Below are 251975 nucleotides of genomic sequence, written 5' to 3'. Positions count from 1 at the left end.
CCTGCCCTTATCAGAGAGCGTGGGGACACAGGACACAGGCCAGCCTGCACTTCCAAGTAGGGCGGTGCCCGTCCTACTGAGAACCATGCCAGGCCTGCCAAGGGGCACAGTGCTGTTGATGAGTGCTGTGCTTGGAGGGGAAGGAGGGCCGGCTAGGGGGGAGGTGTTTGATTCCAGTGGGGGTGGAAGCTTGGGGCCCCTGGGGACGTCGTCCTGAGGTCAGCGAGGAGGTTGAGGTGACAGCAGCCATGGTCCCTTTCCCATCCAGTGTGGCCCCCGGGACATGCTGCAGGACCAGGCCTCTCATGAGCCTAGTGTGTCAGGATGCGGGCTGTGGTCTCCAGGGGGACCCACCTACCCGAGGACGGTCCTGCTCCTTGGAAGGAAGGTGATGCCTCCTTGTGGGGTGTGCCCCCACCCCCCTGCAGCAGCACAGAGGACTAGGGTACCCAGCCCCCTCAATGCACTCTCCCTCCACCTGTCTGAGCTCACTGAGATCAGGGCCCGTTTCCACCCAGGTGGAGTGGATGCCTTAGAGCCCCAGAGCCAGCTGGGCCCTGCTAGGCCGTGGGCAGGCGGGCAGCCAGGAGCTGTGGCTGTGGGAAGCCGAGTTCATCTGGGCAGGTAGGGGGTGGGGCCTGCCGAGACGCTCGCTCTTCCCATCTGGCCGGTGGGTCTTCGCCGTGAGTTGGCCTCAGAGGGACTGGAGAGTAGGGTTCCCAGACAGGCCTGTGGAGGCGGCGAGCCGTCGTGGGCAAGCCGAGTGCCTGTCCACCTTGCACATGTTGGAAGTGTAAAGAGCTCCCAGAAGCTGGGTTCAGACTCTCACTGTCCCCGCATAGCCCTGTCCAGCGTCGGGGGTCAGGCTGCAGGGACTGGGGGAGCCCCAGGTGGAGGTGGGTGCGGGGAGGGGGAAGACTGCTGCTGAAGGCAGCCTGGCCCGCAGCTGCGCCCACTGCCCTTCAGGCAGATCAGCAGGCAGGGCGGCCCAGCAGGCAGACCCGCCGTTCCCTTCCTGCCGGCGCTGCCAACACCAGCAACGGTGGGGAAGGCGGGGCTGGGCCGCAGCAAAGCAGCTGAGGCTGTAGACAAGCTGTCTAACAGGCAGGCGGGGCAGGGGCGCAGGGCCCCGGCCACACTCAGGGACAGAGCAGGAGCTGGGTACACGGGACTGGGATAAGAGCGGGTCCCGGGACGGAAGGTTTGCCTGTCACCTCCCCAGGCTGCCTGGAGTGGCCATCTCGGGGCTGGTCTGCAGGGGCTCCTGTGGGCAATTGCAGGCGCCTCGACCGCTCCGACACTGCCAGAGACCCAGCTGGGTGTGCAGGGTGGTGCCGCTCAGACGCCCAGGAGGACAGCACTGAACTGGGAGCCGCTCTGCACCGTGATCACGGAGCCGCTGGCGTTGTCCAGGAAGACGGAGGTGTACTGCCCCATCTGCGGGGAGGGCAGCGTCAGCCGGGGGGCCACTACCGCCACACCTCCAGCCCAGCACCTCTGACCCATTCCCGTGCTCTCTCCCCACCTCTGGGCCTTACGGGCTCCTGCAGTTCATGTGTGTGGGTGCGGGCCTCTGCTCAGGGCCAGCTCCTCTGCTGCGTGGGGGGCCACGTGAGGCTCTCAACTGGGGCGTGGGGCGGCCCTGCCTTACAGGCCTGGCCCCTGACCCACCCTGCAGGGCCATCGTGGGACCAGCCGGCACTCTGGCCTGGCTGCTGCAAATGTCCACACCAGCGGGATCCCATCCACTGGGGACTCCCAGAGCACGCGCCATCTGACCTCTCCCAGCAAGCAGTGCGGTGCCGGGGCTGGACCAGGCCTCTGACCGCCTGTCAGCGGCAGCCAGGCCTCCAGTCCTGACTGCTGTGTGAGCTTGGGCAAGTTACCTAACTCTTCTGTGCTATGTTCCCATTGGTAAACAGAAACAATGGTGGTCCCCACCTCAAAGTGCTGCGACAGTGGAATGGGTCATTTATGCAAAGCGCTCAGGACGGGGCCTGGTGTGCTGTTGAGCAGTATGGTGCGGTTGTCCACGCATCCACACTTAAAAGAATTTTTCTTTTTTAAGCGACTCTCACCTTTGCATCAGTTCCTCGACTACTTGCCCAAATCCCCAGTGCCGGAAAGAGGTGGTCACTTGGGGTTCTGTGTAGGAAACCACTCCACTCCCTGCTTCCCGCAGTGGTAGTGGACCCGGGTGTCATGGCCCAGCCTGGGCCATGGAGCTGACCCGCTGACCCACCACCAGGAGCACCAGCCCTCAGTGTGGGGCTTGGAGGAGTCTCCTAACAAGCCCAGTGGAGCCACTGCTGAGAACCAGCGGCCCTGTGGGCAGTTGGGGGAAGGAAACTCGGACACAGCCTGGCTCAAGCTGCATTAGCCTCAGGGTTGTGGTGTGGCCTGAACCTGGAGTTGGGGTGCTGGCCCCAGAGCTCCTGAGCACCCACCAGCAGCCCTCCCTGCCAGGTCACCCCACGGCCACCCCCATGTGTTTCCTGCGCCCAGGCCCGTCCCTCGCACCTGCAGATACAGAACACCGTTGACGGAGATGGTGAAGAGATCGCTGCTGCTCCTCAGGCCCATGACGGTCTCCAGGGAGCTGTGGCCAAAGCAGAAAGGCGGTCAGCCCCAGACCCTACCAGTGTCACTGGCGGTGTGCTCACAACTGACAGGGGCCCCAGCCAAGTGCCTAGGGGACAGCTGTCTCGTCCGGGTCTTCTCGGGGATGTGGTATCTCACTGGCTCCCCAAAAGGAGGCCCGTTTCCACAGAACCAACGGTGTGCTGCGGCTGCGGGGAAAGGCAGGCTGGGCCCAGGCCAGGAGCAGCTCACCCGTGCTGGCTGCTGCAGCTGGGGCGGTGTGTGTGTGTGTGGGGGGGGGCATGTGGGGGGGCATGTGGGGGGGGGGCAGGCGGCAGGGACTCTACCGTCAGGCCAATCGTGGAGGCTTTCAAAACCAGAGTAAGAAGTTTTGATCTGGGCCCTGACTGGTTGGCTCAGCCGTAGAGCGTCGGCCCGGCATGTGGATGTCCCGGGTTCAATTCCTGGTCAGGGCACACAGGAGAAGCGACCATCTGCTTCTCCACCCTTCCCCACCTCCCTCTCTTCACCTCCTGCAGCCATGGCTTGGTTGGAGCAAGTTGGCCCTGAGGAACTGGGGGCGGTTCCATGGCTTGCCTCAGGTGCTATGGTTGCCAAAATAGCTTGGTTGCCAAGCAAAGGGGCAAGGGCCCCAGATGGGCAGAGCATTGCTCCATAAGGGGCTTGCCGGGTGGATCCCGGTTGGGGCACATGAGGGAGTCTGTCTCTTTGCCTCCCAGCTTCTTACTTAAGAAAAAGATAGTGTTTTGACCATTCATTCATTCATTCATTCATGCCTTCTACAGCTATTGCCAGCACCTGCCTGGGTCTGGGTCTGTTCTAGGTGCTAGCGATAGGGGGAGCAGCAGCTCCCACCCTGGGTGAGCAGGTGCAATGGGAAGGTGGGCATGGTCATGTGCGGTGAAGGAAGTTCACGGGAGCCGGTGGGAGAGTGAGTGGGCAGGGCGGTGCAGAGCGGTCAAGAACGGGCTCTCTGAGGAGGTGAGCCAGGCCTGCCTCCCGGTGTGGGGAGGGGTGGAGGCTGGGGAGTGTGCCCAGGGAGCTCGGGCAGGTGCTTACTACAGCCCTGCTGCTGAGAAGGGAGCGTCGGGGTGCGGTCACCCGGGCCACAGTGGTGGTGGGGATGGCGGAAAGGGTCTACCCAAGCTGGCAGGGCCCGGCTGGAGGCCCATGAGGGAGCCAGTCCCGGCGCCCGAGCCACCATGACCCTTTCGCTACTCACTCGTTACGCTGGCACCGGGACTGGATGCAGATGAGCAGGCGCAGGCGGTCCCGGGGGCGCGCCACCTCCGACCTCCGCTCGGGGAGCCCTTCGGGGGCGGGAGGGGGGTAGAGGGTCAGTCACTGTGAGCGTGGGCCAAGCTGAGAGAGGTAGGGGGAAGTTTCCCGCCCCCACGCGGCGCCGGACCTTACCCACGTGGCGCCGGATCTTACTTACCCACGTGCAGCGTGGCGGCGAGCGCGTAGAAGCCGGCAATTGGCGCTGTATACTGGCCGGTGGTCAGGTTTAGGCCCGAGCCACGGTGGAAGGGGGTATCGTCCTGCTGCGGAGCGCACGCACGGTCACGGGGGGGGGGGGGGGGGGGGGGGCTGCCACGCCCCTCCGCCCACTCCCCTCCCCCCACCCCCACCCCCGCCGCCCTGTCCCGGGGACTCACCAGGTCGTAGACGCTGAGCTCCTGCAGAGTACGCCGATCCACCAACGTGCTCTGGCGCAGGCGGCAATGGAAGGCGGCCTCGATGAGCCGCGCCCTGGGCCGGAGCAGGGTTCTTTTCCGCCCGGCCGGCAGGCCCGAGTCCACTGCCTCCTCCTGCTCCTCTAAGGCCTCACACTGCTCCACGCACTCGGCACCTGGCGTAGAGCGAGCGGGGGCCACAAACTGAGCCCGCCCTGCCCTCCTTCCGGGCTCCCACCCAAACCCCGCACAGCCTGCAGGGCCCGCGCAGACTTGGCCTGTTGACCCCGTGGCCACTCCTGTTTCCTTTCACACTTGGGCCACCGGGAAGCTCAGGGCAGCCTCACACCCTCGTTTGTCCCCTGCCTCGCCTCACCTCCCTGTCCTATGCACCCTTCCCCGTTGGCGCGGCTGTTCTTTCTGTTTACTGTTTTATTGTATCCTCAAAGGCAATCCTATCAGCCAGCCCTGGCCCTTTTTGAAAGGAAACGAGGTGTAAACAACTATTGCAGCTATCCTGGAAATAATACGTAGGTTCTTCAGCCGCTGAAGCTGGTGCATTTAATTGAATACTGCATTACACTGAAGGATGGAAAGGCAGTCATGAGCTCTTCCTAATAAAATGAGTCTAGTAAGTGACATGAGCTGCCCGTAGCAGTGGCCCCAGTGCAGAGACACCCCTTACAGCCAAACTCTGCGGTCACCCTCTGTGCCCACAGCTGCCCAACCCGGGTCAGGCAACCACCTGGGGGTACCAGGCTGGGCACTCCCCTGCACACTGTCCTCCCGGCCCCACTGGAGAGCCTCCTGGTGCCCTCCCGAGGGGCTCTGTGCCAGCAGCTGTCTGTCAGGGAAGGCTAGAGGCGATTGGGGGGAAAAGTTGGAGCCTGCAGTCGGGGGGCCTGTGCTGACTGGGGTGAGCCCTAAATCTTCCTGGTGTCGCTGAGGGAATCAGAGGAGCACTTTGAAAGCTTAAGGAGCCCTGACTCCCTTCCCCAGCTCTTCCCCCTGTGAGTGGGTGGGTATGGGTTCAAGTGTCCTGGCTGCCTCTGAGCTCACCTGACTTCCAGGTGCCACATGGGTGCCAGTTCCCAAACACCTACCGAACACTGAGCAGTCACGCCCGCCTTCCTCTGTGGAATGCCCTCTTTACCATGCTGCCACCCCTGGCTCCTGACCCTGAGCCCGGGACGGCGCGGGGGCCTCCCCGGGTGCCACCAGCACACTACGGCCTAGCCCACCTCGGCTCCTCTGGGAGACCTTCCCCAGGGGCACGCACACCTCGGAGTGCGTGCCCACGTGGCCTGCACCCCCTACCTTTCTGCAGCAGGTATAACTGCTTCTGCAGTTCTTCCGGTGAGTAGAGGCGGTTTAAGTAGCTCCGGAGGTTGTAGGGTTCGGGGGTCGCCGGCAGGCTGACCTGGATGGAAGGGGAAACGTGGCCGTGAGGACTTCTGCATGGGCCGCCTGGGAACCATGGTCTCCTGCCCTGTAAGCTCCTGCCACTGTGAGGCAGGCAAGAGGGGCTGCCGCTGTGACCAGGGGCCCCAGCCCCTGCTGAGGGGGCAGTGCGGACGCGGGCTCTGAAAGCTGCCCTCCCAGGCCGGCCCCAGGCCTCCTGGGCCGGGAGGTAGAGGACGAGAAAGGCAGTAGTCGACGGGGCTGCCCGGCGTCTCGGGGGCACAGCGTAAATGGTGGGAACAGGCCCCCAACTCAAGGTCCCTTGGGCCCTTGGCTTGACACTTCTCTGTGCTCTCTGACCCCACCAGGCCAAGGGTGAGGGTCTGTGCTTGGCGACACGCTCAGGATGTCCCAGTGGGGGCTGTGGGGGGTGATGGTGGTGGGCTGTCGGTTCAGGAGGGGCCCCCAGGTGGAGGCTCCTGGCACAACCACATGTGCACACGTGCCAGCTGGGGCTCCCAGGCTCACCTTCAACTTCCTGCCTCTGCCTCTGCCACCCCTGTTGGTGTTGGTATTCTTGTCACTGTGGCCGAGGAATAACAGCCAGGTTTCCCTGGGGTCCATGGTCGTGGTTCGCTGGGTGGTGGACGCCTAGAACACAGCCGCTGTTGGGCTAGTTCCCATCCCCTCCCCACCCCGCCCCGCCCCCCACAGCAGGTGTCCGCTGAGCTGACGGGACAGGACGCTTTTCAGAAGCAGGGCTGGCTTTCAATACCCTCGGGTCCCCATCCTTGTCAACAGTGGTGCCCGTGCAGCACAGCCTGTGGGGATGACCCCTGGGGAAGGGACTGCACCGGGACCCAGACTCGGTGGGAGAAGAGGACCCTAGTGTGGGCAGAGGAAGAGGGGTGGAGAGCTGTACAGCCGGTGGACACTCGGCCCTGCTGGGCTGCCAGACCTCCATCAGCTCCCTCCATAGGAGTCACAGGAAGGACCGAACCACCAACACCCACAGGAGCCCAGGAAGAGCTGGCTGATCACCAGGGTCTCCAGCTATCACCAGGGTCTCCAACTATCCCACCCCTGTCCTCTGAAGTTCCAGGGAGCCCAATTTCAGCCCTCAGTCCAGGGTGGTTAGGGGCCTGGAGGTCCAGCACTGAGATGTGAGGACTTAAGGCCTGTGCATGGGGCATGACACCGCCCGTCTTCCTCAGGACTTCCAGGACACTTGACCCAAGCAAGGACTGCGACAGTTCCGGAAATATCCATTCCCTTATGTACTGCATCCTGACCAGTCGTGACACTGAGGAAAGTTCCCAGGAGGCGCCTTCCAGGGAGAGACCTTTGGCCCCGTGGGCAGCGGGCCTCGGATGGTCTGGGCTCCAGGCAAGGCTGGCAGCTGGGAGGGGAGCTGGCCCAGGAAGGCTTAGATGAGGTCATAGGCCTTGACTCCGGTGACTGACCGAAGGACCCAGGGTTCTAGAGCTGGCCAGGTCCTTTCATCAGGGACAGACCTGGCGGTCCCGCGGCCACTCCGCAGGGACCCGGGCCCCCCTTTAGGAGCCCTTGTGCTGTGGTGGGGTGTGCGGACCTCTGCGGGAGGGCCTCAGAGCGCCAGGCCGCTGTCCTCCCTGGGTGGTGGGCTCTGCTCCCTGAATCCCAGGCCCTGGGATTCTGCTTCTCAGCCCCTCGGGGGAAACACGTGGTGGACTCCACGCGGGCGGGCGGAGCACGCTGAGCTGGCCCTCGGAGCTGGCCCCGTGGCCCGGGCATGGATGCAGACCCCAGTTTGGTTTGGGGAAAGCAGAAGTAGGCGATGCCACCTTGGTCTGGGGACACAGGACATGGGCCTGCGTGGGTGTCGGGCAGCTGCCTTGGCTGCCGGAGAACTCCAGCCTCGGGTTCTAGGGAAGGAGCTGGGACCGCCAGTGCCATCAGGGCCCTCAAAGAGGCCCCAAGGCCAGAACCCCGCCTGGATGCACCCCAGCTCCCCCTCTGCTGCCTGGCAGTGTACCCCTGACATCTGGTAGCCCTGCCCATTTGGGGAGGGTGACTGGGAGGGGTCTGCCTTCGATCCACGGGAAGTGGTCCTTGGCCTTGGTGGCTCCAAGTGTGATGTTGAGAGCAGAGCCTCAGGCCTGAGGTCCCACTGTGGCTTCGCCCTTTGCAGGACCCCTAAGCATCTTGATCATACAGGGACCCCAAACCCCTTTCCCGCCTGCAGGGCCTCCTCCACACCCCACTGAGGGCTCCTCCAGGGCCCCAGTCCCGCGCCTTCCCCAGCCCGACTCCCCTCGGCCCCAGCCCGGAAGGAAGGAGGAGGTCAGAGCCAGAGAGGACTCCTACACAGCCACAAATCACAGGTCCCTGGGGCACCCCCCCCACACACACGTGCACCCCCTACACTTCCTTCCCCAGACCTGCAGAAAGGTAGTTCTTGTTTTTCACAGGGAACTCCAGTAATTTGCTCACACTTCTTTCCAATTTCACGAGAGGCAAGTTGCTTCCACTTAGTTCCCAACTTCTGTCCCCAAAGAAGCGGCATTTCCCCCTGGCTCAGTAGAATTTTGTTTTAATGCTAAAGAATATTACCCAAAAGCCAAGGTCAAGGCTGGCTTTTAGAGTACCAGGCAGTGCGGAGAGGGGCGGCGTCCACACCCGCTCTGTCTCCAGGGAGCCGGGCAGGCCAGCGTCTTTATCCCCACGTTAGAAAGGAGGACACGACACCGAAGTCAGTCGGGTCCCTGCCCGCGGCGCCGCACTTCTCACCGCCCCGGGAGCAAGCGCCCTCCTCTCTGGGTGTGTCCTGGACCTCAGGGGGTGCGGGCTCCGGGTGGGGAAACTGAGACCTGGAGGTCTCCGCGGCGGTGGAGCCGGTCGCGCGTCTCGGCATCTTACCGGCACAGGGGTGTCCCGCCTTCCGTGGCTCTCCCCGGCGCTCGCGGGCAGCGGCTCCTTTCGGGCGCGGCTCCCCGCGAGCGCACCGGCACCCCGGGACCCGAGACCGGTGGCGGCGGCGGCCAGCAGGCCCGCGCAGACGAGCAGCAGGTGAACTCCGGTGGAGGCCATGCAGGTAGTGGGTCTCTCTCGGCTCCGAGCGCGGCGTCTCGGATAGTCAATCGCTGTCCTGCTTCGCAATTTATAATGCGCTTGAATCCCCCGCGTCGTCGGGTAGGCGTGACCTCCCGGCGCCTCCTCCCGGCGGGGACGCGCGCTGCCGCGGAGGCGCGGAGAGGGCGAGGGCACGCGCAGCCGCGGGGGCGCGGAGAGGGCGAGGGCACGCGCAGCCGCGGGGGCGCGGAGAGGGCAGCGGCGCGCGGGGGCGCGGAGAGGGCGAGGGCACGCGCAGCCGCGGGGGCGCGGAGAGGGCGAGGGCACGCGCAGCCGCGGGGCGCGGAGAGGGCGAGGGCACGCGCAGCCGCGGGGGCGCGGAGAGGGCGAGGGCACGCGCAGCCGCGGGGGCGCGGAGAGGGCAGCGGCGCGCGGGGGCGCGGAGAGGGCGAGGGCACGCGCAGCCGCGGAGGCGCGGAGAGGGCGAGGGCACGCGCAGCCGCGGGGGCGCGGAGAGGGCGAGGGCACGCGCAGCCGCGGGGGCGCGGAGAGGGCGAGGGCACGCGCAGCCGCGGGGGCGCGGAGAGGGCAGCGGCGCGCGCTGCCGCGGGGGCGCGCGGGGATTCCGCGAGGAGCTGTGGGACAGAGCACCCGGGAGGGACGGGGCGCAGGGAGGCACTTCGGGGCTCACGCGGTCGCCCGCAGCACTGCCTCGTGGTGGCGGGCGCGCCGCCTGCTGGCCAGCGCGTCTCTGCTCCGACACGGGCTCCAGGGTCCCCTGCCTGCGCGCTGTCCAGCACTTCTGCTTCGCCTGGAGCCCCTTCTCCCGACCCTGCACCCTGCACCCTGCGCCCGGTGACTTCCTTTTCTCCGAAGGAACCCGGGGCGTCTCCCTACTCCCGGCCTTGGACCCTTGTGTCTCCCCAGCGCCCAGCGAGAGCCGGGCTGCACTGACATAGGTTGAGCGCGTTGAATCGTGAAGACCCTCAGGGCTTCTTTCGCAGGAAGGGAATCTCCTTTCCGGGATTGCCTTGTCCCCACAGCTGGGGCGCCCTGAGCTCAGTGACCCTGGAAGGGTGGTGTCCAGAGCGAATCTACCCTTGAGGCAGCGGCCCTGCACTGATGGGGGTGGACCAGACCTGGGAGGATAGAGCCCTGTGGTGACTTAGCCGGGTGTGGTGGCAGACCCTACCAGGGACCCAGCGGCCCTCTACCCACCAGGTCAGTGCAGGACACCCTGCTGGGACAGGTGGACCAGACCCTGCAGCTTCAACTCCAGGTCTGTCCTGAGATGAGCTAGCCCCACCCCCCACCCCCAATTTGGGCTCTTTGTTCTATTACCTGCTGCCCAGGTAAGAAACGGCCAAACCTGTAGAGAATCTTATGAGTTTGTCTGAGCCACTGACAATTGCCAGGAAGCAACCAACTGAGGAAATGCTCCTAGAAGGGCCGTTTTACAGCTTATTTTATACATTAGCATCAAAGGAGGGGAGGTAGAGGGGGGTTCAATGAGATCCACTGGTGACAGATCAGGGAGGTGGGAGGAAGCAAAGCAGGGCCATCTCTGCTCTGGAGAAGGAGTACGAGGCAGACACTCCGTTCACGTCCACGCTGGTGGTTCCGGGGTAGCTTATAACCCACATTTACAGCACAGAGGGCTGGTATGTGGGAAGGAGATAACAGGGGTGGTCTCGCGCCCTGGAGGGCGGATGTGGCCTCGGTGGCTGGAGGAGAAGATTACTCTGACATTCCAGAAGTATTCTATCTCAGATGTAAAAAAGACAATAGGCAGGCTCCCTTGACGCAAAGATTGACCTTTGTCAAGGAAGCGGCAGGCCTAGGATGTGACCACCGCTCTAACCCACTTTTAATTAGAAATTTTAATGTTCGGACCCTCGGTCGCTCTTGGTCTCTGAGTCTGTAGGGCCCACCGTGCAGGTCTTCCCTGGGCTTGTCAGGGTTAGTGTGTAGCCCCCTCTCCTCCTTTTCTTCTGTCTGCACATCCTCCTTTTGGTCCTAAATCAATTCAAAGGGTGCACAGATGACCAACCATTTGATGGGATAGTGTGGTCCCACAGTGCTGGGAAGGCTCATTCCCAGGAAGTCTTAGCGTCGGTATCTGTCTCTCTTCTCTCTTCTCCCCTCTCCCCTCTCCCCTCTCTCCTCTCTCCTCTCTCCTCTCTCCTCTCTCCTCTCTCCTCTCTCCTCTCTCCTCTCTCCTCTCCCTTCTCCCCTCTCCCCTCTCCCCTCTCTCCTCTCTCTTCTCCCCTCTCCCCTCTCTCCTCTCTCTTCTCCCCTCTCCCCTCTCCCCTCTCTCCTCTCTCTTCTCCCCTCTCCCCTCTCTCCTCTCTCTTCTCCCCTCTCTCCTCTCTCCTCTCTCCTCTCTCCTCTCTCCTCTCCCTTCTCCCCTCTCCCCTCTCCCCTCTCTCCTCTCTCTTCTCCCCTCTCCCCTCTCCTCTCTCTCCTCTCTCTTCTCCCCTCTCCCCTCTCTCCTCTCTCTTCTCCCCTCTCCCCCTCTCTCCTCTCTCTTCTCCCCTCTCCCCTCTCTCTTCTCTCTTCTCCCCTCTCCCCTCTCTCCTCTCTCTTCTCCCCTCTCTCCTCTCTCCTCTCTCCTCTCTCCTCTCCCTTCTCCCCTCTCCCCTCTCTCCTCTCTCTTCTCCCCTCTCCCCTCTCTCCTCTCTCTTCTCCCCTCTCCCCTCTCTCCTCTCTCTTCTCCCCTCTCCCCTCTCTCTTCTCTCTTCTCCCCTCTCTCCTCTCCCCTCTCTCCTCTCCCCTCTCCCCTCTCCCCTCTCCCCTCTCTCCTCTCCCCTCTCTCCTCTCTCCTCTCTCCTCTCCCTTCTCCCCTCTCCCCTCTCCCCTCTCTCCTCTCTTCTCCCCTCTCCCCTCTCTCCTCTCCCCTCTCCCCTCTCCCCTCTCCCCTCTCCCCTCTCTCCTCTCTCTTCTCCCCTCTCTCCTCTCCCCTCTCTCCTCTCCCCTCTCCCCTCTCCCCTCTCTCCTCTCTCTTCTCTCTTCTCCCCTCTCTCCTCTCCCCTCTCTCCTCTCCCCTCTCCCCTCTCCCCTCTCCCCTCTCCCCTCTCTCCTCTCTCCTCTCCCCTCTCTCCTCTCCCCTCTCCCCTCTCCCCTCTCTCCTCTCTCTTCTCCCCTCTCTCCTCTCCCCTCTCCCCTCTCTCCTCTCTCTTCTCCCCTCTCTCCTCTCTCCTCTCTCCTCTCTCCTCTCTCCTCTCCCTTCTCCCCTCTCCCCTCTCCTCTCTCTCCTCTCTCTTCTCCCCTCTCCCCTCTCTCCTCTCTCTTCTCCCCTCTCCCCTCTCTCCTCTCTCTTCTCCCCTCTCCCCTCTCTCTTCTCTCTTCTCCCCTCTCCCCTCTCTCCTCTCTCTTCTCCCCTCTCTCCTCTCTCTCTCTCCTCTCTCCTCTCCCCTCTCCCCTCTCCCCTCTCTCCTCTCTCTTCTCCCCTCTCCCCTCTCTCCTCTCTCTTCTCCCCTCTCCTCTCTTCTCCCCTCTCCCCTCTCCCCTCTCTCTTCTCTCTTCTCCCCTCTCTCCTCTCCCCTCTCTCCTCTCCCCTCTCCCCCTCTCCCCTCTCCCCTCTCCCCTCTCCCCTCTCCCCTCTCTCCTCTCTCCTCTCTCCTCTCCCTTCTCCCCTCTCCCCTCTCCCCTCTCTCCTCTCTCTTCTCCCCTCTCCCCTCTCTCCTCTCCCCTCTCCCCTCTCCCCTCTCTCCTCTCTCCTCTCTCCTCTCCTCTCCCCTCTCTCTTCTCTCTCCCCTCTCCCCTCTCCCCTCCTCTCTCCTCTCTCTTCTCTCTTCTCCCCTCTCTCCTCTCCCCTCTCTCCTCTCCCCTCTCCCCTCTCCCCTCTCCCTCTCCCCTCTCTCCTCTCTCCTCTCCCCTCTCTCCTCTCCCCTCTCCCCTCTCCCCTCTCTCCTCTCTCTTCTCCCCTCTCTCCTCTCCCCTCTCCCCTCTCCCCTCTCCCCTCTCCCCTCTCTCCTCTCTCTTCTCTCTTCTCCCCTCTCTCCTCTCTCCTCTCTCCTCTCCCCTCTCCCCTCTCCCCTCTCTCCTCTCTCTTCTCTCTTCTCCCCTCTCTCCTCTCCCCTCTCCCCTCTCTCCTCTCTCTTCTCTCTTCTCCCCTCTCTCTTCTCCCCTCTCTCCTCTCCCCTCTCTCCTCTCCCCTCTCCCCTCTCCCCTCTCTCCTCTCTCTTCTCTCTTCTCCCCTCTCTCCTCTCTCCTCTCTCCTCTCCCCTCTCCCTTCTCCCCTCTCTCCTCTCTCTTCTCTCTTCTCCCCTCTCTCCTCTCCCCTCTCCCCTCTCTCCTCTCTCTTCTCTCTTCTCCCCTCTCTCTTCTCCCCTCTCTCCTCTCCCCTCTCTCCTCTCCCCTCTCCCCTCTCCCTTCTCTCCTCTCTCCTCTCCCCTCTCTCCTCTCCCCTCTCCCCTCTCCCCTCTCCCCTCTCCCCTCTCTCCTCTCTCTTCTCCCCTCTCTCCTCTCCCCTCTCTCCTCTCCCCTCTCCCCTCTCCCCTCTCTCCTCTCTCTTCTCTCTTCTCCCCTCTCTCCTCTCCCCTCTCTCCTCTCCCCTCTCCCCTCTCCCCTCTCCCCTCTCCCCTCTCCCCTCTCTCCTCTCTCTTCTCTCTTCTCCCCTCTCTCTTCTCCCCTCTCTCCTCTCCCCTCTCCCCTCTCTCCTCTCTCTTCTCCCCTCTCTCCTCTCCCCTCTCTCCTCTCCCCTCTCCCCTCTCCCCTCTCTCCTCTCTCTTCTCTCTTCTCCCCTCTCTCCTCTCTCCTCTCTCCTCTCCCCTCTCCCTTCTCCCCTCTCTCCTCTCTCTTCTCTCTTCTCCCCTCTCTCCTCTCCCCTCTCCCCTCTCTCCTCTCTCTTCTCTCTTCTCCCCTCTCTCTTCTCCCCTCTCTCCTCTCCCCTCTCTCCTCTCCCCTCTCCCCTCTCCCCTCTCTCCTCTCTCTTCTCTCTTCTCCCCTCTCCCCTCTCTCCTCTCCCCTCTCCCCTCTCCCCTCTCCCCTCTCTCCTCTCTCTTCTCTCTTCTCCCCTCTCTCCTCTCTCCTCTCTCCTCTCCCCTCTCCCTTCTCCCCTCTCTCCTCTCTCTTCTCTCTTCTCCCCTCTCTCCTCTCCCCTCTCTCCTCTCCCCTCTCTCCTCTCTCTTGCTGAACGATGGACCACTGGGGATGGGGCAAGACTGTAAACTTGGACCGGAAGTCAAGGCTGAATTCTCCTCCAGAGGGAAAGGCAGGTAGGTCGGTCTCACCGGCCTGCAGTGGGAGAACCCCTCCGGCTTGTTTCTAACCCGTGAGCTCTCACGGTCCAAGTTCTGCTGTCCGTCTCACTGCTCTGTATTTTGCATCTGGTATAACACTGACTCATAGTCTGAGGACACACCATACGCCTCTCTGGTTTTCAGTCTGGCCACCAGAGGGGTGTTTTTATTATTGTTCTTATTATTACTTTAATGTGGCCATCTACTTCAAGCACTCAAGTGTCATTTAATCTGATTCCTGCTAGTTGTACAAGTGGGAGCTATCACTTTAAGTTTTAAGGTGATTTTTTTTTAATTTATTAATTTTAGAGAGGAGAGATGTAGGAGCAGGAAGCATCAACTCATAGTAGTTGCTTCTTGTATGTGTCTTGACCGGGCCAGCCTGGGGCTTTGAACCAGCAACCTTAGCATTTCAGGTCGAGGCATTATCCACTGCACCACCTCAGTTCAGCTCAACTTTCAGTTTTAATTGGGGCCAAGGCTGTAAGACCACAATGGTGTAGATTACAATTACCATCTAAAAATTTCCAGGGGCCAGGGAGGACAGTAAGCGTTTCACAAATACACGTCCTGTGCCTCACTCCACAGCGGCGATCACGGGCCATGTTATTACAGCCGCGGCAGCCTCTGTCTGCATTCATACCGTTAGGAGTCCTTGTTGGGCTACGGAGGAACCACCTTCTCATAATTGGGTTACTGTAAGAAGTGTCCGAACCTGTAGGTAATTTTCCCGAGTTTATCTGAGCCAAACTGATGGCAACTGCCCAGAAGCAAAATCTCAACGGATCAAGAAAACGCTCCGGATGATAATGGCAGTTTTCCCCCTTTATTTATACATTAGAATCACAGGAGGAGGTGTAAGGGGTTACAAAGCGGGAGAAAGCAAAGCCAGGGAATCTCTGGGACTGGATAAGAAATAAAAATGGAGAAGCACAGGCTTCTTTCACGTCGGCGGGGACAGAATAGGACACCTTTACAGCACATAGAGACGGTATGTGTGTGCACAAGATGACAACGAGAGTTCTGTGGTCTCACGCTCTGCTGGGAAGTTGTTCCCTCGGGGTCTGGAAAAAGAGATCACTGCAACATTTTAAAGGTATGTTCTTGTTGATGCAAAAAAGGCAATAGACAGGCTCAGTTAAGATAAAGATTGATCTTTATCAAGAAAGATACTGGCCTAGGACCTGACCAGTGACGACCCCCTATAGCCAACCAACCCACTTTTCACTAGGAATTTTTTTTCAGAGCACCCTAAGTGGTTACTCTCGGTCTCCAAGTTCTTAAGGCTGCCAGGTGGGTCTCCCCTGAGCTTGTCGGGTTTAGTGTGTGGCCCCGCTCCCGTCCACACATTTATACATGAAATTCCTTTCTCGAGATTCCTTTGCTATGAACCCTCTACAACTTTCCTCATCCTTCAGACTTTTCTCTTTTCGCTGATCAGAAATAACTAAATATTAAACAGGGGTCCCCAAACTTTTTACACAGAGGGCCAGTTCACTGTCCCTCAGACAGTTGGAGGGCCGCCACATACAGTGCTCCTCTCACTGACCACCAATGAAAGAGGTGCCCCTTCCGGAAGTGCGGCGGGGGGGGGGGGAACCGGATAAATGGCCTCAGGGGGCTGCATGTGGCCCACGGGCCGTAGTTTGGGGACGCCTGTAAGACATGCTACTTCCTTTTAACTCCCCTCAAAACACACACATCCCTTTCCTTTTTTTTTGCAATAACATTTCTTTTAGATTTTCCAAAGAGAAACCATACAGAGAGTATTATCGGCCCTGGTGGCATAACTGGGTTGGTTAGACTCAGAGCATCGTCCCGAAGCACAGAGGTTGCTGGTTCGATCTCCAGTCAGGGCACATACAGGAGCAGATCGATGTTCCTTTCTCTCTCTCTCTCTCTCTCTCACTCTCTCTATTCCTCTCTTTAAAAATCAATAAAAATAAACTTTAAAAAAGTGTTATTGATAACACAAAAGTTACTGTATCTTATGAGTCTTCAGCAATTATTAACAGCTGGGCTACACATACAAGATTTGAGAAAAGCCCAGAGTACAAGTATAACTACTGTATTGTTGTGATCAATATTATTAGCAAACAAATGGTTTTTAAGCCTGACCAGGTGGTGGCTCAGTGGATAGAGTATCAACCTGGGACACTGAAGACCCAGATTTGAAACCCCGAGGTCATCGGCTTGAGCACGGGATCACTGATGTAACCCCGTGATCACTGGCCTGAGCCAAAAGTCACTGGCTTGAAGCCCAACGCAAGTTGCTGGCTTGAGCAAGAGGTCACTAGCTCAGCTACAGTCCCCCAGTAAAGGCACGTATGAGAAGCAATTAGTGAATAACTCAAGTGATGCAACTACATGTTGATACTTCTCTCTCTTTCCCTCAAAAAAAGCAAAAGTTTTTTTTAAGTTCAACATCAATGTGATGTCTAGAGGGAACTGTCTATACCTCTGAGGCTGGCGTCTTTTCCCCGAGGGGTCTTTGCTCTCCGCTGTAGATGAAGGCAAGTATCAGAGACAGGGGCAGATGTCCATTCATGATGAGGTTGGAGAAAGTCCTGAATTGATATCTTTCCCAGGAGACAACATGTCCGGGTCGTAAGCCGTGGTCTTTCAAGTCTTTGTCTCCTGGGAGCGCACTATGAAATGAGTCATCTCCTAAATTGTTCATTTCTTTTTTTTTTATTCATTTATTCACTTTAGAGAGGAGAGGGAGAGACAGAGAGAGAGAAGGGGGGAGGAGCTGGAAGCATCAACTCCCATATGTGCCTTGACCGGGCAAGCCCAGGGTTTCGAACCGGCAACCTCAGCATTTCCAGGTCGACGCTTTATCCACTGCGCCACCACAGGTCAGGCTTAAATTGTTCATTTCTTTAAGCCGGTTAGTAAGTCCTTGACAGTAACGCAGAATGTCTCCTTTTAATAACGTTGTTGGTTTCACGTGCCGTTCGTTCAGACGCAGAGGGTGACCGGTGGCAGTTGTATGAGAAGAAAGGCTAAGTGTACCAAAAGTGATAGAACTCAGGTTGAGGAGCACTTATCGGAAGAGCTTCGGGGCCAAGGGAGATGAAAAGATTCTGAAATTTGAGCGAGTTGAGTTTTCACTGTACCGTGGGCATGTTCCCACCAACCCAGAGGCTAGGGGGACAGGCACAGTGAACATTCCGTAGGATAGGTCAGATGTGACGAACGGATTGCGTTATTTGCCCATTGAAATGAGCCCCTCAGTCACTGTGTAACTCAGAGGGAATTCCCCACTTGGGAATTGATTCTTTTCTAATAATAATTTACCTACCATTTTTTTATTTTATTTTATTTTATTTTATTTTTTGTATTTCTCTGAAGCTGGAAACGGGGAGAGACAGACAGACTCCCGCATACGCCCGACCGGGATCCACCCGGCACGCCCACCAGGGGGCGATGCTCTGTTGCACCGACCAGAGCCACTCTAGCGCCTGGGGCAGAGGGCAAGGAGCCATCCCCAGCGCCCGGGCCATCTTTGTTCCAATGGAGCCTCGCTGAGGGAGGGGAAGAGAGAGACAGAGAGGAAGGAGAGGGGGGAGGGGTGGAGAAGCATATGGGCGCTTCTCCTGTGTGCCCTGGCCGGGAATCGAACCCAGGACTTCTGCACACCAGGCCGACGCTCTACCACTAAGCCAACCGGCCAGGGCCTTTAATTTACCTACCATTTAAAGGCTGTTGCTCTCCTCCAAGAGAACCACTCACACGCACAAGTCATAACCGACACGTGTTTGTATCCTTGAGATGGCGGCATTTGGATAAAATTTGATAGCCACGCCCTGAATGGCAGTGGGAAGTGTCCTGGGGACCCCTGGAGTGGAGTGTTTCAGGCTTACGTTTTGGACAGACAGAACACCCTTTCTGTGTATGCAGTGCAGGGTGGGGGGTGTTTCTCGGAATCTTATCTGCTCCGTGAAATCATCGGGGAGTTAGCGCCTGTACCATGGGGTCGTCTGAGGTTAGTGAGTTTCTCTAGGAAAGACTGGTGTCTGATTGGGACCCTATCTGTTAGTCCGGGTCCCATGTTCCTTCTTTTTTGTTGCCATTGCCTCGTTCCTTCCTCGGCTGCTGCCCAGTGGGAACCGTCAGGAGTGTCTTTCACCGATTTCACGGGAAGCGAGGCGCGTCCTGGGGTCTGGACAACTTGGCTGTTTAATGCTGCTCGCCCAGCGGCAGCATCAGCCACGTGACTTCCTTCTGCTCTCAGGGGGCCGCTTCGGAAGGCCCTGGAATTTTGATGATGACCAATTGTCCCGGTGGCCACAGGACATCTAATTGTCTCTGCAACCCATTTTTCCGTTCTTTATGGGCTGCCCTGAGGAAGTTCAGACGCCTTGCTGCTTCCGCAACCCTCCGAAGTCACGAGCTGCCCCGCAGGCATTGCTGCCGCCATCAGAGTGAGTCCTGGCTCTCTCCTTGGCCAAGTAAGTCAGCTTGTTGGGCAGATGTGTTCAGGTAGGGCAAGAACCTTAAATCACGTCCACCGTGGAAGTGACGGCATCTCCAGCTCGGTGACCTCCCTGCTCATCTTTCCCTGATCCATCTGTACACCAAATTAAGTCAGCACCGTCCACAGGAGTTTCCTGTAAACCATTTCTAGGAGCAAGAAGGTGCCCAGTCCCGACATATAGTGGCACAGTGGATAAAGCATCGACCTGGAATGCTGAGGTTGCTGGTTTGAAACCCTGAGCTGGCCCAGTCAAGTCACATACAAGAAGCAACTACTCTGAGTTCATGTTTCCTGCTCCTCCACCCCCACCCTTTTCTCTCTTTTTCTAAAATTCAATAAATAAAATCTTAAAAAAAGAAAAGAAGGTGCCCAGTAAGCAAAACACAATCCCGGGCGTCTTCATCCTGCGGAGAAGGTAGCCACGTCGCTGGGTGAAGACTGTTACACGGAGTGAGAGTCCTGTTAGGAGCAGAGAGCGGTTCTTCAGGGGAAGCCAGTCGGCTGCGGAAATTTGAGCGGGATAGGAATTCAGTCGAGGTTCCACGGAGTGCCGGACGTCAGTCAAGGGGAGCCCGTGACTATGTCTTCTGTGTGTTGGCATGACGTGGCCGTCGCAGAGGCGGCCGTCAGGCGGGGACGGAACCCCTCCGGCCACTGTAACGCCGGTGGCCGCGGCCGGGCTGGGTCACAGTGGACTCGGGCAGACGGCCGAGGAACTACAGAGCCAGAAAGTGTCGGGCATTCCCGTGTATCGGAGGCTCGCGGAGACAGGCGAGCGAACAAACAGCAAAAGGAAAAGAGCTGGTAAACAAAGGAAAATCTGCTTTTCTTTCTGCAGTGAGGGCGAGGGAGCAGGGGACGGCGCACCTCAGGTGGCGGGAGAGCGAGCTGGGAGAAGCGTGGCCCGGAAAGCGCCCGTGGCCTTACACACGCCACGCCCACGCCCACGCGGCGCCCACGCGGCGCGGCCCCGCGCCCACGCGCCCATCAGGCAACGCAGCGCTTTCCCCACAGCTACTGAGCCTGATTGCTAACTGTGACCGCTGCCTCTAGGTGGACGATGACCTCTGTACTTTTGAGTTAAAACTTCTGAAGTATTTCCTTTATGTTTTGTGTATCAACAGTCAGGAAGCTTGTGATCCAGGTGTCCCAGAGCAGGATCTTTGGACGATTCTGCCACCAGGGCCCCTTCCCTCTGGGCCCCTCTGAGCTGGAGCTGGTTGATCTGGTTAGAAGGAGACTTAGTGAGGCTGGACCATTAATGACAAATTTGGAACCCAGCTGTGACAGTCAGACCCAGGGCCCGTCCCTCTAAGCTGGTTTTTGTTTGATTGTTGGTGTGTAGAAGAGGAAGGGATATCATTCCTCAGTCTTTCAGCGCCCACCTGTAGAGAGCAGGTGAACAGTCTCTTCCCTGACGTGGGGCAGCTGTGCTGGACTTGCTCGTGGGTGTCCCAGGTGCGAGCACGTCCCTCGTTCGCGCGGGAGCACGTGGCAGGGGCCGTGTGCACAGACTATATAAGTAAGGCCACGGGGCCTTCCCCGGGCGGCGGTCCTCCCAGCTCGCTCTCCCGCCACCGTGAGCTCCGGTGCTCCCTGCTCGCTCGCCCTCACTGCTAAGAGCAGATTCTCCTTGATTTATTAGCGCTTTCACTTTCGTTGTTGATTCGCTGGCCTGTCTCTGCGAGCCTCCCATACACGGGGACGGCCCGACCCTTCCTGGCTCTGCAGTTTCTCTACCGTCTGCCCGAATCCGATGTGAACCTGCCTGGCCTCGGCCACCGGCCTCACTCCTGGGGTGAGCAGAACTGAAGTGTGTCCTTTGACACCCGCTGTCCCTTGGTGGCTAGCTGTTGTAATGAGAAAGCGTGTCCTCTGGGGGGGGGGGGTGTCTAATACGTCCCAGAGCATAAAAGTAAATCACCCATGTATTGGATTAGAATAGAATCTCCAGGAAACTCAACATCATTCAAGAAAGCTTTTCGTATCTAAGAGAAATCGGTGGGACTCTCGGCCTGTCCCCGGTCATTAACCGTCCAGGTACACTTGTGACCTTCCCTGCGGAAAGCAAAGAGGTATTTCTTGTCTTTCTTATTTTTCTACAGGAATGCTGGAAAAGGCAGTCCACAGACCAATCACTGAGAGATATTGGCAGTGCACAGGAGTCGCTGATAATAGGCTCTGTGGGTTGGGAACCACAGGTTGTCTTTATTTCTATAGCTCTGAGATCTGTACTAACCTCCACCCTTGCCCGTCGGGGTTCTTTGCTGGAAGGATGGGAGAATTACAGGCTTGAACGGGGAATTATAAAGCAATCTTGTACAATGGGCTTGATTCCAGCTGGTGGATCAGGTCTCAAAGGACATTGGTGAATACAGGTAGAGGCAAAGTATTGTCGATAGCTATTTTAATAGGAGAGGGTGACTTAGTCTTGCCAATATCTGGCCTGGAAAAGGCCCGAAGACGCGTTGGAATGTCCTGTAACAAATGTTCGGTCGGTCTCAAGGTCACTTCCCTCTTGTGGAGTTTCCTCTGCAATCACTGTTTTCCCAATTGGTTCGTTATTTGATTCACTTAGTTCTGAATACATTCCAGCCTTCCGGGGAAAGGCTGTGGGGGCATCACTGGTTTCAGGAAAGTCTCATCCTCGCAGGTGGACTGGGGAGATCTGACCAGTGGAAATGAGTCCATGTGTCCCTATAACGTCCCTTGGTGGGAAGAGAACAGTTCCTGACTTAAAAACAGACGCTGGTTGACCAGGTGTGCCTGCCATCTGTACGGTCGCTTAGTCCCAGGGAGAAGGTCACTTTATTGGGTAAGGTTAAGAACAGATAAAATGGCCCCAGGATCTCCAAGGGGCTTAGTAATTCCCCCTACCATGGTCATTGCAGTGTCTCACCACGCACAGGTAAGGAGACTCCTAGTCTCCTACTCCTCAGAGCAGCCTAGTGCTTACTTTTATCCCTTTTCTTTCTTTTCTTTTCCTAAATCCCATTTCAGTTTTCTGCAATCTTTTTTTTTTTTTTTTTTTACAGGGACAGAGAGTCAGAGAGAGGGATAGATAGAGACTGACAGACAGGAACGGAGAGATGAGAAGCATCAACCATCAGTTTTTCCTTGCGACACCGCTTAGTTGTTGTTCATTGATTGCTTTCTCATATGTGCCTTGACTGCGGGCCTTCAGCAGACCGAGTAACCCCTTGCTCAAGCCAGCGACCTTGGGTCCAAGCTGGTGAGCTTTTTGCTCAAGCCAGATGAGCCCGCGCTCAAGCTGGCAACCTTGGGGTCTCAAACCTGGGTCCTCAGCATCCCAGTCCGACGCTCTATCCACTGCGCCACCACCTGGTCAGGCTCTGCAATCTTTTTTAAGGTGACCTGGCTTTTTATAATAAAAGCAAATTCCTCCTCAGGAGTTTCCCAGCAAAACTTGTTTATTAATTCTTTTGCATTGCTCTCAGGAACCAGGAAGTGCATTAATTGGAATAGGTCAGAAGAGCCAGGATCATAACTATCTATCTATATCTATATCTATCTCTATCTCTATCTCTATCTATCTATCTATATCTATCATCTATATCTGTACTGTCTATTTATATCTATATCTATATATCTATTTCTTACCTACCATTACTCATTTTTTTTTTCTTCAGGATCATATGTTCTAACAGTTAAATAAAATTATTCTGCAAACCCACCAGGGTCCTGGAGAGAGTCAGGAAAATCTTTAGGTCAATTTCTTAATTCTGTCCCAGTACTAGGAAGGTGGATTATGGCCAGTTCTTCTTGTCCCAAGTCTGGCTTTTCTCTAAAGCGAGCTGCCAGAATTTCTGTGTTGTTTTTTTTCCTCTTGGTCTATCTTGGTGGGTTTTCTGTTCTGAGTGTCCCTTTGATCGGTAGGAAGCTGCCATGGATGAAGTGTAAGAGAGAGAGAGAGAGAAGGCAGAGGAGAGGAGAGTAAGTCCACAAAGTGAAGTAGGCACAGCAGGTCCACTGGAGAAGAGGGAACAGGGCAGTGTGGTCAGTGAGCAGCTCCAGAAACTCCCCTGGTTCAGAGCCAGTCTCGAAGATTCCTTCTTAACTTCCTGGAGAGAAGACTGTCTAAGCCTCCCACCGCTTGGTTTGATTTTAGAGCATGCTTTTTTTTTTTCCTATCATGTGTGCAAAAAACATAAATGAACTGAAATGTCCAAAAAAAAAAAAAAAAGCTCTATTTTGGCTATCTTACGTTGCTATCACTTCTAGTTAAATTTTCTATTTCTGTAAAATTGAAGCACTTGCAAGAAAAGGCTTCCTATGAATTGTACATCTGCAGGAGTATTCACAGGGGCTGGAAACTGGAAGCTGGGGGGTTGTTGGCTGTGCTTCCTCATGAAAATTTTGTGTGTGTGTTTTTTTTAATATCTGTGGAGTCTGAACCAATTTCTACAGATATTTTGTAGTGGGTTGAACTGTGCTGCTTATGGGTTCACAACCCAAGGGGCTGCCACCTCCCGAGTTGCTCCAACCCTCTAGGTGTCTCAGTCTCTCTACCCAGCTGTCTAATGCAATTACAAGCACTCCAAGTGCTGGGTATCCAGTCTTTACATGCACATCTCCAGATGAGTCCATTATTTAGTTATGGTTGTCTTGAAATTCCCTATGGGGCCCCGCTTGCCTTGAGAGGTATCCTCCGTCACCTCCACATACGTGCTTAGTCACCTAAGAATACCTGACCCTTGACTGGGTAGCTCAGTGGGTTAGAGCATCATCCTGATACGCCAAGGTTGCAGGTTCGATCCCCGGTCAGGGCACATAGAAGAATTAACCAATGAATGCATGAATAAGTGGAACCACCACAAATTGATATTTCTCTCTTTCTCTCTCTCCCCACCCTCTCTAAAAATCAATCAGTTAAAAAAAGGTGGCTGAAATTTGAGCCGGAGGGAGTAAAGTCTTTGGAGCTGAATGAATTCAGACTCATTTATCCACCAAAAGTTTTCAGACTCTCACAGTAAGCAGTTCCAATTGGAAACCCAAATTTAAAAACCAGCCACCAATTTTTTTTTTTGTCCCTCCTGTCTCTGAGTTAGCTCAACCTTTATCTTTAGCTTGGTTCATCTCAACCCATAACTTTTAGTTCCACCTTGAGGATTTCTTTTTTCTTTTTCTTTTTAAGAACAGCCAAAATAATGTCAGGGCCTCCTACCTTAAAACGGGGAGGTTCAGAATGCCAAGAGAAGCTCCCCCAGGTTCAGCCCCTGAGAATGAGGAGTGAGTGGGACGCAGCAGGGCCCTGCTGGGACCTGGCACCAGGTCTGCAGGTTGGGCCCAGGCGCGCTGCTTTGGAATTCTGGAGCGTGCACCAAGTGTCCACGTCAGTGACCGTCCAAACCTGGAGACAGTTTTGACGAGTTTATTGGAGCCGAACTGAGGACAGTCACCACGTAAGTGACGTCCAAACCTGTCGTCCATTTTGACAAGTTTATTGGAGCCGAACTGAGGACAGTCGCCATGTAAGTGACGTCCAAACCTGTCGTCCATTTTTACGAGTTTATTGGAGCCAAACTGAGGACAATTGCCGGGAAGCAAGATCTCAACAGATTGAGAAAATGGTATGGAGAATGGCCGTTTTATAGCTTATTTTATACGTTCGAATCCAGGAGAGAGACGTGAAAAGGGGTGCGACTCCGCTGGCCGTGGAGGGAGGGGGCGGGGGAGAGCTAACGGGAGACGTCTGAGACTGGATAGAAATAGAGCCGAGAGCCACGTGCTTCTTCCGCGTTGGCGAATACACGTGTACAGCGCACAGAGACGGTACGTGATCGCCGTGACAGTGACAGAGTCCGTGGGCTCAGGCTCTGGTGGGCGGGTGTGCCCTCCAGGGGCTGGAGGAGATTATTGCCCTGACATTCCAAAGCTCTGTTATCTTAGATGCAAGAAAGACAATAGCCAGGCTCTGCTGACCTGAAGCTTGACCTTAGTCAAGGAAGCGACAGGTCTAGGACGTGACTGCCACCACAGCCTGCTTTTAATTAGGAATTTTTATGTTCAGGTCGTCCTCCGCGGCGACTTGCAGTCTCTGGGTTTGTGAGGCCCGTGCGCCGGGCCTGCCCTGGGCTGTCAGGTTTAGTATGTGGCCCCTTTCTCGTCCACAATGCCCATGGCCTTGTCTGTCCCCTCCCCAAGGGAATGGCATGAGGACAGCATCCCGGGTTCTCTGTGACCAACCCCCCACCCCCTGCACACACACTCACACACACTCACACACACTCATACACACGCACTCACACTCTCACACACACACTCACACAAACACACACACTCACACACATGCACTCACATGCACTCACACAAACTTACACACACACACTCACACACAAACACATATTCACACACACACTCACACAGACACATACGCACACACAAACACACACACTCACACACACACACACTCACACAGACACATATGCACACACAAACACACACACTCACACACACACTCACACTCACACACACAGGCTCCAGCACCTGACAGGCACATGGCACATTTTGTTCACGTGGGGGGAGGAGGCACTGCCGTCCACACCACGAGACTCTGCTGTCCTCTTCTGAGAAGGAGGGGGCCTCACCCTGTCCTATTTTGCAGAAGGTAGCCCCTCCAACTGGAAGCAGGTGGCCCTGCTCTGCAGTCTGGGGTGGGGCCGGGACTGACCCTGAGTCCGGGTCACTTGCCGTCTCCTCCATTCAGAACCCTTGAGCCCTGTCACCAGTCACCGGGGTGGCTTCCTGCCCCAGCTGGGCCAGCAGGGAGGGCCTGCACTTGAGAAGGTGCTAACTGGTCCTGTGATTCCACCTCTTCTCCTGTAGGGTGTGAGGATGGGGGTGGAGGGGGTGAGGGGGGTGTTTAAAGAAGAAATGACCGTGCCTAGCCTGCGATGGTGACCCCAGGAGCATGTCCCACTGAGTTACCCGGTGAGGATGTCTTCCAAAGGCAGAGTAGGACCACAGAAGAGTTCTGTCTTTATCCTTTTAGCAATGAAAAAAAAAAAAAGATCAGTGGAATAAAAAGGAATTGCAGTGCCTATGAGCAACACGGCCGTGCGCTGTGTAGCTGACGCTGTAACTCAACCGGCCGCGGACAGCCAGCGGCTCTGTTACAAACGCGGACACGTGCTCCCCAAGTCTACGGAGGTGTCACTGCAAAGCCCTCCGGGAGTGAAGGGTTCCCTGGGTGGCTTCTCCTGTCTGGTCCCCCCAGGAGTGTCTGTTAGGAAGCCTGGTGTTGAGACTCTGTAATGATTCGCTCGTGTGTGTGGGGTGGGGGGTGCTTCAGGGTTAACTGTTAGCATTTTATTCGCATTCCTTTATTTGGGGAGACTGTGTCTGGGACTGCAGGACACAGAGTGGGGGACGTTCTCTGCTGTGACCTGCGGGGCTCCTTAGCCCAGGAGATGCTGCTCTGTGGAGGGCCACACGCAGCCCCTCATCCTGGGCACAGGCTCCCGGGGTTAGCCCTGAGAGGTGGGCAGTTCTCCCAGACGCACGGTTCGGGCCAAGGCGAGGCCAGGCCCTTTGTCCACGAGGTACTCGAAGGTTGCTGAACAAAGTACCTGAGAGACAGGTACCCAGGTGCGGATTCCCTGCGGGGACCCAGCTGCGGGAGCCGCCCAGGGAAACGTGGGCCTGGCCAGTCCTGACCCCGAGCCCGGGGGCCCGTCCACAGAGCTCCCCGGCCGCCGGAGTGGGGCGGGGCGCCATGCAGGGAGCCCGGCGTGGTGAACGGGGCTCCGCTTGGTGGCCGGTGTGTCCTTGACTTCCGTTTCCCTGCGGGAGCCGGTGCTGATGCACACGAGCCCAGGGGCCTGCTCCAGGAGCTGAGCTCACGGTGGGCGCTGTGTGAGCCCACGGGGCCTCCTCCAGGAGCTGAGCTCACGGTGGGCGCTGTGTGAGCCCACGGGGCCTGCTCCAGGAGCTGAGCTCACGGTGGGCGCTGTGTGAGCCCAGGGGCCTGCTCCAGGAGCTGAGCTCACGGTGGGCGCTGTGTGAGCCCACGGGGCCTGCTCCAGGAGCTGAGCTCACGGTGGGCGCTGTGTGAGCCCAGGGGGCCTGCTCTAGCAGCTGAGCTCACGGTGGGCGCTGTGTGAGCCCACGGGGCCTGCACGGTGGGCGCTGTGTGAGCCCAGGGGGCTGCTCTAGCAGCTGAGCTCACGGTGGGCGCTGTGTGAGCCCAGGGGGCTGCTCTAGCAGCTGAGCTCACGGTGGGCGCTGTGTGAGCCCAGGGGGCCTGCTCTAGCAGCTGAGCTCACGGTGGGCGCTGTGTGAGCCCAGGGGGCCTGCTCTAGCAGCTGAGCTCACGGTGGGCGCTGTGTGAGCCCAGGGGGCCTGCTCTAGCAGCTGAGCTCACGGTGGGCGCTGTGTGAGCCCACGGGGCCTGCTCCAGGAGCTGAGCTCACGGTGGGCGCTGTGTGAGCCCAGGGGCCTGCTCCAGGAGCTGAGCTCACGGTGGGCGCTGTGTGAGCCCACGGGGCCTGCTCCAGGAGCTGAGCTCACGGTGGGCGCTGTGTGAGCCCACGGGGCCTGCTCCAGGAGCTGAGCTCACGGTGGGCGCTGTGTGAGCCCAGGGGGCCTGCTCTAGGAGCTGAGCTCACGGTGGGCGCTGTGTGAGCCCACGCAGGAGGCCTGCTCCAGGAGCTGAGCTCACGGTGGGCGCTGTGTGAGCCCACGCAGGAGGCCTGCTCTAGCAGCTGAGCTCACGGTGGGCGCTGTGTGAGCCCACGGGGCCTGCTCTAGCAGCTGAGCTCACGGTGGGCGCTGTGTGAGCCCACGGGGCCTGCTCCAGGAGCTGAGCTCACGGTGGGCGCTGTGTGAGCCCACGCAGGAGGCCTGCTTGCCTTCCGGGCTACTGAGCCGTGCAGGTCCCCGGGCTAGGCCGTCGGTGCCACGTCACTGGTGGTGTCCAGAACGGCTCTGGGCCGTGGGCGCCGTGGCAGAGCATGGCCGGAGCCCAGGACACACCTAGCAGTGGGTCTGTCTGCTCAGCAAACCGGGTGTTTGCATGGCCATCTGGAGTAAAGGGCATAGGTGGCCGTGGAGGAGGCACACCTAGGTCCTCTCAGACTCAGTTTGCTGGTCTGCAAAGTGGGCGTGAGAGCAGCTGGTGGCCCTGAACCGCTGCCCGGGGACCGCTTGTGAGTGAGGTGTGAGCAGACAAGGCCAAGGCCCAGGAGGAAGGAGGTGGGAAGCTCACCCCCAGCACAGAGGCCGGGAGGCTTGGTGAGCTGCTCCTGGGATTCTGTCCCCAGGGGCACAGGGCGCATGTCTCTTGGGGGCAGATGCCAGGTGGGTCAACCTGCACCCTCGGAAGGGGAGGTGCTAGCTCTGCCACCTTGGTGACCCTGGGGAAGTGTGGCGACAGAGAGGCCCAATTCGGGGCACACGTGGCCCTAAAGAAGTTTGTGTGACATCATTTCCCCTCACAGTGGGGGGCTGTAGCTGCCTGAAGCCAGCAGGAGCCCTGAGAGCAGAAGCTGTTGTCATGTGAAAACAGTGATTTTTTTTTTTTTTTTCCCCAAACAGTGAACAATCCTGGTGATGTCACAAGCCCGACAGAGGGCCCAAATCAAATCGGTTCTGGTGCTGGGGCAGCTCCTGTAACCCTATCCAAGGTGACGACACAGTCTGGCTCAGGGCAGGAGAGTGCAGAGGGTGGGGGCCTTCAGATGGGCGTCTGGGGTCACAGATCAAAACCCACACGGGTCAGAGGAGGCCGGGGCTTAGCAAAGAGTCACACAGGCCGAGGTCCCTTGGGAACAGGGTGCCTCTCCCCTGCGGCAGCCACAGTCCACAGTGGGGGCCCCGTGAGCGGATTCACGCATCCCAGGGTGAGGTGCTAAACGAGGGGCCACAGAGGGGGACCCGGCGGAGCGCGAAGTGGCCTCCCCCACGCGCTTTCACGCCTGGCTGAAATCTGATCCCACGGCCTTTGGGCCTGATGCGGTCAAGCTGTTGCCACTCCCCTCTCTTCCTCCAGAGGAAGGACCTTCGTGGATGAAGTCATGGGAATGAGAGCTCCCTTTGCCCCAGAAAACAGTGGGAACCTGCAGTCAGCTTGTTGTGTGGCCTCCCGGTGTACCGGCTGGTGACCTCTGCTGTTTGCAGGAGCCTCCCCAACAGATGACATCATCTCATTCTCTAGTCACGTGATTGGCTTCCCTTCCACAGGTGAGGACACTGAGGCTCGGAGCCCTGGACTGGCCCGCGGTCATGATGCCACCCAGTGAAACCTCATCCGGGCTCTGCCCCTATTCCTCGAGGTCAGCACCTCTGAGGAGCCCACAGACTCAGTTCGATTCCACGAATGTTGACCCGGTTTCCACCGAGGGCACAGGGTCAGGTGCTGGGACTCAGCCCCTCCTGGCAGGTCCCTGGGGCAACCTTCTTTCTGCTAAATGTTATCATGCTTCCAATACATTAGTTTTAAAAGTTACACTTCAGCCCTGGCTGGTTGGCCTGGCGTGTGGAAGTCTTGGATTTGCTTCCCCGTCAGGGCACACAGGAGAAGTGACCATTTGCTTCTCCACCCTTCCCCCATCTCTTTCTCCTTCTCTCTCTCTTTCCCCCTCCCACAGTCATGGCTCAGTTTGAGCAATTTGGCCCCAGGTGCTGAGGATGGCTCCATGGCCTTGCCTCAGGCACTAAAATAGCTCAGTTGCCGAGCAACAGAGCAGCGACCCCAGATGGACAGAGCATTGCCCAGTAGCGGGCTTGCCGGGTGGATCCCAGTTATGACGCATGCGGGAGTCTGTCTCTGCCTTTTCGTCACTCACTCAGTAAAAAAAAAAAAAAAAAAAAAAAGTTATACTTCAGTTCACCTCTCAGTAGGGTAGATATCAGTGGCTCTGTTTGCCATTTTGGTAAGGATCAAATTCTTCCATGTGACGGTGGCTCACCGGGGAACCAGAGGGCGCTGAGCCCACGTTGGCTGTAGTGGCTATGGAGAGCACCGGGTGGCCACCGAAGGCTAGGGTCTGCTGGGCAGGGTGGTCGTGTCTCAGCTGACCCAACATTGTCTGTGGGAAAGGCAACACCCGCCCACCTGGAAGACATGGACATTGTGGGGCCAGGAAGCTGGTGGCCCTGCCTCCCTCCATGGACCTGTGAGTTTGGTGGGCTTCTGCACATGTTCCACGCTGTCCGTCCTTCTTTCTGGAAGTCCGTGATAACTCCAAGCCTTCTAAAGAAGGGGTCCCCAAACTTTTTACACAGGGGGCCAGTTCACTGTCCCTCAGACCGTTGGAGGGCTGCCACATACAGTGCTCCTCTCACTGACCACCAGTGAAAGAGGTGCCCCTTCCAGAAGTGCGGCGGGGGCCGGATAAATGACCTCAGGGGGGCCGCAGTTTGGGGACGCCTGTTCTAAAGAGTCCTTGTGCCTGACTGATGGTGGCACGGTGAATCGAGTGCAGACCTGGGATGCTGAGGTCCCAGGTTCGAAACCCTGATGTCCTGATTTGAAACCCTGAGGTCCCCAGCTTGAGCACAGGCTCATCTGGCTTGAGTGCAGGATTGCCAGCTTGAATGTGAGATCATTGAAATGATCTCATGGTTGCAGGCTTGAGCCCAAAGGTAACTGGCTTGAAGGCCAAGGTCGCTGGCTGGGAACCAACCTCACTGGCTTGAGCAAGGGGTCCCTGGCTCAGCTGGAGCCCCTGGTCAAGGCACGTATGAGAAAGCGATCAGTGAACTAAAGTGCCGCACCTATTAGTTGAGACTTCTCATCTCTCTCCCTTCCTGTCTCTCTCCCTCTCCCTTTCTCTCCTTTTCCTCTGTCTCTCAATCGATAAATTAAAAGTAAGTAAATAAATAAATAAATAAAGAGTCCTTGTGGTCCTATGGACTTTGATCAGGGAAGAGGATGGCTTGATTTGCTCCATGGATATCCCTTGTGTGAATTAGACATTGATATCCTTTTTTTAAACCTCCCCCCCCCCCACTGATTTGCAGAAGAGAGAGAGGGAGGGGGAGAGGCATCAACTGTTGTTCCACTGAGTTGATCATTTCAGTTGTGTACTCCTCACTGATCGCCTCTCATACAGAGGATCTAACCCATGACCCTGACCGGGGATCTAACCCGTGACCCTGACCGGGGATCTAACCCGTGACCCTGACCGGGGGTCTAACCCGTGACCCTGACCAAGGATCGAACCCGTGACCCTGACCGGGGGTCTAACCCGTGACCCCGACCGGGGATCTAATCCGTGACCTCCGCGTGCGGGAACAGCAGTTCATCCACTGAGCCGCCCAGCCGGGGCCGACACGAGTGTCCTTTGGCACGAGCGCCTCAGGAGTGTTTGGTGGTATGCCAGAGAGCGTCCACGGCGCGTGTGGTCCCCACCTGCTCTCCATCCCCTCCGCCAGGCCTGGCTGTCCCCTCGGCTGGGTTTGGCCGGAGGAGGTGCTAGCTATCAGGAGGTGGGGGGGGGGGCGCGCAGAGACAAAGGTGAGGTTGGGTCCCTACTCCACCACTTCCTCCCCGCTGGGTGGCAGGTGGCTGTGGCTCATTCCTTTAGCGAAGGCTCAGCTCCCCCCCCCCGGCAGCCCCCCTGCCCCCCAGCTCTCTTTCTGGAGTCGGCATCTGCCTCATCTGTCCCTTGTCCCCGGGGCAGAGGGGTGGTGACAGCTGGCTCACCCTGGGAGCCTCTCCAGCCCTTGCCCACACCTTGGAAACGGCCCCTCATGAAACCCTCTTCTGTTACTCAATGTGTTTCCTTCAGGGACCCTGAAGGGTGCAATTGGCCTGACCCAGGCCCCCTGAACAGGGGCAGCCCAGCCAATCCGAAGAGGGGGCCCCCAGCCAGAGGACTGCCCCCCATGGCTGAGGGTGTGCAGCTGCAGAAAACACGCCTGACTCGACAACCCCACTCTTTCAACTGCCCGTTTGTGACCAAAATAAGTCCATTTCGAACTTTTTGAATCTTTGTTTTGAAACAGCGCTTGTGGCTGAGCACCTTGAATAACGGTCTAGAACACGTTTCACAGAATTTTCATACAGAAAGACTTGGGGGTCCCCAGAAACCTTCCTCCTCATTTTTGCCCACCCCACCAGCTGAAAAGTGGTCCTGGGTCCGGGACTGGTGTTCCCTTCGGGAGCAGACACCCAGGAGGCCCCTTGGTGTCGGGGGGCCTGGGGACAAACTCCTCCTCCCGTGAGAGATGGGCACGAAGAGTCGGGTCTGGGAGTGAAGTGGGTCTGATTTACAGAAGGGGGCTGGGGGAGGCAGGGACCCTTACTCAGGACCAGGATGCCAGAGACGCCTCTGGTCCCTTATGGGGTTCAAGAAGGAGCCCCAGGCCAGAGGGAGAGAGACGGGCTGCCCAGGGGCCACAGGGCCTCAGCCAGGACGTCTGTATACAGCCAGCCGTGTGACCCTGACAGAGCCCATGACACAGCGGGAGGGCCACTTAGCACCCAGTGAGAGTCCTTCATTGGCCCCTTAGTGACCAACACATGCCTCATTCAGGCCGAGTAAGAAGGAGCCGGAAGCCTGAGCCAGCTAGCTCTACGTGGGGCCGGCCTGAGTCACCCTGAGTCATGCTACGAGCTGGCAGGAGGTGCCCACCGGGCACTGCCCTTGCCTGGGAGGCCGCCTGGCAGCAAGCCACTCACCGACATGCCCAAGGCATCCCTACCTGGTCCTTGCCGCTGACCCCCATTCCCTCCACCCCACCCGCCATGGGTCACCTGCTGGGGACTTTCATTGTGACGGAGAGCTCTTCCTTGTACGCAGAGTCCCCCAAGAAACGGGAAACCCTGGCCTGAGAGCGCCCCCCCCCCCCGCTCACCTCCCTGGGAGACAGTCGCTGGCCCTCCCCCGCCCCCGGCCCCCGGTCAGGCAGAAGGACCCTCTCTCCTGTCCCTCATGCCAGATGCTTTCCGTTCAGTGCTTTGGTGGGGTGCGGCCCTCCCAGGGGCGTGACCCAGGAGAGCCAGGTGGGGGCCTCCTTTGTCCTCAGAAGAGAGGCCTTTGGGGTCAAGGTGCCTCCATGCAGAGGTTGGGATGAGTGGGTGTCAGGGATAGGGGGTCAGGGGGAGGCAGGAAGAGCCAACAGCCCCCCCCCAGCTGGCCTGTTTTTCCTGGATCTAGAGTCAGAGTCTCGGGGGTGGGGGTGGCTGCTGGCCGTGGTCACAGCTGTGGGCCAGGCTCCCACCCTCGCTGGCACCTCAGCGTCCGGGGCCACTCTGTGCCACCCTCATTGATGCGGCTTCCTCTCCACGGCCAGCCACTGAGTTCTCGCCACGCTTCCCGGACCCCTCGCTCCTTCCTCTGAGGTCTCAGACACCCCGGTGGGTCGGGATGCTGCTTCACTCCCTGTTGGGGCGCATAGAGCCCCAGCCCCCGCCGCTGGTCAGCTCGGAGTTGATGTGGTGGCCCGGGAGACCAAGACCATGTCCCGCTGACGTCCCTGGTGGCCTGAGCCCAGCCCCAGCCGAGTGAACAAACCAGAGAAAATGAACGGGGGTCTCCCGCTGGCCACGGGGCCGTCTGCCGGCCGCCTCCGGGCCTGACACGGCGCCGCTCAGTGCTCCTGCGCGGCCCTGAAGGGCTGGGTCCACTTGGAGACGTCCAGGAAGACCGTGGAGGCGCAGTGGTAGAGCCAGGGGCGGGGCAGGGCGCCGTGGCGGGTCCAGGCGTCCCGTCGGGGGTCGTAGGCCTCCATCTCCACGTGGTAGTCGCCGCCCATGCCTTGCCAACGGCCGCCTGTGGCGTACAGCGCGCCGCCCAGCGGCACCAGCGCGCCGTTCTCGTGCAGGCTGTGCAGGGGCTGCACCTGCGGACAGGCTGTGGTCAGGGTCCCGGGCGGCCAGGGAGTGGTGGTCAGGGTCCCGGGCGGCCAGGGAGCGGTGGTCAGGGTCCCGGGCGGCCAGGGAGCGGTGGCCAGGGGACAGGCAGAGAGCACGGCAGCACCGCCCTGGGGCCTGGGGCCTCCCCCCCGCTCCCTGTAAGCCCCCTCTCCAGGCCGCAGCTCGGGGACCATGTGCCCGCACTCTGTTGCTTTCCTGGCCTGTGTCTGCTCATTCCTGAAAGCTGGGTCTGAGGGGACACGGAGCCTGGAGCCCCCTCCCACCAGCCCCCGGGGTGAGGTCTGGGCTGAGCCTCTGATGAGGGGACACGGAGCCTGGAGCCCCCTCCCACTGGCCCCTAGGGTGAGGTCTGGGCTGAGCCTCTGATGCTCAGCTGCTCTCCCAGAGAGGACAGATGTGGCCTCGGCCCTGAGAGACACACGTGGGGGGCCCCTTGTCTCATGGGCCCTTCACCTGGCACCTGCACCCCTGGCCCATGGCCTCAGAAGTGCCCTGGTCCGAGCCAGCAGCCTGCCTGGAGCCGGAGAGAGAGGCGGGCACTTTGGAAAAGCCCAGGGTGGGCGGGAAGGAGAGGTCCGCTGTGGCCTCCACATGAAGGACAGTACCGGGTGGCCCTGCGTGGCTGGGGGCCCCGCCCAGGGCGGAGGCGTGAGCCCGGGCCCAGCTGAGAGGGCCCAGGAAGAAGGCCCGCCTGGCAGGGTGCGCCCTGCACCTGTTGTGCAGCCGTAATGGGGCTTCTGGTCATCTGAGCGCTGACGCCAGGGGACAGCTGTGGGCAGCGGGACCACGGAGGCCCCGTGTGGCCCGGGCAGGGCCCAGTGTGCAGCCTTCCCGGAAGCAGAGCCTGCCCCCTGGTGCTCCAGGGACTGAGATCCTCAGGCAGGTGGGGTGGGCCCAGAGCATCCGGTGCTTCCCCTTCCCTGGTGTCCTTGGGGGGCGAGTGTCAAGGAGCCCACCCCCTCCTTCCCCTGGGCCACGGGCAGCAGAAAATGGGGCACCAAGAATCAGGCTGCTCCCACCTCACCCACAGCTCGGGAATCCGCCTCCCGGCTTGACTGCCCCGAAGGGCGGGAGACTCGCTCCCTCTCGGGCCTGGCCACAGGCGGGAAGAGATTGCTCTTAGTCCACAGCCATCGCTGCAACACCCCCAGCTGAGCCTGGGACTGACCCCCGTGCTGGGGACAGAGCACCCGCGGTGACTAGCAGCCCCCCGGCCTGGGCTCTCCTGTCCTCAGGGGTCTCGGCCATGTCCTCATCCCTTCCTTCACGGTCCTCCCCTGTGGTGACACCCCCAGGTCCCGGGCCTGCTCTCGGGGGCATCGGGGGTCGTGAGGACGTCACACCGGCAGGTGACGCTGGGGCCCACCTTCTGCCACAGGTTGGCCCCGGGGTCGTACACGTAGACCTTCTTGGTGTTGTCCCCGACCAGGTAGAGCGCACCCTGCAGAGCGGCACAGCGGGGCGAGGACAGGTACTTGGGGATGAAGGGCGAGGCGATCATGCTCCACGCTTCTGCGGGGACACAGGGTCTGAGGCCCACCCTCATTGGGGTGCACGGCTGGGCTCCCCCGGGGCAGCACCCTCATCTGAGCCCGGGGAGTGAGCCCCTGCCTGGGGGGTATGGGCTCCACAGACCCGAGCCCACTGCCCAGCTCACTGAGCTTCACTCTCTCTGGACCGTGGTGGAGAGGGGACGCTGGGGGCAGGGGGTCCTCAGAGTCTCATCCTCGGGTCCTTAGTGGGGCCGTGAGAGCCACCCCACCTGCCCGACCCTGACTGGGCGCCCTGGGCCTCTGTCTCCCTCCTGCCCGAGCCACCCCACCTGCCCGACCCTGACTGGGCGCCCTGGGCCTCTGTCTCCCTCCTGCCCGAGCCACCCCAGCTGCCCGACCCTGACTGGGCGCCCTGGGCCTCTGTCTCCCTCCTGCCCGAGCCACCCCACCTGCCCGACCCTGACTGGGCGCCCTGGGCCTCTGTCTCCCTCCCGCCCTGCCCCTTTGGTCTGGTAACCTGGAGGCGCCACCTGACCCTGGGTTCAGCAGGTCCCCTGTGGGGTCCTCACCCCCATCCTGCAGAATGGGTCCTAGTATCACCTCCACCGTCCAGGGGACAGGACGGAGGGTGAGAGACAGGGTTGGGAGAGCCACCAAGCCAGAGGTAGCCCAGCTGGGGACCAAACCTCTTGCGGGGTCCAGAGACCGAGCTGGTGCCCACTGGGCCTTGGGCATCTCGACCACACACAGTTCCAGGCAGAGACGGCAGCCAGACAGTGTCTGAGCCTGGGCTTTCCTGTCACCTGCCCCTAGGCACTCTGCCCCCAGCTCACCACACCTCCAGTCTGGGTGGGAGCTGTGACTCTGTGTAGGTGACCCCTTGGTGTCCCGTCCCCTGGGCCCCACCTGTCCCTGAGCCCCCACCTCCCACTTACTGAGATGGGATATTGTGGCCTTGCAGATGGGGCCTATGGGCCCCTGTCCCCTGGGTCCCCTACCTGTGACGGGGTTGTAGCACTGCAGGGCCAGGGCGTTGTACTTGCAGGCACTGGACCCCACCAGATAGAGCCGGCCCTGGCAGCCGGCTGCCGAGAAGTTGCTGACATACTTGAGGGCCGGGCTGACAGGTGTCCAGGTGTCTGTGTAGGGGTCATAGCTCTCCACCTCGACCACGTCCAGAGTGGTGCCTGCAGGGGCAGGGGGCGGGGGCGGGGCTGCAGGGGACTGGGCCCAAGGGCAGCTTCCTGGGCCTGCAGGCCCTGGGCTCTGTAGAGGGGCGGGGACCACCCCGGGTGCCCCAGGACGGGAAGGCAGTGGAGGGCACAGCCTCAGTCAGCAGGTGGGTCACCCTCGTTTCAGAGAGAAGTGAGGCTGGGAGAGGTGAGGGCACTTGCTCAAGGCCCCATGGCCAAGCAGTGGCATGGGGGGCGGGGGGCGGGCACACTCGTGTAAAAGATTTCCCGGCTCCGGAAGGGTGATAGGGCCTCATAGTAAAAGCCCTGCTGCTCCCAACCCCTCAGAACTGGGGCGCCGTGGAGGGGTGACGGTGGGAGCCCCCAGGAGGCTGGCCCTCCTGGCCTCTCGCATGGGGGTGGTCCTTCCCCGGGGCGGAGGCAGTCTGTCCTAGCAGAGCTGTGGGCAGTCCCCCCCGCAGCGCCGGGGAGAGCCTGGGTGTGAGGGCCTGCCCAGGGGACCCCGAGGTCCTTGGACTCAGGACCTGTGCATGCCTTCTGCCCTCGGGCTGGGCACGCCACTGCAAAGGGACAAGGGGCTGGGCACGGCCCCTGCGGAGGGACAAGGGGCTGGGCAGGCCTGGGGCAGTGAGGAGCGGTCTCGAGGCCAGCTGGTCACCCAGAGAGGCCTCGGGGAGCTGGCTCAGCCCGTGTTTTATTCCTCGACCTTCATCCAACCCCACGTGTCCCTGGGGTGACTCTGATGGGGGCCTGGGGTGGACGGGGGTGAGGTGGGCTCCGTGCTCAGGCCGGGCAGGGTGGGGTGGACGGGGGTGAGGTGGGCCCCGTGCTCAGGCCGGGCAGGGTGGGGTGGACGGGGGTGAGGTGGGCCCCGTGCTCAGGCCGGGCAGGGTGGGGCAAAGGTGACAGCAAAGGGACCCGCTGTGGCTGCCTTCACCCCAGGGACTTCGCTGAGCGGGGGACTCCGAGCTGAGACCCGGGCCCCAGGCTCTGGGGCGGGAGCGGCTGTCTCTTCGGGCAGCCTGGGGACGCGGAGAGGGTGGTCTCACCGCCGATGACGTAGATCTCCCCGTTGAGCGCTGCGCTGGCGTGGTTGGTGCGGGCCTTCAGCATGGGCGCCACGGGCTTCCAGACTGCCTCCTTCAGCAGGAAGCACCAGGCCTGGGTGGTCGACCAGGTGTCTGTCTTGGTGCCCCGCGAGCCACCTGCCGGGACAGGTGCTGTCCACTCCAGTGTCCATCAGCCTGGGGTCTGTGAGCCACCAAGCGTCCGGCTCCCTTCTCTCCAGTCCAGTGCTGTGCTGACAGACACTGGGCGGGGTCGGACGCGGTGGCACAGTCTAGCGGGCTGGCCTAGGGTTCTCCATGCCCCACAAACAAGAGGTGCAAGACCCGCAGTTTAAAAACCTCACCTGGGCCCTGGCCAGTTGGCTCAGTGGTAGAGCGTCTGCCTGGCATGCGGGAGTCCCGGGTTCGATTCCTGGCCAGGGCACACAGGAGAAGCGCCCATCTGCTTCTCCACCCCTCCCCCTCTCCTTCCTCTCTGTCTCTCTCTTCCCCTCCCGCAGCCAAGGCTCCACTGGAGCAAAGTTTGCCCGGGCGCTGAGGATGGCTCCATGGCCTCCGCCTCAGGCGCTAGAATGGCTCTGATTGTGGCAGAGCGATGCCCCAGATGGGCAGAGCATCGCCCTCTGGTGGGCATGCCGGGTGGATCCTGGTGGATCCCGGTCAGGCGCATGCGGGAGTCTGTCTGACTTCCTCCCCATTTCCAACTTCAGAAAAATACAAAAACCTCACCTGTGGGAGCTCTTCCCCAAGCAAATCTTACAAGGACCCCCAACCTCTGACATACACAGGAGCGGAGTGACCCCTCACTGCTGCCACCACACAGTTCCGTCTGGGGGGGGGTGGAAAGCTCTGGAAGGGTCTTCCCTAAGCTGTCGGGGATCCTACGAAGTGTGTGTGGGGGGTCCCGCCTGCCCACCTGTGACGTAGATGCTGTTGTTGACCAGGGAGAAGCCCCACTTGTGGGAGTCGGGGAAGTGTGTGGGGGTCCCGCCTGCCCACCTGTGACGTAGATGCTGTTGTTGACCAGGGAGAAGCCCCACTTGTGGGAGTCGGGGAAGTGTGTGGGGGTCCCGCCTGCCCACCTGTGACGTAGATGCTGTTGTTGAGCGCGGCCAGGGAGAAGCCCCACTTGTGGAAGTCGGGGAAGTCCGGGAGCGTCATCCACCTCTCTGGCAGGAAAGAGAGGCCAGGGGTCAGCGTGCAGAGCTCCCGGCTGGGGCCTCCCACCCCTCAGCTCCCATTCTACTCAGCGAGGACAGAGACGTCCCCTCACCAGCTAAACGGAGCACAGGGGGAGGGGGCCAGGGGCTCCCACGGGGCCGGGGTCCGAGCCGGCTCTGGGGGCTCCTCGGAGCCCGGCACCCAGACTGGACACAGGCTGGACACAGGCTGGCCCCAGGCTGAGCTGAGAGGTGGCCCAGGCTCCAGAGGCTGCTCCCACTCGGACCCCCGCAGCTGACCCCGCTGACACCAAACAAACCTTCTGGTTTGGACCTCCCTCAGTCGGAAGGGGTGGTGGGTCCAGGGATCTGACCTCCAGTCCCGAGTGGGTTCTCCCAGAAACTTCACTCAGGTGCCTTCGGTCACCTGGGCACCTCTGTGCTCCCGTGAGCCGGGGGCGTGCCGGGGACCAGACACCTGTCCCAGCTCTCATGCACCCGCTGTGTGGCCTTGGACCAGCCTGGCCTCAGTGTCTCTGTCTGTGGGAAGGGGATGACTCCCACCCCCAGGGATGTGTGGGGACCACGTGAGACAACGTGTGTCTGTCATTCAGCAACTGCTCAGCCACAGGTGGCTCTCAGGCCCGGAGAAGGCACCCGAGTCCGACCTGCCTGCACCGAGCCACATGAGGTTGACTGAGGCCAGGAGCAGCTGAGAAAATGCTTTGAGAAAAACCAAATGAGACCATAAGAGTGGGGAACGTCTGAGTCCTGTAAGTGGACACATTTCGGGGGTTTGTGGAAGGGAGGCACCCAGGCTTGGGAAGACTCTGTCCATTGTTGACGAGAGTTTTCAGGCCGTGGCGGAGCCTCGGGCCTTGCTGGGCAGGGGCTGCGTGTCCCCCCTGACTCATGTCTGTGTCACCCCAGGGTGGGGACTGCCTAGACGTCGGTCACCAGCCCTTTGCCTGCCAGCATCCCCTCTGCCACCCTCCCTGGCAGGACCCGAGGACAGCTGCTCCCGGGAGGAGCCAGCGAGCTCATCTGATGTCAGGCCCGAAATCCCCTGACCTGAGACAGCTGGCCCCAAGCCTGCCAGCCGCGGATGCTATGGGGTGGCTGGTGACCAGCCCAGCACCCCCAGGACACCAGCCAGCCTTCATCAGTGCTGCCCACAGAGCTTTCCCCGGGGCCCACGTGGACCCCCCAGGCGGGAAAGCCGCCTCCCAAGGGCAGGCCAGACTCCGCGCCGTGTGCTTCTCATTTTAACTCTGTGAGGAGCCCATTCCACAGACGAGGACACAGAGGCTCAGGGGGGTCAGATGACCTGCTCAAAGGCTGGACTTAGAATCCCACTGGGGCTGACCCAGGACTGAGCTTCGTCCCCGAGGCTACGTGCACCCCACACTGAGGCCACGGTCTCGTCAGGCACACGGGGACGGGAGCACCGAGAGGAAGCAGCGCCCCCCACCCCCGGCCCGACGACATGGGGCAGTATAGGCAGCTGAGCCCCTGACTGGGGGCCTGGCCCGTGCGTGGCCTCAAAGACAGAACCGTGGCTGTGGCTGGAGGGAGAGGGGCCCACAGCGCCCCCCCTACTGTCAGCATCCCCTCCCCAGCCCCCCTGCCGCCCTGGGGGGCCCAGGCACACCCGGAATGGGCCCGCTCTCTGTACACGGGGCACCATGGCTCCCGTCCGGTGGCCGGGACAGTGGCTGAGCTCTGGATGTAGGGCCGGGGGTTTGGGGGGTACTCACTGGCTTTGGTGTTGTAGAAAGCGAAGTTCCCAAGGTGGGGGGTGAGCTCCTCCTCACCCTCCTCCTCCTCCTCCAGGGCCCGCCCGCCCACCACCACCAGCACCTCCTCCTGCTGCGGCCGGGCCAGGGGCAGCGCCTGCGGGCAGGTGGGCTGCGGTCAGAGGGAAGGGCGACAGCTGTCCCCCCCCACACCCAGGGCCCCCCCCCCCCCGGCACTGCCGCCCCAGTGGGGCCTTCTCTGTTTTTTCACGTAGTGTGTAGGTTTGGTTTTTTTGAGAGAGAGGAAGAGAGAGAAGGTGAGAAGCATCAACTGGTAGTTGCTTCACTAAGGTTGTCCCTTGACGGCTTCTCATGCAGGAACAGGCGGGGGGAGGGGGGGAGGTGCTTCTGTCAAGCCAGTGACCCTGCGCTCAAGCCGGCCATCTCAGGGTTTTGAACCTGGGATCTCAGCATCCCAGGTCAACACTCTATCCACTGCACCACCGCTGGTCAGGTGCCTCGGCCGCATTTTCAGAGGCAGGTACTGGCCTGGACATTTGGGGGCCGCTGTGGGTCTGCGAGCATGCTTCTGTGTCGGTGCACGTGCATGGGGTGGGGTGAGCTTCAGTGTGTGTGCCTGTGTGTGTGCGTGCCTGTGTGTGTGTGCGTGTGTGTGTGTATGTGCCTGTGTGTGTGCCTGTGTGTGTGTGTGCCTGTGTGTGTGTGCGTGTGTGTGTGTGTGTGCCTGTGTGTGTGCCTGTGTGTGTGCGTGCCTGTGTGTGTGCGTGTGCCTGTGTATGTGTGCACGCGCGTGTGTGTGCGTGCCTGTGTATGTGTGTGTGTGCCTGTGTATGTGTGTGCGTGTGTGTGCGCCTGTGTATGTGTGTGTGCCTGTGTATGTGTGTGCGTGTGTGTGTCTGTGTATGTGTGTGCGTGTGTGTGTGCACCTGTGTATGTGTGTGTGCCTGTGTATGTGTGTGTGCCTGTGTATGTGTGTGCGCGCATGTGTGCGTGTGCGTGTGTGTGTGCGCGCATGTGTGTGTGTGCGTGTGTGTGTGCATGCACGTGGTGACACCGGCAACGCTCAGAACAGTGAGACGGGGCCGCCCGTCCCTGGCACCCCCCACGCCGTGTGTGACAGTGGCCCTCCTCCCACCTGCCTTTGGAGCCGACCCCCAGACACTGTCCCCCAGCCCCCAGATAAGGAGCCGCATGCGAGCCCACCCAGCGGGGATGGCCCTGGCTGGTGGGAGATGCTGCCGTGCTTCCTTCTTCCTTGGTCGACAAGTAGCCACTGCCCAGAGCTCCTAGTCCCCAGCGGTGTCGTGACCTCTCTGGCCCCTCCCACAGGTGCCTGCACCTGCCACCACCAGCAATTCCAAGGTAAACGCCTGGTGGGCTCGGCCTCCAGCTGGCTCCACCCCGAGGCCAACCCTTTGTGTCTGGTGGTCCAGGGTCACCGAGCACCCCGCCCGTGGCCCGAGCCACACCTTGGTTCCCAGGCTCGGCTCCGAGACCCTCACGTCACGCCTCTGTAGCGAGGCCCTGAGCAGGCAGCAGGTGGACTCGTTCCTTGTCTCAGCCTCCCTCACGCTGGCCTGTCACTTCCGTGGGGACCTGCCCCGGGCCCCCCAGGCCCAGGCCCATGGCCAGCACAGGTAGGAAATGGCGCCCAGAAATGCTGAGGAGCTTTCCAAGGGGCAGGTGCCCAGGCCTGTCTGTGCCCCTTGCCAGTGCCTCTTCTCTGATCTCCTTCCCTCCTGCTGAGCTTGAATTCCCATCTTTGAGGCCCAGCTCATACGCTGCCTCCTTCAGAAAGCCCTCCCTGACTGCCCACCCACCCACCGAGGATGGGTCCGGCCCCAGCGCTGGTCTTTCTCAGGCTGCCTTAGCTCTGGTTCCAGATTTGCCTCCTGAGCTGTGGACTCCTGTGGGACAGGGCTCAGGAATGGTCACTTCTGGGTCCCTCCCCCACACTTGGCACACACAGGGGCACAGCCTCTACTTGGGGGTAAATGGTGTACTCTCCGTCCCGTGCCGGTGGAGCGTCCCGGCTTCTCCTCCCTGCCCCCCCCCTGCCCCCACTCACCTCATCACGGCCCTGGGACAGGGCCACCCGACACGCCTCCGACTGCAGGATCAGGGGCTCCGTGGTCAGCAGCTGCTGCACGCAGGGCCGGGGCACGGCGTCCAGGCGCACCAGGCCGAGCAGCTCGGGCAGGCGGGCGGCCCGGGCCTGCGGGTCGTGGCGCACCCAGCGCAGCAGGGCCTCCAGGCGGCTCTGCTCCGGCTGCACCTGCAGCAGGTCGCTGGCCAGACAGGTGGCCAGCCGGTCTTGGGACAGCTGCAGGAACTCGTCCTCCTGAGCCACGGCCTCGAAGTTCTCCCGCAGGAAGGCCCAGGCCTTGGCGGCCACGCCCAGCAGCCCCTGCTGCTCCCCGAACTCACAGATGCCCAGGCAGTTGGTGGCGTCCAGCTGCTGCTGCAGGTAGTGGCCGCAGACCTTCTGCACGGCGGGGAAGTGGAGGCGCGTGGCTGTGCGAGTCAGCGCCTCCACGTTGGCCTGGGTGATGGTCAGCCGGCCCGTGTACACGAAGTCCACCAGCTGGCCCACCACGGCGGCCTCCACGTCCCACAGCTCCACGCGCGCCGAGAAACTCTCGGCAAAGTCGCCGGCGAACATGGCGTGGAAGTAGGGGCTGCTGAGCGCCAGGAGGCCGCGGTGGCAGGGCAGCTCCCGGCCGTCCACCAGCAGCGTGACGTCGGCCAGCTTGGGCTGCGAGCGCAGCCTCTGCAGCCCGTCCAGCATGTCCTGGGCGTGTGAGGGCAGCTGGAAGTCCAGGTCATCCACGTTCCGCACCATGACTGCGGGTGCCAACTCGGCCGGCCTCCGGGGGGGACGCTGCTGGGGCGAGAAGGGAGCTGGTCGCTGGGGGCACAGGCGTCTCTTCCTCCCCAGCCCTCCCCACTGCTCCGCACGCCTCAGCTGAGCACCAGCACTGCGCAAGGCGCTTTACTCAGCACCCCCTGGGCCGGACACAGCGCCGTGGCCCGTGAGGCAGGCCCGAGGGTCAGTCCCTGCACAGCGTGGAGGCAGAGGGTCTCCCCGTGGCCCGGCCATCAGAGCAGGATGGGGTCAGCAAGAGAGCCCGCGCTCCGGGCCCCTCCACATTTCCGGGCCACGCAGAGCAGACCCCAGGAGCTTGGGGTTCCCTGTGGTCCCCAACCCCCAATGGGCTTCCTCTGCTCCCAGTTACACCATTCCTGGGGAGGGCGTTGGGGACACTGGAGAGATTTCCTGCCCCGCTGTTCGTGGCCACAGGGAGTCTTGGCCAGCCACAACCTTGCTGGTGTCTTGGGGGGCAGCGGTGGCCCTCTCTGGTCCCTGGCTGATGGTGTGGGGGCTGCGTGACCGCACCTTCCCAGCCGCTCATGCTCACGGGGCTCCCGCGTGCCGGCCACATCCCGGGGGTGTGGCTCACGCCTTCCTCACGCGTACAACCCTGTGAGGTGCGTGCTGTTAGCGTCCCTTGTACGTGGGCGGAAACTGAGGCACAAAAGGCTGAGGTAGCACTTGTCCCAGGTCACACACGGCAGGACGCAGGGGAGCCAGGCCAGAGCACCCCTGCTGAACCCCCTCCCCCCAGGTTTCCACCATCTCTGCGGGGGGGCAAGGGGTGGGAGGGTCAAGACAAACCAAGGAAAACTCTCCGAGAGCGATTTCACCTCCCAGTTCCTGTCGCCCAATTCAGCAAATCCACTTCTGGCTTCTGGGCTTATTTAGTTTTGTGCACAGCTATTAATGGACTTCTGATATTTCCCTCCAGGAAAGGTCTGCCCGCCCGGAGGCGTCCACCGCTGCCCAGAGCTGCACCCAGGGAAATGGTCTGTCCACCAGGGGGCGCCCTCCGGAGCCCTCAGCCTGTCCATGGGGACAAAGCTCAGCAAGGGAGTCAGTGAACTACAGACGCCCAGGGTGGGGGAGGCCTTGCTGAGCTGCCATGCTGGTGTCCACGGGAGCTGATGGCCCCTCCCTGCCCCCTGCGGCCGCCCATCCTCATCCCACAGAGCAGGGACGGACCCAGGGAGCCCCCCTGGGGGCCCGAGCACCTGCCTGGGCTCATGCGTGGGACAGCAGAGGTCAACAGACCTGGCCAGCGTCCCTCCCGCCTGAGCCCCTCCCGGGGAGGCCCTCTGGGCAGTGATGGCCTCTACCCTCCACATGTGAGTGGCAGGAGGGCCAGCCACCCCCCACCAGGACTTGCATTCCTGTCATTGTTGTGTTGCCTCTGGCCTGCTGCTCCCAGGCCAGGGGCCAGGGCAGGGGCACCCGGCCACATTCCCACGGGGCCTTAGCAGTGCCTGTGGACACCTGCCACCCTGCAGGCCCAGCTCAGGGCAGTGGCTTCTGCAGGGTCCCAGGACCTCCAGCCAGTGCCTGTCCGGGCCAGGCGTGAGGAGAGCTGGGCAGTCAGGACAGCCAAGGGCAGGCCTGACTCCTTCTCCAGCTGGACGCTGTGGACCCGGCTATAATCGGGGTGTGGCCCAGCCTCCCCTCCTTAGCCGCCTCTCCAGCTGGGACATGGAGGGACGTCCACCTGCTGAGCCCCCCCCCCCAGGGGCCGGTATCTGGGGACTCTCTCCAAAAGACCCAGCACTGTGATCTCCAAGCCCACGGGCCACCCCACCGTCACCCACTCTCTCCCCGCCCACCCCGGCCCCTTCCATCTGCCCCTGTCCAGATCCCCCTGGACCCTACCTCTCAGTGGGACCCTGTGCCCCGTTGCTGAGGACTCGGGCCGGAGAACAGGAGTGGCCAGCTGGCTGAGGGGACATGGAGGGCCTGCTGGACGGGGTGGCCACGTGGGCACGAAAGGGTATTTTTAGCCTCTCTCTGCGCTGGGAGGAAGGGCGGGGGGGGGGGCAGGCGGGCGGGGGGGGGGAGGCGGGCGGGGGATGCAGGCGGGCGGGGGGGTGCAGGCGGGCGGGGGGGGGGGAGGCGGGCGGGGCGGGGGGGGCGGGGCTGGCGGATGGAATGGAATGGTGGGAGAAGGGGTTTGGTGCTGTCTCCTCCTGGGCTGTCCACCCTGAAAGCCCACAAGGGCCACACCACCGAGTAGGGAAGGCCGAGGCATCCTGGACCAGGGGCCAGGCCGGACAGCAGGACAGGACGAGTCTGAGCCTCACCCCTCCCTGTGGGCTGGCCTGGGGGCTGCAGCTCTCCCCTTTCGCGTCCTCTCCTGGGAGACGGGGCAGTGGAGCCTGTGTTGGGGGCTCCGGGGGGCACGCAGAGACCCCTGCTCATGGTCACGGTGTCCCAGCTCTCAAGGGGGTGGGAGAGGTGGGGGGAGCTGGCCGGGGAACAGAGGCCAGGTCTCGTCCCTCCCCCTTCCTCCCCTCGAACCCCCTCCCCTTTTGTTTGCAGGCAGAGCAGCAAGGGTTAACGCTGGAGGGAGGGGGTCAGGGATTCCGCTGAGAAGCTGCTGTCACCGGGAGCCGCCCAGCTTGGGCACGGAATGGAGGCCTTCCAGGGACATGGGGACCAGATCGGAGGCCCGGCACCTACCTCGGATGACAAGTCAGTTTGGGAAACTCGATACTGGGGCTCAAAACGGATCCTCATATCAACACATCATCCCTGAGCGGTGCAGTTTTTAAAAATACTCTGCCCGTTTCTTCTTATGACCAAAGGAAAAAATAAAAAAAAAGCCCCAACAAGGCGTGCGCATTGGGGAGAATGTGGAAAGCAGAAAAGTGTCCAGCCGAGGGTGCCACCAGCAGACACTCCCCACGAGCACCGATCTCTTCCCTGTCTGCCTGTCACCGGCAGCGTGAGGACGACTGCTCGTAGATGTTTGTGTCCCGTGTCTCTGTCACTCACATCGCAAGCCTCCCTGATGTGACGGGTCTTGGCGGGGCATGAGTTTAAACCTCGTCCTCATTGGGACCCCTCATCACACCTTAAAGACGTCGGAAAGTGGCAGTCCTTTCTACGAAGGGACGTTTGTGTGGGGCGCCGTTGTGGACAGTGATAACTAACCGGTACAGTGTCACCTCTGTGAGAGATTCGGACAGCGGCGTCACCACGTTCAAGTGTGTGGTCATCTCTATAGCTGGACGAGTGACGTACTGTCTCCAGCAGGAGGTAGCGCTGTCCCCTCTGCGCACCTGGCGTCCCCACGCCCGGGGAGGCTGTCCCAGTGCAACCAGACCCTCCCGCCGGTCCGCGGGTGCCTGGCGGCCTCCTTTGCCCGTGCTATCTCTTACTCCGTCTGGGATTTATCTGGGGCATGAGGTGTATTGAGGTCATCTGTCTTTTACTTTCCTTAATTAGTCGACCAGCGCTTGGGACGATTTCGGACACGTCCTTCTTCCCCCAAGGGCTCGCTGCATCCTGTCTCTCTCTCAGGGCAGAGCTTTCCGGGGTGGGAGAGAGTGTCCCAGCTTTCTGTATTCTGGCCTGTCGATCCGAGGGACCATCTCTGCTGGACTACTGCTCCATCTCTTCCTATCTGAAATCTTCCCGTCTGCGGCCTAACGAATGACCCCACAATCTAGTGTCTTACATCAACAAACACTTATTATCTGTTACAGTAATATATAGTGTTATAGTAATTAAATATATAGAAATATAGAAAAATGTGGAAGATATATAGAAATAATTAGAATATAATATTAAAAGCAATTAAGGAAAGTGAATAAGGGCTATGACACCTGGATAGGAATTAATCTAGTGGGTGCAGAGATAATAAACAGACTCTGACTTTTGAGCAGGGCCCAGTTAGTGTGTGTGTGAAGTTATACATAGATAAGAAGTGGCTTGATGTCATAACTCTGTAAGTTAACATAAACAAGAAGCTCCCCTAGGAACACCTTAAAAGTGGCTTGATGTGACATTTCAGTAGATTAACATAAAAAGGGCTCCCTGCCAGGAACTCCCAAAAAGGTGGTTTGAGGTGATAATCCTGTAGATTGACACCTGTTAGAAGGCGTTGGCCGGAAAAGGTACTAAAGCTGAGGGGCCCCCTGCTGCAGTGGTTGCCCAGACTCCAACATTGATGTGGACTGTCTCCACGCCGCTCTGAGCTCTGACCAAAGCCAGCCGAGAGGAGCACGCCGACGGGGCCCCCTTAAGCTGTACCCAGGCACGCCTAAAGGATTTGTGAGTAATAAACTGCCTGGGTGATTCTTGCAACTAACTTGTGTGTCAGTCGTGTCTTTCCTCCGGGGGCAGTTAGTGTCAGCCCTGATCAGTAGCATCCTTATAGCCGCCTAGAGAGAAGTCTCGAAGAGGCTGTCAGCCTGCTGACAAGCAGGAGTGTCCCACTGCACGGGAAGTTGAATCAGGGACACCTGACCTTGTAGAGTTCTACTGGGACAACATCTCTCACAGCCTCCGGGGTGGTTCTGCCTCAGGATTTGTCCCCAGCTGTCACCTGAAGACTGGACTTGGGTGTGTGGCCTCCATTCCTGACATAGAGGCCTCTACTCTGCACAAGGCGCTCCCGGCATGTGGCTGCTTCAGAGACAGGAAGGAGCAGTGAAGAAGTCTTTCACTTTATTGTTGTTTCTTTTTTAGCGAGGGAGACAGAGACAGATCAGCAAAGACTGAAAGGGAGAGAGATGAGAAATATCACCTCATAGTTGCAGCACCTTAGTTGTTCATTGATTGCTTCTCATATGTGCCTTGAGGTGGGGGGGGAGCCCTCCGGCTGAGCCAGTGACCCCTTGCTCAAGACAGCGACCTTGGGCTCAAGCCAGCGACCGTGGGGTCATGTCTGTGATCCCATGGTCAAGCCAGCAGCTCCCACAGTCAAGCCCGGTGAGTCCGTGCTCAAGCCGGCAACCTCGGGGTTTCGAACCTGGGTCCTCAGCATCCCAGGTCAGCGCTCTATCCACTGCACCACCACCTGGTCAGGGAAGGTGGGAGTCTTCTTTTTTTTTTTTTTTAAATAAATTGCAGGTGCCTTTAACAGGCAATCTATTTTTATCTATTTATTAATTTTAGAGAAGAGAGACAGAGACAGAGACAGAGAGAGAGAGACAGAAGGGGGGATGAGCAGGAAGCACCAACTTCCATATGTGCTTTGACCAGCAAGCCCAGGGCCCAGGGTTTTAAACCGGCAACCTCAGTGTTCCAGGTCGATGCTTGATCCACTGCGCCACCACAGGTCAGGCATGAGTCTTGATACCTACACAGAAGTGCTGTTCACCACTTCTGTGGTACAACGTGGGGTGAGGGACAGGGCCACATAGGGCATGACTTCCAGGAGGCGGGGGTCACTGGGGGCCTTCTTGAAGTCTGGATTCCATAAATGACTTGGCTTTGTTTATTGTATTTTTCTTTTCTTTTTTTTAAAGATTTTATTTATTGATTTTACAGGGAGAGGAGAAGGGGTTGTTGCTTCACTTTAGTTGTTTATTGGTTGCACCTGGTACGTGTCTTCCCAAGCAAGCCCAGGGTTTCCAACCAGCAACCTCATCGTTCTAGGTCAGCGCTATCCACAGCACCACCACCTGGTCAGGCTGTTTAGTGCTTCTTTCAAATGATCTTTATTTTTTGAAGTGAGAGAGAGAGACAGGAAGGGAGGGGGATGAGAAGCATCAGCTCATAGTTATGTCACTTTAGTTGTTCATTAATTGCTTCTCATACGTGCCTTGACCGAAGGGACTCCAGCCAAGCAAGTGACTCTTGCTCAAGTCAGTGACCTTGGGCTTCAAGCCACTGGTCACGGTGTCATGTCTGTGATCCCATGCTCAAGCTGGTGAGCCCACTCAAGCTAGTGACCTCGGGGCTTCAAACCTGGGTCCTCAGCATCCCAGGCCAATGCTCTGTCCACTGCACCACCACCTGGTCAGGCAAGGTGGGAGTCTTGATACCTACACAGAAGTGCTGTTCGCCACTTCTGTGGTACAGCGTGGGGTGAGGGACAGGGCCTCACAGGACATGACTTCCAGGAGGCGGGGGTCACTGGGGGCCTTCTTGAAGTCTGGATTCCATAAATGACTTGGCTTTGTTTATTGTTTTTTTTAAGATTTTTAAAAGATTTTATTTATTGATTTTACAGGGAGAGGAGAAGGGGGCGTTGCTTCGCTTTAGGTGTTTATTGGTTGCACCTGGTATGCATGATGCCCGGGCAAGCCCAGGGTTTCCAACCAGCAACCTCAGCGTCCCAGGTCAGCGCTTTAGCCACTGCGTCACCACCTACCAGGTCAGGCTGTTTATGGCTTCTTTCAAATGATCTTTACTTATTTACCGTATTAATTTATTTATTTTGAGAGAGAGAGAGAGAGAGAGGAAGATGGAGACAAAGAGAGACAGGAAAGGAGATGAGAAGCATCAACTCGTAGCTGTAGCACCTCGTTATTCACTGATTGCTTTTCATACGTGCCTGGACCAGGGGACTCCAGCCAAGCCAGTGACCTCTTGCTCAAGCCAGTGACCTTGGGGCTTCAAACCTGGTTCACTCCATGTCCCACTCTATCCACTGCGCCACCAGCTGGTCAGGCAAGGTGGCAGTCACCTACTCGGAAGTGCTGTTCGCCACTTCTGTGGTACAACGTGGGGCGAGGGATGGGGGCACACAGGGCATGACTTCCAGGGGGCGGGGGTCCCTGGGGGCCTTCTTGAAGTCTGGCCTCCACAGCTGGCTCGGCTTTATTTATTTTTCTTTTTTTTTTTTTTTGCACTTTTTCTGAAGCTGGAAACAGGGAGAGACAGTCAGACAGACTCCCGCATGCGCCCGACCGGGATCCACCTGGCACGCCCACCAGGGGGCGACGCTCTGGCCACCAGGGGGCGATGCTCTGCCCATCCTGGGCGTCACCATGTTGTGACCAGAGCCACTCTAGCGCCTGGGGCAGAGGCCACAGAGCCATCCCCAGCGCCCGGGCCATCTTTGCTCCAATGGAGCCTTGGCTGCGGGAGGGGAAGAGAGAGACAGAGAGGAAGGCGCGGCGGAGGGGTGGAGAAGCAAATGGGCACTTCTCCTGTGTGCCCTGGCCGGGAATCGAACCCGGGTCCTCCGCACGCTAGGCCGACGCTCTACCACTGAGCCAACCGGCCAGGGCTCTTATTTTTTTTTTTAAAGATTTTATTTACTGATTCTACAGGGATAAAAGAAGGGGGCGTTGCCTCCCTTTAGTTGTTTATTGGTTGCACCTGTTATGTGTCTTCCCCCGGCAAGCCCAGGGTTGCAAACCAGCAACCTCCTCATTCCAGGTCAGCACGCTATCCACTGCACCACCACCTGGTCAGGCTGTTTATGGCTTCTTTCAAATGATCTTTATTTTTTTTGAGTGAGAGAGAGACAGACAGGAAGGGAGAGATGAGAAGCATCAACATGTAGTTTCAGCACTTTTAGTTGTCCATGGATTGTTTTCTCTCATACCTGCCTTGACCAGGGGGCTCCAGAAGAGCCAGTGACCCCTTGCTTAAGCCAGTGACCATCGGGTCACGTCTATGATTAATCTCACACTCAAGCCTGCAACCCCACGCTCCAGCTTGTGAGCCCGCTTAAGCCGGTGACCTCGGGGCTTTGAACCCGGTTCCCAGCTTCCTGGTCAATGCTCTGTCCACTGCGCCACCGCCTGGTCAGGCCCAAATGATCTTTAGAGTGTTTTTAAAAAAAAGAGTATGAGTTTGTGTGAACCCCTCACAGAAGTCTGCACCTTGAGCAGGGGCTGTGGCTTTCTTGGTGAGTTTTTGCCGATGGGATGACCGGTGTGTAGGCACCAAATGGACCTTCCCGGGCCAGCCCATCTACGACAGGGGGCCCTGCTCCCCACACAACAGCTGCTAGTGGACCTGGGCTTCCAAGCTGCTGAGCATCAGAACCATCTGGAATGTTGTGAAAAATACCGGTGTTTGCAGCTCCGGCCCAGGCCCAGGGGTTCAGAGTGGGTGGGGCTGCCCCAAGAACATCGTGTTTTTATAAGACCACCCCCCCAAGAAGCACAGCATCTACTGAGGTGCCTTCTCCGTCCTCCCAGGCCTCACACCTGGGTGTGAGCCCCTTCCTCCTGCCTCTCCTGTCAGCCCAACCCCAAACCAACAACCTCTCAGAACCCAAGATGCTTGTGAGGCACCCCTGCTGGCCTCGGTCCAAACTCTCTGCTGGGAAACTGAGGTCCGGAGGCAGAGGAGGGACTAGCCCCAGGCCGCAGCGAGTGGGCAGGGATGTCCGAGTCAGGTGTGCTGGCCTCTCCCTGCTCAGGACTCTCCCGAGCACCGCAGCCAGCAGACCACCCCAGAGGCCAGCCTGTGTCCACCACCCACCCGCCTCCCTGACCCCTCTGTGGCCAGGCCCTCGGAACACGGTCCAGCAGGCAGCACACGAGGATGGAGACATCGAATGTCCACATCTCCTGACGCCCCCACCTCCGGGCTCACCCAGCCCCGCCCTCGGACCTGCCCCACCGCCCCGCCCTCGGACCTGCCCCACCGCCCCGCCCTCGGACCTGCCCCACCGCCCCGCCCTCGGACCTGCCCCACCGCCCCGCCCTCAGACCTGCCCCACCGCCAGCCCCGGGGCGGCCCTCGTCTAGCTCCATCCGTCATATTTTGGGGCCAAGAGCTGGCCAACAGCTCTGAGATGTTGTGGGAGCCCAGGGTCAGCGCCCTGCTCATTGGAAACCGCTCCTTGAATAATGACCACAGGTGGGCAAGTGTCACTCCTGTCCCAGGACAGAGACCCCTCCTAAATGGGACCTCAGTCCACCCTCACCATGACCCTGGGAGTGGCAGGCCAGCACTGCACCCCAGTTTACAGACGAGGAAGTAGAGGCTCCGTGGGGCCAGGCCCTGGTGTTTCAGTGAAGCTGAGCTGAGGACCCGGGTCTCGGTGTCCCCCGGTTTCAGTGAAGCTGAGGTGAGCACCCGGGTCTCGGTGTCCCCCAGTTTCAGTGAAGCTGAGGTGAGGACCCGGGTCTCGGTGTCCCCTGGTGCTGGACCCGCTCTGGGCAGACGCTCCCCCAGGGGCACAAGCACAGCGTGAACACCGTCCAGCAACGGGAGGCTTTGTTTAACAAGCTCGTGTCTCCCCTTCTGGGTCTGGCCCCCTTGGCCGCCAAACACTCCCCACGCTGTGTCTCCCCAAGTGTCTCTCCCTGTGGGACCCCGAGGGGACTGCCAGGGGGGGCTCTGTTCCACCCAACAATTCGTCTGCTGCCAGCCGGGCTGTGCAGAAGCCCGTCACAGGGGCCTGCCTGCAGGGGGTGACGGCCAGAGGAAGTTCCTGGGGTCTTCTTCCCCACACTGCCTGTTGGGGCCGTCACACCGCTGCAGGACACACTCCCCCAAAGCCCCCTTTGCCAACCCCACAGCCTGGGGGGAGGGGGCGCATCCTCCTGACTGCCATAAGGGCTAGGGACAAGCCATTCGGGACTCCGTCCCCACCACCTGTCCTGAGATCCTCTGAGCACCAGAGGACCCCTGAGGGAGCCTGCATCCCCTCTCCCCGGACCCTCGTGGAGAAGAAGGGTGTGGGCAACATCCAGGTGACTACAGGGAGTGGCTGCACCTCAGCACGGTCCGGCCAGTGTGTCCCCAGCCCTGCCATGCCTTCTCTGGGTCTGGCCTCTCGCCTTTGAGGGCACAGTGGTGGCTTCCTCTGATCAGGGCCCCTTTGCAGCCACTGCCTGTCTCCCAGCCACCCCTGCGGTCAGCAGCCTGGTGCGTGGCCTGGGAGGGGCTGTCAGACTGAGGACAGGTGCCCCACGGGGAGCCCTTCCTTTGGGAACCGGATGCCCTGAAACACCCGGGGGCGGGCACGTGTGTGTCAGCAGGAGGCTGCGTGTGCCCAGCCTGCACGTCTGTGTGGACCATCTCGCAGACCCGGGGAGTTTGGGAGGAAGGTTTTGTCTGACAGGAAGGCTCAGCCTGTCGTGTCCTGTTCTCTCTGACGCCCAGGTCTCCCTCTTCACGGACGGGGATGGAGAGGCCTGGGTGGGAGGTGGAGGGGCAAAGCTGGAGGTCACGAGGAAACCGCGGCAGGGCCGTGCAGGGCACACAGAGGCTCTGGACGCGGCCAGGACCACCCGCACCAGAGACAACGAGGGGCAGGACACCAGGCACTGGAAGGAGGGCCCACAGAAAACACGGCTGGCAGCACAGGTGCCTGGGTGACATTCGGCAGAGGGACCTGGGGCTGGGGTAGCAGGTCGTCAACTTCAGGGCCCAATGAGAGCTGAGAAGGCTCCCTGGGGTTTGGTGCTGAGAAGCGAGCAGGATTCGGAGGCTGAGCCCAGAGCTGGGGAGGAACCTCTGTCAGGGGCCAGACCGGAGGGCACAGTGCCACGCTGAGTGTCTGCGCACCTGGCCTCGGGCTCACCTGGCCACCGGATGGAGGAAAAGGACAAGAGAAGGTCAGTCCCCACCCCCACCCCGAGCCATTCCACAGAGGGCTGCCCGCCGTCTCAGTCCCCAAAGCTGAACATCTCAGCTTCCTTCTCCTTCCAGAAGGCGAAGCTCCGGTCGATGTAGCCGCAGATGTCCTCGCTGTTGAAGCTGCCGCGCTGGGAGCCGGCCTCCAGCTGCTGCGCGGAGGGCTCCGGGCCGCTGGGGGCGCCGGCGTGGGGCAGCGGCCCGAGCGGGGTCAGGCCCGCCTTGCGGCCGGGCACCGTGTCCCAGGCGGGGCCGCGGTGGGAGCCGAAGAAGCGGGCTTTGATGTCCTCGAAGCCGTCGGTCCAGCCGCGGTGCCCAGAGGCCACCTCGTCGGTCACGGCCTTGTGGAAGGCCCGCGCGGCCTCCCAGCCGTGGGCGCCCAGGTGCTCGAAGACCTCGAAGCAGAGCAGGTGGCGCGTCTTGCGCTCCGGGGCGGGCAGGTCGCACTCCAGGAGCTGGAAGTAGCCCAGCATGAAGAGGTCCAGCGTGAGGCTGTCGTAGGGCACGGGCGCCCCGTCCACGTGCGGCAGGAACTGCTCCGGGGACAGCAGGCCGCGGGGCCGCCGGCTCAGCCTCCGCAGCTGCCGGGCCGGCACGTGCGCCAGGATGGCCTTCCAGTGGCCCAGCAGGTGGGCGATGATGCTGCGCTGCTGCCACAGGTGGCCGAGCCGCGGGCCCTCGCCGGGCGGGAGGGAGGGCGGCCGCGGGGCCCTGGCCGCCTCCGGCCCGCGCGGCCCCGCGCGGCGGGCCTCCAGGGTCCGGCAGGCGGCCGTCTTGAGCGCGGGCGTGTAGGCCGACTTCTTCCAGTGGCTCAGGAACAGCATGACGATGCGCTCCTTGCGCAGGCTGGCCAGGTCCGGGCCGCGCGCGGGCCCCGCGCCCGCCTCCGACGGGGCCTCCTCGCAGCTGACACCCGAGTCGCTGGCCTCCTCCGCGTCGCCCGCCCCCGGCTCCCCGCCCATCGGGCCGCCCCGAGGCGGGGCGGGGGCCGACCAGCAGCCCCTCGGGCACTGGTCGGGCTGGGGCCCCGCCTCACAGGGCCCCAGGTGTGGGGCGCAGGGCAGGCCCGGGCCCAGCTCGAAGTTGCCACGTAGCGTCCGCACAGACACCCCGCACTCCTGGATCTCGCGCTGGGCCTCGCTCTGCGCGGGGCTGGCCGGGGCCTCCCTGCCGGCCTCCTGCGGGGGCCGGGCAGCGGGCTTCTCCTCGCCCTGCACCAGCCCGTTCATGCCCCTCAGCAGCAGCGACATGCTCCGCACCAGCCGGGCCACGTGGCTGCACCAGAAGGGCAGGGGCTGCCCGCCGGGCGCGGCCTCCGCCGCCCCCTCGGAGGCCGACGGCTCAGGCACCGGGCTGGGGGCCTCCTCTCCCTCCAGCCCCGACGCCAGGGGCAGGAAGTGGCTGTTGACCGTGATGCTGACCAGGGGCTCGGGCAGCAGGGCCTGCAGCTCGGCCGCCAGCCGGCCCAGCTGGCTCTCGTACTCCTGGCAGCGCCGCCGCAGCTGCAGGTCGGCGATCTGCTTCTCCAGGTAGACCAGGTCGTCCTCCGTCAGCAGCTCCCCGAAGGGGCCCAGGATGGCCTGGTGGGTCTGCGAGAACCGCCAGGCCGCCTGCTCCGCGGGGCCCACGCTGCTGCTCTCCTCCTGGGCACAGGCGGGGCAGGTCAGCGGGCGGCTGGGCATGCTCCTGCTGGACACAAGCCCCCACCCACCCCCCGGAGGCTGGCCTGCCCTGGGGACCCCAGCCCCGCCCTGGACACCAGCTGACCCTTGTCTGGACTTGGAGACTGAGGCTCAGGGCAGCTACCCCGCACGGTAGGGGCCCAGCCCTCCCCCTCAGAAGAGTCTGGAGTGTCTGCTCTGCCACCCCCACATCTTCCTAACCTCCCCTCATCTCCATGTTTAATGCAAAGGCTCTCTCTCTTCTCAAAGCCCCCCCCCCCCCAGGCCTCCTGCCAAACCCCAGAGCCGTCCGTGGTCGGAGGGCGGCCGGCCGGAGGGTGGGCAGCCTCACCACTCTGCTCTGGGTCCTCGGATGGTTCACCCCAGACCACCCCCTCGGCCTTCTCTGCACCAGATAATGAACGCCCTGACCCCCAGAGCTCACAGACTGTGGGGGACAGAAACGAAGGGACCCTGAGCTGGGTTTCTTCTGGGTCCAGGCCCCCGAGCTGCCCAATTACCTCTCAGAGCCCCTGAGGGAGGTGCCCACGTGCTGGTGAGGCACCAGCAGCTGCCTGGCTGCCAAGAGGCCTGGACTGTCTCATGCCAGGAGGCTCTAAGTTCTGAGTCCTTGGCCCAGTAGAACCGGGGCAGGGAGCAGCCACTGTCCTGGGCAGGAGCTTGATATTTATTTTACTTAACTTAAATATCTGCACATGGCTGGCATTATTGTATTGGACAGGGCTGCAGAACACCTCATTCAGACAAAACTGTGCCCTCCGGGGCAGGACTCTAGAACTACTGTCCACACCGTAGCCAGAGGGAGCCTGGTAAAATCCAAGGCAAACCACAATGCTTCTCTGCTCAGATTTCCAGAAGGCTCCCAGAGGCCTGGCAGTGAGGGGTCCTGTAATATCTGCCTGTCCCCTCGCTGACCTTGCCTCTGCCCACTCCACTCCTGTCTCCTCCTGGTCTTCCCATGGGCCAGCCCATTCTGCCCCAGGACCTTTGCACTTGCTGGTCACCCCTCCTTGGAATCACTTGTCCCAAATTCTCACAGAGCTCTCTCACTTCCTTCTGGCCTCGCCTCAAGGTCACCTCCCCTGAGCACCCAGATGAAACAGCCGCTGACCCTTTTCACTGCTTTGCTTCTCTCCACAGCGCCTGGAATCACCCTCCCCGCCCCCAGAACGAAGCTCCCTCCCCCTCCTCCATCTTCTACCCTCTGGCTCCACCCCTCCCTCCTGGCCACGCCCCTCTGCCCATTCCGCCGGCCCCGCCCCGGTCGGCCCCACCTGAGCATCCTGCGCGGGGTCTGCGCCCAGGCGCGCCTGCAGCTTCCGCACCATCACCTGCCGCTTCCACTCGGGGATGGGTCGGCCGCGCTCATCCCGCGTGGGCACCAGCCCGTCTAGGTCCCCGGAGGGCAGTCCGTCCAGCTGCAGCGCGGCCAGGCCGTCCGGGGCATCCCCGGCTGCCGTCTCCACCCTCTGTGGGGACGTGGTCAGATAGATCACTCAGGGCCCCCCCACCCTGGGGACCCTGCCCGGGAGAGGAGGGGCAGGGAGGGTCACCCGAGGCCAGCACAGACCAGGGAGGAGGGGCGGTGGCGGCCATCCAGGGAGGGCGGGGAGACCGTGGACAGCTCTCCCAACCTGGCCAGGGTGTTGTCCCCTGTGGGACCCAGGAGGACGTGTGGGGTGGGGGGTTGCAGACTGAGAGGCAACCAGAGATTCCTCCTGCTCAGCTGTATCTGGTGGGGCAGAAGTTGCCCAGATCATGCCATGCGGGTGGGCAAACTAAGTGGCACAGAGTCTGGTGGCCAGTTCTGGACTGCAGGACTGGTCAGAGCCTTCAAAGCGCTGTGCACACTGTGAGACGGGGCGGCACTGTGCAACACTCCCCAAACTCGCACACAGCTCAGCCCCGGGGACTTCCCAGGACCCCGGCAAGGAAAGCGTGGGCCGGCTTCGCCTCCAGAAAGAGCAGGGGAAACGACGTCACCCAGGGTGTCCTCCAGAGCCAGCCTGTCACCCCAGGCTCCACCTGATGTCCACCTGTGAGGAAGGCTGTGGCTGCCCCATGAGTGGCCTGGCCTGGGCACACGTGGGAGAGCCCAGGGAGAGGCCGGCTGGGCTTGGAGGGTCGGCTGGGGGCCCCCGAGGGAGAGGCCAGGAAGGTGGAGACGCACCGTGGGGACGGCCAGGGCGCTGGTGGCGATCCCCAGGGGGACGGCGTGGGTCGCTGGCTCCCTCGGAAGAGGCTGGTCAGGCCAGGCTGGGCTGAGAGACGCAGCTGTGGGGTGGGGCGGGGGGAGCTGGAGTCAGAGGCTTCCAGAGAGGGCAGGGGCTGGGGAGTGAATGCCGGGACCTGGAGCAGAGCGGCCCCCCAAAGGACACTGGATTGGAGCCCCCTCCCCCCCCCCAAAGCACCCCAGGCAAACTCATTCACCCCTGGAGTGGCCATGGCGTCTGGAGACCGGCTGCTGGAGTCTGCAGTTGAGCCTGGTCTTCCCCTCCCATGGCCAGTTCTCTGCCCCCTCCCCACCCCCTGCTACAGCCAGGGGTCTGGGGACCCCATGCAGCCCACGGAGCCACAAAGCCTGCCCTTTACCGCCCCCGATGCCGCTGACCCCACCATGGGCACCCCTGACCAGACACGCATTCTGCACCACACGTAGATCCACACAGTCCCGGGTGACCACGTAAGTACAAGTGCGTGCCCTCACTACAGAGGGTACCCTCACTATTTTAATCAGTGCAGTGACAGTCCCCTAACCGGGGCTGACCTGCCGTAGAAGGACTGTGTCCCCGTCCCCTGCTAGCCCACGGATGATGCATGACACCTGCTGGCGTCTCAAATGGCAGCAGCACATCCGGAGGGCACTGACCTCTGGACAAGCGAGGCCCAGAGAGGGGAGGAGGCTGCCCAACGTCACACAGGCTGGAGGGCCTGGGCGAGGGGCCCCAGGCTGGGCAGGAGGCTGTTTACCTGGGGCTGTAAGTGCCCGTTGTGGGACACGTTCATCTCACTCTAAAGCAGCAAAGACGACAAAAGAAACTGGAAGCAGCTGGGGGCTGGGCAGGGGGAAGGGTGACGCCAGCCCTGTCTGGAGTGTCCTGTGTGCTAGGTGTCTGGAGTCAGCCACCAGCACCCCCCACCGCCCCTTCAGAGGACCCTGAGGGGGAGGCCAGCAGTGCCCACTCCTGCCACCCACAGTCCAAGCCTGCCCTCCCGGGAGAGGTGTACTCACAGGTGGGGCTCCTGAGACCCGAGACCCCTCTCCCATCCTCTGGGGGGCGCCTCGCAGCCGACAGCGGAGGAGGGGGGAATGGCGGGGGTGGGGGCGTCATCAAGAGCGGCACCTGGGGGTGGACAGGCCTGGTCAGAAGGAGGCCCAGGCGGGCCTGGAACTGGGCTGCCTGAGCTCCCAGGCGGGGCGGGGGGTGTGTGTGTGTGTCCAGTGGGCTGGCCTGGCTCCATCTCCAGGCAGGGCGGGGGGTGTGTGTGTGTCCAGTGGGCTGGCCTGGCTCCATCTCCAGGCGGGCGGTAGGGCTGTGCCTCTGGGAAGAGGCCGAGAGCATCGCATCTGCAGGAATGAGGGGCAGCTCCCTCCAGGTTCTGTTCCCCGTGTCTGCCCACCCCCTCCACACTGGCTGACCAGGGCTCCTCAAACACTCCAGGCCCTTGTCTGAGTGCCGCCACTTCCTGTGCCCACCAGAGCCACCACCTCCGGGTGAACCCCTCTCTCAGGGCCTGGCTCACGGGCTCCCTCTAGTGGCCGTTTCGCTCGGTAGCCCCAGGTGCTGGGTGAGGACCTAGTGGCCAGCTGACAGTCACCTCTCTCTGGCCTTAAGAGAGATGAGTGTGTGCAAGCACGCACACACATCCACGCGCACACATGTGTGCGGGCGCGCCCTCCCAGACTGTCCCTGACCTCTGTGCTGAGACGAAGCCCCTGGAACAGTCCCGTCTCCGAGGAGAGCCCCGAGGACAGGAAACCTTCTCAGCCACGTAAGCAGGGAGCATGTGGCTGTGATCACAGCTCAGAGAGGTGGCTCCGTGCCCAGTGCCGGGCCACCTTCCCCAGGGCAGCCTGGAAGCCCACCACGACCGTCTGTGGGAGCCCGGGGTCTGGGAAACCGTGCAGAGAGCCGCAGGGGTGCCCACACCTCACCCCACACCCCGCCCGTGGCCGGGCTAGGCAGTTCTGTCCTTGGCCACCCCTCCTGCCCCAGGCCCTGACGCAGGGCAGCCAGAGGAGCGGTAACCTGGAGGAGCCCCTCCAGCCGCGCCCCGTGAGACCGGCCAGGCAGGGGACACCCGGCATGCAGGTGGCCCTGGCACAGCGGGCATTGTCAGCAGCCGGGCTGAGCTCACCGCCCTGCCTCTGCCTGTCCCTATGTCGGGACACAGCAGTTCTCCAGGAGGGCAGCTGAGCTGTCCTCCCAGCTCTCCTCCCAGGACCCCACAGCCTTTCAGTTTCAAGCTGCGAGCTGAAGGCTGTCTGGCCCTGTCTCGGCGGGTGGACAGACACCTGGGCTCCCAGCTGGGCCAGTGTGCCTCGGTGCCTGCCCGGCACGCTGCTGACCGGGTTCCATCTGGGCGAGTGGGGCCCACGCCGTCTTCTCTGCAAACACCCCACCCTGGCCAGCAGACCGCGGCTCCTCGCCCCCGCCCTCCGGGGGCATCTGAGGTGGGACGTGACCTCAGAGCCCCAGGCGGGTGCTGCAGAGTCAGCAGGACGGAGGGCCTAGTTCAAACGAGCCCCATGCGGGTACGTGGCCGGGGGCCAGGCCCCGTGCTCAGCTCAGCATGCGGCTCTGCCCGCTCTGTTGCAATTCTCAGTCACGGTGAACGAGAGGCCTGCACTCCAACGGCACAGAGCGTTGCCCAAGATGTTGCTTGTCCTGCTCGGACAAACCCCTTGGCCGCGCTGACTGTCCCTTGCTTATCCATAAAGTGGGTCTGTCCCACCTCCAAGCAAGGAGGTGACTCCTTAGCCGGCCACCCCAGCCTGGGGGTGCCCTCGAAACAACCATGGGCCCACATCCACTGTCTCCTGCCCCTCGGTCACAGTGCCCTCCAGGACTCTCCGCCCACCACGCCACTGGGCAGAGACACAGCCCGCAAGCCCGGCCGCCCGGCCACCACGCACCTCACACCTCACTCTCTGCGGGAGTCCAGGGGCCCGGCCACCACGCACCACGCACCTCACACCTCACTCTCTGCGGGAGTCCAGGGGCCCGGCCACCTCACACCTCACTCCTCACTCTCTGCGGGAGTCCAGGGGCCCGGCCACCACGCACCTCACACCTCACACCTCACTCTCTGCCGGAGTCCAGGGGCCCGGCCACCTCACACCTCACACCTCACTCTCTGCGGGAGTCCAGGGGCCCGGCCACCACGCACCTCACTCCTCACTCTCTGCGGGAATCCAGGGGCCCGGCCACCACACACCTCACTCCTCACTCTCTGCGGGAGTCCAGGGGCCCGGCCACCACGCACCTCACACCTCACTCTCTGCGGGAGTCCAGGGGCCCGGCCACCACGCACCTCACACCTCACTCTCTGCGGGAGTCCAGGGGCCCGGCCACCACGCACCTCACACCTCACTCTCTGCGGGAGTCCAGGGGCCCGGCCACCACGCACCTCACACCTCACTCTCTGCGGGAGTCCAGGGGCCCGGCCACCACACACCTCACTCCTCACTCTCTGCGGGAATCCAGGGGCCCGGCCACCACACACCTCACACCTCACACCTCAATCTCTGTGGGAGTCCAGGGGCCCGGCCACCACGCACCTCACACCTCACTCTCTGTGGGAGTCCAGGGGCCCGGCCACCACGCACCTCACACCTCACTCTCTGCAGGAGTCCAGGGGCCCGGCCACCACGCACCTCACACCTCACTCTCTGCGGGAGTCCAGGGGCCTGGCCACCACGCACCTCACACCTCACTCTCTGCGGGAGTCCAGGGGCCCCGGCGCCCAGCGGGATGGGGAGTGTCTGCCGGCCCCCCGGCCCTGGAGCGCCCGCGGACGCAGCGCTGGGCTGTGAGCACCGGCAGCTGTGGCCGTCCTGGGCTGTCGGGGGCCGTGGCAGCTGCTGCCCCCAGGAGTGGGAGGCGTCACATCAATATTTGAAGACAGAGGTGTCAGGTGGCCAGGCGGACTTGGGCTGCATGTGGGATCCCTTACCACGCGCCTTAACCCTCCACAGGGCAGGGCCCAGGGAAGGGGACCCTCTGGGGGAGACCCGAGATCCTGGGTCACAGGAGAGGGAGGGACCACCGAGGGGAACCCCCAGGGCAGCCCTGAGGCCCAGCAAGGGCAAGGGGCTCCCCTCAAGGCCCCACGGCTGGGAGGAGGCAGGTCTGGGACCCCCGTCCTTGTTCCTGCCAGGACCGGGAGCCCCACGAGTCACTGCTCCTCTGTGATTGGTCCGGGGGTACCTGCCGTGGGGGAAGAGCCTCCTGCAAAGGGTGCAACATCCCGGCTGCCCCTGACTTGACGCTGCTCGAGGCCGCATTTCCGGGGGGGCGGGGGGGGCACGACAGGGGAGCAGGCTGCCCGCAGTGCTCGCTGTCCAACGGGGTTGCCCAGGCTCTGGGGTCCTCCGCCGTGACACCAACGTCCTGAGGGGACAGCAGGCGTCCTGGACCCACACCACAGCCCCCTGGGACCTGAGGGGCCAGAGGACCCGACCAAACATGACGCCTGCCCTCCGCCCTGAGTCCTGGACCCACACCACAGCCCCCTGGGACCTGAGGGGCCAGAGGACCCGACCAAACATGACGCCTGCCCTCCGCCCTGTGTCTTGGACCCACACCACAGCCCCCTGGGACCTGGGGACCCGACCAAACATGATGCCTGCCTTCCGCCCTGCGTCCTGGACCCACACCACAGCCCCCTGGGACCTGAGGGGCCAGAGGACCCGACCAAACATGACGCCTGCCCTCCGCCCTGTGTCTTGGACCCACACCACAGCCCCCTGGGACCTGGGGACCCGACCAAACATGACGCCTGCCCTCCGCCCTGAGTCCTGGACCCAGGAACCCCGTGTCCTCTTCCGATGTCCATGACACAGACAGAGCCTGCCTCAGGGGCTGCAGACGGGGTCGGGCAGACCCCAGACCTCCGGGCGCGGCTTGAGAAGCCGCACGGATAGGCTGATGGACAGAGCAGGGCTGAGCCTGGGGGACCCCACTGCAGGGCCACCCCAATGCCCAGCCTCCCGCCAGGCAGGACAGGACTGTGGGCCTGCCTGCCCACCCTGCTCCCTGCCCTGGTCTGGGAGCCCTCCGCATCTCCCCCAGGGGCCCCTGCTCTCGGGGCGGGGCAGGGCGGGGCGGGGGGAAGTACCCGACCTCGGCCCAAGTGCGGGGCTTCCCTGGGGTCTGGGGCGGCAGCCGCCCCTCCCGGGGGGGGGGGGAGAACGGAAGAGGCAGGGAGTTGGAAGTTGGTCTGGGACCCAGGGGAATGGACTGTGGCCTCCACACAGCACCTCCCGCTGGGGGACCACAGGCCACCCCACCCCTGGGGCTGACCCCTGCCCCACCGAGGAGAGGGTGTGGGGAGGCACCCCGGGCTGCGTTTCCCGGCCTGTCAGGAACAGCGCTGCGGCCATTGGGAATTAAGAAGGGCGCCTTGGGACAGTCCCATGGTGTCACTGCGGTGGGTGTCAGAGGGGTCTCTGAGTTTTAGCCGGGACAGGGGTCTGCTGCGGTGTTTCCCAGGCGACAGGCTCACCCACGTCCCCGCACCCCTCACGTAGGCCTCAGACACGAACCAAACCTACGAGGCCCCGACGGAGCCGCTGACGCGGGTCCCGACCGGCAGGGTCCTGACAGAGGGCACGGTGCCCCAGGTCGGGCGACTGCCCGAGGTTGGCGCCTCGCCCAAGCCCGCAGTCCCCTTTCCCGTGTTTTTTGGTGAGATTTGAGCAGCGCCGTGCTGGCCATGCATTATACATGGGGGACAGCGGTGTCGAGCCGGGTTACAGGCCTGTAACGCCACCCGGGCCGGGAAAATCATGACCTGCAGACGGGTGCCGGACACCGGTCACCGCGGCTGAGATTCAGTTACTGGCCGCACAGCCAGGCCCGCTCCTCCCTCGAGGTGGAGGCTCTCCAGGGAGCCGCTGGCCCCTTCTGGGCCTCAGTTTCCCCCTCTGTAAAATGAAGGGGTCTTAAGGCCCTTCTGGACCTGGGGGACAGGGGCGTTGGTGCCTGCTGGGTGCTCAGAGCGTCCCCTTTACCCTGCAACTAGGCTCCTCAATCCCACGAAACAGATGAGGAAACGGAGGCTCAGGGGGGCTGAGAACTCGCCGGCACCACCGGCCAGGCGGAACCGCCCCAACCCTGGTGTGAGCACAGGGTGGGGGTAAGGAGGACGGCGGCCGCCATGCAGGGGTGGGGACCGTGGCTTCCCCGGCTCGGAGGGCCACGCTCGCCGCCCTGGACGGCTGCTCCTGACCGCCCTGTCCGGCCAGGACCTCACCCACACCCGGCCCCACAGCCAGGGGCCCAGCTGCCTGGCCCCCTGCAGGACGGAGTCGGGTGCAGGGGGGGCCCCTCTAGCCACTCCCCACCCCTCACTGTGCAGAGGGGGTGCTCAGGGAGCAGAGGGCGTGGCCGAGGTCAAGGTGGGGAGGTTGAGGTCGGTCCCCCCCCACTGTCCTGCAGACTCGCCTACGACGTGGGCACCTTCCACCGGGCACGTCTGCACCTTCCACCGGGCACGTCTGCACCTTCCACCGGGCACGTGGGCACCTTCCACCGGGCACGTCTGCACCTCCCACCGGGCACGTGGGCACCTTCCACCGGGCACGTCTGCACCTTCCACCAGGCACGTCTGCACCTTCCACCGGGCACGTCTGGCTGCCACCTCTTCAAGCTCGTTCCCAAGCTGCCTCTCTGGGGATGCATGGCGGCACCACCCCCTCCATGCCCGGCCCAGGCTGCCCCTCTGGGGACGCGTGGCGGCATCACCCCCTGTGTGCCCGGCCCAGGCTGCCCCTCTGGGGACGCGTGGCGGCACCACCCCCTCCGCGCCCGGCCCAGGCTGCCCCTCTGGGGACGCGTGGCGGCACCACCCCCTGTGTGCCCGGCCCCGGCTGCCTCTCTGGGGACGCGTGGCGGCATCACCCCCTGTGTGCCCGGCCCCGGCTGCCTCTCTGGGGACGCGTGGCGGCATCACCCCCTGTGTGCCCGGCCCAGGCTGCCCCTCTGGGGACGCGTGGCGGCATCACCCCCTGTGTGCCCGGCCCCGGCTGCCTCTCTGGGGACGCGTGGCGGCATCACCCCCTGTGTGCCCGGCCCCGGCTGCCTCTCTGGGGACGCGTGGCGGCATCACCCCCTGTGTGCCCGGCCCCGGCTGCCTCTCTGGGGACGCGTGGCGGCACCACCCCCTCCGTGCCCAGCTGCCCCTTTGGGGATGCGTGGCGGCATCACCCCCTGTGTGCCCGGCCCCGGCTGCCTCTCTGGGGACGCGTGGCGGCACCACCCCCTCCGTGCCCGGCCCAGGCTGCCCCTCTGGGGACGCGTGGCGGCACCACCCCCTCTGTGCCTGGCCCCGGCGGGAGAGGCCAGCGAAGGCGCCCTCTGGATATTGCGTTTCCATCAATATTGCATCAGGCGCACAGCCTCCGTGGCCTCGGCCCCCAGCTGACAGCTGTCCTCCTGCGGGGCTGAGCCCGTGCCTGGGGGTGTGAGGCAGGTGGTCTGGGGCTGGGGACAAGTCCAGCCAGTGGGGAGTGGCTGGGACACCCTGCTTCCCCAGGTGCTCACTGAGGGAGAAAAGAGAGACACCCCAGTCCTACCCATGAGTCCCAAGTGGGCCCCTGGACCTCACTGGACACACCAGCCTCGAACGCCAGGGTCTGGATTTGAATGCACCAGCCGCCGGCCCCAGACGCAGGTGGAGCACGTGGACGGGCTGGGTGCCCCTGGTCTGCAGGCCGGGACGCTCTGGGGAATCCTGAGTGAGGGACGCTGCCTCGCATCCTGTGGTGTCACCAAGAAGACAGCCAGGACCAGAAGAACCCCAGGAGACCTGAGACAGGCCAGCTCCCCACGTCCCGGAGTGTCCGCAGATCCCCCAGAGCCCCCGTTCACCTGGGAGAGTTGGGTACAGTGGCCAGCAGGGGGCGCAGGGATGGAGGGCAGGGCAGAGACCCCGCTTGGTCATCAGGCCCTGGCCATGGGCACCGCAGTGTGGCTGGCCTGGGGACAGGCAGGGACCACAGCCAGAGGCCAGCTGGGACCTGTTCCCTGGCAGCTGAGCCCACTCTACCTCCTGATCTCAGCTGCCAAACTGACCCCAGTGGCCACACAGGGGCCCGGGAGGGACCCAGGTGGCCGGGCCGCCCCTAACCGATGGGCAGTGGAGCTCTGTCCACTACACCAGCAACCAGCTGACTTCCCCAACCAAAAACGGAAAGAAACTACCTTGAACTGAACGCGACCCAATAGGACGTTTGGTAAAATAATCGGTGAGACAGTTACTTCAGCAGTCACTGTGGTTCTTGCTTCTGAAACTACGACATTAGGACAACCCAGGCGGCAGCGTGTCCCCCGAGCTGGACCAGGGTGGGCGGCACGGGCATCAGGCAGAGGTGACGAGGGGCACTTGGAGGTGGGTGGCCAGGGAAGGGCTGTCTGAAGGCCCCAGACCAGGGAGGACTTGCAGCCCTGTCGCCGCTGGTCCTGGCCGCCCGTGAGGGACAATGAGGCACAGCCGTCCTGGGGTGAGACCTGGCGTGGGGACCTGTTGGCCCCTTGGCCTTGGCTGGGACTAATTTGTCACAGTAACTGCACTGGGCCTGGAATGGGGGCCTGGGTGAAACCTTTCTCCTCGCCGACCAAACTGCTGGCTCCACTCACACACCTGTCCATCTACTCACTTGTCTGTCTGTCCATCCACCTTTACATCTGTCCATTTGCTCACCCGCCCACCCATTCCTCCGTTTATTCAACACACACCTGTGGCCTGTCACGTGCTGGGGACGGGGCCGGCAGGACAGAGGCCTGTCCTTACTGACAGGAAATGGCTCAAGGAAGTTCACGGTCATATGCCAAGACCGGAGAGGGTGACTGGGCTGTACCGGCTGGTCAGGGCTCATCAGGGTCACCTCACTGAAGGACTCGGGGTCCTGCTCCCACCCATGGGTAACATCAGTCTGATATAATGTCACTCGTGGGGGCCCTGGTCACGGGGGATCCAGAGTCATAAATAGGGTTTCTTTGGTCCAGGTAGACGGTAGGCCTGGGCCGAGGCCCAGACACACGCCCAGCTCTGGTCCCAGCCAAAGACAGCCCTGGCCCTGTCGAGGACCCGGTCACGGCCCCTGGCTCAACCCTGGTGCCGGCACCCAGCTAGCTGACTCGGGAGGCTGGCTCGGCCCAGGCCCAGGGCCTTTTCCGGCAAACGACATGGTGTATCTAAGGCTATCTAGCTAACTGGTCTGTCAGTGCAGCAGGAGGCCCTGTCATCCTCACTGCCCCCTCCCCCAGTGATTGGGGACCGTGAGACTTACTGGCCGGGCCGTCTCCCGCAGGTACTGGGCGCAGTCCTGGTGCCCGTGGTACGCCGCCAGGTCCGCTGCCGTGTAACCGTCTTCATCCCGCAGGGAGGGGTCCACGTGGTGGGAGACGAGGGTCTGGCAGCACTGCAGGGCAGGGAGGGGCGCGCGTGACCCACGGCGCACACGCAGGGCAGGGAGGGGCACGCGTGACCCACGGCGCACACGCAGGGCAGGGAGGGGCGCGCGTGACCCACGGCGCACACGCAGGGCAGGGAGGGGGAGGGGCGCGCGTGACCCACGGCGCACACGCAGGGCAGGGAGGGGGAGGGGCGCGCGTGACCCACGGCGCACACGCAGGGCAGGGAGGGGCGCGCGTGACGCACGGCGCACACGCAGGGCAGGGAGGGGCGCGCGTGACCCACGGCGCACACGCCCATGCCCACGGCACGCATTGGGCATCGGGCACAGCGCCTCCGCTCCCAGACGGGACCCCGGAGCTGCCGGCGGCAGGGGGCCTGCCCGAGGACCCACGGCATTCTCTGTCCCCACCCACCCTGTCTGGCACCAGCACCCCATCCTGCATGGGGACCCAGGGACCGAGGTGGGGAACTCGCTCAGGGCTCAGGTGGCACGGAGGCAGCACAGCCGGCGTCCCTCCCCGCTCGGAGCCTGACCATGACCTGGCCCTGCAGCCTGTGTCCTGCGCTTTAACTACAGAACCAGGTTCCATTTTCACAGCAACTCTCAGAGGTGTGTGTCACCTTCACACAAAAACTCTGGGTGCAGAGTGACGGCCTGACCACGTCTGGGACGTGTGAGCAGAGGGGGGCGGTTCCAGGCAGCCGAGACTGACATCTGGACACGTGTGAGGTGACCACACCAGGGGCAAAACCCAGACGGGCGGAGGGATCCACGCTGGGGAGCAGACAAACAGGTGGGTCAGACCCGTCTGCTCCCCATCAACGTAAAGCACGGACCAGACGTGAAAGTCACCTTCCCAGAGCAGCACAGGCCAGGGTCCCGAGACGAGAGTCCAGACGGATAGGCCCAGCCCTCAGAGCACACGGACGCAGGGGAAACACTCACGGCCTGAGCAGTGCTGTCATGGCTTCCCGGGAGCGGGGAGACTAGCCAAAGCTCAGGGCCCTCCAGAGGGGGGCTGGAAGTCACCCCCTGCCCCTGCAGGCTGAGGGGTCCACCCTCAGAGGGAGGTGAACCAGAAGCCAGCCAGCCCGCTGTTCCCCGTCATGCAGGGGCACCAAGGAACCTTGTGCCCGGAGCGTGGACCTCAGCTGGCCCTGGGCTCGCAAGTGTCACATGTGCCGACTGGCAGGGGCACACGGGACTTCATTCCCGGCCTCCAATGACTCTTGCAGATCATTTCTCAAATATCGTGCGCGTCATACAGGCAACAGAGGCAGGAGCACCAGGAACGAGACCAGAGGAGCCAGCACACAGACACGCCCACAAAGACGGGACGAGCAGACTGCGAGGCCACCGTGCTTGTGACCGTCCGAGGAACCAGTCCCCGCTGGGAAGTCCAGGCACGGAATGGTGAGCTATACAAAGTGACATGGGAGATGTGAAAAATGACTAATTCAAAGGCGGAGAACATGAAAGATAGTAACCACGTTGAAAACGGAAGCTGAAGAATTAATGAAGAGAATGTGGGTCAGAAGAAGCAATCAGCCTGACCAGGCGGTGGCGCAGTGGATAGAGCGTGGGACTGGGATGCGGAGGACCCAGGTTCGAGACCCCAAGGTCGCCAGCTTGAGCGCGGGGTCATCTGGTTTGAGCAAGGCTCACCAACTTGAGCCCAAGGTCGCTGGCTCGAGCAAGGGGTCACTCGCTCTGCTGGAGTCCCCCCAGTCAAGGCACATATGAGAAAGCAATCAATGAACAACTAAGGTGCTGCAACAAAGAATTAATGCTTCTCATCTCTCTCCCTTCCTGTCTGTCTGTCCCTATCTGCCCCTCTGTCTGACTCTCTCTGTCTCTGCCACAAAAAAAAAAAAAAAAAAAAAGAAGTAATCTAGAACCCAGCACAGTCAGACAAAAAGATGAAGATAGAAACCAGCAACTACAGCCAGGATAAAATACAGGTGATATTACTCACAGACGAGAGACAAGAGAGAGGGTGCAGCATGTCTGGAGAGAGACCGGCCGAGAACTCGACAGACAGACAGACGGAAAGACCAAACACAAATGCGAGGAGCCCAACCGGTCTCGAGCACCGTTTTATCCAACCTCTGGTCCTGTCACAGCAAAGCTGCAGACGACCAGACAGACAAGCATCTAAAGGCAACTGGAGGGAAACAGGTGACCTTCAAACAGGGACCACCCCCAGACCCCACAGCAGGTCTCTTGATGGAAGCCAGAAGGTGATTGGCATTTTCAAAGCACCAAACGAAAAAGGGTCAACACCACCAAGCTACAATTCTATACCCAGCAAAACTGGTCCTCAGTACTGAAGATGAAATAACCATGTTTCCAGACAAACAAACAAAAAGCAACCAAGAACAAGCCAGCAGCCAACCCAGCCCAAGGGACCGTCTCAAGCATTTACTCAGACTGAGGGGACAGGACCCATGTGGAGGCCCAAGACTCTGGGAGGAATGAGGGAGGGGGAAAAGGGTACATTTGTGGGTACATTTTAAAAAGTCTTTCTTTATGGACCGAATAAAAAAGAATAATGTCACATGTTTTTCTTTTGAAACTGTATTAGTAAAACACCTTAGAAATGGCAGCTTCCCCCACGCCAGCCTCACGCTCCCTCCTCAGCTCGCGTCTCTCCAGCCACAGGAGTGTCAAGGCTACACCTTGAAAAGTCCAAGGCCCTCCCGGGAGCTGGGGCTGCGGGGACCACCATGCTCACCCCCCAGGAGAGAGCCTGTCCCGGAGACGGGGCAGTGAGGTCCTCCTCACCAGGCCAGGCACTGTTCTGGGAGACACCTGGCCACTCCTCTGGTCTGCACAGCACCCCCCCTCGTGGGGTTTGTCACGGGGCACGTATGACACAAGGTGACACCGGACACCAGGAAGGACAACAGGCATCACAAGGTCAGAAGGTTGGGAAGTGGGCACAAGAGGCGTCACAAGGTCAGAAGGTTGGGAAGTGGGCACAAGAGGCGTCACAAGGTCAGAAGGTTGGGAAGTGGGCACAAGAGGCGTCACAAGGTCAGAAGGTTGGCAAGTGGGCACAAGAGGCGTCACAAGGTCAGAAGGTTGGCAAGTGGGCACAAGAGGCGTCACAAGGTCAGAAGGTTGGGAAGTGGGCACAAGAGGCGTCACAAGGTCAGAAGGTTGGGAAGTGGGCACAAGAGGCGTCACAAGGTCAGAAGGTTGGGAAGTGGGCACAAGAGGCGTCACAAGGTCAGAAGGTTGGGAAGTGGGCACAAGAGGCGTCACAAGGTCAGAAGGTTGGGAAGTGGGCACAAGAGGCGTCACAAGGTCAGAAGGTTGGCAAGTGGGCACAAGAGGCGTCACAAGGTCAGAAGGTTGGCAAGTGGGCACAAGAGGCGTCACAAGGTCAGAAGGTTGGCAAGTGGGCACAAGAGGCGTCACAAGGTCAGAAGGTTGGCAAGTGGGCACAAGAGGCGTCACAAGGTCAGAAGGTTGGGAAGTGGGCACAAGAGGCATCACAAGGTCAGAAGGTTGGGAAGTGGGCACAAGAGGCGTCACAAGGTCAGAAGGTTGGGAAGTGGGCACAAGAGGTGTCACAAGGTCAGAAGGTTGGGAAGTGGGCAGTCGGGATTCCGAGCAATGGCTCTCAGAGCCTGTGACCTTGACCGCCACCCCAGACGGAGGAGCACCACGGGACACAGAACTGGACGGCGCCTGGAGCGTGAGTTCGTCCAGGGTCTCTCGTTCCCAGTGTCAGACCCAAGCCCCTTCTCTAACTCACGAATGTGTTCTGACACCTCCTTCACCAATCTCAACTGAAGTCCCCAGGTACCATCATTTCCCTGCACACGGGCTGCTGAAATAATGAGTACTCTACACCGACTCTAACGTCACAGATAGGGTATGTTTCTATAACCTACAATGTAGCAAGTGTGCGCTGTGCTATGCGGAGGACACGGTCCGACGGGTGTATCAGGAAACATCAGAGAGGCACCCAAACCGGCACAGTGGAACTCCTGGGTGTCCCCTGTGCAACTTCCTGTGTCACGACCTTCGAGCCAACACCTCTGTACGTTGTAAAAAACGGTGTCGCAAACCCGGAGAAAGGAGTAAGGGTGTCTGGCGGATAACCTGCCTGTCAGTACCACCTGGTCTGTCTCCATCTGTCTGTCTGTCTGTCTGTGCACCTCCTCGTCCCTCACCTGTGTGGGGGGTAAGTGTGTGCACGTGTGCGCGCACAGTCACTCTGAGTTCCTGGTTTCCTCACTGATCCGGGAGTTAAACAGAAGCCCCCTCCACCCCACCCCACCCCTCCGCACGGCCGTACCTCCAGCTGCCCGTTCTCTGCGGCGTCGTGCAGGGGGGTCCCACCCCAGGAGTCTCTCATGACGGGGGCGCCCATCAGCAGCAGCCGGTCCAGGATGGGTGTGTGGCCGCCTCGAGCCGCAAAGTGGAGGGCTGTGGCCCCCTCATTGTCCCGTGCTGTCAGGCCGATGTCAGTGAAGGTGACCTGGGCAAGCAGGCAGGGGGAGAGAGGGACCAGCTGAGGCTGGACGGGGTGGCCACTCTGAGGGGGCGGGGTGGCCACTCTGAGGGGGCAGGGTGGCCATGGGGAGGACATGGAGGGTTGGGAGGTGACCTTCAGAGCAGGAGCACCACTCACTCGAGAGCTCTGGGGACAGCTGGCCCTTCACACTCAGCCCGTCCTCACCCCACGGCCTGGCACCCCCAGAGCAGCGTGGGGGGATGTGAACTCTGGTTTTGCTGGGAGCCTCCAGTCCCCAAATCTTAAGCCAAACACATCAGATGAACAGAATGCCTCAGGGGCAGCCAGGGGACAGCACACAGATGTCTGCTGACGGAAGGGGGGAGGGGGGACGCCCTCTGGCTCCAGGCTCGGGGGTCCTGAACTCTGCTCAGCACAGACACAGATGGCGGACATTGGGAAGCGGGTCCTGCCCGGCTTCTCAGAGCACCAGACTCGGACCCTGGTCATCCTGCAGCGTGGACCCTGTCCTGTTGGCAACCACACCTCAGGGAGGGCACAAGGGGCCTCAGGTCCACAGCCCCTGGCCAGGCTCGGGGGACTGACTGTTGGGGGCAGACGCTGTGGGTGGTCCGCCCCCTTCAAGGGGCACCTGAACTGCGGCCTCTCGGAGAGCCAGGGCCCAGTCTCAGGGGCTGTGCTAGGAAAATGCCGCCTTCCTGACAGAAGGGGCTGCTGGCCACGGTGCTGTCCCTTTTCTCCCTTTCCTGCCTTAAACGTGGCCAGCTTGCACCATGAGGGAAAGGCCAGGGGACCAGCAGATGCGCTCCAGGGGGCTGACCCAATGTCAAGGGCCTCCTGCTCCTTCTGTGAAAGTGACAATCTTTGGTTGTTTCGTTTGTGACCTGCAGCCAAAAGCCCTGCTGGTTCAGCCCGGCAGGTGGTGCAGTGGACAGGGCAGTGCCCAGTGGTGCAGTGAACAGAGCAGTGCCCGAGGGTGCAGTGGACAGAGCAGTGTCCGGTGGTGCAGGGGACAGGGCAGTGCCCAGTGGTGCAGTGGACAGGGCAGTGCCTGGTGGTGCAGTGGACAGAGCAGTGCCCGAGGGTGCAGTGGACAGGGCAGTGCCCGAGGGTACAGTGGACAGAGCAGTGCCCGAGGGTGCAGTGGACAGGGCGGTGCCTGAGGGTACAGTGGACAGGGCAGTGCCCGAGGGTACAGTGGACAGGGCGGTGCCCGAGGGTACAGTGGACAGGGCAGTGCCCGAGGGTACAGTGGACAGGGCAGTGCCCGAGGGTGCAGGGGACAGGGCGGTGCCCGAGGGTGCAGGGGACAGGGCAGTGCCCGAGGGTGCAGGGGACAGGGCGGTGCCCGAGGGTGCAGTGGACAGGGCGGTGCCCGAGGGTGCCAGGGACAGAGCAGTGCCCGAGGGTGCCAGGGACAGGGCAGTGCCCGAGGGTGCAGTGGACAGGGCAGTGCCTGAGGGTACAGTGGACAGGGCAGTGCCCGAGGGTGCAGTGGACAGGGCAGTGCCCGAGGGTACAGTGGACAGGGCAGTGCCTGAGGGTACAGTGGACAGGGCAGTGCCCGAGGGTGCAGTGGACAGAGCAGTGCCCGAGGGTACAGTGGACAGAGCAGTGCCCGAGGGTGCAGAGGCCTTCACTGGTGTGAGCCTGAGGGTGCTGGCTTGACCCCTGAGGTCACTGGTTCGAGCACCGGTCAGGGCACATATGAGAAGCAATCAATGGCACAACTAAATGGAACAAGTTGATGCCTCTCTTTCTCACCCCCGTCTCAAAATGCTGGTTCATCCAACACTCAAACACATTTTAGAAGCAGACAGAGGCCCTCCTGCTGCCCGGCATCCCCAAGAGCAAAGCCCCTTCCGCAGGATGACCCAGGAGTCACACCCGTGCAAGGTGGGGCACCGTGTGCCTCAGGGGCGAGGGGCCAGACCAGAAGCAAACGCAGGCAGACTGAGGCCCGGGTCAGTAGCGGGCCTGAGCTGGGGACCCATCTGTTCCTTTGCTCATTCGTCCCCTCACCAAACACCTCTGGAGCCCTGAGCGTGTGCCAGGCATGGGGACACTGGTCCCTGCCTCCTGGAGCTCCCGGAACCTACTCTGGGGTGGAGACACACCCACCAAGATCAAGAAGTCAAGTTTACGGTCAAAAGGCAGCGGGGAGGGCAGTGTGGAGTGCGGGTCGGGTGGCTGTTCTGACTCGGTGAACAGGGTGGCAGCAGGGGCTCACAGGGGGCGGCCTGCCAGGCAGACGGTGCAGCACCTGCAGAGGCCTCCGGGGGAGTGAGGTCTCTGCTGCAAGGGCTGGGGAGGAGGCCCCTCGGGCAGTGGGGAGGCTCTGAGTGAGGAAGCCTCTCCTTGCTCCACCAGCGGCCAGAGTGACCTTCTGCACTCCCCAGTGTCCTCAGTGCAGAGCCCTGGTCCCTATGGGCCTGTGTCTGCCTTCCCACGGCACCTTCCATGAACCAGGCTTTCCCGGCTTGGATGAGGCATGCCCTCTTCCAGGAACCTGCTTCGATCCCCCTTCTGTCAGCCAGCTCCCCTCCATCCTCAGCCAGCCCCTCCTCGGGGAGAACTCCCTACTCAGACCTGAACAGGCGTCTGTAACGGGCCCTCGGAGCTCCCGGAGACCCTGCCTGGCCTGGTTTCTTCTGGGGGAGGCAGGAAGTCCCCAGCCTAAGCTGGAAGAAGGCACAGCCCCCCACCAGCCAGGGCCTCTCTGTTCCAGGGTCTCAGGGCCTCCTTCCGCAGAGGCTAGAACGGCCCGTCCACGTCAGAGGGAACAGGGGTGGGGACGGGCCCTGCTCCGAGCACCTGGGTGCAGCCCACCCTGAGAGCACCCAGGACGTGCACCAGGATTGCCGGAGGAGGAGCAGGAGAGCTCCAGGAAGGCACTGAGGCCCCCACAGTCCTGCCGGGCCAGGGCTCTGATGTCCTGTTCACAGCCGCAGCCCCTCAGAGCGGTGAACTCCACGCTGCACCTTCTGCCCAGCCTGGGCCTGGCGCCCACAGGTGCTGCGGGCAATGGGTGGGCACATCTGATACCCAACAACCCTATGGGTCCCCAGTTCTTGGGTGAGCAGACCGAGCCAGGGGGTGGGGCCCTCACCCCAGCCAGGCCCTGCTTGCTCTGGGACCCCGGGGAGTAGGCAGGAGCGGGGGGACCAGCCTTCTGAGACCTCCCCGGCCCCCACCCCGGCCCCCTTACCAGCCAGACGACCAGCGAGTAGTGGCCGCGGGCGGCGGCGGCGTGCAGCGCGCTCATGCCGTCCAGCGCGCGCAGGCGCACGTCGGCGCCGCAGTCCTTCACCAGGAACTGGGCCAGGTGCAGGTGGCCCTCCTGGCAGGCCAGGTAGAGCGGGGAGGCGCCGCTGCGTGTCCGCCGGTTCACGCTGCTGCGGTGCAGGGCGCGGGTCAGTGGGCGCTCGGCCTGGGGGTGGGGGGCGGGGCTGCTCCACCCAGCCGAGGGCCCTGACCCCAGGGAGGGGGGACCGGCACCTGGACGGCCTTTGGCGCCCCCCCCCCCCCATTACCCGCTGAGGGGTCCCAGTCTGTCACCTGTAGGGTTGCACAGGTTTCCCACCACCCAAGGGAACCAGCCCGGGGTGGGGGGCGGGGGGAGCCGGGATGGGGGGGGACTTTGGCGGCTGGAATCCAGCTCCGCCCACTGCCCATCAAGCTGTGCTTGGGGCTGGCCGGCAGGGGGCGCGTCTCAGGGCAGCTAGCCCAGGGGCCTGGTCAGTGAACTCAGAGCTGGGCCTTCTCTATGAAAGGGGGCATTGTGAGCCGGCACGAGGCGTCCGTGGGCGCCCAGGCCTGGAATCTGGGCCGGTGCGAAAGGACTGGAGCCGGGCTCCACCTGCTGCAGGGCCCGATGAGTCTTTGGTCCACCTGGTGACAGAGACTTCACCTCTGGCTCCTGCAGCCGGTGCCAGGTGGGCATGCTGGCCCCTGGGACACGTGCCTTCCCATTTGTGTGTGTGTGTGTGCATGTGTGTATTGTGTGTGCATGTGTGTGTTTCAATGTGAAGTCTCCCAGTTTTCAAATGGCAGAAACTCCTTTTAAAACTGTGGGTCTAGCCTGACTGGGCGGTGGTGCAGTGGATAGAGTGTCAGACTGGGATGCGGAAGACCCAGGTTCAAGACCCCCGAGGTCACCAGCTTGAGCGAGGGCTCATCTGGTTTGAGCAAAAGCTCACCAGCTTGGACCCAAGGTCGCTGGCTCAAGCAAGGGGTTACTCGGTCTGCTGAAGGCCCGTGGTCAAGGCAGGTATGAGAAAGCAATCAATGAACAATTAATGTGTTGCAACATGCAACGAAAAGCTAATGATTGATGCTTCTCATCTCTCTGTCCTTGTCTATCCCTCTTTCTGACTCTGTAAAAAAACAAAACAAAACTGTGGGTCTAAGTCTGACCTGTGGTGGTACAGTGGATAGAGCACTGACCCGGAATGCTGAGGTCGCCACTTCGAGACCCTGAGCTTGCCTGGTTAAGGTATATACGAGAAGCAACTACAAGTTGCTTCTTGCTTCTCCCCCCTTTCTCTTTCTCTCCCTCCTCTGTCTAAAAATCAATAAATAAAATCTTTAAAAACTCCACAAAACTGCGGTTCTAAAAGACTCTCTTGGCTGGCGTGGACCCTTGAGAGGTCCTCGGGGGCAAGTCCTAAAGGCCTTTGCCAAGGGGTTGGGATGGGGAGACCGGGACAAGAACGTGGTTCCACAGCGGAGGTGCCCGGCCTTGTCGGGAGCACACGTGGGGTCCTGGGGACAGCCAGGCTTGGCCTTCCTGTCTCCTGCACGTCCAAGGTCCCCAGCCGTCCTCCTCTGCTCCCCCTGTAGCCTCCCTGGGGGTCAGCCCCCAGACTGGCCAGCAGGGGGCGCCCCGGCACCTCACCTGCTGTGCGCGGCCGTCAGGAGCTTCAGGCAGGTCAGATCCCCGCTGACGGCGGCGTGGTGCAGCGGCAGGGCCCCCTCCAGCGTCTCCAGGGTGGCCGAGTGGCCCTCTCGGAGTAGCCACTCCACCAGCACTGGGTGGGCGAAGCGGGCGGCCAGGTGCAGCGGGGACACACCTGAGGCGTCTTGGTCCTACCGAGGCACCCGCCGGGCGGTGAGTGGGGGCCGGTCGGGACGCACCTCTGCTGGGCGGCACCAGTGCAGCCAGAGCCGGCATCGGGGCACACACTGCCGGGACCCCTCCCTGGAGCTTCTGCTCCCGTCCCCCGCCCCCCCCCTTGCTCTCTCCGGGCACCTGCTGGAGGGAGGCCCTCTCTTCTGACTGAGGGAGGTGACCTGCTCAAGGCAGAGGACAGGGCTGGGACTGGAGTCCAGGTCTGGGTCTGAATCTGTGAGCCTGCCACACCCAGGGTCCCCCGGCCGGAGCACAGCCATGCCCCTTCCAATCTCTGCTCACAGTCGGAAAGGCAGTGCCATGCCAGGCTTGGTAGCCGCTGTGTGTCCCAGCACACTGCCTCCTGGCCTGGGCCCCCGCCCGTGAGTGCCCACCCCCCGACACAGGTCCTGTGGGGCACTTTCCCAGAGGGGCCAGCAGACAGGGGCTTCCTCCCGGGCAGACAGACGGCTCTCCGCCTGGCTGCCCCTCTGGGCTGCGGTCAGTGGCACACTCAGGGTGTGACTGGTGAGTCTTCCCTCCCTGGGGAACCAGCTGGTCAGCAATGCCCACTCAGCTCGGTCCGAGCCAGCTCACTATCCCCCCACAGAGGGGCAGCGGACAGGCAGGAACAGAGCAAGGGTAGGCCCTGGTAGGCATGCCCCCGACCAGCCTGCCGCAGAGCCCTGGAGACCCCACTCTTATCGGCTGGGGCTCCAGCGCCCGAGCCCGTGCGCTCACTGCACTTCCCTACCCTTTCTAGACCCTGTGGGGGATCGGGGCCTCCTGCGGGGGGAGGTGGGTGGGGAGCACAGGGCTGCTCTGTGTTGTGAGGCGGGCTTGGCTCACAAGGGCTTTGTGTTGTTCTGGGGTGAGCGGGGGTGGGGCGGAGACACGCTGCGCAGACTGAGCCGTGGGGTTTGCGTGGCGAGCGCCCGCGGGAAAGAGAGAGCCCGGGGCTGGGCTCCTTCTGGCTCCTGCGTCACTGCTCCCTGTTCCCATGGACACCTGCCCTCTGGGTGGTCCCCCGCTCACCTGCAGACCGCAGCCGCCTTCGCGCACCAGCCAGCAGAGCTCCGCCAGGCAGCCGGTGGCGGCCGCGTCGTGTACCGGGGTGGCCCCGTTGTGGGCCCGCTGGTTGCCTGGCAGCTTGGCCCGCTGCACCAGGAACTTGACGCAGGCCAGGTGGCCGGCCCGGGTGGCGTGATGCACCAGGCCGGCCCCCAGGGCGTCGACGATGCCCGGGCCCAGGGCGCCAGCCTCCAGCAGCTGCTCCAGGGCAGCCAGGTCCCCATCCTTGGCGGCCGTGAGCGCCCGCTGCTGCTCCATCCTTCGGCCCGGCCGCCCGGCGGGCTCTCAGGGCTCACGCACAGGCCCGGGCTTCCTGTTTCAGGCGTGGACGCAGCTCCCGGCTCCGGTTACCCGATAAGCAGCCCACAGGGCAGATGGGAGGCGGCGGGGGGTGGGGGGTGGTGTGTGGGGGGGCAGGCCTTGGGGACCGGCCTCCGGCACTGCCTGAGCCACCGCGCTGTGCCCAGGGCTCTGGGGGGCAGAGGGTGCAGCCGAAGGTCCCGCACGGCTGCAGCTCGGGGGTCGGGCACTGGCCGGTGGACACTGCCCCGTGCTGGACAGTGCCTCTTCCTGCCATGGGGCGAGGGCCGGGACATGTGTGTGTCTCCTCCTGGGGTGAACTTCCCACACCCGGTGGGTTTTAGTTAGAGGAGCCTGTCAGGAAAGCGGCAGGCTCCCCGGGGTCCACTCCCCGGTCTGGGCAGCAGCCCTCAGCCTCGTGCTGGCCTGGGGCACCTGTCCCGGGAGGGCAGACCCGTCCACAGCGGGGCTGTTTCTGGGGAACTCAGCACCGGGGGTGAATACGTCTAAATGCTTTCGGAATGTCGCCATACGAGGAGCTGAGCTCTCCCCGCCGCCCCCGCCTGGAAGTCCAGGCCGGATCCTGGTCCTCGGCTGGCTGTGCAGGCTGGACACCCACGGCCACCCCAAGAGCGGGACACTGCACGTCGGGGACGCGTCTTCGAGGGGCTTCCGGTCGCAGGTGACCCTCTGACGCTGAGGTGTGAGCAGCAGTGAGTTGGGTTCCTGCACAGCCAGCCTGGACACTCCGGTGCTCCTGAGAGTGGCACCCCTGGGAAGCCAAAAAACGCCCAACACAGCCCGGGAGTCTTTTATTTGTTCACCGCGTCCCTGACAGCTGTTTCCTCGGTGTCATGGCGTAGCTCCGTGCGCCGTGAAGCCACACATTGAAAGTGATCATTAAGAAGTCACACCTGTGCAAGCGCTCCACAGGACACGACACTCGATGTGCATCAGGAGCCAGCAAGTGTCTGTGCAGATAAGAGAATCCTCTGCGACAAGACGCGGGGAAAGCGAGCAAGGGACGAGCCGGGTTCCCACCCGGGAACCACGAGTCACACCAGCCGCGGGAACCGGGAGTCACACCGGCCGCGGGAACTGGGAGTCACACCGGCCGCGGGAACCACGAGTCACATGGGCCGCGGGAACCGGGAGTCACACCGGCTGCGTGAGCTGAAACCCCGAGTAAGCAGTCTGCAGGGAGGGGCCGGGGAGGGCCTGGTGGCTCGGGTGGGGGGCGCAGAGTGGCCGACAGCCCGCGTCCTGAGTGGCATGACAGGTGGGGCCTGGCTGCCCGGGACGGACCTGCTGAGAAGGCCCCGCGGGGAGGGCGCACGGCAGACTGACCACTCTGCAAACACGGACAGGAGGCCCGAGGCGGCAAAACCAGGTTTCCTATATTCATGGCAGCAGCTGACAGTCAATTATAAATCCTAGGACTTGATCTTCCCATAAAATGCCTCCTTCCACGAAGGGGGTGCTCACGACAGGCTCAGTTCCCGGATGGGAGTGTGGTCACGGCCAAAGCCTTTCTGCTTCAACCTGTGCCACAGGGCGGCAGTGATGGTGACAGAGCCCCGCAGGGTCTGTGTCCTGGGCCTGCGCGCACGGTGGGCCCCCTCCCCGCTGACCGCACGCAGGGGAGGGGGCCAGCCCCCCACACTGACAACCCATAAGGCAAGTCACCCTGGCACAGCCCTCGGGAGCTTCCTACGAGGCGGCCTCGGCACAGGCCTGGCCCTCCAGCTGGGCCACGGCCCGCTTCAGGTCCTGCACGGCGAGGTCCACCTCGGCCCGGGTGGTGCCGCGGCCCACGCTGAGCCGGAGAGCGTTCCGGGCCACGTCGACGGGGATGCCGCAGCTCAGTAGCACTGGGGACGGCCTGTGGGGGCAAGAGGCCAGCATCAGCTGTCCCGGCGAGGACAGGGGAGGGACACAGCCCCCCGTGCTCCCCGCGAGCTCCACACCGCCCCCGTGCTCCCCGCGAGCTCCACACCCCCCCGTGCTCCCCGCGAGCTCCACACCCCCCCGTGCTCCCCGCGAGCTCCACACCGCCCCCGTGCTCCCCGCGAGCTCCACACTGCCCCCGTGCTCCCCGCGAGCTCCACACCGCCCCCGTGCTCCCCGCGAGCTCCACACCCCCCCGTGCTCCCCGCGAGCTCCACACCCCCCCGTGCTCCCCGCGAGCTCCACACCCCCCCGTGCTCCCCGTGAGCTCCACACTGCCCCCGTGCTCCCCGTGAGCTCCACACCCCCCCGTGCTCCCCGCGAGCTCCACACCCCCCGTGCTCCCCGCGAGCTCCACACTGCCCCCGTGCTCCCCGCGAGCTCCACACCCCCCCGTGCTCCCCGCGAGCTCCACACTGCCCCCGTGCTCCCCGCGAGCTCCAAACCCCCCCGTGCTCCCGGCGAGCTCCACACTGCCCCCGTGCTCCCCGCGAGCTCCACACCCCCCCGTGCTCCCCGCGAGCTCCACACCGCCCCCGTGCTCCCCGCGAGCTCCACACTGCCCCCCTCTGCAGACACACCCTGCCCCCGGGGGCCCGCACAGGTCACTTTCTGTGTCCCCACCAGGCAGCACAGCTCCGTGGCACGCCCCGGAGAGCACTTACCGGTCCCCGTGGTCCGAGTGGCACGCAGCCCCCACACTGGCCACCAGCGTCCTGCATTGCGCCAGCACCGAGTGGCCTGGGGGGGACAGAGCACACATCCCCTGAGGTGGGGAGACCCGGTGGGGGCCCGTCCCGCCCGCCCGCCCCTGCTCTGCTGCGAGCCCTGAGGCCCCCTCCCTCATGCCACCTGCTGGAACCCCCGGACCCGTAGGGGCACCCAGGGACAGTGCGGCCGCCTGGGCTGCAGGAAGCAGACGAGGTTCTGCTCAGAACTGGCCCGGGCAATGTCATCTCCCTCCAGCACCCAGTACGACACCTGGGGTTCTGATGAGCTGCCTCACGTAACCCCTCGTCGTCCTGGTAAGAAGTTAAATCGAGCCTGTGTTTTCTAAAGGCAGAGCCACCAGGAAGCTGTCCCCGTGAAGTTAGAAGGCACCCCTCTCCTCTCAGAGGCCTCCCATGGGAGGGATGACAGCAACGAACTGAGGGGGAGGAGTCTCTGTCCCCCTCAGAATCACACGGTCAGAACCGGTGTCACTGGACAGTCTGCCCCCGGAAGGTGGCAGAGGTGACGGGCACTTCGCTCCCACGCAAGGAGGCTGCCTGCCTCCTCCCCACAGGGCGCCCACGGCCAGGGTCTCACTCAAACGTGCTCCGTGGATGTGGCTCACCCGGACCCCAGACCCGGCAAGCAGGCCACCGCCAGGCGTGTGGGTGGCAGCCGGCCCAATGGCTTCCCACACGGGAGGGGGCTGGGAGCCACGGGAGCCACGGACCACACAGGTCCCTCCTCAGCCAGTTTCCACAGCTGACCGCCTCTGCTTTCCCTCAGCCTGGTGCAAAACCTTGTAACATTTGCTCGAAACCTTGTAACATTGGCTCGTGTGAAAGGACCAACTAGCCCCAAATGTCGTTCATTTCATCTCCCTCCCTGAGGGCTTGCAGGGGGCGCGCAGGGCCCTCCCGCGTCCTGGGCCCCAGAGCAGCGGCAGGTCAGGGAGAGACAGGGAGGGCAGGGCCCAGACCCCGGGGCAGGGCAGCCGCCAGTCCCAGCACAGCCCGACCTGCGCCCCCACATCGCCGAGAGAAGAGGGGGAGGCAGGCGGTCGTCACCTCGGAGCTGGGGTCCCCGGAAGGAGAAGTTGCACGTGTTGGGCAGCCGCTCGGCCCCCGGAAACCGGCTGTTCAGGTGGACTTTCTTCTCCCCGAATTCAGCCTGAAACATCCGGGAAACAGTCAGGCTGGCTCCACGGGCCCGCCCACCACTGTGTGCACTTTAGCCCTTCCTGGCAAACAGCACCTCACCCTCTGCACCAGCAGTGGTTCTTATCGGCAAGCACCTGCCTATGGCAGATAAGGGGCCTGACTCCCAGTAGCAGAGTCAACTAGGAGATAAAAATTCTGAATGCACGTGAATCTGCCCCACGGCCACCAAATGTACCATCTCTGGGCCTGAAAGAACTGTCCACGGGGCTGGACGGCCACCAAATGTACCACCTCTGGGCCTGAAAGGACTGTCCACGGGGCTGGACGGCCACCAAATGTACCACCTCTGGGCCTGAAAGGACTGTCCACGGGGCTGGACGGCCACCAAATGTACCACCTCTGGGCCTGAAAGGACGGTCCACGGGGGCTGGACGGCCACCAAATGTACCACCTCTGGGCCTGAAAGGACTGTCCACGGGGCTGGACGGCCACCAAATGTACCACCTCTGGGCCTGAAAGGACTGTCCACGGGGCTGGACGGCCACCAAATGTACCACCTCTGGGCCTGAAAGGACTGTCCACGGGGCTGGACGGCCACCAAATGTACCACCTCTGGGCCTGAAAGGACTGTCCACGGGGCTGGACGGCCACCAAATGTACCACCTCTGGGCCTGAAGGACTGTCCACGGGGCTGGACGGCCACCAAATGTACCACCTCTGGGCCTGAAGGACTGTCCATGGGGCTGGACTCCCTCCGTGCGGTTCTGACTCCGGCTGATGTCTTGTCATTAAATTCTTCGCTTGTGACCTTGTTGGTTCCAAGTCCCCACCCCGGGGCACCTGGCCTCAGTCAGCACAGCTTTCGTCGGGGACAATCACGCCCCACGTCCTGCCTGTCCCCTGGGGACGGCTCCCCAGCCTCACGCCCGCCCGCCCGCAGACACCGGCTCCCCTCGGGCTGACCGCGGCACTCACCACCAGCCTCTCCTCCAGGTAGTCACGAACGTCCCGCATGTGGGCCTCGTAAGCCTCGCAGTTCTCTGTCACCAGCTCGGCAGCCTGGGGACACAGAAGGTGGCAATGCGAGAAAGTACGTCCCACGAGTGTAAGGCAAAGGACAGCAGAGAGTTTTAAGGACCAGAGGCGGCGATTCCTGATGACAGAGAGGTGACCTGTCCTCAGACTGCTCATTTTCTGGAACAGCATAGGTGACACTTACGGACTGGCCCTGGGACGGCCGTGATGAGTGCTGGAGGGCCACCCCTGCTTGGCCCACAGGAATTTACCTGACGAGGCCCTTCTTGCGACCTCCGTGCACCAGGGACGCCACCGCTAGTAAGGCCAGAAAGGGTCTCAGCCCTGAAAGCACGCTCTGCCCTGGCCAGATGGCGTGGGTGGTTAGAGCACCATCAGGAGGCACAGAGGTTGTGGGTTCGCTCCCCGGTTAGGGCACCTACAGGAACGGGCTTTAGTTCCTATGGCTCTCTGTCCCTCTTCCTCTCTCGCTGATCAATCAATCAGTCAATAAAAGCACAGCCTATCTGTCCCAGAGACAGATGGCGGACTGACACACGGGGAGAGGTGGCCGCACCACAGCCCCTGGGCGGGCGCTCTACAGGGACCTGAGCCCACGTGCAGGAGGGCAAACACCCATGGGACCGAGCGGGAGGACCCCCTCAATGCCGTGGGGAAGGGGAGGGACTGGCATGTGTCCCTTCCCTGGGGATGACCTGGCCGAGTGTCAGTGGCCGTGGAAATGAACAAAAGCAACCATCTGCTTCCCACCCCTCCTCCTTCTCTCTCTCTTCCCCTCCCGCAGCCATGGCTCAGTTGGAGCAGGTTGGCCCAGGTGCTGAGGATGGCTCCATGGCCTCTGCCTCAGGTGCTAAAATAGCTCGGTTGCCGAGCAACAGAGCAACAGCCACAGATGGGCAGAGCATCCCCTGGTAGGGGGCTTGCTGGGTGGATCCTGGTCGGAGCACATGCGAGAGTCTGTCTCTCTGCCTCCCCGCTTCTCACTTATGAAAAAATAAAAATAAAAAAGGGCAGATCCTCGCTATCACTGTGGAGACAGAAGGCAGGCCTGGCTGCTGCGTCAGGCGCGGGGACATGGGCGAGATCAAGGGCACCTCCTAGGTTTAGAAGCGAGGACCTGCCTGGCGGAGGCTCCTGGGGAAAGGGGATGATGGAAGAGAGAGGAGCAGGGAAAGCATCAAGCAAGAGGTCCACGGGTGTCCCAAGAGAACAGGCAGGACCTGCCTGGCGGAGGCTCCTGGGGAAAGGGAATGATGGAAAAGAGAGGACCAGGGGAAGCGTCAAGCAAGAGGTCCACGGGTGTCCCAAGAGGACAGGCAGGACCTGCCTGGCGGAGGCTCCTGGGGAGAGGGGATGATGGAAGAGAGAGGAGCAGGGAAAGCATCAAGCAAGAGGTCCACGGGTGTCCCAAGAGGACAGGCAGGACCTGCCTGGCGGAGGCTCCTGGGGAGAGGGGAGTGATGGAAGAGAGAGGACCCAGGGGAAGCGTCAAGCAAGAGGTCCACGGGTGTCCCAAGAGGACAGGCAGGACCTGCCTGGAAACACCAAGGTCCGAGACCTGAGCCCCAGCCGGGGGTGTGGAGGGAGGGGTCTGGGGCGGCCCAGGGGCTCAAGGACGGGTGATGAGGCAGAGGAGGGACGGCCATGGGGCAGATGAGGGCGTGAAGACTCCAGGGAGAACAGGACCGGGCCGCGGGACGGGCGTCCACAGGCCGGGAGGTCGGGGCTGAGGGTGCGCACAGGCCACCCCGGGGGCGGGGAACACAATGGGGGAGTGGGAAGGGGTGTGTCCCGGGGAGGGCGGCTTCAGAAGCTGGGGGAACGGTCTGATAGGGGACCATGGGGCCACACAAGAGGGACGGCGGCGAGGGCGTCTTCAGGGAGCACAGGGAAGAGACTTGGGAAGACGGGTGTATGTGTGTGTGTGCGCGCGCGTGCGTGTATGTGTGTGTGTCTGTGTGTGCGTGTGTGTATGCGTGCGTGTGTGCGTGTGTGTGTGTGCACGCGCGTGTGTGCGTGCGTGTGTGTGTGTGCGTGTCTGTGTGAGTGTGTGTGCATGCATGTGTGCATGCATGCGTGCGTGTGTGTGTGTGTGTGTGTGCACGCGCGTGTGTGCGTGCGTGTGTGTGCGCGCGTGTCTGTGAGTGTGTGTGTGCATGTCTGTGTGAGTGTGTGTGCATGCATGCGTGCGTGTATGTGTGTGTGTGTGTGTGTGTGTGTGCGTGTGTCAGGGCCAGACCACATGTGGATGTCCAGGCCGGGCAAGGAGAGGGTGTGCAGGAGGTGACGGTTGCTGACAGAGTTCCTAAATTTTGGGGAATTTCCCAGGGACAGGAGTGTCTATTGTCCTCATGAGGCTGCTGTGGTGGTGGGGGGCTCCTGAGTGGGGCTGGTCACCAGGAAGAGCAGGCCACAATGGACACCTAGGATGTTCAACCCCACCCCCATGCTCCAGAGAGGACAGAGGGGCTGGAAACGGAGTTAATGACCGGTTGAAGCCCCCATAAAAACCACGTTAGCACAGGGTAGAGAGAGCGTCTGGGTGCTGGACGTGGGGGTTGCCAGGAGGAAGCCCCCCTCACTGCTGTTGGGAGGCCCACCTGCATCCGCCGTCACACCTTTCACAATAAAACCAGTCGTCTCGTGAGCACAATGCTGAGTTCTGTGCGGCCCTCTTGCAATCAAACCTGCAAATCTGCAGCGGGCTCAGGGGGACCTCCAGCGTACAGCCCGTCAGCCAGAAGCTGAGCCCCACATCTGTGGGACCTGGCGCTGTCTCCCGGTGCAGCGTCAGAACTGAGCTAAACTGCCGGTGACAGAGCATCGATTGGTGTGTGCAACGCCCAGGCTGGCGTCGGAAGTGTTGTGACAGGAAGGGGACACAGGAGGAAGACCAAATGCCCCTCTACTGACCAGGGTCGGCGAGGCTTACCTTCCCGAGGCCGGCAATCATTGGGGTGTTCTCCGTCCTGGAAGACAAGGGGTTCAGTTCTATTTCTACCCAAACAACTGACCAACGTCCCAGGTGGACCCCTGTCTCTAGGAAAGCCAGGAGTTCAAGCAGAGACACAATCACACCAACATCTCTCCTGAACGTGGGCCAGGGGTTGCCTCACTGGCGGCTGCAGCCCCAACCCCTCCCCGCGGCGCACTGGCCCTGCCCAGGGACGGCCCACACGGCCACGTGGGCAGTGTGCTCTGGGGTCCTCCCGAGGGAACTGCCCCGCCTGCAGACCAGAGCCTGCATCTGGGGTCCCCACTGCCGAGCCCGGTGGGCGTCAGAATCGCTCATTCTGCCACTGTCGCCTCAGCCGGCGGCTCGGGAAGCCTCTCGGCCGGAGTGGGAGGAACCCCACCGCTAGCGATGCGGGTGAGTGGGCGTTCAGGGAGACAGAGGAGAGAGTGGGAGGAACCCCGCCGCTAGCGATGCGGGTGAGTGGGCGTTCAGGGAGACAGAGGAGAGAGTGGGAGGAACCCCACCGCTAGCGATGCGGGTGAGTGGGCGTTCAGGGAGACAGAGGAGAGAGTGGGAGGAACCCCACTGCTAGCGATGCGGGTGAGTGGGCGTTCAGGGAGACAGAGGAGAGAGTGGGAGGAACCCCACCGCTAGCGATGCGAGTGAGTGGGCGCAGCACACGCGTGGGCGTTCAGGGAGACAGAGGAGAGAGTGGGAGGAACCCCACCGCTAGCGATGCGGGTGAGTGGGCGCGGCACACGCGTGGGCGTTCAGGGAGGCGGAGGAGAGAGTGGGAGGAACCCCACCGCTAGCGATGCGAGTGAGTGGGCGCAGCACACGCGTGGGCGTTCAGGGAGACAGAGGAGAGAGTGCGCCGGGGCCTCGCCCGCGGACCGCACACAGAAAGCGTCCTCGCTGTCTCAGGAGAAACAACACGACAGCTTCACCACTTGCTTCATTTCAGTTTTGGCTCAACCAGCTCTCCTAGGTCTCTGGAGCCGGCGACCGCCCCTGTCCTGGCCAATGACCAGATAGGAGAGCTCGCAGCAGGATAGCCACTCCGGCCGGGCTTCTGGTACTGGCTCATCGGTCAGCTTTGTCCCCGGGGGCTGGCTCTGGACCCACAGACAGTTGGTCTGGGCAAAAAATGGAGCTCAGGTGGCAATCTGAGGCCTGGGCACTGTCCTCAGCCTGGACGCCTCCCCCCGCTGTGGGTCCTAACGGTGTCCCCCCCTCCTCTGTACACGACACGGTCAGGCCAGGAGGGGACCCGTGGAGGGCCTGCAGCCCACCTGTGCCAGCCCAGGTCCATCTCCGCCCCCCAAGCAGCCAGCCCGCCTCTCCCCCCAGCGGGAGTGATGTGGACCCTGCGTCCCACACCCTGTGCACAGGCTGGGCTACTTACCTGGGGTTCTGACTCCCGACGTTTGGCATTTTCTTTAACTCAGCTTTTTATTTTGAGAGGATGTCGATTCCCCTGTGGTCGTACGATGTAACATCGAGACGTCCAGTGTACCCTTCGCTCCGTTCCCCCCAGGTGACACGGCAGCACAATGTCACGACCAGGAGGCTGACGAGACCCAGGCCACGTCCAGCAGCACAGAGAGCCCTCCTGGGGGCCTTCCCTTGGGCCCCGCGCCTCCTTAACCCTTGGCAACCGCTCGTCTGCGCTCCATACCCGCGACTTCCTCGCTTCAGGACTAGTCTCTAAGCGGGACCACGCTCTTTACAGCTCCGGGGCGGGGGCTGATGTCACTCCCCGCAGCCCCTGCAGGTGGCTCCAGGCCGGTGTGTGCGTTAGCGCGGCCCCTCCGCTCTGACACGCTGCTGGGTGTGTTCCAAGCACTCACTACAGGCCGGACGTGCGTGCCCAGGCTTGTTGCGTGAACCTCTGCCTTCACGCCTCTGGGATCCAGGCCCGGGAGCTCAACCGCTGGGCCCTGTGCCGGCCGCGTGTTTCTGAAGCAGCGGCCCCACCATCCGCGCTCCCCAGCACCGCGTGCATGCGAGGGGCCCGGCGTCTCCGCGCCCTCACCCACGACGGGTGCGGCCTCTGGTGCGGCCACTGCTCTTGGTGGTGGCCGTTCTGACAGGTGCGGTTTTACTTGCTCGGTGAGGTGTCTGTCTGTCTATGTCTGTCTATCCTCTGACCGAACTGTTTGGAATTCTTTTTTTCTTTCTTGCAATTGAGTTTTCGGAGCTCTTGATAGATTCTAGGTGCTAGTCCTTTGTCGGATCTGTCGTTTGAAATTATTTTCTACTGCAAGTAGCTTGTCTACTGATCTTCTTAACCAAGTCTTTTTTTTTTTTTTTGCATGGCAAAATTTTGTATTTTGATCAAGTTCAACAATTTGCCCATTTTTCCTCTGACGGATGACTTTTGGTGTGACGTTGCAGAACTCTTTGCCAAGTCCCAGGTCCTGGCAACTTTTTCATGTCTTTTTTTTTCCCCAAAAAAAAGTTGTGTCGTTTCATGTTTTACATTAAGTTCGCGACCTACGCTGAGGAACTGCCCGATGCACCATGAGACGTGGGCGGAGGCTCGCTGTCCGCCTCGGACCTCGTTATTCCAGCACTGCGTGCTGAGCGGACGGCTGTCTCTCCTCCACAGACCTGATCTCACATCTCTTGTTGAAAACCACTCGGGTGTATTCCTGGCCGTGTCTATTCTGTTCCATGATTTACTTGCTGGGATTTTTATAGCTAGGAATTGCCACCTTTGCTATATCGAGTCTTGTGATCCATGAACATGGTACATCTCTCTATTTATTTAGGCTTTGATTTCTTTCATTTGGGTCGTGCTGTTTTCAGCATGCAAGTCCCGTAGGTGTTCTGTTAGATTTATATCTAAGTATTTTTGAGTGATTTTTAAATGGGATTATTGTATGTGTCATTTGGCTGTCCATATGATCATGACCAGTACATAGAAATACTATTGATTTCTGTATGATTATCTTGTGTCCTGTGAAGTCACTTACTTATTAGTTCTATTTCTTATATATCCCTTGGGGTTTTCTTCCTAAACAACCATGTGATCTACAAATAGGGGCAGCCTTTGCCTCTTCCCTTCCAATCTGTACACCTCACACGTCCTTCTCTGGCCTCACTGCCCTGGCTGGTGAGTGGACACACCCGGCCTGCTCCGACCACAGGGTGGACACTCAGGCTCTTTGCACGGGTGTGAGCTAAGCTGCAGGCTTCTGCAGACCCTCTGGTCAAGTGGAAGTTCTCTTCTAGGTGTTTTGTTGTGAGAGGTTTTTTTTTGTGTGTGGCAGAGACAGAGAGAGTCAGAGAGAGGGACAAACAGACAGGAAGGAAAAGAGATGAGAAACATCAATTCTTCATTGCAACACCTTATTTGTTCACTGTTTGCTTTCTCATATGTGCCTTGACCATGGGCCTTCAGCAGACCGAGTAACCCCTTGCTCGAGCCAGAGACCTTGGGTCCAAGCTGGTGAGCTTTTGCTCAAACCAGATGAGCCCATGCTCAAGCTGGCGACCTTGGGGTCTTGAACCTGGGTCCTCCACATCCCAGTCTGACGCTCTATTCACTGCACCACCCCCTGGTCAGGCTGTTGTGAGAGTTTTTAATGAAAGAGCATTACTTAAACATTTTTCCAAAGTACAAGTAAGAAATAACCTTACCTCCTTTCACATCCCTTACCCTTCTCCATTTATAATTATCTTAAATATTTCTTTCACATACATTTTGAACCACATCAGACTGTGCTATTATATTTTGCTTAAGCCACCAAATAAAATCCAGAAAACCGAGGAGACAGAGGCTGTTTCACCCGCCGTCTGCTAACCCTGCCCTTTCTTTCTGATGTCCTGGGTTCCTCCTTCTGCTGTCTCCCTTCTGTCTGGAGAACGTCCTCTGGTCCTGTCTAGCACGGGCTGTCTGATGGCATGGTCTGCCAGTTTTCGCCCATCTGAGGGTGTCCTGACTTCTCCCGTTACCCCTGACTGAGGTCTGCACGAGGCACTCTGGCCCGAGTTCTGAGCACCGGCAGAGGATGCAGCCCTTTCCTTCTGGTCTCTGTGGTTCCAGTGAGATGTCCGCGGCCACTTGAATGTGTCTCCCCCTGTAGGGAAACTGTCATTTTCTCTCTCACTGATTGCAAGATGTTTTCTTCGTCTTTCATGTTCAGAAACTTAATTATATGTTGTGATATGGGTTTCCTTCGGTACATACTGTTTGGGTCTGTTTGGCTTCTTAAATTTGCAAGGTTACGTGAATTGCCAAGCTTGGGAAGTTTCCAGCCCTTATTGCAAGTGCTTTTTCTCCACCCGCAGCCCCGGCTCCGCTCCTCCGGGGCCTTCACTGAAACGCACTTAGATCTTGGTTACGGCCACACAGGTCCCTGCTGAGGCTCTGTTCAATTCTTTCCCCGCTCTGGTTCTTTTCTGTAGCTCAGACTGGATACTTCTCTTTCCTCTTCTGTGCTTGGTTCCCAGTAGGTCCCTCCGTCCCCCACCCGACTGCTGAGCCCACCCACTGAGTCTCTATTTTAGTTACTGTGGCTTTGAGGCTAAAGTTCCCATTAGTTCCCGCTGCCTTTTTCTTCACTGACACTTTCTATCTCCTCTGTTTCGTTTCTAGTGTGTCCACTGAGGTGTTTTTAAGGGGACAGCTGCACGCCCCGGCCAGGAGCCTCCGCAGCACCTCTGTAGTGGCCGAGCCAGGGTGACATGGGGAACCGACGCTTTGAAGTGGTAGAAAGTCATGGAGATTTCTTTCCTCTCCAAAAAGCCTGCAGATCTGAGTCCCAGGTGCAGACTCGATCGGTGGAGCCAACGCTCACTCAGCAGGAAGGAAACTGCTATCACTGCCCGTCCAAGAGACAGAGAGAAGCCACTGCCCCAGAGACATGGGGCCTGGCCCATAGGACTGCCACTGTTCACCTCTGCCTTACCCTGGCCTGAAGTTCCGCTCCTGTCCGCCTCCAAACAGCATGGGGTGCAGAGGGGTACGCTCACCAAGCCCTCGGACGTACAGCGCTCCAATCCTGGGGCCGTAGAACTGAAAGGAGAAGCCAGTCACTATTAAACAGGGACCTCCCAACGATGCCTGTGTGCTGCACACTGGGGGCACACAGAGACACTGCAGTGAGGGGCCCCCGGCAGGGCCCCCTCTACTGCTCCAACGATGCCTGTGTGCTGCACACGGGGGGCACACAGAGACACTGCAGTGTGGGGGCCCCCGGCAGGGCCCCCTCTACCGCTCCAACGATGCCTGTGTGCTGCACACGGGGGGCACACAGAGACACTGCAGTGTGGGGGCCCCCGGCAGGGCCCCCTCTACTGCTCCAACGATGCCTGTGTGCTGCACACGGGGGGCACACAGAGACACTGCAGTGTGGGGGCCCCCGGCAGGGCCCCCTCTACTGCTCCAACGATGCCTGTGTGCTGCACACGGGGGGCACACAGAGACACTGCAGTGTGGGGGCCCCCGGCAGGGCCCCCTCCACCGCTCCAACGATGCCTGTGTGCTGCACACTGGGGGCACACAGAGACACTGCAGTGTGGGGGCCCCCGGCAGGGCCCCCTCTACTGCTCCAACGATGCCTGTGTGCTGCACACGGGGGGCACACAGAGACACTGCAGTGTGAGGGGCCCCCGGCAGGGCCCCCTCCACTGCTCCAACGATGCCTGTGTGCTGCACACGGGGGGCACACAGAGACACTGCAGTGTGAGGGCCCCCGGCAGGGCCCCCTCTACTGCTCCAACGATGCCTGTGTGCTGCACACGGGGGGCACACAGAGACACTGCAGTGTGGGGCCCCCGGCAGGGCCCCCTCTACTGCTCCAACGATGCCTGTGTGCTGCACACGGGGGGCACACAGAGACACTGCAGTGTGGGGCCCCCGGCAGGGCCCCCTCCACCGCTCCAACGATGCCTGTGTGCTGCACACGGGGGGCACACAGAGACACTGCAGTGTGAGGGGCCCCCGGCAGGGCCCCCTCCACTGCTCCAACGATGCCTGTGTGCTGCACACGGGGGGCACACAGAGACACTGCAGTGTGAGGACCCCCAGCAGGGCCCCCTCTACTGCTCCAACGATGCCTGTGTGCTGCACACGGGGGGCACACAGAGACACTGCAGTGAGGGTCCCCGGCAGGGCCCCCTCCACCGCTCCAGACTCTGGAGGCGGGCAGGCTGGACTCGCGTCCCAGCTGTGTCCCAGCACAGCCCCCACATGGCATGTGGTCAGATCTGTCACAGACAGGGGCTGGAACGAGAGGTCACCAAGGGCTTCTTCGGGGGGAGCCCCTGTTGTCACACGGAAGTGACATAGAAACTTGAAGGGTCACAGGGTTGAGCAGCACACACACCCCTCTGGAAACAGGGCCGTGCTGGCACACGGAGCACTGGGAGCGCCTCAGAGGGTCTCCAGCGTGGCCGTCCCCCTGCTGCGCCTCACAGATGAGCCGCCGGAGCTAAACCTTTCCCTTCAGGGGGCGTGCGGACTCCGAGTCAGAGAGAGCTACCGTCACGTCGCCTGTCTGTGGGGGGGCTACGGGCGGGCCGAGGAGGGTCTGCAGACACTGTCCCTGCTGCAGAGGACACGCAGCCCCTGGCTAACCCACCGGCTTCCCTCTCACCGGAGACCCCAATGCCCTCCCGCAGCCTGGCCTGGCTGCGTCTGTCCTGCCCGTACGGCCTGATGCCCGTTATCCCAGTCACGACCTCATGCCCCTGGTCCCCCCTTCAGTAAGGCCCTGAGGGCAGTGACCTGCTGGTCACCGTGTCCCAGGGCCCAGCCCTCAGGAAGCACTCGAGGGGCCCTGACGACAGGTGAGTGACAAGCGGAGCTGTAGGCTCTGCTCTCAGGAGGCCCCGCGGTCATCGAGCCAGGGACCCCAGGGGGGCCGGAGGGCTCTGCCTGCCCACCTTGTGCCCCACGATGGTCAGGAAGTCCACGCCCAGGTCCCTGACGTCCACGCGCCGCTTCCCCAGGGCCTGCGCGGCGTCCGTGTGCAGCAGGATGACCGGCAGCCCCGAAGCTGCCCGCTGCTGGTTCAGGGCTTTAACTCGCCGACTGATTTCAGGGACGGGCTGAAGGGGGAGAAATAAAGAGTTGAGTGTGTTGCTTGGATTTGATGTAAATGAAATGAGAGAAATCAGGAGACGTTAACAGGACAGGCCAGAAACGTCACAGAATTAAAGGAGGGAGGACAAGAGGCCCGCTGAGGATGCGAGCACAGTCTCCTTCCCAGCGGAAAAGCGGCTCACCATGACGACGCCGGTCTCGTTATTGGCCAGCATGACGGTCACGAGGCACGTGGCCGGCCGGACTGCCGCCAGGATGTCCTCAACCTCCGCCTGCCCGCTCACCTTGGACACCGGGACAAAAGTGACTGCTGAGGCAGAGACACAAGCACTGACCTTAGTCCCGCAGAGGGTCCTCTCTCGACAGCTCCTTTACACAGAGCTTCACAAAAGCATTTCCCACAATTAAAAGTTCAGAAAACTATAAAGAAGGAATATAAGCCTCCCCCATCACCCCTCCCAGAAATGATCGACTCAAACACTTCTTTAATGAGGCGTCAGCTGGTGGGTTGGCTTTGAGGTTCACTCTCCTTTCTGCGTCTCAGGGACCCACGAACTTGACCTCGACTCACTCAGCGCTGAGCCAGCACTTACGATCTTATACTGAAGATGGAAAACAGTGGAGGTGTCTTTCGGTTCAAAAGACAAACACATTTCCTTTCCCCTCAGAAACGAGAGAACAGGCATATTTCTAAATAAGGGGTATCCCCTGTGGACAGGGAATACTGAGGGACCCCCAGAAACATAGAAAGACAATGGAATTAGATGAACAGGAATAGGAGAAACAGACTTGGAACACTAATGTATGAACGGATCTGTGACCGTCCAAGTTCAGGGTGCACAGTGTGGGAGAGGGTGGGGGCCAACGGCTGAGGCCAGCGGGAGACCCGTTCTGGTGTCTGAGCAACCCCCGCTTAGCATCCAGCAAGTGGGTGGCGCCGCGTGCCCAAGACAGGAAGGGCGGGCCCAGGGGCTCCGGGACAGGAAGGGGCCCGAGAGAAGGGCACGAGTCCACACTCACTCTGCTACTGGACACAGACAGGAGGCACAGGGAGGCAGCCTGGCCAGGACGCTCTTTTTATGAAGGTCTGAAAAGATGCTCGACTCAGCCACAGGGAAACGGAAATCAAAACCACGGGATTCCACTTCGCACCTACCAGGATGGCTATAATAAAACATACAGCCTGACCAGGTGGTGGCGCAGTGGGTAGAGCGTCAGACTGGGATGCGGAGGACCCAGGTTCGAGACCCCGAGGTCGCCAGCTTGAGCGCGGGCTCATCTGGTTTAAGCAAGGCTCACCAGCTTGAGCCCAAGGTCGCTGGCTCAAGCAAGGGGTTACTCGGTCTGCTGTAGCCTCCCGGTCAAGGCACATATGAGAGAGCAATCAATGAACAACTAAAGTGCTGCAACAAAGAATTAATGCTTCTTATCTCTTTCCCTTTCTGTCTGTCTTTTCTTATCTGTCCCTCTCTCTGATTCTCTCTCTCTGTCAAAAAAAAAAAACCACACAAAAAAACCCAGACAGGAACAAATATTGGCGAGGCTATGGAAAAATAGGAGCCCTTGTGACTACTGGTGGGACTGCAAAGACAGTGTAGCTACTTTGGAAACAACGGTTAAACAGTTACCATAGGACCCTGCTAGCCCACTCCTAGGCGTGCACCCAAGAGAAATGGAAATGTGTCCACAAACACGCCCACAGACAGATGATCATCATGGCGCTGTCATGATGCCTAATGTTCAGCTGATGAGTGGGTGAATAAAACGTGACTATTCTTCACACAAAACGAAATTTACTCATCCATAGGAAGGAATTAAGTACTGGCACATGTTACAACATAGATGCTGAGAGAAGCCAGGCACAAAATACTGCATATCATGTGACTCTATCTGTGTGAAAGTCTAGATTAAGCAAACCTTAAGACATAACGGAGATTCGTGGGCGTCTAGGTTTAAGGGCAACGGAGAATAGTTCATCGATACGAGGTTTTTTTCTGGGGTCATGAAATGTCCTATAATTGACTGAGGTCCCGGCTGCACAACTGTCAATGTACAGTCACGACTGAACTGCACGGTTTAGAAGGGTAAACGGTACAGTAGGTGAGTGACATCTTCTCCATAAAGCTCATTTACAGAGAAAGCACCTGGCACGGGGAAAGGTGTGAGACGGTGGAAGTCCTCATTTTATACCGTGGGTGTGGTGGGGGGGGGGGCTGCCAGGAAACAGAGGGCTGGGCTGACGTGGAGATTACCTTTGTGAGTGACTCAACTGGAAGTCATTAAACTGACATGCTAACCAGGAGAAAAACTCCAGGGGCGCTTGGACCTGACCCGGCAGCAAAGGAAGAACATTTACTTTGTACTTTACCCCTTGCTATAATGTTTAAGTTGTCTCTGTCCTGTGCCTGCTTATACTTTGTAACGATTTGTGTAACTTTACACAAGAGGTTCAATGCAACAGTAACTAGTAACAATGCACTGTATACTAAGTTGCCCTTTCCGCTGTAAGTAAGACAGAAAACGGGAAGCTGGGATAAGAGAAACTAAAACTTAAGAAAGTTAGACCTGGATTTTTTTTTTTTTTTTTCAAAATCAAGCTGGTGCATTCAGGTCAGGCTGGGAGGAGGAAACCTGGCCAACCGTCAAACAGAAAAAGCAGCAACAGGGCGCCTGGCCACACGCGGTCTGCCCCCTCCAACCTTTAAAACAGAAACACCTTCCCGATTCGCCTTCAGGCTTCCAGCAGATCCGATGGAAAGCTGATACTGTGAAGAAGTCGCTCTCTTATTTAAGGAGGGCGATCTTGGCTGTCTTAGGAGGATGTTTTCAAAAGTCTCCCGTGTCTTGAGGCCTCATATCACAGGAAAAGTGAGGACCAGTCCCTCCGGTGTGACAGAGCTGGGGCCACTGTCCCTGCAGGCCAAGATGGACTCACCCCTGGGACGGCCAGAACTGCTCTTGCTGAGGCCTGGCCACCCTCCCCCAACCCCACTGACAACGTCTAGTTCTCAGCACCTGGAGGCCACGACTACTTGATCCTTTTCCTTCTAGCAGAGGAAGCGGCAGCCAAGATTTAATTATTAAAATCAAACCACAAAAAGCACCATTCAGCATTTTATAGACATGGTATTTAAATATTTACTGGACACAAGAGTCGAGAACACCGCTGGGGAATACCAATGACCCATCCGACACCTGATTACCGTTTCTCCTGGGGAAAACTTCAGGGTATCTGCGGAGGCTCCAACACAGCCTGGGGGAACAGGCTGTCCCCTGCACCCCAGAACAGCCAGGAGGCCGAGCGCAGGAGGGTGCTGACTCACCGCGTGGGGCCGCTCCCCACTGAATCAGACAGGTCAGCGGAGCTGCCCGCTGGAGTCCAGCCAGGCTGGTCACTCACCGGCCACTTGTTCCTCTACCGCATGCTCCAGGGGCAGACGGATGGAGTCGTGTTCCACCGTGCAGGTGACAATGTGGGGCGTGGCCCCCTCTGCTGGGCTATGGCGCTCGGCTGTGTCCCCCCGTGGGGTGTGGGTTTTGCGGAAATGCTTCACCACGGAATGGATCACCAAATTATTTGACTGCAGAGAAACAGCAAAACAACAACAAAAAAAAATCATTTGTAAAAATTGTCCTGAGGGGGAGTCAGGGTAGCAACCTCTCTCACTTGGGTTTTCCTGTGGCTAACATCTAAAAACAAACAAACAAACAACAAACAAACAAACAACAGTCAGCTTCCTGAGCTGCATCCTTTCAAAGACCTAACTTCAAAGATTTGGGGGTCTCCAACTTTCAAAAACTTCAGAACTCATTTCTGGTCAATCCTATCCAAGAAATTTATGCATTTTTAAATTTATAAACCTGTCAAAAAAAAAAGAAGACGATTTTACACAGGCCCCATTGCTGGTGGGGCTGTAAGCCGGCACCTCTACGAGGCCCTTGGGCGTGGACATGGATCAACTCCTGGACTAGCGAGGCTACTTCGTGGACGTGGCCCCGTGGCCAGCTATACTTGCACAGAGACAAACATGGATGTGAAGATCATTTACTGTTGCGCTGTTTGTAACAGCAAAGCCTTGGAAACCCCTTTGATTTCTCAATTTCTATCAATAACAGGACTTGCTAAATAAATTACACAACATAGTTGAATGTAACACCCACAGAGATGTAAAAACACCTAGCGAGGAACCAAGAGAGTGATATATTGCTAAATGTAAAAAGGTAGCAAACATTAGATACAGTACCCCACAAATTGTCTGAAAGGGCAAGATACATACACACTTCCTTACACATGCCAAAAAAAATGCCTGAATAGGCACAAAGGGAAGGAGAAAGACTATATAAATCTACACACTTATTTTCATTTTACACACAGACTATCTCTGGAGACAGGAAACTGACAGTGGTGGTCTCCTGGAAAAGAAGTGGACAGTGGAGGGAGTTGGGTAGTAGAAGCCTTTGTTTTGTTGTTGTTGTTTTTAAAGTAACCTCTTCTCTTACTTTTTTTTTTTTTTTTTTTTTTTTGTATTTTTCTGAAGTGAAAAGCTGGGAGGCAGAGACAGACTCCTGCATGCACCCGACCAGGATCCACTCGGCATGCCCACCAGGGGGCGATGCTCTGTCCATCTGGGGTGTTGCTCTGTTGTAACCAGAGCCATTCTAGCACCTGAGGAGGAGGCCATGAAGCCGTCCTCAGTGCCCGGGCCAACTTTGCTCCAGTGGAGTGTTGGTTGTGGGAGGGGAAGAGAGAGACAGAGAGAAAGGAGAAGAAGGGTGGAGAAGCAGATGGGTACTTCTCTGTGCCCTGGCCAGAAATCGAACCTGGGACTTCCATACGCCAGGCTGATGCTCTACTGCTAAAGCCACCGGCCAGGGCAATTCCTCTTACTTTTAAGTAAAGCATACGTACAGGGAAGTGTGTGGGACATACACAGCTGCCCGGGCCCAGACAGAGCCACTGTGCCCCCAGAGCACGCTGCCCGATATCCATGGAGTTTCCACCCCATGTGAGCACCCCTCGACAAGTGTTTATTTTGTCTTTCTGACCTCCACATGACTGGCACTGACCTGAACCAATTCTCTGCTATTAGAGAGGCCGCCCCTCAGGCATGTGCACTGTGGGGAGGTGGTGGGTGTCACTGGCTCTGGTCAGTTAGGTGGTGCTTGGGCACTGCCCATGCACTGAGTGGAACAGCGGGCACCTGGCAGAGAGTGAGGCAGCCGGCAAAGGGTCAGCTGACCCGAGACACAGCAAACCAGGTAACGGTGAGGAGTGGTGAGATGATGATTCAGAAGTGCTTCTCCAGAAGGTGACGCTTCCTTAGAAGTCCCAGGTCACGCCCTCACGGGAAACACAGCCGCCCACACGGCGACTGTGCGGACAAGTGACTTTGGGGCTCTAGGTGCTGGAGCAGCCCCACAATTCCATTCAAGGGGCCCGGGGTCCCTGCACCACAGGTCACCATGGAAGGCAAGGTAAAAGATGACCCCACCAACTGTGTCAAAATGAAGATGCCCAGGCCCCGCCCACATGCCACCCCCATGGGAGGCAGCTGCTGGCAGTGTCTCAGGACCTCACCTCATCACCACCCGGAGAAGCCTCACAGGGGCCACAGCGTCTCAGGACCTCACCTCATCACCACCCGGAGAAGCCTCACAGTGGCCACCTCATCACCACCCGGAGAAGCCTCACAGTGGACTCACCCTCATCACCACCCGGAGAAGCCTCAGGGGCCACCTCATCACCACCCGGAGAAGCCTCACAGTGGCCACAGCATCTCAGGACCTCACCTCATCACCACCCGGAGAAGCCTCACAGGGGCCACCTCATCACCACCCGGAGAAGCCTCACAATGGCCACAGTGTCTCAGGACCTCACCTCATCACCACCCGGAGAAGCCTCACAGGGGCCACCTCATCACCACCCGGAGAAGCCTCAGGGGCCACAGCATCTCAGGACCTCACCTCATCACCACCTGGAGAAGCCTCAGTGGCCACAGTGTCTCAGGACCTCACCTCATCACCACCCGGAGAAGCCTCACAGTGGCCACCTCATCACCGCCCGGAGAAGCCTCACAGGGGCCACCTCATCACCACCCGGAGAAGCCTCACAATGGCCACAGTGTCTCAGGACCTCACCTCATCACCACCTGGAGAAGCCTCAGTGGCCACAGCGTCTCAGGACCTCACCTCATCACCGCCCGGAGAAGCCTCAGGGTGGCCCTGGGACCACAGCAGCCTGTCAGAACCAGGTGGCAACCAAACTGTGTCGCGGCATGTTCCCAGGCCATGACACTCCTGGGCACTGACGGGGCTCTGGACAAGACCTGGACAGCCCCCCAGACAGCCGGGGGCCATGGGGGCCCCATTCAAGCCACCAGGAATCTGACCCTGGTGTGGTGGTCAGTGCCCAGGGGCCTGGTGGCAGCTCCTCCCACCCGTACTCAGCGAGGACGCGTCACTCTGCTCTCTCACAGAGGCGCAACCTCCCCCTCGAGTGACATCCTGCACTCAGCGTCGTGAGCGCTGTCCACGGTGAGCAGGCAGCTTAGGGTGTTCCGCGGTAGGTCTGCGTCACAAGGTGTTGACGCTGGTCCATTCTCTCGAGGGACATCTGCTTGTTCCCAGTTTCCCACGGACGATGCTGCTACGACAGCCCTCACCTCTCCCCTGGTGCCCAAGCCTCTCATGTCTAGGACGTGTACCCCCGAGTGGGACGGCTGGCTAAGAGGGTTGGAGTCTTCCACTTTGCACGACAATGCCATCGTCCTTCCAGTTGGCATCCTGCCAGGTGTGTCTGGGTGTCACTGCCCTCCAGTCCTGTCCACACTGACCCTCACTGGACTACCCCAGTCCGGCGTGTGCAGGGGCACGGCTGTGGCGTTCGCTCTTGGACTGTGTCAGCAGCAGGCGGAGACACTGCTCTGCAGACACGCTGGGGCTCCTCCGGGGGAGGCGCCTCTTCCCGCTTGCTTCTCGTCCGCACGTCTGTCGGGTCCTCTGCCTCCGGAGCCTGGACGCTGCCTCGTCCCTGACGTGCTGCAAATACCTTCTCCCGTGGTCCAGCTTGTCTTTTTTCTTTTCTTCAGTGTTCTGTGATGAATCCAAGTTTTGCTTGGTTGTGTGGACGGTAGAATTCATTCATCTTTTCCTTGATGGTTAATGCTTTCTTATATTTAAATAATATAAGCCCAACGGGCTTAAGCATTTGCAAACAAATAACTTTTTGCCAGAAGGCTTTACAAATTTTACTTTTCGTGATTGGGTCTTTATTGCACCTGGAGTTGTTTTGTTTTATTATTATTATTATATTTTTGGATGTTGTGAAGCAGAAACCCAATTTCCTTCTTCTTTACAGACAGTTTCCCAGCATCATTTACTTGTCAGAGTCAGAGAGAGGGACAGATAGGGTCAGACAGACAGGAAGAGAGATGAGAAGCGTTAAGTCTTCATTGCGGCACCTTAGTTCATTGATTGCTTTCTTATATGTGCCTTGAGGGGAGGGGGAGCTAAAGCAGAGTGAGTGACCTCTTGCTCAAGCCAGCGACCTTTGGCCTCAAGCCAGCGACCATGGGATCATGTCTATGAGCCCACACTCAAGCTGGCGACCTTGGGGTTTTGAACCTGGGTCCTCCATGTCCCAGACTGACACTCTATCCACTGCACCACCACCTGGTCAGGCTTGATAGACTGTTTTTAATTCCTGCTGCTCTACTACCTCAGTCATAGGAGCAAACCAGGATAAGTGGCCATTCTGGTCACACTGCAGGTCCCCATACACGCATGGCTGTGTCTGGTCTGTCGTCAACCTCTGCCCTGGGACCACCAGCCTCATTTCACAGTTTTACAGAAGGCTTCCTTCCTGGCCAAGCAAGTTATTTCCTGATCGTCTTAATCTTCAGGAAGTCTTGACTATTCTTGGCTTCTCTATTTCCAAATAAATTAGTTGGTAAGATGCCACCAAAAAAGTGTCAGGATTTTTTTTTTTAATTTTTTATTTATTCCTTTTTAGAGAGGACAGAGAGAGGGAGAGAGAGAGAGAGAGAGAGAGAGAGAAGGGGGGAGGAGCTGGAAGCATCAACTCCCATATGTGCCTTGACCAGGCAAGCCCAGGGTTTCGAACCGGCGACCTCAGCATTTCCAGGTCGACATTTTATCCACTGCGCCACCACAGGTCAGGCTGTGTCAGGATTTTTACCGAGGTTGCACTGAATCCATGGTGCGACTTGGAAGAAACTGATGTATTTACGAGGCTGAGTCTTTCGAGGTGTGAACATGGTATTTTGCCCCATTCATTTAGCTCTGGTCGGATGGCTCCTGGCATGGGAGGGACTGACAAATTCTCTGCTAATAGATTTATCTCCTAAACGTTTGACAAGTTTCGGTGCTCTGATAAACATTCGTTCTGTTGCTGGTACAATAAAAATACAATTGATTTTTCTATGTGCCAGCTTAGCTAAATTTTCTTATGAACTTCATTAACCTCACTCACTGCAGATTCCTCCGGGATTCCTGTGCGGACAGTCCAGCTCCTGGACGGCCATCGTGCCTCCTCTCCTGAACCAAACGAGACGCCGAGATCACCGACTCAGCGGCGCCCGACACCGCTGCTTGGCTGCGAGTGTCTTCTGCCGCCGTAAAAAGTTCGACGGTCAAACCTCACACTCTTAACACAGCGAACAACTTATCAGGGCGTCCAAGGAATGATTCTCGGGCGGCATGCAGGGGAAACACTCTTTATTGAAACAGCACTTACATTATAAATACCTTACCAGGCACCTGGACGTTGCTCTCGGGATAAATACTGGCTGATTCTATATCAAACTAATTTCCAAACAGCAACAACAAACATTATTCTTTCTTAAAAAAAAATACTCAGAAGGAGCCACCTTTTTTTACTAAAACTTGCAGCTGAAAGAACGAGGCTTCGGAAACGTTACCTCGGTGCCCCCGGAGGTGAAGACGATGTCTCGAGGGTCCCCACTGACCATCTTCGCGAGGCTTTCCCGAGCTGCACTGATCGTCTCCTTGGCCTTCCTACCTTGAGGGACCGAAATGCAAATTAATTAGCATGGCTTTGCTGAGTCCAACCCACATGTGTAAAGAGTGACCAGACATGAAGGCGCAAAGAGACCTGACTCTGAAACGGAACGTCCCGTGGGCGTAGACACGGTTGTACGCCACCACCTGGACGGGGCCAGTGCAAGGCGGCAGGGAGAGCGGCCACTTCTGAGCTTTACGGAACTTAGTGAGAGCCGGCAACGGACATGGGAGGGGGCCTGGGAACCCCAAAATTCCCTGAGACACGCTCACGAGGGCAGGGACGCTGCCTGGTTGGCTGCTGTGCCCACCAGGCAACAGAGCACACACCGGTGAGCATGCTGAGTGAACGACTAAGTTAAAATGCTCACAGAAATCTGATTTTGTGTGTCACTAAGCAGGACTTGAGTCCTTGGAGGTGGGTCCAAGTCTCCATCCCGGCCTTGAGAGTGTTGGAAACTGCGGACTGCAGTAAGAGTGGTTCTGGTGGGGAAAGCCCAGAACCCAGAGCTAAAGGGGCCAGTCCCATCCGGGACCAGCCGCTGACAAGGAACGCCATGTGGCCACATCCTTAACCTTGTCCTTAAAGTCCTCCCAAAAGGAATTATTATTAAGTCATAATAATGTGACAGTAATTAAATCACTCCATCATAAAGGCGATGTTTTTCCTTCCTTTATTTCTTTCCATTTCTACCTGAGCCTCAAAAGAAAGTGAACTGCAATGCACTTTTTAGTTACGGCTCTTAATTTGTGGAAATGAGGGCTGTCAAGGTAACCAACCGAAAAGCCCCTCACTGGCTTTACTGGGTCAAGAACATGACTTCTTCCCGAGGGTTACTCATGAGCTTCATGTGAATTGCTTTTTACTGGCATTTCACTGTCCTCCACATTCATTCTCAGGTTTTAATGCGTCAGAAAGTTCAAGTCGCCCAGAGGACAGATCAGCGACAAGGAAATGTTCAGTGCAGCCTCACGCGTGGATCAAATACACCAACACACCCGTGATCAAACGGCTGCTGCCTGCTTCTGAGGACGCTTCCCGTCACCAAGTTGCTGTGGAACTTAACACATTGTGTAAGTCTGCTGTCTAACTAGTGATTTTCTTATATTTAAGCAAATTCTTTTCTTCATAAACATTTTTAAAATTTTACTTTTATAAATTATTTTCTGAAATCTCTATCTCAGAGATTTTTAACTGGTGTCCCGCAAGAATTTTTAAAACATGCAGGGGGACTGACCTCTTTTCCCTTAGATTGTCAGATTAAAACGTGACAGCAGCCAACACAACAGCAGCGTCTGGTGTGAATGCCCTGTCTTGAGCCATAATATGTAGGTCATAGAATAGAGTTGCACCTTATTGGTCACATCACATAAAAAGGTTGCATCTGATTGGCTAATTCTTGGTACCAGAAATCCTTATATACAGGTATAGGCTCCTGATTTTTTAAAAAATCACTTTGGAGCAAAAAGGGTGGGTAATTACTATTATTATTTTTTTGTAAACCAATCAAAATTATACTTATTTTTTGTCAGATCAGCAAAAAATATATTTTTAATATGCTGTAGAATTTTAATAATCAGTTTATGTATGCCACAAGATAAATAAGGTTGAAAATCACTGCTGTACATTAAAACAAGAACAAATGAGAAAGAATATTTATGATTAAAGGACTTAAAAGTAATTTTCATTTTTTTAAAAGACCAGGATTATATTTGATCCTGATGATTTAAAAGGTCTATTTTGCAAATATTTTAAGGATCAACTGAGACAGATATGTGAAAGGGCTTTAATAGGTACAGTAATTAGTAATTACAATAACTCTAAATAAGACATCTTGGCCCCAGCCGGATAGCTCGGTTGGTTAGAGCGTCATCCCAAAGCACAGAGGTTGCCGGTTCGATCCCCGGTCAGGGCACATACAGGAACAGCTCGATGTTCCTGTCTCTCTCTCTCTAAAATCAATAAAATAAACATTTAAAAAATAATAATAAGACAGTAAGTAAGACATCGTGTACACCCAGGGAAGGGAGACAGGAGCATATGTTAAAGACTGTGGTACCAACAGGGACCGACATACCAAGCTGGACTGCTTGGGAAAAAAATCCACCAAGAATTATAGCTAAAGACGCAGTTAACAGAAAATCTATTCACTACCAAGCGATGCCGCGTGGCGCGTGGTCTCTGTGAGAGTGCCTCTTACCCCCATGTCCGCCATCTGGGCGCAGCCTCTAGAGTTACCTGCCGGGTACGGACTGCTGGGATTCCCCCAGGCCTCCTGCATGGTCTCTGTGAGAGTGCCTCTTACCCCTGTGTCCGCCATCTGGGCGCAGCCTCTAGAGTTACCTGCCGGGTACGGACTGCTGGGATTCCCCCAGGCCTCCTGCATGGTCTCTGTGAGAGTGCCTCTTACCCCCATGTCCGCCATCTGGGCGCAGCCTCTAGAGTTACCTGCCGGGTACGGACTGCTGGGATTCCCCCAGGCCTCCTGCATGGTCTCTGTGAGAGTGCCTCTTACCCCCATGTCCGCCATCTGGGCGCAGCCTCTAGAGTTACCTGCCGGGTACGGACTGCTGGGATTCCCCCAGGCCTCCTGCATGGCCTTGGTGACCGCCCGGACGACCTCCGGCTCCAGCGGGGTGGTGGCGTTGTAGTCCATGTAAACTGTCCTGGAGGGGAGAGGACGGGCTGCTGCAGGTCCGTCTGCACCAGGAGCAAACATCGGCTAGGCCAGCCTGCTCCTCCACGGACACTTCCACCCCTGGGGGGACTGGGGGCGCAGGGCCTGGACGCTCACCCCACCGCTGTAGAGGTCGGGTCCCTGTCCGCCCGGGGCCGCACGTCCCGAGGGCTCTTCTTCCCGGCTTGCGTTTCTAACTGGACCAGTTTCCGTAAGGCTGTGAGCAGTGGGTGAGCCTGGCACCCATGCTGCCACTCTCCCCCTCCTCGCCACCTCCCGGGCAGGTCTCCCAGGGGCCGGCCTGCGGCTCCTCCCTTGAACTCCTGGGTTTCTTTGCCTAGAATGACCCCCCAACTTTTTGTGTGTGTCTTTGCTCTAACTGGACGTTCTGGTGAGGTTCCATACAGCCAGCAGCCCCTCCTTGCCAGCTTTCAGGGTCCCTTCCCTGCAGGTTCTCCCGGCTCTCCTCGTCACTGACACCCTAGCCCTGTCCTTGTTTCCCGCCCACATCAGTGGGAAGTACCAGGACGTCAGCTCCCGGGCTCTGCCAGTTCCCACTGCTGCCTGGCCAACACTGACTACAATGGCCGGCACACGGCAGGGGCTTGGTCTAGACCAGGGGTAGTCAACCTGTTTATCCCTACCGCCCACTTCTGTATCTCTGTTAGTAGTAACATTTTCTAACCGCCCACCGGTTCCACAGTCATGGTGATTTATAAAATAGGGAAGTAACTTTACTTTATAAAATTTATAAAGCAGAGTTACAGCAAGTTAAAGCACATAATAATAATTACTTACCAAGTACTTTATGTCGGATTTTTGCTTCTTTGGCAGAATAAATCTTTATAAAACAACTTACTATAGTTAAATCTATCTTTTTAAAAATTTATTTATTTATTTTACAGAGACAGAGAGAGTCAGAGTGAGGGATAGACAGGGACAGACAGACAGGAACAGAGAGATGAGAAGCATCAATCATCAGTTTTTCATTGCGCATTGTGACACCTTAGTTGTTCATTGATTGCTTTCTCATATGTGCCTTGACCGTGGGCCTTCAGCAGACCGAGTAACCCCTTGCTTGAGCTAGCAACCTTGGGTCCAAGCTGGTGAGCTTTTTTGCTCAAACCAGATGAGCCCACGCTCAAGCTGGCGACCTCAGGGTCTTGATCCTGGGTCCTCAACATCCCAGTCTGACACTCTATCCACTGAGCCACCGCCTGGTCCGGCTAAATCTATCTTTTTATTTATACTTTGGTTGCTCCGCTACAGCCCACCATGAAAGCTGAAACGCCCACTAGTGGGCGGTAGGGACCAGGTTGACTACCACTGGTCTATAAGGTGGCAAAGTGAATGTCATAGAAAATGCACATTCTCTGAAAGATCCTCATAAGTGAAATTATCTGTGTATCTTTTAACCAGTATCAAAAATCTTCAGAAACTTTCATAACTATATATGGTAGGTAATCCTGTCTGACACTAGAAGTTATCGTACCTGATTTTTAAAGGAAGAATGTTTAAACCGATCCACATGAATTTTCAAATTGTGTTAAAAATTTAAACACAACTACCAGTGATAGCTGTTAAAACATAAGTGTGGGTTTTTTTAAGGAAATAATCATTAATCTATGCAAGCATAATTCATGCCCAAACATTAAATTCTGCCATAGTTTTTGCCTTCATAACATTTTTCATTTTCTTTGTGAGCTCTGCATTACCTTAAAAAATAACCTATTCTTTGATGGGTTCAATTAGCATAAACAATCTAATTCTGTGATACCTATTTAACAAAGTTCAATACATAATATTTTATTACCTAAAATTGTCAAACTGTTCGTGAAAGCTAAAAAACTATAAAATAATTAAGCTACTCAATTTAACATGTAATAATTAGTGGTCATAAAGCAAAATTTTAATATTTAGTCTTCTGAAACACTAATGTATTTCCATAAGCCTTTAATCTATAATTTTTTAGCTACAGTTTGCCACCAGGGAAGCCAGACATATATTCAGTTTGTCTTTATATGTAATTAAAAATCTTAAGAGGACATAGGCTGTAATTTAGATACAATTTAGTCATCACACTATACCAAGACCTTTAAATAATCAGAAAATATTTCACATTACTGCTTAGTCTTATAAAATGGTAAATACTAACCAAAAATTGATACCTCTATACTCTTATTTATAATGTTTCCTATACTCTTAAATGACACTGCTTGGCACGTAATATGAATTTACCCCCACTAGTTTCACATGAATTCTAATTGTCAATCGATGTAGCTCTTGCTCTTTACTTACTACATTGCCTCAAAATCAATCCTCCTACGGAAAATCACCGTCCCGAGTGGGGAAAAGATTGCAGAGCTTCATCTGTTCTTTAAAGATTGTATAGAAACACAAAGCGAATGAAAAAACTAATTAAAAATCTGACATTGCAGCGCTGGCTGGTGAGCTCAGTGGATTAGAGTGTTGTCCAGTAATGACAAGCTTGCTGGTTCGATCCCCGGTCAGGGCACATACAGGAAGATTGATGTTCTGTGTGTATGTGTGTGTGTGTTGTGTGTGTGTGTGTGTCTCTCTCTCTTTCTCCCTTCCTGTCTCTCTTAAAAAAAAATAGATAACCTGACTTTGGCCTCTCAGCTCCTTCTGTTTTTCCCGGCTTTTGGCTGCAGGCAGATCAAGGCTTGCCCGTTGAATAGGTTCGGTTCTGTTGCAGTCAGTTACATAACTTCGCTCTACATCACTCGCACCCCAGAATTTCATATTTTGGAGAAATTCCTTCTCTCCTTCAAATACAACGGGTACATCTGTACTATTCGCGGCTACTTGACTAAGCTCTAGAAGTGAATTTCTAGCATACACGGAAATGGTGACTTCACCCCCAGTTGAATGCCCGCCATGTCTCCAGGGAACAGCGTTCCCCAGCATCCTCTGTTGCCCACGAGATTTCCTACTGTGCAGCCCTCCTGGGCTAAGAATGTCTGAGGATGTATTAAAATCAGAAGTTTCCCTCCTACGACAGCTCCAGCACTTCATTCCTTCATGGAAGAGGCACTCCAGCATGGCAGACAGACTTCTAAACTCTGTAAACCCTGATACATTTTTGAACACCCTCAATTTTTACATGCAGTCCCAATCTTAATTTCATCACTGTCTTTCTCTTCCTGCTGTCTTCGTTATTTTTAATTTTTATTTTTTCATTCCCCTACAGTAGTTCATCAAGTGCTTGTTACAGGGAGGCACATAGATACTTTTAATCCCAAATTTGTAACTGTTTCACCAGGGCTTGGGCTTGGCCTCTTCACTACTTCCAGTGGGTTAGGGGCTTGTATGATGTGCTCCTGAGATTGGGGTTTCAATTCAGATAGTTCTTTCCTCTCAGCAGTCCTGACATCAAGTGTGACTGGCTCAGGTGGATTTTCACTATAACGTGTACCTTTTTGTACAATCTACAATGATTTAAAAAAAAAATCAGAAAAATCAGCTGTTCTCTTACAGCAAGACCAACCCTTTAATGCGTCGTGTGCATCGTGGGAACTGGGGGTGGGACCCAAGCGCTGACAGCAGCCCAGGTTGTAGGCACAGCAGGGCCATTTCCTTCCCACCCACACAAGTCAGGCCCAAACACCGGGACTGCATGACCATGCGCTGACAACTCCCCCTTGCAACCACCAGTCTGAGGGCCTAGTTTTCCTTCGGTTATTTTTTAAACCATGAATGTGTTAATGCAGCGACTTGTCCATGAGCTGTTCAAAGTCACCTGGTAGGTACAGGGCTTTGGGGCTCTGGGCAGCCTGACCAGCCATCCTTGGCCAGTCCGCTATGACGACGGTGTTACGACTCTCCTGGTCCTACTGTGTGTGACTCAGAGCTGCAAGTGCCCCAGCTCTGCGCTCACTTCCCCAAGCTTCTCCAGCGACTACTGTCCGCGGAGCGACGCAGCCCCTCAGCCTGCTGCCTGTCTGCTGTGTGGCTTGACTTTCAGAGACACGCTTTGTAAGTTACTCTGCTCCATTACCTGCTACTTCCTTAAAGTGCTATAATGACAGGTGGACAAGCTACACTTGACCGTTTTCATCACCAAAAGGCATCCCGAGTCTCCTCACTACTCGGTCTCCCTAGGGAGACCCTAGGTCCCTAGGTGTCCTAGGGGACACCTTCTCAGCTCCCCTTTGCTCTGTCCCCAACAGAGTAGAATGCTTCCTGGTCTGATTTAGACCCGCACCCAGATTTTAAAGGCGCGCACGCGCACACGTACACACACACACCCTCATATTCAGGTAAAGAGGATCGCCAAAAAGGAGTATTTAACACATTCCTGATTGGAGAGCAAAGACGCACAAACAAGAAAATGCCTTACATCCCCCCACTGGCCGCTATTCTCCCCCAAGGGGAGGCCTGGGGACGGCCTTTCTCAGGCCCGTGGCCTGAGAGGCACCGTTCTTAGTCCCTCCTTCCCCCACATCACCGGCACCCGCGAGTCCAGCGAGTTCTGCCTCAGCGGATTCACTTCTCCCGCCTCTGCCCACCTCCTAGGTTACGATCAAGAGACCCAACCGCTGTCCCTGCTTCCTCCCCGGCCCCACCGTCAGCCCATTCCCACGCTCTGCAAAGCAGCCAGAATTCCCTTAAAATACAGTGAAATTACATCACCCCCCTACTCAATCCTCCGGGATCCCCCTCACCCTTGGAATACACCCCCTCAGTGCTTCCTGGGCTGGAGGCTCCGCAGCCGCGCGCGCGCCCCGCGCGCCCCCGGCCCCCGGGTCCAGCAGACTGGCTGGTGCGCTCGGGGCCTCTGCAGCTGCTGTTCCCTCTTCCCGCGCGCGCAGACCCAGCACGCGTCCAGCCTCGGTGCGTCTGCCTCCTGGGCTTCGCTCAGGTTTCAGCGCCAGGTGCCCGCTCCGGGAGCCCTGCCCAGCCACGCTTCGCACCCGGCCTTGCTCCAGCTCGCGTCTGACCTGGGGCTCCCCGCGGCCAGCGCCGCAGCCCCGCGCGGGGCGCCTCCCCGCGGGGACCAGCTGCCGTCCCCTTCCGACCTCCCCGGCGGGACCCGCCAACCCTTCGCCCCGCGGCGCCTGGAGGGCTTCCCGTAGGAGGAGGCCGGCGGCTCCCCTCGCCTTCCCCCTCTCAGCGCGCACCTCTCCGGCGGGCTCTTCTCCTCGCGGCCTCCGGAAAGACTCGCCACGCGCTTTCGCCCGTGCCTGCTCGGTGTCGCAGTCGCCTCCATCCGGTGCGGCCTCAGCCTGGCCCCAACTCACCAGCCCGGGCGCTGTTGCTACCGGCCAGCCGGTTACGCCCTGAGCGCTGTCCCGGAGGTTCGCGGGGAAGGGGGAGAAGGCGGGGCCGCGAGGCCCAGGGCGCGTCCGGATTGGCTGAGTTGCGCACTCCGGACCAATCCCCGAGCTTCAGCGGGCCAGCCTCCGGGCTAGGACAGGGATGGATGCTGATTGGCTGCATGCGGTCAGGTGACGGTGCTGGGGCGGGGCGCCGCGAGCGTCCCCGGAGGCGTGGCGCAGCAGCGAGCGCTGGCAGGAACCCCGGTGGGGCGCAGTCTCTGCGGTCGCGGGGTGGGCGCATCTCTCCGGGTTCTCGCCCTCCGGGGCCCTTCGCGGGTCCGCTAGCAGCAGCGAGGAGGCAGTGCCCGAGGCCGTGGGGCGGGGCGTGGACGGAGTGGGGGCGGCGGGGGCGACACGCGGGTTCGCCTGCGCCCGCCCCGCTGGTCTGGGCATCCCGGCGCGTCCTGTGTCTGCGTCCCCGTGTCCGGGGTCTCCTGAAACCTGCGCCCAGGTCCCCACCTAGAGGGTCCAGGGCAGGGGTGACTTTGCGTGGAATTAGGACTCGTCCCCTGCGAATGGATTCGAGGGCTCTGGGGGTAGAGGCTGGAGGCCACGTGGGTCAAGGCAAGAGCAGCACCGAGCCGTGGGCGCGGGGACGGTGGGTTCACGATCAGCTGAGGATGCAACAGGCACGGGGAGAACGGAGTGTGGGCGCCGGGGGAAAGTGGCCCCTGAGAGCGCCTTCGTGTGGGCGGGAGGAACCCGGGACAGGGGAAGAGTGTGGGCTTGGGTCTCGGGTGTGTTGTCGGTGAGACATGCGTGGATTCGGCCAACCATCACAAAAGCCGATTGGGAAAGAAAGTGCTAAGAGAGGGCAAAGGTCCGGATCCTTGAACTCTCAGGAAGCCACGGGCAGGCCACCCCTTGCGAAATCACTGTTGCTTAAGTATTGATTGAGCCCCCAGGGTGTGCCAGGCACTGTTCACGCACTTTCATGCATTCAGACTAATCTCGGTGACCTCCTTATCAGAGAGGCACTGTTATACCCATTTTTCATGTGAGGAAATGAAGGTACATAAAAGCATCATGCCCAAGGTAAGGTCACATAGGGCCAAGCTTTTGAATTCAGAAATGTGGATTTTAATTGGCTTTTCACGCACTTGCTTAATCTTATCTTCATTGGGGTCCGAAAGTTGTCTTTTTCCAGCCCTGTAAGTCTCCACGTTTCTAGATCCTTTATTTCCTTTCATTCTTGCTTGCACACTGAGCTCATTTCTTGCCAAATGCATCCACTAGTGAAGGACAAGTCAAAATCTGAGTAGATGCGCGGGCGCCGAGGGACAGTTAGAAGAGGACGAGAATTAACGAATGTTCAAGTACAGAGAGAGGACTATGAAATGCAACCAAGAGGACATGAGAAGTGTCTGGCTGTAGTATTAATGCTTAGGAGGCACTGATGAGTTTAACAAGAAGTAGTGCAGTGGGAGGGGGGTGTGTGTGGGACGAATGGGATGTGGGAGAGTGGAGAATGCAGTCCACTCTTTAGCAGGTTGGGAAAGGAAGGAGCTGCCTGGGCTTGCAGGGAAGGAGGGGTGAACAGCAGAGCACAGATTATGCTCAGGGCAAAGAAACCACTCTGATGTTACTGAGGTGGATACATGTCATTACACATCTGTGCATTCTTGAATTCTCACGAAAAGCCATATAATATGTCACACCTAGACTGAACCCCAACATAAACTGGAGACTTAGGGTGATAATGAGTGGAGGTTCATCAGTTGTAACAAATGTTACTTACATTGGCGGGATGTCCTCGGTAGTGAGGGAGGGCATGCCTCTAAGGGGACAGGGTATTCTTTCTGCTAAATTTTGCTATGAACCTCAAACCACTCTAAAAAAGTCTTAAAAAAGTAGGGGCCCTGGCCAGCTGGTTTAGTGGTAGAGTGTCGGCCTGGCTTGTGGAAGTCCCAGGTTTGATTCCCAGCCAGAGCACACAGGAGAAGGACCATCTGCTTCTTCACCCTTCCTTCTCTTATCTCTCTCTTCTCCTCTACAGCCATGGCTCATTTGGAGCAAGTTGGCCCTGGGCACTGAGGATGGCTCCATAGCCTGGCTTCAGGTGCTAAAATAGCTTGGTTGCCTAGTAATAGAGCAATGGCCGCAGGTAAGCAGAGCATGGGCCCATAGTGGGCTTATCAGTTGGATCCCAGTTGGGGCATATGTGGGAGTCTGCCTCTGCCTCCCCGCTTCTCACTTAAGGGGAAAAAAAATCAGTAGGCGCTGGCCAAGTTGCCCAGTGGATAGAGCTTCGTTCCCGTGTGGTGTGTTGAGTGTGTGGGTTCCATCCCCAGTCAGGGCACATACCAATGAATGCACAACTAAGTGGAACAACTAGTTGATGCTGTTCTCCCTTTCAAATCAATGGAAAAGTAAAAAAAAAAAATCAATAGGTGTTCAGAATAGAATAAGCATAGTTGATTAATGAATTAGCTAAATGCTCGAGCATAGGAATTCTCATAGCTCAGAAATGAGATGAAAAAGGCAGAAGAAACATCCATCTACTATAGCCATTCTCAACTGGATTTCTTTGTCCTTCCCTCCAGGGGACATTTGGCTGTGTCTGGTGGCAGTTTTGGTTGTCATAACTGGGGGATGGGGTGGGGTGGGGGGTGCACCTGGGGTCTGGTGGTAGAGGCCATCCATGAATGCTACTCGGCAACCTACAATGCACAGGACAGCCCCCAGGGCGCAGTATGTGGCCCACAGTGTCTAGAGTGGTGGTGTGGTTCCACATTTCCGCTTGGTTTCACAGTCCTTCTGAGGACTTTGTCAAAACTTATTTTAGTGCTGGGCTGCTGGTATGACTCAGCTTTTGTATGTGCAAGAAGAGTATTTTGCGTTCACTTCTGGTATTTCCACTATAGAATCCATGGCTGGGAGTTTATTACGGTTATAGTTCTACCCTGTTGCCGTTTTATTTAGCTTTGTTCATTCTGAAAGTGCTGGGTGTTATTTCTTCTTCTGCAGTATTTCCCCCCCCCCGCCCCCTACAGGCCCGTAGGTTTACTCAAGCAAAGGCAATGTCAGACTAGGCGTCTGTCAGCTGAGGGAAGGTGGTGGCTCGCCTGTGTGGGGGCAGGTGTCCTCAGCTCTGGCGTGGGCCGCCCAGCGTGCAGCCTCTGGGGGAAAGGACCCGCCAGAGCACACCGCCAGCTGCATCACTCCACATTAAACAGTCCCACTGTAACAACCGAGTTGGTGATGCAGGACGGCGAAGATGAGGCAGGGGTCCACCTGAGCGGGCAGACCACACCCTCGGTGCCCGCAGAAGCCGGGAAAGGTGAGGATGCCTGTGAGATAGGCGGCACCGTGAACCGAGTCCCGAGAGGGGAGCTGGGTGTCTTGGGAGAGTGCACTTTATCCCAAGACTTGAAAACGCTACTTCGCGACCAGGGGCTGGCAGGGTGGCCGGGCTGTCACCGCGGACTCTGCTGGCACAAGGGGGCTTGTTCTGGAGGCAGTGGAGGAGGTGGTGTGGGCAGTGGTGGTGTCGGGAACCCCTCGGGCAGCAAGGACGGGTTGGAGTCTCATCCGCGTGTGGCCGGTCTCCCTCCGGCTGCTGCTCTTTGCGCATGGACGGTTTCCGTCCCGTGCCGTCGTTCGGGCTGGCAAGCACACCGCGTGGGCAGCGGGCACTGCGCTCCGCTGGCTCCTGCGCCGTCAGGTTGCCCGAGGAAACGGCGTTTCTTCTCCCGGCTCTGACCTGAGGCTGAGGCTCCTCAGCGCTGCTCCCGGCTTAGGACTGCCCGCCTCCTCCTGCTCAGCAGGATGGTCGACATGGTAGACAGTGCTATGGAGGACGGAGTCGATATCTTTACAAAGAAAAGTTTGCTAAGACCAGTGACTGGCTTGGAGACAGAAACACCCTCCCCGCACCGAGCACCATGCATGGCCGGGAGTGATCAGCTGTGAGGAAGGGCACAGCGGGCTGACACCGAGGTGGGGGACCCAGCGCCGGCAGTCTCGGGAGACACGGGAGTTCTGCCGGGCCAGAGAGCTCAGCAGGCCGCAGAACAGGCACACCCGTCTGGAAGTGAACCAAGGGCTGGAGGGAGGGTCAAGGAGTTAGACCCCACCCCCCATTCCCGTTGCTGTGTCTACTGGTTCCCGGGGCCCTTCTCCGCCTGCTGTGGGTGGGGCCTTCCCGGGCCCTCCTGCTGTCCCTGCAGCTCTGGGCCAAGCTGAGCTTTATCCCCATAGGGTTTGCCACCAGCTCAAGAGTGAAGTTACTGGAAGAACTCTGCCTCGGTGAATCTGGCAATAAAAGTGAGCCCTGAGCTGTACTTCTAAAGAGGTTATAATTCAGTTCTTTTTTACTGATACCAGGTCCCCAAATGCCTCCATCACTGGGCTTTTTGAAGAAATGTTTTTTTTTTTCCAAATCAGTAACTCAATTTTGATAGCTCATGGAAACACGGGTCAAGAGTAGCAACTTCCATGGGCAACACGTACCACTGAACCATATCCCCTCCAAGCCTTGGGGCCTGAGGCTGGGCTCTAGAGGGGCGAGTGTGCTGGGTTTTCTCGCTTCCCAAGTTCTTCAGTGAAGAAGGAAGACTGTATTAGCACTAGACTAGACTACTTCATGAAGAACAATGAACTTGTAGCAGACCTGGCTTTCCAAGATGAAACATTTTTAAGGGGACAGGAAAGGGAAAGCCATCCTGAGTAGACCACCTGGCAGGGAGTGGTGTGGGGTTAGACTGCAGGAAATCCCGCTTGGTTTGATCATGCAAATCAGCAACCAGTCTGATGTCACAGCAGTTCTTTAAAGGGTGGGGCAAGGGGGAAACAGAGTGACCCCAGGAACAGTGAAGACATACCACACCTCGGCGACCACTGCGGCCTGGAATTTGCTCTTAGGGATCATTTTGCTGCATAAGCTCCAGGGCCCAGTAGAAGGGATGTTCAATCTGATTCTGTGCCCTGAGAACAAGACCCACTGGCTCTGCGGCAGGTGGCCCTGGGGCTCTGCCAAGGCCATGTCACGGGGAGGGACCGGGACGTAGCTCAGGGAACCGGATAAGGTGCACATGTAAACTGACAATGCTATGGGAGGTGTTCTAGACTGTGCCTCAGTGTCCTAGTCGGGACCAGCTCTGGTTTCTCTGTGAACATCTGTGCTGTGGCACACAGCCCGCTTGCTGAAGCTGGAGCACACACGGGCACAGCCTTCAGGGCTCTCGGTGCTTGGACAGGTGACGCAGGGCCTGTCTTAAGGTTAACCAGGACCGAATGCTGCTCTGCAGCACTCCGTTTGGTGACGACGCAGAGGACGAAGAGCTGGGCTGCAGGAAGGAGGGTCGCAGCCCAGAGGCCGGTGTGCACATAAGCACTGCCTGCCTCCTTAGGCTCGGAGCCAGGTCACTCACATGTGACACGTGTGGGGGAGGTAAGGGGACGTGTGAGCCTCTACCGAGAGGCTACCCTGTTAGTTCCCTTCTCAGTGTGCTCGAAACACCCAGCTGCCATCAAGTCCCAAGTAGTAGACCCATGGGCCCAACTGAAGTCAGAGCTGCCCCAAGCTTCATGCCCCCGGGATGGCCCAGCCCTGGCTGCTCCAGGCTGGCCGGAGGATCGGGACCCCCACCAGCAGTTCTGAAACGAACTAGCACTGGGTTGGTGGGGCAGGCGGACAGGAACCTGCACTGTCCATCGGTCGAGTGGGGAGGAGACCCCAAGAAGCCACAAGGCCTGTAAGTCAGGGTCCCACAGCCGCTGCCAGGTGCCACGGGCCCCACCAGAAACTCATGGCGGTGGGCCAAGGTGGGTTTGCTAACAAAATGGTATTCCCTGGAAAGAAAGGGTCGGTCCAGATCTGGGGAAATGTCATTTTTTAATAACTTGATCCCTGATATTTTTGTCAAGTATTTTGAGATTGGAATCAACAGGTATCACCCTTTCAGTCTGGTCCAGAGGGCCCTCTTTCTTCCACCTGCACCAGCAGCCGACCTGACAACCCGTGAGGACGCAGGCAGGGCCCCGTGTATCAGAGGTGGCCCACAAGCTAGGGGCCACCCCCAAGTCTAATGGGCGTAATTTCTGGTCACCAACAGGAAACAAGGCTGACATTCTTACCCTGCTGACTTCCAGGACACTGAGCTCTTAGATTGTCTTGTAAGTTAAGAAAAGCATGCCAGCCTCAGTAGATGGCAGACCGGGAGCCCAGAGGTAAGGCGGCTGCCAGCAAACCGGAGTATCAGGCAGACAGCAGATGAAACCATACCGACGTTCACTTGCACGGGATGTCGGGGGTCTCCACGTGCTGACTGAAGAGCACAGCCGACTGAGCACGGCTGCCCGGTGCTGCGATCCCTGCCCTCCCGGGACCCAGGCCACAGCCGACTGAGCACGGCTGCACGGTGCTGCGATCCCTGCCCTCCCGGGACCCAGGCCACAGCTGACTGAGGCCACAGTGCAGTCTCATACGCAGCCCCACCCCCACCCCCACCCCCACCCCCACCCTCTGGGCCCCAGGTGACAAAGGGCTCCCTGCCTTTTGCTTTTTCAAATGGTCCAGATCTAGCTTCAAAAGGCTCTAAAACATTTTTGCCCATCTGGACCTCAAAGAAAGAGCTGGTTTTTAAAAGCCAAATTCTCACTGCATTTGGACAGAATGAATAATGTGTCTTTCATATTTTCTTTGTATTTCTCGTCAACAGTTGCTTAACCTAACATCTTTCTGTCTGCTCTATACAATGAAAATACAAACTAAAGGAGAATAGGAAAAAATAATTAAAGCATTAAACTGTACAAATTACAAATCTGTTCCAAAATATACTTACATTAAATAAAATACGCATTTCAGTAAGAGATCTACAGTGAAAGACTGCCTTCTGGGAAGCTGACGACACGGAGGCGGGCCACCGCTTGTGGGAGGAGCTAGAGGCTGCGCATCCAATCACAGTGTGCAGCGGCTCCACGCCCACCTGCCAGCTCCACCAGCCGCGGTTAGCATCCCTGCGGGGAGGTGATTTGGGGCAAGGGAAGAAGCAAGCTCTCCTTTGATTCTGAGTTCATTACAAAGTCTCGAGAATCTCCTCGGCCTATACAGTACAGTTTCAAAACAGTAAACAGTTACGGTAAGCAGACAACGCTTTAAAGCCCAAACATTTCCTTGTTGTATTTATGTGGAAGTCTCCGTCTACAATGGGCAGTCGTGATGAGGTCCCTTCGCAGGCCAGGTCACAGGACCCCGCAGGGCCCGAGGGGCAGCGGGGCGGACTGCGGTGGAGGCCCCGGGGGCGGGAGACGGCCCTCTAGCACAATCCGCCCGCCGTCCCCCTCCTATCATCTGGCGTACCGCTTAATGTAGTCCTCCACTTTATTCCGGAAGTCCTCCTGTGGGGGGCAGGGATGGGGGAGAAGAAGAGCGAGTTAGTGAGAGTGAGTGACACTTTCGGGACAAGCCGGGGCCACCGGAGCCAAGGACCCACTGAGAGCTCTGCTGATGGCCTCCCGTCCAGTAGCCAAGGTGGCAAGGTGACCAGAGACCTGGGTGCCCACTGTGTGCACAACACGGTGCCAGGGCACTGGGGGACACAAACAGTAGCTCAGAGCAGAAGGGACCACCCCAAGATCTGTTCTGTAGATTGGGACAGCAAGGCCCACGGATATAGTCAAGGCCAGGATGCCAGCAATGGTCGACCGGACTGCACACAGAGGCTCCCAGAGCGTCCGGCCCACAAGGATGGGCTGGGGAAGCCCTGACTGACCTCTAGCAGAAACTCTACCAGGGTCACTTCACAGCCGACAGTCCTGCCAGCTCCCAAGGAGCCACAGCCAAAGCTCATGGGCGGTGAAGGCCGCAAGGCACTCTCCCCGCCCCGCCAGCCCTGCCCAAGCCCAAAGGTGCTCAGCCTTAGTGCCCTCTGCTTCATCACCTGGACCAGCACAAAGCTGGGTCCTGCACCCAGAAGGCCCTGCGTGCTCAGGCCTCCACTGTCTCCCATTTCCCCCTCCCCGATGCGAAAACGGGGCCCTGGATCCAGACTGCCTGAGTCCAAATTCTGTGCTCTGGCCCTTCCCAGTGGGTCTCTTAGCAGCAAATCAGGGCTAACAGAAGACCCTCCGTCCTGGAGTTGTCAGAACACTTCGTAAAGAGTGTGGGACCCTGCCTGGCATGTGGGGGGCCACGCAGGGGGGCTGCTATGGGCACGTCACCACTGTCCTGCTCTCATCATGTGGCCTCTGTGCTCTTTCCTGAACACCCTGTGCACACTTCCACCTCAGGGCCTTTGCACTGGCTGTCGTCAGTCCTGGTTCACATCAGATATCTAGTCACATCTCATGAGGCCTCCCCTGAGCACCCACATAAAGTAGCAACACCCATCACCCCAACCCCACCTCCCATGTGGCTCGCTTACATCTGCTGTGCCTCCTCCCACTGAAATGCACACTCCACGGGGTCAGGGGCTGTCTGACCACTCATCTCTCCTGTGTGTTGAGCACCCATCAGACACTTAAATGCCACCACAAACCTGGGATGAACAATGACTATATAACAAACTGAGCGAAAAATTCTGTAACCGTGATCACGACTCAGCATGAGGACACAGGTGGGTCTGGGGTACGTCTAAGAATTCGCGTGGAGGCATTACCATGTGGCCAATTTTAGGACCATCTTACTGGGGATAAGAGCTCATTAACTGCAAACCTGCCCATAATTTCTTGCAAAGACTAGGAAGAAACCTTCCAAGAAAAACATGACAATTTGTACAAGCTCCTTCCATGGCTAAGCACTCCCTGTTTTGATCACTTTCTTTCCTTGACAAGAGTTAGTCCACAAGGGCTGCCGACAGTCACACTGAGTGGGGTCCCGGGCAACAGCAGAGACAGCATGGTCACAATGTGAACGAGGCCTCCTAAGGTGGCTCGGCCCAGGAGCAGCCCATGGGGGCTGGTGAGCAGTGGACAAACCGAGGCTTTGCCAGGTGGCCACCAGTCAGGGCGGCTCAGAGGTGGGGCAGAGGCTAAGGGTGCTGCCAGGGGCCAGAGCTGTGTCACACCATGGGTGTCTGTCCTGAAGACCCGTGCTGCCCCCAGCCTCCACCACAGGACGCCGGCGGGGCAGATGGCCGCCTCCGCCTGATCAGAAGCACCCACTGACCCTCCAGTCCCACTGCACAACCCACTGTGCCTGTCACATGGTCTCCCAGTCTGTGCAGGACGCATGCTCAGGCACTCCGAGCGAATCAGCATGGCCCCATGTGGGGCTGACCAATCTGACAGCCTTGTCCCAGTCCCCCAGGGCTGGTGCCCAGACCCGGGTGCAGGTCCCAGGCTGCGTTCACGAACTTTGTGAGGACGTGTGTACAGAGTGTCTGTGGCTGGGAGAGAAAGCTGTGGGGACAGCCAGTGCCCACCAGGGAGAGCGTGTTGCACAAGTGCACAGAGCAGCTTACAGGATGCCAGGCGGTTCTGAGGACGAGGGAGGGACACTGTGGGCACTGAAGAGGACCTGGAGACTGGGAGTGACGGCCACGACCCCAGGAGATGGGCCCAAACCTAATGGCAGTGCACGGTCAGAGCCCGTGGTAAGGTGTGGACGGGCACGGGGCTCTGGGGGCCCGGGGGACGGAGGGCGTCACTTCTATACTGTCCCTTCTGCATTCTGATGCTGTGGACAAGAGAAAGGAACACTGCACTAGACCCTACCAGGCACGCACTTCTAATAAATCACTGCGTCTGGCCTCGGGTCGAACTCTCACTGGAATCACTCGCGTTTGTTAAGACACGTCTCTTACAGCTGCTCTCCAGTCCAATCCTGGAGTCTACCATCCTCAGAGCCTCATCTAACCGAGACGGCACTCAGTTCTTCACCAAACACACGAGCCCAGGACCTTCCTGTGGGGGCTTACCTTGTCCCGCAAATGATGCTCCGCAGCCTCAATGTTCAGTGGGTCATCGAAATTCAGAAGGTCCTTGGAGAGAGAGACACTCAATGTAAACAAGGAAGAAAGTCTATTTTCCTGCTGTGGTAAGTCCTCAGTTTATGAACCAGGCAACTGACATCTACCCAGCACACTGCCAACGGAAGACCGAGAGCTGAGACGCCCCACTGGGAAGCCCTTCTCACGCCAGAGGACTGGACCTGGACTTTTCTCAGTGGTGACTGATGGCTGTCCGAAAGAAGTGGGGGTCCCATTTACATGCCATTGTCCCGAGTTTGATGGAAATGGCAGAAAGGGCAGTCACATTAATTTCTAGTGCTGCTGGTACTTAGAGAACGAAAAACCATTTATTATGAGCTTTCCGAATTCAAGTTCCATTATTCTTTTTCCTTAAAAGCTAATTTTCCACCCAACCTGTGGTGGTGCAGTGGGTAAAGCATCGACCTGGAACGCTGAGCTCACCAGAAAACCCTGGTCTTGCCTGGTCTAGGCTCAGACGGGAAGCAACCAGGAGTTGATGCTTCATGCTCCCCTCCCTCCACCCCTTTCTAAAATGAATAAAATCTTAAAAAAAATAAAACAATTTTTTCCTCCTTTATTTGTGATGAACAACTTTGCCTTTGGAAGTCCGTGGTTTCTACTCTGACCTTAACTGGCTTTTCCCTTTCTGTTAACTTGCCTTCACAGCATCGCTTACGGTGAGGGTGATGTCCAGACCCGACAGGACGCAGAGCACGGCCATGAGGCGGGTGGCCCCGGGCCTCGGGGAGCAGCAGCCCCCTTCTACCTTTAAGGGCCCTGGGATGGCTACTCCCTTCTTCCCCCCAAAACCCCAGGGGTTTCAGATCGGAGGCCGTGTCTAATCTTTACACTGCAAGTTCCTCCTCTTAAATCCACGCAGTAAGATCTGTTCTTATAATGAGTCGCGGCTTTCCCAGGCCATAGACGGACCACTGTAGAGACAAGCACATCTCTCCTCAGGAGAGGTGATAAACTTGGGGACTGCGTTCCTGACGTGAACATGACTGTGGTATGACAAATCCTCCGTGTTATCCTTTGTGATGTCTAAGACCAGCAGGCAAGAAACCAGAGAAGCCTGGGGTTTGGGCCAGTATACTCACGGTAAACAAAGAGTTCAGTCCCCAGACAACATCCTGGAACGAAGAAGAAAGAAGACAAGTTTCAGGCTCCTGTGCACTGTCTGGTCGTCCACGACAGGAGATGTGAACCGGGCCACATCATAACCCATCCGCTCAGCAGGCTGTTTCCCCAGGACAGAAAATAATGGAGTAACGGTCCAAAGACTCGGAGAAACTCGGATGAGCAGCCAGGGGCAGCGAAGGTGACGTCAGAGACAGCAGCTGCCCTCTGCTGGGACCCAGGCCCATGAGCCTGGTCCTGGGTGGTGACAGAGCCCGTGGGCAGGATCAGCCAGGACCCACGACCTTACTCCCCTAACCGCTCACCTGTCACACCACAGGGAGCCCAGACTTCTGAACAGTCACCTGTACAATGAACTCTGTTGTCTGGTTATCTGTTGCCTCCTGGGATCGTAGATAAGCTAATCACCACCAACCCACCGAGTCTTAACAATTCTGCTCTAACAGTTACTTCGAACAGCAGGGAGACTAACATCTTTAAAATTCAAAGACCAGAAATTTTCTCCCTGGGCTAACCGGGACGGGGGTCTCCCTGGGCTGACTGGGATGGGGGGTCTCCCTGGGCTGACTGGGACGGGGGGGGGGGTCTCCCTGGGCTGACTGGGATGGGGGGTCTCCCTGGGCTGACTGGGACGGGGGGGGGGTCTCCCTGGGCTGACCGGGACGGGGGGGTTCTCCCTGGGCTGACCGGGACGGGCGGGGGGTTCTCCCTGGGCTGACCGGGACGGGGGGGGGTTCTCCCTGGGCTGACCGGGACGGGCGGGGGGTTCTCCCTGGGCTGACTGGGACGGGGGTCTCCCTGGGCTGACTGGGATGGGGCGTCTCCTTGGGCTGACCGGGATGGGGGGGGTTCTCCCTGGGCTGACCGGGATGGGGGTCTTTCTGTGCTGACCGGGATGAGGTCCCCTTAGGCCGACCAGGATGGGTAGCTCAGTCTCTGTCGACCCCCCACTGGAGCAGCCCGAGGGCTGTTGCTCATCTCCGCTCACTCAGTGCTCCTGGCAGGCAACTGTAACTGCCCCTATCTGCTGTCTTTCGTCCCCCGCACACCCTCCGTCCATCTGTCCTTCTGCTGGGAGCCAGGCCTGGGGCCGGAGCTGAGGGTGAGCACCAGCTCTCGGTCTGGCAGCAGGGTCAGACAGACAGAGGGGACCTGGGCACTGCCAGGGGGAGGGATGGCAAGAAGGGTGGCCTGCACAGAAACTGGGTTCCCAGAGGGCAGCACATGTACGGGCGTGCTGAGAGGACAGGCCAGGCTGCCTGTGGAACAGAGACCACACCTTGTGGGGAGCCACGGTCACGCTGCATGAAGCCTGCCGTGTCTGACTCCCTCCCTGAGCTCACCCCCCACGTGTGTACTTGGAGATGCCCAGAGTCTGACAGTCCTCTCTAGGAGCATTTCTGTGACCTGCCACAGCTGACTCAGCGCACCCGGCACAGACCGAGACCATAATGGTTTCAGTGGGGCGACTTTTATCACCCTACACGACTGAGCCACAGGGCCCGTGTGGGAGACACACGTGCCATGTACCGGCCAGTCTCACAGTGTCACAACTGGGGCAGTCTGACACCCACGACCCTTTCATACATCCACCTGCTGAGACTGTCGGCCCCAGAGGAGGAAGACAGTCCCCAGGGAAGATGTCCTGGCCCAGATGACCAGGCCTTCGTGCTGAGTCTGGCACTGGGCCAAGTGCAGGCTGGGAACACAGCTGCCCTGAACCCAGCCCGGGCAGGCACTCCTCTGGGCGGTGTCGACCTGACACGAGGCAGGGCAAAGGTGACGGTCGTCTAGAACTGTTTCATTAGTCAGAAATGACGGCAACGGTCAGGGACCCGCCCACTGTAAGCAAACACTGGCCAGAAGCTGACCCCTCATCAAGAGCAAGTGTGCTCTGGGTGCTACTGCAGAACAGCCTGGAGGGAAGGCACGGGGGCGGCCTGGCAGGTACCCACCCAGTAACTCAAGCTTCTGCTGTAGAAGCAAGTGGGGCCGCTGACCCAGTCCCTGCAGCCTCCCTCCCAGCAGGGGCCCTCCCGGGGGCTGTCCTGCTGTCCATTGCCCTCCTGTCCACTGCCTTCCTGTGACTCAGAAGGGACACAAGAGGTCACACCTACCCTTTCTTTTCCTCCCTCTCACCCCCTCCTGGCCACTCTCCTCACCTTTAAGGGTGAGATAATACAAGACCAGGGAGTGGTGTGGGGGGGACACAAAGACTAGAAACTGTCAATCATGGGAAGACGGGAAAGGCACAGGCAAAGTGGATGAGCTGACACTCCCCACCGGAGAACTGGGCAGGAAACTGAGCAGGGAGTACTTGGCCCAGCAGTCCCAGGCGGGCAGTGGGTGGGGGAAGGGCAGGGTGGTGTGCTTGGCCACCTGTGTGCACAGGACAGAGGACCTCACTGTTCTTACAGGGGGCTGGTCACGGAGGGAGAGGTGTCCAGGGCGGGGCTGTGGCAGAGGCAGCCTACCTTCAGTGTCCTCGTGGGAGCCCAGCCGGTGCCGTCGATCGAATGTTCTCTCAGTAAACTGAAACAGACAGAACGCAGGGTGGTCAGCAGTGGGCAGCTCCGCCCGGTGCCGCGTCTGTGGGGAGCTACTCCTTGTGCAGGGGCCGATCTGCAGCCTCGAACTCCCGTCCTGTGCAGAGGCCTTCCTGCGCCTCGAGACTGTGCGCGTGCTCACGTCCAGCCTCCGGGTGCCTAGTTCCCGTGCACACAGCGCTTTGCCCTGGATGGACACGGAAGACTTGGGCCGGGCAAATGGGAACAGCAGGCACTCAGAGTTTCCTCCTGTGTGTCACCTTGGTCTTAACTCGCCCGGTGCTCAACTGCCCTCACAGGAGGTGCCACGGTCGCCCTGTCCTGCAGAGCAGCTCACTGGGCGTGACAGGCCGGCTCCGGTGTGAGCTCCCAGCACACACTTCTACAGCTGCTTAAGGAAAGCGCCACAGGGAACACTTCGGGATAAAGGCAGGTTAATAAAACACTCTGATGGCTCTCAGATGCCGTGGGGAGGACCATGTTCTGGGAAGGTCACACGGGTGTCTGGGGTCCTCTGGGGCCCTGGTTCCGAGCTGGACTGAAGGTTGTTTTCATTATCGTTCTGTCAACTATAAATACACAGCGTGTCCTCTCACACAAGTGACCACTCCGTACTCAGAAAAGCTTATTACCAAGTTTCCTTCTAGGGAAAAATCAGCTTGCATTTCTGAGCTCCACCACCCCGGGGCCCCCGCAGCTCTCCTCTGCCCACCCCTCGTGCGGCCGATGCCCACCACCCCGGTACCCCCGCAGCTCTCCTCTGCCCACCCCTCGTGCAGCTGATGCCCACTGTCCCATGCGGCTCCGTGAGGACTGCCACACAGGACGCAGTCTCGCCGCTCTGCGCTCTGGGCCAGGTGTCTGCACTTTCAGTGTTATCTATCGGTGGTTCCCGTCAGGTCCCCAGCTTCTGTCACAGCTAGCACTGCTATGTTCCTGCCACGTTGCTAGTAACGTGATTTCTCGGAAGACAGCAAAAGGATGAGGGTTCCTGCCCCGGCCCCAGTTCTGAGCACAGGTGACAGCACGCCTGAGGAGAGGATGGGTCAGACGCACTAGCTGCCGAAACGGAGGACGGCACCTTCTCAAGTTCCCACGCACACAGGACGGGCCCTTCAGGAAGAGTCCTGTGAACACGTCCACTCCTACAAAACACACTTGGAACTGTAAACGGAGGCTGGTAAAGGCGGGGCCCCATGCACACGATGAAGGTGAGAAACGGGCACGAAGTGCACTGTGAGAGGGACGGGGAGCCTGCTCGTCCAGCGGTGAGCTGTCCCGGCTGCCAGGGCCTTTCCAAGGCGACTCGTGCTGACGGGTGCAGAAGTGAAAGGAGATTTTCTCCTCAGTCCACATTAATGCTATCGTCCCCTCTTAGCTGAAATCAGACACACCGAGGGACTCTGGCCTCATGAAAATGGGGCAAGCGCTGGGGGCCCGGTGGGCGTCCTGGGCAGGAGCCTGGCTGCAGGGACGCTGCGCGGCCTCCGCCAGCAGAGGGCGCAGGAGGCCGCGGGTCTGGAGGAAGCCTCCAGGCACCACGTGCAGCCCAAAGCCCCATCTCCCAGCCCTCCCCATCTGGCCCAGCCTCAAAACCGCCCCTTTACAAAGTCCGAGCTCACTCCCAGTGCTCACCCATGTGGCCCCTGGAGAGAGGAGGAACTCACCTCAGACATATCTCGCCCGTCTCGGTGATGTTGGGGTGCCAGATCCTGGTCAAGCACTTCACTCTGGGAGGCTGCAAGGCAGGGGGAGGGGTCAGGCCTCTGGAGCTCGCTGCCACCCAGCCTCGCCTCAGGCCCTGCCCGGGCCCTTCTTCCCCGCTTACTAGGCATCCAACCTCGGACATAGGCTCAGGTCACCACGCAGGACGGGTGTCACCCTGCACCCACAAGTGCTAGCCTCGCTGGTACAGCACACTGTGCCTTCTACAAGCCCCAGGGCCTAGGGCGGCTGGTCAGGGCTGTGAGGAACCCGCATGCCGTCGGGGGAGGGTCCTGCCTCCCGCCCAATGCCAGCCAGGAGCCCACAGGTTCCTCTGCACTGAATTGCTGAGCTGTGGCTGAGAGCGACCCGTCCCCTCTGTGTGCTCCTGAAGATGCTACTACTGCCCCTGGCATCTCCCAGCCTGGTCCCCTGGCCCTCGGGAGGGAGGCAGTCCAATGCTGTGTATGACACAGGGGCTGGAAAAAGCAGTTCTTTTAAGGTTATAAAAGCAATCTGTATTCATTTAAGAAAAAGAGACAGCAGAAACAACAGGAAAGATACATTTATATGTAAAAAAAACCCTCTGCTCAGAAACAGTCTCTACCCTGAAGGACATTTTCTGAGCTACTTTTCCAGGCCACACATACGTGTGCATGCACTCACTTCCTCCACAGAAGTGGGGACGTGTGCTAAGTACTTGCTCACACTTATTTCTGTCATGGTATCAGACGGCTCTGGGCTTTCTTGCACTTCATGGTACAGACAGCAGCACTGAACAAGCCAGCTCCCTATTACCGGACATTTAGGGTGCTTCCCGGTTCCACTGCCAACCACGCCGATCAACGCCCATGCTCGCTCACACCCATGGGACAGCCTTCCCTGGGATGACGTCAGGAGGGGGGCCGCCGGCCAGAGCACTGGCTGTGCACACGGTGCCAGGTGCCCCCACAGTGAGGGAGGCCCCTCCCCGTCCTAGACCCGTGGCAGGTGTCCTCGGTTTGACCGACAGACATGTCATCTCACAGGTACCGTCAGCCCCCAGTCATAGAGGGGACACCTTTTCCCAGTCCATCACATGGCATTAATTTGCATTTATGATGTTAGTCTGAGGTGTAGACAGCTTTTCATAAATTTTTTTGGGGAAAAGATTTATTCATTTTACAGAGAGGAGAGAGAGAGAAAGGTGAAGGGGAGAAATGGGAAGCATCAATTTATAGTTGCTTCTTGTATGTGCCTTGGCTGAGCAAGCCCGGGGCCTCGAACCGGAGACCTCAGCATTCCAGGTCAACATGTCATCCATGGCGCCACCTCAGGCCAGGCCATAAATCTTTTAATCAAATTTTTATCTTTGGGACCAACCTAGAAAATATTTCGCCACCCACTTATCCTCCCCTCCTTTTTCTGTTGTGCTGACAGTTCCGTCTTTCACTTTATAAACAACTGTACTTTCTCAGCACTCATACATCTTCTTCCTGATTCCAAAGCAGCAAGACGTCAGGAGATTCCAAAAGCGATTCATCAACTACGCACATGGAGGCGTCTGAGGACTGCAGGCTGGGCTCAGTGAGGTAAGGCAATGTCACATGCTCTAACTGCTTCCAGCAAACACATGGGAGAGCGATGCTCAGGCACATGTTCGCACAGCCTGCACACCAGCGAGGCCAGCGGCTGTGTGACCCCCGGGGGACGGAGTACATTTCACAGTGGGTGACTGACTATAGTTAACTAGTGGTGACTGACTAGTTAACACAGTGGACAGGTTGGTTAACCAGCGGGTAAGTGACCACAGTTAACGCCGTGGGCACAGAACCCCTGGCTCAGCACCTGAAGGAACCGACAGTTCTCTCCCTCCTTCCACGGAGCCCCTGCCCGCACAGTCTCCGCCTAGTGCTGACCTCATCTCCAGGTGTCCAGCTGTATCTGTCCTCTTCTCCTTGTCCCTTCGCACCTCCCACAGTTAGATGTAGACACAGACACCTCCCTTGTCAATGGCCCTCCAGCATGAGAACCATGGGCCTAGATTCGGACACACCTGACAAACTGAACTGTTCCTGCAGACCCTGGCTGCCCCAAAAGTGAGACAAATGGGGAATAGCCCCTCCATGTCGCACCCTGGGGGCTGGCACTGTCACTGTCCATCACCCGGCTAAGAGGGCAGTTAAAGGAGAGCCACTGCAGGAGAGGGACTCTGCAGTGGACACAGGGAGGGACTCTGCAGTGGACACGGGGAGGGACTCTGCAGTGGACACAGGGAGGGACTCTGCAGTGGACACGGGAGAGGGACTCTGCAGTGGACACGGGAGAGGGACTCTGCAGTGGACACGGGGGAGGGACTCTGCAGTGGACACAGGGAGGGACTCTGCAGTGGACACAGGAGAGGGACTCTGCAGTGGACACAGGGAGGGACTCTGCAGTGGACATGGGGAGGGACTCTGCAGTGGACACGGGGAGGGACTCTGCAGTGGACACGGGAGAGGGACTCTGCAGTGGACACAGGGAGGGACTCTGCAGTGGACACGGGGGAGGGACTCTGCAGTGGACACGGGAGAGGGACTCTGCAGTGGACACGGGGAGGGACTCTGCAGTGGACACGGGGGAGGGACTCTGCAGTGGACACGGGGGAGGGACTCTGCAGTGGACACGGGGAGGGACTCTGCAGTGGACACAGGAGAGGGACTCTGCAGTGGACACAGGGAGAGGGACTCTGCAGTGGACACAGGAGAGGGACTCTGCAGTGGACACGGGGGAGGGACTCTGCAGTGGACACAGGGAGGGACTCTGCAGTGGACACCGCCGGAGTCAGGAGAAATGCAGTGGAACCCACACTCAGGGCTCCGCGCCGACGCACTGAGCACACGCTGGGCAGAGACACAGAACGCTAGAGGGAGGGGTGGGCTGCTGGGCTCCGAGCCAGGTGAAAGCATTTCCCAGCAGGACAAACTCGCCAAAGAAAAGGGCCGTGGCTGCAGGGTGAGACAAAAAACGAACTTACATAGAGCAGGAGACAGATGAAAAGGGAAGATATTTACAGCACAGCTTAAACACACACACAAAAAAAGTTTCACATAATTTATAAAACAAGCACACAACAACTCATAAAAAACATGAATAGCTAATAAGTAGGAAAATATTTGACATCCTACATATTTAAGAAAGTTCAAATGACAATTAGAAAACATTTCGTTTCTCCCAAAATAGCAAAAAGAAAATAACTATGAAAATATCTTGAGGAGGGTTTAGGAAAAGGAAACTTTCACTAACGGTGAGGTTGCCAATAGACATGAGGTCGCTGGAGGGTAATTTAGCAGTATAGTGTAGATCAGGGGTCCCCAAACTTTTTACACAGGGGGCCAGTTCACTGTCCCTCAGACCATTGGAGGGCTGGACTATAAAAAAAAACTATGAACAAATCCCTATGCACACTGCACATATCTTATTTTAAAGTAAAAAAACAAAACGGGAACAAATATAATATTTATAATAAAGAACAAGTAAATTTAAATCAACAAACTGACCAGTATTTCAATGGGAACTATGCTCCTCTCACTGACCACCAATGAAAGAGGTGCCCCTTCCGGAAGTGTGGCGGGGGCCGGATAAATGGCCTCAGGGGGCCGCATGCGGCCCGCGGGCCGTAGTTTGGGGACCCCTGGTGTAGATGAAAGGCCTTCAGACTAGCACCAACTACTGCACACCTGCAATCCTGATTCTGAGAATCTGTGCAAAGCAGGGGCAGGCTTGGCAAGCGGCTGAAGGGGACGCCCACTCCAGGGCGTGGCCAGCACTGTCAGGGACACGCCCCTGGCACGCCCATTCAAGGGCTCAGTGACTGCAGACCACACACAGGCCGGGCCTGTTCCTGGATGGTCTGTGATCTAAGTATGTAACTGACACTGTACATGGTTCACAAGGCCTAAATTATTTACTCTTTGGCCCTTTACAGAAAGTCTGGTTCATAATATTAAAGAGCAGGTCAAGCAGTGGCCAAGGACAGAGGACTGGTGTGAAACCACACTGCGCCACACGGACAAGTGCTCCCGTGAATGACGCGGGCTGTGTGTAATGGACACAAGAACAAACTCACGGCAGCTGTGTGACGCAGGACATCAGAGCCCCCAGCATGGACACGCTGCGTGGCACGCTCCCATGTGCATGCCTCACTACGCGTGGTCTGTAGCGCACACCATGGAGGTCGTGGTGCCTGTCTCGGTGAGGCACGGCCCATTCCCGCACAGCGCATTTCCTCAACTTCCCCCACAGGTAACAAGTCACACCAAGAAGGGCGAGCGGGAGGTCCGCATCACTGGGCTCTCTCTTATCTCTGGCCCGCCCCCTCTGGAGACATGGTGGGCCAGCTCCCTCACCCTCTCTGGGGCTGGTCACGGCCACACTACCTGATTATAGCTTCCTGTGCCTACAGGGGCGTGTGCAGGGATGTGACATGGTCTCTTTCAGGAGGAAAGTGTGCCAAAGAGCGAGACATGCTCCTTTCCTCTGCGTCAGCCCCCTAATGACCGAGAAACACAGGAAAGACCCGCACTGTGACACACGGTGAAACACAGGCACTTGACACCCGGCCAGGCTGCCTCATCACCCAGGCCCCACGGCACCGCAGGGATCACACCGCCTGTCACCAGCGGGCTCGTCTGTCTCCACGTCTGTCTCCTGTGGGGCCGATTCCTAAAGGCCACCTGGCCTCACGTCTGCAGCCTGCAGTGCCTGACACAGAGCCAGGGACACGACCGGAGCTCACTGCCTGTCACTAAGTCACGTCAGCCAACCTCCAGGACGGAGAGACTCCCAGGCAGGCTCGCGGCTGTGAGGTGCAGTGACAAAAGGCGAGGAGCCGAAGGAGATTCTGAGTTTCAGCTGCTGGGCTGCAGGGATAGGGGGGCACAGGGGGATACACCAAACAGGTGTTTCCTTTAGAAGTGGTTTTCTAGCCCTGGCCAGGTAGTTCAGATGGTTAGAGTGTCGTCACAATGCATCGCGGTTGCAGGTTCGGTCCCCAGTCAGGGCACATACAAGAATCAACCAAGGACTGTATTAGTAAGTGGAGCCACAAATCGATGTTTCTCTCGCTGTCTCCCCATTCCTTTCTAAAACAATCAATAAATAAAAACAAAAGTGTTTTTTCTAAAACAATTATAAAGTACAGAAATCATGTAAATTATGGCACAAAAGCAAGTGAACCGAGGATGCCCTACAAAGCCCTCGGCTGACCTGAACACCAGCTGTCTCCACACCCTAAGGAAGCGCAGACCCCTCGGAGTTTCCTCCCACAGCCTCCACCCCAGAAGCCCGTACCCGTGATTCTCCCCACGCTGGTTCAGCTTTCTGCCCCCTGGGTTTGCGGGGGCCGAGCACGTGGCCGGCACTGGACAGGGGTGAACTGCGTGCTGGGCGTGGCCGGCCCTGGGCAAGCACTGGGACACAATGGCACGGTGACCTCCCACAAGACTCTGCCAGGGATGTGGGGACACCAGGAGAGGTCTCCAAAAAAAGATCAACCACAGAAAAGGGGGCGCACTCCCTTGGGGTCCCCACAGCTCTGCCCGCACGTGCTCCTGGGGAACGCATGTCCCCACTGGCCTGCCAGAGAGAGGCTGGCCGCCTGAGCCCGGCCGAGGCGGAGAGAGCTTGGAGAGGCCAGGGCTGGCGGGCAGGACGTGGGCCTGCGTGCGCCCGATGGCAGCAGGGAGGGCTGGCCTCTCAGCACTCCAGGTGGAGAACTGGGGCTTTTTACTCCCGGGGGACGCGGACCAGCCCATCATTTAGAAATCTTCCAAAGGAGACAGAAACTGGAACATAGAAACGTCAAGTCGCTGTGAGTCACCAGTACCACTCAGGAAACATGTCCTCGAGGCTGTCCTGCCCTCGGTTCTGACAGAAGTCCCATCGAGACAACAAGGACAAACACCTCTACTGGTGTGGCCGGAGGGGCAATGCCAGGAAGCTGGCAGCTCAGGACACGACACAGCTTTGGGACAGAGCCGTTTAGATGGCAAAGCTGACCAGGTGAGCTCTCCCTTCCCCTTGCTGAGCCCTAACCTGCTGACGTGCAAAGACATGGCTGTTACGCACAGAACTACTGCGGCGTGCTGTGAGGTCAGCGGGTGAACAACACACCCGCTCCTCCGTGAGGTCTGCTCACACCCCGCCGTCTCACTGCACTGGGAGGGACAGCTCCTGAGCAGTGTCCCTGAGACAGCCACCGCTCCTCTAGGTTGCTGTGAGCTCCGCTCACTCCTCCCTCCGCCGGCCTCCTCCAAAGCCACTGCTCTTCCGAAAAGCTGTCACAAACTCACCAACCTTCCACTTTAACGTACTTTTGGTGAGGAATCCAGATTGCATTTGTCCAGAAAATGAAAGTCTGGCATGTTAAGTACTGGGTCTGGTTGTTTCCATACACATCCAAATAGCCCCCCAATTCTAAATATCAGAACTTAAACCAACCCTCCCAAGTGGCCTGACACTCGAGGGAGCACGGTGCTGCCGGCCTGCCTTCTCGGCTGCGATTAGAAAATGTGGAAATCTCAGCAGGTGGCTGGCTGGATGGAGAGACAGACCTGAAACTCCTATTTTCCTGTCGGCTGAAACCTGGTTCTCTTCTGTGTTCCTTGGATGGCCAACTCTTCCCCATCCTCAGAAACTGCACCTCAAGAACATTTAATGCAGTAGCTCAATAAAGATCAACGTCCACAGGCAAAGGTTTGGCCTCAAACAAAACAGGGTTATAGCCACTGAGCACGCACTGGTGGTGGGGAAGCCCGTCAGACAGCAGGGCGCAGTGACTGCAGGTCAGGTGGTGGGCACCTGGTGTCCCCAGGGCCCACCCACCCCACCCGCCCTTGGGTTCCTAAGGAACAATTTCGTGATTCTTTCCTGTTTCATCTTCTCTCCTGTTTGGCACAGAGAAGGTTAGGCGATATCAGGCTGGGACAAAAGGGAGTTTATAGCTGTGAGTATGCAAAACAATTTGTTCTTGTATTATTAATACAAATGTTATTTATGTTACAACTGTGAGCCCACTTTTGCCCACCTGTATGTGTGTGCAGAAAGCACACAGAGCTGGCCAGATGCCAACCCCGCCAGCCAGGACCTGTGGCAGCTCATCGCCCTCTCCAGACGTTTACACTCTTCTGTGGTCCCCACGGCCACAGGGAAAATGCCCAGCAAACCCGCACACCCGAGCCGCCCCGCCCCGACTCCCATCCTCCCTGCAGTCCGCCCAGCCAACCTGACTCAGGACGCTGCCCTCTTCCTTGTCTGTTAACGGTCCCAGTGATTTCCACATCACCCAGGTCCCTCTTGCCTGGTTACGGGCCGACCCAATCAGAACAACTCCAGTTCTGTTTCTCCTTAAAAGCTTACCTGGCCCTGCCTGACCTGTGGTGGCGCAGTGGATAAAGCGTCGACCTGGAAATGCTGAGGTTGCCGGTTCGAAACCCTGGGCTTGCCTGGTCAAGGCACATATGGGAGTTGATGCTTCCAGCTCCTCCCCCCTTCTCTCTCTCTCTCCTCTCTCTCTCTCTCTCTCTCTCTCTCTCTCTCTCTCTCTCTGTCTCTTCCTCTCCTCTCTAAAATGAATAAATAAAAAATTTAAAAAAAAAAAAAAAGCTTACCTGGCCCTGACCGCCCCCCAGACCAACCCTCTCTCCACTGAATCCCGGTAACTAGTGTCCTGTCAGTGACCACTATCGTCTGCTACTTACCACGATTAACACTTATGGTCAATCTCTACACTTTCTTTCAACTTCCTAAGTGCTCAGCAAGCTCCTTATAATATAAGCAAAGGCCAAGTGTGACAGTACGGGGTGTAACTGTTGCCCAGGACAGACTCTGAGGGGTCACCACGCAGCTACCGGTGTAAATCACTTACACTCGAACACAAGGCATTCCTTTTTCCTAAAATTCTAAAGTACACATTTTATATACTTCTGGAATTTTGGTGTTACTGCATAAACAAACTACAGTTTTAAATAAGATGCTGTTTTCTTCAGCGCCAGACCTGAACAAAGGAGGCCGCCTGAAACCCGCAGGCAGCCCCAGCAGAAGCTGACCGGGAACTCGGGACCGCCCCGGGCTGTGTCCTGAGCACAGGCAGCCCCAGCAGAAGCTGACCGGGAACTCGGGACCGCCCCGGGCTGTGTCCTGAGCACAGGCAGCCCCAGCAGAAGCTGACCGGGAACTCAGGACCGCCCCGGGCTGTGTCCTGAGCACAGGCAGCCCCAGCAGAAGCTGACCGGGAACTCAGGACCGCCCCGGGCTGTGTCCTGAGCACAGGCAGCCCCAGCAGAAGCTGACCGGAAACTCGGGACCGCCCCGGGCTGTGTCCCGAGCACAGGCTGCCCGGGGTCCTTCAGTATTCTCAGAGTTCTAGACACTGCTGCTGAGTGACGCACGCACACCCAGCGATTTCACACTCGGCCCAGGTCGGGGTGGGGAGCGGGACCGTGTGGGGGGCGCCAGGCCCTGGGACTGTCCCCGCCACGCGAAGGGGAAACGGGCTTAGCGCGGGCTACTCACCACCATGTTGTACGCATCGGGAACTTCCGTTTCAAACTGAAATTTTCCACCCTGGTAGTAACCCTCATCTATCAAGAAACACAAAACAAAACAAAACAATCCTTTAAATTAAAAAAAGGAAACAAAAGCAAACGCAATATGAGGATATGCAAATACAAAGGGCTCAAGAGTTCAGCAGAGGACTGCGTGGGGTCCTCTTGGGCCACCAGTCCTGCCCGCCCGCTGCTCCACCTGGACCTGCCTGCCAGCAGCCTCCTTCCTCCCTGGCCTGGCGCCCTCCTCCTCTGCAAGCCTGGCTCTTCCTCTTCCGTCTGCCCACAGCCAAAGCCTGAGCCACCTGCTCTCACCGGGCACCACCTATTTATTCTGCACGGCGGTACCCAGTGTGTCCCCGTATCACACCTCATTTAACAGATAACCCCTTACATAAGCTGCGTGTCACCTGTGTGCTGCGAGTCCCCCAAGAACGTCAGTTCCACAGAGCAGAGGACTAGTGGCGAGGCTGCACCCCCGGGGCCCAGCACATGGCTCTCACCATTTAAGAAAGATTTAACTGAGGACGGACCCTGCTCCAGGCCCGGGGAACACAGCGTGACCCAGAAAAACTGCTTCTTTGCTTGTGCACCAGGCAGCAGCGGGGGCGGGCAGGCACGCAGGAGGAGGGGCAGGGCTGGGTGGCACCTCCACGCCACTCCCCGGGGCAGACCCCACAGAACCACCAATGCCCCTGACTGTGCCACCCGCCTCTGTCTCTTCTAGAGCCCACTTCCGATGAGCCCAGTTCCCAGGGGTAAACGCTGCAAAGCACCTGCTGGAAATGCCCCCCAGGAATTAAATTATACTCCACATTTCGACAAAATTAACACATCTTTAAAATGGAGGTTCAACTACCCTCCAAACGTTTTCCACTGTGAGCAAATCAGCAACATCACACTGCACCGCATCCCTTGGCTGTTTATATAAAATAACATTTACCAGCCTGCTGCCTGCCTTTTGAGTTTGTTGTCCAACTCTCTTCCATTTGTGAGAAACCAGCCTTCCTGTCATTTCCGTCTCTGGTCTTTTCCCAACTAAGATTCCAGAAATACCTACTTCTGTTTTCTCCTGGTCACCGCCCGGATTCCAGTGTCTGTGAGCTTACTCATTCCCCTAGGAGTGTCACACAGGTAGGGCGGCGGCCACCGCATGCATTCTTCTACCCTCCCCCAGGTAGCTGATATTTCTGTTTCTAGTGCTGAGTGACTGACAGCATTAAGTCTTTGGACATGATATTTTTTGGGGAAAACTTTTTTTCATTGCGCGTTGCAACGCCTTAGTTGTTCATTGATTGCTTTCTCATATGTGCCTTGACCACGGGCCTTCAGCAGACCAAGTAACCCCTTACTTGAGCCAGCGAACTTGGGTCCAAGCTGGTGAGCTTTGCTCAAACCAGATGAGCCCGCGCTCAAGCTGGCGACCTCTGGGTCTCGAACCTGGGTCCTCAGCATCCCAGTCCGACGCTCTATCCACTGTACCACCGCCTGGTCAGGCCTGGGGAAAACTTTGTGTGTGTGTGTGTGTGACAGGACAGAGACAGAGAGAGGGACAGATAGGGACAGACAGGAAGGGAGAGAGATGAGAAACATCAATTCTTTGTTGCGTCACCTTAGTTGTTCATTGATTGCTTTCTCATATGTGCCTTGACCAGGGGGCTACAGCAGACCAAGTAACCTCTTGCTCAAGCCTGCGACCCTGGGCTCAAGTTGGTGAGCCTTGCTCAAACCAGATGAGCACATGCTCAAGCTGGTGACCTCGGGGCCTGGAACCTAGGTCCTCCATGTCCCAGTCCGACGCACTATCCACTGCACCACCGCCTGGTCAGGCTGGGAAAACTTTTTAAATCCAGATAAAAAAAACTTTCACATAAGTGGCATCTCAGGTATAAAATAGGTGCACTGTTCCCTGAAGGTTGTGTGGACAGGAGCCTGGCACCTGGTACTGTCTCCACGCACAGCGGCCTGACACTCGGCTCCTCACACCGTGTGGTGCCTCACCAGCTGTTACCAGCTTCTGGCCGACATGTGCGTCTGCCTGACTTCTCCCTGGCCCAGCAGGCTGTGCGCGGGACGAGCCCTGCACTTTGCTTTGGTTGGTGTTCCCTCCACTGACCGCAGTTTGCCCTCTACTGCCCACCCGCTTCAAAGAAACTGTGTACCTGGTCTCATGTGGTCTGATTTTACCATATTCCTCTGGCCTAGTCAAGTTCTCAGTCAGTAACTGTTAGAATTCTATCGTTGCTGAACCCACTGATAATAGTGCAGGCTGTTCTAATTTTTTTCCTATTTCCTGGAACAAGTCCATTTCAGGGAAGTGATCTGCTTCTGAGCCAGAACTTCCTTTGCCCTCCCTAAGCTACACGGCCCTGGACCCAATCCAGCCTGCTGATCTATTCCTGCATTTGCCCAGAAACTTCACGCTCCAACTCATCGTGCAGCTGGGGGCTGATGGAGGGAGAGGAAGCCCAAGAGCCTCTTCATCACCGACTCCGCCACGAGGACCCAGCTGACCCACGAGCTCCTGCTGGTTCACCTTTGGGGGCTGGTTACTGAGCCTGTGCTCTGCAGGGCGCACGGAACCCAGGGCACTAACCCCAGTCTGGGGCAGGCCAGCCATGTCACTGCCCTCGGCTGCGTCCTGGGTAGCTGGCTGTTCAGGCACAAGGACGGAAGCAGTGGGAAAGCTTCTGTTCCACCCTCCACGAGCCAGGCCAGCTGGCCCAGCCCAGGGGCACCATGAAGGGGACGGCCCTGCCCTCCTCCGCGACCCTGGGGCCCACGCCCGCCTGCCTCCCAGGACCTGGGCACCAGGGTCTTCCAGCAGCCTGAGGGTCTTCCAGCAGCCTGAGGGTCTTCCAGCAGCCTGAGGGTCTTCCAGCAGCCTGAGGGTCTTCCAGCAGCCCGAGGGTCTTCCAGCAGCCCGAGGGTCTTCCAGCAGCCTGAGGGTCTTCCAGCAGCCTGAGGGTCTTCCAGCAGCCCGAGGGTCTTCCAGCAGCCTGAGGGTCTTCCAGCAGCCCGAGGGTCTTCCAGCAGCCTGAGGGTCTTCCAGCAGCCTGAGGGTCTTCCAGCAGCCCGAGGGTCTTCCAGCAGCCTGAGGGTCTTCCAGCAGCCTGAGGGTCTTCCAGCAGCCCGAGGGTCTTCCAGCAGCCTGAGGGTCTTCCAGCAGCCCGAGGGTCTTCCAGCAGCCTGAGGGTCTTCCAGCAGCCCGAGGGTCTTCCAGCAGCCTGAGGGTCTTCCAGCAGCCTGAGGGTCTCTCTGGGAGGACCGACTAGTCCTGAGATGGGTCCGCCTGACAGCACTTGAGGGCCAGGCATCATGCCAGTGATGCCCGCGCCCCTCACAGCCTCTGTCTGGCGTGTAAAGAAGGCCTACACCTCAGTGCCCTGTCACTGTGAGGTCAGAAGCACCGTGGGATGGCCTGGTCACAGTCGGCTCCCTGAACTGAGGCACAAGGGTGGGTCCTGCTTTTCCCTAATTATGCCCACCTCTGTCCAGGGCAGACCGCACTGAGAATACAGTAGATGTCCTGCTCCATGCTGGGCCGCCTGGGGTTCTGACTCACCGTGGACAGAGTCTGGTGGCAGGACAATCAACAACGTCCATTCTGAGACAGCTGGGAGAGAGCCCCCCACCACGAGAAGCAATAAGCAACAGGCATGGTGCTTTGTTCCACCCAGGGACCAGCTCCCCGCCTTCCCGCCTTCCCGGAACCAGGCACAAGGCTCAGCAGTGCGACAGCAGTCAGGGCACTCCTCGGGAATGAAGCAGGGACACTGGTCCGAGAGCATCTGGCCGCGGATGGCCCGGCTGTTGGGTCCACTCTGCGGTTAATGCACACGGCAGATGTGCTGAGAAACGTCATGACCTAAACCTGCACCTTCACGCTTCTGACGACAACACACCGCATGTGGCAGCGCTTAACGTTAAGTTGGTAAGAGCAGGATGGAATTAACTTCCGTCTTCTCAGATCCAAGCATTTCTAAAATGAGAGGCTTCCATGTGAAGAGACAGGTGTGATCGACTGGGTCAGCTGACATCTCGGGAGAGGGGTTTGGGTGCGTGTGTCAGGAACCACGCACCACGGGACCCTGAAGACTAGGTGACGAGGCCTTTTCCGTGTTAGCTGTCTTTCAATCTCTGCTTTCAACACATGGAAGAAGGGCCCTAGCCCAGCTGTCAGTGGGGAGAGCATGACAAGATTTTGGATCTGACTCTGAAGTCCGAGGACTGGATGACAAGCCGTTTTCTACGGTCGTCTCCTGACACAGCCCAGCCGTGCTTAGTGTCCACATCTACAGACAGAATGAAGGCAAATGACAGGGACCCTTCACAACTCCATCAACTAAATCAGAGCAAAGCGCTAACACATTTCAGATGCAACACTTTTATGTTCAATAAGCATCAAAGCTTGCAACGTATTGTTTAAAGTCGTGTTTCCCCCTTTCACAAGTGTTTGACGAGTGCCTACACGTGGCGGGCACTGTTCTAGGCACCAGAGAGAGAGCACACAGAGACCTTCCTGCCCCTAAGGAGCCTACATTCTAGTGGAAGGAGACAAAGTAAATAAGTAAATTATAGAACAGAAGATGAGAAGAGCTGAGGGAGTGGGAGGTGGAAGGGGCTGCAATTTTAAATGGGGTGCGTGGTCACGGAGAGGCTTGAAAAAGGACACCAGGGTGACACGTATTCCGGGAGAGGAAGCTGGGTGCAGCCCAAGAGAGGGCTTGGTGCTCAGGGAACCTGCAGAGGCCCGAAAGCCAGATAGGGAATTAGCACCGAGGCTGAAGAGGTGGCAGGCCCGGCCTGGCAGGCCACTGCACGTGTGCTGGCTTTCACCCAGAGTGAGACGGGAGCCTGAGGGGTGTGAGCACCGGAGGACACGGTCACATACGCAGACCACGGGGCTGCGCCTGGGGAGGCTGCTGTCACAGAGAGCCAGCTGAGAGATCACACGGGTCAGGTCCTGGTGGGCGTGGCCAGATTGGAAATAATGTGACAGCAGCAACACGAGGACTTGCTGACAGGTGCGGCACTGGGCGGCAAAGGAAGGGACCGAGGGACCTGACCCTGCAGTGGGAAGGTAGGGCTGCCCCCGAAGATGAAGCCTGCATAGTAAGTGCACAGCTGCGCCAAGTCCACACCAGCCACGTGAGTGTGGGGCTTCAGGTCAACATGCAGGGAGGCAGTGCCCGCCAGCCACAGGTCACTCGGAGCGTGGGGGAAAGGGTGGCCTGGGGGACAGTCGTTTGGGAGCTATTCTGTGTATAGAAGTGCTCTGATTTCATAAGCTGGTGAGACCCCTGGGGACCTAGGATTGGGAGACAGGACGGGAGGGGCAGCTGGCGGCCGGAGGGAAACCCCTCAGCCAGGAGCTGGTGCAAACAATGACTCACAACCATCCAAGTCCCACAGTTAAAGGCACTAAAGTAACTAAAGTCATACTTATAGAAGAGTGGGACGGTGACAAATACTCACTAGCAGAATGATGTTCACACTGGGGTAAACGGGACACATCTGCACGGAGGGACGCAGCAGGGGCTGTTTCCCAAGCACAGGAGTGCCCTGCCGTGGTCCTATGTAGGGCGCTGCGGGGCACACTGTGGCACTTAGAGCCACTGGGGATGTTCTGAAGAGCAGTCTCATACTTCTATCTTTAAATGTCACTACACCACACTAGAAATTAACTCTGTGGATTTTAAACTTAAAAGTCAGGAAAAGCACCACCCGGCCAACATGACGGGTCGACACCTCTGCTGTGAGAGGCCTGACAAGCAGCACTCTAGGCTCTGTCACAAACCCTCGGTCTCACTCTGTACCGTCACAGCCCTGCAACATGGAGGTACCATTCTCTGTGCGAGAGCGGCATACCTGGCCCCGTCTGCCCACCCAACACCCACACAGGAGGACAAAGGTGTGTGTGACACTGTGGGACGTGATCACACAGGAAGCGGGTTCCCGTCAGAGGGCAGCTGCCGTGGGTGGACGCACTCAGGGGACGCTTGGCAGAGTGCCATGAGGCGGGCCCGGAAATAAGGACAGCACCCGACACAGCAGTAAGCAAGCTCCGCACACCATGCGGTCACCTGAGGCTGCGCACACGGCCACCCGCCCAGTCTGCGCCACTTCGGCATGGGGGACGGGCACGACACTGCAGCTCTACAGCAGAAAGAGAGGCTTGTGGATTCAGTGCCCGGCTGCAGCCCCTGCTGGTGGGTGGCAGAGCTGCTTCCAACAGGCTGTCCAGCTGGGGTCTGAGGACGGCAGGGCCGGGGAGGGGGAGCGGAACGGGAGGGGAAGACGGAGGAGGAAGGCCCCTGGGGGCCAGCCCAGCAGGCGGGCAGGGCGGTGAGGAGCCCGAGGACGGTGCTCAGCTGCCACACGGGGTCTGGAAGCCAATGTGGAGCGACAAACACCTGCTATAAAGTCAGGCTGAGAGTCAGAGGGAACCATGAACATAATGAGGAAAAAAGTGGAAAAGATAAAAGAGGAGGCAAATAACAATAGCCAAAAAAACATACTGGCAGTATCCAAAGTGAAAATGTCACCGTGTAGTAAGCTGGACACTGTACGAAAACAAAACTTGTTCACAATGACGGACAGAAAGAACAAACACAGCCCCGAGACCCAGTGGAGTATAATTTATATGCAGAGCTTTTACGTGTGTGTGTGTGTGTGTGTGTGTGTGTGTGTGTGTATGTAAAAGACAGTATTATATTTAACTGGAATCCCAGGAAGGCCGTTACAGAAAAACTTTTTTAAAAGAAATGTCGGTCAAATTATTTCTAAATTTGATCAAAACTCTAACCCCCTGATTCAAAAAGCCCAAGAAACACCAAGTGAAGTAAACAGAGAAAACCACATGAAGCACATCATAATCAAACTGCTGAGCATGGTGACAGGTATTCAGACAAGCAGCCCGAGAATGAATGCATATCACACAAAGCAGAACGAAGTTATCACTCCTTCTAAGAAAAGATACAAGACGGAAGGTAGCAGAATGCTAACCCTAAATTGCTGAAACTGTAGACTGAAGAATTCAACATTCAGAAAGCCGGCGGAATCCACCATCAGCAAATCTGCACCACCAAAGAAAAACCCAAGGATCTTCTCCAGGCGCATGGAAAATAACAGATGGAAACTCAAGAGCTACGAAAAGGAACGAGGGTTGTAAATAGTCAGTGTGTTGATAAAGCCAGAAAGAAAACAGACTGAGCGCAGCCCACACTCCGGGCTGTGACAGGTGGAGTTAAGGCACAGCTGTACGTAAGGCCCAGATGAGGAAAGGAAACACACCCCTACCTGACCCAGCCTCCACCACCCAGAACCAGTAAGAGCAAATTCAACAGAAAACAAGGAGGGGAAAATCACAATGAGATGAGCAGAAAGCAAAACGTATTAGAGGAAATGCAGTGAAATCAGAGCTGGCTCTTCGCAGAGAGCAAGCAAATGAACATCCCTCAAGCCGACCTGATCAGGAGAAGAAGAAAACACGAGACTTCAGCATCAGGAATTAAAGAGCAGATTTTTCACAGACTCTATAGAACCGAAAGGATGAGAACACATCAGAGCAACCTTTCACCAATAAACCTGAAAATGTGGATGGCTAAACAAATGCCTCGGGGCCATCCACATCAGATCACTCAAACATACGCCAGAACAGCCCTGTATCTGTTAAGACAGTTGACTCACGCTTACAGAAAACAACGCAATTCCAAACCTAGGTGGCTTCACTGGGGAATTCCAGGTTTAATAACAAATACTAATTCTGCACAAACTCTGGTAGGGAACAGAAAGGGACACTTCCCCATCCATTCTGAGAGGTGAGGTAGGGGAGAAACCAGACCCTGATTTTGCACCATACGCAAAAATTAACACAAATGGATCACAACCCTAACTGTAAAACCTAAAGCTATAAAACTACTAAAAAAATAAGAAAGGAAATCTTTGCCTTTCTTAGACAAATTTCTTAGGCAATAAAAAGCACAGTATTGGTATCAGTTTTGTACTGTTGCTATGAATCACCACAAACTCACTGGTTAACACAGTACGAATTTATCATCTTCTGTAGTAGGTCAGAAGCCGAATGGGTCTCTGTGGGCGAAAATCAGAGCTGGCAGCGCTGTGGCCTCTCGGGCACTCCAGGGAGACGCCATTTCTTTGGCTCTCCAGCTCCGAGGGGCGTGTTCCTCAGCCCCTCCTCAACCTCCAATCAGCGAGGGCCACAACCACATGGAGGGCTCGGCTCTCCCAGGCACTGGGCTAAGCGAAGGGAGTCACATACAAGGTGCTGTACACTGTCTGATGCCATTTTTAGGACATTGGGGAAAAGGCTATACACGAAGAGATCAGATCAGTGACTGCCCAGGGCTGGGGGAGGAGGTGCTAGAAGGGCTGGGGCACCTTCTGAGTGGGTGGAAAACTCCCTCTCTCTGTGCTGGTGGTCACACAACGGTGTGCGCCACAGTGCAGCGGGCTGCACGCCTACAACCGCTATGCGTTCACTTCTTACTAGACGTTACTTCTGGAAAAGGTCAGGGAAAAGCCCATGCCATGTAAGGCACCGTCAGCTGGGACGGGAAACTAAGAGTGCTGGCATTTCCACAACGTCAGAGAGCGTGCCATTTCTGGACAGTTTATACACATTATGCGTATACAGGTGACTATACAAATAGTTTTTGCTGGACGTGTAACTGACACTCACTCTGGGAAGCCTGAGCGTGTCACGAGAAAACCTGCGAGGCAGAGGGCAGAAATCAGGTAAGAACAGTGCGCCTCAGACGACCAGTCGCCCGCAGGGGGGATGGTCAGCCAGGAAGCACCCGTCAGGGGAGTGCTGGCAGGAGCAGGGAGAAGAGCAGCGAACGCCTACCTAACGGAAGGGCTGGTGCTAAGGCAGATGACTGAGCACTCACATCACGTTTGTGACAAAGAGAAGACCTGCCCATCTCGGGCTACTCCAAAGGGAAGACTCGACCAGGAAAACTGTTCCTCTTCGAATTTGTCCCCTCGTTCAGGTTAGTGTGTACTAAAATTAAAAACCACTCTAGTCAGAACCGGGGAGAGGCTCTGCCCCATATCTGACATGCTAACATGCAGCTACATGGCACATGAACTCGAGACGGGACGCTGGTCAGGCTGAAGGCCCTGGGCAGGCTCTGCTCGGCTTCCAAGCTTCTAAAGTCTCCATGGTGACCTCACTGTTTCAGTGTCCCCGTGTGGGGCCAAACCTGGGTTTCAGGCACACCAACCATAGTTCTCTGCTCAGAAACTGGCACCTGCCTTTATTTCACATTTAGAAACTTTTCCTTTTTTAAACTCAAAACTCTGAAAAAAGTTGAGAATGACCACTAACCAACAAAGTGGGGAATAACAAGAAATCTATTGCAATTTTGTGACTCAAATTAAGCTGTACTTTTATCATCATTCACCAGTTAGGGAGTTTTTATAAATTAAATGTTCAAATTAAGAAAACATTAATAACCTAGTAATCAATACATTTAAAAACATATTTAGGTGAATATACACATAGACAAGATTTACAATGCAGCTATAGAATTCCCTAATCAGGACTTCCTTACTCGTAAATTGAAGACCACCGATAACAGTTATTGGCAAAGCTGTGGGGCACCTGTCACCCTCTCCACTGCTAGCAGGAATGTGAAATAGTACTCTCCCCCTGGAAAACAGCATGTCAATGCTTTATAAAGTTCAACTTGCTCTTAAGCTAGCTCCTTGTGGATGTCAACTGGACAAACTTCAAGCTAAAATGGTCAAGAAAAAAAAGAGATAGCCCAAATTACCACTATAAGGAATGAAAAAGGAGACATTACTACATATCCAACAGACATGCAAATATTCTGAACAGCTTTTCTATCACTAAATTCTACAACTTAAGTGACATGAACAAATCCTTAAAAAAAAAATGAGCAAAGCCAACTTGAGAACATAACAGATGAATAACCCTGTATCTTTCCAATACACTGAATACAAACTTTCCCCAAAAGAACACTCAAAGTCCATATGGCATAGTTCATGAATTCTAGCAAATATTTAAGGAAGAAAAAATTCCAACCCCAAACAAATGCTTTCAGAAAACGGAACACTTACTCATTTATTCCACCCAGTTACCACTGCCCTGATACCAAGCCAGGCATCGTATCAAAGAAAAGGTAAGAAAAGAAAATTCAAACCAACATTCTTCATGGATATTGACAACATTCAGCAAACTGAATCCAGCAATATAAAAAATGGATCACTGGATCACACATCATGAGTAAGTGGGGTTTACTATGGAAACAAACACAAAGTTGGTTTAACATAACAAGAAATCTATTGAAATTTTGTGACTCAAATTAAGCTGTACTTTTATCATCATTCACCAGTTAGGGAGTTTTTATAAATTAAATGTTCAAATTAAGAAAACATTAATAACCTAGTAATCAACACATTTAAAAACATACTTAGGTGAATATACACATATAAAAGTCAATGTGTCATTTACCATATTCACAAAGCAATGGAGAAGTCATATGATCGCCTGAATTGATGCAGAAAAAGCACTTGAAAAAATTCACCCACATTCATGATAAAAGCTCTAAACAAGTAACGAAAAGAAAGAAACTCTTCGATCAGAGAGGGGTCTTGTTTAAAAACCACCTACAGCAGACATCACATTCAATTCATAATGAAGACTTCCCCCTCCACATCAGGAACAAGGCAAAGGCGTGCTCTCCCAACTTCTACTCCTCACCGAGCGGTGGCCACAGCCAGTGAAACAGGAAAAAGCAGTTAAAGGTGCACATGCTGCTGAGAAAGAAGTAAAGGAATCCTAAAAGTATTTTTAAAAGCTATGAGAATCTAATAAATGAATTTAGAAAGGTAAGAAGACACATGATAAGTATATTTTGAAAATTAATTTTGTTTCTATATACTAGTAATTAAGTAAAATAGAAATTTAAAAAATACCACTTAGGACAGCTTCAAAGAACACAGAATATTTAGTGACATTTTTACCAGTCTTTGCAGGACTTGTGTACACACTGAAACTACAAAACACTGCCAGAGGAAGTGGAGAAGATCTGAGTGAACAGAGACAATCACTGTTACAACTCGAAGACTCGCTACTGTTACAATGTCCCAACCTGCTGCACTGACACACAGTTCCCAGTCTCAGTCACACCCCAGCACTGGAGAAATGCAAAGGAAAACCACAATCAGATGCCATTTCACACCCAAACACGGATATGGAAAGCAAGTGGGGAGCTGTCACACATAGCTAGCTGCTGTATGATACAACCAGTTTGGAAACCTTCTTAAAAAGTTGACCATGCATCTTTCCCATGACTCTAAGTGGAACTGAAGAGAAATGAAAAAAAATGAGTATACAAAGGAAGGTAACAGAACACCAACAGCAGTCTAATTCGTAATAGCCAAAGCTGGAAATAATTCTGACATCCACCAACAGGAAAATGAACATTACGGCACATTCACGCAACAAATGAAGAGAAACAAACAGCAGGCGTGCATGACACGTATGAATTTAAAAGCACTCTGCATGCAAAAAGCCAGAGACAAAGCATAATAAGTAGAAAGGATAACACGATGTAAGAATGCATAAGATCCCATAGGTGATTCGTGGCACCAGAAACAGAAGGGAGTTCTGGGCGGCAGCAGGGGCCGAGGAGCTGACCTCAGGGCCGCAGAGGACCTCGGGAGAGGGGGATCTGCTCGCTGGGCTGCGGTTACATGGGTACATGCGCTTTTCAAAACTCATTAGGCTGCACAATTCAAATAAGTACATTTTATTGTTTGTAATTTCAAAAAATTTACTTATAAAGGAAGAACTGAACTAAAAGTAGTAATTGCTACTTATACTCACAGCCCCTCTGCCTCGCGCAGTAGCGGGCAGCTGTGACCCGCCCCGGCTCTCCGACCCCATAGGAGGCCCAGGGTAGATGTGAGCCAGGGTTCAGGGCTCTGCTCTGCTTTCTTTCCTTTCACTTGCTAGTATTTTTTCTTGTTCTGTGAATTGATGTGGAGATTTTTTTTCCTCTTAAAGTCTTTTCCTCTGTCACCAAATTTCAGTTCCATCTTTTCTCAGAAGAGCACATTTATTCCCAAGCATGAGGGACATTCCAGAAACTAACAAACTGAAATGTCACCGAGAATGAGCAGGAGGACTTAGGCTGGGGGCAGCCAGAAGCAGAGCTCTGACGTCAGATGCAGAGGTGCTCCCCCCCCCCGTGCCCCGCACGCTGCACCCCAGCCCTCATGCTCAGGCCCCCGCCCTGCACACCACCCAGGCCCACTCGGTCTTCAGCCTCCGCCCTGGGGTGAGTGGCTGCAAATGATCCATCAGCAACACCAGCTGCTGCTGGCACCGTTACAACTCGACTGTCACTTCTTTCAATAGTAAAAGGACTACGACTCCAGAAAGCTTTAAAAACCATGGTCTCAGACAAGTGTTGAGGCGGCAGTCGCTGCCCTGCTCCTCACTAACCTGGGGCTGGAGCCCAGCTGCGCTGACTCTACGTGTGCAAAGCACGCTTGGCACCAGCTCCCTGTGACAGTCACGTCCCCGATATGCACGTGTCACAAACAGAAATGCTAAATACACAGTAACAGGCACCAAAACACAAGTCTCCTTTTCATCTGACCCGACACAGAATGCCAAAACCGTGACAAGTAACTGTGCTCCATCTTCAAGACTAGAAAGAACATGAAAGACAGTGTCATATACATAACCACGACATCCACGTAATTCAGGAAGAAAAGCAGGAAAGAGAAGCACACTTATCCAGAGTTTGGACTTCACTCAAGTAAGAGAGTAACCGCCTGGCAAAGCCAACCACGTGGCTGAGACAGACCACAGAGTGCATGCTCGGGCATTGGACGGGCCCAGCAGGACTCCCCAACAGCCCCTGAAAGTGCCTAATGCGCAGAGGGCAGCCTGTGTGCCCATTGCAAACACGCAGCTCTGACGCTGCGTGGCCAGCAGAGAACCCGTCTTTATCCTCTTTATTCTGAAGATACCCTGCCCTGGTGACCCCGGGTCACTAAGAAACATGAGTGTGCTCAATGCTCTCACTCAGACCAGCAGAACGTGCAATGGGTTTTATGGAGGTGGCCCAGTGTCGCTGCCATTTCCACCAGTTCAGTTTGAAGCCTCAAGCCTGGTGATCTTGGGGCGTCAGGAGTGCGGAACAGCCGTTCTGACCATGTCTGGGTTTAACTCGACCCTAGTGCTCACTCATCTTAGCGGAAACGGTACCAGACTACATTAACTTTCTGTCCCAGAGCGGTCTGCAGAGCCACCACATAGATTAAATAAATTTTGTAAATTTTCAAGCACACTTTTGAAAATGCGATTTCTCCATAGAAAAAAACCCCATCTACCTATGGGGAGACATGCCTGGGCTTATTTCCGGGGTGTTATCACCCACTGAAACCCTGTGTTCTTTCACACTTCAATTAGCTAGTGACTCCTCTCAGTCTTTCTAATCCCCTCCCCATCCCCTAAATCAAACAATACCCCCCGAGCTGCACTGTGAGCAGAAAAGACCCACGCCCTCCCTCCACTGCCCAGCTCAACCAGGGAGGAGGAGGCTGACTCCGGGGGCATGGAGCTGAGACCCTTGTCAGCCCTCCCGAGGACGGCTGGCCACCACCGACCTCCAGCGTCCACACAAGTGTCCTGGAGATGGCCTGCTCCAGCCTCACGCTGCAGTGGGGGGCTGTGGCTGAGAGCTAGCTCAGCGGTGGTCACATGGCACAGCTGCTGAACGCAGAGCACTCTGACCCCAACAGGACTCCAGGGCGCACCCCCCCTCCTCAGCACCCCAGAGCGAGCCTGGCTCACCGTGGTCACTTGCAGTCGGGGGCTGTGGCTGAGAGCTAGCTCAGCGGTGGTCACATGGCACAGCTGCTGAACGCAGAGCACTCTGACCCCAACAGGACTCCAGGGCGCACCCCCCTCCTCAGCACCCCAGAGCGAGCCTGGCTCACCGTGGTCACTTGCTGTCCCTAGCTGCTGGAATGAACGCCTCAGGTTCACACTAGGCTTTGTGACCACACCGCATGTGTCCTGGCTACACGCGGAAAGGTCACTACTATCTTATCTTTCAAAAGCTATTAGAGAACAAATCAAGCCGAAGATTACAGGCTGGGGCACCCTTACATGTGACGCTCACATGTCACGACGACGCGGCACACAGGAGCATTACCTGGGGTCACCGTCAGCTGGAAGCTGTGCAGCTTGTTCGGGTCGGGAAAGTGCACTCTGCACGTACCTGCAAGACAGACAGCACGTCAGGGGCTCGGCCGTGCGCTCCTGGAGGCCTGCTCGTCTGACCACAGTTGTGCCCGCAGGCGGGAAGGGCTAAGCGGTGACTGTTCCCGCGTGACTTCCTGTCATAGTCTTTTCCTGCTTAAGCCCAAACTGAGGTGTTTTCTTTCCTTTCAGTGGTCACTAACAATAGAGATTTTTCCATTAATTTCAAGAATTGTGCTACTTTACTTTGAAAAGAAGAAACTGTGCATCACAGAGATGAAAAAACATGAATAAAGCTAGCTACACAGACAGGGAAAGCCGGAGCGAGCGCTCAGGCCAAGCGTCCGGTCTGCATCCCCACAACACAGTCGTTCACGCCTGCTAGGACACTGAAGTTCACAAGGAAAAGCTGTCAGCTAAGTCAGCTCACACCCAGAGATTCCTATAGACTTTTAAAATACTGTCTTCACAGTCCAGCTGGAAACGCAACTTGCTTGGTGGGTGCAGTGATGCTCTGCTGACGTACAGCCATGTGCTAGGCCCACCTGCCCCGCACCAGAACAGGTCGGATGTGCACAGCCCGCCGGGCAGGCTGTGATCCTACACCTGCCTCCTTCGCACAATGGCACGGAGGGTGGGAAATACCCCAAGGATTTGGAAAGAACAGAGGAATCATGGGTATTTTATAAAAATGGAAAATATCACACTAAACTCCTTGGGTCACCCACTATCTCGGACAAGTGCCAATGAAAATATATGGTCTACCGGAAAGTTCTGTCCGTTTTTGGAATAAAACAAAATACAAATTTTTTTTACCGTCAATAAACTTTATTAAATAATATAATTGCCATTATTATTAATGATTTCTTGCCAGCCTGAGGGCAATTTGTATATCCCATTTTTGAGAAATGTTTTATCTTTTGATGCGAAAAATTGAACCAGTGCTTGTTTGATACCTTCTTCATTTTTGAATTTTTTGCCCTTCAAAAAATTTTGTAAGGACAAAAACAAGTAATAGTCGGAGGGTGCTAAGTCCAGGGAATATGGTGGATGCGACAGAATTTCCCAGCCTAGTTCTGCAATTTTTTGATGAGTCCCCAAAGCAGCATGTGGCCTGGCATTATCATGATGCAGTATGATGTTCTTCCTATTGAACATCGCCGGCCTCTTTTCTTGGACTGCTGTCTTTAAATTATCCAGTTGCTGACAATACTTCTCCGAATTGAGCTTTTCATTCGGTTTTAAAAGCTCATAATGTATTGGTCCTCGAATGTCTCGCCATATACACAACATTCTCTTATTCAGAGTCAAATTTGGTTTAGAGGTGGAAGGGCTAGGTTTTCCAGGCTCACCATATGCCCTCTTCCCTACGATGTTTTTGTAGGTAATCCACTTTTCATCCCCAGTTATCATCCGGTTCAAGAAGGGCTTGATTTTGTTCCGAGCAAGCAGAGATGTGCATATGACAACTCGATCATCCAAATTCTTCTGATTTAATTCATGTGGCACCCATCTTGAATATTTCCACACCAATCCTATCTTCCGATTATGGTCCGAAATGGTTTGTTGAGCTGAATTAAGCCTTTCTGCAATCTCCGATGTTGTCAGAAAAGGATCTTGCTCCAACATGGTCTTAACAACATCATCATTGATCAAAGATGGTCGCCCAGAACGTGGCTTATCAGAAAGGTCGAAATCAACTGTTTCGAATTTTTCGAACCATCTTCTGCATGTCCTATCAGAAACTGTACCTTCACCAAACACTTTCAATAAATTTCTACATGCTTCTATAGCATTTCTTCCTTGTTGAAATTCGTAAAAATTACAGTGGCGTAAATGAACTTTATCAGTAGCCATGGGTACACTATTGCTTCACACATAAGACTAACGTGAATCAACTTTTAGTTAATTTGCTACGTCAGTATGTATACATTAGGTGATAAAAATAGAGAGGCACACATGCGCCAAATAAACATGTGCTTACGTGTCAAAACTTGTTGTGATAGAAACGGACAGAACTTTCCGGTAGACCTGATATTTGCCCTGTTTTATAACAGTATGAATTTTCATCCAAAATAGCATGATTCAGCCTGACCAGGCAGTGGCACAGTGGATGGAGCACTGGACTGGGATGTGGAGGACCCAGGTTTGAGACCCCGAGGTCACCAGCTTGAGCACGGGCTCATCTGGTTTGAGCAAAGCTCACCAGCTTGGACCCAAGGTCGCTGGCTCGAGCAAGGTGTTAGTCTGCTGAAGGCCCACGGTCAAGGCACATATGAGAAAGCAATCAGTGAACAACTAAGGTGTCGCAACGAAAAACTGATGATTGATGCTTCTCATCTCTCTCCGTTCCTGTCTGTCCCTATCTATCCCTCTCTCTGACTCTCTGTCTCAGTTTAAAAAAAAAAAAAAAAAAAAGCATCATTCAGCCCTGGCCTGATTGCTCAGTTGATTAGAGCATTGTCCTGAAGCAGAAAGGTTGCTGGTTTGATCCCTGGTCAGGGTATGTACAGCAACAGATCGATGTTCTTGTCTCTCTCCCTCCCTTCCTCTCTCTAAAATCAGTTAAAAAAAAAGAATGCCTGACCTGTGGTGGAGCAGTGGATAAAGTGTCGACCGGGAATGCTGAGGTCACTGGCTCAAAACCCTGGGCTTGCCTGGTCAAGGCACAGATGAGAAGCAACTGCTACGAGATGCTTCCCGCTCCTCCCAATCCCTTTTCTCTCTCTCCTCTCTCTAAAATTAATAAATTGAAAAGAATTTTTTTTAAAAAAAATAGGATTTCAAATTTAGACTTGGAAAGGGCATTAGAGACTATCTAGTCTAAGGCCCTCATTTCTCATGACACGAAGGCCCAGAGAGGTTCGTGACCAGCCCAAGATCACACAGGTTGTCGACAGAAGAAATGTTAGCTTAGTTCCCAAGTTAAAAACGAACTCCTGCCTTTTCTCTACGCCAAGCCTCACTCCATCACTTCACGAGCATGGCGGGCACAACACAGAAAAACATGCAGGACTTTTGGGGGGTCTCCTTCCCCAGCCACCCTCTAGGAAACCACTGCGGAATGGTCTAGGAAAGCAGGAGGGTCTCAGAGGCTGCACCGCCCCAGTCCTGGCTTTAGAAACACAGGAAACGGGGTCCAAAGAGTGCAAGGCTCTCGCCCACACTGCATGGCTGAACTGTGTATGCAATTCGCACGGGCTTCGTTTCTCTAATCTTTAATACACAAATGCCATCTTTCTAGTCACGTATCTGTAATGGTCTGTACTGGCCACAGGACGAGGTTAGGGAAATGCCCCACTGGGCACTCAAAGTGGCGGCACCCCTGTTTTTAGTCCCTGACACTGGCCTCTGTTTTAACGAAGGCTCTGAACTAATGGCTCTAGAACAGACTGGCTCACCGAGAAGAAAGAAATGATCAAGGTCGACTGAAAAACAATAAAACTACTGAAAAAAAGAAAAAAACAAACCTAAAATGTTAAATCTTAAGAATGTCAGAGTCCTAACAGCACCAATTAAAGGGCAGAAGTCAGGTGTCTGTTTCAGTCCAACGCAGGGGATTCACTGAAACTGCAGAACTGAGCTTCCCTCTGCCGTGGGCTAAGACTCAGGTTTCCATCTATCCCAAAGAGACAGTCTTTATTTTTTGCAAATGCAGAAACCTCTATATACTTGTATCTACAGAGGTCCAAACTACTATAAATGGCAAATAAGCACCTTCTGGATCAAAAAGGGTATAGTCACCAGCAAAACCAGGACTGTCCATCACTGACAGACCTTTTCACTCAGGACATGGGGTAGCTGGGAAACCCAGGCAGGTGCTCCTCTGTCATAACAAGGGGAAAGGTGCCTGTAGGCAGGAGACTTTCTCACCCTGTCAGGGCCCTGAAAGCAGTCCCTCCCTGTCTGCCCAAAATGACAATGGATTCCTCACAGACAGGAAATGCGGGCTTTTGCCATGCCAGGCTGTTCACACACAAGCTTCCCCATGCACTGACTTCACGGTACCGACGCTGGAGCCCATGCGATACTTACACGGCAAGTTAGCTTCAAGTTCTGCAACCTCTGTAGAAACAAAGAGATGATTGTTAGTATCAATTACTCCACATAAAAACCTGAGGAAAAAATAAGCTGAACAAACTGAAACGTAAGCTTTGTGGAAGACTTAGACTTTAAGCCATGAAGTTGTTTACGGATGTATAAAAGGGACGTGTAGACGCCGCCAAGTACAGTCAAGGGCCCTAGAAAGTTGAACATGAATGAAAATCAAAGTAACACAGAAATCACCTCCAGGTAAACAGGCACCGACTGTTTGCTAAAGTCTTGATCCCCCAGGGAGCGAAGCCCCAGCCCTCCAAATCTGGTTGTCTACCTACCTGGGTCTCTTCCGGCTCCTCAGACCTGCCCTTGGCTGATGGCTCCCCCAGCGCCCAGGGAGAGGAGACTCCGTCCTGCTGGGCCCGTGCCCGTGCCCATGCCCATGCCCGTGCCCATGCCCTCGGAGCTACGCCCCTTGGCCCCAGCACTCCCCTCCAGGGCCTCTCCACCACTCACTCAACAGCGGTTAAGCCCAGCCCCCCTCTGCCAGGACAGAGCGGAAACCCCCAGCCATCCTGCTGTCCCAGAGCGGTCCAGGGCACCCAGAAGTAACTGGGCAGGCAAGCTGTCTCTGCCTCAGGACAACCAGCTGCTCTGGAGACCAAAGGGAGGAGTGGACTTCAGAGAACAAGCAGAACTCAGTCCTTAGTGGTGGAGGTGGGCCCCTGATGTGCGAAAGCAGGACCCGGACACGCCCAGATGCCCAGCGATGGACAAGGCGGGCGGGGCGCCGAGGCCGGGCACACAGTGAGTTCTCAGCTGTACTCGCAGCACCAGCGAGCGGAGGGCCTCGGAGCAGAGCATGGAGGAGCTGCTGAAGGTGTGGGCGGGCGGGGCTGAGATGCAGGGGGGCTGGGGCAGCCCTGAGGAGCGAGCTGGGGTCTGGGTGCACAACCCAGGCCAGGAGCCCTGCAGTGATGCCGCCTGACGTCACGAGATGACAAAGGGGGGAGACTGGTGAGAAGAACCTCGCAGGAAGCAGGGGACAAGGAGCTGGGACAGCCACTGACAAGAAACAGGTGGAAGAGTGGGCGACATGGAGAATGTGGTGATTCTGTAGAGGAGACTGGCCCAAGGGGCACAGGCCCAAAGCACACGCTGAGCGTGTTAGCAGGCAGACTGGCAGGCGGTTCAGTTCCGAGGCTAAGGGTTTAGGAAAGTCACAGGCCTGTGGCTTGAGCTGGCTGAGAAGGGGTCCGGGGATTTGGAACAGCATCCAGATAGCGGAGTGGGGCAGGGCAGCCAGGAGCAGCGCCCCCTTGGGGTTCGGGGAGCCCTAGCCATGAACAGCCTCATGTGGGAGGGAGCGACGCCTTCAGCAGAGCTGGGCGTCGGAGGAGAGACCGCTGGTCATCCTCGTGCTGTGACCGGAACAGGACCAGGCTCTGTGACGAAATGCAAGCCTGGGAGTCTCCCTTCTTGGCAGCCCTGTGTTGTGCACTCAGATACACCTACTTCACAAACACCATGGTGACAAGCCCGGGGAGTTCAGTATCCTTATTCTCCTAACGACCACAGTGCTCTTGAGTCTGGGCTCCTGACTGGCCCACGCCTGGCTGCCCTAGAAGGGGGTGCTCACTGAAGAAAGCATGGTGCAGAAGACCACAGCGCTCCGCTGCTCCGAGGCACCGCACCAGGTCCTCCACGGGGAGGGCGAGGGCTGCACTGCGCCAACAGCACACACACGGCTTTATTTTATCAGGTGAGTCGTTCGTATTAGTCACGTTAAAATAAACGCTATCCATAGAATTAAACTGTGTTTTTAAGGCAAATATTATTTACATATTTTATTATACTACTACTTAACTTTCTGTTGATAAGAATTTGCAAGGAACGGTCCTTGAGGGCCTTTCTTTGGAGAGACTGACACAGGCCAGGGGACCGGCTTTCACTGGCGGCCCAGCCCCGCCTGCAGTTACAAGAACTCTGCTCGCCAGCTTTACAAAAGCCCAGTGAAATAAAACCGTGCCTGAGGATCTGAAGGGTGATGTCCGAGAGGGCAGTCTGGTGCCTGGGGAAGGGAGAGACGGGTCGAGACCCAGGGGGCGGGAGGCACTGACCAGGCCACGATGGCGCCCTAGGAACAGAAGCAGGCCCCATACCATCAGCAGGGGCGGAGGACGCTCACTCTAGGACAGGAACCCTTCGCCCTGGCTGCATGCTGACCACCTGGGGAGGGTTTTTCTGGGGGGTTCTCAATAGCTCTGGTGAGCACAATCTACAAACTAAAAATAGGCCTCCTTAAGGGTATGACTCAAGATTCTCAGTAAAACCTGGAGCTGGGCACCCACCACCCCTGGAGCCGGAGGAGCACACCCTGCCTCCGCTGCACCCTGTCTAGACGAGGAAACCACGTGCTCTAGGGGTCCCAGGCCTTTGAACTTGACTCTCTCCAGGTAGAAGACTGCTGCTGGCTGCTCTGCCAAGTTAAGACTGTCACACACCGCTACTGACGTGGAGGGAGGGATCTAACAAGTTCACACTGTCGTCTGGGGTGACACTCCAGAGGGCTGTGCTTGCCCTCACTCAGGGAGGCAGACCAGCACTGGGGACAGCCCCAGACCCAGGCCAGCAACAATCCCACCACAGGCAGGGCCTCTGCAGGCTTCCAATCCAACAGCCAGCACAAGCAAGGAAGACCAGACCCTCTTGGGGGCACAAGGACTTCAGTCCAGATGCTTGGTACTTTAATTCAGCCCCGTATCCAGACAAATCAAGCCCCAGACACTCACATGGTGCTGCTCTCAGAGAGCTGACACACACGACAAGTATATAGTTTCTAACTTTTTACACTTGAGGACTGGTGAAAATAGAATTATTTCAGGGACCGCTAAGGCAGAAATCACCTGAGCACAAGCGAATTCAACTAAGCTCTTCATAGGACATCAGGGCAGTTGACTTTTTCATAGACCAGCACATTTCTGGTAGACTGGCACTGGTCCGCAGACCCGTGGTTGAAAAACACTGCTCTACATCTCAAATGTTGGCAAACACTAATTCATTAGCATCAATAGTTATCACTTAGAGTCCATGTGCACGAAGACTTGAATCGAAGAAACAAGTGAACTAACTGCTTTATATGCTTGAGGTCCCTTGGGAACGTGGCCTCCCTTCCCGGCACAACCTGGGTGCCCAAAGGACATGACCCTCACCTGTAAATAACGAGAGATTCAGATGTTTTCACACTGCTAAGGTTCCACCTGTTCCGAGATACAGATACGAGCTAACAGCTCTGCGCACTGGCCCAGCCTTTTTGGGAGGCACCTGGCACAGTTCCGTGGCTGCACAACTTCCTTCTGAGAAACAAGGCTCTCTCTTCCTTTCTAACTTAAAGATCAAACCACAGCACCCACTTAAAGCGTGGCTGCACTGAAAGATCAGACTGCCAAGTCCACAGGTCACCACCACGCCCCCCTCACACCCTTCTGAGTGGACTGCTCGCACGGGGCTTCAGCGGTCTCCACCCGCCTGCACACTCGGCACGGGGCTCCAGCGGTCTCCACCCGCCTGCACACTCGGCACGGGGCTCCAGCGGTCTCCACCCGCCTGCACACTCGGCACAGCACGGGGCTCCAGCGGTCTCCACCCGCCTGCACACTCGGCACAGCACGGGGCTCCAGCGGTCTCCACCAGCCGGCACACTCGGCACGGGGCTCCAGCGGTCTCCACCCGCCTGCACACTCGGCACAGCACGGGGCTCCAGCGGTCTCCACCCGCCTGCACACTCGGCACAGCGGAGGCTGCACAGACTCACCCAGCCTGCCTGGCACAGTACCTAGCCCTGTGCTTGGCACACATGAGGTGCCTAGGAAGAGCCTGACAAACAAGCTGGTGAGGTGGAGCGCTCCCAGTGTGAACGTCCTGGGACACGAGGAGCCCTCCCCCTCGTACAGCTGGGGACCAAGGCTTCCACAGGTGCTGCGGACTAAATGGAGTCCCCCACAAAGTTCATGAAGCTCTACCCTCCAACATGAGGGTATTAGGAGATGGGGCATGTGGGAGTTAATTAGGATTAGATGAAGTCATGAGGGTGGGGCCCCATGATGGGATTAGCGCCCTCATGGGAAGAGGTGCCACGTGCTTGCGAGCCAGGAACAGGGCCTGCACCAGGAACTCTAATTGCCAGCACCTTGATCTTGAACTTGCAGCCTCCAGGACCATTGGAAATAAATGTCTGTTGTTTAAGGTACCCTGTCTGTGGTATTTTGTTACTGTGGCTTGAGCAAAGTAAGATAAAAAACCAATCACAGATGTAGATGGTTCTTAGCAAGAGCCTGTGCCAAACCCTACCAGGCAACATGAGAAAAGGCAGCCGTGCCCTGTGACCCACGCAGACAGCAGCTACTTCTCAGGAGACTGGTCACCTCCGTCTACCTAAGCCTCTTCCCATTAGATTCCCGAACCAGAGCTTTCTTTCTATCCTGTGCACTGAGCACTTCTTCTGCCTACCAGCGCCATGCACAGGGCCCTGACCTTGAAGACACCGAGGCAGGGGTCAGCCCCTCCACAGAGACACACCGCTAAGCCCCCGCCCCCACCCAGCCCCACATCAGCTCTCCCCTCGGTCTGAGGGCCCTTGGGCAGCACACTGCAGGGTTAAGGCCCAGAGCACTCAGGCCCCTCCTCACTCTGGGGGCCAAGGCTGCAACCCTCAGCACCAGCACAGCCCCTGCGGCAGAGACGGGCACCCACGGGAGTGGAGCCCCAGGCCTGGGCTGACCCAAGCCCTCCTCTGCCTTCCACAGGTCCTCCCTGCCCGCCAGGCTCTTCAGTACAGCTCAGGGGGCCACCACATTTCCTGGGCAGCTTCACAGGTATGTAACCCTCCAACAAAGCATCTGAAGGTTGGCCTGAGGGCCAGCCACCTCAGCTCCCTGTTAGAGGAATCCTCTCTGGGCCACAGGGCTGGCTTTTCAAATACCCATTGTAGCACACACTCCCCAGCTCTGCATGCTGCCAATGCGCCAAAGTGTCCAAAGGTCCTGTGGACTGAACCGTGTCCCCAAAGTTCATGCTAAAGCCCTGCCCCACCCCCATAATATGATGGTATTAGGAGATGGGGCATTTGGGGACAACCTGCCGACATGGCAAGCCAAGCCCCGAGCCCACCCTCAGAGTCCTGGTCAGGGCCTGGTGTGGAAATAGCCGCTTTGGAGAACAAGAGATGGTTCTCTCTCCTACGTCCAGGACCTGCACTGGAAGGGTCCCTTCCTGTGCCATCACACGACTGGACTGCTCATGTGGACACAGAAGCGCTCACCCAAGGAAGGCCCCACGTGGCACCCCACAGAGGCACTGGCACCCAGGTGCTAGAAGCACATGGAGTAGGTGGGCAGCCATGCTGGAGCAGGGCAGGTCGACACCACAGCGCCAGCCCAGACCCCGCCACGGGAACAGGACTGCCCCAGGATCGAGCTGAGCACGGGGCTGCTCGAACAGAGGCTGCGCACAGCTGCGCCCCCTCCAGTGCCCGAGTCCAGACCCCACCCGGCCAGCCTGCCTGGAGCCCGCTGAGGTGTTCAGGGTCACCGTTAGCAGGCTGGCACCCAGCAGGCACAGAGTGTGGTGCGTGGATGAACCTGAGAGCAGGGGCAGACACGCTCCCACTGCATGAGGCTGGCCAACTTCTCACGGACCAGAGGAGCTCCGCCCGAGGGCTGTGCTGGGTGGGGGGCTCCATCAGACTCGGCAGCCCCATGGGGGTCCAGCAGGAATGCAGCACCACCTGCCCTTTGGCTGGACACACTGGAGATGGCTCCCTGGTCAGGCCCAGGCCTAAGCTGGGTCCGACAGGAAATGCCCAGAGCTGACACTCTCTCCCTGCAGTGTCCCCAGCTCCCAGGGTTCAGGGCAGACAGCGCTCGGTTCTGGCCCAGAACCACTGGGTTGTTCTACAACCCCCAGGGGCTGTGGCTAGAAGCCTCTCTCTAGCCCTGGCCCACAGGATGTCCTGAGGAACTACCCCTGGGGGTGCCTATAAAGAGCTGGGCGCCGGTGCACCCAGGGAGGGCTGGCTCGAGCCTCTGTTGCCCTTCAGAACTGCACCCACTGTTCCAAGAAACAAAGCAGTAGCTTCTGCGTGCAGCCACTACTGGCCCTCACCACCAGGGACAGCTGTCCCTGCCAATGGCCAGTCTCCTCTCCATCAGCTCACCCTACGGCCATCGGCACTCAGCCAGATCCCACACTGTGTAAGGTCAAGCAGGACAATGGACCAGAGAAAAAAACACATTTCTGCCTGCAAGTCTCTGTGCTTCCCTTTGGACTGGGAAAGCACGTCCCAGACATCTCTCAGTGACGGGTCAGCAGAGACCCTTAGCTCTGTCCTTCCAGTGATTGTGTGGGCCACAGCCCTCACAGGACAGCCCCCATCTGCTGAATGGGGACGGTTCTGAAGGGCAGTTTGCTCTGAGCACAGCTGTTGCAGGGCCTCCCTTGAAGGCTGATGTCTCCCCCTGCCACTCCGGCCTCCCGCACCACCCCTCAGATACCGTCCCAAGCACACTCTACCGCGTGCCAGGGCCCCACCTATGGCACTGGGTCCCCAAGACACATTAACACACTTTTCTATGACCTACTGATTCTCATGAGTAACATCCTCACAGAGCCGAAGTCACCCAGGGTGAGTCCTGACTGCAGCTATCTAGCTGAACTCAGACACTCTACAAGTCCCAAAAGGGGGGTTTGCCCAGACGGGCCTTTCTCCACAATCACCCGTCCACGCCTCACCAGGCCCCACAGCAGCCTTGATGCTGTTGGACTGCACAACCACTGCACCACCAGAAAGCCTGGGCGAAGGCCAGTGCCACGTCAGCCAGGCACAGGAGTGCGCTAGGAGCGGACCAAGCGGTCACCAGCCATCGGTGCGTCCTTCCCTGTGTCCCTTGCTCACCACTCCTCCCCAGGTCAGGCCTGCCTTGCTTTTGACTCCCCCCAACAAGCCCAAACCATCACCACTAGGCAGCCCAGCCCAGCCCAGCCGCCCTGAGGCAACGGGAGGAGCAGGTCATCGGGGTGTTATCCTGAGCCCTGCTGCCCACAACCACCCATCAACTAACTGCAGGTGCTCTGAGCCCCAGAAACCTGGCTACCACCAGTGCCCTGGGAGGAGGGACACAGGCGGCCTCTTGAGGAGGCTCTGCACTTCTCCCTGCGGAGCCTCCCAAGGCCAAAGCACCTTTGTGAGACCTGTAAATTCAGCCCAAGACACCTCCTGACCTCGGAGCAGGGGCAGAGTCCAGCTCAGCGAAACCCCTCGGGGCTCCCAGGCTCATGGGGCCCTAGGCCCTGGGCACGCTCCCAGGTGAGGCCCCGGGCCGGGCCAGATGTGCAGGAGCCCCTTCCTCTGCACACGCACTCCTGTGCCGCTCCTTCCTTCTGCTGGCTGGCTCTGCTCTCCAGAGCCGGCCTGGCCCTGCCCAGGGGGTACGGCTGTCCTGCTGCACCAGAGCTGCTTCCTGGTGAGATGAACCCGAGTGCAGTTACAGAATGAACCAGCCTCCTAGCAAAGCTTAGCAAAAGTCAAACAAGAAGTACCCTGCAGAGGGCCCAACAGAGGGCCCGGCCGTAATTGCTTAGTGTACAAAAGCTACTATAACCATGACAAGGACATGGGCAAATGGGACGGCCAACCTGCTAGCTTCCCAACTGCTCCTCCTCAGAGGTCTGGACCTTCGTCACTCTAACTCCCCAGGCACTAAAACACCCCCACTCCAAAGACCACAGCACACACCAAACCCTTTTCCAGGCTCTGCGGGCTCCTGGCTTCCCATGCAGCTGGGTCCCTTGAGCCAGCACCCAGGGAAGAGGCTCAAGTCCTGAAGCACCCGCCCAGGTGAGGAGCTGCACCCCCGGGCCCACAGGGTACAGCTGCTGTAGCAAGCTCAGTACAGACCAGCACTCTCCCCGACACAGCAGGTGACACCCCGGCACAGAACAGGAGTCTCACTGCCAGGCGGGGAAAGCCAGCGCTCAGGGGCATTCAGGGGCAGCAGGAGAACAAGGAAGCCTGGCCCCAACCCGATGCCGTCCTGTGCCCACGCCTGCCCACACTGAGCACGGCTGCAGGAGAAGGCCTGGCACAGCGGTCTTCCACGCCGCTCCCCTGCCACCCCTCGGTGCCACATCAAATGTCAGGCAGCCCCTGTCTGCCCGAGAGCTCAACACAGGCAGTTCTAACCAACTACTCAGCCTTCCTCCCCCCCCAGCTCCTTACACTGCAGAAATGGAAACACGTCGACCCTAAGCTCCTTCAAGGCTGGAGCTGTTTCCTCCTCACCTCTGTGGTCCTCACAACCCTAGGAATCTGCCTTCGCACCTGAGTCGTCTGCCCGATGGATGAGACACAAAAGCTCCAGCAGGCCCGCGCTCTATGAGCCTCCTCTGAGGACAGCGGCCCCAGGACGCGCTGCTGTTAATCCTGGGAGGGAAGTCTGCACAGGGTCTCCCTCCTCGCTTCTGACTGGACTGGAGAAGGAGCCTAAGACATTACCGAGTCCCACTCGCTCCCTCCCTCCCCGTGCTGAGGACGCCAGAAGAACGAAGCCCGACCGGGGGCTCTCGGGACCCATGCCCCCACCAGCAGCCCCGCAGGGAACATTCATGCACAGGAGACAGCCCCTCGCCGGCAGCCCCCCTGCAGCGCACAGTGCAGTCCTTCTGGGTGGCAGGGGTGGCCACACCTCACAGTACTCCCCCACAGGGGCTGCTATTCGGCACCAGGCTGCGGAGCCCCTGCAGCCAGCCTCCACTCCGTGCAGGCCCCGTGCAGGCTCCAGCGGCGACCTCACCTTTGACGAGCAGTCTGTCTCTCACGGACACCCTCCGAGTGGAGTCGGAGGCTGTGGCCGATGTCCGGGACCCCTTGAGACCATCCTCCCGCTTCAGTTTGCTCGCCAGCGTCAGCATCACTGCGCCTTCACCCTGGAAGACAGAGAGCACTGTGACGGACACCTCTCTGGACCTAAGCCAGGCACTGACCATGATGACATAGGCTGCTAATTCATTTTCTCCTTTAGTTACAGGAAAACTGAGCCCATCGGCTACAGTAACACTGGATCCCTTCATAACGAATTGGGTAATTTCTACGGCATCCTCTATATTTTTAAAGTATGAGATAAAATTTTAAAAAGGGAGAGCCATGGATTTGACAGTCATGGAGCACCAGGCCCGGGAGGCGGCAGGGACAGCTCCCACAGAGCTCACAGGCTAGGGGAGCCTCAGCTGACAGGTCCTACACGGGCTCACCCCCGTCCATGATAAGTATGCACCTCTCCGCAGCAGGGACCAGGCACCTGTGTGTGGCCCACCGCAGACCAAGTATCAGCCTCTGGTGAGGAGAGGACATTACAATGCTTCACTTCCTCTTTCCTTTAAGAAAGGTGTGGCTAAAACCTTAATAAGCATCTTCACATTTACTTGTTTTTTGTTTACATTTCTAGGCAACATCAACACCAAGATTAAGTTATGATTAATGCCCCAAACCAGATTCTCTTTGTGGGCTGCTTCCAACCCATCTGTGTCTCAGGTTCCCCCCGAAAGCTCACGGGAGGACGATAAAGACCAACAGAGGTGATGCACCTAACTGCTGGGGAGAAGGAGCAGAGACTGTCCCTAACCTGCACGGGTGTAACTGTCCTTGGGCCTGCTCTCTGTTTCTAACATCAGATGCCATTCCCCTGACATCCTCCGAGCTCTTGCTTGCTCTGCACAGCTGGAGAGAGACTCTGGGGCCTCTTCTGATTGAGGACAAAAATTGGTCACCAGCCCAATATTTCCATAATTTCCTTAGTTGATTTAATATTAATTCCTTTCAATACCACTCATCACTTTAAAAAACAACAACCTAAGACACACCCAGAATGAGCACATCAGTCCTGCCACGTGGTCAGGGTGGCCTGATGACGCCCAAGACATGCATCCGTCACCCGGGGGGCTCTGGCCGGACGCACTTGGTTTTTACCTTCTAGCTGACCTTGGCAATGAAATACTGAAAGAAAGAAAAAAGGCACAGTGTGTACAAAGAGCGCAGCAGGCAACACACCAGGAAAGTCACAGTAAAGAGCCCCATGGAAAAGCGAAGGCCTGGGCACGGGCCTGGCCCACGCCCAGCTCCCTGAGGACCAGCACTGAAGGAGCTGCTCTGGGTCCTGGCAAGTCTCACCCATGCAAAGAAAGGCTCACACCCAGGCACTCCTCAGTGCCACTGCAGGCTGAGGACTCCGCCCCACACTGAATTCCACTTGAGATTCTGGGCTTGTGACAGTCAAGCCTGTGGTCCTTGATAGAGCACGCTGCACTGGCCGTACAAGGCATAGAAGAAAATAACACTGGTGTTTCATTTCCACAGGAGGTAATACAAAACTCACTTCCCTAGCGTTCTGAGAAATATAAGTACATAGTGGCCATCTAGTTCTCCATCATCTCTGTCGTTATCAGCACCCCACGCCACTTTAGGGACAAATGGCCTAATTGGGAATGTATCCGCTAATGCTAAATGAACTCTAAACAAAGATATTGGAGGAAAAATAATTATTCAAACTGCCAAGAGATCTGCTGAAGAGCTGCAGTTGATTCAGAAGTCTCTTTTCCTCCTTCAGTTACGCTTCACCCTTGAAGACCCACTTTGAAAACTAAACTTCCCTTTCCTGCAAACTACACCCTGACCCAAAGCATTTTCGGAAACAGATCAGCACTTAGCAGGCTCAGCCTCTAAATTCCACAAGTCAGTAACTGGCCCGTTTCAAGTTCCTCCTCTGGGTGGGACTCGCTTTCAGACTGTTCCACGAAGATTCTTAGGTGCCATTTCCTAGTTTCATCATCGGGTCCGACTTACTCAGCACATCGGCCTTGGACTGGCAAAATCGGGCCAGTCTACCTATGCAGGGACACCGGGACCAGCCAGTCCGCTGGCGGTGGGGGACTCTTGGTTTCTCATTCTCCCTGCCGTGAAAAATCCCAATCGGAGTGTCAATCAATGCACGCAGGTAGGTCACTAGGGGACAACTGCCTGCTCCAGCCAAAGAGGACCAGGTCTGAACACACACACACAAAATGTCCACACCCCACCCTGCTCCTACAGAAAGCCAGGGCCCAGCAACCTCCCGCCTGGCCCAGCAGTCCTCTGCTCGCTGCCGCACCTCCGGAGCCCGATCCCCTCCGGAGCCCGACCCCCGAGCAGCAGTAAGCGTGCCCAGGAGCGCACAGCACGCCCGCGGGGCAGGGAAGCCTCGGGGGAGGCCAGCTCACCGCCCGCCCGGCGGCGGTGACTGGTCTCTGAACACGTCGTCTCTCACCCGCCCCCTCCCCCCGCCGCACCCCCTTACCGGCCCGAACCCCTCTGCACCGGGCGGGCCGGCAGGCCCCCTCCCGATTCCCGCAACAACAACAACAACAACAACAACACCCGGCTCATTTCTGGAAGCTTCTGTTCAGCGCGCCGCCCCGGTCCGGCACGTCCTCCGGCGCGTCCCCACCTTCACCCCGCTCCCCGCCCGGGACGAACACGTCCCCCTCCCGAGTCTGAGTCCCGCTCGCCCCCCGGGCAGCCTCCCTGGGCCGCGGCCACCCGTCCAGACAGACCCACCCGGGCCCCGGGGAGGAGGAGGCCGAGCCCCGGAGCGGGCAGGACCACGCCCCGGCCGGGTCCGCAGTCCGGACCGGCGCGCCGCCCGTCCCAAGATGTCGGCTTCCCGGCTCCGCTCCTCGCCCCCCGCCCCGGGGACGGCCTCGCCCCCCGGCTGGCGGCGGCCGCCCAACAACCGCGGCGGCTCCGGGGCCCGGCTGCCCGCGGCCGGGTCCGGGTGGCGCTGCCTCCGCCGCGGCGGGCTGGTGACCTTGGGCGGCGCTCGGCGCCCCGCTCCCCGCGAGCAGGCACGGCGGCGGCGACAGGCGCGAGCCGGCGAGGCCGGGATGTGCCCGCGCGGGCGGCCCCTCAGCCCGGCCCGCAGCCCCGGCCCTGCCATTCACGCCGCGCCGCCCGCCCCGCCGCGGGCCCGCGCTCCTCACCTGGGCACCCCGAGACAGGCGAGGCGGGCCCGGCGCCCAACACCATGCCCGGCCGGCCGAAGGCGGCGGCGGCGGCAGCGGCGAGACGCGGCCCCTCACAGCCGCACCGGCTCCGGGCGGCGCGACCGGAAGTGGTGGGGCGGAGACTCGGCCCCTCTCGCCCGCGGCTGCTGGGACGGCAGCGGGCGCTTTAAAAAAAATTTTTTTTCAAAGTCTTGAACAACTTTATTTGGCGGAGGTTACGCGAACAACGGCGTGCGCTGGGCGGGGCGGGGCCTCGCTGATTGGCGGAAGGCACGTCCGAAGGGGGCGGAGGCGGATCTCGCGGCCCTCACTGATTGGCCTGCGGCTTCGGTCGGGGTGTTCCGGTCTGTGCCTGCGCCTGCGCCTGCGGGCGCCCTGGGTTGTGAGTGGCGTTACTGCGTCCATTCATTTCGTCCTGTGCTGGGCCTGGGTCTGCGGCTCAGAGGAGACCGGCGCAGCGCCGGAACTGACCGCCTCGGTGCTCGTCCCCGCAGTGTTCCCAGCACAGTGTCCAGGATGCGCAGGACCGGGCCAACCCTACAGCCTGCGGTGGAGGGACTGAGGGGGCAGGGCGGTCGGACGTGCACACAACCATCCACCTTCGGTGTTCCTTGGCTGAGGCTGCGGTGGGTGGGCGCCTTCCTGTTCTGCTCCTGATGGTTTTATTCCTTCCTTCATCTCTGACACTTTAAAAATCGGTTTCAAATTGTATGGAGTCTTTTCACGTCCATTTGTCCACTTCAGTGAGAGCTGTGGGCCACAAAACACTTTTCCCTGACTTAAAAAAAAAAAGTTGAAAATGTATATTCATTAGAGTGACATGAACACTGCAATTGACAAGGCAGGAATGATCAGGAGCCGCCATCCCATACTCTGAGCATTTGTAACATCCGGGATGGTCACTGTGATCTGCGACCCCTGGGACCACGCTGGAGTCACCCAAAGCAGTTACCTGGCATGTTGACACAGTGCCACCTTCCAGGTAGACCCCCCTCCCCTTGCAGCCACAGCTCTCTCTCCTCAGACACGGGTGAAGAACCAACATTCCAGTGACGCCTTTCCAACCCCTCCTGACAATTCCCACACCAGAACTCCCTAGACCACAATCCTGCAACACCTACTGTACTTCTGAAGAGGAACCACCATTCAGAGTGGACCTAGACCACTGCTTGCTCTCTCCTGGCATCAGGTAACATGGCGCACAGTCCCTTAAGAGGGCTGTAACAGCCCTAAAAGCCTTCCAATCTTTTGACCCAGTAATTTCACACAAGGGATTGGTCTGAGGCAGTAAGCCAGGAGCAGAAAAAGCCCTCGTACGAAAATCTCCGTTGTGTTAGAGAACTTGGGAGCAGCCTCATGCTCCACGTCATAGGAATGGATAACTAAATTACTGATCGTTTACTTAGCGAGATGTCACACAACCATTAAATGTGATCATTATGAAGCTTTTGTAAAACCACATACATACCGATTAAATGAAACAAATAACATTCAAATTGTATAAATTCAGTGACTGCAGATCTGTAGAGAACAAGTACAGGTATTAATCGACTTACAACCTATGCAACTTACAACCATTCGACTTGACCACCACAAGCGTCTGGCAGCGCAAGCGTTGCCCAGCTGGGCGGACGACAGTGCAGACCAGCTTCTGGCAGCACTACCATCTCCGCGTGCACCATTTCAACTGTTATCCCAGACTCGGTACAATAATGAAAGAAAATTATGAAAAAATATGACTTAAAGATTTTTATAACATCATTTCACAGTACTGTACATATAGCCTACTCAGCTTACGACCAAATCGTGTTACAACCCATCTGTCGGAACCAATCGGGGTTGTAAGTCAAGCACTAGCTATATAGGGGCAGAGACGAGAAGTAAATATATAAAAGTGAACAATGTTTATGTCTGGGTGGTAAAATTATGAGTAAATTTTCCTCTTTATTTTCTTTGTATTGTTCTGAAGTAAAAAGCCAGGGGAGGCAGAGAGACTCCCGTATGCACCCGACTGGGATCCACCCAACATGCCCACCAGGGGCAATGCTCTGCCCATCTGGGCTGTTGCTCAGTTGCAACCAGAGCCATTCTAGCGCCTGAGGTGGAGGCCATGGAGCCATCCTCAGCAACCAGGCCAACTTTTCTCCAATGAAGCCTTAGATGTAGGAGGAGAAGAGAGAGACAGAGAGAAAGAAGAAGGAGAAGGGTGGCGAAGCAGATGGGCACTTATCCTGTGTGCCCTGGCAGGGAATCGACCTGGGACTTCCACACACAGGGCCAATGCTCTACCACTGAGCCAACCAGCCAGGCCCTCCTCTATAAAAAAAAAAAGCAACAACTTAATTTTGTTTATATATTGTCTCCATAGCAATGCAATACAAAGGTCTCTTTGAAACATGATCCTTAATTTGCAACACAGTCTTGTGCAAGATAATTGATTTTAATGCTGCTACTGGCTAGAGAAATAAGTATGGAGAAGCTTAAGGCTTCCTGGACAGATCATTTAGAACAGTGGTCCCCAACCCCCGGGCCGCCGACCAGTACTGGTCCGTGGGCCATTTGGTACCGGTCCGCAGAGAAAGAATAAATAACTTACGTTATTTCTGTTTTATTTATATATTAAGTCTGAACGATGTTTTATTTTTAAAAAACGACCAGATTCCCACTGTTACATCTGTCTAAGACTCACTCTTGACACTTGTCTCAGTCACGTGATACATTTATCCATCCCACCCTAAAGGCTGGTCCGTGAAAATATTTTCTAACATTAAACCAGTCTGTGGCCCAAAAAAGGTTGATTTAGAAAACAGGCAGGCCCTGGCCAGGTAGCTCAGTTGGTTAAAGGATTGTCCCCATACTCCAAGGTTGGGGGTTCCATCCTCGGTCAGGGCACATACAAGAATCTACCCATGAATGCATAAATAAGTGGAACAACATATTGATGTTTCTGTCCCTCCTTTCTCTAAAATCAATAAGTAAAGATTTTTAAAAATTAAAAAAACATAATCCAAATCATGCTTAGAAAGTCTTCCTAAAGTCCAAGAGGACCAACAAAATCATTTTGAAATAAATAATGACTCTTAGAGATAATGTATTAATTTTAGCCTCATCCACATGACAGTCGAGCTGAACCTCCCTGTGCTGAACGTAGAGCACATTCAGGTCCATTCAATGAAATTCTGAGCTTACATTTTCTTTCTTTTTTTTCCCCGAAGTTGGAAACGGAGGCAGTCAGACAGACTCCCACATGTGCCCGACAGGGATCCACCCGGCATGCCCACCAGGGGGCGATGCTCTGCCCCTCTGGGGAGTTGCTCTGTTGCAACCAGAGCCATTCTAGCGCCTGAGGCAGAGGCCATGGAGCTATCCTCAGCGCCCTGGGCCAACTTTGCTCCAATGGAGCCTTGGCTGTGGGAGGGGAAGAGAGAGACAGAGAGGAAGGAGAGGGGGAGGGGTGGAGAAACAGATGGGCGCTTCTCCTGTGTGCCCTGGCTGGGAATTGAACCTGGGACTACTGCATGCCAGGCCGATGCTCTACCACTAAGCCAACCGGCCAGGGCCAGAACGTACATTTTCTACAGGAAAATACTGCCTGCTTTGTGGCAATCCACAACACATATTGCAGGGAAAAGCAGACAATACCCACATCTGAGAGGCTGGAGAATGGCCCTTGGACCTGTGGGCGCAGGTTATAATGAAGAGAGAAGATGGAGAGACCATGTGCAGGAGGCAAAGGACAATTCAAAGACGTCCACCCTCCTCGTTATTATAATATTATCCAGGAAGTTCTGGCTGACCCAGTAAGGCACTCACCAAGAAATGGAAGATGATTACTAGAGAGGATAAGGCAACGTGACCATAACGTACAGAGACAATGTGATCATCTCCATCTCCGTAGAATATTGTAAAGCCAGAAGCGAAGGCTACCATCAGAGCAGCCCGGCCCATGCAGGTTCGCATTGAATTCGGACAGTCGGTAAAGAAACAACGGAGCCGAGAACTGATGGGCTGTCATCTTTAATTCTAGCTTGCACCCAGCAGGCAAGTAAAAACACACTCTGGGCTCCAAAACCCACTCACATTCAGTGCTCACAAAGCTACTGACTTATCCGAGTTTCCTAGAATCAAAGGTTTCTAGCTCAGCAGACTTATTCACCTCTGTTCCCCATCTCCTTCCTTCTCCAGCATCAAACTGCACAAACTGGCCTCTCACTCAATACTCCACCATCTTGGCTGCTTCTCCTGGCCACATGGCCTCTTTCTGCTCTCCTCTCTGCTCTCTCCTCTAATGATAATCTCAGGAACCAAGAGAGCAAGCTCTCGTTCTGCCCCCATTTTATAGTGTAGAAATCCAAACCCTTAATCCAATATACAAAACAGGGAAATCTCTAATACAAAATCACTTCTCTGAGGCATGATTGGATTGTACCGCCCCACATCAAAAAGGGTGGGAAAGGCTTAATCCCCAAACCAAGCCTCAGGCTACAATGATCCTGCCTGCCCCCAACACACATTAATATCACCTGGGCAACAGCCTCCACGTGGGCAGCGTCATCTTTAACAAAGTGAGCATAATACATTTTATCTGCCCAACAATCCACCCCTATGCTCACTTTACTACCCACAATTTACATCAGCGGCAGCCCTGTGCAAGGAAATTAGCACATTACACAAGTTACAACAGCACAAATCATACAGTTCAACAATTACAAAGGTACATTTCACCAGTATCTGAGCACTTTGCCAAAAGCGCAAAATGTCCTGGGCCTATGAGAAAAGCTTCCCGGGGCAGGGGAGTGCTTCCAGCAAAGCCATCCCCCACCCCCATCAGGGTATTTCACATTGTCCAAAATCCGTAATCCGTAAATCCATCCAACAAAGGAGTCAGTGCCCACTCCGGTCGTAGTCCAGGAAATCAGTCCACGCACATGGGGCATCACCCACCCCTCTCATCCCTGCCGTCCTGGCAGGTCTTACACTATCCCAAAGAGGAGCACGTGGCAATGGCAGTCAGCATTTTCATCTCTGCTCCGGAGAGCGTGTCCAGCCCTGTGTCCCAAAATTGCAGACCTACCAGGGCCGTCGTAGGTGCTCCTTCCACTGCTCAGTTTGCAGGTCCCGGGCAGCCTCTTCCACAGAGCTCTCAGTTTCCTCACTCATGGCTGTAAAAGTCAGCCAGCCTACAATCCCCAAAAGGACAGCCATGGGGAACCCTAACACAAGTCAGTCCTCTACTCTACCACTCAAAGGCTCCTTGCCGATCTGCATCGAATCCTGCCACAGACTACGCCAAATGTAAAGCCAGAAGCCAAAGCTACCATCACAGCAGCCCGGCCCATGCAGGTTCGCATTGAATTCGGACAGTTGGTAAAGAAACAACGGAGCCAAGAACTGATGGGCTGTCATCTTTAATTCTAGCTTGCACCCAGCAGGCAAGTAAAAACACACTCTGGGCTCCAAAACCCACTCACATTCAGTGCTCACAAAGCTACTGACTTATCCGAGTTTCCTAGAATCAAAGGTTTCTAGCTCACCAGACTTATTCACCTCTGTTCCCCATCTCCTTCCTTCTCCAGCGTCAAACTGCACAAACTGGCCTCTCACTCAATACTCCACCATCTTGGCTGCTTCTCCTGGCCACATGGCCTCTTTCTGCTCTCCTCTCTGCTCTCTCCTCTAATGATAATCTCAGGAACCAAGAGAGCAAGCTCTTGTTCTGCCCCCATTTTATAGTGTAGAAATCCAAACCCTTACTTAATCCAATATACAAAACAGGGAAGTCTCCAATACAAAGTCACTTCTCGCCTGACCTGTGGTGGCGCAGTGGAGAAAGCGTCGACCTGGAAATGCTGAGGTCGCCAGTTCAAAACCCTGGGCTTACCTGGTCAAGGCACATATGGGAGTTGATGCTTCCAGCTCCTCTCCCCTTCTCTTTCTCTGTCTTTCTCTCTCTTTAAGTGGGGGAAAAAAAAAAGGAAAAAAAAAATAAAGTCACTTCTCTGAGGCATGATTGGATTGTACCGCCCCACATCAAAAAGGGTGGGAAAGGCTTAATCCCCAAACCAAGCCTCAGGCTACAATGATCCTGCCTGCCCCCAACACACATTAATATCACCTGGGCAACGGCCTCCACGTGGGCAGCGTCATCTTTTTTTTTTTTTTTTCTTTTTTACAGAGACAGAGAGAGAGTCAGAGAGAGGGATAGGCAGGGATAGACAGACAGGAACGGAGAGATGAGAAGCATCAATCATTAGTTTTTCGTAGCACATTGCTACACCTTAGTTGTTCATTGATTGCTTTCTCATATGTGCCTTGACCTTGGGCCTTCAGTAGATGGAGTAACCCCTTGCTTGAGCCATTGACCTTGGGTCCAAGCTGGTGATCTTTTGCTCAAACCAGATGAGCCCGCACTCAAGCTGGCAACCTTGGGGTCTCAAACCTGGGTCCTCTGCATCCCAGTCCGACGCTCTATCCACTGCGCCACCGCCTGGTCAGGCGGCAGCGTCATCTTTAACAAAGTGAGCATAATACATTTTATCTGCCCAACAAATATCCAAGAGGCAACTGAAAAATGTAATGGGGAATAAGAGATGGGCAGAGTGATTCAACTAAACAAAAAAGTACATTTTCCATACCAACAACAACCGATGAGAAATTATTGAAAAGCTTATTTCACACTAGGGGAAGGAAAGACCACTAAAATATTTAAACTTAATGGTAAATTGGCATGAAAATTAATAAAGGAAACCTCAACTAAAATTGGACTCCTGAGGGCCTGTAGAAAGGACTGTCACTCTACCATTCCTTATCAATCACCCAAAACCTAGAAAGACTGGCCCTCGCCTCTCCAACAGGAAGGTGTATTATCAACTATCTCTGCAGGAGGAAGATTTCCTTCTCATCCAGCAGCAAGCCCAGCCAATGGAAAACACCACAGCTCATCCAATGAGAAATCATCATTTCCCCTCCCCCCCTCCCTCCAAATCCCTCCTCCAATGAACGTTTCAGTTTTCTCTTGCTAATGACTTCCTTGACGCTTGGCAGAGTTAAAAATGTACGTGTTGCACATGCTTGGAGCTTACATCACGTGAAGGAACCAGCCAGCAGGGAAGATCAAGACCTGGAGGATGGGTCAGAGGCTGCATGGGATGTCAGGTGGGGAACAGGTGACAATGTCACCCTACCCCTACTGTCGTGTTTTTAGCGGCAACAGCCTGGAAGCTACTTAAATCTCCACCACAGGGGCCCGGGGAGAGAAAGGATGGGGCTCACAGTCTTGTCATGCCAACCAGCCTGAAAAACTGCTGTTGATCTTAAAAACCAAAGAATCACTTTACCAGCAAAATGGATTCATTCGGGAACAGCAAAGAATTGGAATTCAAAACAAGCAAATGATAGCAAGAACTATGAGCAAGTCCAATAAATGAAAGAAAGGAATATTATTTCATGGAGAAAAAGGAGGAAGTTGGGAGAGGTGGTTTTGGACGATAGTCCACTGGAGAACATGGGTAGTTCAGGGAGACTACAGTGTCTCATTGACTGAGTTGCTGGGGCGGCTGACATCTTTTTTCTTTTTTTTTTTTTAAGTGTGAGGAGGGGAGATAGACAGACTCCACATGTGTCCTGACCGAGATCCACCCAGCAACCCCAACCGAGGGTTGATGCTTGACTCAACCGACCACATTGCCCCAGGCCAATGCTCAGACCAACCGATGCTCAGACCAACCGAGCTATCAGCGTCTGGAGCAAATGCTAGGACCAGTGGAGCCACTGGCTGTGAGAGGGAAAGAGAGAGAGAGAAAGGGAAGAGGGAGGGAGAGAGAAACAGATGGTTGCTTCTCTTGTGCGTCCTGACCCAGGGTCAAACTGGGGACATCTGCACGCGGAGCCAACAGTCTATTCACTGAACCAACCAGCCAGGGCCACACTGACATCCTGTAGGAGACCAGCATGCACCCTTTCCTGTGGGGGCCTGTGCGGGATGAATCTGATCTGCTGACAGTCAGTTGAGGTCTATAATTGACGATTCTTCCTGTCACTGACAGGAGAGGCTCTGTGTGAGAGCTCCCCCTTCTGGCCTCCTGAGTCCCTTTCAGTGTGGCTTCACTGTGTTAGTGTTCGCAGTGCCCATTGCAGACCGCACGGTGGAAAAACGAGTGGCAAGAAGGGATAAAGAAGATAATGGCATTTGCGGAGAAACAGTCTGTTCAGATAGGCATAAGTTTCCAAACTATTAGGAAACATTTACCTGCATAGCATATTAGTTGGCTACGGCCGACGGGACAAAGCACACTGATTGGAGCGGATTAAACAAGAGAAATGTACTGTCTCTGAGCTCTGGAGGCTGGAAGTCCAAGATGAAGGTCTGGGCAGAGCTGGCTCCATGAGGACTCTAGACAGAAATATAAAAAGGTGCTGGCCAGGTAGCTCAGTTGGTTAGAGTGTCGTCCCAACATGGCAAGGCTGCACTGGTCAGGGCACATACGAGAATCAACCAGGGAAAGCATGGATAAGTGAGACAACAAATCGATGTCTCTCTCTCTCTCTCTCTCTCTCTCTCTCTTTCTCTCTCTCTCTCTCCCCTTTACTCTTTCTACAAATCAATCAATAAAAATCAAATAAATAAATAATAAATCACTATAAAAAGGTGTAATAGCTTGTAGAAGAACTCACAAAATACTTTCCCCAGAGAAGGCAAAAAGTTCCTTAAACAGAACACCAAAAGCACTAAGCATAAAGGACAAAAAGGATACATTGGGTGACATTAAAATTTAGCATGTCACACCTGACCCATTGTGGCGCAGTGGATAAAACACGGACCTGGAACACAGAGGTCGCCTGTTCGAAACCAGGGGCTTTTCTGGTCAAGGCACACGCGACAAGCCGTCAGTGAACAGCTACAGTGAAGCAACTATGCTGACACTTCTCGCTGCCCCCTCCTCTCTCTGTAAAATCAAGAAACAAAATCTTTTAAAAATATTTAGGATTTCTCTTTAAGTAACACCATTAAGACAGTAAGAAGAAAAGCCATAGAGTGGAAGGAGATACAGTATTTGCAACGCGTATATCCAGTGGTGGGATTCAAATAATTTAACAACCAGTTCTCTGCCCTCATCATTGTTTTTTTTTCTTTTTCTTTTTTGTATTTTTCTGAAGCTGGAAACGGGGAGAGACAGTCAGACAGACTCCCGCATGCGCCCAACCGGGATCCACCCGGCACACCCACCAGGGGCGATGCTCTGCCCACCAGGGGGCGATGCTCTGCCCCTCCGGGGCGTTGCTCTGTTGCGACCAGAGCCACTCTAGCGCCTGGGACAGAGGCCAAGGAGCCATCTCCAGTGCCCGGGCCATCTTTGCTCCAATGGAGCCTTGGCTGTGGGAGGGGAAGAGAGAGACAGAGAGGAAGGAGAGGGGGAAGGATGGAGAAGCAGATGGGCGCTTCTCCTGTGTGCCCTGGCCGGGAATCGAACCCAGGACTTCTGCACGCCGGGCTGACGCTCTACCACTGAGCCAATCGGCCAGGGCCCTCATCATTGTTTTAAGTATAAGAAAATGATACACCGAAAGGTAGTTTGTTATTTCATGCATTTAATACTTAAATAAGAACAATCAAAGAGGTACACAAAACTAGATGATGTTATAAGAAAGAGTTTAAAAATATTAATAAAAAAAATATTGAGTAACACCTGACAAAAAACAATAAAACTTATTTAAGATACTTCCATATTGCTTCTTTCTTTTTCTTTTTCTTTTTTCCAGAGACAGAGAGTCAGAGAGAGGGATACACAGGGACAGATAGACAGGAACAGAGATGAGAAGCATCAATCATTGGTTTTTCGTTGCATGTTGAGACACCTTAGTTGTTCATTGATTGCTTTCTCATATGTGCCTTGACCGCGGGCCTTCAGCAGACCAAGTAACCCCTTGCTTGAGCCAGCGACCTTGGGTCCAAGCTGTGAGCTTTGCTCAAACCAGATGAGCCCACGCTCAAGCTGGCGACCTCGGGGTCTCGAACCTGTGTGTTCCGCATCCCAGTCCGATGCTCTATCCACTGCGCCACCTCCTGGTCAGGCTCCATATTGCTTCTTGATTGGCGTCCTCACAATTTTTTTTCACCTGTGGACAGAATGAACATGACTATGGGTGCTTAGAATATGCTGTTGCACAGATGAACGTTAAAAAGAGTAAGGAATGTAGTAAATTTGTGATTTCCACATTGGACAGCTGCCCAGGTGTGCCCACCTTAGAGAGAGCCCTGATGACAACTGCCACTTTAACAACCAGCTCAATGAACTCAACGAAGAATGAAGTATCGATTCTGCCCAACCGGTGCAAACCGGCCGAATCCCACCCCTGCGTATATCCCACGAAGAATTCATATCCAGAACCTATAGACGCTCTGTACATCAACAAGAAAAGGCAAACATTCCCAAAGAGAAGCCAGCCACAGACTTGGGCAGGCAGCACACCCAAGAGGTGATTCACGGGCGAGAAGCCCTAGTCATGGGGACAGGCTGGTGCAACCACGATGTGACGTCTCTTCACACGCATCAGAATAGCTGAAACGACAGGGACAGGAAGTACCCAGCGAAGCCCAGGGGTGGGGCACTGGCAGCGCTCAGACTGCGGTTGGCATTGAGAGCTGATGCATCAGTTTTGGGGAGTGGGGCGGCTGTCTCTTAAAATTGAACAAATGCTCACCTAGCATCCCAGCAGTACCACTCTGGGAATATATATATGTAAGGCCAGGAGCCGCCATCGTGGCCATTCACATGCAGGTTCGCATTGGATTCGGACAGTCGGTAAAGAAACCATGGAGCCAAAAACTGGTGGGCCATAGCCTTTAATCCTACCTTGCACCCGGCGGGCAAGTAAAAACATACACTGGGCTCCAAAACCCAGTCACACTCAGTGCTCACAAAGCCACTGACTTATCCGAGTTTCCTAGAATCAAAGGTTTCTAGCTCACCAACCTTATTCTCCTCAGTTCCCCATTTCCTTCCTTATCCCAGATACAAACTCTACACAAACTGGCATCTCACTCAGCACTCTGCCATCTTGGCTGCTTTTCCTGGCCTCCTCCACGTGGCCTCCTCCTGCTGCTGGCTCTACTCTCTCTGCTCTCTCATGCTAATCTCAGGAACCAAGAGCCCAAGCTCCCACTTCGTCCCCATTTTATAGTGTAGCAATCCAAACTCTTAATCCAATATACAAAACAGGGTAGTCTCTAATACAAAGTCACTTCTCTGAGGCATGATTGGATTGTACCGCCCTACAGCAAAAAGGGTAGGAAAGGCTTAATCCCAAAACCAAGCCCCAGGCTACAACAATTCTCAACACACATTAATATCACCTGGGCAATGGCCTTTAACAAAGTGAGCATAATACATTTTATCTGCCCAACAATATATATATACAATATATGTATATATATTATATATATATAGTCGCACACACACCAAAGGCCTTATATTATATTCCACAACTTTTTTTTAAACTTCACATCACGCTTTTGATATCTATGCAGACATAGTGTTATATAGAGATCCGTAGTATTGATTTTAATAGGAGCCTATGTTATTCCTTCACAAGAACATTTCACAATTGTTTATCCAGGTTCCTCTCGCTGGACGTTCAGGTCACGTCCAGTGAGTCGCTATTACGAACAGCGCTCTGATGAAAGCTACCTGGGGCACAGGTAAGGGGATCCTCCCAGGCCCGCCCCCGGAAGTGAGAGCTCCTGCCGACCGAGTACACACCTTCTCTCAGCTTTGCTAAGAATTACACACCTCAGCTTTGCTAGAAGAATCGGTCTTCTAGTGGTCATGTTCCTCACTATGCCAACAGGCAGTGTGTGGCAGTTTGAATGTCTTGTAACTTTCTGGCATTGAGTCTGTGTAGCCTCCTGGCATTGACTCTGAAATGGTCTCTCAGTGTGATTCTGATTTGCATTTCCCTGAATGCGTTTCATTTGCATTTCCCTGAATTTGGGCGTCTCTCTTCTCCTGTCTATTGGCTATTCAGACTCTTCCTTCTGGGAATGGCCTCTTCATAGCCTTTGCCCACTTTTCTATTGAGTTGTTTTTTTACATACTGATTTGTAGAAGTTATTTATGTATTCTGGAAAAAACCCTGGATCTATCTAACATCTAAGATGGATTTGACACAGTGCAAAGTCTTCTCCTGGGCGGTGGCTTGTTAATGCTTTAGGGGTTTTGTTTTGTGTGTGTGTGTGTGTGTGTGTGTGTGTGTGTGTGTGATGCAGAAGTTTTAAACGTTGATGTCAAATTCATCAGTGTTGTCTTTCACACATTGGGCTTTTTCACTAAGAATTTACTGGGATTGAAAAAGAAATTCTCCTATATTTTTTTTCCAGTAGTATTGCAGTTTTTAATACTTGGGTGTTGAATCCTGAAACTCAACTTGCACTTACCGTGGGGTCTGTCAGCAGGTAGGAAGCCAGCTGCATTGTTTGCTACACAGGTAACCAATTGCTCCGATGGCATTCCATGGGGCTCTTTCCCCACTGAAGTGCGATGTCACGTCAAGCACCTGTCAAGTTCTCAAACGCGTTTGCGTCTGTTTCTGAACTCTCTCCTGTTCCGTTGAGCTGTTTATCCTTCCACCAACACCACCTCATTCTCATTATTATAATCCTGTACTAGATCTTGAAGGTCTGTTCTAAAGACCTAGAGAAAGAGGAACAAACACAGGCCAAAGTCAGCAGAAGGAAGGGAAATAATAAAAACTAGAGCAGAATGGAAGGAAATGGAGAATAGAAAGACAATACAAAGGAAATGTATGCAACAGAAAGTTCTTTGACAAGATTAGTATAATTAACAAACCTCTGGCTAGGCTCACTAAGAAAAAAAAAAAGAGAAAAGACTCAAATAAACAAAATCAGAAATGAAAGAGGAGAAGCTACCAGAGACATCGCAGAAATAGCAAGGATCGTCCTAGAATACTGTGAAGTCTCTATTCCACCAAATTCAATGACTTAGAAGAAATGGACAACTTCCTAGAAATATAGAAACTTCCTAGACTGAATCCTGAAAAACTGGAAAATCTAAATAGACCTATCAACAGTGAGGAAATTGAAACCAGCATCCAAAACCTCTCCAAAAAGTAGAAATCCAAGACAGGGATGGCTTCCCCAGTGAATTCCACCAAACATTCAGAGAAGATTTAATACCTATCCTTCTCAAACTTAAAAAAAAAAGTTGAAAAAGAGGCAATCCTTCCTAACACATTTTATGAGGCCAACATTATTACCCTGATAGCAAAACCTGGTAAGGATAACACAAAAAAGAAAGCTATACACCCCACCTGTGGTGACAGTGGATAAATCGTTCACCTGGAACGCTGAGGTCACTGGTTCGAAACACTGGCCTGGCCCAGTCAAGGCACATATGGGAAGCAACTACTATGAGTTAATGCTTTCCATTCCTACCCCCTTCTCTCTGTCTTTCTCCTCTCTCTAAAATTAATAAACAAAATCTTGCCTGACTAGTGGTGCCTCAGTGGATAGACCATTGACCTGGGATGCTGAGGACCCAGGTTCAAAACCCTGAGTGTGGGCTCATCCAGCTTGCGCACAGCTCGCCAACTTGAGGACGGGGTCACCAGCTTGAGTGTAGGATCATCAACATGACCCCATGGTCCCTGGCTTGAGCCCAAAGGTCGCTGGCTTGAAGCCCAAGGTCACTGGCTTGAGCTCAAGGTCACTGGCTTGAGCAAGGGGTTACTAGCTTGGCTGGAGCTCCTTGGTCAAGACACATATGTGAAGCAATCAATGAACAACTAAAGAGCTGCAACTATGAATTAATGCTTCTCTCTTTCTAAAAGAAAAGAAAAAAAAACTATAGATCAATACCTCTGATAACGCAAAATCCTAAACAAAATACTAGCAAATCAATTACAATACATTAAAAAGATAAATACATTATAATCAAGTGGGGTTCATTTCAGGGTCAGAAGGACAGTTCAACATATGCAAATTGATTAAAGTGATACACCACATTAACTAAATAAATAATAAGAATCATATGATCATATCAATAGAGGCAGAAAAAAATCATTTCACAAGATATATCAATTTATGATTAAAACACTGAATAAAACAGGTATAGAAGGAAAATACCTCAACATAATAAAGGCCATATTTGACAAACCCTCAGTTAATATTATACTCAATGGTGAAAAACTGAAAGCTTTTTCTCTAACATCAGGAACAGGACAAGGATGCCCACTCTCTCCACTGTTATTCAACATAGCAATGGAAGACCCAGAAAAAAAATTAAAGGCATCTAAGTTAGGAAAGAAGAAGTAAAAGTGTCACTTATTTTGCAGATGACACGATCAATTCTTTATGTAGAAAATCCTAAAGAATTATTTTTTTTATTTTTATTTTATTTTATTTATTCATTTTAGAGAGGAGAGAGAGGGAGAGAGAGAGAGACACAGAAGAGAGAGACAGGGGGAGGAGCTGGAAGCATCAACTCCCATATGTGCCTTGACCAGGCAAGCCCAGGGTTTCGAACCGGCGACCTCAGCATTTCCAGGTCGACGCTTTATCCACTGCGCCACCACAGGTCAGGCGAAAATCCTAAAGAATTCATAAACACACACACACACACACACACACACACACACACAATTAGAAACAATAAACAAAGTTGCAGGCTACAAAATCAGTGTAAAAATATCCATTGCATTCCTTTATATGAGCAAAGAAATTTCAGAAAAAAAAATGAAAAATTAAAAAACCAATCTTTTTTGCAATTGCAACAACAAAAAATATATAGGAATAAACCTAACAAAGGATATAAAGGACCTATGCACTGAAAACTGTAAGACATTATTAAATGAAATTGAAGACACACATACACAACTCAGAAAGATATTTTGTGTTCCTGGATTAGAAGAATCAACAATAGTTAAAGGGGCCATATCCCTCACAGCAATACACAGATTTAATGCAATTCCCATCAAGGACCATAAGGCAGGTGTCACCAGGCCAGGCTGCAAGGCTGCTGAGGGTTCATGTGCCCTGGGCACATGCTGGGGGCAGAGCATTACGTGTCTTCACACCTACCCCCCCACCCCTCCACCCTCTGAACAGAAGGGCCCTTCCTCCTGAAGTGTCCCCATGGCGCCCTCTGTTGGGAAGGGTTTCACATTGCGTCGCTTAGAGGAATTTACTCCAAGACCATAGAGCACTTGTTAAAGAGTGAATTAAGTTTGCATTTTATTCAGATATTCTTTTTATATGCAGGATCACATCCAGGGGACCACGTGACATTTAGTTGTCATGTCTCCTAAAGCTCATCCTGGCTGGGACAGTTTTTCAGACTCAGCTTGTTTTCGATGATCTAGAGTCTAGACAGTTTTGAGGAGGATTGGTCATTTACTTTGTAGGATGTCCTTTGGGTTGAAATGGTGTGATGTTTTCCTCATGCTTAGACAGAGGTTGTAGTGTTTTGGAAGGAAGCCCACAGGGAGGAAGTGCTGTCCTCAAAACATATGAAGAATACACACTATCATTATGCTTTACCACCAGTGACGTTAACCTTGATCACCTGGTTGAGCTGGGGCTTACCAAGTTTCTCTACCATAGACTCACTTTTATTTTATCACTATTGCCCCCTCCCCTTTTTTTGGCAATTAATACATTGAGACAAATTCATTTAACATAAAATTCACCATTTTAAAATACCCAATTCAGTTTTTTTTAGTATATTCCCAATTTTGTGCATCATTCTCTAAATCTAGAATATTTTTTTTTATTATTCCCAAAAGAAACAGGGACCTATTAGCACTCACTCCACATCCCGTATCCCCACCTCCAGTTTGGAGACCACATGACAAAATGTATGTTAAAAGTTACCTGAACCAGCCCTGGCCAGTTGGCTCAGTGGTAGAGCATTGGCCCAGCGTGTGGATGTCCTGGGTTCAATTCCTCGTCAGGGCATACAGGAGAAGCGACCATCTGCTTCTCCACTCCTCCCCCTCTTCTCTCTATTTCTCTCTCCTTTCCCCTCTCTTCTCCTCTTCCCCCAAAGCCATGGCTGGAATGGTTTGAGCAAGTTGGCCCGGGGCACTGAGGATGGCTCGGTGGCCTCACCTCAGGTTCTAGGAAAAAAAAAAAAAAAAAAAGGCTTGGTTGCTGAGCAACGGAGCAACAGCCGCAGAAGGGCAGAGCATCGCCCCCTAGTGGGCTTGCCAGGTGGATCCCAGTCAGGGTGCAAGCGGGAGCCTGTCCCTGCCTCCCCTCCTCTCACTGAATAATAATAATTTAAAAAGTTACCCGAGCCTTCAGAATGAAGGCTTTTTATTTATTTTGTTCTGTTTACCTGTGTTTTGTACAGTGACTTCTCCGATAAAAGAGGTTATGTTTGAATAGTATTTGGCATGGCAACAAGAAGCAGAGGCAGACGGCTCATAAGCTGAATTCCTAACAACGGAAGGCTGGCTGCTGATGACAATGAATTAGTGAAATAAGTACTTCCGAGTACCGGCCAGGTTTAAGGCACTGGTTTAACCACCGGGAACTTCTCTGGCCTTTCTGTGCTGTCCTCGCAGACAACCTACCTTTGGTGAAAAAGAAAAGGGGGTTGAGTTAGTGAGCGAAGTAAGGACGGGTCTTCAGCTGGGCAGGTGGCAGGCTCCATAAGGAAGTGATGGAGTCGCCTCCCCCACCCACTCCCCCGCCTGGGGTCCCTCCCGGCGGCCTTTGACTCACATGCGCCCCTAGTGGACAGCCGAGCGCCCCGCTGTCCGCTCGCTCGCTCGCTGGGCAGGTCCCTCGTGGCGCTGGCTGAATTGAGCTGCACCCCAGTTTTTTCTTCCTACAAACCCTGCCCTCCAGCGAGCCAAGTCTGGACCTAGCCAGGGCAGCCGGGTGTCCTCCAGGCCGACCAGGGGGCAGGAGAGCCAGGCCAGGCGCAGGGAACGGCCTGCAGCCTGCGTGGGTGCCCGTCCAGCCTGCTTCCTGGTCCGGAAGATCACTTCCAGCTGTGCGTGACCTCCCACTGGAGAGCAGTTGTCTCTTTTCGAACCCCCAAGGACGGAAACTCTGCCTGGAGCGGGTCCCCCCTCCAAACCCATTGACAGGAACTCACCCGCTCTATTGATACCAGATTTGGAAATCATTTTTGAAAAATTGTATATCGGGCCATTGGAGAGAAAGAAGGGCCATTTGGGGGCCGTTCCTGTGGGCAGCCTTGGGTTAGGATGAGGGTCTTTGGACATTAGGAGGGGGCAGCTGAGCGGAACAGTAGGGAGACAGGGGGGCTGCGGGAGGGCCCCCAGGCCTGGGGCGCTCCGTCTGCAGCCCCTGGCTGCTGGACAGGGGACTGAGCCTTACTCCTGGGGAACACATGCCAATTCCTCCCTCAGGCGTGTCTCCTGGGTCTTCAGAGTTGAAATACAGCGTGTCCTGGGTGGGGGCTCGCTCCTCCTGGAGCTACAGGGAGCTGAGGGGCTGGAGTCAGGCTAAGGAGCCCGGTGGGAGCCTCGCAAACACATGCCTTTCGGAAGCTCTGGGGACGGGTGATGCAAAAGAATCCAGAGACCTCCCCTGTTTTTTCTCCCTGGCGGGAGGAGTGCTGTCCTTGATTGGATCTGCCAAGGAGACCCCGAGCGCCTCGCGGGGCTGTGGCCGCTGTCCCCAGGATGCTCAAAGTTGAGTTTCATCCTGGGGCTTCCCCAAACGGTCAGTCTGTAGGCTGCTGTGTTGGGAAACCGCCGGGGGGGGGCAGACGTGGCCCAGGAGGATGTGGACAGGAGGGGGCAGAAGTCCTGCAGAGGGGACCCCTCCACCCCGTTGTGACCTGTCTGATGCACACACAGCAGGAGGCAGCTCCTTCCTCAAGCCCCAGTTCCTGACAGTTCTCCATTGTCCTGGTCCAAGGGTGGGGAGCACAGGTGAGTGACATCCCTAGGGTCTGGAGTAGGAGGGCCCCAGCTTCAAACCCTGGTGCCAGCATCCACCTCAGGGACACCTGAGCATGTGTAGTCGCTGCTCTGTGCCTCAGTCTTCTTATCTGCAAAGTGGACACACACACACACACACACACCCCCAGCTGATGAAGGCTAGGAGAGCAGAGGTGAGTCAAGTGAGCATCCCTTGAAAGGGGCTCGATCCACTTCATCCCTTCCTCGTTTCCTCCTGGGCCCGGCGCCCTGTGGGCGGCCATCCGATCGCATGTCGTGGGACGGAGCCCAGGCCACCCTTTCTCGTCTCCGTCCCCGCCGTGCACCGCAGGCTGCCTGGGCGGGCATCTCACCAACACTCCCTAACGTTCTCCGTCTTTCCCCCGCTATCCTGATGTTTGACCCCGTTAACTCAAGAAGAATACGTTGCTCTTCCTCTTCCTTAACCCTTCACTCTTTTGTTCCCCTTTCCAGATCAAAAAAGGAGAAGAAAAGAAAAAAACAAAAAATCAACATGTGAGGAACACTGGTATTAAGGGAGAAGAGAACCACCCATTTTTCAAAACATGAGACCGGATGAAAAGCCTGTGTGGCCAACGGCCAGCGCGCCCTTGCATGCACCAGCCCCGGGGAGCCTCTCAGGAGCCCTCACCACGGGCGCTCCCCCTGCAGGCACATGAGATGCATCTCCAAGCAGGTTTTTATTCAACCCGGGATGTTTCTGTGGCAATGGCCTGGCGACCGAGCCATCTCCCACCAGTGTTCACAGTGAATCGCAACCCGTTGGTGCCAGCCCAGATCAAACTGGCTGCTGGCAACGCAGACTGCACGGGGTAAAATTCGATGGTTGGGGGAGGTGGGCCCTGGTTAGAGCTGAGCTGTGTCCACCTCGCCTCCCCTCATCCGTAGGGTGACATCCCCACCCCCAGTTCCTCGGAATGTGACTCTGTTTGGAGACAGGGTCTTTAAAGAGGTCATTAGGGTTATGGGGCTGGGGCCCTAATCCCATAGGACTGGTGTCTTTGTAAGAGGAGCTCAGGACGCAGACACACAGACCGAGGGACAACCAGGTGAGGACCAGGTGTGAGGATGGCCATCTCCATGCCAAGGAGAGAGGCCTCAGAAGGACACCTTGGTCTCGGGACTGCCAGCTTCCAGAACTGTGAGCAAGTCTGGTTCTGTTGCGTAAGGCCCCAGCCCGCAGTGTTTTGTTAGACGGCGGCCCCGGCTGACTGAAGCAGCCTGCTCTGTGTGTGTGAGACGGATCCCATCCCGGGAGCAGGAGAAAACCCCCCCGTGTCACCACTTGAGTTCCTCCTGTTATTATTAATAGTATTAGCACCGGGATTCTTCACCTGGCCACCTGCTCGCTGTGTGATGGGGACCGCACTGAGAGACAGACGCCCGCACACGCACGGCCGGCGGGGTCCCGGGTCCTGTGTGGGACTGCGTCACCAGGGCCGCCTGAAAAGAGGGCTTCTGGGCCCGCCGCAGTGCCCAGGGCTTTCTTCACGACGACTCCCCGCAGGACCTCGGCCATCTCTTCCCGGCGAGGAAACAGGCTCCGAGGTGCTGCGTCACTGGCCTCACCGTTTTTCTTGGACTGAGAGCTGGGATTCAAGCCGAGCCCAGGCCGTCTGGAGCCGTAGCCCCTCTGCCACAACTTGTTTTTCTTTGTAAACACGGGGAGGGTAAGGAGAAGAGGCCAGGGTGCGACTCTGGGAGACCTGGGCAGTCTGGGCAGGCGCTGGGCTGTCGCTGGCACGGCGAGGGCTGCAATGAGGGTTCACAGCGGTCACCACCTGCCATCGCCACTGACCTTCAGGCGCCCCGGCCGGCCTCCTGCCCCGGAAACCCAGGGGGCTAACTACTGCGGCTCCCGGGCACATGTCTGTTGGGAAGGGGACACACACTGAGGGAGAGAGCGCCTGGGTGGCCGTCCCCAGCCCTGGGGACGTTTGTTAGTGAGGAGGGTGGTTTCCAGGCTGCCCTCTATCTGCTGCTCTTCATCCCCATGTGCATTTATGGGGCCCAAGTAAGGACAGGAAACCGCACTGCCCATCTCAGCAAGGTCCCGTGAAGAAGAAGAAACCAAAGTCAGATCCAAGTTCACCTTCGAAAATGGCCGTGAGACGTACTGCAGGGCTTTCCTAAGTTTGCTCCCCGAGGAGCCAAAGGGCAGCAACGTTCATGAAAGGGGGAAGTGTCTCAAAAACACTCTCCTCTCGCTGTCTCCAAGCCCCTCCCCCCGCACGGTCCCCTCCCTGTCCCACCTCCATCCCCACCCTCGGGACACGCGATCCTCTGGCAACGAGCCTCTCCTTGGAGCTTGGACACCACACCGTCCTGGGACAGGGTGAAGATTAACACTGGACCATCCCTGCCAGGCACATAAATCATCAGAGAGATAAACCAGCTGCTTGAAGTCGCAGCTGGAGAGGATCCAGGCGGATCCAGCAAGCCTGAGTCCAGCACTGGGTCTCCTAATGGCACAGCGCAGCCTCCTTGACTGGGAAGTGATGTCCCAGCAGTTGTGACATGGTGGTTAGATCCTGTGGGTGTTGTTATTGTGTATTTCTATGAGTCACATCATAGGATCTTCCCCTAGTTTGATATGGCCTGGGGACGTGTTCACACTCATGTTCACACACACACTCATACACTCACACCTCACACACTCACATACACACACGTGCTCACACACTCACACACACACACTCATACACTTACACCCCACACACTCACACACACACATGCTCACACACTCATACACTCACACACCACACACTTTCTCATGCACACACACATGCATGTACTCACACTCACACACACACACTCATACACACACACACTCACACACTCACACACCACACACTTTCTCATGCACACACACATGCATGTACTCACACTCACGCACGCACACACTCATACACTCACACCCACACTCACACCCACGTGCTCACACACTCACATGCATACACACTCATACACTTGCACACTCACATACACACACGTGCTCACACACTCACACGCACACACTCATACACTCACACTCCACACACTTTCTCATGCACACACACATGCATGTACTCACACACTCACACGCACACACATACCCCAAAGCTGAGATCACCTCGCTTTCCTGTTTTGTAATCTGCCTTTTCCAATTAACTCCAGGGAGTGAGAAACAAAATTCCCACGTACTTGATTTCAGGAAACCGGTTCCTGTCATCTGGATTTAATCTAATGGGTTGGCCCTCTCCTGTGGGCACGAGGGACGTTCCCGCTCGCTCGCTTGCTCGCTGTCTGTAAATGACCCCAGTGACGATCGTCCCAACACAAGTCCTTCCTGCACGGCTCTCATTATGCCCTTGGGGTGGATGCGGTGGAGGGCAGTCCCTGGGAGTAAACATTCCTAGACTTTGGGTACGTGTTTCTCGTGCGTCCTCCACGAAGACGGTACGTTTTTGATGAAGATGAGGACGTTTCGCCGGCAGGGGCTCAGCCTCAGGAAGGAATGCCCGGCCCAGCCTCTCAGCTCACTCCACTCCGGGGCACCCTGGTGCCCTCGGTCCCTGGTGCTGCACCTCCCCCCACTGTGTCCCCTCCAGGGACATCCTTCTGTGAAGAAGAGCTCAGTTCAGAGCTGCCTCTTGGCTCGGAAGAAGCCTGTCCCCAGAGCAGTTTTATCCGGGAGCTGGCTCACAGCAGCAGCTCTGGGAACGGCATGTCCTTGGCCAATTCCACTTCCCAAGTTCTCTGCCCCTGTCATCTCTTGGGTTCTTTGACTTCTAACGGGGTGTTTTTTTACCCCCTGTGGATTTCCAGGACAAAGCTCTGGAGAAGGGTCCGGTTTTCCAGCTTGGGACACATAAATATTAAGCTGATCTGTCTTATTTTGCAAATAAAAGCTGTTGTCAGCTTCCCCAGAGAGCGTAGCAAATCCCAGCTGTCCCTGTGGGCCCCTGTCACTGGGCTGTCAGAGGAGGCCACGGGGGGAGGGGGGATAGCTGCCTCCCGCAGCTCCAGGCCCCTCCTGCTCTGGCCGGCACTCCGGGCCGGGCCGGCAGAAGCTTCATGTCCTGTTGGAAAGGGATGGGGACAGGGAGGGTGATCGTTTGTGACCACCCCTGGCTGGTTAGCTGAGTCGCTTAGAGCGTCATCCCAAAACACCAAGGTGGTGGGTTCGATCCCCAGTTAAGGCACATACGGGAGGCAACTAATGAATGCACAACTAAGAGGAACAGCAAATGAGTGTTTCTCTTTCTCTCTCTCTCTTCCTCTCTTTGCCTCTCTAAAAATCAATCAGTAAAAAGATAATAAAAAAGGAAGAGACGACACAAGGACACACAGAGGGAAGACGGTGAGATGGTAAGACTGGTGTGCTGCAGCTACAAGCCAAGGCGTGCCGGCAGAGACGGAGGCAGGGAGAGGCGGGAGGGCTCCCCCAGCCCTCGCAGTCCCCCCTGAGAGCGTCACGGACTGCCTGGCCCCACCAGAGCTGTGGCCTCAGAACCTCCTGCCTTTAGAAACTGAGAGAATACATTCTGTTGTTTTAAGCTGCCGGGTTTGCGCTAATTTGTTACCCCGGCCCTAAGATACTAATACTTTGAGTTATTGTAGAAAGTTCTTTGTTCGTATATGTTTATTTATAATAAAGTTTCAATCGTACCGATACCAACAAAATTCTGCTTTGGTGTGTTAGTTCTCATTAAGCACCTCATTTGCTGACCTTTCGTTCTTTGCTCTCAGACCTGTGGCACGCAAAGACTTGAGCATGAACCCAGGCTGGACAGAAAAAGCACCTTGTTTAGAGCAGAGCTTGCCTGTATTGGTCAGGTGCATGTATGCTCAAATGTACTTAGAGCCCTGGCCGGTTGGCTCAGTGGTAGAGCGTCGGCCTGGCGTGCAGAAGTCCCGGGTTCGATTCCTGGCCAGGGCACACAGGAGAGGCGCCCATCTGCTTCTCCACCCCTCCCCCTCTCCTTCCTCTCTGTCTCTCTCTTCCCCTTCCGCAGCGAGGCTCCATTGGAGCAAAAGATGGCCTGGGCGCTGGGGATGGCTCCATGGCCTCTGCTTCAGGCGCTAGAATGGCTCTGGTCGCAACAGAGTGACGCCCCGGATGGGCAGAGTATCGCCCCCTGGTGGGCATGCCGGGTGGATCCCGGTCAGGAGCATGCGGGAGTCTGTCTAACTGCCTCCCCATTTCCAGCTTCAGAAAAATACAAAAAAAAATGTACTTAGAACACACATTCCAAAGTAAAATCGCAGTATTTAACAATTATCCACAACAGTCAAGATGTGCAAACAACCCAAATGTTCATCAGCGGATTGATGGATAATAAACCGTGGTCTGTCCATGGAGTGGGATATCACAGCCATAGAAAGGAAGAGATTTCTGCAAGATGGATGACCAGGTTGAATGTGGGGGATGTCACGCTGTGTGCGATAAGCCAACCACACAAAGTCAGACCCTGTGGGATTCCACTTTCACGGGGAATTTGAAAGAGTGAAACCCATGGACGCGGAGGGGGAAAGGGTGGTTGCTAAGGCTGGGGGCGGGGGTGGGGTGGGGGTTGTACCTGCAGTCAACACCGCCATGTTGTACTCTTAAACATGTATTAAAGGGTAGGTTTCACATTCAGCATTCTTTTGACAATAACTTTTTTTTTAACATATTGATTTGTGTGTTTTTTTAACAACTGTTTCTTTATTATTATTATTATTTTATTTATTCATTTTAGAGAGGAGGGGAGAGAGAGAAAGAGAGAGAGAAAGAGAGAGAGAGAGAAAGAGAGAGAGAGAGGAGGGAGGAGCAGGAAGCATCAACTCTCATATATGCCTTGACCAGACAAGTGCAGGGTTTTGAACCGGTGACCTCAGTGTTCCCAGGTCGACGCTTTATCCATTGCGCCACCAGAGGTCAGGCAATAACTTTTTTTTTTTTAAAGAAACTATAGCAAAATAAAAAAAATTTTGCCTCTAAAATCAATACTCAATTTTGTGCACTTAATATACATTTTATAACCTCTCTCCCCAACACTTAAAATTCCCCATCACTCTGTTGTCTTCCATCAGTTTGGATGATGATGATGATGATGATTATTTTGTGACTGAGACAGACAGAGAAAGGGACAGATAGGGACAGACAGACAGGAAGGGAGAGAGATGAGAAACATCAGTCCTCCATTTCAGCACCTTAGTTGTTCATTGATTGCTTTCTCATATGAGCCTTGACTGGGGGGTGGGGTAGGGTGGGGGACTACAGCAGAGCGAGTGACCCCTTGCTCAAGCCAGCGACCTTGGGCTCAATCTGGTGAGCCTTGCTCAAACCAGATGAACCCACGCTCAAGCTGGCGACCTCAGGGTTTCAAACCTGGGTCCTCTGCATCCCAGTCTGAGGCTCTATCCACTGAGCCACTGCCTGGTTAGTCTTGGATTATTTTTAAGTAATGACATTGCCCAGTGCATAGAGCAGTGGTCGGGAAACTTTTTGGCTGAGAGAGCCATGAATGCCACATATTTTAAAATGTAATTCCATGAGAGCCATACAATGACCCGTGTACGTTAGGCATTATCCAATAAAAATTTGGTGTTGTCCCAGAGGACAGCTGTGATTGGCTCCAGCCACCGCAACCATGCACATGAGCGGTAGGAAATGAATGGATTGTAATACATGAGAATGTTTTATATTTTTAACGTTATTATTTTTTTATTAAAGATTTGTCTGCGAGCCAGATGCCGCCATCAAAAGAGCCACATCTGGCTCGCAAGCCATAGGTTCCCGACCCCTGGCATAGAGCTAAGAACAACCCTGGGGCACATGACTGAGCGGCGCCCTGTGCTCTGGCAGGATGGCTCCTGGGGGTGCCCCTGTGAGGATGCACCTGTCCCCCCTCCAACCCCAGGATGGCTCCTGGGGGTGCCCCTGTGAGGATGCACCTGTCCCCCCTCCAACCCCAGGATGGCTCCTGGGGGTGCCCCTGTGAGGATGCACCTGTCCCCCCTCCAACCCCAGGATGGCTCCTGGGGGTGCCCCTGCGAGGATGCACCTGTCCCCCCTCCAACCCCAGGATGGCTCCTGGGGGTGCCCCTGCGAGGATGCACCTGTCCCCCCTCCAACCCCAGGATGGCTCCTGGGGGTGCCCCTGTGAGGATGCACCTGTCCCCCCTCCAACCCCAGGATGGCTCCTGGGGGTGCCCCTGTGAGGATGCACCTGTCCCCCCTCCGACCCCAGGATGGCTCCTGGGGGTGCCCCTGTGAGGATGCACCTGTCCCCCCTCCGACCCCAGGATGGCTCCTGGGGGTGCCCCTGCGAGGATGCACCTGTCCCCCCTCCAACCACAGGATGGCTCCTGGGGGTGCCCCTGCGAGGATGCACCTGTCCCCCCTCCAACACCACAGGCAGTGACAGCCCCAGAGCCCCGGCGGCGGGTTCTGAAACCCATGGAAGCTTTATCTCAAGGGTACACATCACACGGCTGCTCCACCAAACTGGGTGGGTGGGTGGAGGCAGCCCGCCGCCCCCAGAACTTCTGCCAGCGGGCTTTGGCACGAGGAAACGCCCGCTCCCTCCCCGGGCTTGGCAGAACCTTCTCAGAGGGCAGGGCGGCCCAGGACCTGCCCCACTGTGCTTCCCTCCCTCTGTCAGCTCACAGGTGGTTCCCACCAGCACCCTGCACCTGGAGTCCCACCTTGCTTCCTGGAAAACCCTGACCATGACTGCTTACCTAATCAACACAATGCCCTTCAGTTAGACACCATCGGCACCCATTATGCAGATGAGGACGGTGAGGCAGGACCCTGAGCTTGGCTCTTCCTGTCGGGTTTTCTCATAATGATTTCTTTGCAGGCTCTGAGGACAGGAAACACATGTTTTAAAGGGTTTTAAAATAATAGGCATGACCCTGGCCAGTTGGCTCAGCAGTAAAGTGTTGGCCCGGCGTGTGGAAGTCCCAGGTTCGATTCCCAGCCAGCGCACACAGGAGAAGTGCCCATCAGCTTCTCCACCCTTCTCCCTCTTCTTTCTCTCTATCTCTCTCTTCCCCTCCTGCAGCCAAGGCTCCATTGGAGCAAAGTTGGCTCAGGCGCTTAGGATGGCTCCATGGCCTCTGCCTCAGAAACTAGAATGGCTTCGATTGCAACAGAGCAACACCCCAGATGGGCAGAGCATCGCCCCCTGGCTGGCATGCCGGGTGGATCCCAGTTGGTGCATGCAGGAATGCAGGAGTCTGTCTGTCTACCCCCTCCCCCTGCTTCTAACTTTGGAAAAATACCCCCCCAATAAATAAATAAATAGATAGATAAATAAATAAATAAGAATAATAGGCATAGAATTGTTATTCAGAACATCGGACATTCTGAATTTCACGAAATCGGTCAGATGAGACGTTAGAGGAGTGCGCTCTGAAAACAAGTTCTTCCATGTAAAACCGTCCTCTGACTTATAGTGACTGATTCCTTCTGAGGTGATGGTAGTCAGAGGGGCCACATGCTGGGTGTGGCCTGCTGTCCCAGACCCGGTTACTGTCCTTGCCCAGAACTAGAAAATCTTAGCCCGTGGCCAGAGGTGCAGAAGTGAGCGGCCACTCAGAAACGAGGCGAGGCAGGTGGCTCCCTTCCTCCAAGTGTGAGTGACCCCAACGCCAACCGCAGGGGCATGAGATCCCTTTGACCAAAAGACCACCGCTGACCGCTGGGCAAGGGGAAGGAAACACAGCACAACTCCCCTCTGAATGTTAGTGTGATTGTGCACGCATGCATGCACATGTGTGCGCGCGCACACACACACGCACATGCACACACACGCGCGCGCACGCACACGCGCACACACACATACACGCACACGCGCGCACATGCACACACGCGTGCGCACACATGCACACACGCACACACGCACACACGCGCACACACGCACACACACATGCGCACACACGCACACACACACACACACACACACGCAGGCTGGCAAACACCCAGGAAGACAGGCCCCGCCCTCGCAGATGCCGCAGCCCTAAAGCTGACTCTGGAAGGATTCCTTGCTCGCCCCGGGTGAGGCGCTGGGGTCCTGCAGACCCATGTGCGCCCCTGACCACAGTGACCACAGGTGGGGACCTGGGGGTGTGAGGCGGCCCTGGGAGTCGGGGCCCTGGGTCCTGCAATCAGCGGTGGATCCAGGTGTGAGGAACTCACTGAAAGAGATGCCCGGGTTCAGGAAGTTGGGGCGTCCGCAGACACACGTGTAGCTGATTACTGGAGGAATGACCACCACGGCCAAGCTGGACATGTCCTTACCTGTGGACAGCTTTGTCCTCAGGTGCTAGTGCTTCCTGCCACCTCCCGCTCCTGAAGCCTCCCCCACCCCACAGACTCAGGACTCCGTGCCTCAGCCAGAAGCGTTCTCTGGTGGGTTCCTGTCCCTGAGCTCGGATCATGACTCACCTGGGCCAGCAGCTTCCTGGGGAGACAGTCACCCTGGTTCCTTCCAACCCTCACTGAGTGCAGGACGGTGAGGGCAGAGGAAGCCGGGCCTGGCAGGCAGCTGACCGCCCCTGCTGTGAGGGTGCTGGAACCCCACTCCCTGAGGCAATCACTGCCCTGTGAGCACACCTGGGACCCTCTCATGACCTGAGTGGAGCGAGGGGGCGGGGACCCCTGGTGGCTGCGGTGTGCTAGTGTGGGGTAGTCCAGAATGCGATGGCTTTGGTGGGCTGTGTGTCCTGGGGCAGACGGAGAGGCTGACCGGGAGGGGGAGAAGGGGCAGGTTCTGGGCTGGGAGGCACTGGAGAGTGGGGCAGGCTGGGGGCTGCGGGTCTGACCTCAGCTCAGAGGACATCTGGGAAGGACAGTGTGGGCGCGCCCGTCCCACATCCAGAAACTTCTAGAAGCCCATCTACACGTAGGGCTTGGGAAGAATGGTGAATGGGGAAGCAGTGCTGGGTGTGTGTGTGTGTGTGTGAGGTGGGGGGTGCACTGACCTGCAGAGTAAGTAGCGGGCGAAAACCCCAGGGACAGAGTGGGAATGAGGAACTGGGCTTGAGGGCTGGGAGGCATCTTTTGGGGTGCTGGGGGGGGGCTCAGCACTGAGCAGACCTGGCCTCCCTGTGGTTCTGGACACTGTGGAGGGGTGGGGTGTGGGCCTCAGAGTCCCGTGGGTGCTATCCTGCATCACCACGGTCCCCCGGCCATGGTCCCTGCATCAACATCTGTCAGGGAAAGATGGAGTCTGAAGGGTCTAGGGCAGGGGTCTCAAACTCAACTCAGCATGTGGGCCGCAGAGCAAGATCACAGCCGTTCGGCAAATACAAGTAGGCCCCTAGGCTTACTTAATTTTATCCAAAATATTTTGAACTTCGTGGATTAGTCTGCGGGCTGCACAAAATTGTTCGGCCTGGTCTAGGGTCTCTCCCTCACTTCTCCTGCCAGTGACCCACCCCCAGAAATAACAACGCTTCCCAAGTTGAAGGACATCCATTTAATCACACACGACTCAACCACAGTCTGGCCAGAGGTGGGGATGGGGCCCAGGGTGGCTGACAAACACGTCGGCACCCTCCCCCGAAACAACGATGGTCACTTCCCACTCCCTCCTAGCACCCGGCCCCCTTCCCAGGGAGGCCCCCACCTCCGGCTGGGGGCTGCCAGGTGAATGCCAGCTCCGCCACCGCTCCGAAACCCTGTCAGCTGATCTCAGGTAGAATGAGGGGACGTGGGGCCCGCTCGGCCCTCAGGGCCCGGAAGACTCTCACCGGGCTGGGCCCCGAGCTGAGGGCCCCCCGCCTGGCCACAGCCTCAGCGTGGGGCAGCTCCCGGCCACCGCTACACAATGCCCTCCGGGCGCTTGCTCCTCCAGACCACCAGCCCCGTCACGAGCAGGGTCACCAGGGTGGGCACCAGGATGAAGGGGCACAGGATGCTGCTGGGCGGGTCCCGCAGGGCCCTGCCGGAGACGGGGCAGCTTCTGAAGTAGCGCTGGTGGACGGCGACGAAGAACTCGTCCACTGCTGCGTTGGGCCAGAAGCAGTGCAGCTCTTTCATCACCTGCTTGGTGCAGTCCGTGAGCTCCCCGTAGCTCCTGCAGAGGGAAGGGCAGGTCGTCAGTCCCCAGGGAGGCAGGGGACCAAGGCGGGACCTGGGACAGGGGCTCCCCACCCATTCCCCCACCTCAAGTATCTCCTGAAGCCCAGGCCCTTAGGCCATGGCCTGAATCTAGGACATGAAGGTCCTGGGTGACTCCCATGGGGGCTCCCCAAGTGACCTGCACATCCCTATACTCCAGAAGGTGAGCTGGACCTAAGGGGACAGCCCTCCTTGCTCCTGAGGTCTGGTATCTGGGTGCCACACTAAGGGCAGATGAGAGGCGGGGCAACTTCAGACATCAGCCCGGGACAAGAAGCACTCGGGCGGGCAAATCTGCAGCCCATTCTGAGGAATACATTGGGAAAGGTGAAGATAGGTTGGTAGAAGTGACCCAACCTGGATCACAGGCGGAAAGAGCTGTGGCAAATCCACAGCACTCTGTAATATCACGCCCACTCGTGGTCTGAGTCCCGGAGGAGAAGAGGGGGTGGGGAAGAAAAAATATTTGAAGAGAGACTAGCTGAGAATTTCCCCCAAATAATGACACATCAATTCACAAACCCAAGAGGGTCAAAGTACCCCAAACAGGACAAAAAGAAGGCAACAGCAGCAACAAACAGTCACACAGACACGTCAAAGTCAAACTCTGAAAACCAAAGATAAAAAATATATATATAAAATAAAAGAATAAAAAATGTAAATACATATGTATTTTAGGTGAGAGGAGGGGAGATAGTGAGGCAGACTCCTGCATGCACCCCAACTGGGATCCACCTGGCAACCCCATATAGGGCCAATGCTGGACTACCCAGCTATTTTTAGCACCTGAGGCTGATGTGCTCAGACCAAATGAGCTATCCTCAGTGCCCGGGGCCAATGCTTGAACCAATTGAGCCACTGGCTGCGGGAGGAAAAGGAGAGAAGGGGGAGTGGGAGAGAAGCAGATGGTCATTTCTCCTGTGTGTCCTGGCCAGGAATCCAACCCAGGATGTCCATATGCTGAGCTGATGCTCAGCCACTGATCAGGGCCAAAAAAAAAATTTTTTTTTTTTTTTAAATCTTGGAGTCCGAGGAAAGACCCCTCCAGGTAACAAGGCTATGAGTCACAGCTGACTTCCCACCTGAGACGATGCAAGCCCAGAGATGGTGGGGGGCATTGCTGAAGCACTGGTGACACTGATGGGGAGAAAATCGTCTGCCCAGAATCCTACATCCGGCACAAATACCTCTCAAATATTAGGTTGAAATAAAGACCTTTTCAGAGAGAGGAAAAAAAAAAAAGCTGAGAGAATTTATTGTCCTACAGGAAATACGAAAGGTCTTCAAGCAAAAGAAGAAAACAGAAAGAACTTTGAGCCCACATGAAGAAATGAAGAACTCCATAAACGGTAAAAGTGGAGATATCTAGAAGACACTTTTCCTATCTATCTATGTATCATCTGTCTGTCTATCTATCTATCATCTGTCTATCTATCTATCTATCTATCTATCAATCAATCATTTATCTATCTATGTATCTACCTGTTGGTGTTAGCAGTGCTGCCCTCACCACATGCTCACTGGAGAGCAGCACAGTCCCAAGGAGAAAGATGGCTGATTTTTCCTTGTTTTTAGTCTAGAAAGTGACTGAGTGCCGCAGGAGCCACGCAGCGATGGGGGTGGGGGGCTCAGGGAGGCCTTGAAAGGCCACTCTCTTAGGGTCTCTGAGTCACAAGGTCACTGTTTTGTCCGCCGGCTGCTCTCTCAATCATCACCCTGAGTGCACAGGGACGGGGTCTCCCTGCGTCCACATGAGGATTGGGAGGGCGAGGGTGTGCAGGACCCGTGCCCACTGGGGGCGAGGTTTTCCCAACCGAACAGAAGTGGGCAAAGCCACGGGCGTCCCGACAGGCTGGGTCCCATGGTGAGAAAGAAACGAGTGCCGGAGACGAGGGCCCTGTACAGTGGTGAGGGTCAAATGTCTCGGGAACCCTTAAAAACCAAAGTCCGGCCCTCTGAGTGGTTGTTGACCAACCACATGGCTACGTGGTACAAACACTGGTTTGAATGGCAGCCTTCTCCTCGCCTCAGAATCACCAAACCTGCCGCTAGTTGTTGGGGGGTTCTGCAGACCCCATGACGGTCAGTCCTAAACGTTGTCTCCCTCCACCCCCCACCCCCAGCCTCTGTGCTTGAGGACTGGAGCTGGGAAGTCCCTAGAAAGAGGAGTTCCCATCTGTGGATGGGAAGGAGCTCTGGTCCCAGGAAGAAGTGACCCCCACAGCTCCTCTGAGGCCATGAGGAGGCGGAGCCTGTCCCGCAGGGGGTGGGGGCTATTCTGGGATCAGGCTCTTTCTCCCTGAAATGTTATCCTTCCAGTCTGCAAAGCCACCTCCCACCCCTCCGCCGTCTAAAAATAGCTCCAGTTTTTAGCAGTCGGACCACTTCACCCTGTTTATTTATAGAGACATGACAGCTGAAACTTTCAATAGACATCCCGAGCTCTGTCAGCAGGCCGCGTGATAAAAAATTCCCTAGGGGCACAGACAGTCTTCTGTTCAAAAAGAACACAGGACTGAGAGCCGGGCCCCAAAGAATCAGGAGAAACGTTCCCATTTAACTCTCTAACGCCAGTTCCCATGCTGCTGACTAGTTATCCTTTTTTTTTTTTTTTTTTGGCCGGAACGTTCTATTCTGGGCCGCTAGGCAGACTGTGCTGGGAATGTTCTTGACCACGAGGGTAGGTGTTTTCTAGTATGTCCAGGGCCCCGGCCACAGCTTACTTTTGACAAGAAGGCGTCCACCGATGCCCACAGGCTCTGGGAACACTCGGGGTTGTGGCTGTCCCACAGCGACCTCTGACTGGCCCTGATGTGGAGAATCTGAGTGTGGGCTCTGCCAACCTCACGGAGGTCCACCTCTTGTCCTGGGTGATCCTGAGAGCCCCCTGTTTGAGCTTCGGGCTCCTTCTACCCAGAGGAAGACGCAGGAACCCACCTGGCGGGGTCCCTGGGCACGTCAAGCTGAATGGGTCAAAGGCTGACACACAGCCAGAGCCCAGAAGGTGGACGCTTTCTCATTGCCCCCTCCCCGACCACTGTTGAACAGCTCAGAAAGGATACACTTCTTGTTCTATAAACTCACCACAGTTGACTGGGCCATGTGTGGCTAAGCCCTCAAAAACGTGAGGACAGGCCCTGGCCGGTTGGCTCAGCGGTAGAGCGTCGGCCTGGCGTGCGGGGGACCCGGGTTCGATTCCCAGCCAGGGCACATAGGAGAGGCGCCCATTTGCTTCTCCACCCCCACCCCCTCCTTCCTCTCTGTCTCTCTCTTCCCCTCCCACAGCTGAGGCTCCACTGGAGCAAAGATGGCCTGGGCGCTGGGGATGGCTCCTTGGCCTCTGCCCCAGGCACTAGAGTGGCTCTGGTCCCGGCAGAGCGTCGCCCCTGGTGGGCGTGCCGGGTGGATCCCGGTCGGGCGCATGCGGGAGTCTGACTGTCTCTCCCCGTTTCCAGCTTCAGAAAAAAAAAACAAAAAAAAAACGTGAGGACAAGCTTTGGGATTTTGGTTCCCTTGATCTGACCACTACTGGCCTCCGTCTACCTGGGACAATTCACAACCGGGTGGCTCCCAGCAGCTGTCATTGCCTGGTGGGGGTGGGGCAGGAGCACCACCTGGCGTCCCGAGGAGAACAGGCGAAGGTGAAAGTGACCCATCTGAGGCTGGCCCTGAGTCTGAGAGCAGCCAGCAGGAGGCGTTCTTCCCTTCACCCCACTTATCTGTGCTCCCATCCAGGCGAGGTAAACCCTGTCCCGGGGGCGGGGCAGCAACCCCCATCACGGGGACATCCCCTCTCCCCAGCTCGCTGCCCAGCACAGCCGGGTCTCTCCTGGCCACCAGGGGGATACTCTCTGGGGGCACGTGCCTGGCAGCCCTGCTTCAAGCCAGCAAAGTTGGGGTCGGGGCTATCCAAGAGATGGAGAGCGTGAACGCGGGGGCCCACACGTGCGGGGCACACCCAGAGCCTTGCAGCCACACACCTGGAAGGGGGGCAGGACCCGGATGTCCAGCCCGCCCCCATTCCTGCTTCGCAGATGTCCCCAGGGCCTGGGCAGACCCGTGACTCGCTGCACGCTGCACCACTCTCGCTCCCCGCGGAGCCGGAGACAAGGACCTACCCGCGTAGGGTGGGAGTCGCGCGGTCCCGCTGGGATGCGGTGGCTGAATGCACTGTCCCCGAGGGGCGCCCGGACCAGGGGCAAGGAGAGAGGGGCTGGGACCCGCTTAATACCCAGTCCTGGGCGCCCAAGGCTCTCCCTTCTCCACCTCTACTGACCCCGCCACCCCGCAGGGGCAGGCTCCTCGGTTTCTCCTCCCTAACCGGCTGCCACCTCCCGCGGGTCCCTGCTCCACGCGCGCGCGTCCCCGCAGCCTCCGTGCAGAAGGGTCGCGGCCACCAGATGGCGCCTCTCCCCAGGGTCCTCCTCTCCTCCGGCCCTCCAGCCCCAGGAAACCCCTCTACTCTCTCCTCACTTTCCCCTCCAGTCAGTCGACCTCCCAGGACCCTCCTGCGCGCTTCTGAGCCCGCCCCCCAGCCCCCCTGCAGCGCATTGGTCTCCGCCAACCCTTCCCGCGGGGGCGGGGCGTCCACACTCTCAATGCTCCTTCCCTCTGGGGCCAGCTACTCTGACATCTGACCCCTGTGACACCCCAACCCCACCTGAAGCTTGGTCCTGTCCACATGAGCTTGCCCCACCCCATCCCCACCTCCCAGGGCCTCCCTCTCTCAGCAGGTCCCCTCCCCTCCTGTGGCCTTGTCCCTGTGGCAAGGAGCAGGCAGAAGTGACTCATGGTGGTGGGTTATTTTGCAAGGCACGCTTCTGACACCAGTTTCCACTTTTCTGCAAGACATGCGGGCCAGGGTCCTGGGCATCTCTGTACGGCTTCTCCTTTCCCCTACCCAGCTTAGTCAGGGGCAGCAGTCAAACCCCTCCCCTGCTTTCCTCTCCTCTGCATCCTACCTTTCCCTCAGTCTACCACTGGCTCTTCCTGCCACAGCCCTGGCCCTGCCCTCCCCCACCTCCCAGCCCACTGTAAACGTCTTGTCATCTGCGCCTCATACTTCCAGTGCTCCCCTGTGCTGGACTCAAATGCCTACAATTGGCCCCCACCCTCAACCAAATCCCCTCCATCTCACTGCCTACATTCTAGCCACCCTGGCTGATGTTTCTGCCTCAGGACCTTTGCACACGCTGCACTTTCTACCCGGAAGGCTCTTCACCCCACCTTCACAAGGCCAACTTCTGTGCATCCTTCAACTGCCACGTCCTTGAAAAGGCTTCATTGGATGCTTCAACCTCATTTGGCTCCCGGGTGAAATGGGACGTCCCTCCATAGACGGTTCTTAGAACCTGTGCCTTAATTCACACGATTGTTCACTCACTGTCAGTCTCAGCAACTAGACTGCAGACACTGTGAGGGCAGGGAGAGTGTCAGATGAAAACAGAGTCCCACCTACCCTGCTCACGGCAATCTCCTCAAAGGCAAAGGGAAACAAAAGTGTGAGGGACACGTGGCCTCAGGTGCCGACAGGGGGGCGGGAGGGGCAGTCAGCAGACCCAGCGTGAGCCCTTGCAGAGCATAGTACGTGGAGCTAGGGGGACAGTCCCCACTGAGAAAAGTGTCATCACAGCCCACAGGACACGGGCAGCCCCCATATCTCAACATCTGATGAGTTACAACACCTTCATGGGGAGACGGACACACTTCTCAAGGTTAAGTAGGTAAAAGCTAGTACAAAAGGGGTGTGGAAACCAAAGTTAATAAACCTGATGCAGTGACTACATGTAACATTTCTATTCTACACAGAAACAACCATCTTTTCGGAAATCCCAGGATCCTATTGTAGAGGCAGGAAAACAATCTTGGTGAATTCCCAATGTGGAAAATGTAAGTCATTATTCTTTGACTGCAATATTAAAAACTACAAATTAGTAAAATAATTATATATATATATATATATATATATATATATATATCCCCCCAGTGAGAGGAGGGGAGGTAGAGCTAGATTCCCGCATGCTCCCCAACTGGATCCATCTGGCAAGGGTGATACTCTGCATATCTGGGGCACTGCTCTGTTGCTCAGCAACTGAACTCTGGCTAGCGCCTCAGGCAGAGGCCATGGAGCCATCCTCAGCTCCTGGAGCCAACTGGCTCCAGTTGAGCCATGGCTGCAGGAGGGGCAGAGAAAGAAAGAGAGAGAAAGGGAGAGAGAGAAGTGAGAGGGGTAAGGGTAGAGAAGCAGATGGGTGCCTTTCCTGTGTGCCCTGACTGGGAATTGAACCTGGGACATCCATATGCCGGGCCAATACTCTGCTACTAAGCCAACTGGCCGGGGCCAAAAAATGATATATTTTTTTAAAAAGTTAAATTGATAGAAATGGAAGATTACTCATAATTTTGGGGTCAAACAATTTTAAAATTCAATTACTGCCTATTAAGAAAATAATAATGAAAAAAAGAAAAGAAAATAATAATGGTGATATTACATGTAAAAATTAATGGAATAGAGCCAGAGAACAAAAAAATAAATTATCTCATTACTAAACAAAGAAGAAAATAAATAAAATAAGTATCCAAATCAAGACATTTTTAAAAAGAACAACAAAATAAATCTCCCCAAATGGTAACTAACTAATTTAAATGCATTAATAATGATTAAAGACTAGTACTTATTGATATTTTTAAAAACAGGAAAAAGAATAAGTAAATTCAATAGCTGATTCTTTAAAAAAAATAGGTATAATGAAATAGACCCACTTCTGGAATGTCTAGTTAAGAAAAAAAACCCAGAAAATATCAATATACAAAACCACAGATAGACAATAAGAAAAAGTATGAAAGATTACCATGCAAAAAATTGTATGTTAAACAATAGAAACATTTTTGAATTGAAATACTTTTGGGGAAACTATGAACTATCAAATATTGACATAAAAAGTAGAACATCTGGAAAAAAAAGAAAAAGAAAAACATTATTAAAAAATTACATTCACAAAAGGTGCTAGACACAGGCGGTTCTTTCAAATCCTTAGGGTTATAGAAAAAGATGTCATGCTTCCCGGCTCTTCTCAAAAGTTAACCAAGCCCAGATTCAAGCCTCCGAAGATGACTTGCCCACGTGCCCAACGGGGGGGGGGGGCAGCAGATGTACTCTGCTGTCATTTATAAATAGACACACATGTCCTAAGAAAAATGTTAGCAAATGCAAGCTCACCGTCAGAGAACACTTCAGAGTAGGTTTATTTCAGGGACAGTTCAAACCAGTTACTGTCAAATCACACGTCGTCACGTCAGCGCCAAAGAACACGCGGCCCTTTCAATATGGGTTGAGAAAGGCATTTGGTAAAATTCAACATTTCTAATGAGAAAGAAACAACCCTTGTAAATCACAAAGTTGTTTTTTTTTTTTCTTTTAAGTGAGAGGAAGGGCGATAGACAGACTCCTGCATGCGCCCCAACCAGGATTCACCTGGAAACTCCGGTCTGGGGCCAATGCTCAAATCAACCGAGCTATCCTCAGCACCCAGGGCCGACGCTTGGACCAACTGAGCTATTCTCAGCAGGCTGACACTTGAACCAGTTGCGCCAATGGCTGCAGGAGGAGAAGAGTGAGAGAAGGGGGAGATGGAGAGGGAGAGAAGCTGGTGGTCACTTCTCCTGTGTGCCCTGACAGGGAATCGAACCTGGGACATCCCTATGCCGGGCTGATGCTCTATCTATTGAGCCTCTGGCCAGGGCCACAAAGAAGTTCTCCATGTGACAAGAAGCTCTCACACGCACTGCACACACCATGTTTACTCCTGGAGTCCTAGAGGCAGTTTCATCCCACTCAGGAATCCTCCAGTTTAAGTTTTAGGTGGTCAGTTGTGTCTTCTACCTGGTGGCTTCCAACTTTGGTGGCCAAGCCCCCAACCAGGACATCCAACATAGTCACAGCGGAACCTTTCCAAAGCAGGATCGGGCTGGCCGCTCACAAGGCCACTTCCTCTAATGACAGAAACCCACAGGCTGGCTTGGCCTGCGTCAGGCTCAGTGAGCGTGCCAGGCCCTCTCACCTCCAGAAAGGGCCTCGGAGCACACAGCAGGGGCGGAGAGGCCCTCTCGACAAATAACCAAGTCCACGTAGCGCGTGGTTGCTTTTTCCACGGAGCGACGCCCGTGCCTGTGTGAGGAGGCAGGCTGCACAGGACAGGACAGCTTTTGTTTGGGGCACCTCAGGGGATGTAAAAGGAAGTCTTGTTCATGGTCTGATTAAAAACACAGGGTGCCACGCCCCCCGCGCACCTGGAACTCCCGCCTCCTCAGCCCAGGACTTGCAGCGGAAGTGCGTGGGGGTGGATATGGTTCAATCAAACGCTCCCTAAACCCAGGGGTTGGGGTCATCCAATCAAGCCTGGAAGAATGATAAGACAGCGGCAGGGCACAGCAGCAGCCGTCAGGCATCTCTGCCGGCCCAGAGGGACCGCGCCCGGAGCGCTCGGGCAGGAATGCTTTGAGATGACTGCGACCACTGCAGGCAAGCGCGTACTTTAAGATGAGTTTTCCTGAGGTTCCTACTACGACTAAACTTCCTTACGTTATAGAACAGGACGTTTTGAGATCTTGGGGGGAAAAAAGAGAGAACGCAAGCAAGCACAGGGGGCTGCCGTGTCCGTGGAATCACGGTATTCACACGCACCGGTCAGCAACCAACGCGCGACAGGTTCACACCCGCCGGCTGGCACAGGTAAAAGTCCAGCCAGGTCTTCACTGGCTCCCTGCCTCCGCAGCACCTCCCCGACCACCACCATGGGGCTCTGGCTGAGGAGTGGACGCCTCTGTCTCCGAAAAAGGAACAGTAGGCTAGAGCACAGAGAGAGAGGTGCCCGGCCAGGGGCTGGTGGGTGTTTCACCAGTGGGTAGGGGACCGCACTTTCTCACGGGGCACTCGGCCCGGCCCCGGAGAGACCCGGGGAAGCCACCCCTCTTGGGCAAAACACCACCACTCTCGGATGACAGAAAACAGATGTGGAACAGCCGCCCCCCCAGGCCTTTGGCTTCGCCCCTGCTGTCTTGTGCTCCTGGCCAGAAGCCAGCCTGTCCTAACGCTGAGACATTCTAGGGAAAATGCAAGAGGCCTCTGGGGTCAGTGTAGCTTGGGGACACTGCACAGAGGGGCGTTCCCCACTCACATAGCACAGACAAGGGCTGGGGGTGATCTGAGGAGCCCAGTGCTCCCAAAGTCCCCATGTCCCCGAGAACCAACGCACAGCATTCTGCGCGCCCAGCGTCCTGCGCGCACAGCGTTCTGCGCGCACAGCGTCCTGCGCGCCCAGCGTCCTCCGCGCACAGCATTCTGCGCGCACAGCGTCCTCCGCGCACAGCATGGGGAGAGGCTCGGTGTGGGTCTGCGCCCGTGTCCTGTCACACATTCTTATTTCTGTCTGACTCTGAAGACCTGCCTAGGACTGACCTGCCTGCCCCACGACCTCTCGGGCCATGGACGGTTCCTCTTCCTCTCCTGGACTGGTTTCTTCCACCTTGCCTCTACCCTCACACCCCCTCTACAGTGGGGCGAGGCCCCTCACGCTCCCCTGGACTGCTGTCCCTGTCCCCACCTGAGGACATCTGCTTTCTCCAGCCGAGCACATGGCTGGCACTTTGGGGTACAGCCCCTCCAGCTGTGCCCTCTGGACCCTGGTGCCCTGCCCTGTACCTGCGCCACCCTGGCCCTCTGCTCCTTATTGCAGCTGCCCGTTTGCTGTCCTACTTTCTCCCTGAACGGTGACCTTCCTCCAGAGGGCAGGGCACACCCACGCTGTTCCCTGCTGGACCCCAGCCCCGGGCAAGGTGCACAGTAGGACTCAGTGCACCATGGTGCATGAGTGACAAGGCTGAGGAGCATGGCACTCCAGTGCCCACCAGAGGGCGCCACTGAGCCCTTGCTCCCCAAACCTGGGGCCAGAAGGGAGGGGTGTTGGAGCTCACTGACCCTTCCAGCCTTGGCTGCCCTCTGGACTCAGTGTGGGCCGAAGAGCCCTGGGAGCATCTGGGGTTCCTGTCGGATATGGGGTCTGCAGGAAGTGCTGAGCCTCCAACGTATCACTCAGAAGCAAGGGTCCAAGGTACACGTTCAGAGCTGTGAGCGTCCCTGTGCTTGTCCCCTTGGACCTGTAACCAGGAGGCGCAGTGTGGGGCAGGCGGAGGGGACACCCTGAGCAGATGCTTCAGCTCTGCATCCCGCTCACGGCCAGCGGAAGCTCCGTGTGCAGGCAGCGTGGGGCTGTGCAGGGCTCTGTGCGGATAAAGGAGGGCGCCCCTTCCTCCAGGCAGGGTGCTCGGCTTGACCCGCGGAGCACAAGCTGGACTCCTGCCCCCATCTCGGCCAGCTGCCCTGGGACGGACGCATCTGCCAAGCTGCTGTGTGTCCTCGGGTCACAGACTCCAAGAGTCTCTGAGCTGCAGTATCTCCACCTGGAGGGCCACCCAGGGCTGAGACGGAGACAAGAGGAGCCAACACGCACGGGGGACGCTCTCCACCCCCTGGGGGAGGAGGACCAACCAAGGCCACTGTGATCCATCAAGGGGACACGCGTATTTTCCCATGTTCCTGGGAGATTGAACAGAGTGTGGTGGGCAACCCGGAGCTCTGCTGCCACACTGGGCAGCTCTCTGTCCAGCCCTGGGGTTCCTGAGCTTGTCACCGGCCAGACCACAGTGTGGTTCCCTCCTGGTGGGGAGCCCCTCGCCAGCCCCCAGGTCCTGCAGAGAAACACCTATGGGCCGAGGAGCAGGGGGGGCCTGGAGGGGGCAGGGAGGCTTCCTGCCCGGTGCTGCGAGGTTAGGCTGCAGGGACAGAGACGGAGGTGGGCGCCAGGCGGGGCGGGCGCAGCTCCCCGTGCTGCCTCTCTGACCACCGTGGGGGTGATCACTCCGCCCACAAAGTGTCTAGGCTCCTGCTGGGACCATGTGATGCTGGGCCCTGGGGACAGAGCAGGCTTAGTCTCGACCCCGCCCTAGTTGATGGACACCACACAGGAGGCACCCAGGGAGCTGTGGCCGTGCAGAACGGGGACCGCTCAGGGTGGGGTGGGTGGCCCATGGGGCCGCGCACGGCTCTGCCTTCTGAGGGCCCCGCACCACATCCCCACCACAGTTAAAGGCCCCGCTGTTGGAAGGACAGGCCACACTGAGACCTGTTCACAGGGCATGGTCACTCCTCACACAGCTCTACCAGCCGGTGGTCACCTGTTCGAGGTGGGCGGCCCTGGGGCTGACTTGAGGCATGCGGGGCTCCCTCACACTGGCCGCTGCTCCCTGTCGGGGAGAAGGTGTCCTGGCCACCGGCCCCTCCAGCCTGGCCTCCTTCACCTCCACTGCTCCTGCTCAGCCGGCTCCAGGACAGACGGAATCCGGGGCCCCCGCCCGCCCGCCGGGAGGAAGCGGGAGGTTTCTAAATCTGTCCCTGGCTCCATGGCAGGGAGCTCTGGCACCGGACACAACCTGGGAACTGCCAAGCCTGCCTGCGCCACGGAGCGGACCCGCTGGGTGACAAGGGCAGGGTGGGCATCCGCCTCCTCTGAGAACCAGTCTCCTGCGGTCTGCGCGCACAGAGATGAAACAGGTTCTGAAACCTCAGGAGTGTCCTCCAAGGCCCTGGCCGGCAGTGGTGAGGGGAGTCTGCCTGCAGTGACCCCAGCCCTGGCATCGGAGAAGGCAGGGAACCGTGGCCGCTCACCCAGCTGTGCCCCCATGGGCTGGCCTCTCTGTGGCGCCCCAGAGCATCTCCTGGGACCCCCGGTGCCAACACCCAGATCGAAGGCACTGCTGGGCCCCAGGGCTCCCCGTCGCCAGAGCACGGGTGTGCACACGTGCCGAGTTCCGGGACTAGGCGTGGCAGCCAGGGCACTATATTCGGACACTAACACCCTGGGGACACTGTCCTTGCAAAGCCACGCTGGCGCCGGCGGCTGAAGGAGGGCTGTACCCTGCCGTGCCCTCCCCGTCCCAGCATCAGGCCTGCCCAGAGCACTGCTCTCCGCTGCTCTGCCGGGGAACCCCTTTGTCCCCTGACGCCACTGGGTTCCACAGGGACCCCTGAGGCCCTCCCCCCGCTGCACTGGGCTGACCCCCACCCACCGCCCCACTATCCTGGGCCCCCATCCGGGCTGCCCCTTCCTCCTGTGCCCCACCTGCCCATGGCTCCCAGCAAGGAGGTATGAGCCCCCCTGCCCCCTGAAGGCAGTCACAGCAGGTCTGAGAAGCCCCACCCAGGTGTCCCGGAACACCCCTTACAGGCACCTCGCCGGGGCTGGCCGCACCGCCGTGGGTGAGCCTCTGCCTCGGGACTGGCATCCCCGTGAGGACGGGCACCATTTCTCGGTCCCCCGGCCCGCGCCCGGAGGGTGTGGCAGAGGGAAGGAACCGACACCCGGCCTCCTAACTCACTGGACGCGTGGAGACCTGCGCAGGTGAGACATTTACCCGTGGACGGAGCCTGGCTGAGAACAAGCTGTCAGTGGGGATGAGAACGGCCCCTTATACTGTCAGGGGTGCAGGACACCAGGCCAGAGGCAGAGAGACACAAAGAAATGACACACCCGTCAAGGAATAAACCCAGCGGGGCTCACTACCCGGAGACAGACACCCGGCTAACACTCGCCCACTATCCCTGTAGGAACGCTGCCCTCGGGTCTGGTGACAGGAGCACTCCCGGAGGGCCCCCTCCCTCCCCGGGAAAGGCAGGGGTGATGTGAAGGGGGAGCCCAGGCCTCGCCTCCAGCGGGCAGAGGCTGCCGGGACCAGCAGGGAGGGGCAGGGGCGCTGATGTCACTAGCACGGGTCCAGGCCCTGTTCCCATCCGTCTCCTGGCCCAGGAAGAACCTCCCAGGCAGCGGAGGCCACGAGGATGCTGGTCACGCTGGTGAAGGTGACTTACTTTTTTTAGATTTTTTATTCATTTTTTAGAGAGAGGAAATAGAGAGAGAGGGGGAGAGAAGGGGGGAGGAGCAGAAAGCATCAACTCCCATATGTGCCTTGACCAGGCGAGCCTGGGGTTTTGCAGTCAAATGCTCTACCACTGAGCTATACCCCCGAGCCTGGGGTTTTGAACCAGCGACCTCAGCGTTCCAGGTCAACGCTTTTACCCACTGCACCACCACAGGTCAGGCTGAAGGTGACTTTTGTCTCAGGGCGGCCACTGTGCCACCAGGAGAGAGGACCCCAGCTGTGGCTTCACTGTGCCCAACAGCTCCCCATCCTGTCCTCACCCTGAGCAGAGGACATGCCGGCTGGCCGGTGGTCTCTCGCCCAGTTCCTGAGGGGCAACCTGGACAGCGACAGTGGGTGGAGGCTTGGAGCTGGGAGCTGACTCCCACCCACTACTGGGGCTCACCCCCCCCGGGAGCACGGGGGGCTACCCAGTGACCACTCCAATGGCCCAGCACCAGCTAGGTCCTCACCGAGCAGCTGCTGGGCCCAAGGTAACATCTGGTGCCCTCATCGAACTTTCCAAAGGAGATGGACCGTAACCGGGACAGCAGCTGGAGCAGGCTGTCCGCCCTCGGCCCTGGAGGTCCTGGTTGCCCAGGGTCTGAGGACGTGTGTCTTGAAAGCTGCCCAAAGGGCCCCCACAGGACCCCCCCCCACACACACACACAATCACAGCAGTTCCGGACTGGACCTGCCCGCCCCACGCCTTCACCATCCCTTCCCGGTCCCCTGGTTCTAGCGACCCGCAAGTGACCACACCAGAAAGAAGGTCACATTTACAAAACAAATGGAAATCCCTGCATTCTCTGATGACGTGATAAAAACCCAGAGTCAACAGAACAACAGCTGCATGAACCTCAGAAAGCAAGGCTGTTTGGTGGAGGTGTACGACCCTGCAGAGCGGCCACTCGGGTCCAAAGGCAGCAGAAAGCACCTCAGAAATGTCTGAAGTCCGAGAATGCATTAGTCCTGGGGCTTACCTCCAGGGCCTGCTTCAGACAGCCGCCCGAATTAAAAAGCCGCATGTCAGGCCCTGGCCGGTTGGCTCAGCGGTAGAGCGTCGGCCTAGCGTGCGGAGGACCCGGGTTCGATTCCCGGCCAGGGTACATAGGAGAAGCGCCCATTTGCTTCTCCACCCCTCCGCCGCACTTTCCTCTCTGTCTCTCTCTTTCCCTCCCGCAGCCAAGGCTCCATTGGAGCAAAGATGGCCCGGGCGCTGGGGAGGGCTCTGTGGCCTCTGCCTCAGGTGCTAGAGTGGCTCTGGTCGCAACATGGCGACGCCCAGGATGGGCAGAGCATCGCCCCCTGGTGGGCAGAGCGTCGCCCCTGGTGGGCGTGCCGGGTGGATCCCGGTCGGGCGCATGCGGGAGTCTGTCTGGCTGTCTCTCCCTGTTTCCAGCTTCAGGAAAAAAATAAAAAATAAAAAAAATAAAAAGCCGCATGTCAGAGGCCATGAGGCCGCTAACAGTAAAAGCCGTGCTTGAGTTAGCAGTCTCTTTGCAAAGATAAAGTGACCAAGAGCCCTGTTGGACTGAGGGTTGTGACGGACACAAGTCGGGACAACGCAGTGTGAGAAATAAAACAGACAAGTGGGTGTCAGGACGTTAACTGAAATCAGCGAGGAGATGGGGTGGGGAGAGGGATGGAGGGAAGTGGATTCTCCATATAAGAAAACCAACACAGGAATAGGAACACCCACGATTCATGACTCACGGCTGGATGAGTGAAGAGAGTGTCCACATTGAACAGATAAAGGACACCCCGGCTGGGTGGCTCAGTTGGTTAGAGTGTCGTCCAGACACGCCAAGGTTGCAGGTTTGATCCCCGGTCAGAGCACAGACAAGAACCAACCAATGAATGCATAAATAAGTGGAACAACAAATTCATGTTTCTCTCTCTCTTTCTCCCTCTCTCTTGAAGAAGCAATAATAATAGTAATAATAATAATAATAAACGATAAAGGAAAACACATCATGTTTTAACAGGAGGGAGGAAAGAAAAATCAGTGTGGAAAGATAAATTTCAGGACCCAGAACAGAGTGCCTGAAGATAGGACATAAAGGATGATACAATGTAACTTCCTTTGTTACAGGCTCCTTGCTCTATGGATGAAACAAGAAAGTCCAGCAATAAGCTGTTTTCAAGAGAGACTGTTAATACAGACTCACCCCAGAGGAACACTGGAAAGAGTTACTTGAAAGAGTTACCGGTAAACTTCAGGTTGTTTTGATGCTGGGATTTCAACGTTACAATGAAGCAAAGGATAACTTCAAGCAAAAACAATTAAATGTGATTAAGGAGAGATTTCATGATATCTCACGGTCCATAATGGCGGCACAGTAACATGAAACCTAAACACTATGAAAACAGAGCAGAATATAATATGTAAAAACCTGCCGGGAAAGGGAAACCGGAACAATGACAATAGGATCAGAATCGAGGAACCCAGCGCTCTATTGTCAAGTAGACAGACAGACAGAGGTGCAGAATTCATGGTAGTTTCGGTGGGACTCGCACAGACTGAGACAAACATATCTCGTTGTCCGGTACTCATGCTGTGCTCACCGCGGGTCCTCCTATCCCGGGTCACAAAGAAGGTCTCGGTAAAAATACAGACGCGTGAATTCTTCACTCAATGTCATCCGACTGACGGCATTAAGAGAAGAAGAAGTTAAGAACCACACAGAAAACGTGAGCGTTAAACTGCACTTGCCTAAGGATAAAAGTGTCTCAAAAAGAGAGTCAAGGAGACAACCGTCTATTAGGAACATACAATAATAATAATAATAATAACAAAAGGCAAAAAACCCAGATGTATGAAAATCTACAGAAAGTGACAAATCACATCTCAGCTTTAAATGCCTTTATTATGTTAAACAAAGATTGAGAAAGAAGTTGCTGGAGTAAGTAAGCATTGAACTCATAGCTTAGGAAAGAAGCAACTCTTTATTTAAAAATGAAAAGAGAGGGGAAAGTGAACGATACAAGTTAAAGCCAGATTATTTTAAAGACTGCGACCTAAAACGTAAAATGGAGCCTCGTCGCTAGAGTGGGCCACATTAATGAATAGGGGGGTCCCCCCTCGTTTCCCTTTGATGGATGAGGCCACCTTGAAACAAACAAGCAAAAGAAAGCGGGAGGAGGGACGTGGACAGCTGGAACCTGAATATATAGGGTATTACACAGTTAAGGCAACACGATGCATCAGTGTTAGAAATCCCAAGGTTTTAGACCAGGCGCCCCCAAACTTTTTACACAGGGGGCCAGTTCACTGTCCCTCAGACCGTCGGAGGGCCGGACTATAAAAAAAAACTATGAACAAATCCCTATGCACACTGCACATATCTTATTTTAAAGTAAAAAAAACAAAACGGGAACAAATACAATGTTTAAAATAAAGAACAAGTAAATTTAAATCAACAAACTGACCAGTATTTCAATGGGAACTATGCTCCTCTCACTGACCACCAATGAAAGAGGTGCCCCTTCCGGAAGTGCGGCGGGGTGGGGTGGGGCTGGATAAATGGCCTCAGGGGGCCGCATGCAGTCCGTGGGCCGTAGTTTGGGGACCCCTGCTCTAGACCAAATAAACAAAGCTGAAATATAACATTACACATGAAACAGAAAGTCAAAATTAACCAATTGAGGAGGGGAAAAAAAAAATCACCCAAGCTGCCTAGATCTGATGGTTTTAGTGATGAATCCATTCAAACTTCCAGGGAACAACCTGATTCTCAAGTCACGTACGTTATTTCCTACCCTGGACTCGAGGGTCCTCTCCTAGCACGTATGGGCCATCAGGCGGGAGTGAATGCAGTCCCGAGACCCAATTAAGGACACTCGGATAGGACAGTCAGGGACTAATGAAGCAAATATGGTTAAACCCATTTTACTGGGGAGGAAGTTGAGGCCCTTACTATCCAAAAGTTTAGGTAGTGATGGCGTCGGCAGGATTCTTGCCCATGTGGGTCCCACTCGGAGCCCCATGCTTGGTCCATGAGGCTTTTTCTACTAGTGGCTAAAAGGCAGCACCTGAAAGTGATGACCGATTGATCCGACCAGGCCAACGACCAACCCTCAGGACACATGGGGGACGAAGGTGCTCCCATGGGAAGGACTTGTACGCCAATGGCTCTCCCAAGTGGACGATCTGTGATTGGCCATCTCAATTAGAATCTCAATATGACATGTATTATGACATATATGTGCCTGTGTGTGTGTGTATTTGTTTATTTATTTATGTATTTATTTTTTAGGTGAGAGGAGGGTAGATAGCAAGGCAGACTCCCACATGTGTCCTGACCTGGATCCACCCAGCAACTCCATCTGGGGCCAATGCTCAAGTACCAAGCTATTTTTAGTGCCTTAGGTTGTCACACTCCAACTGAGCTATCCCCAGCACCTGGGGCCACACTTGAACCAGTGGAGCCACTGGCTGTGGGAAGGGAAGAGAGAAAGAAGAGGGAGGGGGGGAGAGAAGCAGACGATCGCTTCTCCAGTGTGCCCTGACTGGGAATCAAACCCGGGATGTCCATACACCAGGCCGACGCCCTATCCTCCGAGCCACCATCCAGAGCCTCAATATAACTTTTTAATGGCATTTGGCAAATGGTTCTTCCGTGTTGTTTTGTTTTTGTTCCTTGTTTTTGAAAAATAGCCAGGGAAGAAGATACCGAAGAGAACAAATACAACGTGAACGATGATGAAAACAAACACACGGAGAGAGGATGAGGTCTGCTAAACGGGAGAGAATATTAAAAAGCCATGGTGGTAACTTAAATGTTCGGCTAGGTCGCAAAACATCAATAAAAACGAACTGAAATAGCAACAGACTAATGCAGACAAGGATGCAGCATGCATTAAGCTAAGCGTCACGCACACACGACGATGGCGGTAGGAAATCCTATTTAACAAATGACGTTAGGATACTCGAGGTGGGGAGGAAATGAGTTCTAATTCACGTCTTAATGTAACTACCCACTGAGACGAGGAGACAAACATTATTCCAAAACACAGGGCCACTAAATAGAAACAGAGCACGTTCCTGTGGCCATCTGACTCTCAGAACTGCAACAATTGAGTTTGTGGAGCAGAGAGCCCCGTGCCTAAATCCCAGACCTGAGGAGCAAGGAGGCGTGCGTGCCGTCACCGGGTAACCAACGAGCCGAAACACGAAAAGCAGGCCTCGTCCGGATAGACGCTAATGACACCCGAAGAGAAGGCCATGCAGAACAAGATGACACACGGCTCCTCTCCGCAATGTTCGGGAGTCTATAAAGGAAGATGGGAAGCCCCTCCCAGTGACTCAGAAGATAAACAGCAAAGGTTCTGGGCAGATCATTGGCTCTCGAGACAAAAAAAAAACAAAAACAACCAGATCACCAGTTGTAGGAGAAAAGAGTTCCAGCTTCCTAACAGCCAAAGGCAGGCAACGTGAGACGAAAGGGGAACTCTCACTGAGACCCGAAAGAAAGAAAACAATCTTTGCAAACTCACAAACCTACAAAAGAGATACACAGGTTTCTGGTCATATATTAATAAGCAAGCACAGCTCTTGGGAAGCACACCGGGGCAAAAGCTCCAAGAACCCCAGAATGTTCCTGGCACGTGCTGCAATGCGCCCGTCTGCAAGAATTCTGAAAGAAATGAGTCAAAAAAAAAAAAAAAAAAAAAGAGAAGTCAGCTATATGCACGGAAGTTCATTTGTAACAGCAAACACTGGGAGGTAAGTAGGATCCAGAGATTGGGACACATGGTCACTGGGGTTTCCTGCCATTGAGTGGGCTGCCCCCACCCGGCCCTGGGGTGCAGGTAAACCTACCTGGCCTTACTACCCAAAAGGAGTGTATTTTGTAAGAAAGTGGGCCCTCTGTTTGTTTTGAGACAGAGAGAGGAAGGGAGAGAAATGAGAAGCATCAACTTGTAGTTGCAACACTCTAGTTTTCACTGATTGTTTCTCATACGTGCCTTGAGGGGGGGGCTCAAGCTGAGCCAGTGACCCCTTGCTCAAGCCAGCGACCTTTGGGCTCAGGCCAGTGACCATGGAGTCATGCCTCTGATCCCACGCTGAAGCTGGCTACCCCGTGCTCAAGGTGGTGAACTCGGGGTCTCAAACCTGGGACCTCAGCATCCCAGGTCAATGCTCCATCCACTGTACCACCGCCATCAGGCATCTAAGTTTTGACTAAAACGAGAAGCCAGGTGAAGAGTGTCCCACAGGGCACCCTCTGCCTAAGTGTCCAGGACTTAAATCCCATAAGACCCTCAGAGAGAAAGGTGTCCACAGCCTCTGCATGGGGCAGGCCGTGCTGTGACCAAGCTCCCGGGAGGCCCTCCCACAGTGGGTGAGGGTCCCTGACCCCACGTGCTCGGCAGAGACCTGCCAGCGGATGGATGGTCCTGGGAGACGCCGTGACTGGGCTTTCCTGAGCAGAACGAGTCTGGGCTGAAGGTGAGCCTTGGAAGGGGACACCTCCTCTGGCCCCCAGCTGCCCGACGTGCCACACAAACCGTGACGTACCGGACACTGCACACCAGGGCACCCCTGCGCCGGCCCTGCCTCCTGCCCCTTCCACGGGACAGTCCCGGGAGGCCGCCTGCGATGAGGTGGCGCGTCGGGCCCGCCTTCCTCGACCGCGAAGTCCATCTGCCCAGCCCGGACAGCGCTGGGTTCCGTGCTGTTGGGGGCAGGGTGAAGCAGAGTGTCCAAGCAGCTGGGGGGGGGGGGCGGAAGGCGCTGTGCCCAGAGCCCCCGCCACCAGCACGCGGTCCACCTACCTGCCTGCCCTTCTTTCTGCTCCCACCAGGATCGGCTTAGTGTCACCCCACTTCTGACCTTTCACATCCTGACACGGAGGCCTGACACATCCCCAAAATGAGGGTGTTACAAAAGTGGGCAGACAATCACTGGATGGGAGAAGAGGCCCCAGCAGGCTTGAGGCGCAGTCCCACTGCGTCTGGGAGGCGGCGGCGCCCTCTGCCAGGGCCAGAAAGACAGAGCTCTGGGGTGCGCTGAGGCCCTCGCGTGTGGAAAAGTGGGGGCCTGCCACCTTCTGCCTGGTTTCCACCCCCACCCCCAGCAGGGTTCCTGGGCTGTTGGTCTCTGCAGAGCATTTTTCTGGGTGCTCCCTAAGAAAGAAATTGGGGGTCGCCCTCAGACCCTGGCAGGGGGCAGGAACGCCCCTTCAAGCCCAACCCCGACTGAAGGGGCTGCCGCTGCCCTGAGGGCCTCCCGCCTCCAGAAGGAAGACAGTTTCCCAGCTGGCGCTGCGGGGTCCTGCGGGTGCTGGGGGTGCTGGCAGACCCTTCCCCAGGAAGACAGCGTCGGCAGGCTCCGCCCCCAGGCCCGCCAGGGTGAGGCCGGTAGGGTCTCCGAGTGGGAGGAGGAATAGGGTCTCTGCCCAGCCAGCACACACTGGCCCAGGGTGCCTCCCTGCCCACCAGGCCTCTGCCCACCACCTGGGCGGGGCTTCACTGGCCTTGCTCAGCAGCGCTGACCCTAAGAAACCCCTGGGGTGGCTGCTTGGAGCCCGGGCCCACGGGTGTTTCCTTGTCCGCGGCAGACCACCAGCACAGAAGGACCTCCCGCCGCTCCACACTCACACGCACCCAGGAGACTTGAGCGGAAGGTGAGAAGGAGCGTTGAGAGGCGAGCTCTGGGGAGACCAGGCGGGATACCTGCCCCACCTGCCCCCGCCAGCCCCCCGCTCCCGGGAGCTGTGTACCCCTTCCTGGAACTGCCCAGGGCCGGGAGGGACATTCTCAGCAGGCCCGCGGGGCTGTTACATGGCCGTGGGCCGCGTCCTAGCCCTTCCCCGAAGGCCCAAGAGGTCAAGCTCAGCGACCCGATTTCTGCACACCTGGGCCTGAGGGTGTGAGCGGGGGCTCCGGAGACAGTGAAGGACCCTCCAGCCGGGTGTGCCCAGGGGCGGGGGGGGAGCGGGCGTCGGTGCCAGACCCGCCCAGCCAGAACGCGGCCCGAGCGCTCGCGGCCTCCTCGGCCGGTTCCAGGGCAGATGTCCGCACGAGCCAACCCACGAGGGCCTGTAGCCAGGTGGCCCTGTGGGGCGGGGGCCGCCTCGGGCGGGGCTCCGGGGTCACCTGCCGAGCATCCCTGAGTCCTCCGGAAGGTGGGCTGAGCACAGCAGGACCCCCGGGGGGAGGACGACAGCCCACGGCCCCAGAGAGACCGCCGCAGTTGAAGAAAGATGCCTCCCTCCTGGTTCCTGCCTGAATTCAAACAAAGACAGCTGTTCGGACGGTGCTGCTGAGTTCTGAAGAATTTCCAGACTCCGCTCTTGACAGGAACACACAGCGAAGGCCCTTTGTTCGGTGACAGAGGGGGAATGGCAGCGGAGGGGGCGGGGTGGGGGGGGACCCGCCACGGGTCAGCACGCCCCGCCCAGGTCATCGGTCAGCACGCCCCGCCCAGGTCATCGGTCATCTGGGACGGAGCTTCAGGCTCGGTGCTCGTGACCGAGGTCACGGCTCTGCGGCTGGCACGTTACACACATGTTCTGGGTCCTTCCATGAACATCCGGTGCAGAGACCTCCCTCCTCGTAACTGGCAGCACTTCATGGCCCAGCTCGGGGTCTGCGGGGCAGAAGGGGGTCCCCAGGGAGTAGGCCGTGGAGACCGGGGCCCCCAGAACCAGCACTCCACGCAGAGAGGAGGAAGGGCTGTCTGGGCGGGTGCGAAGGGAAAGGTGCATTCTGGCGGGGGCGTCACTGATCTCTGATGGCTGGGCCACCTCTGACCTGTGTCCCTGCCCGAGGTGACGCCCCGGAGCCAGCAGCCGGGCAGGAAGGGGAGGAGCAGAGGGGCCTAAATCCGCCCAGCGTTTCTCGTCTCGGGGGGACAGTCCGACGTGTGGTCGTTTGCCGCTGAGGTCCCCCTGTCTTTGAGATTCTTCTCTTCCCTTGTTCTGCTCCGACTCCCCGCCTGACACCCACAGGAAAGTCTCTGGAAATGGGAGTTCCTGAGGACACGTTTTCCCTGGTCCTTCACGGCTCCCCAAATTAGATCGTGTTCTCAGTTAATACACTCAACGACGTTAAGTTCCCATTAGCAAACCAGGGCTGCGGCGGAAGGAGCCAACCGCTGGCCCGCGATGGGCTCGGCCTGGCGCACAGAGGTCCTGCCCTGCTGACCCCATCTGCCCTGCAGGGACCTGGTGTGGGGGCGGGCCAGATACCCAGGCGTCCGTCAACAGAAAGGGCTCAGGAGTAAAGCGGAACCCCAACGGGATGGGGGGAGCCGATGACGGGGGGAAGGGGCCTTGGTCCAGGACTGCGGGCCAGGCCAGAGCCACTTGCAGCCCAGAACCGGGCCGGGGTGCAGTCACAGGCCCAGCAGTAAGGAGAACAAACCTCGAAATGCAAAAAGCAAAGCAGGGCCACAGTCTCACGGCCGGTCACTCGAGAGCAGGGGTCCCCAAACTTTTTACACAGGGGGCCAGTTCACTGTCTCTCAGACCATTGGAGGGCCGCCACATTCAGTGCTCCTCTCACTGACCACCAATGAAAGAGGTGCCCCTTCCGGAAGTGCGGCGGGGGCCAGATAAATGGCCTCTGGGGGCCACATGTGGCCCGCGGGCCATAGTTTGGGGACGCCTGCTCAAGAGTGTCCACCGTCCTCTTGTTGGCACACGGCCTGAATGCTCTCACCAGCCCTGCGTTCGTTCGAGAAATTTCTCTCTCTGAGCAGCGGTGCCTCTAGGAGAACTTTGGCAATAGCCCGAGCTCCTGTCCAGTGTCCGCAGTGAGGCAGGGCCGCCCGGGCCCTCCCCTGTCCGGTCTGACGTAGGAGGCAGACCTGTGAGGCCGGGACCCAGGGCCACTGCCCCCGTGGCCCCTCGTGTCCCACGGGGGAACCTCTCCCCTCCCTGTGCGCCCTGCGGAAGGCTGCGTGCTCACACTTGTCCGTGTCACTCAGTGGGAAGGTGAGTCTCCTCCAACGTGCAGCTGTCGTTACACCAGGGTCTTCTCTGGTTTCAGACGAGAATCCAGAAGCCTCTCTCTGGCACATGCAGGGCTCCCTGCAGGCAGGCCCAGCCCAGGCCCCGGGACAGCAACGATCTCAGGCAACAGGGACTGCATGGTTCTGGCTTTGGGGTTCCCTGTCCTCGTCCTTGGCCTGGACTCCAGACCCCACACCCGTCCAGCCCTGCTTGCTGGGTCCCTGTTTTCGCCTTCGGCAGCCTTCACTGCACTTGGCTCGGGGAGGGGTCTTTCCCAGCACCTGCACCCTCTGGCGGACACCTGCCTGGATCACAGGCCTCCAGCTCCAGCTGTCTGGCTCCCTGCCTGCCCGTCCCCACCTCAGGGCCTGTTCCCTGCTGGGCACCGCTCCATCACGGCGACGCACCCTGGCCTGCACACGGGCTCCTCCACCCCTCACTGGGCCTTCTCTCCGGGTCTCTCTCCTCTTCTCCTTCCTCCCGGCCTGTCCACCCCGAGACTCCCAGGCCCCGGAGAGTCAGCCCGGGACTCGAGCACCAGGCAGGCTTGGTGTCCCAATACAAATGGACCTCATAGCCCTGCTGGACCTTGGCAGGGCCGAGCTGGCCCCTGGAGGCCAGCATCCACCGGCCGGAGAACCACACCTATATAAAGACAGGGCATCCCCACACTTCCTGAGAGCCAGGGGGAGCCGTTTGGTGTCAAGATCTGGGCCTTTGGACTCAAAGGGACCTAACCACTGGTGACCCTGAGCCAGTGAAGCAGGGACGACCACAGTTCTGCCTCCTCCTGAGACAGCCGCGTCCTTAAAGGAGGTCACACGTCAAGGGCACGCGCTCAGCACACAGCACGTGCTCAGTAAACGCCAGCGGTACGAGTCAACGGTCTTGGAATGAGGTAAGAGATGACCGAACTCCGAGCAGGCGGCGCGGCCCACTGATGGTTCCGGAGGGGAAAGCAATGCTGCAGAGGCCGGGCCCGTGAGGAAGGTCGGAAAGGGGCCGTGTGCCAAGGCGCTCAGGGAAGTTCAGCCCAGGACAAAGGCGGCATCCGAAATCCCTGCGGGCCAGACGGGCTTCTTAACAAACAGGACGAGTGGGCAGCGGCTCTGGGGGGAGATCAACTCTGCTTGACCACCCACGCCCACACCGGAAGAAACCCCGACGGAGCCGGGACTCGGATTCGGCTCTGACGCCGAAACCACACGAGCTCGAGAAGAAAACGTGGGTGGGTTCCTCTTGAACGGCAGGGGTAGAGAAAGGCCTTTCCAACTAGATGACTCACACCCAGAGGTGATAGAGATCGAATGTGACCAGTGGAGAAAAAAACAAAACAGTTACGTGGCAGCAAAAACACCAAAAACGATAAACAGCTGACCCACTGGAAGAAAAGAGTCTAACACGTGCCACCGAGGCCTAATGTCTCTCCTGACACACAAAGAACTCTTTTTAAAAGGGGTCGGAAAACTAGTAGAAACAGGAAAAGACAGGCACACGCAGTTCTCAACAAGCAGACAAGAACGGCTCGTCCACCCAGGAAACAGGCTCAGGTCCACTTCATCATCATCAGAGATGCAGGTCAGCGCACCACCGGGGTGCCCTGTCTTCTTCCTCAGATGGTGGAAACTCAGAAGTTGGGAAACACAGCCTTGGCGAGGTTGTGGGGACCTGGGACCCCCCTCGCCCCCCCCCCACTGCTGCTGGGGAAGCTAGTGTGGCCCTTCCGGGGACCACCTGCCAGGGTGGAAGTGACACGTGCCCTCGCTGTCGACCCTGCAACCCCGCTTCTGGGTCTCGATCCTGAAGGCACAGCTCCAAGCCCATGGACGTGTGAGCACACACACACACACACACACACACACACACACACACACCAGACATTCATTCATTCATTGAACGCCATCCGCAACTGGAAAGTCTTGGAAAAACCCAAGGGCCCCTCGTTAGCAAACCGGCGATGCCAATGAGGGTCCGACTCACAGGATGTACGGGGAAGTGGGAAAAAGCGGGGAAAGGGCATCCAGGGTGTAACAGACTTCATGAGGCCAAGCGGGCAATCGGAGAGGGAAACAGGTCCGCCCGCCCCCGTGCGCAGGAGACATTCAAGAAGGGGAGGGCAGAAACAGATGTGATTGTCTATCCCAGGGAGGAGGTGGGAATGGGGTGAAAAGAAGGGGCAACAGGAGCTGGGGGGTGGGGAGGAGGGGAGACGGGGCCCCTCTGACCCTGCCTCAACCCCAGGGGGAGGGTCAGTTTTGTGTGTCAACCAGCCCAGATGAGGGTCCTCGGTTATTCAATCAAACACTGAGCCGGGTATCCTGGAGATGTGGTTTCACGCACATCTATAATAAACTGGCTTAAAGCAGAGACTGTGATCTTTGGTCATGTGGATGGGGCCTCATTCAGCCAGTTGAAAGAAAGCCCCTGAGACCCACTTAGGAAGTTGTGCCTTGGCCCTGGCCAGTTGGCTCAGTGGTGGAGCGTCGGCCTGCGTGTGGAAGTCTCAGGTTTGATTCCTGACCAGGGCACACAGGAGAAGCGCCCATCTGCTTCTCCACCCTTCCTCTTCTCTTCTCTCTCTATCTCTCTCTTCCTCTCCTGCAGCCAAAGCTCCATTGGAGCAAAGTTGGCCTGGGCGCTGAGGATGGCTCCATGGCCTCTGCCTCAGGTGCTAGAATGGCTCCGGTTACAACAGAGCAACGCCCCAGATGGGCAGAGCATTGCCCCCTGGTGGGCATGCCGGGTGGATCCTGGTCAGGCGTATGGGGAGTCTGTCTCTGCATCCCCGCTTCTCACTTCAGAAAAATACAAAAAAATAAAAAGAAAAATAAAAAAGAAAAGGAAGTTCTGCCTCAAAGCTGCTGATCTCCCTCATTGAGGAGGACGTTTCCTATGCCCAGTGTAAAGGGAGCTCGCCCACGCGCTCATCCTGTGTGGTTTCCGTGGCTACAGCTCAATCCCTGGTAGAAAAGTGTGTGTGTGTGTGTGTGTGTGTAGGTATATCCCCATCTGTGCCGAGGTCTACAGGGTGGGGCAAAAGTAGGCTTACTGCGATGAGTACATGAAACACAGAGTTTATTTTTGTATTAGTATCTATTAATTATTGTATTTCTTTCCATACAAACAGCTGTAAAGCTCCCTTTGGCTCCTCTTGTATCTCTATTATCTGTATGTCTGTACCTGTATCTGTATCCATATCGTTCTGTTGCCACGTCTAGTACCTATCTATCTATCTTGGCTTTTTTGTGTGTGTATTTTTCTGAAGTTGGAAATGGGGAGGCAGACAGACTCCCGCATGCGCCCGATGGGGATCCACCCGGCATGCCCACCAGGGGGTGATGCTCTGCCCATCTGGGGCGTTGCTCTGTTGCAACCAGAGCCATTCTAGAGCCTGAGGCGGAGGCCATGGAGCCATCCTCAGCGCCCGGGCCAACTTTGCTCCAATGGAGCTTTGGCTGCAGGAGGGGAAGAGAGAGACAGAGAGGAAGGAGAGGGGGAGGGGTGGAGAAGCAGATGGGCGCTTCTCCTGTGTGCCCTGGCCAGGAATCGAACCTGGGACTCCTGCACGCCAGGCCGATGCTCTACCACTGAGCCATCCGGCCAGGGCCTATCTTGGCTTTTAAATACCTTCTTCATTAAGAGGAACCAAGGCTTCCTGGAGAAATGGCTGAGTCCAAGGCTGGGGCAGACCCCGTTCAAGACGAGCCTGGAACATCTCCTGGAAGGGCCGCGCCTCCCAAGGTGGGGGCGTGTCCAAGGGGCACAGAGGCAGTGTGAAGGCGTTTTAAGAGCCAAAGCTGGGACAAGTTAAGGACCTTGTGATGACAGCGGACCCATCCAGAGAATTCAGGGTCATTTTCTCACCTCAAGGTCAAGCTGGTTGACAACCTTAGTTCTTTCTGTTTGCGATTTGCTTCCCCTTTGCCGCGTAAGGGAACATCTGTCAGGGAATGGAACCTGCGTCCTACAATGTAACGCGTCGTGCAACGCAACACATGTCATGTAAGGTAACATGTCATACAATGTAACGTGCAATGCAACATCGGTCATGCAATGTAACATAGGTCACAGAAAGTAACGTGTCACAGAGTGGAACATATGCCCTGCAATGTCTAAAGATGCTGCTAGAATGAGGGCTTTTGCTCCTTGCTCCCTCAATTATCTTGATGTTCCTTTCCAATAAAAGGAATTTCCCGGTACCCTCAACCCAGCCCCGCGCTTCTATTTCCAGCTGTCCCAGCACGTGGCTCCGATGACCGACAACTCTCCCGGGCCTAAGCGATGATTATTCCTGTTTGCACACTGAGCGCTGTCGGAAACGGGCGCGGTGGCTTCGGTTTCCAGCCACCTCACCCCTGCTCCATTGGGAACTTCACGACTGTTACCCCGTCTTCTGCTAGGCAACCCGTTTGCAATCCGGCTGCACAAATCCGCGCCCGTTCACGCGGAGGAGGACGCAGAGTGCCCCCTCCCCGCCCCCAGGACCCCGCGGCACCCTCCCTGGTTCACAGAGGCCCACTATCTTTAACTCAGACACAAATCACTCCGCTGAGTCTCAAGGCCAATTTGCCTAAAGAACAGGCTGTTCCGATTTTTAACCTGCCCTTTGCCCTGGATTTCTTCCCTGTGATTAACTTTTCAGTGTAGAAAATGAGCCCCTGGTGGACAAGAACGAGGGCCCCACCGTCCCCGGGGCTTCCACTAGCCTCTCCCCTGGTGGACAAGAACGAGGGCCCCACCGTCCCCGGGGCTTCCACTAGCCTCTCCCCTGGTGGACAAGAACGAGGGGGCCCACCGTCCCCGGGGCTTCCGCTAGCCTCTCCCCTGGTGGGCAAGAACGAGGGGGCCCACCGTCCCCGGGGCTTCCACTAGCCTCTCCCCTGGTGGACAAGAACGAGGGCCCCACCGTCCCCGGGGCTTCCACTAGCCTCTCCCCTGGTGGACAAGAACGAGGGGGCCCCACCGTCCCCGGGGCTTCCGCTAGCCTCTCCCCTCCGAGGTCTGCTCAGGCTCCAGGGCGTGGAGGTGCCTGGCTCAGGAGTGAGTGGAGGAGCCCCGACCCCTTTGAGGGTGAGGGCGGCAGTGGACCAACGCCAGGGGGTTGGAAGAGGGGTGTTTTGGCAGAAGGACTGAGTCAGAGAGAGGGAGGGCTCGGTGCTAGCGGTCCTCCATGGTGCACCGTGGGCTCCCTGTCCGGTGACGGCTTCCTCACGACTCCAGGGAGGTGTTAGCCCTGAACAGGGGTGGGAAGGATAGCCTTGGCCTGACCCTGGGGACCCAGTGAACCAGCCAGGAAGTCCCTGCAAACTGGGGCATCTGTCAGAGACTCTCCACGGCCCCCCAGACGTCTGCACTGGGATGAGCCACATGCATCTCAGGCTGGACATGGCCCTAATGGGACCTTCCATCTTTGCCACCTTGAGGACTCCCTGTATGAGACCCAAGGTCATTGTGAACATGGACGCCTCCTGCCCCTCTCTGGCCACATTCACCTGTCACTGGCCCCTCCTTCCCCCGTGATCTGTCCCCCACCCATGAGCACACTCTGTCACCCTGGACTGTGGTGAAGAACCTCTCACACGGTCTCCAGTGGAATCCGCTCTCCGGGTCCTGTGTCCCAAAGTGCCCCCAGCCACGTCCCTCCCACAGGGGACACACCAACTCACTTGATGGTCTTGCCCCAGTCACACCACAGGGTCTTCCCGATGGCCTCCATGTCCGTCGTGAACGGGGCGAGACAGAGCTCCCGGAGGAGGGTGCCGTAGTCAGCGTCCTGGCAGGCGGTGGCCATGAAGAGGTGAGGTACTGCAACGACAGTGTGTGGGGACCGTCACCCCCGGCCCCAGCCCTGCCCACTCTCCCTGCCTTCCCAGCAAGCCAGGCTCTTCTGTCTGACACACAGGTCAAGGGCTCCAGTCCCAGGGACACCTCGGGGGTTGTGGTGGGGTCTCCGATGGGTCCAGGGCAGGGCTGCCCTCCCTTTGCTGGTGGTGACCATCACTCATCCAATCCCTGAAGTGTTCCCGACACCTCCACTTCACAGATGTGGAAACTGAGGCAGCGAGCACGACTCACTGGGGCTGGATGGACCCAGGCTCCTCACCCGTGATACCATAAGGCCTTGCCAGTGAGTGAGGAGGAAGAGGAGGGAGAGGAGGAGGAGGAGGGGAGGAGGAGGGGGAGAGAAAGAGGAGGGAGAGGAGGAGGAGGAGGGAGGAGGAGGGGGAGAGAAAGAGGAGGGAGAGGAGGAGGAGGAGGGAGGAGGAGGGGGAGAGAAAGAGGAGGGAGAGGAGGAGGAGGGAGGAGGAGGGGGAGAGAAAGAGGAGGAGGGAGGAGGAGGAGGAGGAGAGGAGGAGGGGGGGAGGAGGAGGAGGAGGAGAGGAGGAGGGGGGGAGGAGGAGGGGGGAGGAGGAGAGGGGAGGGGGAGGAGGAGGAGGAGGAGGGGAGGAGGGGGGGAGGAGGAGGGGGGAGGGGGAGGGGGAGGAGGAGGAGGAGGGGAGGAGAAAGGGAGAAGGGAGGGAGGAGGAGGAGGAGTCGCCCATCCTGGGGTGGGGACGCAGCGGGACAGGGTCCTGATATTTACTAGTTATAAATGAGCTGACAAATGGTGACATGATGCGTCCTATCCTCCTGCCTTGATAAATGCTCGATCAGAAAATAAAACCTGATGGTCAAGCAGTGCACTGGCAAATCAGAGCTCACTCATTTCCCCGAAGCCCCGAGCTGCTCCGGTGGGGGCTGGGCGGGTGGCAAGCAGTTCCCTGAGGCCCCACCCCCAGGTGACCCCTTCCTCCTCAGACCTGGCTGCTCTGTCCCCCTCTCGTGGAGCGAGTGGGCCTGGTGTCCCTCCCAAACGCTGTTTAGGGTCAGGCTGCTGGCTCGCCGACTGCCCCCAGGCCATGCTGGGTCCTCTGCCCCACGGCTCCTCCTGCCTCACTGAGATGCCCCTAATGAAGGCCACCTGTGGGACAGGTGACGTGCCAGGGCTCCCTGGTAGCTCAGGCGGCTCAGGCCCTGACTGAAGAAGGGACTGGAAGCCACCTGGCCGGCCTCATCAGAGGGTGTCCTCTCCAGTGGTCCCCACACTCTCACTATTCCAGGAATCGGCTGTCTCCCCACCAGGACGCCTTTCCCCACAAACCCCAAACCCAGGTGTTGTCTGTGTCTGTCCGCCTCCCTTCCCCTTCCTCCTCTTCCTCCTCCGCCTCCATTTCCTCTCACACCCCTCTGGGGTCCCGCCGCCCCCAGCCCACTCCCTCAGTGCCTGCTCTCGGAGGGTAGAACATTTCCTGCTTCTCTGAGGACTGTCTGTGCCTCTCCGTCACCTCCCACTCTTTTCCGACACACACGTCTCCTCGGGAGCTCTGCACGTCAATGTCCTTCGAGTGAACCAGACAGCGGCCCCCCGGCCTCATTCTGCATGGGTGCGCCGGGCGCGCGGAGGGGCAGGAGCCCAGCGGGCTCCCCTCCTGTTCCGGAAGGTTGGCTTCAGGGACCATGACGATGAACGTGTATCTCGGTCCAGACTTTCCGCTGCTCGCAGCAGAAACTGCTCGGGCTGACATGACACCGGTCAGACACGTTACATGCTGGTGGTTCCCAAGGCCCCAGAGGGTCAGATGGCCCAGCTGGGCCAGTCCCCGGGGCAAGGCAGGGTGCCTCCTCTGGTCCCCAGCAGGGGAGTGCCACTGTCCCCTCCCCCTGGTTGGACGGAGCTCTGGGAGAGTGGGGGAGTCCCCCAGTCCACAGTTCCCCCCCCCCCCCGTGTGTTCATGTCAATTTCTCCTGCATCCTCTGGGCCACGGAGAACAGCCACCAACCAGCCCACGCGGCAGGCCGGCCCTGTCCTGCAGCCTCGGGGCTCACCCTGGGGCAGGACCAGCCTTTCCTCACCCCCTGTCTGCAGGGCCTGCCCTTCTGGCCTTGGTCACAGGTCCGTTCTGAGCTGGTCCACCTGGATGCTGCAGCTATACCTCTGCCTCCCGCGGAGGGACTCCTGTGCTGTGGGGTGGCGACCCCACTTTCCCCCTGCCCTGGGGGAGTCAGAGCCACATCATTCTCTTTGGATGAGGTCGGGCAAGCTGCCAGGGAGCCAGGGGACCACCCATGGTTCAGGGACAGAGAACAGCACCCTTTCCTAAACAAGCCCCATGTGGCTTCTGCCGTTGGAAAGAGAGATAACGTTACAGTTTTAAAACGGAATAAAACTGCCTGAAGTTTTAAAACCAGCTGTTTGGGTCCCCTTCCTGGGAGAGCGCGGATGGATTCCTTCGTCGCCCACGCTCATGTCAGAGGTGCTCCTCCTTCCTGCGAGTCAGGACAGGAGCCTTCCCCGCCGCGTGCGTCACTAGGAATCCAGAGAAACAGCCCGTCCCTCCACAGCAGGAAAACGTGGCTGGGATGAGGACAGGAGGGAGAGGAAGGCTGTGGGGGAGTCCCCTCAGGCGTAGTGACAGAGCGCCGGCCCCCCACGGGGCCCCTGGGCTCCAGGCCGCAGGAGCTGCACTGAGACCTTCAGCATTTGGGTTTCCAAGGAGAGAGGCCCAGCCCACGGGCCGCCTGGTTGCGCTGCCCTGGTCGGTGTCTGCACACGTGGAGGGGCGGGGGCGGGGGTGGCGGGCACCGGCTGACGCTGATTCCATGTTCATGGAGAGGGAACCACAGACCCTCATCGTTCTCCTCCCAGAGCTGGCTGGGGGTCGGGGGGGGGGGGGGTCGGGGGGCGGTAAACTGGGGGAAGGGCCCCCTGCTGGGAGGCTTGCTGGTCAGCGTGACCAGGCTGGGGACTAAAAACAGAGCCTCCTTTGGTGCCCTGACCTGGGGTGGGAGGCAGCCCAGGTGTCTCCGGGGACCCACCACACCCTTGACCTTCCAGGCCGGACAAAGAGGAGGCCTGTTCCCCTCTTGGCCACCGTTTATCTGAGAAGCGGGAACCCGTCCCGCTGGGTGGGCTCACAGGGCTGCTCTTCAGAGGACGCGTTTAGGGAAGGGACCCTGCCTCGAAACAAGCGGCTACCCCTGCGAGGTTTTGGTGTGGGCCGCCCTCCCCAACTCACAGGACACTCAGACCCCTGGGGTCCAGCAGGGACAAGGGGGAGGGTGACAGGGAGATGACAGAAGGCATGGACACTTTAGGAGGTGGTGGCCATTGGTTCGCACCGTCTCGAGTCCACACGGGCATACACGGGTGTCAGAACCCCACCGACTGTACACACTGACACCCAGTTATTCTGTGTCAGTTCCCCCTCCAGAAAGCTGCTTGACCCCAGTGAGTGTGAAGGAAGCGTCAGCAGCAGGTTATCTCTGCGTGGTGTCTTGGTGGGTGGTCTTCACCTTCTGCCTTCTGTCCCTGTGTTGTCCGCAGGTTAAAGACCATGCAGTTTATAAAGTATTATCTCTGTGCTCCCCGCCTACTTCCCCTAATCGTCACGGGGAAAAGCCTGCTGGGCAGGTTCTCGCTGCAGCCGTGAATCGTTTTCTGCCCAGCCTGCCAGGGCCAGCAGGCTGAGAACCGCCGGCTTCAAAGACCCCCTGGTTCCTGCATCACGGGGAGCCCTCGCTGCCTGTCACCGGGCACCCAGAGAATGACGTAAACAGAACCTGGTTTGAATATGCTGCCCTCTGCCTTCCTCAGCCTGTTCTGAGAAAGGAAAACCAGAACCAAGACAACTAAGTGAAAACAGAAAATTCTGCCTAGTAAGAACTCCTATGCACCCGTCAAAGCCCCGTGAACCATCACCTCCTCCACCCTGCATGGCCAGTCTCAGCAAGGACCAACGTGGTCGGCATCCCCACGTGGTCCCTGGGTGTCACACAGACCATCTTCTAGAGCAAAGTCCCTGACATCCTCTGAGCGCTTCCCTTTCCCTTCCCCATCTTGGTGTCTCTGTTCCATGTCACACCCTCTCTCTTCAGGAAGCCCCGTCTGCCCCCCACAAAGCTCACTGTCCCCAGCAAGAGCACCACCGTCCTGCTCTGAGCTCCCAGTCAAGGGCTGAGATAGAAGGAGGAGAAAGGCCTCCCGGATCCAGGGGCACCTTCACATGCCCCACACGGCAGCTTGCTCCCACGAAGCCTTTGCCAACAGAGCCTGCTGACCGTCACCTTATTGTGGTCCTTCTGGTCAGTTTCAGCCACTATCCCCTGGCTCTGGCCCAGAGATGTTACACCCCTTCTCCCCTCCCTACCTTGAAGTGTCTGTCTGCTCTGTGCTGGGTGTGGCCGACCTGTTAATGGGCTGCCCTGAGGCCACAAGAAAATGGGAGGCTAACTAAGGTAAAAAATCAAGTGACGTCCAAAAGGAGGGCAGCGGAGTCAGACAACATAAGACTAGAAATGACAACCTGCAGTAGCATCCTTGACAAAGCTAAACTTCATCTGAGAAGCCACGGGTGGCACCTCATACCCATCCGGATGCTACCACCAAAAAAACAAGAGAGAGGCCCTGGCTGGTTGGCTTGGCAGTCGAGTGTTGGCCCAGCATATGGATGTCCTGGGTTCAATTTCTGGTCCGGGCACACAGGAGAAGCGACCATCTGCTTCTCCACCCCTCCCCTTTCTCTCTCTCTCTCTTCATCTCCCACAGCCATGGCTCTAATGGTTTGGGCAAGTTGGCCCTGGGTGCTGAGGCCTCAATTGATGAGCAATGGAGCAACAGCCCCAGATGGGCAGAGCATCACCGCATCACCCTCTAGTGGGCTTGCCTGGTGGATCCCAGTCAGGGCACATGCGGGAATCTGTCTCTGCCTCCTCTCCTCTCACTTAACAATAATAAAAAACGAAGACAGAGTAAGTGCTGGCCAGCGAGGCTGTGGAGAAAGGGCCCTGCTCTCCGTGGGTGGGCAGGTAAACAGTGCAGCTGCTGTGGGGAACAGTGGGGCACTTCCTCTAAAAGTTAAACATAGCATGACCACATGACCCAGCAAGTCCACTTCTAGATCCATGCCCCAAATATTTGAAAGAGTGTCCAAGATATACACGGACACACCCACGTGTAGAGCAGAACCATTCACCACAGTCAAAAGATGGGAGCAACCCAGAAGGCATCCATCAACAGGTGAACACACCAAGGACGGTCCAGCTAGACAACGGAACATCACTCAGCTTGAAACAAGGAGGAAATCCCGGTGCAAGGACAATCCTTGAGGACATGATGCGGAGTGAGAGAAGCCTGTCACAGGAGGACACGAACTGTGTGCTCCCACTTCTGTGAGGTCCCCGGAGTAGCCCCAAGTCAGAGACGGCAAGCAGAACGGTGGTGGCCACCGGCTGGGGGAGGGGAGGGGAAGGAGTGGGGTTTTTTGTGTGTTTTTTCTCTGTGTGATAGAGACAGAGATAGAGATAGAGACAGAGAGGGACAGATGGGGACAGACAGACAGGAAGGGAGAGAGATGAGAAGCATCAGTTCTTTGTTGTGGCACCTTAGGTGTTCATTGATTGCTTTCTCATATGTGCCTTGACCGTGGTGGGGCTACAGCAGACCGAGTAACCCCTTGCTCGAGCCAGCGACCTTGGGCTCAAGCTGGTGAGCCTTGCTCAAACCAGATGAGCCCGCGCTCAAGCCAGCAACCTTGGGTTTTGAACCTGGGTCCTCTGCATCCCAGTCCGACGCTCTATCCACTGCGCCACCTTCTAGTCAGACGGAGTGAGTGTTTAATGAGGACAGAGCTTCAGTTTGGGAAGATAGAAGAGCTCTGGAGAGGATGGTGGTGATGGTGGGGTGACAATGTGAGCATACTTAATGCCACAGAACAGTGCACTTAAAATGGTTACGATGGTCAAAATTTTATGTTGTGTGCCTTTTACGGCAGTTTTAACAAGCACTGAGTGGGGCAGGGGGTAAAGAGGTTTGCACTGTGACAACTAGCCGTGTGAACGCGCCTGGCAAGAATTTGGCCGTAGAGAATGGACAGAATCACAAAACCGGCTCCCACGGCCGATGGGGCTGGGAGACAGAAGTAAGTGAGGATGCAGAGGATCTGAGTAACGGAGTTCAGTGGGATGACCAGAACTCCGAGCTCTTCCCAAGGGCGGGGCCCTGTGCAGAGCGGGTGAGTCCCGCAGGGCCCGAGGGAGCCCCAATGCACCGCCTGCGTCCTGGCCACCCGCCATCCGCTCCTGACAGGGCGGTAACACGAGCCAGCACTGTCGGGGGAGTGCCCGAGGAGACCGAGCCACTGGGATTTTAAAACACTGGCTTCCAAATCATCCACGTGTTTAAGGGGAACTGAAAACCACAAGCACAGGAAACCCAGATGACTTCAACCTCGGGCACGGGGTGGAGGGAATGTCCGGGGGGCGGCCGCAACCCCGAGCCCCGGGACCGGCTGGCACGTTTCCTTCCTTCCCCGGCGAGAACAGAAACGAACAGACCCGGCCACCAAGGAAAAGGAGCTGGATCTTGTAGCAGAAAAGACTAATCACAGAGATAAACCACCGTCCGTTTCCGATCACGAAACAACAGTCAAACATCAAGACACGAAACAGGCCAGGGAGGGGCCGATGGCCACAGACGCAGAGAGGGTCAGAAAAGTCAGATAATTATCTAGAGCAGTGGTCCCAACCTTTTTTGGGCCCCGGACCGGTTTAATGTCAGAAAATATTTTCACAGACTGGCCTTTAGGGTGGGACGGATAAACGTATCATGTGACCGAGACAGGTGTCAAGAGTGAGTCTTAGACGGATGTAACAGAGGGAATCTGGTCATTTTTAAAAAATAAAACATTGTTCAGACTTAAACATAAATAAAACGGAAACAATGTAAGTCATTTATTCTTTCTCTGCGGACCGGTACCAAATGGCCCACGGACCGATACCAGTCTGCGGCCCAGGGGTTGGGGACCACTGGTCTAGATCACAGGATGGATAAGATGGACAAATCCACAGGAAAACGGGAGGCCAGGTGGCTGCTGTCGGAAACAGAAAACCCAAGTGGCCAATAGCGGAGGAGACGCTGAACGAGTTCTCAGTGGTCTGCGTCGCCACAACACAGAAGGGCCCGGCCAGGTGGTTTTACAGGGGAAGATGAAGTTCCCTCAGCTCCTGGCGGAATGTATCGCCCACCCTGTGTCCACGCCGCCCTGGCGCAGACAGAGAGGACCAGAGGTCCCATGTCTTCTTTGGGGAAGATGACCCAACGCCGCTGATGAGACTCACGGAAGAAAGCACAGAACAGCCTCACTCAGGAGCGAGGGAGCAAACCCAAAACACGCAGCTGTCAGCAGACCGCACTCCTCCCAGCACCGCAGGGGGTCACACCAGCAGACCCTGGTCTCCACCCGGGGCACCAGGTCCCCGTCTCACCACGGCCAGCAGCCCGCCAGCCACGGAGGGGGTGCACAGCTCGGCCAACGGCCCCGTGAGACCCTGAGCGGCGCTTCCTTCGCATCTTGCAAACACACTTCACACACGGAAAGGAGGCGCCTTCTGTGTCCCTCGCCCACTGTCCCTCTTGAGCTCAGGCCGGGTGGCTCAGTTGGTTAAAGCTTTGTCCTGAGATGCCAGGGTTGCGGGTGCGATTCCCCAGTCAGGGCACACACAAGAATCAGCTGATGAGTGCGTCAACAGGTGGAACAACCAATCAGTGTTTCTCTCTCTCCCTTCCTCTCTAGCGCTAGAAATCAGTAAGTGCAAAATTAAAAATCAATAAACAAAGACATAAACAAAGCATCTTATCCAAAAAAGAAAGCCTGAAGGCTTCAGGTTTGTGGCCCCCCGCCAGGAGAAAGGCCCCTGGGCCATCCCTCTCCAGCAGGCTCCTCCACCGCAGCCCGTGCAGGGGACCCCCATGAAGAGTCAGGACCGGGAGGCGCTGGGCGGTAGGCCTGCCTTCCTTGCACGTGACCCATCGGCAAAGCCAAGGGCGGGGGAGGGGGGGGTGGGGAACGGAGCAAGAAGCAAGCTCCGTGGGAAGCTCGGTCCAGGGAGACAGCCAACCACAGAAGAGAGGTCCAGGGAGACAGCCAACCATAGAAGAGAGGTCCAGGGAGACAGCCAACCACAGAAGAGAGGTCCAGGGAGACAGCCAACCACAGAAGAGAGGTCCAGGGAGACAGCCAACCACAGAAGAGAGGTACAGGGAGACAGCCAACCACAGAAGAGAGGTCCAGGGAGACAGCCAACCACAGAAGAGAGGTCCAGGGAGACAGCCAACCACAGAAGAGAGGTACAGAAAGGAGCCTCCTCCTCTTCCAGCAACAACTATGCAGTTAGAACACAGACCTGGGGAAAATATCCCACTCGCAGGAAGAAAACACCCCCAAACATGTCCCACTCACAGTCGCAGCCCCCCCCCCCCACAAAATCCTAGAAAAGGAACAAGTCCTCTGCAGGAGGACAAAGGTCAAAGACGGCCGTTTCTTGAACAGGTGGCCTTGGCATCCCTCTCCCCATCAGTCGATGAGCCAATGCCATCGCCATCCAAACCCCAACAGCCATGCAGCACAGAAACGGGCATTCCCAACGACAACGAGCTGAACCTTTTTATGTTGTTTACACTCCCCGGGCCATCCCTCCCACCTGGGGTTCTCCCCCCACACTCTCCCGACCACACCGCTCTTCTTGTAGGGACGCCTGCCTCCCTGCTGCTGTCCCCCCTCCCCCTGAGTGTCCAAGGGGACATGGCCGCCGTGGACGACGGGGCTGCCAGCTTTAGTCCGTAAAAACACAAGATGCCCAGTTAAAGCTGAATGTCAGATAAACAATTTCCTTTTTTAAGGATAAGTATGTCCCCAATATTGCATGAGACATACTTATACTGAAACAATTTGTCATTGATCTGAGATTAGAATTTGGGGTCCTGGGTCTTACCCAGCAGCCCCAGCTCCAGTCTCTCTGCCCGGGCCAGGAGCCTGGCTGACCTTGACCATGCCCCCTTACTGCCTGGGCCCAAGGCCACCGCCATCCTGCAGTTTCACTTCTGGGATCTCCATTCCTTCCATGTCAGTCCTCCGCCCTCACCCCACCCAGCCTGCCTTCGTCACTCCTTCCTGCCCCAGCCTGTACGGCCAAGTACCCCCTGGCTTTTAAACTAAACACCCATCACCCCGTTTGACACCCTGTGGGGCTCCCCTTTGCCTTTGGAATGAACTTGGAGCTGACTGCCTTGGTCCAGAGGATCGGGTCCTCCAGCCCAGCCTGCGGTCAGAATGTTCCCCAACCCCGCCGGGCCCACTCACAAAGGCTTCCAGAAAGTTCCACGAATCAGGACCTTTGCATAACCACCCTGGGATCTGGGACTCTTCCTTTCGGGCTGAGGCCCCATCCCCGCCCCCAGCTCTGTGTCCTTAGCTTGTTTCTTCTGCACACGTGACACCGTTTAGGTCCCTGTGTGCAGGGGAGCAGGGCTTCTCACTGGTGCTGGGCCATCCATTCTCTGTGTGGGGGCTGTCCCACGCTTCTACCTCCTAGAATCCCTCCCAGTCGTGACAGTCTGGGTGAGCCCTTGTGTCTGAGTCTGAGGCAGAGAAGGTCCCAGGAGAAAGTTAAGCGCACCCCCCCCACACCCCCTTATCCGGCCGTCAGCCTTCCTTCCTCCCACACACGGACCCACGGAACCTCCCAGAGGCAGGAAGCGCACACGCAGAGCAAGCCAACCTGGTGTCAACGTCCCTGCACTTCTGTTTAAGTGACTGGTTTCCTAGACCTTTTCCTGGGGACATGCGGCTTTGCTGGGTGACACGGGAACTGCTTTTATTTCTACTGGCAGTGACCACACGGCGGGCATTCGGGTCCGATCACATGCTTGTCAATTGCTGCCTTTTGCCTTCCCAGGTGACGATGTCTGGCTCAGGACCCTCCTGGTGAGCTTCTCGGGTGGGGTGTAGGACACGGAGGCCTGGGGAGCAGGGTGGGCACCGCCCAGGCCATGGGCGGGGTCACTACTTCCCTGCCCCTCGGTGGCCAGTAAACTCTGCGCTCACACAACAGCTGCTGCCAGGAGGGACCCAGAAGTGCTCTGACCCGGGGTCCAAGCATGTCCCACGCAGGGGACACTGCTGCTATGATGTGAGGGAGGCTTTGAGAGGACCTGCAGGGGGCGCAGGAGAGGGTCACCAGCCCGAGGGAAGTCTCCCCGAGGCGGAGGGATATCTGCAACGGGTGGCGGTGGTGTGGCCGGGCCGGGCCTGGGAGGCTGCCGGGCAGCCAGCAGAGGGCAGAGTGGAGGTGGGCCAGGTGGGAGCCAAGGGCGGCGGGGGTTCTGGTTTCTGGTCCTGCAGAATCCACGTGGGAACCCGCATGGGAGAGGGGAGCCATCAGACAGCCAAAGAGAGGAGGCACTGTGAGGCCTCAGGAGGGTAAGTCGGAAGTCTTGGCTGTGACACTCACCCGGGTCCCCGGGGCCCTGGGGCCCTGCAGTCTTGGCTGGTGTGTCTCCGTGGACCCAGGACCCTGCACCCACTAAGCTGCTCAGAATGGGTGCTTCCAACGAGGAGGGAAGTGATGCCCTCTGACGTGAAGGAAAGTACGAAAACTGAACAATCTTTGGGAAAAGCCGCAGCTTGTCCACGGACAACAATAACTTCATTATGTTAAAAAGAACAAGTGCTTGTTTAGGTTGGGAGTCCTCCTGTCCTGCTGTGTTGACATAACCCTCCTCCCTGAGAACAAAGGAGTTCTCTGGAAGCCTTACCCAGCCCCAGGTCGCCCTGTCCTGCAGCGAGGGAGGGCTGTGACAAGGCCGTCCCTCAGGGGACCGTGGGTGCGGGAGCTGGGGGCTGAAGGGCACTTCCGGTGTGGTGGGCGGGGGACAGGGCGGAGTCTGGGCAGGGGGCAGGGCGGAGTCTGGGGGGACAGGGCGGAGTCTGGGCGGGGGGGGGGACAGGGCGGAGTCTGGGGGGACAGGGCGGAGTCCTGTCTGCATCGGGCTGTCCCTTTGCTCCCAGGAAGAAGGAGCGGGGCAGAGGCAGGTGGCACGGGTCCAGGGCGGGCACTGAAGCCACAGAGGCCACCTTGGTCGCCACCCCTTCTCCCTCATCCTAGCTCCTGATCATCCTTCTCGCTACAGCGGCTCCTCCTTCAGGAGGGCTTCCTCGGGTCCCAGCTCAAACACGGTGGGGGTCACAGGGCTGAAAAGTCTACCCTACGGGATCGATGACCTAGGGGCTTCAAAGGTGTCAGGAGAGCTCTGTCTAGTCATAGATGGGTGTCCCCCTGCCCCTCCGTGGCACACAGGGTGGATGGGTGTCCCCCTGCCCCTCCGTGGCTCACAGGGTGGATGGCTGTCCCCCTGCCCCTCCGTGGCTCACAGGGTGGACGGCTGTCCCCCTGCCCCTCCGTGGCTCACAGGGTGGACGGGGGTCTCCAGCCTTCCATGGCTCACAGGGTGGATGGTGTCCCCCTGCCCCTCCGTGGCTCACAGGGTGGACAGGTGTCCCCTTGCCCCTCTGTGGCTCACAGGGTGGACAGGGGTCTCCAGCCTTCTGTGGCTCACAGGGTGGACAGGGGTCTCCAGCCTTCTGTGGCTCACAGGGTGGACAGGGGTCTCCAGCCTTCTGTGACTCACAAGGTGGACGGGTGTCCCCCTGCCCCTCCGTGGCTCACAGAGTGGATGGTGTCCCCCTACCCCTTTGTGGCTCACAGGGTGGACAGGGGTCTCCAGCCTTCCGTGGCTCACAGGGTGGACTGGTGTCCCCCTGCCCCTCCGTGGCACACAGGGTGGATGGTGTCCCCCTACCCCTTTGTGGCTCACAGGGTGGACGGGGGTCTCCAGCCCTCTGTGGCTCACAGGGTGAACAGGGGTCTCCAGCCCTCCATGACACACAGGGTGGACGGGTGTCCCCCTGCCCCTCCGTGGTTCACAGGGTGGACCATGGCAGACCCAGCTGAGAGGAAAGAGAGTTTGCTGCAGCAGAAAACAGATGGAGCAGCCTGGGTCCCACGCCCTCCTTGAGACAACCCTGGTGGCAGGCCAGGGCCCACTGAGGGTAGAGCCAACCATAGCAGGTGGAGCTCGGGAAAGACTGGGCTCTGTGCCCGACGGAGGGGACGCTGGATGCCAACCTGCCAGGCCCCGCTCTCGGGGGCTGAAACCTACACCCCACGGGGCTCCCTAATCACACTCATCACACTCCGGCAGGCAGATGCCGGGATGAACGGAGTGGGGGCTGTGGAACTGGTTCGTTCTGGGGAATGTCGGGAGGAAGAGACTTTCCCGGGGAGCCATCTGCCTGCACAAACAGTTGTAACTCAACATTCCCTTGACGCGTTGCTGACCCCCACGTCCATACAGACGTGAAGGTTTCTCAACAGCCCTGGCCTGGGACTGACCGTGCGCACACTGACTGGCATGCGCCCGTGGAAGGGAGACAAGAATCCAGAGACTTCCCCCTGCAGGGAGAGTAAACAGACTCACTGAGCGGACGAGCAAACAAGACTCCTTCAGATCTGGGCTCCGGGACTGGTGCTGCCCTCCCCCCCCCAAAGCCGCATGGCAATCTGAAGTCGTCACACATACACTGCAGTTTCCTGTGGTGTCCCAGGAGGTGACAGTCACACTGTCAGGGAGTTCAACGATCACAGCAGCCCCACAAAGAGAACCCCACAAGCTCCCAGCATAACCCCAGGGGCGTGCTTCCCAGGTCAGAGGTCAGAGGAGCTCACACATGTCAGTGGAGGGGGCAGCTTTCCTAAGAGGAGGTGGGATTGTGACTTCTGAGGCTGACGACGCAGTCACCCAGCGTGGCCCTGGGTCGTCGGGACACGTCCTCTGTTTCTGATTGGTGAAAAGCTTCCGGGGCTACATGCAAAACTTCCTAAAAAACCAGGGGCCCCTATCAGAGTCTCCTGGAAACAGAAGCAGGTTTGCGAAGCCCAGAGCAAAAGGAAATCATAGGAATAGCGAGAGGTTAGTAATAACCCCGCAAACTGAAGACGCAAGGTAGCCTGGTTGTAAAGCTGCTTACAGAGTAAGTTCCTGAACCGATGGCCCAGCACACTTAAAAAAAAAATTCCACATGCCATTGTGGGCCACAAGGTCTCTATCTCCAAGGAGATCTGGCTCATGCTCCAATCTCGGGAAGAAAACAGCGTGTGCTCCATATTCTACTAATTACCGCTGGGCTCCATGACCTGAACTTACTGATAACCTCGTAAAGTTGTGTTTATTTTCTCCAAGATACAACATGAGCCAGACCCCTCGGAATAACTCAAGATGACAGGACTTTGGACTTCCACCAGAACCTGTATCTCCTTCTTGGTGAACAAGGAAGGTCGTTCTCTTGTGGTCATGACATAGCGCATTATGTACGCACACTGTAGAGGGGGCAGCTTCTGCACACCAGGGGGGAACATTTAGATACGTAAAAAATAAAAATTGAAATAGAAAAGGACACAGCCCAGCTCCCTGCCTTGCTCAAGAGGAACGTGCATTTCTTAGGAAACCCAAACAGTAAGTTCCATGTCCAGCCAAACGGATCCTAACACAGGAGAAAAGAATAATATTAAGATCTGGCTCCTCACACAGCTTCAGCCAAAACCCTTAAGTGGCCAGCTCGGTTTTCAGATGATATTATATTGATGCTAAGGGTTTCCTGCAGCCTGCAGATCCGACACTCCTTGGCGAGGTTCACAGATAGCGTGACCTGGAATGGGACCGCGCCCGGACACCCGGATGGTCCGTGGCCCCTCTGCTATGGTGATGCGGCCAACTCCAGGATAATTGTGTTGCCCCCAGGGGTGTGTGTGTGTGTGTGTGTGTGTGTGTGTGTGTGTGGTCTCCCCTTCCCTAAAACCAGCAGGAGCTTCTGACTACTATAGCACGGTTTCCTGGGGAAGGCAAAAGGCCCAGTAAGGGCAGTGGGGGCCTTCCTGGGGCCAGTGGAGTCTTCCCCTTAATAAATGAACTATTTGGTTTTTATTAAGAGGCACCTGAATACACAAAGTGAGTCCGATAGCTAAAGCCTTAGTTTAAAAAGGTTTCTTAGCATTTTATGAAAATGGTGGGCAAGGAAGTCCTCACCGGGTTTCAGCTTAGCCTCTCTCCCGAGGAGGAAGCTCAGCACCTCCTGCAGCTCCGCGGGAGTCCCTTTGAGAATTTCCATTAGCCAGAAGCACCGAGGTGTCCGGCAAGCGAACAAAAGGAGCTGGACATGTCTCCAGGTCCGCTGCCGGCCCCACTTCTGCAGAGACATCCCTGGGAGGTTTATTTGCAAACCAGCAACCGCTCTATGTTCCAGTCAGCGTTTCCCTTTCTTCGCTAATTTCTAGAGAAAGGGATCTATCTGATCGCCACATATGCGCGCTGTCCGGTGCCCGCCGCCCCCACGCGGTACCCACACCCGGTGGCCGAAGGAAGCCGGCGTCGCGGGTCCCGCAGCTGAGCGGGGACGCAGAGGTTCGCGTGCGGGGACGCGCGTCCTAGTTTTCCTCCTGAAAAACAGCGAGTCCCCGGGTACGGGGGCAGCTACCCCGTTCCTCTCGGAACTCCCCAGCCCCGCGATGCGCCCCCCCCACCACCCAAGCTGCCGCGTATCCCAGAGGGTGGCGCAGCTCTGCGCGGACCCCTCCCGCGTCCCGGGGCCACCCGCGCCGCTGCGCCCAGACGGCCCGCCAGCCGCGGGGACGCTCAAGGGGCGCACCCGATGCGGCCGGGACCGGCCCTACTCACCCAGGAGCAGCCAGAGGCCGCGCCGCGGGAGGCCGCTCAGGCCCGGGGCCATGGCGCGTGCTGCCGAGCCGAGTCCGCCCGCCGCGCGCCCCGCCGAGGTCTGAGCCGCCGCGGCGGCGCCGAGGGCGGGGGCGGGGGCAGGAGCCGGCGGGAGGCGGCCCGTCCGGCCGGGCCCGCGGTGGCTCCCTGGGGGGTGAGCGCCTCCGAGAGGGGAGCCGGGCGCGCCAGCACCTGCCTCCGGGTCGCCCGGGGGAGGCCAAGGCTGCGCCCGCCGAGGGACCCGCCCCGCGTGAGCCCGGCCAGGGGAGGGCTGCTCCCGAGGGGGAGCATGGCGCGGAGTCTGTGGGACCCTCCCCAGGGGCCGCGCCCTCGGGATCCAGGGGCAGCCGGACCCTGCAGCTGAGGCACCGGCGCTCCAGAAATGTTCGCTGTACAAGTGAACAACTTCAAAACTAGGCATGGGCTTAGAACCCTTCCGTCTGGTCCCAAACGGGGCACCAGGTTCTGGCCACTCCCGCGTGGGGCGGTGAATGGGGTGGGAGGTGGTGTTTGTATTGCAAAAGGCCAAGACCACCCTTCAGTTCCCACCCCTCCCCCAAGGCGTGAACCTCGGTATCCCAGGAGGACAAGCCAGCTTGGCACGTGGGGAGATTCACAGTAATCAAAAAAGGACACAGGGACCGTGAGGATCTGGAGTCAATACTAAGACCTGCGGGATGAGGAAGGCCTGGACACGGGGTTGGGGGGGGCAGGGCAGCAGGAACCCACAAAGGTCCTGGGCCAGAAGGGACTGGGCTCTTTGTGGGGCTGCAAGGTGGCCCTCAGGGACTTGCTAGTTAGGATGGGTGGTGAGAGGCTGCGAGGGCCTTGGGCCAAGTTCCCCCTCTGAACTCGTGTAGAAGGATGGCTGCCTCAGATCGCCCTGCAGAGGGCCCCTCCCGTGTCCACCTGGGGAGAACTGATGCGGGGAGTGGGGGTGGGGGGGTGGGGAGGCGAGAAGCTGGGGTGTACGCAATTATGGCGACTGGAGAGGGGCTTCCTGGGGTGACCGAGAGCCCTGGGGGAGCCTGCAGGCGGGCAGGTTTCCTGCGGCAGGTCTGACAGGGAGCCCTGAACTCCGGGGGCACGATGTTGGGCCGCTGAGCTGGCCTGGCTGTCAGACCTCACCTAGTGGCTGGGTCTCCCCTCGTAGTGGTCCCTTCTTGTCACAGCCTAGTCCCAGGAGAACACTGAGCAACTGAGTCAACTTATGCTCCTGCTCATGAACCACTGCTCTTGGTGCAGTGGCCGCACCACGGTGGCTGGAAAGGGCAGTGCCTAGCGCACAACCCTGTGGACTGAATGAGCCTTGCCTCTTTCGGTGCTAGACGCAGGGGAACAGCGCCACCTGCTGTCAGTTTGGAGAACAGGAGGCAGCTGACCGCCAGGTGGACACCCATCCATTCTTCTGAACACAGGTGGAGAGGACACTCCGGGCCAGCATGCCTATGACCTGGGGGCCGCAAATGTCTTGAGTGAGGGGTCTGCGTCAGGTGGTGGGGTTGGCACGTGCTCTCTTGACTTGAGGCCGTCTTCAAGACCACGTTGGGTGGCCTGGCCTCCCATTTTATTCATTGAACAGACATTTGAGTCCTCACTACGTGTAGGACTGTGCTAGTAGACAGCACAGGTCCTGCCCTTCAGCTGGGGAAGCTGGGGGGGAACCCCGAGGATTTCAGTGACGACACGTGCATCTCGATACAGGGAGCACACGCACTGGTGCGCCTGCTCGGCTGAGGTGTGAGAAGTCCTGAGGGCCAGTGCAGGGACCACGCCACACGAGAATGACACGGCCAGGGGAGGTGACCGGTCCCCTGTGAGTCCCGTGCGAGGTGACAGCTGTCACCGGGAGACACGCCCACCCCACCAGGCTGGCTGCACCCCCACACACCCGGTCCTCCTGTGCTTGCAGCAGCCCCGGCAGGGGCCCACTGCCACCTTCTCTCTTTGAAGTTGGACCACAAGGAGCTGGAGGCGAGGTCGGAGGGAAGCCTTTCGCCTTGTCTTCTGTTTCTCCCCCCCCCCCGCCACTCCACAACACATGCACCTCTAACAAGACAAAGTGCATTTCTCAAGTTCATGAGCTTTGCAAGTTCACAACTCTTGGGAATACCAAAATGGGGGGTACACACACTGTGGCTCTTTCTCTATGAGTTTTTATATCTGCACCCGGGCCTGCATAAGAGATGCCCCAGTAATAACTATGGGCCCCCCACTAAGAGCTGACAGCCCCAGCCCCATTCTGTCTGATGTATCTAAGAGGTAGCACAAGAAAGCATCCCTCTCCTGGGCGTCTGCATAGAGATGCACAGGGTCAAACGATGGAAGAGAAGAGGAAGTGGCCAGACGCTTTCCTGTGTACACAGCAGGACTAAAGACACAACCTGGGTAAGTCAACACTACTAAGAATTCTAAATTAAGATTTCTCTTTCCACTCATGATGAACTAATAGGGACTAGACCCCCCCCCCCCCCGTATCGTACAAAACTGGACAAAGCAGATAAGACCAGAGTTGTGCCACTGGACCACAGGGCACGCAGGGAGCCCAAACAGGGCCCGGGGCTCAGGGTGGAGGGTACGGCGGGAGTCCCGGGAGGGCTGGCAGCCAGCGCGGGGCAGGCTGTGGAGGACTGGAGAGAGCCGCGGAGGAGCCTGCACCTCAGCCTGAGGCTGACCTGTCCACGCCCGCCCGTAAGGACCCTCTCCAGGGGGTTAACAACGCACACCAGGAAGCTGCAGCGCAGGGCCAGGAGCAGCTGCGACTCCCACCCCGCACAGCGGAGACCGTGAGGTCAGCAGAACGTCCGCGGAACCAGGAGGACGCCGCCTCTGCAGCCGGGAGAAAGCAGAGGCTGCCTGCCACTGCTTAAAAGCAAGAACCAGCAGGAGCAATGAGTTCCAGGCCGCTCCCACACCCCCGAACACAGACTTTAAAAGGTAAAACAACAAGACAACTTCACACAGCCTAATAGATGTGTAACCGCTGTCCCGTCAGACCACAGTGTGTGACTGCTGTGACAGTTGTTCCTTGAACCTATATACTCAGGCATGTCAATGAACCCCAAGCACAAGAATCATGAAGAAACATCACAATCCAACCGCTTAAACGCAGTAATCAGGAGCACACCTTAAACACCTATGGTTTTGTAAAAGCCCCTCGGTCCTGAGGAGCACTCACGGGGAGAGCCCCGCGGGGACCATGTGAGGCAGTGAGGAACAGCTCGTCCCCAAAGTCCTGAAGGAAAACACACCACCTGTTCTGAGGATGGTTTTCAAAGGGGGTTCAGCTTCAGTCACTGTCAATGACAACTCCAGTGGCTGGAGAGAGAACAGGTCTACGCGCGAGCAGGCAGTTCTGTGCTGCATGCACTGCCCCCCGGGGGGGGGCCACACACAGCCAGCTGGCGGGAGCTCAGGGGCGCGGCCCCACCAGGCTCCAGCTTCACCAGGCCCTCAAAGGTCTAACAGCGAGAACCAGGACACGAGAGGGAATCAGGGGAGCACTGTCATGGCATCGCTTCCTGTTTCCCCAAATCAGACAGAAGTGAACAGTAAATTTCCCCAAAAGTGTGCTGTCAGCATCACTTGGTGAATTGTAGCTGCATTCACTTAATAAGAGAACAGCTGCCCCACGCCGGCATGTGACCTCATGCCCCGCCCCACGGCCACACTGAGCAAAGGCAGACGGGAAAACTAGAGGCAGAGAGGGAGGCTAGCCAACGGGCCTGAGGGTGGTGTGCAGCCACCACCAGAAAGGTTAATTCTGAACATCCTGGGTAAGAAAGTAATCTTAAGAACATCCCAACATGTGGCCCTGGCCGGTTGGCTCAGTGGTAGAGCATCGGCCTGGCGTGCAAGGGGTCCCGGGTTCAATTCCCGGCCAGGGCACACAGGAGAAGCGCCCATCTGCTTCTCCACCCCTCCCCCTCTCCTTCCTCTCTGTCTCTCTCTTCCCCTCCCGCAGCGAGGCTCCATTGGAGCAAGGATGGCCCGGGAGCTGGGGATGGCTCCTTGGCCTCTGCCCCAGGCGCTAGAGTGGCTCTGGTCGCAACAGAGCGACGCCCCGGAGGGGCAGAGCATCGCCCCCTGGTGGGCAGAGCATCGCCCCCTGGTGGGCAGGGTGTCGCCCCCGGTGGGCGTGCCGGGGCCGGGTGGATCCCAGTCGGGCGCATGCGGGAGTCTGACTGTCTCTCCCCATTTCCACCTTCGGAAAAATAGGAAAAAAAAAAAAAAAAAAAAAAACATCCCAACATGGTAGGAAAGAATAGAAGTCCGGTCTACCCCGAACGACTATAGAAAACCACTGTCCACGTATGAACTGTGGAGCCCCACCCCGAGACACGTTACAGATACGTGACCACGCTGAAGGGCACCAGGAGTGACACAGCCTAAGTTGGCCCAGAAACCATTCTGACGGCACACAGCAGGGCTAGAGACAGAAGGGCCCCTAGAACAGTGCACGCCAAGTAGGAAATGTCCCTCAGCAGGCTCAGCAATGCTGGGCGTTTCTGTGTGCACGAGGACAAACACACCAGCAGGCACAAGTGTGCAGCCTGCACGGACGAACACACACACACGGAGCCCCCCAAGGTCCGCCGGGAGGGCCCAGGGCCAGCCCCAGTGGCCGTGGGCACAGCGCTGACCAGATCTTGTTTTTGAATAGCATTCTCCAGTAACAGGAAATGGAGCTTGAAGGAGGAGAGATGGATTCCAGGGCTTTGGCAGGACGTATAGGACATGAGCCTAAAATAGCCTGAGGTCAGAAAATAAATACCTGGCAAAGGATGGTGACTTTCAAGACACAGAGCCCAAGCTGAGTAAGTTCCAGTGGCTAACGTTGAACGTGAGGGACAAGTTAAGCAACAACAGTTCTCCATTTTAGCTTCTAGAACAGAACTCAATGAGTCCACACTGGTATCAACAGCTGAGTAATCAGGGAAGAAGGGACAGCTTTGCATTCAAGAATTCTAATACACGGAGAAGGTTACAGAGAAACACAAGAAGAGTTGCAGGCAAGATGCTAAAACCAGTGACCAAGTTTTAGGAGAAACAGATAATTGCATATGATCCAAACTTTCCCTCAATCACAGGAAAAAGGACTCTGTAGTGGGGACCCAGCAGAGGCCACCTCAGCCACGTGACGCAAGGTAACATCACCCGTGACAGATATTCATTACCCGCATACAGACACTGGGGACACAGCACTTCTAGGCCCTCTCATGAAGTACAGACACAATCTCAGTCTCACCAGCGGAAAGCAGCTGATAAGTGAACGTCAGGAGGCATTCCACAAAACAGCCAAGCAGTGCTCAAAGCCTCAAGGTCATGCCAGACAGAAAAATCCGTAAGAGCTGTCACAGGCTGCAGGGGATGAAGAAAACAGTCATTCCATGCAATGTGGGACACCGGATGGGAGCCTGGGGTGGCAGGAAAGAAGAGGCAGGGCAGAAACTGGCGCGATTCAGATCTGCGGCCAGCAGCACCGCACCAGCGTGCTTCCTGGTGCTCACGATTTTCCTGTGGCCACGTAACTGTTCACACCCGGGGAAGCTGGATGAAGGCATACGCGAACTCTGGACTGTTTCTGCAACTGTTGTGCAAGTTTAAAGTTGCTAAGGAATTGCTAATCACTCAGCCTAGTGTGTCCATGTGCAGGGAGGGGGCTCATTTCCGGGGCTGTCACCAGTGCAGCTTAGCTGCCCCTGCTTTGGGCTTGAGCTAGTTCGAGTTGTTTTATCATCTGTAATCAGGAGCCCCTAACATGCTATCGATACATTATGGCCTGCTTCATTCTAGAAATAGAGGCAGGTGACAGACATCCCCATAAGATAAAAAATGCCTTAGAATAAAAGAGCAGGCACACAGCAAAGCCAGGGTGGTGGTGCTGCCTAGACGGGCGCACACGGCACAGCATCGGGCGGCAATGGGCCTGGCTGCCTGCGCTTGCTTCGGTTCTAGCGGAGCTGGGTAGCACTTTGCTTTGGGCCATGATCTTCTCCAGCCTCTGGGCTCCCTCATTCCTTGCTTCTTCCCATTCCTCCATCTTCAAAGCCAGAAGCACTGCGTAGCGTCCTTATCAAAGCACCCTCCTCCGGCTTTCTCTCCCACCCCCCAGATAATCCAGGGTCATCTTCCTGTTTCAACATCAGCCGATCAGCAATCTTACCCAATTCCACAAACTTAACGCCCTTTCCCAGGTGACACATCCACAGGCTGAGGGATGAGGACAGGACCGGGTGGAGGGCCATTATTCTGCTGACCACAACAGCTAACACATAAACATTTCACTGAGCCAGGTAAGTCCCTGCTAACAAGTAGCAATGACCAATAATGAAGCAGTCAGGTCAACGTGTGCAGCACTGGCTGGAGAACGATTCCTCTGAGCAGAATTGAACCTGTTCCACTGACCTTCTCAGTTACACCTACTACCCTCTCTGACCACAAGTAACACTGGCATCAGCCAGAGCCAACTGGGAGGTTTTTGTTCCAGTTCCTGTGACCGTCTCAGGGCACTTAGAATATTCCAGGTCTCTGGCTCTCCAAACACAATCACCTGCATGTTCTAGTAATCTAGTTGATATAGCTAAATGCTCCCTGGTGTCCAATAACACAGTATGGGAGAAAAAACTGAGCAATAATGTGTTAAGATTATCTGAATCTTTGGCCTTGGCCAGTTGGCTCAGTGGTAGAGCATCAGCCCAGCATGTGAAGTCCCAGGTTTGATTCCCAGCCAGGGCACACATGAGAAGCATCCATCTGTTTCTCCACCCTTCCCCCTCTCCTTTCTTTCTGTCTCTCTCTTCCCCTCCCGCAGCCAAGGCTCCATTGGAGCAAAGTTGGTCCGGGCACTGAGGATGGCTTCATGGCCTCCGCTTCAGGTGCTAGAATGGCTCCGACTGCAATGGAGCATCGCCCCAGCTGGTGGGCATGCCAGGTGGATCCTGGTTGGGCACATACGGGAGTCTATCTCCTCACTTTTCACTTTAGAAAAAAGTATCCGAATCTTCACTAGTCCATATTTCAACCTTATTTAATGTTAACTCTGAATGCAGTTTTTTTTAATTAATTAATTTTTTTTCCATTTTTCTGAAGTTGGAAACGAGGAGGTAGTCAGTCAGACTCCCGCATGCGCCCGACCGGGATCCACCCGGTATGCCCACCAGGGGGCGATGTTCTGCCCCTCTGGGGCGTCGCTCTGTTGCATCCAGAGCCATTCTAGCGCCTGAGGCAGAGGCCACAGAGCCATCCCCAGCGCCCGGGCAAACTTTGCTCCAATGGAGCCTTGGCTGCGGGAGGGGAACAGAGGAAGGAGAGGGGGAGGGGTGGAGAAGCAGATGGGCGCTTCTCCTGTGCGCCCTGGCTGGGAATCGAACCCGGGACTCCTGCACGCCAGGCCGACACTCTACCGCTGAGCCAACCAGCCAGGGCCTCTGAATGCAGCTTTTTAATATAAATAATTTAACATGTATAAAATATTTCCACAATCCTAGGATTCTACTAATTTAATGTATGGCTGAAACCAATGAGACTTGTTTCATTTAATACAGTTTAAAAGTTTTTTTTTACATTCTGGAACCCAAGTCCGGATAGACATTTGAGGTAAATCTGGTAATAACAAGACAAATTAATACACGAAACAAAACAAAAACTCGTCTAGAAAGGAGAATTTTGAAACACTGATTGAGGTGTGGCCTCACTGTCCCCAGCTATCCCACTTAAACACTGGGGTCAGCTTCCACTTGGGAAAAGCTGTGACCCTGCAACCAGCAGGCAATGGACAGACGTGAACACATCAGACATACATGTTAAATGGGCAACTTTTATTCAAATGATATTGATTCAGTAGTAAATGCTCTAAATATTTTAAACATTTGAAGAACATGTATACTTAAAATGTATACCTCATTAATAATAATAATGCATCTTTAAACAGTATGTTACTTTAAAAAAGAAATTAAAGAAATGTATGATAGAATGGAAGCAATACGGTAACCATTTAAATTTGGGTAATAACAGCTACACTGAGTTAAAACACTATTGCTACCATTTGTGACTGTTTGCAACTTCAATGAAAATGTTTTAAAATAAAATTAAAAAAATTTTAAGCACTGTACCAAAGCACACACGGATTCACTCTTCCTGGTGAAAACAGAAAATATAACTAAATGTTTTCAAGAGAAGGCATAAAAATGCACCAAATGTATCAGCAGTAATTATCTCGGAAGCTGGAGAGTGTACATGTTCCAGTCTGTGCATCCAGCCTAGTTCATCACATCATCCAGCTATTACCACGCTTTTTCCTTAGTGCTGTAGAACATTCTGTAGAACTCATACTTTCCAAGGAAATTCTACAGGTCAAGAAAAGAAAGAAGAAATCAATAAAATATGCTGATTATGCTAACTCCAACGTTCAGTTAAGCGTCTAGTTGGCCACCAGTGCGCTCACTCTACTGCTAAGCCAATCGGCATTCACCTCATTTACCGCATGCATGTCATACATACTCGCTGTTACACCACATGACGTGACTAAGCATACCACTGAATTCTAACTTGATCAATAACAAACAGGCCACCAGATGTTATCTACACAGAGAACTATTCAGACTGTTTTAACAGAAAACTGGATTGTCATGTGGTAAAAATGTAGCAATGTCTTCAATAGAAGGTCACTTCCGGGAGTCGGTCTGGCCCCCCTCACGGCAACGCCCTGAGCGAGGACCACGGCAACCCTCGGACCCTGGCTCACTGGTGAGCAGCCACTACGTGAAGACGAACAAGACCACGGGGAACCTGACAAGGACCTTCTCATGTGCACACTGGAGGAAGCTGTGTTCACGTAAAACCCCCACAAAAGCTGTAGTTCAGACAGCCCCACCCAGTTACTGCCTAGCTCACTGCTCTTTCTTGTTCTTGTCCAACTTGTCACTGTTGAAATCATTTGTTGGTTTCCTTCTCCTCTCTGAAATGTAAGCTCCTTGAGGGCAGGAAGTTCTTCTCTTCACTGCTCCATTCCCAGCACCTCGAAGGTAAGCCCTGGCCAGGGAGCTGTGCCAGTGAGTATGGAAGGGCACAGTCCTGGGCACAGGCATGTGAGCAGCTCTGAGCCGCAGACTGTGCTTTAGGATCATGGAGAGTGAGAGCAGCGCTTGGGAACCATCAAGATGAGGCTGAACGGATTACTGGGTGGAAATAAGATGACAGGTAAGACGGCTGTTAAGAGAGTAAACGTATACAGTCTATTTAATTGTGCAACAGCAAGAATGAAGAGGAAACAAAAAGAACAGGCAGTGGTATTTATAGACGACCACCAGATGCTAATGGTGCTGATGCCTTTGGGTGGTCTCTGCTTCTAGGTGTTTTCAGGGCACAGAGATGTGAATTTATATTATTTCTAATTAAAATATAATAGTATAGGACTATAAAGTTCAAATATTGATTTTACACCTGGACTTTTCTCTTACACACCAAAGATCTTAGTTCGAACATTAACATAATTATCCACTAATATTACTATTAAGATAATGGAAGACAGTTTATAATCTTTGCAGCTCTAGTTGTTCCCAGAACACATGACACTAACGTGCAGACTGAAAATGCCATTTTCATAGTTGTATAGTTCTTTACTTATGTGGTTCTGTGAACAATTTAATCTACAGTTAGTATCATTAGTTTTGTTTTCATTTTTTATAATTCACTTATTTCCCTCTTGATTTAATTTCATATTTTTATAAACAAAACATTTGTTTCCAAAATCAAGACTATAAAGGTCTCCCTCCATGTCTATTTTCACCCTTGCCTTCCAGTTTCTTCTCACAGATACATGCAAATGGTGTTTGTATTCGTGTTTTCTTTCTTTCTGAGAGAGACATGCAGGAAGGGTGAGAAGCATCAACTTGTAGCTTTTACTTTAGTTGTGCACTGACTGCTTCTTGTACCTGCCTTAACCAGGGTCAAGCTAGTGTCCCCTTGCTCAAGTCACTGACATTGGGCTTTCCATGCCAGTGACCTTTGGGCTTAAGCTGGCCAGCTCTGGGATTGACCTGCGCTGACTAGCCTGTGCTCAGAGCCAGTGACCTCAGGGCTTTGAAGCAGTAACCCTAATGATGGGGGCTGACACTGCACTGTGCAGCACTGGTCAGGCCCCATTTTCTTCCTTACTCAAAGATAGATTATGTATATTCTTTCTGTTGCTTTAGTCACTTAAGATTTACTGAAGATTGCTCCACCAGTGTACAGCTCTTTCCTACTCTTTTATGACTACAAATAGTCAATATACAGATGTTCCCAACTTTTTGCAATTACACACAATGCCAGAAAAATAATCTTGTGCTGGAGTTATTTTATATTTACCAGTTTATCTCCGCTATAAACTGGCGAGTGAGATTTCTGGGTCAAGGAACAACTCCTATACCATTTTTACAGACATTGATGAATTTCATTCCATTTGCACTTAGTATTTTCAATGCTACTAAAAATATCTTTTAAAAAAGTTCATCTGACCAGGCAGTGGAGCAGTAGATAGAGCATTGGACTGGGATGCAGAGGACCCAGGTCTGAAACTCCGAGGTTGCTAGCTTGAGCGCAAGCTCATCTGGTTTGAGCAAGGCTCACCAGCTTGAGCCCAGGTCGCTGGCTTGAGCAAAGGGTCACTCGGTCTGCTGTAGCCCCCTTGTCAAGGCACATATGAGAAACCAATCAATGAACAACTAAGGTGCCGCAACGAAGAATTGATGCTTCTCATTTCTCCCCCTTCCTGTCTGTCCCTGTCACAAAAAATAATAAATAGATAAAAATCAATCATCCATCTAACATTATGGCTACTGCATAGAATTGTAAATGACTTGTATTCTAATAATTTCTTATATAGAATTATGGAATTTTCTTTATGAAGTTAGATCACCTAGGGAGAATCCCATTTTAGATTTCTTCCATTCAGATATGCACAACTTTTATTTTTCTTCCTTTTTGTGTTGGCTAGAAGCTCCAAGTGACGATGGACAGCATATTCTGGCAGACACCTCCATGCCCAGTGCCTGTCCTCAAGGGGAAAGCTTTCTGCACTTCAGTGTCAAGTAAGTTTCTTTGGGTCACTCGGTCTGCTGTAGCCCCCTTGTCAAGGACAAAGGCATAGCAGGTTTGTCTGCAGCCCACCATACACTACGTACACTACCCAGGTTCCCTGAGCGTGGGGATCCTCTTGTAACGCAACCCACGGCGTGTGCGGGCATTTCCTGGCCCTCCGTGTGCTGCTCTGTGAGAGCTGACATTCAAGAGCCCAGGCAAGGAAATGATATTCTGCCTGCTGCTACGTGACCGAACTGTCCTGGAGTCTGATGTCTTTTGCCAGCATCAGTGAACCCAGGGCATTATTATCTGCAAGTAGGATAAAATCTTAAGACTGTGGGATTTCTCATTAAAAATAAAAAATCTGCCATCTGTTTTTAGTTTAAGAATGTTTCATGTATGAGTGATGAACTTTATAAACCATTCCCTCCAGTTACTGAAATAATCATGTACATTTTATCCCTTTATTCTATTCATATGGTAAATTACATTGATTTTCAAATGCAAAATAAAACTTGAATTCTTGGAGTAAAGTCTGTTTGGTCACAACATACTTCTTAAAATAAACTGTTAAAAAATAAAATAAATTATTGCATTTAGTTTGTTAATGTTTTTAAAAAGGAATTGTTCATGAGACTGGTCTGTAGTTTTCCATTCTTATGCTGTCATTGTTTTAGGTGCCATGACTATACTGATTCTCTGGAAGACTTTAAGACTGATATTTCTTCTTCCTTAATTAAATATGTAGGAAATTTATCAATGTAGTGACCAGATTTTATTCTGTAGGAAGTGTTTTATTTATAACTTAATTTCCTTCATAAATACAAGACTTGTAATATTTTCTGTATCTTCTAGTGTCTGAAGCTGCTCAGGTAGTCTAACCACTTGACTGTATGAAAGTTATTCACAAGTCCATTACCTTTTCAGTATCTGTCAGATCTGCAGAGATACATGCTTTCTGAAAACAAATTCTTTACCTTATAGTTATTCATGCCTTTTCACTCTGCTTAGTTTTATCAGGAGTTTATCAATTTTATATTTCTGCAAGTATCTATTTTGGGCTCTTTGATACTTCTTATAGTATGTTTATTTCATTAGTTTCCATACTTCTATATTTCTTTTTTTTTTTTGACAGAGACAGAGAGAGTCAGAAAGAGGAATAAACAGGAAGGGAGAGAGATGAGAAGCATCAATTCTTTGTTGTGGCTCCTTAGTTGCTCATTGATTGCTTTCTCAAATGTGCCTTGACCGGGGGGCTATAGGAGACTAAGTAACCCCTTGCTCGCGCCAGCAACCTTGGGGTTTTGCACCTGGGTCCTCCACGTCCCAGTCTGACCTCTATCCACTGCACCATTGTCTGATCAGGCTATATTTCTTTTCTTATACTTCTTTTGGGTTATTACTTTTCTTGTTTTATTCCCTCAACTTCTTGAGTTATGAACTTCCCTCACTAACCGTCCAGTCATTTTTCTTTTATAGACACTTAAAGTGACTCTTTTACACAGCTCTGACTGCATTTCTCAAGTTGTGATGTGGAGAATTTTAACCACCACCCACTAAAACCTATGTACTAATTTTCATTACATGATTTCTTCTTTTACTCGGCTTGTCAAACATAGGGATTTCCAACTAACTTTTTCACTACCGGTTTTTAAGTTACTTGAATGGCAGCCAGAGAACGCGTTCTCTTCTCGCTCCTCCAGTGTTTACTGAGGCTTGTGCTATGGTGGAACTCTGTCAGAACTGCAGGAGCCTGAAGAGACTGACCTCACGTTACCACACGCGCCACGTTCTACAGAATGTCCAACAAGTCAGGTCCATATTTGGATCGCTCACATCTTCTACATCCTTACTGCTTTTAGTCAGCTTCTACTCAAGGGGGATGTTAAAATCTCCCATTACACTGACAGACTTCCCATTTCTCCTGGTAGTTTTGGAAATATTTACTTTATATATTTTAAAGATGTTTTGTTAGATGCATACAAAATTTGGAATTATTACTTATTCCTGGTTAATCAAATATTTCTTCAGTATACATTTTATTGATTTAAAGTCTAATATTTTGTCTAATATTAATACAGCATGGTTCTTTTTTCCATCCTTTTATCTTTCGATATCCCAGTGTTTTTTAGCTGTCTCTAGAGACACTAAAGAGTTGGTTTTTAAAAACCAATTTAAAAATCTTTGTCTTTTATAGACTAGCCAGGTCATTCACATTCACATGTAATTACTGACATAACTAGGCTTTTACAACCTTACTAAGCACTTCCCCTTCGTCTTGCTGCTGTGTCCTTTTACTCTCCTTTATTACCTAGTTTCGCATGATTTCCTATTACCCCATCCCTCCCCCACATCAGCACTGGAATTATGTTTAGAGTGTGGTAAACATGCATAACATTATTATGCCATCATCACCATCACCACCAATCTACAGAATTTTTGTCTTCCTACATGGAAGTACTTCTCCACCAAACAACACCCCAGTCTCCCACTCCCCAGCTCCTGCCAGCCCCCATTCTACTTGGTCTGTTCATCTGACAACTCTAGGAACCTCGCACAAGTGAACCATGTCCTTTTATGCCGGGCTCACTTCAAGGTTCATCCATGATGCAGCCTATGTCAGAGTTCCACTCCTTTTCAAGGCCAAATAATATTCCCCTGTGTTACAGACCGGTTTTGTTTATCCATTCATTCACTGATGGAAGCTCCAGTTGCTCCTACATTTTAGCTGTGAACAATGCCACTATGAACAGAAGTGTATATCTGAGTCCCTGCTTTCTCAGCTCTCTGGGTATGTACCCAGAAGTGGAACAGCTGAGTCATACACTCCAATACAAACAGAAATATTAGGAATAGTATTCCTATGTTTATGTGATAAACTGTCATACCGTTTCCACAGTGGCTACACTACTTTACATTCCCATCAGCAATGCACAAAGCTTCCAATTTCTCCACATCCTCACCAGTACTCTTTATTTATTTATAAATAATACCCAGCCTGAACGATGTCTCACTGCAGTTTTGACTGCATTCCCCTAATAATCACCGAGAACATGTTTTCATGTACTTATTGGCCACTTGCTTATCTTCTTTGGAGAACTGTTTATTTAAATCCTTTGCCCACTTTTAATTGGGTTGTTTTTGAGTTACAACTGTTTTTATATATTCTGGATATTGACCCTCCTTAGACAAATGATTTACAAATATTTTTCTCCAAAACTGTGGGCTGCCCTTTCACTCTGTTGATAGTGTTATTTGATGCAGAAAAGCTAATTTTGATGAAGTCAAATCTGTATTTTCTTTTGTCTGTTTTTATGTCACATCCAAGAAATTGTCATTCAGTGTTCTGAGATGTTTCTTCTAAAGCATTTTATACTTTTAGCTCATGTTTAAGTCTTGATCCATTCTGAGTTAGTTTTTGCACATGAGGCCAGATTCCAATCTTATGACGCTGCAGGCCAGCATCTGGACCACACCACCACCAGCATCCTAAGCTACAATCGCCCAGCTAAGCTATCTGAATCCTGATCTGCAAACTATGAGAGGACTAACTTGTTTAAGTCAATTAATTTTGGGGTAACTGATTTTTGCATTAATAAATTAATATAACATTTTAAATTTTTATAATATTTAAAATTTAATATTCTTATTTGGAAAAACAAAATCAATAAGATAGGATTAACTTACCGCTTCTTGCTTCTTTTATTTCTAACTGGAAGCAAAGTTTTTCAAAACAGATGAAGTCATGTCCACAATAGTATTAATAGATAAGCCATTCAGAAAACCTTTATGATTTAGTCTTACTTTCTGAAGAGCACCTATAATATGATCTCTGTGCAAAAGGAAAATATACATGAGCCTTTATCTTTTCCAAAGCACTCTTTGCATTCAAAATATGGCTAAGTTATTAAACTGAACTACATTTTTACATAAAATTTTACGATCAGTTAAAATATAATTGTAGTCATTACCTGCTGACATCTGGATGCAGTTCAACAAGTCTCTTCATGATCTTGGTGAAGCTACGCAGGTTCAGTGTGTTTGGAGGTATGAACTGTATAGGTGCATAAGGGAATAATTTAGTACATTTGATCTGTTTAAAATTCTTCTTGACACCCTAAATAAGCATTTTAGAAGTTTTCTTAAAATCAGTTAACCATTACATAGAGATAATCCAGCTTATTCAATTAAAATAAACTTTAAAATTAAAATACTGGTAGTAAAATTAAGGTTACGACAGTAATTAAATTTTAATTGTAAAATCAAAACTCCCAATAAATTTATGTAGATTTATGATTATTTATACTAAGTAGAAAAGAACAAAGCTGGAAGACTCAGGCTACCTGATTTCAAGGCTTACTATAAAGCTACAATAATCAAGATAGTGTAGCATTGGTGGAAAGATACTAGAAAAAAGTATTTGCGAACCACATACCCATCTGATAAAGGGTTAATACTCAAAATATTAAA

The 251975-nt window shown here is 56.5% G+C and overlaps 6 protein-coding genes and 1 pseudogene across 16 annotated transcripts in view; all 7 read right to left on the bottom strand.

The window, feature by feature from the left end:
• Positions 1–31388: 31388 nt before the first annotated feature.
• KLHL30 (kelch like family member 30) lies at positions 31389–44793 on the bottom strand. Of its 4 annotated transcripts, none has more exons than XM_066345890.1 (9): positions 44703–44793; positions 43637–43865; positions 42033–42845; positions 39965–40100; positions 38130–38216; positions 37030–37185; positions 35786–35974; positions 34661–34806; positions 31389–33260 (listed from the first exon to the last, which is right to left on the bottom strand). In XM_066345890.1, exons 3-9 carry the CDS (start codon positions 42804–42806, stop codon positions 33009–33011), a joined length of 1740 nt encoding a protein of 579 aa, XP_066201987.1. In that variant the 5' UTR covers positions 42807–42845; positions 43637–43865; positions 44703–44793; the 3' UTR covers positions 31389–33008. The 4 variants fall into 4 exon arrangements, with proteins under 4 accessions (XP_066201987.1, XP_066201986.1, XP_066201985.1 ...); XM_066345889.1 differs by having other exon boundaries at positions 42033–42848; positions 43670–43865; XM_066345888.1 differs by having other exon boundaries at positions 43670–43865.
• Positions 44794–52899: 8106 nt separating this feature from the next.
• ESPNL (espin like) lies at positions 52900–77581 on the bottom strand. 4 transcript variants are annotated; one of them, XM_066345660.1, is made up of 10 exons: positions 77288–77581; positions 76040–76230; positions 74351–74537; positions 70963–71145; positions 66525–66656; positions 58242–58353; positions 57834–57836; positions 57180–57283; positions 56284–56478; positions 52900–54970 (listed from the first exon to the last, which is right to left on the bottom strand). In XM_066345660.1, the coding sequence occupies exons 1-10, from the start codon at positions 77579–77581 to the stop codon at positions 53360–53362; spliced, it is 3012 nt and encodes a 1003-aa protein (XP_066201757.1). In that variant the 3' UTR covers positions 52900–53359. The 4 variants fall into 4 exon arrangements, with proteins under 4 accessions (XP_066201757.1, XP_066201754.1, XP_066201756.1 ...); XM_066345657.1 differs by lacking the exon at positions 57834–57836; XM_066345659.1 differs by lacking the exon at positions 57834–57836 and having other exon boundaries at positions 57192–57283.
• Positions 77582–78427: 846 nt separating this feature from the next.
• Positions 78428–109513, bottom strand: SCLY (selenocysteine lyase). Of its 4 annotated transcripts, none has more exons than XM_066345557.1 (12): positions 109345–109513; positions 104080–104192; positions 101426–101526; positions 95887–96067; positions 92669–92796; positions 92327–92491; positions 90349–90455; positions 85409–85445; positions 82417–82500; positions 81349–81451; positions 80236–80311; positions 78428–79505 (listed from the first exon to the last, which is right to left on the bottom strand). In XM_066345557.1, exons 1-12 carry the CDS (start codon positions 109431–109433, stop codon positions 79334–79336), a joined length of 1356 nt encoding a protein of 451 aa, XP_066201654.1. In that variant the 5' UTR covers positions 109434–109513; the 3' UTR covers positions 78428–79333. The 4 variants fall into 4 exon arrangements, with proteins under 4 accessions (XP_066201654.1, XP_066201655.1, XP_066201658.1 ...); XM_066345558.1 differs by having other exon boundaries at positions 92669–92793; XM_066345561.1 differs by lacking the exon at positions 104080–104192 and having other exon boundaries at positions 109345–109475.
• On the bottom strand, positions 106447–107811 carry LOC136378577 (cysteine and histidine-rich domain-containing protein 1-like; annotated as a pseudogene).
• A 5846-nt stretch (positions 109514–115359) lies between the features above and the next one.
• UBE2F (ubiquitin conjugating enzyme E2 F (putative)) lies at positions 115360–163940 on the bottom strand. 2 transcript variants are annotated; one of them, XM_066345369.1, is made up of 10 exons: positions 163787–163940; positions 160570–160702; positions 151718–151747; positions 147636–147701; positions 133379–133446; positions 124810–124880; positions 123071–123128; positions 120557–120589; positions 119403–119465; positions 115360–116883 (listed from the first exon to the last, which is right to left on the bottom strand). In XM_066345369.1, the coding sequence occupies exons 2-10, from the start codon at positions 160685–160687 to the stop codon at positions 116833–116835; spliced, it is 558 nt and encodes a 185-aa protein (XP_066201466.1). In that variant the 5' UTR covers positions 160688–160702; positions 163787–163940; the 3' UTR covers positions 115360–116832. The 2 variants fall into 2 exon arrangements, with proteins under 2 accessions (XP_066201466.1, XP_066201465.1); XM_066345368.1 differs by lacking the exon at positions 163787–163940 and adding an exon at positions 161636–161742.
• A 28264-nt stretch (positions 163941–192204) lies between these two features.
• On the bottom strand, positions 192205–236821 carry RAMP1 (receptor activity modifying protein 1). The gene is made up of 3 exons (XM_066346144.1): positions 236403–236821; positions 221464–221602; positions 192205–192819 (listed from the first exon to the last, which is right to left on the bottom strand). Exons 1-3 carry the CDS (start codon positions 236452–236454, stop codon positions 192564–192566), a joined length of 447 nt encoding a protein of 148 aa, XP_066202241.1. The 5' UTR covers positions 236455–236821; the 3' UTR covers positions 192205–192563.
• A 7924-nt stretch (positions 236822–244745) lies between these two features.
• The window catches only part of RBM44 (RNA binding motif protein 44), a 23107-nt gene continuing 15877 nt past the window's right edge, over positions 244746–251975 (bottom strand). The window contains exons 13-15 of the mRNA XM_066346527.1: positions 251477–251622; positions 251193–251337; positions 244746–244789 (exon numbers count right to left, since the gene is read on the bottom strand). Coding sequence (XP_066202624.1) covers positions 251214–251337; positions 251477–251622 — 270 coding nt within the window. The 3' untranslated portion in view covers positions 244746–244789; positions 251193–251213. The remainder of the gene's footprint in view (positions 244790–251192; positions 251338–251476; positions 251623–251975) is intronic.

The sequence above is a fragment of the Saccopteryx leptura genome, chromosome 7 (genome assembly GCF_036850995.1).
Source record: "Saccopteryx leptura isolate mSacLep1 chromosome 7, mSacLep1_pri_phased_curated, whole genome shotgun sequence".
Lineage (NCBI taxonomy): Eukaryota > Metazoa > Chordata > Mammalia > Chiroptera > Emballonuridae > Saccopteryx > Saccopteryx leptura.
This window is presented reverse-complemented; position numbering and strand designations above follow the sequence as displayed.

What these genes read in the sequence shown, in the direction of transcription:
- KLHL30 (XM_066345890.1), bottom strand. Translation starts at nt 42,806, where the DNA reads ATGGTGCGGAACGTGGATGACCTGGACTTCCAGCTGCCCTCACACGCC. An exon ending in TGTCCCAGGGCCGTGATGAG is followed by an intron (nt 40,101 to 42,032) that starts GTGAGTGGGGGC and finishes ACCTGCCCGCAG; the next exon opens with GCGCTGCCCCTGGCCCGGCC. An exon ending in TTTCTACAACACCAAAGCCA is followed by an intron (nt 38,217 to 39,964) that starts GTGAGTACCCCC and finishes CTTTCCTGCCAG; the next exon opens with AGAGGTGGATGACGCTCCCG.
- ESPNL (XM_066345660.1), bottom strand. Translation starts at nt 77,581, where the DNA reads ATGGAGCAGCAGCGGGCGCTCACGGCCGCCAAGGATGGGGACCTGGCT. An exon ending in CTGACGGCCGCGCACAGCAG is followed by an intron (nt 74,538 to 76,039) that starts GTGAGGTGCCGG and finishes CCTGCACCGCAG; the next exon opens with CAGCGTGAACCGGCGGACAC. An exon ending in ACCCCGCGCAGGATGCTCAG is followed by an intron (nt 54,971 to 56,283) that starts GTGGGGCCGACC and finishes GCCTGTGCCCAG; the next exon opens with GAGGAGAGCAGCAGCGTGGG.
- SCLY (XM_066345557.1), bottom strand. Translation starts at nt 109,433, where the DNA reads ATGGAGGCGACTGCGACACCGAGCAGGCACGGGCGAAAGCGCGTGGCG. An exon ending in CAGCAGTCCGTACCCGGCAG is followed by an intron (nt 101,527 to 104,079) that starts GTAACTCTAGAG and finishes CGGTCCCTCAAG; the next exon opens with GTAGGAAGGCCAAGGAGACG. An exon ending in ACCTGGAGGAGAGGCTGGTG is followed by an intron (nt 81,452 to 82,416) that starts GTGAGTGCCGCG and finishes CGGATGTTTCAG; the next exon opens with GCTGAATTCGGGGAGAAGAA.
- UBE2F (XM_066345368.1), bottom strand. Translation starts at nt 161,695, where the DNA reads ATGTCTTGGGCGTCATCAGGCCACCCTGACCACGTGGCAGGACTGATG. An exon ending in CCAGCTGACGGTGACCCCAG is followed by an intron (nt 133,447 to 147,635) that starts GTAATGCTCCTG and finishes GTTTCTTGATAG; the next exon opens with ATGAGGGTTACTACCAGGGT. An exon ending in GACTGAACTCTTTGTTTACC is followed by an intron (nt 119,466 to 120,556) that starts GTGAGTATACTG and finishes TCTCTCTCCAAG; the next exon opens with GACCTTCTGAATTTCGATGA.
- RAMP1 (XM_066346144.1), bottom strand. Translation starts at nt 236,454, where the DNA reads ATGGCCCCGGGCCTGAGCGGCCTCCCGCGGCGCGGCCTCTGGCTGCTC. An exon ending in CGGCCTCTGGCTGCTCCTGG is followed by an intron (nt 221,603 to 236,402) that starts GTGAGTAGGGCC and finishes CTGTCGTTGCAG; the next exon opens with TACCTCACCTCTTCATGGCC. An exon ending in GACTGGGGCAAGACCATCAA is followed by an intron (nt 192,820 to 221,463) that starts GTGAGTTGGTGT and finishes TTCCCTCTGCAG; the next exon opens with GAGCTACGGGGAGCTCACGG.